This window comes from Dama dama, chromosome 4, assembly GCF_033118175.1.
Source record: "Dama dama isolate Ldn47 chromosome 4, ASM3311817v1, whole genome shotgun sequence".
Taxonomy (NCBI): Eukaryota; Metazoa; Chordata; class Mammalia; order Artiodactyla; family Cervidae; genus Dama; species Dama dama.
In genome coordinates this window covers 11,168,214-11,456,571 of record NC_083684.1, presented here as the reverse complement: position 1 = coordinate 11,456,571, position 288,358 = coordinate 11,168,214, and the positions used below count along the sequence as shown (strand labels likewise).

Sequence of the window (288,358 nt, the reverse complement as noted above, 5' to 3'; positions counted from 1 at the left end):
GTGTGTTCTGGTTGTGGGCATTACCATATGCATCTTAGAACCAGCTTGTCAATTTCTATGTGTCTTTTTGCTTCTGCCAAGAAGCCAACTTGGATTTTGACCCTGATTGCACTGATTCTCTAGATCCCTCTGGGGATTCGGGGTAAGGGGAACTCAGTCTATGTCAGACTCCAAGCTAGGAACTCTACTGGCATTATTTCATTGCATTCTCCAAGAGCCCTATGATTTAGTGATTATCATGTGCATTTTACAGATGAGGATAGTGAGGCTTTTAGAGTGTCAGAAGTCAGGTTTCTCAAGAAATAAATTCAGAAATGAGATTTTCATGCTGCAGTTTTGTTGGGGGCAGGTGAGGGGGATGTCTCCAGGACCAGCACCAAGAGGGGAGAGGAAGAAGTTGAAATTGAATGCAGTTACAACAGAGGCTTCAACTGACCCTGTGCAAAGAGCTAAAGTTGGGATATCCCTTCAGCAAGGCCCAGAATTGAGGCAAGGGGCCAGGTCTTTGTCTCTCATCATTATGAGCTGCCCCAGGACATGGTGTAAACCTGAGTGAAGCAGCTCCCTTTAGTGGAGGGCAGTTGCTCAGAAGGGCTTCATCTGTGAGCAGCTGGGAGCCAACACTCCCAGCAGCTGGGGTGCATGCCTGCATCCCAGAAGGGAGTCTGGGTGCACCGCCACATCTACTGGAAGGCTGTTCTCTCTAATCCTAGGCCATGAAGATAGTGCTGAAGGGTAACATTGGAAGTCCACCAACCTCACTCCAGACTGTGAACTGGAGTGGAGACTTTATTCCCACATATGTTAATTTACTCATATCATTTGCTTCCATAATCAGTCCAGTTAACATATAGTTTGGACCTAAGAATATAAGTAGATCTTATAAGAAGAAATTTAACTCAAAAATTACAATAGTAATGGAAATTGTCTTTAACATCATGCTAAAAGACCGCACATGTTAAAAGTGAGTGTTCACTGTTAAAAAAGAATCTCTAGGACTGATTTTGGTTGCTTATTCTGGCTAAATCTACACCTTGGGAAAAAAATTCCTGTCATTTTAATCTTCTTCTCATTGTTCTCTGAATACTCAGGAAATTTCTTTTCTCAGAGCCACCTGATATTTGAGTTTTGAGTACTTACCTCTAAAAAGATGAGGGCCCACCCATCTCCAGGTCTCAGAACTCGGTTTGCAGCTGATGGTGATGCTTTTCATCTTCTGAGCATCTCCTATGAGCAACAAACTTGAGCAGTGTCCTTCTGCCTGCACTATCGCATGAAATCACCACACAACTTCAATTGAGTGGGAATATGAATTTCATTTTCTAGATGGCCTCAAATGTTATCTGCATTTTACGGATGAGAAAACCAAGTCAGCTTGTGGGTTGCTTCCTCCCTGTCAAAAAGGTGGCTTGATAATTAGCTTTGCCATTACAAGGCAAGGTGAGAAGACAGTCATGTCCATCACCTGTCACTGCACCCCTGTGGTCAGCTGGTGTTGGGAGTCGAAAGGGTAAGGCAAGGAGCAGTGGATTTCCCAGACCCCTCCTCCCTCACCTTGGTGCCCAGAAGAAGGCAGAAGCCAGACCGCTGCCCTTTCCTCCCCAGGAAGCAGGTGCTCCTGGAAGACTCAGACCTGGATGAAAAAGGGGCCTAGCTGTTGGGCCAGCAGCTCTCTGTCGTTGAGGTTCACTCCCAGTGGCGGGAGGTGCGCGCTGCGCGGGCGTCCTGAACAATCGGCTTCAGCACCCGGCCCAGGTGGACAGCGACGAGCGCAGCAGCCCGCCCCAGCCTCCCGGCGCCCACCCCTGGTAGGGCCGGTGCGCGCGCCTCCACCGGCGCCAGCAGCGTGCCCAGGCACCTTGGCGCTGTCGGGCCACGCGATCGCCTTGCACATCGCCTTGTGCCTCCTTGCCCAGGCCTGCCGGGGGCTGTGTGCGCGTGTCCAGAGCTGCAGCTGCTCCCCAAAGCAGGGTTCCCTATGCGGCCCCCCTTGTCGCCTCTCTCAGGGCTTCTAGGCACGTCAGGGGGGAGGCAGCCAGAACATGTAAAAACTTCCCCAAGCGGGTGCTGATAACTATACCTCTTCACAGGCTAAGGGCTCTAGTCCCCGTTGAAGTCTGCCTTGCTTCTGGAGATTTTCTAAAACCCTACTTAGTTTTAAAATGCAGTCATCCTGGTTTGTAATTATATGTATTTCTGGTAACTTTTTGTTTAATGCTGGTCTCCACTCCCAGTTTTTAGCGCAGCTTTAATTTGTGTAACTCAAATGAAGATAAAGTGAAAGTGAAAGTTACTCAGTTGCCTTCAACTCTTTGTGACCCCCATGGACTATACAGTCCATGGAATTCTCCAGGGCAGAATACTGGAGTGGGTAGCCTTTCCCTTCTCCAGGGGATCTTCCCAACCCAGGGATTGAACCCAGGTCTTCCACATTGCAGGCAATTCTTTACCAGCTGGGCTGCAAGGGAAGCCAAATGAATATAACAAAAACAATAGTATTACCTGGTACCTGTGAGGCTTCTTCCAAGTACTTCTCTCACCTCCACCATCCCACTGTTTTTATTAACTTAACTGAATAATTAATATATCTGAAATCAACTATTACCAACTGTTAACTGTTTATTTTTAATTCTAACAATTTTACTTTTATTGTTTATTGATAAATTAGCAATGTATTCAGCCAGGTAAAATAATTTGTTCCAGGTCACAGAGCATTCATGCTGGTATTCAAACCCAGGACCAGCTAACTCCAAATTTAGCAGTGTTACAGGGCATGCTGCGTCTTCATTTGCACAATCCTTTCAGAAAGCAGTTTCACACCATGATCCAAAGTGGCTAAAATTATTCCTATCCTTTGATTTAACAATTCCACTTCTGGAAATCTGTCTGTCTTTGCCTTTTGGTTTATTTTTATTTTGTTTTTGGCTGCTCAGCACTGCATGCAGAGATTTTAGCTCCCCAACAAGGATTGAACCCTTGCCCCTGCAGTGGAAAAGTGGAGTCTTAACTACTGGACCACCTGGAAATCTATCTTAACAAGGGAGAAAAGTCTACAGTCAAAAAGAAAAAAAAAAAAATCGCCAAAAAATATTCATTAGAGCACTACAGAAGAAAAAAGAAAAGCAAAATTTCCTTTTATTTTCAGAAAGTTAGAAGTTTAAGTGAAATTCCACTCATAAATGGCACAGTCGTAAAGAATCCACCTACCACTGCAGGAGATGCCAGAGATGTGGGTTTGGTTCCTGGAGGAGGAAATGGCAACCCACTTCAGTCTTCTTGCCTGGAGAATCCCATGGACAGAGGAGGCTGGCGGGCTGCAGTCCATGAGGTCGCTAAGAGTCAAACATGACTTAGCGACTGAGCCTTCGTTCACTCATGTGCTCAATTAATAACACATTGGAATATTATGGAGCCATAGAAAGTACATTATGGAAAAGCTAGGAAAATGGTTATAAGTAAAATAAAGCAGGATATAACATTGCCTAATGATGTAACCTCTACAACCTTGCATGGAAGGTGGTAAAAAGACACTGCTGGATACGTGTGTTCAATAACTGTTAACTGGATAAATGAATGAAAAAGACCAAGATAAAGGATAATTTCTAAATTTTTTCCCCTACTCTTCAGATTTTCTGTTGTGAGATGTTTTGGTTATTTAATGGAACAAAGCTCTTCATTTTTTTAAAGATATGATATCCAGAGTGCTTGCTTGCTCAGCAATTATATTTTCAGATTTCTGTGGATGATCTATCATTTCTGTTGAGAGATGAGTAAGTGAGGACCCAAATGTTTGTTCTTGCCTGAAATCACACAGGTAGTGAGTGTGGAGTCTAGGTCTTCTGACTCCAGGTCCCTTGAACTTAACTGACCTTGACCTAGGCTGGCATTGGGAGACAGGAAATTGAATTCCAGTCCCTGCTCTGTCCACAGCTTGCTGGGTGATTTGGGGTTAGTCACTTCTCTTGGGGTCTCTCTTGGACTTTTGCCCTGAAGATTCATGGATCACTTTCTTTTCCATCCTCTTTCAATGGGCGGGGGAGTATATTACTCCCTCTCGTCACTCCATCTTTCATCTCCTTGTTTAACTTCCTTCCTTTGTCATTTTAATTGTGTCGTTTGTCATGCCATTTTGTCATGTCAGTCCTTTGACATTTCATCATATTTTCTGAAATGATCTTGTTTTTTTCTTTGTTTACTGTTTGTTTGCCTCTCTAGATGTAAGCTCTGCAAAGTCATAACCTAGGCTATCCTGATCGATATGCCAACTCCAGCTAGCTCAAATGCAAAAGGAAAGGGATTGTAGAGGAGCTCAGAGAATTTGCAGAAATAAAAACCAGGGCTTTAAGAATGTTAAACTCAGCATTTTGTGAAAACACACACATGTTTCCTCTCTCTCTCTCCGTCTCTTCCCTTCCTGTTTTCTCTCTCCACCCTGTCATTTCTCATCACTGCTTATCTATGTTTGGCTTCATTCTCACATTGCATCCAACTGGAAAGGAAGAATTCTGTCAGAACCGTAAATTCTCTTTGTTCCTGTTTAATGTTTCTAGCAAAAATAAAATAACAAAAAGTGTTTCATGACTCCCAGTGGCATTGGCAATCACTGGGAAAGATTCTGAATGGGTTTGCCTGGAATATACATGCCTCTCTGAACCAGTAGACATGTCAGCCCTGCTTGTTGAATGTGGGCACATTTTCTCTTACCATTAGTGTATGTTCAATGTGGTGTTTCTTTTTGAGAATCTGTTTAAATCAATGCCCATTTTGTGGGTTTCAGTTTAGGTTAAACTAGATAGTAATAATCTGTAAATTCAGAATTTTCATATGTAATTGGAGCTACTAATATTTTTTCTTAGACTCCAGTGGCAAGTCTTGCTCTCCTCATGTGAGCTAGTGTAGATACCATCACTTACTTCCTTTCTGTCCTTAGGTACTATGTAATATGGTGCTTTATAGTCAGTAGGTGTCCTTTGAATCTCTGACATCGGATTAAATTAATAACTTAAATAGTTAAAATTAGTAGGCTTCTTTATTTGATAGATGTACTTAATTTGGTGAGAATACGAAAGTTCTCTGTAATCAGAGAGCAAGAAAGATTTAATATCTTTATTTTTAGTGTAAGAACTTCTCTGCAACTTAAGCCTTTGAGCCTTGAGATATGGTTTCCTTCAGATCACTAAGTTGAGTCTCAATTACTGTTTCCTTTAACTAATTGATTTTTATTTTGTAGATCATATAATGATATGGCTGGAAGCATCTGTGATGGGTAGAAAAGTTGCTGTCAGTATTGTTCTTCACACAGATTAACTGTAGGTCCTACCCTTGACTTGAGTTAAAGGGGAACAGACCTGCTAGAATCAGCAGAGACTGTCTCTGGGCAAGTAGTTACAGGTTTAGACCCTTGTACTCAGACCGTGGTGTGTGGTCCAGCCCTGTTGGCTTCGACTAGATGCTTTTAGAAGTGAAGAATCTGGGGCCTCAGCCCAGACCTTATCAAGTTGTGATCTGCAATTTGATAAGATTCCCATGTGGAGACTGTGGTTGCCTTGGAAGAGGAAATTGATCAGGGTCAACCAAAAACAATGGCAGGTACAACTTCTTAAAAGTGCTCTTCCTCCGTCTCCACTTTACTTCTTTCTTCTCAAGTAAAACTATCCTTATAGTACATCTAAATCACCAGTTTGATCAAATCTAGTGCATTTCTCCCCCAATTTCTTCAAGTCTGGTTTAAACCAACATAGTTTGAATAACTACAGACGATACCCATATACATTCACATTGATCAGAATTCAGGCTTTATTATTGTTGTGCAGTGTGAAGAACTAAAGCTTAATTCCAAGCATACATAATTAAGCTTATAAAGAAGGATTTTGTTCCCAAAACATATTCAACATTTAAAGGGAAAAAAAGATGTTTATTTGAAGAACAGAATATACCTAGAATTGTTTGCTTCCAAAAAACCCATTTCCCCCAAGCCTTAACTTCATAATTTCGTATTAAGCAATGACATTACATTACACAATCTAAACAATTTAGTGGGAGCAGCACTTGGCAGAATAAAAAAAATAGTTTAGATGTACATGTAACTCAAAAAATATTATTTAAATCCAACTTCCAACTTTCCATCTAAATATAGATTTTTCTCCAGTAGACTTAAATATATGATTGTTAAAATATATATGTGTGTAAAATATGTTTTTTAAAAAAGGAAACAAAGATGTATAATATCCACTGTTGATTTCATAAAAAAGGGTACACTAAAGCAGGGGAAAAAGGAGACTTAAAAAATTTCTCTTTTTCTGTACAGTCTGCTACTCTGTTCTGCCTTAGGTTTTCCTATTCAAGTTGGAAACTGTAATGTAATACTGGGGTGGAAATTGACTAAATATGCTGCCTTAACATTTCCTTTCAGATCTTTACTGGGAACTTAAAAAAAAAAGATGTGTATATCACTGGGGGCCGGGGCAGGAGTGGGGTGGGTTTGAAGAAAACAGAGTTAAACCAGAACCTGTACAAGACTTCTGTGTATCTACGTGACGGAGCAGTTACATGTCCCACCAGGGGATGCTGCAACTCAAAGGGCGACGGGCTAATAAGATGCTATCACGAGGAGGGAGCGGACTGAGCATCAGACGGAAAAGATTTGGGATTATATAGCACCTCATCACTCAAATACATACGAAACCTTTAACAGAAAATCTTCCAGGTAGCCTACAGCTTGCTTTTCTGACTATTGTCTTTTCAATACACACCTGGTCTGTACAAGAAGAGGGACCAGGAATGAGAAAGGTCTAATAGCCCATTTTGCAGAAGCTACTTGAGCAGTGTGTACATGACGGAATGGTTATTTTCCGATCCCCCATTCCCCGTGGAGGGCAAAAATCACAATACAATTTGGTAGCAAACTTGGCTGTCTCGTATTCCTAGGGACATAGCCTCCCCTATGACGATTTTGACTCATTCTTGAGAACCATCAGCCTGTAAACCATGACCGATCCTTCTGGGAAGATGCACCTGAGAAGGGTCTATTGAGGGATGGTGAACTCACATATGTACCTCTTGCTGCTACGACAGGCCTCGTCACTCCACTTGCCCTGAGCTGACTGGGAGAAGAGGGCACAATTTTCCCGCTTGCCACCGTTAGGCTGTGCCTGGTCCCAGTTGAGGAAGGAGATGGCAAGCCCATTGACGTCGACAAACTTGCCTTCTGTGACCATGTCGTTGATGCCCAGCCAAAAGTCATTGACCCCCGGCAGGCTCCTTTTACCATAGTCTCGGAGGGCGTTGATTTCATCAGCGCTTCTGGGGACAACTAGGGTCCCGCCCTTGGAAATGCAGTCTTCATTGGCTTCGTGGAAGTGCTTCAAGCCTTCCGCGGCAAGGTAGCACTTCTTGTGAAATTTTGTGCCTCGGAGACAGACTGTAAAGATGTGAGATTTGACACATTAACATGCTGTGGGAGTATAATAATCTAGAACTGGCCCTGGCCAATAGCAGTAAGTAGTTGTGGAAAGGACGATGCATAGAGATAATGGTGAGTCAGCGTGTAATGAAGACTCTGGTACAGAGTCAGGCACTGAGCCAGGCATTTTACATAAATGAACCCATCTCATAATCACAACTGTCCCATGATGTGGGATTTTTATTACTCATGTCCTTACATATCAGGATAGTGAAGCCTGGGGTTTCCCTGTGGCTCAGTGGTAAAGAATCTGCCGGCCAATGCAGGAGACACGTGTTCAGTTCCTGGGTCCTGAAGATTCCCTGGAGCAGGAAATAGCTACCCACTCCAGTATTCTTGCCTGGAGGATCCCATGGATAGAGGAGCCTGGTGGGCTACAGTCCACGGGGTCACAGAGTCAGACGTGACTGAAGCAACAGAGCACAGAATATAATGAAGCTTAAAAGAGTTGTTAGTATGTAAGAAGGTGACTTACTTGCATGTAAGATCACAGCAGATAACTGAGCCCACAGCAGATAACAATGAGCTAAATATTGTTTATCTTATCCAGGGTATGAGCCAAATATAAAGATAGCTCTAAGGCATAGCATTGGAGAGTCAGGCTTCAGGCTGCAGTGCCTCAGCTTGGTGTCAGTTCTGATATTTACTAGCTGTGTTAGCCTTGGACAAGTTATTTAATTTCCCCATGCCTCCGTTTCCTCATCTGTAAACTGAGAAGAATTATAGCAGCGTCTGTCTCATAAATTACTGAAGGAGTAATGTGTTGATGATGGACATGAGTTTGAGCAAGCTCCGGGAGTTCGTGATGAACAGGGAAGCCTGGCGTGCTGCAGTCCATGGGGTCGCAAAGAGTCAGACACGACTGAGCGACTGAACTGTGTTGATGTTTATAAAGTATTATAGCCCCCAACTATGGCTGAAGGGTTAACCAAGCTCTTTCCCCTTCTGCAAAGGCATTTGACCTTCCTTTAACTTTCTAATTCTGTTCCCCGGGAAACTTGATAAAGAGCCCTGCCGGCAGTGTAACTAGGCAATGTTGATTAGGGTCAGAATGGCTCAAGACTGGTAACATACGGCTGGCCTGGGAGCTATCAATGTGCCGTGCTCAATCGCTCAGGTGGTCTGACTTTTGTGACCCCATGGACTGCAGCCCTCCAGGATCCTCTGCCCATGGGGTTTCCTAGGCATGAAGACTGGAGTGAGTTGCTGTTTCCTTCTGCAGGGAATCTCCCTGACCCAGGGACCGAACCCATGTCTTCCATGTCTCCTGCACAGTAGGTGGGTTCTTTACCACTGAGCCCCCTGGGGAGCCCTGGGGGCCATAAATAGCTGATGGAAAAGCCATAACTTTGGTCTTCCTTGAAGGCGTTAACTATTGTAATTGGGCAGCTCCCTTCTGGGACCCTCGAAGCTCTGCCTTTGGAGTGGCTATAACAGTATTCCTCCCTGAGGATGTGAACCTTGCAAGCCAGGGGTGTTCCTGAGTCTGCCCAGCGTGGCTCTCATTTCCGCATCCTGGGAGCTTCATAGGCTGCTGGGAGATCTGCTCTCTGATAAAGGAACATTCACTGCTGCCCTCTGCTGGCAAGCTGTGGTTCTAACCCGGCTCTTCTCCAGAGCATCTGACCTACTCAGTGTGGCCAGAGCTGAGTCCTGTGACCCTGGGTTTAGTTCCACCTCGGCTGAGCTCTCAGTGGGTTATTTTGTTGTCGTTTAGTTGCTAAGTCCTGTCTGACTCTTGTGACCCCATGGACTGTAGTCTGCCAGGCTTCTCAGTCCATGGGATCTCCCAGGCAAGAATACTGGAGTGGGTTGCCATTTCCTCCTCCAGGGGGTCTTCCTGACCCAGGGATCAAACTCAGGTCTGTTGCATTGGCAGGCAGATTCTTTACCACTGAGTCACCTGGGGACCTCAGCATGTTAGTAAACAGCTAAGGAATGCTGGTTATTGTATCTAGTTAATACTTCCTTCAATTTTCTTCCATTGCCTAATGAAGAAGAATTGTGGGGACTTCCTGGTGGTCCAGTGGTTAAGGCCCTGTGCTCCCAAAGCAGGGGGAAAGAGTTCCATCCTAGGTCAGGAAACTAAGATCAGGCATCTCGCATGTTGCACAGCACAGGAAAAAAAAAAAAATTATGGATGGACTTCTAAAAGGTATTATTGAAATGCCTGGTTTGATTTTTATTCCACTCATTGAGAGGTGAAGGAAGTGGAAAATCAAGCTGATTTCCCAAAACATTCATCCTCCCAGCTTTTTAATCCTTGGTCCTGGACGCATCTCTGACTTGTCAATGTCTCTCTCTCTCTCTCTCTTTTGTTAATGTTACCTAGAACGATATATACTCTCAATGTGGTTTGAGTTGCTGGCTAATCACAATTTCTTTTCCTATCTTGTTGAGATAAGACGAGTCTCACCTGTCTGCAGGGCTTGCATTTCCTTCAGGGCATTGACTTCTCTCCAGAGCTTTTCCACTTGAATCTTCAAGTCTCCATCCTTTTCTGAGGATTTGTTAGAGTGGGGTGGGGTAGGATGAATTAAAAAAATATGATTAAAATAAAGTAAATAAGATAAAGTTTCAGAATACAGAACGTAAGCTGAGGGTGATTTTGATGAAACTGAACCCAGAGTACATGAACAACAGTGAATGAAAGCAAGTTGTTCAGGAAGATTTGTAAGGGTTTGGTGGGGTAATAATACTGGAAGTTTCTTCTGCGAGGTGGGGCACCTGTGTATCTCTCCAGCCCTATCCTGTGTGACTCACTCTCCGTCACTAGACTTCAGACTGGTTGATTTTCCATGCATTCTAGAACAAGCTGCCTCATCTCAGGACCCTTCGAGTGTGTTCTGTCTGCCTGGAACCCTCTTGGCCCAGGTCTTGTCCTTTTTCTTTTTCTTAAGACTGCAGTTTTATTTCATTTTGGCCCCACAGCATGTGGGATCTTAGTTCCCCAACCAAGGATCAAACAAACTCTCACGCTCTGCACTGGAGGCGTGGAGTCTTAACCACTGGACTGCCAGGGACCTCCCTATTCATCTTCTTATCAAGCTTAAACATCTCCTCTTCTGAGAAGACTTGCTGATCACCCTCTCTACATCTCCCTGGCAGGTCTCTTTCCTTGAACCTTTATTTTTCTTCCACACACTTTCTCCAGTCTGTAATCATGTTTCTTTACTTACTTAGTTTTACCTCTCTGGTTGTCCATGGTATTCCTGATGCTACACATGATGCTTGGCACATAATCAATTTCATAATATTTATTGAGTGAATAATGGCACACGATGGCATACAGAATACTTTCATGTTATTTTCACTTACTCTTCAAAGATAGTTAGGCATGGAGGAAAATGAGATTCCCATTGAAGAATGAGAATGAACTCAATAAGCTAAACTGGCAAGTAAGTGGTAGAACTCATACTCAGACTTAAGTGGGTCTCCAAGTCCCCTGTCCTCAATACCCCTACTTAACTGATGCTCCAGGTATAATGGGTCTTAGCAGATTTAAGTGATTTTCATGGAGAAGTATGGAAAGGCAGTGATAACGAGCCCTATAAAAATGCTTCTGTGTTAAGGACTAGCAATTTACTTAGTCTTGGATGTCCCCTGATTAGGCTAATCTTCGTGGCTTTCCTTGGGTATAAGTAAGGAGTAGGAAATTAGTAACTTTGACTAATCAAAAATCCAGACCTGATGGGCAGTGTCTTAGAAACTGACAACTTGTGAGCTCTTCAAAAGCAGGAATTATAATAAATCTTAATACACATTTAAAAATATTAAAGCCACCATACACTGTGTACCAGGAGCTTAATTCTTTCAATGTTACTATGAAATAGACAATATCATTTCAGGAAAAAAGAGAGGCACAGAAAACTGAATTAACCTGTCAAAGATCACCCAGCTAGTAAGGTGCAGAGTTGGGATTCAAATCCTGCTGTCTTCAAATCTGTTCTCTTTCCACGCCTCCCGTCTGCTTCTGGACAGTGATCACCTTTACCTGCTTGGTCCCTAGTACGTAGCCTCAAGCAGCTAAGATGCTTAAAGCTTGATATGGCTGTTCGCAGCTGCCTCTTTGTGGGGATACCACATGGAGAATCTGTGTTCTGTCTTGGGTGTTTTCAGGACAGGCCAGTATCCAAGCATGGCTGATTCATTTTCCCCTTAAACATGTGCTTTGCCAGTCAGGTGTTTCCACATTCGGGTTAGGAAATGCCTTCTGGGGTATCCAGGCATGGACAACCATTCTCAAGGCATCCAGTAGCTCAGCTGAGAAGCACAATAACTCAAGGGTTTCCTCAATGGGACCATTCAATCCAGAATAAATATAGGGGTACATTCAGTATGCAAAGCCAGTGGCTGTTGGGGGCCAGACTTGCAAAGACTGCTAAGTTTTCTTCCAGGTTACAAGTTGTGAGCCAGACAAATGTCACCGCAGTTCCTCTCAGCTTCCTGCTCCACACTATTTAAGTAAATGGCCTCCACAGGGGAGTTGTAAACATTGTAATTAACATGAAGACACATGAATTAATATTAGGCTCCTGGGAGACCATTATGGAAATCGTTATCCAGGTGGCTTGAAGTCTGCTTCTGCCCTTTGTGAGAAATGTGGTTGTGTCTTGTCAAAATGAATACAGGGAACAACTATTTCACTAAATAGAGATTATATTTAATTCATTGCTACAACATAACTTGCATTGTTCAACCTAATTTGTTGAGGCCTGTGAAGTGAATAGCAGGAGAAACTTGTTTTTGGAGCTAAATCACTCAATTACCATTTTGAGTTTTTTGGTTTTGTGTTTTAAAGGCTCCCTTTCATTTTATTATTGTTGTTCTCCAAAAATAGGTACAGGATAAGAATGCAAAAATAATTGCTGGAAGAAATGACCAGTAAATACACGAAAAAATATCTCAACCTCGTTAATAAGCAAAGAGATGCAAATTAAAAGTCTTTTTGGGGTTTGTTAAGCCAGCACAGCTTAAACTGGTGATGGGTCAGGTTGTCAAGGTGTTTGTTGGTGTTAGTCGCCCAGTTGCGTTTGACTCTGAGACTCCTTGGAGTGTAGCCCACCAGTGTCCTCTGTCCTTGGGATTTTCCATGCAGGAATACTGGAATGAGTTGCCATTTCCTTCTCCAGGGGGTCTTTCTGACCCGGGGATTAAACCTGGGTCTCCTGCACTGCAGGCAGATTCTTTAACTTTTGAGCCACAAGAGAAACTCAGTGGGTGCTCTCGTATACTGAAGTTGAGAACACGAGTTCATGCTACCGTTTTGAAAGACAGGTAGTGTAATTAACTTACAATTTTACTTCTAGAGAAGTATCATCATGATATTCTAGCATGGGGATCAGTATCTGTGTACAAAGCAATTCACTGAGGCACTGGATCAAAAAGAGATAGATATGATGAACATGAAAGTTCACCAGGAAAGAACAGATTAAATAAGCCATAACCTATTCTCACATGGAATGTTACGCAGCTTTTAAAAGGGCTGAGGAATGCCTTATGTGTGAGGTTATCCAAGAGTTAACAGATAAAATCAATTAGTCTGCCAAGTACTTTAGATAGCCAACACTTATTTTGTTAAAAGTAGGGCTTCCCGGGTAGCAGAGTAGTAAAGAATCCACCTGCCAAGTGGGAGACTCGGGTTTGTTTCCTGGGTTGAGAAGATCCCCTGGAAAAGGAAATGGCAACTCACTCCAATATTCTTGCTTGGAAAATCCCATGGACAGAGGAGGCTGGTGGGGCTACAGTCCATGGGGTCGCAAAGAGTCAGACACAACTTAAAAACTAAACAACAACAAATCAATTTTTAATTGGGCATCAAAGAAAACTCTGGGAATATTATCTCTTAGCAGTTAATCATGGTTAATTCTATGGAAAGAATTGAGAGAGAAAAAAAATGACTTTTGCTTTTGATTTCATAAGATTTGGTATTATTTTCAGGCAGTTAAAATGTATGGGGGAAAAGAACTGTTTAAGAGGTTTAGGGTAATGGCTTCGCGTATTATAGAATCTACTTTCTTGGATCTCACAGCAAAAAAGGAGCAAAACTGCTTTGGAAGGATGATATCTAGGATTGGACCCAGTCGGTTAAAAAGCAAACAAAAGCATGTGTGTACGCTTGTGTGTGTGTGCCTTGGAGGATAGAATATAATGCCCTGAACTGCAGTTATTTCAGGAACACACACACACATTCACATATTCATACCCCTCCCCACATCCCTGCTGGGTGGTCACCAGCTGACCACTCCTTCTTCATGGTAAAGAGATGCTGGCTACAAAACATGCCGCATCACCCAGAAGAAATGCCACATCTTTCCCCTTCCTTCCCCTGTCCTCATCTTCCACCAGATACTTCATCGCTCATGAGAAATGTTTTAATTTCTCTTTAAAGGAGGGAACAGAGAAGTGTAGTATTTCATTAAGAAAAAAAATTCCATTTAAGAGGGACGGGTTGGGGTGGGCCATTGGAGGGGAGTTCAGAAGGGAGGGGACATATGTATACCTGGCTGATTCATGGTGATGTATGGCAGAGGCCAGCACAGTGTTATAAAGCAATTATCAAAAAAAGAAAAAAAAAAAAACCTTACATCAGACCTAAAGTAGGGCACTTCATAATCTTAAAAACATGACCCAACAAGAGAAGCTCCCTTTTCACCAGCCAGCTATTCGTGTTGTGTTAAATCAAGACTTTAACTTTGTTGATATTATTGTTTGTGTTTTGTTACTAATGAAGTGAAATTGATGAGGAAATAGTGTCAATATTTATCTTGAAATATCCTATATGAGAGTAACTCAGGATGAGATACACATCATACCACGCCTTTCTTGATGATTTAGTTTTGATTTAGTTTCAGTGTGTTGCATGTACATTGCCATTATCTCTGTCCCTTGCAATTCAGGGCTTCCCTGGTGGCTCAGTGGTAAAGAATCTGCCTGCAAAGCCAGAGACCCTGGTTCAACCCCTGAGACAGGAAGATCTCCTGGAGAAGGGAATGGCAAGCCACTCTAGTATTCTTGCCTGGAGAATTCCAAGGACAGAGGAACCTGGTGGGCTACAGTCTATGGGGTCATAAAGAGCTGGACACAACTGAGTGACTGACACTTTCACTTTTTCAACCCAATGCAAGCCACTGCAAATTGGGATTGCTTGGAGATTGTTTTGCATTAACATGTCTTCAAATGTTATATGATTTGTGTGTTGAAATATTTTTAAGTGAAAGACTTAAAACTTCTCTATGACATGAAAAAGCTTAAGCATATAATACAGACTGTCCCTGTATTCCCAGGGATATGAAAATATATCTATTGATGAAACAGAAGTCACATTACCGGTAGCTCTGTCCTCTACTACACATTGAATAAGATTCTAGTTATCTTGCAGATAAATTTGAACAGCTGTACAATATCTATGAGTGAAACAGTATACTCTATTAATTGATTTGTTCTACTCGATTCGGGTTTCCAAATAGCAGGTGCTGTATCCAGTTTGTCACACTCTAATGACATCCTCTGGCCCAAGCTCACCTGATAAAGGGCATACAGTACAGAAAGTCTTTTTGCAAAAGCCTTTCTTGTCCTACAAAACCCAAATCCTATCATATGACTCCTTTAAACGTCAAACAGCCCCAGAGAACTAAGAGGTCACTCGGTCCCCTGAAAATGCCACATCCACATGAAGCCATGGTACTGCCACCAGAAATGGTCTCCTGGGGGAGTCTGGAAATGAACATGGTCCAACTCCTCCCCACTCTGAGCAAGCCTAGAGTTCTGCGGACAGAGGCACCCTGTTACCTTTCACTCGGCGTTTGCTGTGCTTCCTGGCTTTGAACTTGGACGCGTGGCAGCTGGTCTGGTCCAGGAGCAAGGTGATAACCAGGATGTAAATTACAAGTCCATTCTTTGCCATGGCTCTGGGGCGAGTCTGACAGCCACCGTGCCAGCGCCTCCGGAGTACCAAGGGCCGAGCAGACTTCACAGCCACATCTTGCCCTGAGATGCCTGGGGCCAGCTTTATAAAAGCGCGCTGTGCAGCTTGGCTGGGATCCTGCTGACGGAATGTTTGAGTGCCTCTGCTGGCTGCAGCATAAGGAAGCCCCTGTTCTCACGTCTCATTGAGGCATTAAAAAAAAAATTTCCTGTGAAGAAAAATTTTCCTACTTGACTTGCCTTTTCAGAGCACATCAGAGTTTATGAAGGGACTGAAAAGTCTTATCTTTCTTTCTTTTTTTTCCTTTTTTTTTTTTTTCAATCTGAAGTCCAGAAAGCATGGGGTCTCTGTGAAGACTCTGATATTTAAGTCTCTGGTTTGGAGCTCTGAGGTTCACTTAATATTCTGAGAAGTGCATTCAATGACATACGCACATCTAGCAAAGTTACTGTGTGGGAGTATGTGCACGTTCTGCCAGAGCACCGCCTGTGTGTCTACACACACTTATGTGTCTACACGGCTCATGTGGAGCTTGGGAAGGGTTTAGTCACACGGAGTAATGGAGATGGTCAAAGGGCCACAAAATTAGGATTTTGTGGGTTTAGCAAGAGTTAAATTCTTGGGGAAACACACCTTAGAAAGAAAAGAAAGACTGAATTTTTTCCATAAAAATTAATGTAAAATATCAACCATTACCATCTCGCAGGTCTCTACCAACTAACACTTTATTCCTGTGAAATTATCTCAAACACTTAAAAAACACTTTCAAAGGAAATACAGAAATAACAGAGAAATAGAGTGAAAGACTTGCTGTAATTATTCTTACCTGGACAATAAATGGGCTTTAGGAAAAGTACTGAGACCCAGGGACTTACCAGGTGGTTAAGAATCCGCCTGCCAAGCAGTAGACTTGGATGCAATCCCTGGGTTGGGAAGATCCTCTGGAGGAGGAAATGGCAACCCACTCCAGTATTCTTGCCAGGGAGATCCCATGGACGGAGGAGCCTGGTGGGCTACAATCCATGAGGTTGCAGAGTCAGACGTGACTTAGTGACTAAACAACAGTAGCAACAGCTACTGTAGACTCTTAGGACAAAATAAGGACCTTCCAGAAGTGTGACCAAGTTAGACCCTGGGGAAAGACCTCCGTCCTGACTAAGTGACGACACTATCTGGATGACCAGGTGCAGATGGAGGGCAGGGTTTGTAGATTTTGGAAGGTCCCAAGGATCAAATTCATTGTATCTTTTTTTTTTTTCTTTTGGAGACAATAAAGGAAGAATCAAGGGGTGATTAATTTCTTGTGAATCTTAGTGAGAAAAACCAGTGTAATTCATCTTCATTTCCCTCCTGCTGAAGCCACCTTGTAGACTGCCTACAATACTGACGTCCAAGTAAGACCAGTGACGTAGTAAAGTCTAACATAATATAATGCATGAAATAAAATGTGTGAGTTTAAAAATAAAGATTTTACTTATAATGTAAACTTGTACTGATGTGGGCAGTCTATATATAGGCCACTGAGAGCATCTTGGAAACAAACGAGCTGGGTTCATATTTTACTCTCAACTGTTTAGCAGCTGTGTGATCTTAGGCAAGTTACTGAACCTCACTGAATCTTTTCTCATCTTAATAATGGGTTAGTTAGGGATGCTAACTTTCAGGGTTGTTGGAAAGAGTCAACAAAGTTATGACAATAAGCATTCAGTGTGATGTCCAGTGCTTAATAATAATAGTGATGATGATAATAGTAATAATACCTATAATTTCCTTAACATAATTTATAATAGTACAGTAATGCCAGATGTTTTTAGTCTTCACAGCAAGCGTCTGGTATAAACATTCTCTGCATTTTACGGATGACTGGAACTGAGCCTCAGAAAATTGAAGTGGATTTGTTCAGTGTCACTCAGGTCCCAAGAGTGGGAGTTGAATTTAAAATCTATTTCTGATTGACCCAGAAGATATTTCTTTTGATCTGGGGAACATGTGTTTTGATTTGAAAAGGGAAAAAGGATCGATGTTTTACAACTATCTTGTGATTGATCCAAAAGCTTTCTGCCAGCTTCTCAAATCCTTTACTCTGAGAAGAGACTTCACGTTACAGAACAGTGGTGGATAGCTAATGATTCCTCTTAGGTCTTTGGTCTGTCCTGTGCTAAAGCTAGGCTTATAAGAACACGTATCTTTAAAAAGAAAAAATCCATGTTGTTTTAAGCTGTTTTCCCTTTTCAGGAAAGCCTCTGACACCTTCCCGATTTGTTTTTTGTTAGCCAGATCTGAAAGCCCATGCTTGCTTCTAAAATTAGCAAACTATTTTTAGAGTAGTTTTTTTTTTTGTCATAAATAAATCCAGGTTTATTGTTTATCATCCATCTTGTATTTTAATTGAAGCATAGTTAATTTACAATTCTGTGTTAGTTTCAAGTGGTTCGGTTATACATGTTAGTTAGGGTTAGTCACTCAGTCGTGTCTGACTCTTTGTGACCCCATGGATTGTAGCCCACCAGGCTCCTCTTGTCATGGAATTCTCCAGGCAAGGATACTGGAGTGGGTTGCCATTCCCTTCTCCAGGGTATCTTCCCAACCCAGGGATCGAACCCAGGTCTCTAGCATTGCAAGCACATTCTTTACCATCTGAGTCCCAAGAGAAGCCCTCAGTAAACATACATATATTCTTTTTCAGATTCTTTTCCATTATAGGTTATTACAAGGTTTTGAGTATAGTTTCCTGTGCTATACAGTAGTAATAGTAGTTATCTATTTTCTACAGAGTAGTATGTGTATGTTAATCCCAAAGTCCTAATTTATCTCCTTTTCCCTTTGATAACTGTAAGTTTGTTTTCTATGTCTGTGAGTCTCTTTCTGTTTTATAAATAAGTTCATTGATATCTGGAGCACTTTTAGATTTACAGAAAAATTGAGCAGAGACTATTGAGAATTCCCATAGATCTCCTCTTCCCACCCTGCCCCACAGCCCCAGTTTCTCTTATTATTACCACCTTGCATGTGTGTGTGGTATGGTTCCTCTGTCCATGGGAGTCTCCAGGCAAGAATACTGGAGTGGGTTGCCATGCCCTCCTCTAGGGGATCTTCCCAAACCAGGGATCGAACCCATGTCTCATTATATCTCTCACTTTGGCAGACAGGTTCTTTACCACTAGCGCCAACTGGGAAGCTCATGTTATTAACTGAAGTCTGTAGTTTATATTAGGATTCACTTTTTCTCTTGGCGAGTTCAGCAGGTTTGGGCAAATAAATGCAGCCACCATTACAGTAGCGTGGAGGATAGTTTCATGAAAGCACACAATTGTTGTTCTAATTAAATATTTGAGTATTCACCTCTTCCTCACTGCTATTGCCTGAGACGGCTTAGGACTCCCTCCTGTCTGCCCTGATCTCCTGCACCCACTCCTGAGATGGCCGTGTTCCTTCTCCAGGCTTCAGGCTCTGTCTGGGGCTCTCCACTCTTACCTCTCCACCTGGAACTCCTCCTTCAGCCTCACAGCTCTGCTGCGCATGCAATGCTTCCAGCTGGATCTCCAAAGACAGCTTAAACTCATGATGCTTTAAATGCAGTTCTGCATTCTTTTCCTATTCATGTCCCATGGTTTTTTAAATTTACTTTCATTTATTTGTTTTTCTGTGTGTTTTTCTGCAAACCTCAAGGCTTGCAGGATCTTAGTTCACAGATCAGGGATTGAACCCAGGCCACCACTATAAAACTGCTGAGTCTTCTTAACCCCTGGACCACCAGGGGATTCCCCCGTGAATTTTAAAAGGTCCCATTCTTCCTGAGCCCCCCGTATCAGAGTTAATGTTCCATCATGCGCCAGTTCCAAAACCTGGGTGTCGTCTTGGAGCAACTGGCACTCACTGTTGCCCTCCACACCCCTCTCCACAACCTGGTCAACAGCACATGCTGCTGTGGCTCCTGCCTCCACATGCCTTTGTCTCTCCTGCCGTCATCCCGCCCCAAGTCACTAAGAGCTCCACCCTAGCCCGTCTCATCCCTGAGATGAGGCTGGGCTCCCGCCCAACCCACAGGAACTAGCCACAGGTCACTGATATGATCTTCACTCTCCTACTGAAAACCCTCCACATTTTTCCATGGAAGCTTAGACTTCTCGCCGTAGTTTCCAAGGCCCTCTTACCTGGCAAGAACTTACCTGGTTCTTCCTGCTGACTTTCTCCAGTCATCGAGACCTTTTTTCAGCCTTGACTTATTTTCAATTCCTCCATCCACCCCACCATTCCTTTCCACATATATTTTTTCCTGTCACCCTGTCCCATCCTAGGGCTTCCCAGGTGGCTCAGTGGGTAAAGAACCCACCTGCCAAGGCAGAGATGGGGCTTCAGTCCCAGGGTTGGGAAGACCCCCTGGAGAAGGGCATGGCCACCCATGCCAGTCTTCTGGCCTGGAGATTCCCAGGGACAGATGAGCCTGTCCATGCCAGAGGCGGGCTACAGTCCATGGGGTTGCAGAGTCGGGCATGAATGAAGCAGCTGAGCATGCACGTGCACATGCATGCCATCCCTTCCCAAACTTGGCATGTGCCCAGATCAGGAACATTTAGTGTATGGCTTCCTGTTTCCAGGTCTGAACTCCCAGACACGTCTTCTCTAACTGCACAGTCTAGGAAGGTCCTGCCCTGTTTTCTCCACCAAAGGACTCTGCTTCCTTTATAGCCCTTATCACAATTTGGAACTTATTGCTAAATATTTTTACTTCATGGATCTCCTGCAGGATGTCAGGCTCACCAGCTAGTCTGTAAACTCCCAGAGGGCTGGGGCTGGGTCGAACTGACTCAACTTTGCACGTGGTGTAGTATTTGCTCAATAAACATTTACTCATGTTTGGCAGGACAGTTTTGCTTTGCTTCCCTGCCTTCCCGCCTCTCCTCTGAGGCTCCCATAGCAAGGCACTTGACCCAGGAAACAGCATTTCAACTCATGGAAGAGCAAAGAGCCCGAGGCTCTTATTTGGAGGAATAACACCTGGAGTCATGCTAAGAAACCACCCGTCTCAGCACTGGGGACATTGCAGGTGCTTGGCCTTGAGACCAGACAGGGATGGGAACTTTCCTTTCCTCCTGGAGAGACGCCCGGTCCAGGGGAAAACAGTGGAAACTCAACGTCTGCACGATCGGCTAGAAGAGGTGGAGGGTGGGGGTAGGGGGAGAGTCGGATCTAAGGATATTCTCAAGGTAAGGATTTGTGTCCCTGTCCCCAGTGTGATTCACATGAGACATGGCCCACCCCTTGAGGTGGACCCCCACCCCTCAAGACTGCCAAAGGAAAAGCAGGAAGAGAAATGACAGTGATCTGGAAAGAAGCCTGTTATGAGCCACACACACATCAAAGTAACGAGGCGGGCGGGGCGGACGGGGGTGGATCTGGCCCTCCCCAACCTGGCCCTTGGGAAAGACAGGACTCGCTGGGTTTTCTTGGAGGCTGAACAATTGCTCTTTTGTGGAGCAGCATGTTGTCATCAGCTTGTCCCCTGGGCTACACCTGGGCCTCTGAAAGGGCTATTTAAGAAAAAGCCGACATTTATAGCCAGGGAATAGGAGCTATAAAAATATTGCCTTTAGTCCCAAAGTGTTTGGTGAGGATTTTAAAACTGTCACCAGGGCTTTATTTTCTTTATTAAGTTGCTGTTTACAACAGGTCCCCTGGTTACCCAGTGTCACTGGTGTGTTGCTATTTTAAAGTCGCTTCAGGCTGTTTTTCCGAGGATCATATTCTAGCAAATGTCCATCTGGCCCTGTTGCTGTTTGCTGTTCATCCTCAGGGTGGAACACACGCGAGGGCTGCATTCAGAACCTGGGGCAACACTCGGGGGCAGTGATGGAATGAACATGGGAATAGCAGGAGCAAAGCTGGGCTGTGTGGGGGTGCTGGTGATGGTGGGTGTGCAAGCTGCCCTCTTCCTATGCAGGGCTCCTGTCTGTGGCTGGGGCCCGTGGCCCTGGACTCTGAAGAGGAGGCTGGGGACAGCTCTGGAGACAGTAAAGGCTCCAGCGTTGGACAGAGAGAAAGAGCAAGGCCACTGACAGTTTTGGGGTTAAAACTTCAGATCTGGGACTTCCCTGGGGGTCCAGCAGATAAGACTCTGTGCATCTGCTGCAAGGGCGCAAGTTCGATTCCTGTTCGGGGAACCAAGATCCCACAGGCTGCATGGCATGACCAAAAAAAAAAAAAAAAAAATTTCATAAAAGTTGTTAGTTATATGACAATGGTCAGACTTTGTCAACTCTCTGAACCTTGGTTTCTTCATCTGTCTTGTGGAATGGTTGAGAAAACCAGAGCATGTGTATAAAACATCCAAGCCACAACTTGTCACAACAGGTGATGGATGAAAGCGCTTCCCTCACTCATGTCATATAGATGCTTGAGGCACCAGCCCTGTCCCAACCCCAGCCCTACATACAGATTTGGTCCCATTTGTTCTTGCACAGAACATACTTCTATCTAAGGACTTCTACACACTTTATGCTTATCTTGTGTTTGTCTCCCCCACGTGTGTTATCTCGGACAAGGACCCTGTCCTGTTCCCTTCTGGTTTCCTAGACCTGCGCCGTCTGATGTAAGTGTTCAGTGGCCACTTGCACCTAGTAGCTGCCAGGTTGGATAGCACAATTTTGGAGCCTCAAAACTGGCTGATGCTTCGTGGACACTTACAAACGTGCATTGCATGAAATGATCCAACCAAGAGGGTTTGGAGTAAAGAGATGAGTGATTTATATTCCTTCAATCCTATCTAATCCCTGGGTCAGGAAGGTCCCCCGGAGAAGGCAGTGACTACCCACTCCAGTATTCTTGCCTTGAGAATCCCATGTACAGAGGAGCCTGGCAGCCCATGGGGTTGCAACAGAGTCAGGCACAACTGAGCATGCAACACACAATCTTATCTGAACTATTGTGATAAGATTTTTTTTTTACCTAAATACAGTAAGGAAGGGCCTTTTCAGGTGGGGCTAGTGGTAAAGAACCTGCCCATCATTGCAGGAGACATATGAGATGAAGGTTCAATCCCTGGGTTGGGAAGATCCCCTGGAGGAGAGCATGGCAACCCACTCCAGTATTCTTGCCTGGAGAATCCCATGGACAGAGGAACCTGGCGGGCTACAGTCCACGGGGTCACAAAAAGTCGGATATGACCGAAGCGACTTAGCACACTTGCATGCACGCAGTAAGGAAGGCATTGTTATCCTTGTCTTGTAGAAGATGAGACCTAGTCTTAGTGAAACGGTTTTTCTTAGCACCCTTGGTTTCTAAGCGTCCGTCAAACGGGGCTCTCCCGCTCAGGAATCAGCAGCGGGTGAGGCCCACCTGGCGGTGAAGGGGGACTTCGGGCTTCACGGGCTTACCTAGGAGATCAGTGTGAAAATTTCTGGTAAAGTTGGGGTAATGGAATCTCAAGTTTAGGAGACACTTGTAGTCATATATTTGAACTTGAGGCATGAGTCCCTGTCCAATCTACTTTGAATGCTTCTCATGACGGAGGACTCACTACCCAGCAGGGCAGCTGGTTCTTCCGCTAGAAAGTCCTGCCGTTCCTTCCTCCATGCCTTCTCCCATCTGTTGTGGCCAGCTTTCTTTCTTGGATGCCTGCCCCAGTTTAGTTCATGAAGGCCCCTGAGGTTGCTCTATCTCTCCTGCCCATTTGCCACTATTCCACCATTGCCCCAAGCTCCCGGGATTCTCCCTGATGTTGGTTGGATGGCCCCTCCCGAGGCCGAGTCCCTCTGCTCCGCCCCGGGCCTGTGGGAGTCACTCCTCTGGGCCAGTGTGTGGTGTGTGATCTCATTTCCAACCAGCTCCCTCCCCTCTTGCAGGACTGAGTGTTCTGGCTCTATCCACCCTGCCTCCGTGTGGAGCCTCTCAGATGGTGGCTGAGGCCACCGCATCCTTGGCCCCAGACAGACACCTCACTGTGTCCTTGCTTCCCACGCCGGCGTGCAGTCGTGGAAAGTGTGCAGACGATCTCACCCCAACCTGGGGGTGAATTGTGGTGGCTCGCTCATTTGCTCGCTTTGTGATTTGGGCCAGCTCATTAACCTCTCTGATCCACACGCTCCTGTAATTTGGGGACCATAATGACTATATGCCAACATGATTGGAAAGATTAAAAAGATGCCCTAGAAGCAATCAACAGAGTGGCTGATACAGAAGAGAGATTTCATATGCGGGCTTGCTGTTAATAAATTATTCGTTATTATTACACTGTCCCAGCTTTTAACGACTTCACCCTGAAGTCACCCACCCTGCCCCCCGCCCTGGCTACCCCCGCCGCCGTCCCATCCTCCAAGTACTCACTGTAGCAAACAGAGCACTTTTCATGGAAGCAAACATTGGTTTGTCAGTCTGTTTTTCTTAGGTGTACCGATGGTCCAGATTTATTGTGAGCTGTGCCTGGCCCTGCTGCCAGGGCAGTTTGAGAACACAAATAAGTCAGTCTTCCCCTCCCGCCCGCTGAGGACAAGGCGGGTCCACAGCGGGCAGAGCCTTCACAGCTCCTCTCTGTGGGTCTCCCAGGGTGGGCTCCATGGAGATCGTGCTCAGCCTTGGGGGCGGGCAACAGTGAGGCCCTTATCCTCCCTCGGAGTTCAGGGGCTTGTGACTCCGCCTGTGCTCCAAGCAAGATGACAGCAGGTTGCAGGGTGACCCTCTGAGAAGGCCCGCCTTTCTGGAAAATTAGCTCAGTTCCCAACTTTAAATCCATGACATCTTACTGGCGGAAACTTAGTGACCGAAGTCCAGTCACCTCGTGTACCCGTTCCGTGGGCTTGAGTAAACAGTCAAGCTGTTCCTGTTGGTTGAGATGACATAAAAAGGATGGCGTTTGAGGTCACTTTTCCAGCACATGCTGCCTGACACTGAAACCCTCAGTGGGTAACCAGAGGAAACTAGGTCCATGGGATCTGATTCTCAGAAAGAATAGGAAAAGGAAAAAAAGCTGGGTGGATTATAGGGGCAAGGCGTTACTTATACTTCTTTTGACTCTGAGTGATTGTGAGGAAGAGAAGAGGCAGATGGTGAAGACATGAAAGTCAGTCGTGTCCGACTCTTTGCAACCCCACGGTCTATACAGTCCAGGGAATTCGCCAGGCCAGAATACTGGAGTGGGTAGCCTATCCCTTCTCCAGGAGATCTTCTCGACCCAGGGATGGAACCGGGGTCTCCTGCTTTGCAGGCGGATTCTTTACCAGCTGAGCCACCAGGGAAACAGATGGAGGGGGAGAAAACCAGTTTGATGTTGGACGAGTCAGTCTTAAGGTTTTCATGGGACACTCAGCTGCGTCTGTCTCATTGATGACTGGAAATGATAGTTGGACACTTGAATGAGGTAGAAAAAGAGAGCTCCTTGAGCACATCAATCATTTGTTAACAGAGAATCAAAGACATGTTAATAGTGAGAAATTGATGACGGAGATGAAGCCAGGATACTCAGATGGTGAAAAGAGTAGAATCAGAGACAAGTCAATTGGGTCCCAGATGTTGACGGGGTAAGAAGAGACAGGAAAGGGCTTCAGGGGCCAGAAAAGCCAGAGAAAACCTGCATTTCCTCTGCTGAGTCAACAGACCGCGTTTTAAAAGTCTCAGATGACGTTTCCTAGGGAAGAGAGAGAAAGAACTGGCAAAAAGGTCAGAGAAGCAAAATAGAAAAAAGACTAAAATAAACACTGGTCTTGGGAGTAAGAAAATGACTTGAAGCAATTTCTGTAATGCATTAGACATGGAAGCCAGACTGCAGCTAAGTAGAGATTAAAAAGTTAATTTTTTAAATAGACTTTTTATGAAAGAGGAGTTTTAGGTCCACAGCAAAATTGACTGAGAGGTACAGAGATTTTTCCGTACACCCTGCATAGGTCTCCACTTGTGTGCTGGGTTAGATGGGGAGGATGTGTTGGTGTGCAAGAGGACAGGGGGATCTGGCCCTCCATCCGCAGGCTCCCACCCGGGCCGGGCTTCTCCCTCATCCCCTATGCCACCCAGATCCAGCCCCACAGTGCTGCACAGACCTCACTCCTGGTGCAGGAATGTGCTGGCCACAGGGCCACACGCATCCATGCCAGCAGGCTGCTGACCGGGGGCGGCCCCACCGCAAGCTCTGTGCTGGGAGGGGCTGTGAAGGCCACAGACTCTGGAACCAAACGGCCTTGGTTTGAGTCCCAGCTTTGACTTTTCACTGTGTGTCGTTGCTGCAAGAGAAGGCGGAACAGCAGCACCTGCCTCTTAGGTAGGGATTAAATTCGTCACAGCACAGAAAATACTTAGAACAGTGCCTGCCCGGTGGCAAGTGCTAACAGTGCTCATTAAGTAGGTGGGGATGTTGAGTGATTCTAACCCTGGGCTGAAGTTTTTGTCTCAGAGTGAGGCTGATTGTCCATTTACTGAGTTTTCTCAGACCCTCGGCAGGAACCTGGCCTCCAGATTCTCCCCTAATATTATAGGGGCAGGAGGACGCTGGCTGATAGCTCAGAGAAACCCTGAGAAGCCTCGTGTGCGTCTGCAACAACCCAATGACCCAAGTTATTACACACTGTTTTAATGGATACATTAAAATGCAAAGGTAGGAAGTCGGGAAACACCTGGAGTAACAGGCAAATTTGGCCTTGGAGTATGGAATGAAGCAGGGCAAAAGCTATATAGAGTTTTCCAAGAGACCACACTGGTCATAACAAACACCCTCTTCCAACAACACAAGAGAAGACTATCACCAGATGGCCAACAATAAAGTCAAATTGATTATATTCTTTGCAGCTAAAGATGGAGAAGCTCTATGCAGTCAGCAAAAACAAGACTGGGTGTTGACTCTGATCATGACTGATCATGAACTCCTCATTGCCAAATTCAGACTTAAATTGGGGAAAGTAGGGAAAACCACTAGACCATTCAGGTATGGCCTAAATCAAATCCCTTATGATTATACAGTGTAAGTCGCAAATACATTTAAGGGACAATATCTGATAGACGGAGTGCCTGATGAACTGTGGACGGAGGTTTGTGACATTGTACAGGAGACAGGGATCAAGACCATCCCCAAGAAAAAGAAATGCAAAAAGCAAAATGGCTGCCTGAGGAGGCCTTACAAACAGCTGTGAAGAGAAGAGAAGAGAAAAGCAAAGGAGAAGAGAAAAGATATACCCATTTGAATGCAGAGTTCTAAAGAATAGCAGGGAGAGATAAGAAAGCCTTCCTCAGTGATCAGTGCAAAGAAATAGAGGAAAACAATAGAATGGGAAAGACTAGAGATCTCTCCAAGAAAATCAGAGATACCAAGGGAACATTTCATGCAAAGATGGGCTCAATAGAGGACAGAAACAGTATGGACCTAACAGAAGCAGAAGATATTAAGAAGAGGTGGCAAGAATACACAGAAGAACTGTACAAAAAAGATCTTCATGACCCAGATAATCATGATGGTGTGATCACTCAGAGCCAAACATCCTGGAATTCAAAGACAAGTGGGCCTTAGAAAGCATCACTACAAACAAAGCTAGTGGAGGTGATGGAATTCCAGTTGAGCTATTTCAAATCCTTTAAGATGATGCTGTGAAAGTGCTGCACTCAATATGCCAGCAAATTTGGAAAACTAAGCAGTGGCCACAGGACTGGAAAAGGTCAGTTTTCATTCCAGTCCCTAAGAAAGGCAATCCCAAAGAATGCTCAAACTACCGCACAATTGCACTCATCTCACACACTAGTAAAGTAATGCTCAAAATTCTCCAAGCCAGGCTTCAGCAATACATGAATCGTGAACTTCCAGATGTTCAAGCTGGTTTTAGAAAAAGCAGAGGAACCAGATATCAAATTGCCAACATCTGTTGGGTCATCAAAAAAGCGAGAGTTCCAGGAAAACATCTATTTCTGCTTTATTGACTATGCGAAAGCCTTTGATTCTGTGGATCACAATAAACTGTGGAAAATTCTGAAAGAGATGGGAATACCAGACCACCTGACCTGCCTCTTGAGAAATCTGTATGCAGGTCAGGAAGCAACAGTTAGAACTGGACATGGAACAACAGACTGGTTCCAAATAGGAAAAGGAGTATGTCAAGGCTGTATATTGTCACCCTGCTTATTTAACTTATATGCAGAGTACATCATGAGAAACACTGGGCTGGATGAAACACAAGCTGAAATCAAGATTGCAGGGAGAAATATCAATAACCTCAGATATGCAGATGACACCACCCACCCTTATGGCAGAAAGTGAAGAAGAACTAAAAAGCCTCTTGATGAAAGTGAAGAGGAGAGTGAAAAAGTTGGCTTAAAGCTCAACATTCAGAAAACTAAGCATCCGGTCCCATCACTTCATGGCAAATAGATAGGGAAACAGCGGCTGACTTTATTATTTTGGTCTCCAAAATGACTGCAGATGGTGACTGCAGCCATGAAATTAAAAGATGCTTACTCCTTGGCAGGAAAGTTATGACCAACCTAGACAGCATATTAAAAAGCAGAGATATTAGTTTGCCAACAAAGGTCCGTCTAATCAAGGCTGTGGTTTTTCCAGTAGTCATGTTTGGATGTGAGAGTTGGACTATAAAGAAAGCGGAGCATTTAAGAATTGATGCTTTTGAACTGTGGTATTGGAGAAGACTGTTGCCTTTGGACTGCAAGGAGTTCCAACCAGTCCATCCTAAAGGAGATCGGTCCTGGGTGTGCATTGCAAGGAGTGATGTTGAAGCTGAAACTCCAATTCTTGGGCCACCTGATATGAAGAGCTGACTCATTTGAAAAGACCCTGATGCTGGGAAAGATTGAGGGCAGGAGGAGAAGGGGATGACACAGTATGAGATGGTTGGATGGCATCACCGACTCAGAAGACATGAGTTTGAGTAAACTCTGGGAGTTGGTGATGGACAGGGAAGCCTGGCATGCTGCGGTTCATGTGGTCGCAAAGAGTCAGACACGACTGAGCGACTGAACTGAACTGAGTATTTCATGTGCCCTACTTTAGTGAAACTTCTTCACTTGTTTTAATTTCTAGTTTTTCCTTTATTGTAAATAATGATGAGATGAAATCTTTGTGTGTTAACCTTTTTTTTTGTATATCCAGTCCTTGTCTTAGGACGCACAGTTCTGTCCCTGATTTACTGAAAGGCAGTAGAGTCTGCTGCTTAGCAGCAGTCTAGAGCCTGACTGCCTGGGCTGACAGCTGGGCTCCGCCACCAGCTCTCCGGTCATGGGCCGTCTTCTGAGCTGTCCCACGTCTTTGTCTCCCCATCTTTAAAAAGGACGATGTGTGTTAGTCACTCAATCGTGTCTGACTCGTCGCAACCCCATGAAATGTAGCCCGCCAGGCTCCTCTGTCCATGGGATTCTCCAGGCAAGAATACTGGAGCGGATTGCCATTCCCTTCTCCAGAGGATCTTTCCAACCCAGGAATCGAATCCTGGTCTCCTGCATCTCAGGCAGATTCTTTACCATTTGAGCTAAAAAGGACAATAGTAGTACTTAAAATGCAAGTTTATTGTGGAGCTTAAGTTAGTACTTTTAAAGCACTTACTTAGAACGATATTTAGCAATACTGCTGGACTAAAGGGATTGAATACTCTAAGATTCTTAATACGTATCGCTGATTATGTCCATGGGAAAGAGGAGTGGGTCTTAACTTTTCTCCTTCCCAGGAGGCGGGGACAGTGATTGGATCGGGTCAGCTTCAGGACGGATCAGGCCGTGTGGCTCAGCCTCAGGGTTGTTAGCTCCTGGAAGGGTCCCACATAGAAATGGCTAGCTCTTTCTGTTTGCCTCTTCCTATGAGCATTCCCTCTCATGGTCCTAAAGCCCTGAGGTGTGGATCTAGACAAACGGAGAGACAGAGGCTCTTAATTTTGGGATAGCTTTCTGTGTTCCGGCTCAGGACACTGGGGGGTGCTCTGTAGTAGAGTCGGAGCCTCCGGCTCTGTTCTAACCATTCACCACTGTCCCTCGTACATGGGGGAGGAGGGCTGGGTGGGTCGAGGCAGGATTCAGGTATTTGTACGCTCTCTGACCATAATATCATCTAATAGTGCCCCAGTGCCATCATCCTTAGCTCTATTTTAACAGGGTGTGTCCATTTTCCCACTAGGAAAAAATCTGTAAGAAGTGGATTTCAATTTTATATCTTTTCTTAGTGGTGCAGAGAGGTCCTTCAAGTTAGGGAGCAAGATGGCTGGGCGTAATGGGGAGTGGTGCTGGCATCCAGAAAATACTGATCTTATTCTCAGAGTCAAAGATTTGGGGCTTTAGAATATGAACCAGCTTTTCTTTCCTTTCAGGAAACCACTTGCACATCCATTCTGAAAGCCTGGTAAACATGAAGGAGTCAGTGTTTTATGAGTGTCTAGTGTTCATCTTGGGACATCCAATTTGCATTGGATGCCGTTCCTTGCTGAAGGGTTCCTTCCAGTGGAAACCAGACAGGAAATGTTCCCAGAGCCTGGCTGCTTGGGTGTGGAGACAGCAAGTCCAGGGTACAGTCTGATGTTTTTGAAAGACCCACATTCACCACGCCTGCTTCCTTCTGTAATTTGTTTCTGCCCAAAGTGACCAGGCCATCCTCCAAAATATATAACAGATAGCTGGAATTGTTGTTGAAAAACCCAGTACTTACCTTGAGTATCCCTTATTGGAAATAAAGGATAAACAGTCTCTGGCTTGCATCTATTGACAGTAGTTTAGAAGGAATAAACAAAACAATTTTTTCTAATGCCCCAAATTGAAAGGGGAATACTCAAAGGGGAATTAGTCTACTGGACTTTTAAGCCATCCTTAAAATTCTGCTGTAAAAGAATATTGATCAACATGGAAAATTCCTGTAGTATATTTCTAAAAGGGAAAAGGCAGTTATAAAACAGAACTTACAGGCACTGTAATTTGGGTGGTTTGTTATTTGACAACACGTGTGTGTCTTGTTAGAGTGCACATCTGGTTCGTACTCAAAGATGCAGGTTTTGGAGCAAGTGATTCCACAAAGTTCATTCTCATGCCTCCTCAGTCTCTCTTGTTTCTTTCTTTCTTTCTTATTTTTTGCTATTTCTGATCAATAGAAACCACTGTAAGAAGATTGTTTTTCAGTTTTCCACTGACTTTTATTTGTAAATCTGTCCCAGGGATGTTCAGTTGACTTGTTGGGCATAACCGCTTAATGAACCAAGACGTTGGATATTTAGCAAGTGGAGTGTTCTGCTATGAATGGTAAATCCCACGACAGGGGAATTGTGCTTCTCCTTTCTTTTATTTAACTGACAGGGCTTGATTAAATATTAATTGATTCTCCTGGAAACAGGGCCAGAGTTTAGTGCTATAATTGAGGCTCATCTTCATAACTTAGGATTCATGCTCCTTACTGCTTCGTCCGGAATGATAATGCCATTTCCCCCAAGGCTTGTTGGGTCAGGGAGGATAGATAGAGCAGGGGGAGGAGGGAGATGACATGTGTCACACCTGGTTTGCTGGACCACTGATTGGTTTTGGCTGGAGTATGGTGCTGGTCTGCATACCGCTTTCAGACTTGTCCGTTTGTTAAGCTTCAGTTGAATCCTACTGGGAGGGGTTCTAGGTACAAGAGGAAACTCACAGACAAAACCTCTGCCCACGTAGAACTTAAATTCCAATATTTCCTGATGCCAGCTATTTTGAGAATTATTATGTGTTTTCTCAATTAATGCTCACAATTACTAAATAAAATTTTTAAATACACTAGTTAGCAGCTGGCTATATAGGCTCAGTCCTCTAATCTTGGCCTCCTGCATCCTCTTGTCCAAACAGCGGTCCAGGGGCAGCCTAATATAGCAGAAAGCAATGGGATTTGGAATCAGTCAGAACCTGGATTGGGGGTCCTGCCTTATCACTGATGAGCTATGTGACCCTGGAGGATTAACCTGTTGAGTCCAGTTCCCTTGTCTGCAAGATGGAGATTATGCTTGCACCGTGTTATGTGATGATCAAAGGCAATAATGGATTTGAAGGGAGTTTAAAGTACCACATAAACAATGATCATCATCACACAGAAAATTGGATAATAGCCTAGTGATCTAAAAATGTTTTCAACTTGGTGTGTGTACATAAGAAATAAATATCTGTGGAGCTTAAAAAAATATATTCACAATGAGGGAGCCCATCCTAGGCTCTTAGAATCTGAAACTCCAGCATTGAGCCCCTCCCTGGACAGGTGAGGGCTTCCCTAGTGGCCCAGACGGCAAAGTCTCCACCTGTAATACGGGAGACCTGGGCTCCAGCCCTGGGTTGGGAAGATCCCTTGAAGAAGGGAATGGCTACCCACTCCAGTTGCTGGCCTGGAGAATTTCATGGACAGAGGAGTCTGGCAGGCAACAGTCCCAGGGGTCACAAAGAGATGGACACGACTGAGTGACTTTGACTTTCACTGGACAGGTGTAGTGTCAGAAGGCCCCATAGATGTTTCTGATGAATATATACCCTGTATCGTGTGGAGTAAGGAATGTTTGAGATGAGCTATAAGAGGAGTTGCCATGGGCTCTTGTGTAAGTCACTCCCCTGCTCCTGGGGGCTCAGTTTCACCACTGGGAATGACCTAAGAAAAGGATTGCTAGGGTTCCTTCCAGCTCTACAAGACAGAGCCCAGCAAGGCCCTGGAATCACCGTAGGAGCCTGACGTCGATGCTGGAACTGTGGATCAGAGCCAGGTGGAGGCCGAGATAGAGTGTTCACATGTCTCTGGTGGACCACTGGGTGGCAGGAGCAGGAAGGGCAAGCCCAAGCCCAGTGTGGCTGCTCTGGGAAGGGGAGGACAGGAGGGGGGCTGGGGCGGGGCTCGGGGGCTGCCTGGAAGGCTTCCTTGGCTAGCTTTGAATGTCCTTCCAGGCTAAAGCTTGTTATGGGGTAGTGGGTGGGGAGAAGTGGAGGGGGCCTCTTTCACAAAAGGCCTTGCACTTAGACTTTTCACCTTATCTTCAAATGCACGTATTTCCACTGTCATAGAAATTCATAGAGAGGATTGGGGAAAAAAATCATAAAACTACAGATCTGGAGACTCTTGAGAGTCCCTTGGACAGCAAGGAGATCAAACCAGTCAATCCTAAAGGAAATCAACCCTGAATATTCATTAGAAGGACTGATGCTGAAGCTGAAACTCCCATACTCTGGCCACCTGATACAAAGACCTGACTCATTGGAAAAGACCCGGGTGCTGGAAAAAATTAATGGCAGGAGGAGAAGGGTATGACAGAGGATGAGACAGTTGGATGGCACCATCAACTCAATGGACATGGCATGAGTTTGAGCAAACCCTGGGAGATGGTGAAGGACAGGGAAGCCCGGTGTGCTGCAGTCCATGGGGTTGCAAAGAGTCAGACACAACCTAGTGACTGAACAACAGCTACAACAGATCTATGTATTTTTGTAAATGTAGCCTTTCTTGCAGTCTTTAAATGCATGGCTAGTCTCAAAAACAGCAGTGGCAAGCTTTCCTTTCTCTCTTGCTACACTCTCCCCAAACCACCGCACTTGAGAGGTCCCGCGCCCCTGACCTGCAGAGCCAGAGCCCGCTTCCATTGCAGGAGGAGCACTGTTTGGTAACACTAAATTTCAGCCCCTTCAGGGTACTTGGGCCATCTTGGGGAGCCATTTGAAGGCTTCTGTCTCCATCTTGGGTCTGCAGGTGCTAGGAAGGGGCTTTCGGGCTGGCTGACAGATGGTCTCTCTTTCCATCTGAGTGTTTTGGTGTGGGGGAAACAAAACTTCTGTTGATGAGTCACTGCTGAAGCCTGCCGTAGGCAGCATTTAAGTAGGAACAGCTGGCTGTAGAAAATATTGTCACCACCCAGAAGTGAGATCTGGTTCAAAACTGTTGTCAACAAAGTGGATTTCTTACAGGCGAAACCAGTGTGTTCAGTTACGTGCACTGGTCCATCTTCTCAGTCAAGCGCTTGCAGGAAAGTCAGATTGCCCCAGCCTCCCGCCTCCAAGGCCTCCAGCTGACAGGCAGATCAAAGCTTCTACAAACTTTTGTTTTCAGACTGCAGGCTTCCCTTAAGTTTGGTATGCATAGCACTGGCGCGCATACATTAAAGAATGTCGGATGACACAGTGAGACGACCATTCCCTTTGCCAGCTCCCTTTCAGTCTTGATGATGGTGTCCAGAAGACAGTCTAAATTTCATGTCAGTCTGGCTTATAATTCTTCTAAGACTTGCTAATCTCTTTTTTATTAACCAGGCACTGGCCTCAAGTTCAGAGACTTAAATGGACTATAGTTTCTCTCTTTCTTTCTTTTTTTTTTTTTTTTTTGACCACAAGGCATGTGGAATCTTAGTCCTTGACAAGGGATCAAACCTGTGTCCCCTGCAGTGGAAGCACAGAGTCTTCAACACTGAAGTGCCAGGGAAGTGTCATATGGACAATAGTTTTTAACCAGACTCTACTAGTATATATTATTATATTAATCTTGTATTATTCTTTAGGTCAATTTTTATTTTGATATAATTTCCAACTTAGAGAAAAGTTGCAAAAATAGTGTAAGGAACTCCTTTCTACCTATGACCCAGTTTCCCGTACTGGTTACATTTTGCCCCACTGGCTTTGTCATTTTCTTTTTCTCAGGATGTTGTTTTGGAATTTTAGAGACATCATTCCCTTTTACACCTAAGTCTTTAAGTGTGTGTTTCCTAAGAGCCAAGACACTCTCAGACATAGACATTGTTTGCAGTGTTATTGTCTAACCTGCAGTTCACAGTTGATCTCTTCCACGTTCCCGGTAGCGTCCCTTCAGGCTCTCCACTGGCCCCCAGTCCAGAGTCCAGCACAGGGTCACCCACCATCCTTAGCTGCTCTCTTTGTCATCTCCTTAGTCTCTCAGTTTGTAATAGCTCTTCAGCCTGCCTTTGACTCTCTGGACCGTTACCGAAGAATGCAGGACGCTTGTTTCTTTTCTTAGAACATGCTTCCGTTTGGGATTGTCTGCTGTCCCCTCCTGAGTAAGTTCAGTCTGCACGTTTTGGCGGGGATATCACAGAGGTGACCCTGTATCCTTCTCAGCACATCCTGTTAGGCAGCGTCTGTTGCCAGTCGATCCCTTCGGGTGAGAACACCTTTGATCACTTGGTTAGGGTTATCGCCTGCCAGGTTTCTCAACTACAAGCTTATCACTTTTTCCCTCATTTGGGGGGAAGATATTTTGAGACTAGGTAAATAAACTGTTTCTCATCAAATTTTCACCAAGTAGCTAAATTTCTAACTCTATCATTTCTTTTGCATTCATTTGTTGGCGTTTTATTGCAGTCAGCACATTGTTTACTGATGGACTTACAAAATTTTATTCATGGCTTAAATTGAATTACTGTCATTATTTATTTTGAGGTTCAAATTTCTTGATGTTTGGGCAGTGGGAGTTTGTAATCTGGCTTCATGTATTAATGTTTATGATTGCTCTCTCTTTTCTATTCTTGGCAAGCAGTATTGATTCTCCATTTAGGCTACTAAGGGAATTTTCAAGTCCACATTTTAAATCATCAAAAGGTTGTTATGTAAATAGCTGAAATTTGGGAGATACTGCTCTCGTATTAGGAGGTATGTTGGCTCTGTTTTTAAAATTTTTGTACTTTAAATATTTGATCATCGCATCCCAATTAAGAGCTTGGACCAATTCCCAAGTGCCTATATTTGGACACTCTGTCCCTTATTGTTTATCCCCAAGTTTATCTTACCATTTACCTTTTACAGAGGGGGCAACAGAGGCCTAGAGATGATCACCTGTTCGAGGTCATGCAACTGTAAGAGTCAGGATTCCAACTCAGGGCGTCTGTCTTCAGAGTCCCCGCCTTTGGCCATCAAGATACAAGTAGGGTGGAGTAAATCCTTGACAGGCAAAGCCTAGAATGTGCCTTTACTTTCACTCCGTGGAGACTGTCTTATCCCCAGGACAGACGCCCCCTTTCTCAGCTCTGAGCCGTGCAGTCCCCAGCACGCCTCCCTCTGGGCCGCTGGCCTTTCCTGGTCGGTGGTGTCCCCCTCTCACTCTGCGAGCTCTTTGCCTGGCCATGGCCGGGCTGTATTTATCTCTGAATCCTTCAGAACACATAGAACAGGGCCATGCACTTAGGCAAAGCTTAGTAAATATTTGTAGAATTTAATTGAGTCACCTTAGTAATTTTTACCTTAGCAGAGTTAGTTTGATAGATAGATAGACAGTGATAGAGACCCTGAGTGAGAATGGGCATTCTGATGTACTCCTTTAAAAAAATTTTTTTTTATTGTGGTAAAAGTCACATAAAACATACTATTTTAACCATATTTAATTGTACAGTTCAGTGGTACTAAGTGCATTCACGTGCATGTGTGTGCATGCTAAGTCTCTTTAGTTGTGTCTGAGTCTTTGTGACCCCATGGACTGTAGCCTGTCAGGCTCCTCTGTCCGTGGGATTCTCTAGGCAAGATTGCTAGAGGAGGTTGCCATGCCCTCCTCCAGGGGATCTTCCCGACCCAGGGGTGAAACCTGGGTCTCTTATATTTCCTGGTGGTGCTAGTGGTAAAGAGCGTTCACACTGTTGTACAAACCTAGTTAATAATTAAAAACTCAGTGTCGATTAGATGGTGCACTGGCTTCCTGCCTTGCTAGCTGACTAATCTGAAAGAACCATTGGAATTTTCTGACTTCTACCCCCAAAACAATAGACAAACCAGTTCTTAACATCTGTAGTCAACCTGAGCCTGAGCCTTGGCTCAGAAAATAGTGTTTGTGCTTGTTTTTGTGAAGGATGAAGAGATCAGCTTGACTGCCATTGTGGGATGGTCTTTCCCCTGCTTCACAACACAGCCCTTTAACTCACTGGGGTAGCTGGGCGCCATCCTGCCGACTGTGGATAGAATGCCCCAGAGTCAGGAAGACAGCACTAATCCCTTCTTACTCCCTGGGCAGGCTTTTGAAAAGCTAAGGAGGGTTGGCCCCCAAAGTCTCTCTAATTGTCACTTGCTGTGCTTTGGAATAATTGTCTCCAACTTGTTAAGTGGTACTGTGCATTTTCAATGACTTGAGCATTAGAGAGAGCTTAGCTTGACTTCTGGCCCAAATTCTGGAAACTCAGTTACTATGTGTAGTTTGGGGCACTTTATTTAACTTCTCTGGCTTCATATATGTGTGCATGTGTGTATTTATTTATTTTGTGGTGCCATGCAGCTCATTGGATCTTAGTTCTCTGATGAGGGATTGAATCTCAGCCCTTGGCAGTGACAGTGCCTATTCCTAATCACTGGACCACCAGGGAATTTCCTGGCTTCATTTTCTCGTCAGTAAGGTGGGGATAGTGTCACTTACTTAGGGTTGTTATGAGTATTTGGCCAAGTTAATATATGCAAAATGCTATTTTTATTTGGGTTTCTCCAAAGTAGCCCTTTGCTCCAAAGAATAGCAAGAAGAGATAAGAAAGCCTTCCTAAGTAAACAATGCAAAGAAATAGAGGAAAACAATAGAATGGGAAAGACTAGAAATCTTGTCAAGAAAATTAGAGATACCAAGGGAACATTTCATGCAAAGATGGACTCAGTAAAGGACAGAAATGGTATGGACCTAACAGAAGCTGCAGATATTAAGAAGATATGGCAAGAATACACAGAAGAATTATACAAAAAAGATCTTAATGACTCAGATAACCACGATGGTTACCTAGATGATCACTCACCTAGAGCCAGATATCCTGGAGTGTGAAGTCAAATGGGCTTTAGGAAGCATCACTACAAACAAAGCTAGTGGAGGTGATGGAATTCCAGTTGAGCTATTTCAAATCCTAAAAGATGATGTTATGAAAGTGCTACACTCAATATGCCCACACATGAAAAACTCAGCAGTGGCCACGGACTGGAAAAGATCAGTTTTCATTCCAATCCCAAAGCAGGGCAATGCCAAAGAATATTCAGACTACTACACAATTGCACTCATTGCATGTTGCTAGCAAGTAATGCTCAAAATTCTCCAAGTCAGGCTTCAACAATACATGAACCAAGAACTTCCAGATGTTCAAGCTGGATTTAGAAAAGGCAGAGGAACCAGAGATCAAATTGCCAACATCCGTTGAATCATAGGAAAAGCAAGAGAGTTCCATAAAAATGTCTACTTTTGCTTCGTTGACTATGCTAAAGCCTTTGGCTAGTGGATCACAACAAACTGTGGAAAAATCTTAAAGAGATGGGAATGCCAGACTGCCTTACTTGCCTCCTGAGAAATCTGTATGTAGGTCAAGAAACAATAGTTAGAACCCTACATGGAACACCGAGCTGGCTCCAAATTGGGAAAGAAGTACTTCAAGGTTGTATATTGTCACCCTGCTTATTTAACGTATATGCAGAGTACTTCATGCAAAATGCCAGACTGGATGAAGTACAAGCTGGAATCAAGATTTCAGGGAGAAATATCAATAACCTCAGATATACAGATGACATCACCTGTATAACCTGTATATACAGATGTATATACAGATGACATCACCTTTGCAGAAAGCGAAGAACAACTAAAGAGCCTCTTGATGAAAGTGAAAGAGGAAAGTGAAAAAGTTGGCTTAAAACTCAACATTCAAAAAATGAAGATCATGGCATCTGGTCCCATCACTTCATGGTAAATAAATAGGGAAACAGTGGTAACAGTGACAGACTTTATTTTCTTGGACTCCAAAATCACTGCAGATGGCAATTGCAGTCATGAAATTAAAAGACACTTGCTTCTTGGAAGAAAAGCTATGACAAACCTAGACAGCATATTAAAAAGCAGAGATATTGCTTTGCTGACAAAGGTCCTGTGTATCATCAAAGCTGTGGTTTTTCCAGTAGTCATATATGGATCTGAGAGTTGGACCATAAAGAAGGCTGAACGCCAAATTAATGCTTTCAAGCTGTGGTGTTGGAGAAGACTCTTGAGAGTTCCTTGGACCACAAGGAGATCCAACCAGTCAATCCTAAAGGAAATCAGTCCTGAATATTCATTAGAAGGACTGATGCTGAAGCTGAAGTTCCAATACTTTGGCCACCTGATGCGAAGAACTGATTCATTAGAAAAGACCCTGTGCTGGGAAAGACTGAAGGCGGGAGGAGAAGGGGACAACAGAGGATGAGATGGTTGGATGGCATCACCAACTCAGTGGACACGGGTTAGAGCAAGCTCTGGGAGATGGTGAAGGACAGGGAAGCCTGGCATGCTGCCATTCATGGGGTCCCAGAGAGTTGGACACGACTGAGTGAACAACAAAAGTAGCCCCCCAGGTGAGGACGCGGGTGCAGTTTATTTGGTCCTGGCCTCTCAAGAGGCAGGAGTGGGGGGTGTAGGGAGAGGAGATAAGGAAGGAAGGAAATCCAGTTCACTTGCTAATGAGTAAGTCACAGTTGTGAGCAACTTGGGGTTGACCCCCACGAGGGGACCTTTCAGACACTGTGTGGAACATGGAAAGGGAATCTGAGCACTTACCTACTGGCTGCCATTCTGCCTGGCCGAGGCTGCCCCTGGGGGTGTGACTCGTCTGCCCCCAGTGCCCACTACAGTAATTCTGGGTTACCTTGGCACACTTGTGCCCTGTGGCACTGGAGTGGAAAGAAAGCATAAAGAAGAAAGACCAAGGCAGGTGCTTGAGTGATCCGCTTGCTAGGAACTGTCCACAGGCATAGTTGGACTCTTGTGTCAGGTGAGCCAAGACAGTACAGGGGGGAGGTGTCAGTGGTGGGTCCCACAGGGGCTTAAAACAGAGTCCAGAAAATAAAACTAGTAAAACACCAACACAAACAAACAAAGAAACCAGTGTCTGGTATACAATAAGTGTTCAATAGACAAGCTACAGTAGACCCAGTTTTGACTGCCCAGCCTCCTATCCCATGAGGATCTAACTCTCTGTGACTTGAGGTGGTTCTGGTAGGACTGTCAATCGGGTTGTTTGCACATACCATGACCAGATACAGGGGTGGTCCCATGACCCAGACTGAGCAATCAGAATAGCCATCCCTCTGCTTTAATGATTGGTTGATGGATGGGCATGTAACCCAAGCTGGCTAACCAGAACCTTCCTCAGAGTACTTTGGTTCACACCAGAGCTAATGGAGAGGAAGTTGTCCTTCGGAGGGGGTGGTGAGGGGAGTGTGGAGGAGAAAGTGCAGGGGAGGAAGGACCACCTCCCCAGGAGACTGTTAGTTTGGAACTGCTAGTCCCCATCTTCCCTAGGTTCTGGGAAGAAACCTTTCTATTACCTGGAGTCCTGGACTCTAGACAGAACAGTACTCTGTGACTGAGTGAACATGAGCAAGCTACCTCTCTGGAATTTAATGTCCTTGATCTGTAAGCAGGAATGATATCTACTTTTTAAGGTAATGTTTTGATTCAGTGAGAGCATGTGTAAAATGCCTGGCAAAGAGCAAATCCTCAGTAAATGTTTGTTTCACTTGCATGCTTTGCCTTGATTTGATTTCGCTCTATGAAAATCTCCAAACTCTAAGGTGGGATAGTTTTTCGAAGATGATCCCAAGCTTTATGCCCATTTGTATGGCCATTTGTGCCCAAGCTTTATGAACATTTGTAAGTATGCCACCTGGGTCATTGTCCTATGTTGGTTTTGACTCCCAGCTCCAGTAGTGATTTACATTTGGGGGGGCACCTCTGGACAAGTGGCCCCCCCTCTTAAGGAAAAGCTTACATCACCAGCCCCTCTTTGTTTCACTTCTGAAAGGAAGAGGTGTTTTTCCCTGCCCATGTTCATGCCAGTTTAGTGCTGCTGAAATTCATGACCAAATGTGTTATGGATGGACTCTGCAGGGGACTTGCCAAAGAATAGTGATTCTGATATGACCCCTGCAATCTGATCTGCCTCCCAAAGCTAGAAGACCCTCTGTGCGTGGATGCTCAGTTGTGTCCGACTCTTTGTGATCCCATGAACTGTAGCCCGCTAGGCTCCTCTGTCCATGGAATTCTCCAGGCAAGAATACTGAAGTGGGTTGCCATTCTCTCTGGGGATCTTCCCGACCCAGGGATTGAACCTGTGTCCCTTGCATCTCCTGCATTGGCAGGTGGATTGCTTACCACTTGAACCTCCTGGGCCATATACATAATGGTGTTCATCCGGGGGAGATTTCTCATGATCTCCTCTTACTTGAGAACATTCTCTATTAATCCCTGGGTTAATCTCTTTGCTTTTAGTACAAAATCCAGAACCTTTGAAAGGATATTAATGTATTTCTATAATTCAGCCATATTAATCATTTGTCTCTTCTCCTGATATGTGCAGTAGCTAAATGGACCATTCCATGAACTTGGCCTGAACTTTCCCACTGATGTGCCTAAAGATAGTTCCTTCTCCTGGAGCACTCTCTTCCCCTGTTCCTGATGAACATGGTTCATCAAATATAGCACTGTTGACTGCTCAGCCCACACCAGCTCTCTGTACCAAGGCAGGCTCTACAAATAGATTGCTGTTTGCACTAGAGAGAAAACTTATTTGTTGTTACATCATTCAACTGTAAACTCCTGAAGGGCTGGAAGAGACTATGTACTTCTTATTTTTCCTGCTAAAACACTAAAAATACTGTGCTGAGAACATGTTAGGTATTTAACTAGTGTTTGTTGGATGAATGAAAAAAAAACCTTGTTTTGAAAGCATCTGCCATCTGATTTCCAGATTGGAACGTGTGGGTCAATGGTTTCAATCTGGTTATACAAATGCTTTACATTTCATCTTCATAACAATTCTATGACATAGACCATATGATCATCTTCATTTCAGTAGGGGAGAGCTCAAATGCCAAGCATTTTACCCAAGTTTGATTCTTGATTTGCAGGATTCCAAGGCGTATGCGCTCGGTCGCTGCACATGTGGGAGCATATGCGTGTGGTGTGTTTGGGTTTCACTTGCTGCTATCTGAGTCACTCCCTTGTTTGGGTGTTTGGGAGCCAATTTGAATAACTCAGAGGACAAATTTCCCGGCATATTTGATTGGCTCATAATAAGAGCTTTGCTCATTCTGCTTAAGACAGAGAGGATAAAACATTTATGCCTTAGAGAATTCAAGCTGCTATAGCAAAATATCATAGACTGGGTAGCCTCTAACAACAAAACTGTATTTTTCAGGGTGCCAGCATGGTCAAGTTTTTGAGAGAGAGTACTCTTCTGGGTTGAGGACTGCCAGTAAATGAGGGAGCAGGGGGAACCAGTTTTCTCATGACTGTTTTATCTATCTGTGTTAGGTTTCAGTCGTGTCTGTTTCTTTGCAACCCCATGGACTGAGGCCTGCCAGGCTCCTCTGTCCATGGAATTCTCCAGGAAAGAATGCTGGAGTGAGTAGCTATTCCCTTCTCCAGGGGGTCTTCCCAACCCAGGGATTGAATCCTTCTCTCTTGCATTGCAGGCAGATTCTCTACTGTCTGAGCCACCAGACAGAAAGCCCCTCATGACCCTTATAAGGGCACTAATCCCATTCATGAGGTCCACCCTCAAGACCTCACCTAATCCTGATTACCTCCCCAAAGCCCACCTCCTAATACTATCACATGGGGAAAGGGAAGGATTTCAAACTGTGAATTTTGGAGGTTCACACTGAGTCTATAACAACTTCTTTCTTTTCCCACAAGCAAACTGGGAAGTGAAATAGTGAGATCTATGTATTATCTGTTGTTTAAGAAAAGGAAGCTACTGAGTATTTCCTAATCACCCCATTTTCCCAGCCTTTGTCATGCTCACTAGGTACACTTACTCCTTGGAAGGAAAGTTGTGACCAACCTAGACAGCATATTAAAAAGCAGAGAGATTACTTTGCCAACAAAGGTCCGTCTAGTCAAGGATATGGTTTTTCCAGTAGTCATGTATGGATGTGAGAGTTGGACTATAAAGAAAGCTGAGCACCAAAGAGTTGATGCTTTTGAACTGTGGTGTTGGAGAAGACTCTTGAGAGTCCCTTGGACTGCAAGGAGATCCAACCAGTCCATCCTAAAGGAGATCAGTCCTGGGTGTTCATTGGAAGGACTGAGGCTGAAGCTGAAGCTCCAATACTCTGGCCACCTGAGGTGAAGAACTGACTCATTTGAAAAGACCCTGATGCTGGGGAAGATTGAAGATGGGAGAAGAAGGGGATGACAAAGGATGAGATGGTTGAATGGCATCACCGATTCAACGGACATGGGTTTGCGTGGACTCCAGGTGTTGGTGATGGACAGGGGGCCCTGACGTGTTGCAGTCCATGGGGTCGCAAAGAATCAGACATGATTGAGCGACTGAACTGAACTGACCTAAAGGTACCAAGCTCTATGCCATGTGCTTTTATACTCATGAACAACACTAAGTCAGCTTAAAAGACTGCACTCAGGACTTCCCTGGTGGTCCAGTGGTTAAGACTTTACACTGTCAATGCAGAGGGCGTGGGTCTGATCCCAGATCAAGGAACTAAGATCTCATGCTCCCTGGTACTGTCAAAAAAAAGAGAGAGAGAGACTAGAGACTGCACTCAGCCATCACCTCCATGTACACTTTCCTCAACATCATCTTCCATCAGAGTCGGGCCCTCTACTTTGCACCACCCTCTGCCCCCTAACATTGCCTCTTTGAATCTAAGTTACATATCTTGGTGTAACATTTCTTTTTTTAAAACATTGCATTTTTTTTTTTTTTTTAATTATCTACTTGGTTGCACTGGGTCTTAGTTGTGGCACGTGGGATCTTCAGTTGCCACCTGTGGGATCTGGTTCCCTGACCAAGGGCTGAATGCAGGTCCTCTGCGTTGGGAGGATGGGGTCTTAGGCACCCAGCCACCAGGGAAATCCCTTGGTGTCCATTTCTGCCCTTCCTCTAGACCTGTTGCCCGAGAGGGAAGAGCATCAGGGAATCAGCACACTTGTTAGGAGTTGCTCTCATCCAGTAATACTTGGAAGTTAATGGAGAAATACATCCCCCTCCCCAGGTGAGTTAGCCGTGGGTCTCCTCCAGTAGTCACTTGCTCGCAGACGCGCCCGAAGTGGCGTCTCCTCTTCCAGTCTTATATCCCCTCTTCCCCCATCTGTGCTTCTCAGGGTCACCTCCCAGTTCTGCTGACTTTCAAATCCTTGTTTCAGTGTCTGATTCTGGAGGACCCAAACCAAGGCAAAGAGATCAAGGGACTTGCTGTCTACCTCTGGTTCACCTTTAGGCTTATCTCCTATCCCTCCTCCCACTGAACCCCACATTTACTCTTTGTAATCACCTTCCACACCCCCAGACTTTCATGTTACCCCACTGCACACCCTTGTTCCCTCCCAGGAAATCCAGGGTTATTCATTTGGCATTCAGAGACCTCTGTGACCTGTTTGGACTTTGCCTCATGCCTTTCTCCAGCCCCACTCCAGCCCCACACGGGAGCGTGTATTTCAGCTGCAGTGTTGTTCCCCATCCTGCCAAAATGCCCTTCAGTGATCCCACATCCTTGCTTTTACACAGATGTTTTCCTCTGTCCCAAATGGCATGTGAGAGTTTTGCCTCCATTTCTGGTCTACCTTCATCCACGTGGCTGAAAGAGTTTTGTTTCCAGCTACAGGCCCTGCTCCCCACTCTCAGATTTGCAGGTGAAGACACAGGTTCTAGTTTAAGTTCCAGTTTTTTTTGCTGAACTGTGCTTCCATGTGACAGCACCCCAACACTGGCTCCGTGAAGTCATGAGCCTTACACGGAGTACAGGAGCGTTCAAGGAGAGCAGAATGAGAAAGTCCTCTGCACGCTGATCTTGTAAGAACTCCATGCACAGTGTGACTAAGCTTTCTGCCTTGTTAACTCAGGTTTACGTATGTGGCATTTTACTAACATGCAACTTAGGTCTAATATTTTGGGCTTCCTACTGAAAAGGAAGGAAGAAGCCTCCCTAATCATGAACTCCTCCTTCACAAAACCTTTTTCCTTGGAGATTCACTTCTGTGCATCTCTTTGACAACCTTGAGGATATTGATTTGATCATGAAAATGAAAATGGTTGAGATGTGTGAGATTTAAAATAGCACTTCACTGTATACTTGGATCATAGGCTGGACCAAAAAAAAATGCTTCTTAGTGTGCATATTATTTGTTGCAAAACAAAACAAATTGCCAAATGTATTCTTGAAATCAAAGGAAAGGGAATCCCTCCACAGTTTCTAGTGAGAAGGGATGGTAACTTGAAGTACATTGTATGTTACCCCTTATTTAAGCCAAGAAGCACATGGGGCAGGTAAGGGCATGGATTCTACTGTGGCTTTAAATCCTGGCTCCACCACTTCCGAGCTGTGTAATCTTAGTGCAAAACCTGTCTTCAGTTTTTTCACCTGTAAAATGGGCATAACGATGGACCCCACTTCTTAAGGTTGTTGGGAGGGTAAGAGAGTGTATTTGTATATACGTGTGTGTGTGTGTGTGTGTGTGTGTGTGTGTGTGTATTCAGCTTGAGGGAAGCTAAATGCCTTTTTTCAAAGCTTGTGCTCAGTCACTCAGTCGCTCAGTCGTGTCTGACTCTTTGCAACTCTGTGGACTGGATTCTCCAGGAAAGAATACTGGAATGGGTTGCCATTCCCTTCTCCAGAGGATCTTTCCAACCCAGGGGTCGAACCCCAGTCTTCTGCATTGCAGGCAGATTCTTTACCATCTGAGCCACCAGGGAAGCCCCTTTAAAGGCTTGTCTCACCTCAACTCCTATTTTTTCTATGTAGCCTTTAGTTCCCTCATCGGAGGATTCTTCCCGGATGTGTTTTTTTTTATGTTTTCTTTCTTAGCCACCTGTACCTTGTGTTTTAATGGCGGGACTGTTTTTGCAACAACTGTGTATGTAGAATAACTGATGCCAGGCAAGGTTATGCTATGCTGAATACTTTTATTTATATTTTTTAATGTAAACATAATTTGCTTTGTAGGCACAATATAACAAAAGCTCTAAAGCCACAAATACATTAGACAATGTTTCAGTTCCCTCCAATCAATCTTAAATTATGGAGAAGCCTTCACAGTTCCTTTAAGGCAACCTGAGACATTCTGTACACTTCCTCCAGGAAAATAATCATGTGACAGCAAAGATGCTTCAAACAAGAGTGTTAAACGGTGAATTTTGGTACTTTAATTTTCCCCCGGGTCTTCACGGCATTAGTTGATCTTATTGGTCAAACACTAGTTTTCTCTTCTCATTCTGTATTTCAAGGAGACAAAAGGGTTTTCTGTAACTCATCAGCACAATTTGTGATTAAAGTTGAAAAAACAGACTTGGGGAAGAAGGTCTTCTCATGCTAATCCATTGGACATAACGAAGGGCATTTGGCTTCTGAATGGAGAGTTCTGTCTCCCCAGCCAGCGGAGAGACCTGAGATGCTCACGGGTCTGTCCTCCCCCAGCCCGAGAAAATGCCATTTCTGTCTAGCTCACCAGGAATGTCACTTGGGTAGCAGCTCTTCTTAAGACCTCATGGAACACTTGGCTGTGGGAGAAATGTGACCAGTAGCACAGCATTTAGCAAAAGTGTTGGGAGAGGGGGGAATACAACCTCTATGTTATCTTTCTAAAGTGGCCAAGACCTGGAATACTGACGTGTCCTGGGGTAGGAAGAGAAGTTGATGTTGGTGTCTTCTTTTGAGATACACGGATCCCTTTGCTCATCAGATGGCATCACCCTTTCTCATCTTCATAGCTTACGTGTACATACAATGAGGAGACACTTCTTTCAGATAAATATTTGGCATAAATAAGTCATCACCACAAGTTTAAGATGGGAAAAAAGCACATGTTCAGGGAGGTGGCATTTGTTACAAACGGACTTAGGGAATAAAACAGGCAATTGCTGCGATGCGTTCATTGCCATCACTTGGGGGAAGAGTGGGTTCTACCCTAAGGCTCAGTGGTGGAGAGATCGGGCAATGCGGGAGCCCTCTGGTGTCTTGCAGAAGGCAAGAGAGTCAGGGTGCTAACCGTGTGGGCTCCTGTGTCTCCAGCTTGGCTTGCTAGTGATGGCCAACAGGACTGGGAGAAGGTGATGAGGAACCCTCCCCCACCCATCTCCATGGATTCACTGAATCTCTTTCTCTTCCTCCAGAGGAATTGATCGCCTCAAGCCATGTCAAGTGGGGTGGGGCTAGGGGTGGGCTCCTTAGGAATTTGGGAGCTGGAAAGTTCATCAAGGGTGTGTGATCAAGTAGTTTGGTCCCTGATTTCTGAAAAGCAGGATCTTGCAAAGAGTCTGCACCATGATTTTATATTTCAGAGGAGAGGAACACACATTTGGTATCAGATAATAAACATCAGCCTTTTGTATAACTAGAGTTTGTTACATGTAGAAACATGCTTTGGCAAGAAAAAAGATACTCATTGATTTTTTTTCCCCTCAAATAGGGTCCACAAAGGAGGTCTTCCTTGGGGGAGGAGGGGAATCTACGGTAAAGGTGGTTATTCAGTACCTGGAAATGAAAATAGCAAGAAGGGTAATGCCATGGCAAGTGTACAAACAGAGGCAGGTCTCAGGAATGACTCTGAAATAGCCCTACACCTGGTGCCTTTTCTTAAAATGAAATCTATAGAGCAGGGAGAGGATTTTGCTCTCGTGATGTGGTTTCAGAGGAGGAATCCCTGTGGCTGGTCCTTACACTTTTGCTGTTGACCCATCTTCTGTCCTGAAAAATGCACATCTCTCCCCCTGTGTTTGTGGTTAAGAACTGGTGAAGGGATTGAGCATCAGAGGGTGGCAGGAGGGTCTCTCAACCTTTTGACCATGACATACCTGAATGAAGGTGGAGAGGTTGCCTCTTCAGTGGGAAGAAGGAGAGTATGACTTGGAGAGACCCTACAGTTAATGGGCTCGTGAAAACAGCTCCCGGCCTACCCTCTTTCTGCCGGCCAAACCGGCACGTGCTCCTGGGGAAGCATGGGCAGCAAAAAGGATCACTGGCCCGAAGAAGTCTCGGATCTGGACGGTGCTCTGTGATAACATCTTTCAACCCAAACTCGTCTTTGCCCACGTCTGGCCTCTTAAGCGAGGGACCCGTAGGCTCGTATCGATTTGCAAGGCTGTTCTAGAACTGTCGAGAAGGACCCAAAGATGGATGGTTTTGGAACAGAGAAGAGGGCAGAGTGTAAAATACACATGGGGGAGGGACATAATACCGTGTGTATGAGCTTGGCACTTAATTTCAAAAACAACAGTGATCAACAGCTTTTTTTTTTTTTTAGCTCAGCTGACAGCAGACAAACACAACACGCACTGGACTACAGCATTTGTTCACTGGGGCACAGAAGAGTTTTCTCAGCTGGATCCTCTTCTCCCAGAGCATCCCTCACATCCTCCCGCCTGGGTCGCAGCTACTGGATGAAGGGCATCCTCTCCTTGTTCTCACTGTCTCCCTCGTGGTCCTCTTCCTCTTCGCCTGCCTCGCTGGTCTCTGTGCTGTCGTTGGCCATCTGTAATCCAACAGAGACAGGGATCGGCCCCTGACTCTCAGCACCGCCCCCTCCCTCGTGGTCTAACCTGGAGCTGCACTTTCTCTCTCGGCCAGATGCAGGGCCTTCCCCCTGGAGCTCCTCCCCTCCACCCTCCTGCCTGCACGATGCCTGCTTCTCCTTTAGCACGCAGCCCGCCTCCTCAGGGAAGCCTTCCCAGACCTCTCTAATGGGAACAGTCGCCCTATCGTGAGTGCTCCTCTGTGGCTCAGATGCATGGCTACCGTGTCCCATTTATACACAAGGCCTGTGGACAGATGACACCCTGCCCCGCTGTGGGAACTGCAGGCGACAGGACAGACGACCCAGTCTCCTGCTGCCTTCCATTTTATCTTCTGCACCTAGCACAGTGCCTAACACATAGGAGGGCAATGCATGTTTTAGACCAGCGATCCCACAATGGTGAGAGTTCTTCCTTATTAGTGCATATTACGTGCTCACCACCCTGCCAGGCCCCTTTCTCTCTTCTCAACAGCCATGAAGTAGTGGCCTCAGCAGTAACTATTGCTGCCAGTTGTTTTGGAGCCGTGCAGAGGGAGACTCAAGAGGTGACGTGTAAGCGGGAGGCCGTGGGGCAGCGGAGGTCAGCAGGCTGCAGAGAAGGTCGCCAGCCCGCTCTGGGGCCGGGGGCGCTGTCTGACCCCGCGGGTGTGCGGGCAGCAGCTCCATCTGGGCTCTGACCCCCCACGCGGCGTCAGGTGAGCCCCGCTGCGCTCGCCTGTCCCCATCAGGAGAAGGCCCCGGCAGAGCAGATTCTCCCGCTGCTTGTCGGCCCATCTGCATCCGGAGCCGGCAGCAAGGACAACTTTCTGCCAGCCTGCTGCCCCCACGCCTTGCAGCCCAGACGGTTTTGAGTGGCGGGTGTGCACCCTGCAGTGGGTTCAGTGGGGCAGACTCAGGGCTCTGCCGGTGGCCGTTCCGCCAGGAGAGCGTGACCCTGGGAGCCCCTCGCTGCCCCCCCGCAACCCACATGCTGCGGGGCCGTGACGCGGCCCCACAGGGCCCAGACCTGTGCGGTTTGCTCTCCCTAGAAATACCCTCACCGCTGGCTGCCTCTCCTTCAAGCCTTGTCTCCATTCAGGAGGGACGGGCCCCTCCCACCAAGAGATGCTCCCCGTGCCGCAGGTCTGAGTGGCCCATCTGCCGTCAGCTCAGGTCCCAGGGTGAGAGCCCCGGAGCTCCAGCAACGAGGACAGCGACACCAGCCATGGCAGGGCCCGGGCTTTTACTCGGAAAGGTGGCTCTGCAGCTCCTGCCCTGTTGAGAATCTGCCTGTGGTCAAGCAGGCCTTCCTACCAGCCCCACCGCCCAGCAGGACCTCAGGTGTGATGGACGGGCAGGAAGCCAGGAACAACTCTGGTGCTTGAGAGCAATGAGCGGTGCAGCCGGGCGCTAGGCCCCCTCCTCTGATGGGACTGGAACAGACTTGGTCACGGGTTTAAAAAACAGAACACTGGTGCACAGAAGACTTGCGATTCTGGCCTAACTTGACCCCTTAGCTGCCTCCAAACACTTGCTGGTCCAGTCCTGGGGCTTAGAAGGCATTTTAAAAATTATATCCAGATTGTTATCAGTCACTTACATGTTGTAAAATATCCTCTCACTAAATTGTTCTTCATTGTTTGAAATGGCCATCATACCCAAACCACATTCTGGTTACAAAAGCCAAGGAAACACTTTTTAAAGTGTACACGTTGGACTAAAACATGCCAGGATTGTAGTTCTTCCTCTTTTATCAACCATTGATGCAGCTCCAAAGCTAGACATGCGAGAAAACAAACCAAAAAACTTCCCGAGTATTTTCCTGGCTAAATGGTTCCTAGAACTTAGATTGTATGAGACGAAGTTTTATGCATGTCATTGTAACTGACTTACGAGGGCATATTCAGCTCCAGTTTACAGACAGTGGAGCTGAAGCCAGGGTGAGAACAACTGCCCAGGTCATGCAGGGGTTCAGAGCTGGGCTCGGGATCCATGCAGTCTGCGTGTTGCCCACCACACTGCAGAGCCCCTCAAGGGACCCTTGCAAGAGGGTCTGGGATGTGTGTGTGACACTTTTCATTCCTGAGGGACAGGGTGTATGTGTGGGGGGATCCCTGCATGTAAGGATGTTGTCCTGGTAAGGAAAAACAAAAGCCATGGGGCCAGCAGGAGGCAGCTTGGAGGCAGGTGGCATCACTCTGTTGCGGATCTGCATGTGAGTTTATGAACCTTTACCAGGTATTCCTCCTACTTGGAGCCAAGAGTGAGCTCGGGTAACAGGCATGGGCTGTGGTTTCTGTCCTCTCCTGTCTGCCCTCGGATGGCTCTGGAAATGTTCTCGCTGAAGCCTTTTCCTTTCCTTATTGGCATTCATCCCATCTGTGACTAATCCCTCACTCGATTACCTGGGGTCTCCCCCACCAGCCCCAGCAGAGAGCTGAGAGCAGAAAGCTCTCCTCCACCCCACGTGTGCCTGCCTCTGAAAACCCTCTCCTGCCGCAGCAAACAGATGCCTCTCCTTTGGACTCACCAGTGGAGTCGGGGTCTTTTCTACATCCAAAATTAACTTGCCAATATTCCCTCGGTCGTGGATCCGCTGCATGGCCTCCTTCACCTAGGAGACAGGGAGAGAGAGTGATGGTGAGGTGAGATGTCACCCAGGGGACAGATTCAGTTCAGTAGCTCAGGCGTGTCCGACTCTTTGCGACCCCATGGACTGCAGCACGCCAGGCCTCCCTGTCCTTCACCAACTCCCGGAGCTTGCTCAGACTCATGCCCATTGAGTCGGTGATGCCATCCGGTGAGAAGAGGACCTGGACAAGCCAAACCACTCGCTGTCCACCAGGGGGCGCTGCAGTCAAAGTTTAGCCGCTCAACCCGCGGTGGTACCCAACAGCTTGTGCACTTCAATTCTGGTTGTCACTCACTCTCTGTTCTTATGCAAGCAGCTTTGTTTCCTGGGTCTAGAAAATGAGAGTGATAGCTCCAGAAATGAAAGGAGGAACGTTTCTTAAAAAGAAAAGAACTGGGGGAGGAGAGTCCTGTGGAGTTCAGTGCTGCAGAAAGTGGCAGGGCCCATTAATCAGAGTAACTTTTGACCAATAAATTATAAAATTATTTTTCTAGGGTCATTTGTGCCCAGCTTACTCAAATGTTGCATAACCTGATTCCAGTTTGGCTAAAATGACCATGACCCAGGTTGAACTACATTCAGGAAAAGTTTTTCCCACCCAAGTGGAGGTTTCTCCAGAACTAGCATTTTCCCCAGTGAAGGGTCTTCCCGTTTCTTCTCAAGTGATGGGAGCTTGTCAGACAAGTACATAGACGCCTCCTGGGACCCCTTCAGGCAGGTGTGTGATGGAATGTGATGGAGGCTTCCAGCGTTTCATTGTTGCTGTATGGAAAATGAACACTAGGGGGTGCTGTGGGGCTTAAATAAAAGAAGGAAATGGCAACAGAACGCCAGGGCTTGGCATGGATAAATCCTCCACATCTCTTAGTAAAATCTAAATGGAAACGCAGTATCTCTTGATTTTTTTTTTTAAAGAAACAACAGATCTAGTTAAAATATTTTTCCTGAAGTTTCAGTTTTAAATATTTGTTCATGCATTCATTCAATCCACAAACATTCTCTAGTTGTTGCTTATAGACTACATGGCATGGCATAAAAAAAAAATTTTTTTTTTAAGTGAACTAGGGACTCTGACTTTGAGGAACTCAATCTGGGGTTTATGGAGCAGTGTTTGCTTATAGAAAAACCAAAGCCAGCTTCCCATTTGAATGAAAACTTGACAGAGCCATTAAAAGGTGCATATTCTAATTGCTTTTCTGGGACTTTTGTCCTAAAGAACAATTCAAATTCTGGGGGAAAAATTATCACACAAAAGATACTCAATTGCTTTCAGTGACAAAACACTGGAGCAACTTATATGTCACAGAATAAGGGACAATAATCACAGAATAAGGGAATGGTCAAGTAAATTGAAGTTCTGACATATATCTACCTATTGGAAATGTTTTGTGGCTGTTAAAGTGCTAATTATAAAGACTGTGCAGTAGGATTAAATGCTTTTATAATATTGTTAAATGAGAAAATCGAGGTGCATATCTTTACATCTCCATAAAAGCATGGGCATCCTACAATAACTGGAAAGAAATTTAGATATATGATAAAACATTATGTAGGGGAAATAGGTGCCTTTCAATTCTAACGTCCAAACATTGTTATCTGGTAACCTGTTATCAAACCAGTGTTCATTATAAATTAAATGTATCTTTAAATGCGTTCTTTGGATAAGGTAGCATTGGTTAGAATCAACCTCTTTTATAGACTGATAGCATCATGTGATTGTTGAATTCCCTGCCCCTAATACATAATCCAGGAGGTTTCTCCTATTTCTGTGATGAACATTGCTTTCCAAGTGCTTTCATATTTCAGTGCTAACAACTACTGTTTACTAAGAATCTTTAAATATTGTGGCAGGCAGCTTCTAAAACTGCTCCCAACCCCCTCCTAGGACTCACCTCCGTGTATTCCCCGCCCCCATTAAATGTGAGCTGGACCCAGCAACTTGCTTCTAACAAACTGAATATAGCAAAAGTGATGGGATGTCCCTTCCTGATTAGGTTATAAAAGACTGACTTCTGTCTTGCAGTCTGTCTCTTTCTCTGACTCTTCTTGCCTTCTTGTTCTGATGACACAAATTGCCATGTTGTGGAGAGGTTACCCGCCTCCCTTGGCAAGGAATGGAGGGAGAACTCCAGCCAACAGCCAATGAGAAGCTGATACCCTCCATTCAAAAGCCCCCGAGGCTCTGGATCCTGCTGACAGCCAATGAGAGGGCTTGGAAGCAGATCCTCCCTCAGTCAAGCCTTGAGATGAGACCACAGCGTTTGCTGACACCTTGATTGCAGCCAAAGGACCCAGCTAAGCCCCGCCCAGAGTCCTCACCCACAGGCACCCAGATCATGAAGTTATTTTAAGTCAGTAAGTCTTAGGGATAATTTGTCATGCAGCCACAGATAATTAATACATTGTTACCTTGAATGTATAATTCTTCCCTTGCAAGATACATATTATCCCATTCTACAGATCAATACCTTGGTGCTCAAAGACATAAGCAATTTGTTGATGGTTATTGGCGACAGAATCGAGTTTCTGACTCAGATTTGTCAGACTTCAAAAACCAATGCTTTTCCCTAGTTCTGCCCAGAACTTGCTGCTTCCTTTGATTCTCATATAATGGTTTCCCAGAATTCAGTTGTTTATTACCCAGGCAAGTTATTAAACACCTGGAAACTCCTTGGAGATTAGGAACAGTTTTTAAACTGCTTCTCCAATAAGGCAGAGCCCAGGGAAACGAGAAGCTGTGTTCTTACCAGTTAAAACTGATTGTGGTGCTCGGAAGAGAGCTCCCTGCGGGGCTGGCTCTAATCTGCATATTTTTTGTACATTTCTTTCTGAAATGAACTGATGCCTTGAAGTTCCGTACATGGGGGATGGAGAAAGGATTAGGAATCTGATCCCCAGTCATGCTGTTTGAGTTTACAGTTCTCCTGGGCTGCTCTTGGGGGTGGGAAGAATCTTTTATGACAGCTCTCAGAGGGAAAGAAACTTGATACCGTTTTTTGATCAATTCTTTATGAAGCACAGTGTGAGGCATTTTACACATGTTGCTTCATTTTATCTGCACCTCAAGCCACTTAGGTGACCATAGGCATCAGAGTTTCAACAGAGGAGAAACCTGAAGATGAAAAATCGAAGGGGTCTGTGGCAAGTCATCCATCTGAATGGTATAGGAACCACATGGGAATTGAGAGTGCAGCTTGCCCTTTCTAGGAGTCTGGGAAAACCAGAGCAGATGGGTCTCTGGTGTGTGCACCCCAAAGCTTCCCTCCAACGACATCATCAAAAGGTAAAATCTGCAAAGAGAGATTTCGCTCCCAAGTTGCCAGTTTATGAACTGAAGCACCTGCATGGGTGACCGTGCCCAGAAGATGGAAGTGACAACATTCAGGAAGCTACTGATCTCCCCTGTGGCTGCCAAGGAGGGTTTTCTAAAGCACACCTCTGCTTAGCCCCTCTCCCCGCTGCATGCAGGAGAGGAGTCCGGCAGACGTGGCGTGGCCTGTCACAGCGACCACTCGCTGCACGTGACGCTGAGCACTTGAACCATGGCCGGTTCCGGCTGTGATGTGCTGGGGGTGTGAAATACACAGCACACTTTAGTGATTTAATCATAATGAGAAGGCGGGAAACTCTCTGTTAATGTCAGGAGGTGACCAGTGCATGTTCAGTGCATGGAGCTGGGCACCGAAAGCCGGTGCCCTGGGACAACCCAGAGGAATGGGGCAGGAGGGAGGTGGGGGCTTCAGGATGGGGGACACATGTGTGCCCATGGCTGATTTGTGCCGCTGTATGGCAAAACCACCACAGTATTGTAAAGTAATTATCCTCCAATTAAAATAAATTAATTTAAAAATACTGAAACAGTAACATTTTAAATATCCTGGGTAAAGGAAAACATATGATTTAAATTAATTTCACCTATTTCTACGTTTCTGCCTGTGAAAGTGAAAATGTTAGTTGCTCAGTCATGTCTAACTCTTTGTGATCCTATGGACTGTAGCCCGCCAGGCTCCTCTGTCCATGGGACTCTCCAGGCAAGAACACTGGAGTGGGTTGCTGTGCTTTCTTCCAGGGGATCTTCCTGACCCAGGGATCGAGCCCACATCTCTTATGTCTCCTGTTTTGTTTGGCAGGTGGGTTCTTTACCACTAGCACCACCTAGGAAGCCCCAATTAAGCCCAGTAAGAAGTGTAAAAAGAAGCTGAGATTTATTTTAAAAATATATTTTCTTTAACTAGATTATTATCTATTATTTTATATACCTTATATCTATAATCTTGTTATCTATTATCGGTTTATTATCTGTCTGAAATATTATCATTTCAATGTATGCTCAATCTAATAAAGTTATGAATGAAATGTTTTATATATATATATATATATATATATATATATATGTATACACACACACACACGTATCTGTAGTGCTAAGTGTTTGGAATCCAGGGTGCATTTGACTCTTAGAGCATGTCTCAGTTCAGACCAACTACACTTCAATTGCTTGCGTCTTCTGTTTTGGAGAGTGCAGCCTGGATGGCAGGACAATGGCACCAACCTCAGGGATCCCAGTGCAAAGGAGCGTCTGGCAAATGACAGCTTCCAGAACGAATGAATGAGCGAACAAGGAAGTTGATTTGTGGGGAGAGTAGGACATCACATGCTGAGCCAGCCCAGAGGTTTCTGTCTGGTCCATGCCACGTCCCAGAGCCCCTGGCCCAGGCGGCCTGCTTAGTGGCTGCCGGGGCGGCCCAGTGCAGTCTGCTCATAATCAGGGCATGGTCCCTGTGCCCAATCTGAGACACCCCTGCCAGCTGCGGGAGAGATGGACTGACTGCAGCCAGAATCCCAACTGCGGGGCTGGCCAGAGCTGGTCTCAGCAGCTGGATTTTCCAGGGCTAGGGATCCTGGCTGCAGTCAGCCCATCTCTTCCAGAGCTGCTTTTCCATCCGGACAGCAGGAGGGAATCTGAGTCATGGTACTCAAACACCTCAAGAGGCCAAGATCCTGAGCACTGAGGCCATCTGAGTCTTTTCTGACACTTCTGGTCCCCGGGAGGCTACCTTGATAAACCAGCCCAAGTGGATGGTGGCAGGAGGCAGGGATGATATCCCCACTTCTCAGGCTCTGCTTTGACTAGTAACATCATTCCAGCAAGTTGCTTCACCTCTTTGCTCCCCATCTTCTTGACATGTTAAATGATAACTGTTATTCTATCCACCTGTTCATTCAGTCTGTCACTCATCCAACAGTGCCAAAGCCCCTTTCCAGGAGCTGTGTGAGGAGTAATGGTTGAAACAGACACACTTTCTGTCCAGAAGGAAACACAATTTCACTTACTAAACAGGCTAGTCATCATAAAAAGAGTTTCATGATCTAAATAACGTGCTTCTGATTTGTTTATTTCACCCCAATGGGTGACAGCCCATCAGAATTGACCCTGTACCCCTGGTTTGTATTTCAGCCAAGTCCAGTAGCATTCAAGTCAGTGTTCAAGCATGACCCCTGGGGAAAATGTGATTGGCTCAGACTGTCTTCACAGAGGAACACTAGCTGTGGTCATTCTTATTTCCTCCTGCAACAGATCTAGGAGAAGTGGTTTTCTGGAAGTTGGGGAAAATGATGATGAGCAAACCTATAAGATCCCAGCCTTCATGGTCTTACAGAGACACAGACTTAATCAAAATGACTCAAATAAATGTAGGCTTGCCACTGGGTAATTCTAAGATGGTGTCAAGAGAACATGGATAAGGGAACTGACCTGGTTGGGAAGATCATGGAAAACTCCTCTGAAGAAGTGACAGTCGAGCTGGGTTTTAAAGGATGAGTAGAACATGACTAGGAAAAGAAGGGAGAGAGGACCATTGCAAGAAGAGGGGGCCAAGTATGAAAGCAGAGACTGCAAAGAGGCTAGCGGACAGGAGGACAGAGAACAAAGTGAACACCGGGCAAGACGCTGGGGAAGTTGGCTGGGGATGTTGGCACTATATTCCAGAGTCTGCCAGGGTGCAGTTGTCCAGTGCAGATCACACAAATCTACAGCGTCCAGTCATTTCCAGAGTGGTCAGTTCCTTCACGCTTGAGCAATGAGGGTTAATGATGCTCCATATTTGTTTGGGGTCTCAGTTAATGTTTCACAGTATTTCATTTCCTTTTCAGTGTTGTGAAAGGCACAAATTCATTACAGTACAAATGATACCACTTAATAACCAAAGCATTTGGCTTGCGCTATGAATAGTAATAAGCCTAGCCATCTAAAAGAGGAAAAAAATTAAGATGGATTATTCCATGGATCACTGTGTCTATTAGATGATAAATTAAAAGCTTTGGAAAAGAAGAAATGAGTAATACTCTAATTAAGAAGCACATCTACCCAATTCGTATTTGGAAGATGACTCATATTAATGACATTCATCTTTAGGGGGGAATGAATGATTGCTTAAAATCCAAAGTGGGTGTGGAAAAGTAACACATTCATTGCAGGTAGACTTGAAATCTGGGATTTATGTTCTGTCAAGAAGCTGTGAGAATCTAAAGTGAGTGAGCCCAGAGATTTTGACCTATATGGAAGAGTGACTGAAAAAGTAAAATGCCCAGAATCATGGATTGACCCACTGGGAAGGTGGAGAAAAAATTCAGACACAATTCATGTTTGGATTAGACGCAAATGGATCTGTACAGTGATGCAAGGCATGGGTTAGGATGGGGCATTAAGAGGGTGCTCACTCCCAGGGTCATCTGAGTGGTAGTTTAGCACCCAAGAGTGAGTGCTTCCTTAAATTTTGCACCCTAGTCACCTACCTTGACCCATTCTCATTTTGGCACTGCATGGAAGCCAAATATTGTTAAAAGAAGGAGACAGTATGTTGTCATTTTAAAAGAAGTGTCTGCTTGGCCACAAACTAGTGTGGATGGTCCAAGAAGATTTTTAAGGGGCCATTGGTAGGAGCACTGGCTTAGAAGAGGGACAGGTTATTTGGAGAGTGAGGAAGAGGGAAGACAAAAAAGCACGACAACAGAATCAGATGAAGCAACTGGTCCTTGTCTCCTTGGGAACCTGGATGACATTGACACTGATGATCAAATATGTATTGTGGTCAAGAGGAGTTCAAATGAAGTAAACATTGAGTTAAAAGCCAGAATTGTTCTGCAGAAATCTACAACCCATAATCAAGCCACACTGTATATTCTAGTCCAATTGTGTTTTGAACTAAAGCAAAAAATGAAAAAAAAAAAATCTAGTGAATTGCCTTCAATGTTTGTTTGATTTTCTTTAACAGTGTTCCCCAGTGTCAAATTTGGATGTTGGAGTAGAATTAAACTGGACACTTCAAGGATGCTTATTCCAACATATAAGTGAAGTCTGGGGCAGGGGCAGATTAAAAAAATGCGTGAAATGATTCTTGTTCCCTGCAGAAAAATATCTGCTGTACAATCTGTAAGAGAGATGTTTGAAGTGTGACGGGCACAGAAGAGGAAGCAATTGGGGTTAGGAGAAGGATGAAAATCAGGGGAAAACTCTTGGCAGGAATGAATTTACAGACTGAGACTTGAAGGTCAACTAGGAGTTTGTCACTCAGCCAAGGAGAAGGACATAGAAATATTAAGAGTTTAAGGAAATATTGCTGTACTCCAAGAATGAGTCATTGACAGCCACCAGAACTCTGAGGGCAATGATGGTGATGATGTTTTGAAAATCCTCTTGAATTAAGATTCTCAAGTCTGCTGCAAATGGGTTACATCATTACTTGAGCTCCTGCCACTTCTGAAATCCCACACGACAGTTGCAGAACTTACAGAATATCATGTCAACTGATTCTTGCTTCAAATCCTTTAGCAAAATCCTCCAGCCAGGGAGAGAAATTCTTATTCCTGCTTGGACCTTGCCTCCAGATAATACTAGTTTTATTCATTCCCTGATGGATAATGACACCTGAAGGTTTTCCATTCCATGACACCTGAAGGATTTCCCCTTCAGGGGAACAGTGAAATGTGGAAGTAATGGGAAAGGGTTAGAACTATAAGGAGGCCAAAGAAAAGACACTTCAAAATCTTGAAAGTTCTTCTCTTTCCAAAAGGATGACGGCCAGAGCTGCTGACATTTAGGAAACTACAGTTTAGAAGGCAGAGGTGACCTTTCCTTAGACTTCCAGAGAAAGGGCTTGTTTGCAGGCTGTTTGGGGAGCATTTTTGTACCTAAGGGAACTGAGATAATATTGACTGTGTCATCTAGACATGGGTGTCATTTAGATAAGGGTTAGGATGTCCAGGGTGCAAAATGAGAGGTGGCCAACAGAGGCAGATATGCCTGAGACAACTTGTCTGGGGACTGTAGGATGCTCTAAAGTAAGGAGTAGAAATAAAAGAGTAATTGTGTTTGTATAAGAGGCATTTGCAAGCAAAGTACTCCAGTAGAAAGCTGATCTCCACTACTTTTAAGGGGATCTGTGGATCCTCCACTAAGACAGGAAGGAAAAGAAGGTTTTAGGCTTTGGACTGCAGTAATATAACCTGCCTTCAGGTTACATTAGGAGAAGGTGAGAGTGTCAGGGAAAGAGATGAATCTAAAACTCAGGTAACTGTAAACAACAAGGCAGTGTCGGTGCATGCCCCTGGGGCTGTGGGGGACGATGCGCGCTCTCATCACAGCAGCCGACATGTGCAAATGCTCAGCAGGTGCTTCACCAAGCAAAGCACTCTCTATGTCTGATCTCTGCGAGGTGAGCGGGAGCTTGTCAGGCTGTCGATCAAGGGTGCATACATATACCCTCTCTTTTCTCCTGGAGCTCCTCTGCTTGCAGAGGAGAGCTGAGATCACACTGAGGTTTGGCAAGGTGACGCGGCTTGTCCCAAGTCAAGCTGTGGGATGTGAAGATGTCAGCTTCAAACCGAGCCCTGTGAACCCCCAGGACTTGGTGCACTGTTGCCAGATGTGTGGAGCCAGGGAGGAGGCAGGAGGTGGAGAGGAGGGGCCATGGGTCACTGGGTGCTGCCCCGTGGAACCCCGTAGGATGTGTTATTTCCTCTGCACTTCCATACGCACCCTGTTTCTCCCGGGTTGTAACACCTAATTCCACTCTCTCTTGAAGAGTCTCTCAACCTAGGAGCACTGACTTTTGGAGGCAGAGAATTCTTGGTTGTGGGGGCTGTCCTGGGCATCACAGAGCGATGCCAGTAGCACCCCCAGTGTGACAAACAAAAATGCTCCCAGGCATTTGTCAAATGTCCCCTGGAGGGAAAGAATCAGCTCTAGCTGAGACAGTGTGAGGGCTCAGTCTCCTCTCCACACCTCCCATTCAAGGGCAGACGCCTGCCTCCCCACAGCACACACAGGACGCGTTGGCCAGGGACTTGCTGCCAGAGACTGGTGTCTGCTCCATCCTCAGGACTAGGAAGGGAATGTGGTACACGGCGGGTGCTGTGTGGTCTCTGACCTCAAAATACTCATTGGTTAGGTCAGGTTTTCTTAAAATGTGGACGGAAGACAATGTTTATCAATGGGGTCACCACAAATGAACCTATGTGCAGGGAAGCAAAGGAGAGGCAGACATAGAGAACAGACCTGTGGACAGTGGGGGCAGGAGAGGGAGGGGCAAATTGACAGAGTAGCATGGAAACATACACCTTACCATGTGCAGAAAAGATAACCAGTGGGAATTTGCTGTTACGACACAGGGAGCGCAAACCCCGTGCTCGGTGACAACCTAGAGGGGTGGGATGGAGTGGGAGGCGTGAGGGAGGTTCCAGAGGGAGGAGGGGACATGTGTATACCTATGGCTGATTCATGTTGGTGTATGGCAGAAACCAACGCGATATGGTAAAGCAATTATACTCCAATTAAATAAATTTTTAGAAAAGTGTTGCGTTAGCTTCAGCTTAGACCTGTTTGTTGAGAATGCCGAGGCACGCCATTCTGGGCGATCCTGGGGCTCTGATGTTTTAGACTCTTGACCTAAATGGTGCTTCATGTAACAAATATCCACTGCCCACCACGGTCTGGGCTCTGGGCTTGACTGACTCACAGCAAGAAACAAGAAAGATCAGTCCCTCCCCAGGAGTGGTAAGATCTCTCTGCGAGGGGTGGGGTCTGGTGTACCATGTTTTAATATCTGGATAGGACCTGTTTGGCACTTGGCTTCAATATTACTGCATGTAGGAAAGTAGCAGAGAGTCACAGTTCCAGCCCTTCTCATTCTAGGGCAACTGAGAATGAATTATCTCAGCTTTGATTCTGCACACCTGTGTGGACATCAAACAACCTGCTTTCTGCTCAGTGCATGAAGAAAGTTTCAGGAAAGCTAAAGGCCTGAAATCAAGGTGTCAGAAGGATGGGTTCCTGGCAAAGGCTCCAAGGAAGAAACTTTTTCCAGTTCTCTTCTAGCTTCTGGGGGTTGCTGACAATGCGTGCTGTCCTTGGCTTATAGCTACAGCATTCCGATCTCTGCCTCCGTCATCACGTGCCCTTCTCTTCTGTGTTTCTGTGTCTCTCCTCTTCGTACAAGGACAGCTCGTGTTAGATTAAGGGCTTATCCTAGTCCAGGATGACCTCACCTGAACTCGACCCTCTGCAGCTCAGCTGTGTTGAAACACCTCTGCAGTGAGCCGAGTTCCACACTCACATGCTAAGGTTCAGGGAAGGACATGAAGTGAAGGACATGCCTATCCAAACAGACAGGTAGTAACACCTTTAAGTTTTTCTTTTTAAACTAAACTTTTTTTTTAAATTATAAAATAAAACACATACACAGACAGCCACACATGTATAGTTTGTAAGCACGCAGGTCAAGAAACAGAGCTTTGCTGGATGTCCCCAAAGCCTCTCCGTGTGTTCTGTCACAGCCCTAACTCCCTCCCCTTCTCCAGATATTACCACAGCATCCCAACTTTTAGAGCAATCACTTCCTTGCATGTCTTTTGTTTTTCACCTAACTGTACATCCCCAGGGACCAGCAATTTGTCTTGTGCCATTTGAAAAAACATATACCCTCAGGGCCTTTTATTTTTTTTATTTTTTGGCTATTATTATTATTTTTTAAAATTTTAATTGGAGGCTAATTACTTTACAATATTGTGGTGGGTTTTGCCCATACATTCACATGAATCAGCCATGGGTGCACATGTGTTCCCCATCCTGAATCCCATCCCTCTGGGTCATCCCAGTGCACCAGCCCTGAGCACCCTGCCTCATGCATCAAACCTGGACTGGCGATCTGTTTCACATATGATAATATACATGTTTCAATGCTATTCACTCAAATCATCCCACCCTCGCCTTCTCCCACAGAGTCTAACAGTCTGTTCTTTGCATCTGGGTCTTTTTTGCTGTCTTGCATATAGGGTCATCGTTACCATCTTTCTAAATTCCATCTATATGCGTTAATATACTGTATTGATGTAATGTACTGTATTTCTTTCTGACTTACTTCGCTCTGTATAATAGGCTCCAGTTTCATCCACCTCATTAGAACTGACTCAACTGCATTCTTTTTAATAGCTGAGTAATATTCCATTGTGTATATGTACCACAGCTTGCTTATCCATTCGTCAGCCAATGGATATCTAGGTTGCTTCCGTGCCCTGGCTATTGTAAACAGTGCTGCGATGAACACTGGGGTATATGTGTCTCTTTTCAATTCCGGTTTCCTCAGTGTGTATGCTCAGCAGTGGGATTGCTGGGTCAGATGGCAGTTCTATTTCCAGTTTTTTAAGGAATCTCCACACTGTTCTCCATAGTGGCTGTACTAGTTTGCATTCCCACCAACAGTGGGAATTTTCCCTTTTCTCCACACCCTCTCCAGCATTTATTGCTTATAGACTTTTGGATAGCAGCCATTCTGACCAGCGTGAGATGGTACCTCATTGTGGTTTTGATTTGCACTTCTCTGATAATGAGTGATGTTGAGCATCTTTTCATGTGTTTGTTAGCCATTAGTATATCTTTGGAGAAATGTCTCTTTAGTTGTTTTGCCCATTTTTTGATTGGGTCGCTTATTTTTCTGGGATTGAGCTGCAGGAGCTGCTTGTATATTTTTGAGATTAATCCTTTGTCAGTTGCTTCATTTGCTATTATTTTCTCCCATTCTTAAGGCTCTCTTTTCACCTTGCTTATAGTTTCCTTTATTGTGCAAAAGCTTTTAAGTTTAATTAGGTCCCATTTGTTTATTTTTGCTTTTATTTCCAATATTCTGGGAGGTGGGTCATAGAGGATCTTGCTGTGATTTATGTCGGAGAGTGTTTTGCCTATGTTCTCCTCTAGGAGTTTTATGGCTTCTGGTCTTACATTTAGATCTTTAATCCATTTTGAGTTTATTTTTGTGTATGGTGTTAAAAAGTGTTCTAGTTTCATTCTTTTACAAGTGGTTGACCAGTTTTCCCAGCACCACTTGTTAAAGAGATTGTCTTTTCTCCATTGTATATTCTTGCCTCCTTTGTCAAAGATAAGGTGTCCACAGGTTCGTGGATTTATCTCTGGGCTTTCTATTTTGTTCCATTGATCTATGTTTCTGTCTTTGTGACAGTACTATACTGTCTTGATTTCTGTTGCTATGTAGTGTAGCCTGAAGTCGGGCAGCTTGATTCCTCCAGTTCCATTCTTCTTTCTCATGATTGCTTTGGCTATTCAAGGTTTTTTGTAATTCCATACAAATTGTGAAATTGTTTATTCTAATTCTCTGAAAAATACTGTTGGTACTTGATAGGGATTGCATTGAATCTATAGGTTGCTTTGGGTAGTATACTCATTTTCACTATATTGATTCTTCTGATCCATGAACATGGTATATTTCTCCATCTATTTGTGTCATCTTTGATTTCTTTCATCGTTGTTTTATAGTTTTCTATATATAGGTCTTTTGTTTCTTTAGGTAGATTTATTCTTAAATATTTTATTCTTTTCATTGCAATGGTGAATGGAATTGTTTCCTTAATTTCTCTTTCTGTTTTCTCATTGTTAGTGTACAGGAATGCAAGGGGTTTCTGTGTGTTACTTTTATATCCTGCAGCTTTACTGTATTTATTAATTAGCTCTAGTAATTTTCTGGTGGAGTCTTTAGGGTTTTCTATGTAGAGGATCATGTCATCTGCAAACAGTGAGAGTTTTACTTCTTCTTTTCCAATCTGGATTCCTTTTATTTCTTTTTCTGCTCCGATTGCTGTGGCCAAAACTTCCAAAACTATGTTGAATAGTGGTGGTGAGAGTGAGCACCCTTGTCTTGTTCCTGACTTTAGGGGAAATGCTTTCAATTTTTCACCATTGAGGATAATGTTGGCTGTGGGTTTATCAGATATGGCTTTTATTATGTTGAGGTATGTTCCCTCTATGCCTGCTTTCTAGAGGGTTTTTATCATAAATGGATGTTGAATTTTGTCAAAGGCTTTCTCTGCATCTATTGTTCATGTCCTTTTAAATCTAGAGGCTCTCTATTTCGTTATGGCTGCTATTGTTCCTTGCAAGTCGAGAAGTCTGGCTTGCTCTAGGTGCTTTCCCTCCCACGGTCTGGATTCTGTGATTGCAGACAACTGGCACAGTCCCGCAGGGCTCCCTCTGCTCTGCATTGCCTTCAGGTTGGTAGGAGGTTTGATCAGACTGAGACCGTAGGCGCTGTGTGTCCTCTGGGAGACACACAATGGCTGGTTGGCCCTCTTTTCCTGATGTTCAGTGCCCAGACCTGTTAATTTAGTGGGGGCTGTGAAGTTCTGATTCCAAGACTCTGTGTTCATTTATTACCTGCCTTCATTTTATAAGGAGCCACACCCCTTCATGTATTAGTTGATTGTGAGTGGTGAACAGCTCCTATAGGAATGGGAAGATAAATACTTGATTCTTTCCTTGGGTTTATTGGGAGAAGCAGCCTTTTCAAAGAAGCAAAATTAAGGAACTTGAGTAAAGCTTTATGCGTAAAACATTCACTCACTGAATATTAATAAATTCTTATTTGATATTTAAAAGGAAAAAACTGGAAGCAAAACATGTCTATCAATGTCTATCAGGATGGTTAAGGGAATTACAGGATAACCTTGAAAGGTCACCTCATCCCATTTCTTATTGACATGCTAAGGAGAAAGCGTAATTATATATTCAGTGTGGTCATACCTTCATAGAATACATATTAATATAAAGAATAAATGAGAGCTTATATCAACCCAACTACCCTGGGTATATCTGTAGTAGGATTATGGCTAATTTTTATTTTCTCCATTATACTTTTTCTGTTTTTTATTTTTAATGTTTTTTTCAATTACAATGGAGTTTATGCTGAAATAGTAAGAACACAGATACCGTGTAAAAGCTACAGATCAGGCTGAAGGTAGGTTAGAGATTTGCTGTAACCACCAGAGGAGTGCCAAGAGAGAGGCCACGGCAGGTGAGGAGAAGGGTTCAGAGTAACTCGGGAAGGCTTCGTGGCAGGAGGAAGACCCCGGAAGACACGTACTACTTGGACGAGGGAAGAAAGAATCCCAGAGGCGGCGGCGTGACACGGACTGGGATGCAGGAATGAGGGCAGCGTGAGGCGAGGCCCCGCCCTGCCGGAGCAGCGCCCGGGCCTAGGGACGCCGCGAGCTGCGGATGCGGGGGGCCCCAGGGATGCGGTAGCGGCAGCCCAGAGCCTGGCTGCATTTCTCCTGCACAGGCTGCGCTTGCTGACGCGGGACAAGCTGCCATGGCACTTGCAGGCTTTCCCACGCACTTTTCGTCCATGAAGCAGGTAGCAGAGCAGCAAGCCTCTGAGCACACAGAGTCCCGGGCAGGCCCGCGGAGGGCGTCTCCCAGACCTGCCTCAGCACTTGGGCTTTGAAAGTAAGGCCACGTGTCAGGCTTCCAGTCTGAATCCCCATCTGATATTTCGAGGCGGCATGAAGTTCTCCAAATGGAAAGAATGTGGGAGGATCCTCCCATGTAACTCAAAGCTCCTTCAGCACCAGAGCAGCCACAAGGGGGAGAAGCCCTTCAAGTGTAAGGAGCGTGGCAAAGCTTTCAAGTCCAGCTATGCCTATATCAGCCTTCCCTGGTGGCTCAGATGGTAAAGAACCTGCCTTCAATGCAGGAGACCTGGGTTCAGTCCCCAGGTTAGGAAGATCCCCTGGAGAAGGAAATGGCAACCCACTCCAGTGTTCTTGCTGGGAGAATCTCATGGATGGAGGAGCCTGGTGGGCTATAGTCCATGGAGTCACAAAGAGTTGGACACAACTGAGCGACTTCACTTTCACTTTGACTTTTACGACTGTGTGGTACACAAGAAAAATCCCCAGGGTTTCTCCCGGGTGTAGATGCACAGGTGGACGATAAAAAGTGACCTACACCGGAAACCTTTCCAACACTCCGCATTTATAGACTTTCTTCCCCGCGCTACCACCCCTCCCCCACCCCGTGCTTAGCCCCTGCTGCAGGTAGGTGGCGCTCTGATGGAAGGCCCTACCACACTCCTTACACGCATAGGGCTTCTCCCCCGTGCGGACCCTCTGATGCTGGGCCAGGGTGGTGTTGGAACTCAGACCTTTGCCATGCTCCTTACATTTGTAGGGTCCTACCGCCAGCTCTTCAGTCTTGATGCAGGACTTGCCACCTGCACAGATGCCTCTCAAAACCTCTGCTTCCCAGGGATTGGGGTCCCCTGGAGTGTCCCCTCTCTCCAGCTGGGAGACCAGATCAGGTCTGGGGGAATGGAGACACCAGGGAATCTATATTTGCATAATTCCCCAGCATCACCTCCCTGCACAGGGCCCTCTGTGCAGAGTCCAGACTGGCCCACTTGTTCTGAGTGAAACACACAGCCGTGTCCTCAGAGGTCACTGGCTCCTGAGGCCAAGTGGTTTGGAGCATGGCTGATGTCCATGGCTCTGTGCACTCTTCCCGGTTTGCAAAAGCAGGAACCTTAAAAGCCTCTTCCCCTCTGAGCCCCAAGAAGTGGGTCTCTCAAAGATCATGCAGAACCAAGTGCTGGGGCCCAGAGCCCCCCCAGGCCTCCCATCTCGGTCTGTCTTTTTATCTTTATGTTTTAAACCACTCTATTAAAGTATAATTGTTATGTAAAAAGCTATAATAATTAATGGTTACAACTCAATGAACTTGAGTTCATTGAAATCTGTGAAACCATCACCACCATCATGGCCATAAACATATCCATCACCCCTCAACGTTTTCTCTCACCCTTTTTATCACACTTTTTATTTGGGGGTAAGAACAATTAGGAGATGCCGAGGATGCAGGTTTGATCCCTGAGCCAAGACGATCCCTTGGAGAAGGAAATGGCAACCCCACTCCTGTATTCTTGCCTGGGAAATCCCATGGACAGAGGAGCCTAGTGGACCGCAGTCCATGGGATCGCAAGGAGTTGGACATGACTGGGCAACTGGGCACACAGACATAAGAACAATTAATATAAGCTCTACCCTTGTAGCAGATGTTAAGTACACTATACAGTATTGTTAGCTATGGGAACTACACCACATAGTAGATCTACAAAACTTACTTATCCTGCATAAAACTTTGTTCCCTTTGACCATCATCTCCCCTCCCCCCGCCCCCACCAAACCCCTGGTACACACCCTTCTACTTACTCCCTGCTTCTGTGATTTTGCCAGTTTAGATTCCACATACAAGTGAGATCATATTTTTTTGTGTGTCTTTTTAAAAAGGTTCATGGTGAGTATGTATTCATGGAGAATAAGTTTTAAAAGTGGTGGTGGGTAAAGCACCAACTCCACTTTGATTATCAGGACAGTGAAGGGGGGTTGCAGAGCATGGGGGGAAAGGAAGCTCATGGGGGTCTGGAGCCTTTCACAGAGATGTGTAAGTGGCTTCAAAGTAAAGTGAACCACCAGCTGTACAAGGGAAGCCATATGCTGCCATAATCAGCAGCCTCATGTGTCACATGTCTTTCCCAGGATGTCCATCAATCAGTGCAGTAAAGACAAAGGCTCTCAGAGGAAACTTCATCATCTCACACCTTCTCCCCTCCCTTAGCTGACTCTCTCCAAACCACCAGTATCTAAACTCGACCTTTAGTTGCAGCAAGCACCTCCCTGGAGGCCTTTGCTCTCATCTCCCTGTGAGTTCTCTCCACCTCCGTCACTGTCTAGTTCAAGGCCCCATCACCTCCCTCCGGAGTGATGCTTCCAGCCTCCTATTGGATCTCTGAAGCTCCAGTGTCTCCCGACTCCAATCTGTTCTCCTTCAACTGCCAGAGCTATGATTAGTGGTCGATACATTTGTATGTGTCTTGGGTCTCAAATGCTTGGGACTGGGCTGTAGATTTAGTAAGGATAATGGTAATGATGGTGATTTTAATGGCTAACACCAACCACTTAGCACACAAGCTGGGCAAATGCCAAGCATCACATATTTTTTGCAGAATAGTCCATTTGCTCCTCATTATAACCCTATGATGGATGTGCCATGATTATTCTCATTTTATATACACAGAACAGGAGGATCAGGGAGGTTAATTAATCTGCCCAAGGTCACAGACAGTGTAGGTAGAAGGGGTAGGATTTTCACCTAGACAGTTGATGAAATATTGTTAGATGAAATGACATCATGTCTTGGATTTGCCTTAAAATGCTCCAGAAAAGCTGTGGGGGAGGGGAGGCAGCAAAGGAAACAAACTGGCCTGGTGTTCATCACTGTGGAGGCTGCCTCCGTGGGTGCGTGGCTGGGGTGGGGCGGAGGTGGGTCAGGATTTGCTACTTGTTTGAAATTTCCCAAAAAAATGTTCTAAAACATGAACTTTGAGTTCTGTTGCCCAAACAGCAACTCTACCAACAATCTCGGCACCCAAATGCTCAACTGTGTATGTTGGATGCTGACGTTATGAATGAGGGGTTTGGGCTGGAGAAGGTCGAGGTCTGCGCCCATTTCCCCAGATAGAATAATGTTATTCTTTTCAGCAAATAACCCAGCTTTGTGAGGGTAATACATTCCAGTATTGGGTACTTACCCCGCGCCAGGCAGCACTCAGCAAGATGAACACACACAGGCAGCCCCTTCCCCAGACAACACCCGCCCCCCGCCCCCACCCCACTGGCTGCCAAGGTGGGAACTCCACCTACACACTCCATCCAGGACAGCGTGGGAAGAGCTCCTGAATGAAGAGCCCAGGGGGGGTGGGAAATGATGCCACTTAGAGAAAAATGGCATTTTCCCAGGGCTTGTAAGGGTGGGAGGTGTTTTCCTGGAAGAGAAAATGCATGCAGAGTCCTGAAAGGGGAAGGTGGTGCAGGGACCCGAGAGTCAGTGATGGGGACGCTGTGCCGAGCTGCGTCAGCAGGGCTGGGGGCTCGGACCTGACTGGAGGTGAGTCTTGAGAAGACGGCCCGAGAGGGATGCCCGCAGGCGAGGCAGGGGGCGAGGAGAGAGGGGGAGACCAGCGAGTCCTGGGAGTCAGGGCGGCTGTGAGGTGGAACTGACAAGATCCACGGTGGGATACTGCAATAGGCTGTCCATCCCACTGAACCTGTGCGATCATTTCAGGCTCTTTAAGTCATCTGCTTCCCCAAAGGGAAGAAAGAGCCTCTAAAATGACTTATGCTTGGAAAGGTTCTCCATCAAAGCAGAGAGGAGAGCTGAGGTCATCTGATTTATCTTTGTCCATTTTAATCAGCGTCGGAAACAGATCTCTCTGCTAGGCCTGGAACCTTCCTTCTGTTGGAGTCTGCGTGACCCTAAAGTCGAATTTTTAATTATCTCTGCCGCTTTGCCGAGGCGTGGAGGGGCATCTGGGGCTAACCTGTTCTTTCCTGCATTGTCCTGGCTTGTCTGTCAGCTGAGTTTTTTTCCTCTAAGCACCAAGGAGTATCTATTAGCCTGAGGTTGCGTTGCTATGGCAACGAGACAGAAAACAGGCTCAATACACTGGGGGGAAAAAGTCTACAGATGAGGGAGGTTTTGTCTTCCAGACACTTTCCTTTCCCGCTCAGGGGCCCGCTGTCTCGGCTGACAGGGCCATGCCTTGGGCTGGGGTGACCAGGCTACTCTAAACTCACAGGTGGTCACAGGGACTGAAACCCAGGGGACAGCTTTAGGGCAACAGTCAGACCCTCGGGAGTCATGGGATGAAGAAGGTCCCATCTGGGAAGGTCCCCACAGCTAAGAGTTGGGTAGAGGTTGGGAAGGTGGGTGGTAGTTCACCCACATTTATACAAAACTGAAGTCATATTCACACCAAGCAGCGTAGGCAATGCTTGCAGAGGCTACACAGTCTTTAAAGCACCTTGTAAAGTCTTTAAAATTCTCTGACCTAACTTCCACTTTTGAGAATATATCTTAAAGAAGTAGTCCTACATTTGGAATAACAAGAAGAGAAAAAAAATTTTATAGCCAAAATATTTATTGCAGCTATAACAGTAAAAATAACCTAGATGTCCAGGAGTGGGGAGGGCAGTTGAATAAACCCTGACATAAACATTTGTTGGAATGATAAGTGACCATGAGTTTGAGCAAACTCGGGGAGCTAGTGAAGGACGGGGACGCCTGGCATGCTGCAGTCACGGGGTCAAAAAGAGCCAGACGTGATTTAGCACCTGAACAACAGTGAGGGTTAAAAATGCTGGAAGAGTCTACTAGAGGGGGAAAAAGGCAGTCAGCAAAAGTTTTTACAGTGTGATTATAATTTCTAAAAAATGTCAACCCCCTGAACAAAAGAAAATCAAAACAACCCCCTGAATGCACAAAAGAAAAATGTTGGAAGGAAAAAAAAATAAGGTTATTTTGGATGATGGGAATTAGATGGTTTTGTCAGTGTTTCTTTTCTTGTCTTTGAAGGGGTATATTTTTAAATGTCTCCATTGAGTATGACATTTTTTGTATTGGGAGAAAACAGTTCTCCAATGGTTTTAGTGCTTTTCTTTTTTTAATTTATTTTTTATTGAAGTATAGTTGATTTACCATGTTGTGTTAGTTTCCAGTGTACAACAGTGATTCAGCTATAGATATGGGGGGGGGGGGGAGGAGGTTATTACAGGATGTCAAATAGAGTTCCCTGTGCTATCCTGGGTCCCTCTTGTTTGAATATTTTATATATGACAGCACGCATCTGTTAACTGCAAACTCCTAATTTACCCCCCTTTCCTCTCCCTTCGCAGCCACAAGTCTCCTCTCTATGTCTGTCAGTCTGTTTGTGTTTTACAGAAAAGTTCATTTACGTCATACTTTAGATTCCACAGTTAGGTGATATTATATGGTATTTGCCTTTCTCTTTCTGACTGACTTCATTTACTGTGAAAATCTCTAGGTCCGTCCCTGTAGCAACAAATGGCATCATGTCCTTTTTCATGGCTGAGTAGTAGTCTATTGTATATATGCACCATGTCTTGCTTATCCATTCCTCTGTCAGTGAACACTTGGGTTGTTCCATGACTTGGCCATTGTAAATAGTGCTGCTGTGAACACTGGGGGCATGCATTCCTTCCAATTATGGTTGTGTCTAGATATCTTCCTGGGGGGGGGGGGTGGATTGCTGGAGCTTTATTTTTAGTTTTTTTAGGGAACATCCACACTGTTTTCCACAGCAGCTGTAGCAACTTACATCCCAACCAAAGAGTAGAAGGGCTCCCTTTTCTCCACAGCCTCTCCAGTATTTGTTACTTTTGTAGGATTTTTAGTAATGGCCATTCTGACCGATGTACAGTCATTGCAGTTTGGATTTGCACTTCTCTAATAATTAGTGATGTAGGGCATCTTTTCATGTGCCCATTGGCCATCTGTATGTAGAAGAAAATAGCTTTTCAAAAAGGTTCTACAATCTGGAATTGGTCATGCTTCCAAGTGAAGGAGTCAATAGTCTCACTGAGTACAGACCCAGAAGCCACTTATTACACTATTTTTTAGATGCTTCTGTTGTCAACGCAATCCCAGGCATTGCTGCAAAACCAGATGATACAGCATTTTGGCCCCCGTGGACTTGACAGAGCAGGTCTATCCACTTCCCCATGTTCTGTGATTGAGCACTCGGAACAGACCCTGACTCAGCCCAGATCCCCAGTACGAACCAGGGCAGGCGGGGTCCGTGTAATCAGGCTCGTCGGTTTTCACTGCTTGGCATTCCTCACAGGTTTTAAGGAAATCATCGTGCGGAGGAAGAGAGCTTGGGAGAGGGTTCAGCTCATGAATGCGTGTGTGCAGGTGGGACTGTGAGCAACCTGCCCCATGGAGGGCCCTTCAGCCTGGGTTGCTCTCCCCTCCTGCTGCTCATCAGGGCACCGTCTTGGCACAAGGAAGAGGTAGGCACACGTGCCTCTCAGCCATCCACGGCTGTTTAAAACACTGAAACAGATCTAGAATGATGTGGATGAAAATAGCTACTTCAACTCTGATTATTGCAGGCAATATAATAGTAATAGATAGTCATGATTATAATGGTTATGTCTATTGAGTGCTTATAACGTGCCAGCAGTAACATGCTAACTGGCTTGCAGGCATCATCTCCCTTCATCTCCACATCGACTCTGTACATGGCGGGTCATTATTTCTACTTTACAGAGGACAAAACTGAGAACTCTAGGACTTAATATGCTCAAGGTGAAACAGCTAAAAAAAAAAAAAAGTAGAAGAGCTAGGATATAAAGATGGGAACTAGAGGACTTTAAATCTGTCCCTTCGTGACCGTTTAGTCATTCGGCTTCTAACAAGTCTGGAAATGATGCATCACTGCCATTTTAAAGGATGAGAAAACCGAAGCTAAGAGAGGTTGAATAACTTTCCCAGCATCGCACAGCTAGAAAGAAGCAGAGCTGGGATTCGAACCCAGCTAGTGTCTCTAGAGTCTGCTTCCTTCCCCACTGTGACTGCATGGTGGCCCTGCCACCTAACGTGACAAATAATATCAGGCAAATATTTCATTTCTAACACTTAACATCGGATGTAGTACAGAGCAGATGCTTAAAAAGATTTGTGGAAAGGATGAATAATGGACATGTAGATGTCGAGACACTGAAAGAAGACAAGGTGCTTCTATCCATCTCAAACTATGCAATCAACTGGCAATCACGCATTGAGACACTATTGAAGGAGTGGGTACATCAAAGTGTCCATCCACACCTGTGAGTGCAGAGGTATAAAGAAATATGTCACCCCCTGAGTCATTGGTTTTGCTCTTCCAGAAACTGGGTGCTGCCCCATGGGGTTGCCTTGCTGGGAGGTGTCTCTGAATGTCAGATAGGAAGCAGTCACCAGGTAGGAGAAAGTGAGGTGGGAGATACAGTGGAGAGATGAAGGAAGCCCCCTTGCGATCCCAAGTAGATGGTCCCCAACCCTCCCGAGGGAGCCTGAGATTTATTTCCAATGCCCGGAGGCTGTGTCGGGCTTTCCTTCTCAGGATGGAAGCTGAAGGGATTTCTCTAGGATTACAGTAGAATAAATTCAGCCTCCTGAATGGCCCAGTTCCCTAACTCCTTACAGGGGGGTTTTCAACCTTGACATCAGTGACGTTCCGGGCTGGATGACTCTCTGTTGCATGTGGGGCCGTCCTGTGTATTGCGGGACATTTGGTACCGTTCCTGCCCTCTGCTCACTCGATGCCAGCAGTGTCCTCCCAGGTGTGAAGACCCAGGGTGCCTCCAGACCCTGCCAGTAGTCCCTGGAGGAGGACTCTCTCCCAGGTGGGAACCACTGCCTTGCAAGTAGGCGTTAGAAACTAGAAGCTGGAGGGGAGCCTTTCAGTCATCCTGGGCCCCCCCCTTTAACTTGATCCTTCTAAGCCAGGAGGTCACTAAGTGGAGAAGGGGAGGGAGAGGGCTGTGGATGCAAGGCTTCTCTTCCCCCAAGGAATTATGTCTCCTTCAAAGACTTCAAACTCCCAGATGGCTCAGCGGTAAAGAATCTGCCTGCCAATGTAGGTGACCCAGGAGACAAGAGTTCAGTTCCTGGGTTGGGAAGATCCCCTGGAGAAGGAAATGGCAACCAACTCCAGTATTCTTGCCTGGAGAATCCCATGACAGAGGAGCCTGGCGGCCTGCAGTCCATGGGTTGCAGAGTCGGACACGACTGAAGTGACTAAGGACACACACAGATGTCACAAGTCACCGCTGTCATTGCCACTCTGACCTCCAGAGGGCGCTGATGTCCTTCACTCTCTGCCGCCAGCCTGCCGCTGTTCCGTTCAGTTCCTGGCAGTTCAGCCGCTCAGTCATGTCTGACTCTTTGCTACACCATGGACTGCAGCACTTCAGGCTTCCCTGTCCTCCGCTGTCTTCTGGAGCTCACTCAAACTCATGTCAGTGGAGTCGGTGATGCCATCCAACCACCTCATCGTCTGTCACCCCCTTCTCCTCCTGCCTTTAATCTTTCCCAGCATCAGGGTCTTTTCCAATGAGTCAGTTCTTCTCATCAGGTGGCCGAAGTATTGGAGTTTCAGCTTCAACATTAGTCCTTCCAAAGAATATTCATGGTTGATTTCCTTTAGGATGGACTGGTTGGATCTCCTTGCAGTCCTAGGGACTCTCAAGAGTCTTCTCCAACACCACAGTTCAAAAGCATCAATTCTTCAGCGCTCAGACTTCTTTATGGTTCACCTCTCACATCCATACATGACTACTGGAAAAACCATAGCTTTGACTAGACAGGCCTTCGTCGGCAAAGTAATGTCTCTGCTTTTTAATATGCTGTCTAGGTTGGTCAGTGCTTCCTCAGCGGCTCAGTGATAAATAATCCGCCTGTAATGCAGGAGATGCAGGAGACTCGCATTCGATCCCTGGATCAGGAAGATCCACTGGAGGAGGGCATGGCAACCCATGTAGTACTCTTGCCTGGAGAATCCCAGGGACTGAAGAGCCTGGAGGCCTACAGTCCACGGGGTCACAAAGAGTTGGACATATCTGAAGCGACTGAGCACACGCATGCACACACTAGGTTTGCCATAGCTTTCCTTCCAAGGAGCAAGTGTCTTTTAATTGCATGGCTGCAATCCGAGTGCTGACTGAGACCTGGGTTTAAATCCCAACTCCATCACTTACCAGCTTTACAACCTTGGGCGTGTCCTGTAATCTCTCTGCCCCAAACCTGCTTATCTGCAGAACAGTGATAACTACCAGCAACTATAGCCTTGGGGGCCAGCATGAGCTGGCATGAGAAAGCATCTTGCCTGGAAAGCATCTTTGTGACCCCAGGGACTGTAGCCCACCAGGCTCCTCTGTCCAGGGGATTCTCCAGGCCAGAATACTGGAGTGGGTTACCATGCCCTCCTCCAGGGGATCTTCCCAACCCAGGGATTGAACCCAGGTCTCCCACATTGCAGGGGGATTCTTTACTGTCTGAGCCACCAGGGAAGCCCATCTTGCCTGGTGCCTTCCGTATAATCCCACAGTGACTATAAGCGGTGGCCACAGCCAGTGTGTGCTGGAGCCACTCCTGCTGGGCCAGGGAAGCCGACTGTGCACATTTCTTCCCCAATCTCAGTTCAGTGAAGTCATGTCAGTTGCTTGAAATCAGCCACGGTGGGAATATTTACACCAGAGAAACAGGCAAACAGCGACAAATCAGCGTGTAATAGCAGATACAGCTTGAGCCTCAATCTGTGTGATTTAGAGGAAGGCGGGCAAGCACTCCCACAGACAGAGAATAACTGCTGAGGCACCCAAGCTGCCCCTGGCCCGTTCTGCCCCCCGAGGGCCCAGCAAGCAGACCCCACGAAAGGCTGGGTCTCATCTTCAAGGTGCTCAACAGCCAGTGACTTTTGCTTCATCCAGGTACCTCCTCCTAAGTACAGGGAGCATATTTAATAACACAGTGAAAAGAAAACTCCGTGCTGCTTCCATAAATGGTGTGTGTGGGGGGAGATGGGTATTGTTTGCCATTAAAAGCCAAACAGGTGGCACAGATTCTTTATTGTCTGAGCCACCAGGGAAGCCCTAAAGAGGTGTAAACAAGCTCAAAATAACATGGGAGGTGTTAAGGAAGCCCCCTGCCAGTGCAGGAGACACGAGAGACGCAGGTTCGATCCCTGGGTTGGGAAGAGCCCCTGGAGAAGAAAATGGCCACCCACTCCAGTATTCTTTGCCTGGAGAATCCCATGGACAGAGGAGCCTGCTTGGTGGTCTACAGTCCACAGGGTCACCAAAAACTCAGACACAGCTGAGTGACTGAGTGCACATGCACACACTCCTGAAAGCCAGACACAGTGAGGAAGACAAAAGGAAACATTTTATCACATTCTAGCTGGCCATTGCCTCCCTGAAGAAGAGGGCCGGAGGGCTGTTCTCTCTCGGTTCAAAAAGGAGAGGACACCTGTCTAGAGCTGGGGCAGCACACTGGCTCCCCGCTGACTGTTCTGATGTAATCAGAGGACTGAGAGAGGAAACACAAGGGTCATATTCTTCTCATTACATGACCCAGTGTGACGCTAGTCTGCGTCAAAGCCCTGCTCCACGTCATCACACGTGAAAGGAGAGTTTTCTTGGGGAAACACTGCTAGCTGATGCTAGAAGATTTGAAGACAGAAAAAAAGATCATTTAAAAAGAAGCATCATTGAGCCAAATGCAAAATTCATATTAACTTTAAAGCTAACATCAGTGGCATGTTGAAGCCAGCTTGTACTGGCTCATGGGGCTCAACGGTTAAATTTTCAGGGATTTAGCTAATCAGCTGACAGTGCATCCGTTGCTTGGAATTGGCCAGGGGGGAAGCTTTTACATGATGGAAATTGACAAATGCTACAAATCAGAGCTTCCCACAACCCCAAGATCTAATTATGAAAACATTCACAAAGGTGCTACTAGCTAAGGCTTTCCATGCTATTTGGAACTTGTTTAAATCTCGGTAAGGCTTTCCTGTGGCTCAGACAGTAAAGAATCTGCCTGCAATGCAGAAGACCATCTATGATGCAGGAGACATGGGTTCAACCCCTGGGTTGAGAAAATCCCCTGGAGAAGGGAATGGCAACCCACTTCAGTATTCTTGCCTGGAGAATCCCATGGACAGAGAAGCCTGTCAGGCTACAGTCCATGGGGTCGCAGTCAGACACGACTGAGTGACTAACATGCACATATATGCACATGCACACGCACACACACACACGCACACACCTCTTTAGGCTATAGCCTTAGACAGCCAGGAACGTTCGTTCCTTCTCCTACCTCAGAGAGTTTGCATGGAGCAACTTGAGATACACTGAGTAACAAACATCCTTAAAGTCGGATGAGCTCATTTCCATTATAGCATCTTAAAGAAGAGTGATAGAAACCACTGCTGAGAAATTGCCGTAATTGATTATCGTATATAAAGTACACTGACAATCCTTCTTTCCAACCCACACTCGTTAATGAGCTGTTTTAGTGCTGGTTCTGCTAAATGCTTGGAATTTATAATGCCCTGGAAACTCATCAATTTCTAAGGGTGCAATCAATGAGTGACTATTAGGGAAAAAACACCAACAACAAACACGCAAGATACAAGACAATAAATTGAGTGCAGAAAGCTTTCACCCTTGGCAATCCCTCCTGTCACTACTATACGTTTTACTGCGTATGTTTTGGTTCAGAACCTCAACTCCTTCGGTCTTTACTTGTGTGTATGCGTGTGTGCGTGTGCTCCGTCATGTCTCACTCTTTGCAACCCTGCGGACTGTAGCCTGCCAGGCTCCTCTTACCATGGGATTTCCCACACAAGGATACTGGAGTGGGTTGCCATTTCCTGCTCCAGGGGATCTTCCTGACCTGGGGATCTCTCGAGTCTCTTGAGTCCACATTGGCAGGTGGACTCTTTACCACTGTGCCATCTGGGAAGCCCAGATCTCTATTTACCCACACACCCTGGTCACCTGATGTTAGGGGAGAGGGTTGGGCTCTGGAATGTGACTCTGTCTCCTTTGTAAGTGTTGCCACTGCTGTGATGGTGCATGTGCAGCAACACTGTTGTTATGGATCTCACGGGTGGGGAGTGGGCGTCCTGCTGATTTCTGGTGGAACTGCTCCCAACACCACTGATCTACTCAGCACCATCACGGGGACAGAGCTGGAAGCCCTCAGGAGCCGGCACACACAGGCTTCAGCACACAGCCGCTAAATGCGGCTCTGAGAAATCTCTGGTCCTTCCAACATTTCGGAGACTGGTAGGTGCTCTTTCCTTCAGAGAACTGTAGATGCTGTTGACCTCGGAAATGAACCAGCCAGTTGTTTCACCGGCAAAACGCGTTTATTCGGGAATAGCAGGGAATTGCAATGTGACGGGACAGGCGAGCTACGGTGAAATTTGCAGGCGAGCTGGGAGAGGCAGAGAGAAGGTTGGCTTTTCTCTGGCTTTAGGAGGATACGGGGGAGAGTTTTGAAGGAGACGCTTACTGGAGAGAAGAGTTGGAGGCTGTGGCAGCTTCTCATTGGCTCCAAGTGGTTATTAGAGCATTGCTGCTGGAGGCAGGGAGGGAACATCCTTTGTCTTACAAGCAGGGGATAAAATTCCACAGGTGAGAAATGTCCTTCCTTGTCAAAACAATTTCAATCTTCCTTTTCCCTGCCGGTGAGGCTGGCTGAGTGGCACTCACGTGGAAAAGCCCCCTTCGGGGCTTTCTGACTCCATTTAAAATGAGTTTTCCTTCATTTTCATGAAGGGTAGTTCACCACTTATAAGCTTGGAAAGGTGATGGCAAAGGCCAGCCAGCAATGGACGGGTTATTCCACTGTCCAGGGTTTATTGTTCATTATTTTTCCCTCAACTCACTCACCTCCCACCTCTCCCACATGCAGTAGAAGGTAAGCACTGAAGATTTTTTTGGGGGGGGGTCCATTTTGTTTACATGTAGCCAAAGTGCCTAAAACAGCCTGGCAAATAAGTGGAATTTCAATAAATATCTGTCAAATTAATATCCAGTAGGCAAAGACACAAGACAGAGCTTAGAGCAGGTTCCCAGCTTGCAGTGGGCATTAGGGTCACTGGGGAGCATGATAAAATGGAAGACCCCAGACTTATCTCTAGTCTCTTCTAACTCACTGGGTTGGAGGCGGGGCTCAGGAATTGGCCCAAGGAGTGCACACCCTGGAAAACCCTGCCTGTCCAAGGGAGCAACTGGGGCCATTGCTGATAGGAGAAAGGCTTCTGCCCGTCGTTTAGAGTCACCCTTCCCAGGGGCTGGCTCCCAGCCGGGTGGACCCACCAGTAGGTGCCTGGGCAGAGAGAAAGGAGCCAAGCTGTGTGGTCTCTGGGTGGGTTCAGACCCACTGCAGTGTCGGGGTTTTCCAGCGCGTGGCTCCAGCATCCGGTAGACTTGGTGACGGCACCAGCACCCATCCCAGCTGCCGAGAGCCGTGCTGATGTTTGCAGCTGCACGCTTTCCCAGTCCCTAAGCTTTCAGGGACTTCGCGTCTTCCTTCACGAGACTGGAGTTCCGTCTCACATCTCTGGACACGCTTTCTCGGGTGACTGTCGACTCTATACCACGGGCTTAACAGCCTCTCTGGGATTTTCACCTGGTAGGGGCGTCGGCATGTCTCCACAATTTGTGTGAATCTAGAGACCCAGCTCGCCTGGTCCGAGAGGCTTTCTCCTGGTGTCAGAGCTTGGCTCCTTCCCTGTGCTGCTGGCTTTTACCTGAAGGTGGTGGGGGTGCTGGTGTGATGTGGTAGGAAAAGCTGCTTGCGTGGTGATTTGGGAAGATTCAGGCCCCTCTCACTGGACTTTGTAATCCTGGGCATATCACGATGCCACTCTGAACCTCTGTTTCTTTAGCCTGAACATGGGCAATGTATTGCTTCAGAGCTATAGAGGGAATTTGGCTACAGAAGTACAAGTGTTCTTTAACCTTAAGTGTCAGGATATTATGTAACCAGGAAGATCCAGTTTGGAAGCACCAACTGTACCGTGAGGTCTTTCCCCCATCAGTCTGGGGAGTTTATAAGATAAGTCATGGGTGCTATGATCTCTTTCCAACCTTATCTTGCCTCCCACCTTCTTCCTATCTGCCTCCCCCCTCCACCCCCCAGACCTATGTCACTGACATTTGGAGGAGGAAGTCACAAAGTGTCAATAAGAAGAGAGGGAGGCGGGAGGCTCGGGAGAATGAAATGATTATTCATGAAGTAACTAGTATGCTTTAGACAGTGCAGAGTGCTCTAGATACACCATCACACCACAGGTCTAACAGCCCTGCAAACAGGTATTATCACTTCACTCTGATGGAGAGAAACGCTGAAGCTCAGAGGGAGTGGACGTCTTATCCAGGGTCCCACAGGTAGTTTATGCCAGAGATGGGCTTCAAATTCTGGTCGGCTTAACTTTATGACCAAGGACTGATTTTACTGAGCAATCCTGTCTCTGGCAATAATGGCTGGAGACACAACCCAGAAGTCTAAACCTCTTTCTCATGCTTTCCACATTTTTTTTTTTTAAAAACCTTTTAACTAATTTTGTTGATTTATTTCTTTTGGCTGTGCTGGGCCTTCGTGGCTCCTGCTCGGGCTTTTCTCTCGTTGCGGCGAGTGGGGGCTACTCTCTGGTCATGGCGTGTGGGCTTCTCACTGCAGGGCCTTCTCGAGGGCGCTCGGACTTCAGGGGCTGAGGCTCCCGAGCTGTAGAGTACACGCTCAGTAGCGGTGGCACACGGGTTTAGTTGCTCTGGGGCATGTGGGATCCTCCCAGACCAGGCATCGAACCCATGTCTTCTGCATTGGAGGGGGCACTCTTTACCACCGAGCCACCAGGGAAGCCCTTTTCTTCTTTAAAAGTTATTTTATTCACTGATTTTAATTTAATCTTATTTATTAATTTTTAAATTGAAGCGTAGTTGGTTTACAATGCTGAATTAGTTTCAGGTGGTCAGCACAGTGGTGCATACACACACACACATATGGTGTGTTTCAGATTCTCTTCCCTTACAGGTTATTATTGAGTATAGTTGAGTATAGTTCTCCTGTGCTACACAGTAGGTCCTTGCTGTTTATTTTACATACTGTAGAATGTATATGTTAATCTCAAATTTCTAATTTACCCCTCCCCCAGCCCTCTTTGGTAACCATAAGTGTGTTTCCTATGTCTGTGGGTCTATTTCTGTTTTGTAAATAAGATCATTTGTATTACTTCCCACTTCCCTTTCTGATCTTCATTCTCCCCCACCCCTTCTCATTCGCTCTCTCTCTCTGTCTCTGAGATTTGGGGTAAGGTGAAGGTTTTCTCTTAAACATTACTGAATGGTCAGCGAGGAAGGACAGGGGACAAGGTTTCTTCTGATTGGCAAGTGTTAAAAAATTCTTGATGCCCTGAAGAGGTGGCTTTCCCCTGGTTCCCCAAAGAGTTGTAATTCTGTAGAATATCACTTCTGTTACCTGTACTGCCAATTTATTTCATTATCTGTAATAAGCAGTAATGACATTTCTTAATTGCATTCCATAAAAATCTCAATTATCACTTTAGAATTACATCAGATTAGATGAAGCGACATCTCCCACAACCGGAAAGAAATTTCACTCTTCAAATGAAACTTTGATTATTTTTTTCAGAGATGCCCTATCCTCTGGAATCAGTTGGCTGGTTTTAATTCAAAGGAAGAGCCAAGTGAAATAAACTACTTTGGTGAGGCAAAAGTAAGAGAGAAAACAAAAATTGCCTGAAGAAATGTTCTTCGGGACCATATGGAAACAGAGCATCTTGATGCATTTTTCTCTCACTCAGAAATAAGGACTAGATCAGAGTCCCTTTTGCTGGTAGTGTGAGAGGCAGGTCCATTAAGCTTCCATGAAATTGTTCCCCAACCTGTGTTTCTCCACGAGACCTGGCCCTGCTTCCTTATACTTCCATCGCCTTATGCAGGACTTGCCATAATTGGCACCTCCTGCTTGACTTCGAAGCTCTAAGAAGCACCCAACTGCGTACTTTTCATCTTACAGTTGAACCATAAACCACCCTGTCTCTCTTTGTCCTCTCTGCTGTCATTCCTAGTTTTTCATGGTGGCTATTGTTCAGTGTTTTCAAAAGACTGTTCCACATACCATCTTAGTTCCTCTTGCTGCTGTAACCAATTACCACAAACTTAGTGGCCGAAATCAATACAGACTTATTATCTTACGGTTCTGGAGATTGGAAGTCCATGATGGCTTTCACTGGGGTAAAATTACGGTGTCCCAAGGGCAGTGTTCCTTCTGGATGATCTAGGAGATCTGTTTCTTTGGATTCCACCTGCATCCCTTGGCTTGTGGCCCCTTCCTCTGTCTTCAAAGCCAGCAGCATCTTCAAACCTCTCTGACCCTCATGCTCCATCTTCCAAGTACCCTTGTGATTACAACAGATCACCCTGGACAATCCAGGAAAATCTCCCCATCTCAAGATTTATACCTGAGTCACCTCTGTAAAGTCTCTCTTGTCACATAACATACTCACAAGTTCCAGGGGTTAGGATGTGGACATATTTGGGGGTCATTATTCTACCTACAGGGCTTCCTCGGTGGCTCAGTGGTAAAGACTCCGCCTGCAATTTGGGAGACACGGAAGATGTGGGTTCGGTCCCTGAGCTACAGTTTCCCCACTAAAAGAGGAACTGAGATACACTGCAGGTTTGTTATAAGTTCAGATGAGACAGAGTCATGAAACCACAGGGTGATACCTGAAGTAAGCTATCAAGTGAATTTCCATTTCTTCTTCTGCCCACTGAAATTAGCAAGAATTTAGGGGCCTGAGGTAGAGACACTTGTGCTACCCACATCTGGTTTCCCTCTCCTTCCAGGACACCCAGGAAAATCTACATTTCCAGGCTCCTTGCAGTGAGGGGGGCCACATGACCAGGTTTAGCCAATGAGATTTGCTTAGGAGGAATGCCCAAGTCCTTGGAATCTCACTGCCTCATCAACCACGTGGAGACTTAGCATGCGCCCGTCCTAACATTCCTTCTCCTGTGCGCCAGCTCAGCATCCCTGGTTAAGAAAGGCCCCCTTTGTCTTTCCCTTTTGGATTTCTGTGAATTCATGGAGGCAAACAAGAATGCGGGTTTGTGGGCAGAGCAAAGAGGGAGCCTGGGGGTTCACAAGCCGTGAGCCGTGACATCTCAGCCATTGCTTCACTGGTAGGAGGCTACGTCCTTCTCCCTGACGCTCCCTGTTCTACCGTGGGCCCCAAATGATGAAGCACCGTCGTGTTCTTCCCCTCGAGTCGGAATCATTGCATTGCTAGGATCTGGCAGGCTGGTGGCAGAGACAGAGCTATCTGTTTGTAAAGAAATTAGTTTTCCAAGCTGTGTTCCAGGGAACACATGTGCCTTAGGAAATTGCATTAAGTGAGCTACAAAGAAAAAGGATTCCACAGTCAAATAAGGACAGTGCAGTACATTCTCTGATCAAGGAGTCCTGTGGGAAAGAAATCTGTTGAACTTTGTTTCACCTAGTGTTTCTTAAACTTTGTTTCAAACTCACAGAATACATTCCCTGATTTCTCCTCCCCACCTTGCAATAAAAGAATAAGAATCCCCAAATTGCCTTGCACTAAATGTCCAGGTATGGATGAATAATGAGAACCCAAGGCAAAATAATATATTGGTAACTCCATTAGTGGTGAAATGGGCAGCCTAAAAACATCACAGTCATGATACATTCCGCACCTCCCCCCACCACATTCAATCAGAAATTTTCTTATCAAAAATAGCAAGTTAAAATCAACATAGCTGCTTAAGTGTAGAAGTTGGGTTTTCTCCCTATATTTTAAATTTAAACATATGACTACTAAGCCTGCCAGGTGCCTGCATTCACATAGCTATGTGATTTCCATGCCCCTCAGGGCTTTATAAGGTGTAACTTCATAGCTAGACTTTGCAATTTCCAACTAGGATTCCACTATACAAACAGTAGAATGTATAGTTTTTTTGCATGTATAATCTTTATCCCTCTGTGAAGTCACTTTCTAAAAAGTATAGTTAAAACTGTGATTTTGCACAAAATTTATGGCATTGCATAGCAGTTCAGTTGCTCAGACGTGTCTGACTCTTTGCAACCCCATGGACACCAGACCAGGCCTCCCTGTCCATCACCAACTCCCAGAGCTTGCTCAAACTCATGTCCATCAAGTCGGTGATGCCATCCAACCATCTCATCCTCTATCGTCCCCTTCTCCTTCCTTCAATCTTTTCCAGCATCAGGGTCTTTTCCAATGAGTCGGTTCTTCCCAATCAGGTGGCCAAAGGTACTGGAACTTTAGCTTCATTATCAGTCCTTCCAAAGAATATTCAGGACTGATTTCCTTTAGGATTGACTGGTTGGAGTCCCTTGCAGTCCAAGGGACTCTCAAGAGTCTTCTCCAACACCACAGTTCAAAAGCATCCATTCTTTGGCACTCAGCTTTCTTAATGGTCCAACTCTCACATCCATGCATGACTACTGGAAAAACCATAGCTTTGACTTTGAAGTCTCCAGCAGAGGCATGGGTCGGCTGTGGCCTGTTGCAGGGTTGGGGTAGTGAGTGCAGCAGTGCATGCCTGGGACCTTTTGGAGGAGGTCACCATGACCTTCATCACCTCCACCATAGTTTGGTTTCAGCTCAAACAACAGGGAGGGAACACAGCCCCGCCCATCAACAGAAAATTGGATTAAAGATTTACTGAGCATGCCCCGCCCATCAGAACAAGACCCAGTTTCCCATTCAGTCAGACTCTCCCATCAGGAAGCTTCCCTAAGCCTCTTATCCTTCTCCATCAGAGGGTGGGCAGACTGAAAACCACAATCACAGAAAACTAATCAAACTGATCACATGGACCACAGCCTTGTCTAACTCAATGAAACCACAAGCCATGCTGGGTAGGGCCACCCAAGACAGATGGGTCATGGTGGAGAGTTCTGACAAAACATGGTCCACTGGAGAAGGGAATGGCAAACTCCTTCAGTATTCTTGCCTTGAGAACCCCATGAACAGAATAAAAATGGCATTGCATAGGTCTCATATAACTAACTGGTGAATTTTGCACAACAGCGAATATAGTATTTGACCCCAGAACCCTTTTCTTTCCCTCTGCTGAGTTACTGCTTAACATTTCCCAGGCCGTCCTCTTCCATGGAACACATGTCAGAAAATCTGATGTAAAAGTTAACTCTATGTAAACTATTGTCAATTGTTTCACAGACAGAAAATGTGTAATTTTGGCAGAATTACTTCCTCTCTCTGGGCCTCAGTTAGCTTCTCTATAAAAAAGGTAGCTGTTGAAATAGTGAAAGCCCAGAATCTTCCAGCATCCTGTTGTCAGTGTTCAAGAGCATCATTTTGTATGCAGCTAAGCTGCTGAATGGAGGCTTCCCTGGTGGCTCAGTGGTAAAGAACCCGCCGGCCAATGCAGGAGACGTGGGTCCGATCCCTGGGTCGAGAAGATCCCCTGGAGAAGGACATGGCAACCCACTCCCGTATTCTTGCCTGGGAACTTCCATGGACAGAGGAGCCTGGTGGGTCGAGTCCATGGGGTCGCAGAGAGTTGGACACAGCTTAGTGGCTGGACAGCAGCTGGACATGACTGATCAAGGTGTCCTCCCTGTGACCCCCCAACCCCACATCTGTCTCACGGCCATGGCAGAGAGGCAGTCAGAGGACAAGATCGGACTCAGGTCCCGTGGCCCTCCTCACTGTGATGAGAGACGGCCCAGTGGACGGGGCAAGAGGAGGTGGCCCCTGTGCAGGGACGCGCCGACCCCAACATCCCTAAGAACACCAGTAGTGGTATTAGTGGGGGATACCTAGTGGCTGCCACTGAACAGGAAACAGAAGGAGTACAGGCTCGGGGTCAAATTGGCTGGTTTATCCCAAGAATGATGGGTATGGGCATGGGGGTGGCTGAGTGATTCACCCCAGGAAGTATGAGGAATACGGGCTGGGGGTGCTGGTGATCTATGCCAAGCACGATCAGAAATCGGGCTTGTGGGTGGAGGTGTCAGGGGCTCCTGCCAAGAAGGATAAGGGGTGTGGGCAGGAGGAGGGGCTGGGTTGGTGGTTCATTCCGGAAAGGGTATAAGAGCATGGGCTCTGGATGTGGGTTGGAGGCTCTTTTGGAAATACGGGGCTTTCTTCTGGAAGGACATGCAGGAAGCAGAGTGCCTTGTGCTGGGTGGGACAGTGGCTCAGAGGGCAGCTTTTGGATTCATTCTGCTGGCTTCAAGTCCCAGTCCTATCACTTACCAGCTGAGTCTTCTCAGATAACCTGCATAACCTCTAAGTATTTCCTCAACTGCACCGTGGCAGTAATTACAGCCCTCTACCCTACGTCATCTTATGAGGACGAAAGCACTTGGGAGGGATGAGGGTGGCCTTGGCGTCATTCCGTTAGGGGTCTCCATCCCACCAAACAGTTCCCTTCTGAGCCTCTATCTGCCACCCTCCCCGCTCTGCAGGCATCAGTGGTTTGAGATAATGTGGACTGCTTGGGAAAATGGGGCTCTTTTCTTCCATTTGAAATTTATATTTTAAATGTTCTCTGGAACACATCCACAATCTGCTAGAGCTGAGAATTGCTGCCAAGGCTTTATTTATGAAGTATTAAACACCAAAAGAAATTCAGCATGCCTTGAAACTCCTTAGGGAATAATACAAATAGATGGCCTTAAAAACACATGCATGGTGCAATCGTATAACTCCAGTTTCTATCAAAGCAGAAAAAAATGTTGCTGATCCTTCCCTCACTAATGACCCCCATCTGGAAGAGAGCACCCCACTGCTGAGGTGGCCCTGAGTCTAGCAAAAGATTATTGACGGAGAGGGAGGAGGATTTCTGGAAACGGAAGGATGTCATATTCCATCCATCCAGAGAAGTCAGAGCTCAAATAAGGAGCAGAGTATGTCAGTACCATGCAGCTTAAAAATAACAAGGGTATCCTGATACAAGAACTGTTGTAGAACGTTGCAGACACTCATTTAAAAAGATAAACAAACTTACATTTCTGACTGCACTATTAATCAACTCTTCTTAATCAAGATAAGATGTTTTGTGCAACTGGTTTTATAACTGATTTTGGTGAATAATATCAAACAAGTCATTCAAGGGGCACTTGCTTTCACACCTTACTTCCTTGACCATAACTGTGTTTTTTTTCCCACATGTCACCGTGATGGAGAGAGTGAGGGACAGATGATTTAAGGGGAAAAGGTTGGATGTAAAACCCAAGATTTTCCAGGTTTCCGAGATGTCAGCGAGGGAACATTTGTACATGACTTTTGTCTCACACAAAATGTGGTGTTATAGAAAGGCTGAACACTTGATGGATGAGCTTCTAGAAACTAAGGGACAACCTCCCTCCATCCCTGAGTCCTGCCCCATCCATGTTGGAATAATTGTTGTTGTTCGGTCACAAAATTGTGTCTGACTCTTTGTGACCCCATGGACTGTAGCACGCCAGCCTCTTCTGTCCTTCACTATCTCCCAGAGTTTGCTCAAATTCATGTCCATTGAGTTAGTGATGCCATCCAACCATCTCATCCTCTGTCACCCCCTTCTCCTTTTGCCCTCAATCTTTCCCAGCATTAGGGTCTTTTCCAATGAGTTCAAATAACAGTAAGAGAGAAATACTAGCAGTAGCAATAGTGGAATGACTGAACAATGAATGAGTTTTCATAAGTGCTCCGCACTGTGCTAGGTGATTATATAGCTTTTCTCATTGAAAATTATCTGATGCTCATTTGTCAGAAAGGAGGCTGGTGATCAGAGAAATGATGATTTCCCTGGCATCTCAAAGGTAACAAATGGTCCAGAGTCAGGTCTCACAGTCCTCAAGCTTTCACAGAGGGAGGCCAACTCTGGGGTCTTTGATTGGGCTCAACATTAAAATGGCTTTGCCAATAAGTCCTGCTGTGACAATGTTCCGCTTGAGCCAAACAGACACCAAAGATATGAAATTTTGCTCTATTATTCTGACGATGCAAAGAGGAGGCATCTCATTGTAAAGGGAAGGATTGAACTGGAGGTCAAAGGACTTGATTTTCATGAACAAAGAGAATCAGAACCAGGGGTCAGAAATGCTAAGAATTTGAAAAGAATTTTGAAAACTTGATGGCTATGGCAATTTTATTTTCTAAACTGCAGATCAGGACAGCTGACCTGATGCGAATAAGTGGGTGATCAGAGGGAGACGGCACAGATTTGTGGCTAAGAGTGCAGCCTCTGGAGATGCACTCACTGGTTTTGATCCTGGTTCTACCTCTTACTAGCTGTTCGACCTTCATCATATGACTGAAACTTTCTGGGCCTCAGTTTCTCTATCTGTAAAACAGGCACAATAGCAAAACTCTTATATGCAAAGCCCACTGAACCATGTGATGGGTACTATGTTCTGCTCTCAATAAATAAATAAGACATTCCTGACTGAGCAGACAGGGCTTCCCTGCTGGCTCAGCGGTAAAGAACCCACCAGCCAATGCAGGAGACTCGAGTTCAATCCCTGAGTTGGGAAGACCCCCTGGAGAAGGAAATGGCAGCCCACCCCAGTATTCTTGCCTGGGAACTTCCATGAACAGAGGAGCCTGGCAGCCTACAGTCTGTGGAGTTGCAAAAGACTCAGACACGACTTAGTAACCGAACACTCGTGAACTAGGCAGACAGCTGAAATATGTAAATGTGTAGAGGACTTTAAAACTCCAGAGGAAGTGGTTGGCTGATCTCTAACTTTAGGGGCAGCCAGGTTGGCGTGACCTACGGAGACAAAGTCCCTTTCCAGGTTACACGGAGAGGGAGAGGTACCCTGCAGAAGAGACTTCAGGAAGAAGGAGACAGGGTCGAGTCTCTGGGCCGAAAGCAAAGGCTCAGTCAGACCTGTAGGTTGGGAAATTGCTTAGTCAGAAAAGCCACTGGGCGTGGGAGGAAGAGGGGCTGGGGAGGGCTGTGGAGCCAACTTTATTTCTATTCTGAGATACATAAGAAAAAATCTGGCCGCATTTCCATGCGCTTAATCAACCACTGCATCTCTGAGTGTTCTATTTTTTTTCCCATTATTTTTTAATGATGAATCATTGGCAGGAAAGGATCAAATGAACACATACCATTGATCATCAAAGGACCAAATAAAGCATCTAGTCAATTTCATGGTCAAGGACTTTCAAAGCAAGAGGTGGGGGAGGGAATTAACGAAAGATGATGCTTCCGGCGTCTTATGTTGTTTTAAAGATTTCTCAAAGGGCACCCGTCTTGTGATCTAGCAATGACTCCCTAAGTCCACGATCTATTTTATTCTTTCTATTTCCTTTACTCTCCCCTCTAGACTTTACATCATTTGCAATGCTGGGGAAAAAGCAAAATTGATTTCAGGAAGGGAAACTGTGAAAAATGGTATGGGTTAGTCTCATCTCCTGCTGAGTTCATTTTATTAAACGAAGCAGAAAAAACACCGGAGCCTGGGAAGCTGAAATGGTCCCTTTTTCTTAGATTAGTTCTGGGCAGAGACGAGCAGCCTTTACTGAATGAAGAATTCTGCATCTATGGACCCCTTTCATCCCCTCAACAAACCTTTACCTTAAGGGGGTCTGAGCCTGATTTTCTAAAGAGTTTAAGCAACTTGGTCGAGTTCAAATAATAACTATTTGGTTAAGCTGAGATCAGACTCACATCAACATAAGCGACAGAGAGTGCTGTAACCAGGGCTAGAACCAGGATGAGGTGAGATGTAAGGAGGCTCTCAGAGGCTCGAGGCTGTACCTGAACCCAAGAGAAAGGAAGCGTCTCGGTGCTTTACCGCGCCAACCCAGCCCGTCCATCCACCCTGCTCACCCATCCACCCAGCTGTCAGCATTGATTGATGGCGGGGGGCAGGGGAGGGCACATGAGCCTCCTGTGAGCTGGACGCTGCTGGGAGCTTTATGCATACAAAGGACCGCCTGTCCTCTTAGACGCCTTACCTGCAGTGTACACATGCTTGTGAAAAAGTGCAAATGTTAGGCGCTCAGTTGTATCTGACTCTGTGCGACCCCGTGGACTGTAGCCCACCAGGCTCCTCTGTCCATGGGATTCTTCAGGCAAGAATCCTGGAGTGGGTAGCCGTTCCCTTCTCCAGGGGATCCTCCTGAACCAGGGGTTGAACCCGGGCCTCCTGCATCGCAGGCGGATTCTTTACCGTCTGAGCCACCTGGGAAGCATGCTTAGGTACGATTGTATGCACCATAATGCCTCTTCCAGCAAGAGTGCTGTATATTTGCAAAGAAATCCTTTAATTAAAAGAAACAGATCAGAGAATGCGCTGGCCTTCTCCTTGGTCCAGAGCTTAGGTATTTGCTAAGACCAAGTCTAAAGGGAGAAAAAGAAATTACTCTGTCAGCCAGAGGGAAAGGAATGGATAGTCTGGGAGGCAGGTTGAGAGGAAATAGAAAGAAGAGGGATTGGGTGGCAGCTCAAAGACTGGGGCTTCTTGCCCCTTGATGTGACCCCTACCTCCATCGTCAAATGCTCCCGAATTGCCAGCTAGTTTACCAAGGTTCAGAATGTGTGTGTGTGTGTGTGTGTGTGTGTGTGCGCGCGTGCGTGCAGTGGGGGCGGGGTAGCAGGTGCATTACAGGACTCAGTGAAGGTGCTGCATTGGTGCCTGTGTAATCCCAGGTGAAACAGAGACCCTGACCATAGACACAGGGAAGACCACCAGATCCTAAGCCCCAGGAAATAGCAAATATGGAAGGAAGAGTTTCAGGCTGAGTCAATGTGGCTCTTTAAGGGGAAGTGGGGGTGCTCGACAGACATCTGAATTATGTAGAAATGGAGACAGTGAGGTTCAAAGAGGCTGAGGCAAGTGCTCAATACCCCAGAGCCAGTCGGAGGTGGGCTGCAGCCTCTGGTGGGTCTGTTTCACAGCTGCAGATACGGGCATCATCACCCATGCTGGGCAAAGGGGAAGGGGGGCCAGGCCCAAACCCGGAGGGGACAGCAGGGCTGGCGGTGAGGGGCCAGCCTGCCACACAAGCCCAGCACAGGCCAGCGTGTACCTGGGAAGCTCACAGCAGCTGCCCTGGACAGCTTTCTCCACGGTCACTTTTTTTTTTTCCAGTGAAGACCGTATGATTTCAGAAGCTGCACCCCCAACTTGGGTAGAATCTTTGGGCCAAAAGGAGGCCTTGGTAGGCTTCCTGGCCCATCTGCTTTGTTTTACATGTCAAGAAATCGAGGCCCAGAGGAGGAAGCCCCGGGTCCAGGTGGGAGGCTGGCTTCTGAAAAATGTTCTACAGAACAGAGCAGAAAAAGCCCGGCAAGTGAGGAAGCCTGCTTAACCTGATAAAATTAACCCCCCAGGGACAGGGATTTGAAGACCTGATTCCGGGCCCCTGCGGTCACTCCCTTGGGTGGGTGCTCTTGGCTGCCCTGCGGGTCCCCGACTGCCACTCCTACTGCTGCCTGAGAACCGCCCCCAGCTGCCCCCTGGCCATGGAGCTGCTGTCTGGAAGCTGAAGACCTGGGGGTCTTCAAGCCCCGCTGTGGCGGAAGGCATGGTGGGCTCGAGCTTGGGGAACTTTCCAAAGCCCACCTCTGTGGCAGGACAGTGCTGCCTTTGAGAGGCCACCAGGGCTGGTGGCGGGGTTCTCAAGATGGAGCCCTCGTAGAGGCTGCCCAAGATTCTGAATTGAATAGATCTGGGCTGGGCCCCCCGAATCTGCATTACAAAGCTCCCAGAAATTCCCCCTGGGTGGTTCCCAGACCATACTTGGGCTGGGAGCCGCATGGCTGCGTGGCGGTGGGGAAGGGGCTTGCTCCCCTCTGTGCTCAGTGCGGCTGATACTGCACCTTCCTCCCCTTTTTCTGCCTCTCCTCCTCCCCTCCCCTCCTCTTCCTGTTCCTCTCCTTCTCCTCCTCCACCTTTATGATCCAACAGGAAGTCCAAAATTCATTAACAGAATTTCTACTACAAAAAGTAAAATAGAAGGCTGCTGACTGCGCTTAAGCTTCCTCTCTCATCACATGGGAAGTGTTTCAGAAGTCGAGTGAGACTTAAGGAAAAGGGCCCAATAGGGCCTGGCACACAGTAGGGAGGCACTTGGAAACACATAGACCCTTCTCCCTCTTGGCCCCTAATTGAGAGCTGAATCCTTTCCTGCTTCTCCCACGTATGACCCTTCCCTGCCAGCAAAGGCCACGTCACTGCTCTTTCCATGGCGTCCCAGCCATGATGAGCCGCCAGCAGCCGCCCGTCTTTTCATCCTAAGGAATGAATTGCCTCTCCTTCTGAGGCCGAAGCGGAAGAACATTCACTTGCAGCCATCAGTAGGCAGTGCGTTTCTAACAAAGGTCCAGGCTCTCTTTGTTCAGTTGAAATCTGTCTTAGCTCGGCTGCCTTGAAGGAACTGGCCTTGGTAATTATTGTAATTCTGTGACTCTGAATAGCTCAGCTTGAAGATGATGCCTTTTAATTCCCAGACATTTTAAGAGCCACACATGTTTCTTACACACACAGAGTTATTCTTTTTAGCAAATGCAATGTTTCACACGCTTGAATTTTCCAGGTAGTCACGACTTGTCTCAATAGATGCTAATCTGAAAAAAGTTCCTCTAAAGTGTCCACAGTTCCCTAATTGTTATTTATTTCATTAGGATTTGGGGGGCACTGAGGAAAATGCATATGCTCAAAGTGATCACATTAGGACAAAGGAGCGGTATTAATAGAAAGATAAAATTAAGTCAGGGGTGGGATGAGCAGGTAAAACACATAGAGCCAGCCCTGTGAGGTTTACAGGGCCGCCCGCGTCCAGTTCTCACCGCCACTGTGAGAGGCAGACCCAGCTCATCACCGGACGCGTGGTCCCCCGATGACTGGGCCAGCCAGCCTTTTAGGAGAAACACGGTTCCGTCTCCCGCTGGATGGTTTTCTCCCGCGTGTCCTCATAACTGGGAATCTCTAGAATGGACAAGTCCTTGAAATTCCGATACACAACGGAATTTCTTCTTGTTGCAATACCTCTGGCTACAGGACAGGGAAAATGTCAGCACAGCTGAGTACAAGCAGTTCCACGAGGACTTGGAGCAATAGGGTTTTGATTTATAACCGTGTTCTTGGGCTCTGACGTGCTCGCCAGAAGACCGTAGAAAGACGCTCACCACTTGCTTCCCTCCCAAGTCCCATGACACACGTTATCACCTCTAAGAAGGAGCCTTTTTTCCTTCTAAGATAAGTTTTGGTCTCAGAATCCTTCCTAGCAGATTTTCAGGTAGCTACTAGCAACCTACTGACATTGGTATATGAGGTAAAATTTATGTTTAAATTTTGTGTTAACTTCTGATGGATTCACTCTCTGTGTGTGTGTATACACATTATATATATGTATATTCATATATACACATATTATATATGTATAATACATAAACAGGCTTTCCAGGTGGCTCAGTGGGAAAGAATCTGCCTACCAAGCAGGAGATTCAAGTTTGATCCCTGGGCTGGGAAGATTCCCTGAAGAAGGAAATGACAGCCCGCTCCAGCATTCTTGCCTGGAAAATCCCATGAAAAGAGGAACCTGGTTGGCTGTAGTCCATGGGGTTGCAAAAGAGTTGAACACAACTTAGTGACGAAAGAACGGCAATACATACGCAGACATATTATATGTACACACATATAGTTAAGACACTCAGTCTTCTGAGAATCGAATTTGGATCCATTTGGACACAGCACTCAGTCTTCTGAGAAGATACAACACAAGGTCATCATTATGATGGTCAGGTCATGTCTTCAATTCTAATCAGTTAGTGGAGATTTTTCGAGCACTAATTAGGTGCATGGAATGAGTGTCAGTCACTCAGTCATGTCCGACTCTTTGCGACCCCATGGACTGCAGCCCGCCAGGCTCCTCTAGCCATGGGATTCTTCAGGCAAGAATACTGGCGCAAGTAGCCATTCCCTTCTCCAGGGGATCTTCCTGACCCAGGGATCAAACCCAGGTCTCCTGCACTGGAGGCAGATTCTTTACCACTGAGCCGCCAGGGCAGCCCTGTGGAGTTACTCTGCGCTTACTGTGTTTGGGGGCAGCTGTGTTTGGGGGCGGGCTTTGGGCAGCTTCTGGGAGGTCTAGTCTGCTCTTCCCTCCCCCGTTGCCGGGCTACCGGCTATCACTCTGGACCTGCCTCCATCCGTTTCTCTACCTTTTGAAACTTCGGATACCATAGCAGACCAAGATGTGCAGCAGTTAGAAGTGCGTGAAAAGGACACGTCCCCCGGAGCTGAGCTAGGTCCTCCCTGACGAGGCAGATGCTTTCGGCCCCTCTCTGTGGTCCCAGCAGCAGTCACCCTGCCATCCCATCTGGACTTCTGGCTTCGTTATTCAGACAGAGTTTGCCTTTTAGATAAATGACATATATTCAGCCTGTCTTAATAGTTCCAGGTATTTCTTCTTTCTGAACTCCTGCCCTGCACACCCAAGAGCCAAGGAGATTGAGCTAGTAAGGGGTATCTTATAATGCTCCTCCCTTTCCCTGTCCCAGTGCTCTTTCCTCTTTCCCGCATAGAGATTCACTTTAGCTCCTGCTACCTAAGAACCATCACTTGAAGAAATGGGATCTCGGAGGGCAGCTCAGACCCCCAAGAACCCTCACATAGCCCCACATCCTGTTCCCAAACCCCAGCCCTGCAAAGCAGGGAAGGGGGGTGTTCTGGGGGCCACATATTTGCATCTGAGATTCATTTTAAACCCTTTGCCTGGCAACACTGTTGCTGTTCCCATCCCAGCTCCAGACTCATTTCTGTTCATTAGAATGTTTTGTTTCCACTTATCAGCCCAGCATCCTTTCCAATCAAAACAGCATTCTGGTCCGGGTCCAACACCCATCCCCGAGGGACCTCGTCAGGTTTACCAATCTGGAAGCACAAGCAGCTTTGTGTTTCTCTCTGGGTGCCCAGGTTGTCGGCAAAGCATCTGGACACACACAGGCACGCACACACATGCTTTTCTAGAAGCTCTGAGAGGACTCTTCATTGGTGGCTGATTGGTTTCAATGCTCCTTCCCTTCCCCATTGGCACAGCCTCTACTATGAAAGAAGATACAGATGCCTGAGCATCGCTTATGTAGCCAAGTCTCTCAAATAAACAAGAAGCTAGAGAGAGAGAGAGAGAGAGATAAACACATGTATTCCAAACATTTACTCGAACCCTGTCCTGGCCAAATATTCTGTTATGCATTCTGAACCCAGAGATGATTAAAGGAAGGTTCCCCCTCCAAGAAGCTCAAAATTGAAGGTGAAGTAGGAACTATGTCGACTGTGGTAAGAAGTAAGACAAAGTAAATCAGGGGTCCTGGGAACATGGTGGAAGGACGGTTGACTCTTGTTGGGGAGTAAACAAGGAAGGCTCCCTGGAGGAGGTGATGTTTGGTTTGAGTCTGAAAGAATTCCTGGTAGAACAAGATTTTCTTCCTCTCCTTGTTCCCTTCCTCCCTACCCCTCCTCATCCATGGTGTTTATGTGTGTGTGTGTGTGTGTGTGTGTGGTGGGGGGGGGGGGGGCTAGCCTCTGGGTAAGAGACTAGCAAGAAACAGGCACCTTAGTAGAACAGTAACATACTGCAGTTGTATTCTATGGCAGGCATCTGCGTCAGTAAGAGGAAATGTGGGTGCCGTTTTGTAGTGCACACAGGGCAACATGCCTCTCTAACCAGAGATGAAGACTGGAGTGATACGCAGCTGTGCTACTCCAGGGTGGAGTCAGGGCCCTGCAGGGTGTCAGGGGAGGAGAAGGACCCAGGAGACAGTGGGGTGGACAGAAGACGAGGAGCCCCTGGGGCTCATACCTACTAGACCATCTCAGTTCAGTCGCTCAGTCGTGTCCGACTCTTTGCGACCCCACGGACTGCAGCACACCAGGCCTCCCTGTCCATCACCAGCTCCCAGGGCTTACTCAAACTCATGTCCATTGAGTCAGTGATACCATCCAACCATCTCATCCTCTGTCGTCCCCTCCTCCTCCCGCCTTCAATCTTTCCCAGCATCAGGGTCTTTTCCAATGAGTCAGTTCTTCGCAACAGGTGGCCAAAGTGTTGGAGCTTCAACTACAACATCAGTCCTTCCAATGAATATTCAGGACTGATTTCCCTTAGGATAGACTGGTTGGATCTCCTTGCAGTCCAAGGGACTCTCAAGAGTCTTCTCCAACACCACAGTTCAAAAGCATCAATTCTTCAGCACTCAGCCTTCCTTATGGTCTGACTCTCACATCCATACATGACCACTGGAAAAACCACAGCTTTGACTAGACCATTTACGGACTGGAAACTCAGGGTGCCTTGTTTGCTGTCCTGTGGGAGGCACGCTCATGGTCAGCTTGTGGGGGTGGGGAGGGTAGCAGTGCAGATACACTTCCTTCCCCTTTTAAGCCTGTATTTTCAGGGATGGAGCTGGATGTTGAGGGATTATTGGAAGAGGAGGCTTCCCATGCTCCCCACAGCTCTGGTTGCCCAAGTGCACCATGGGTAGCACCTAGACTCCCAGCATGCACCTGGCCCTGACGTTCTCAGGTTGGCCAGGGGAGACTGGGGGTCCAGGAACAGAGGCGGCGAGAGACACAGCCAGTGAAAGCATCCAACTAAGGGGAAATGACGGGGGATGACGGCAGTGGCTGTGGGAGTGAAGAGAAAGTACTGGACTCAAGGGAAACATGGAGGGGAGAAGGGACCAAATGGTGTCTGCATAGCTGTGTGCGGCGGTAGAGGCATTTCTTCCGCGGCCGCTTGTGTGGACGGTAGTGCCATTAAGTGGGATACAATGGGAAAAACATTTCCCAGCTCCTTGGACCCACTGTATCACCTTTTCCTGATCTCTGAGATGACACAGAATAAACAGCTTGCTGGGCCAGCTGCTGTGGGGTCAGTGAGAGAACCTTCCAGCTTCTTCAGCCAATTAGCGAAGTCCTCAATGCTTCCACCTTGCATTCCCATAACTTCCCTGTTCACATGCTTACTGGGCCATGAAAGTCTTCAGAGTGTATCTTTGGATAGAAAAGATTTGGGCTTCTGTCTCTGCCCTTTATTTTCCTGCCTTGTTGGGGGACAAAGTAATGATCATTTCCTAGGATGATGGCAGGGGGCTGCCTAGGTTCTAGAGAGTCAAATCGGTTGATTTCTCCTTTCCCAAGGCTCCCTCAAGTATGAAGATAGGGAGACTGGAAATTCAGAGTCCTTGCAACCCACGAGTCTCCCACTGAAAGGCAGAGCAAATCAGATGCCTTCCTCATCACTCCTTAGTGTATTTCTATAATAATAATGTCTCATGTGTGCTCAGTCGTGTCCGACTCTGTGTGACTCCATGGACTGTAGCCCACCAGGCTCCTCTGTCCATGGGATTTCCCAGGCAAGAGTACTGGAGTAGGTTGCTGTTTCCTCTTCCAGGGGATCTTCCCGACCCAGGGATCAAACCCTCATCCCTTTCGTCTCCAACACTGTCAGTCAGATTCTTAACCGTTGTGCCACCTGGGAAGCCCATTCCCAGAAATTCACTGGAACCAAAAGGCAAGGCAACAGAGTAGAAAGACCTCTAGATTAGACAGAAAGGACCTGAATCCCCCTGCACGCCATCTCAGCCTTTTAGAGCCTCAGTGCTCTCCTATCCAGCCTGGTAAACTGCCTATTAATAGAAACTACAAACAAAACATAAAGAAAATGTGGTTAAGACTCTGAGCTGCACTGAAAAGTGCCTTCTTCTTCAATACAATAATTTGAAGTTGAACAGGGGGGTCTTTGGGACTGCTTTGGGATGAATTTCATTATCTCTGTTAAATCTGGAGTGGGATCCAGCCAAGTCCCTTTAGCAATTTTTATTACCCAGTATTAAAGGTGATACGGTTAAAGGAAGTACTTTAATAAAAGGTAATATCACTGAAATTATAAAGTACAGATATGTCTTTCCCCTGTAATAGCTGTATCTTAGCACTCAAGGTAGATCACCCCTCCCTTTTTCATCTTATTCAATTCTCCTCCCCTTCTCATTCTACCTCCCATTTTAATACTTACTAGCAGATGAGCCTAGATTTCCTCTAACCTCCTCCTTTATTTTCCTCTCATCCTTTTTCCAAATTGGCCCTCAATTAATGAACTGAGTCTTCCAAGATGACTCTGAGAATCAGGTTATTTTTCAGAGGCTCCGTTAGGCCAAGGAGTCGAACCACTCCTGAGTATCTCTTATCTAAATCCTTCAACTGCTGGTGGATGAATAATAAACTGTGATTCACTGGAGTAATACACAGAGTTTTTTTTTTTTTTTTTTTTTAATCAAAGCAGCATCTGTGAGAGCCACTGCTCGCCTGGCTATAACAGTGAGAGTGACTAATGTCACCAGAGTGCCATCACCATGAATCAGAGGTCACTCTGCACAGGATGCCCACGACAAACTGGAGGAAAGGCTGGGGTCAGTTTGAACATATGCCTGCCTTAAAAAAAAAAAGAACAAAACTCAGTATGTCCTAAGAAAGATCCTCATAGGCGTAGGTTTAAAAAAAGGAAAACCTCTGCTATAGAGTCTTTTGCAAACCTCATTCTTTCTTCTTTGAAATTTTGACAAGTGGTAACAGTATCAAAATGCTAGTTTACAAAACTCCCTCACATGTATTCTTTTCACTTGTTTAAATCACCTTATTTATGGACATTTGGGACCCAAACAACAAAAATATTATTTAGAGGGAACTCTTGCAGTATTTTTTAAATCATTTTTAAAAATTTAATTGGAGGATAATTGCTTTACAGTGTTGTGTTGGTTTCTGCCATACAACAGCATGAATCAGCCATTAAGTCGTGAGTGCTAAGTCGCTTCAGTTGTGTCCAACTCTTTTCGAGTCTATGGAGTGTAGCCCGCCAGGCTCCTCTGTCCATGGGATTCTCCAGGCAAGAACACTGGAGTGGGTTGCCATGCCCTCCTCCAGGGGATCTTCCAGACCCAGGGATTGAACCCGCATCCGTTATGTCTCCTGCATTGACAGGCAAGTTCTTTACCACTAGTGCAGCCTGGGAAGCCTCCTATATTTACATACATATGCTTACTAGAAACATTACTGACATAAAAAATGTATAATCCCCAATTTTCAGTTCAGTTCAGTTGCTCAGTCGTGTCCGACTCTTTGCGACCCCATGAATCGCAGCACGCCAGGCCTCCCTGTCCATCACCAACTCCCGGAGTTTACTCAAACTCATGCCCATCGAGTTGGTGATGCCATCCAGCCATCTCATCCTCTGTCATCCCCTTCTCCTCCTGCCCCCAATCCCTCCCAGCATCAGGGTCTTTTCCAATGAGTCAACTCTTTGCATGAGAAAAATATGTAATATACTCTTTATGAAATCTATGTAATGAATTGAACCCCATAGAATGCTCTCATTGATTTTTGCCCACCCATGGTGGCCCATCTGTAGCCAACCTGTGGCCACAATTCAATCAGGATTTGACAAATTGATTTTTTGCCCTACCCTAATCCAATCACTCGCTACCCAATAGATTTGTTGTTGCTGATCCTGACATGTGATTGATCTCTGATCTGCTGCTGGACTATTTCTTACCCTCCTGTAAATTTGTACTCACTCCCCTGTAACCTCTTTCCTATTCAGCACTAGACATGACACATTTAAAAAGTTTAACCTGCACTATTCACATTTTCTCTATTCCTTTCCCAAGTTTGGACAGTCGACAAAATGATCAACGAAGAATCAAGCCCTGATTTCTGTGCTGTAAATGATCCCAACCAGGCTATTTTACAAGCTTCCCCAGTGACGTCACTGCAGGCAATGAGGAAGCAGTGGGCACAGCAGGTCACCATGCAGTACTTTCCCCGTGGAGATGAAACAAACCTAAGGAGGCCCGAGAGCATACACGGTCAAAGGCAGTAAAGTAATTAAGAAGTGATGAGTTTTAAGTATTTGTGACCTTTGTCTGCAACAGAATTTTTTATTGTAAGTTTATATACTTCAGTATTTCGTATAACAGTTGTGTTGATTGACCGGCTCACCAATTTCCTGAACGTCTGACAATAGGCTCTTGTGAGCAGGTAGGAGCCAGCCCTGGCGCACCACAGCATTGGTGTTGTAATTCTGAGTGCTGAGCATTGTCTGGGCAGCAGTCAGAGTTCTCAGTGCTTGCTGCGTGAGTGGCTTTTTAGCTCTCAAAAGGGTGGATGACCAAAGAGCTTGAGAAAATAAGGCCGCCATCAGACATTTTCTCACTGAACTGCTCCAGGCACCAAGCCAGAGGTGGGGAGGGGGTGGCCCCTGGGCTGATAGTGGAGAGAAGAGTCAAGTCATGGAAGCTGCCCGTCGCCTCTTGGTTCCTTGCTTATTGTATATAACCAAGGATCTTGGCTGATTAGCAGTTGGATTCCCCTGTTTTCTCCTCAACAGAGACATGGGCCAACCAGAGCTATTGTGTGTCTGAGACTGAGGTTATGTTTCTCACGGTCAGTTAACAAACTGGCATTCTGGTTTGGACACTGGTCTTACTGGGTGGTGCAGGCTGAGTTAGACGCTGGCTGGCCATTGCAAACTAGCTCGGGGGTCCTGTCCTGTTGGATGATAGTAAATGTGCACATATAACTGTTACCAGCAAGGCTTCAGAATCACACTGCTTGAGTTCAGATGCTAGGGGCTAGCCATGTGCCCCCAGGAAAGTTATTCAATTTCTCTAAGACCCTGCCTCACCGTCTATAACATGGGGCAGTCACTGTACCTTATAATCTTGTAAAGATTCAATGTGAAATTGCACATTAAAGCTCTTTGCACAGTGCCGTGCAGATAGTATGAGCTCAAATGATGTAAAATGATGATGATAACAGTACTATAGTAGTATCCTAACAATTTTGGAAAATGGTAGTTCAACTATTAATGAGGTTTCTTTAATACAGGACTCCAAAAAGTCTTTAAGATCTAAGAATGCCTACTGTCATACTGAGAAGCGATATTGCATGCTTGTTTCCAAAACCACTAATGTTGGCATTTCTGAAACACTCCCTGAGATGCCCGTTTTTAACGTTTGTTCAAATTTCCCTTCAGGAGAAAAGAGGGGCTGCTGTTCCCCAGCTTTTCATTTTCCCCTCCCTCAAGGCAGAATTCTTATCGGTACCTACACTCCAGAAGAAGGGAGTCAAGCAGAGTTATAGGGACCCTCATATTTCCTATTGAAAGGATTCACATGTCTGCAAAGAGTACTCCAACCCAGACTGAACCCCAACCCAGACCCAACCCAGACTGAATTTTACCTTGTTGGTTCTCTCTTAAGACTGCCCGCTCTAGCAGTTGGGTTTGTTGACATAGTTTTGACATGCCTTCCATTTGTTTTCTTCCGGAAGCCTGAGATGTTCCTGCAGGACTGCACTCAGGACGAAGGAGGGGAGGGTGAGCTGGGGGCAGGGCTGATGGGCAGAAGTAGCATGCAGGCATGGGAAGAGTCAGAATCCTGTGGTTGGGTTCACACCCACCTCCTACACCACGCAGATGGGTAGTCTTACACCAGAGGCTGACTCTTTCTAAGCCTTCATCTCCTGAACTGCCACAGCTTGACTGGTTATGAGTGGAATGCACAAGAAAATACAGGTAGAGTGCTCAACACTTAGTAGCTCAGAAGTCTTACAAGTCTTACTGCAGAGAAGTGGGGAAAAAGAAGGGCAGAAGGGGATGTCCCTGGTGGTCTAGTGGTTAAGAATTCACCTGCCAAAGCAGGGGTCACGGGTTCAATCCCTGGTCAGGGAAGATTCTACATGCCGCAGGACGACGAAGCCCATGCTCCCACAACTACTGAACTCGCATGCCTTAGAGCCTGTGCTCTGCAATGAAGAGTAGCCCCCACTTGCCGCAACTAGAAAAGCCGGTGTGTACTAACCAAGACCCAGTGCAGCCAAAAATAAATAAATAAATACTTTTTAAAAAGAAGTGCAGAAGGAGGCAAGGATCGGAGGAAACAGGCAACTTCATAAAGAACTGTCATCACCTAATTTTAAAAAAAGCTTCTCTAAAAAGAAGTGATTCATCTTATCTTTCATATCTTACTGTGTGGCCTTGGGCAAGTTACTTCCCTCCTCTGTGTCTCATTTTCTATCCAGTTGAATATTGATAAATAATAGCATCTACTTCCTGTGGTTACTGGTAGGATGAAATGAGGTACGGAGCATACGAAGGGGGTAGGATGGTGTCGAGTTTGTAGCAAATGCTCAAAGTGTGTTCCTACCAGCATCATCACTATTATCATTATCAGCATCTGTTGCCCGGCTCCTCTTGTTTGCCCTTTCTTCTCCCTCAGCTCTACTTTTCTTTTCATCGGTTAAGCCATTAACAGAGCATCACTGTCAGAAGATGAACACCCATCCTCCTGCAGGTTCCGCAAGTGTTCTTGACTTTTTCCAAGCTCTGACAGCTCCTGTTATCTGGGCTTTCACCTGGTGATTAATCACAGAGAGCCTTCTGATGGCTCCTCTGTTGCTGTCTGAGCTGTCATCCCAGTCTTTCACTGAAACTCTATGCTTTTATTACCATTCTGTCTACACAAGCACTAAGCAATGATTCCAGGCCCTCACTCTAATTATCGATGGTGAGAAACAGCTTTCTACAGACCTAAACTGCCCAGCTCAGGGGCAAAGAGCATGTACTCTCCTGAGCACTCTTCCTCAAGGGAGAAGAGAGGAGAGGAGAGGAACAGACAGGTTCCAAATCAGGAAAGGAGTACGTCAAGGCTGTATATCATCACCCTGCCTATATGCACCCTGCTTATATGCAGAATACATCATGCGAAATGCCAGGCTGAATGAAGCACAAGCTGGAATCAAGACTGCCAGGAGAAATATCAATAATCTCAGATATGCAGATGACACCACCCTTATGGCAGAAAGTGAAGAAGAACTAACGAGCCTCTTAATGAAAGTGAAAAAGGAGAGTGAAAAAGTTGAGTTAAAATTCACCATTCAGAAAACTAAGATCATGGCATCTGCTTCCATCACTTCATGGCAAGTAGAGGGAAAACAATGGAAACAGTGACAGACTTCATTTTCTTGGGCTCCAAAATCACTGCAGATGGTGACTTGCAGCCATGAAATTAAAAGATGCTTGCTCCTTGAAAGAAAAGTTATGACCAACCTAGACAGCATATTAAAAAGCAAAGACATTACTTTGCCAGCAAAGGTCCGTCTAGTTAAGGCTATGGTTTTTCCAGTGGTCATGTATGGATGTGAGAGTTGGACCATAAAGAAAGCTGAGCACTGAAGACTTGATGCTTTTGAACTGTGGTGTTGGAGAAGACTCTCGAGAGTCCCTTGGACTGCAAGGAGATCAACCAGTCCATCCTAAAGGAAATCAGTCCTAAGTATTCATTGGGAGGACTGATGCTGAAGCTGAAACTCCAATACTTTGGCCACCTGATGTGAAGAACTGACTCATTGGAAAAGACCCTGATGCTGGGAAAGATTGAAGGCGGGAGGAGAGAGGGCGACAGAGGATGAGATGGTTGGATGGCATCACCGACTCGGTGGACATGGGTTTGAGTAAACTCCGGGAGTTGGTGATGGACAGGGAGGCCTGGTGTGCTGCAGTCCATGGTGCCGCAAAGAGTGGGACATGACTGAGTGACTGAACTGAACTGAGCAAAGATTAAGGAAGTTTCAGGTCCTGTGCCAGTAAATCCAATGCCAGGAACATCGACCTAACACCATGTCCGCCCCTGCCTTTAGGAAGCGTAGGGTTTGGTGGGGAAACCAGACAATAAGAAGACAATGTATCTCAGCGCTGGGAGCACATGGTGTGTACAGGAGCTGGAGGTGGGAGTCTGAGTAAGGAGAGCTTAACCGAGGCCTGAAGAAGAAGGCAGAAATGGACCTGAGGCCTGCACTGCTAAGGGAGGGAGCTTCTGCCTGGATATTGATTTTTAAAATATTTATTTGATTTCCAATATTTGTTTGTTTCAGATGTACAGCACAGTGACTCAGTTACACCAGATATACATATGAAGTACACATGAAGTGAAAGTCACTCAGTCTTGTCCGACTGTTTGTGACCCAGTGGACTATACAGTCCATGGAATTCTCCGGGCCAGAATCCTGGAGGGGGTAGTTGGTCCCTTCTTCAGGGGATCTTCCCAACCCAGGAACTGAACTTTGGTCCCCCACATTGCAGGCAGATTCTTTACCAGCTCAGCTGGGTTGGGAAGATCCCTCGGAGAAGGGAACAACTACCCACTCCAGTGTTCTGGCCTGGAGAATTCCATGGACAGAGAGAACCTGGTGGGCTACAGTCCATAGGGTCAGAAAGAGTCAGACACAACTGAAGTGACTTAGCACCCACATATATATATTGTCAGACTTCCCTGGTAGTTCAGCAGTAAAGAACCTGCCTGCCAGTGCAGAAGATGCAAGAGACGCAGTTTCCATCCCTGGGTCGGGAAGATCCCCTGAAAAAGGAAATGGCAGCCCGCTCCAGTATTCTTGCTTGGGAAATCCTGTGGGCAGAGGAGCATGGCAGGCTACAGTCCACAGGGTCGCAATGGAGTCAGGCATGGCTTAATAACTGAACAACAACAATACCTATCTTCTTTTACAAATTCTTTTCCCTTGGAGGGTATGACAAGATATTGAGTATACTTCCCTGTGCTATCCAGTAGGTCCTTGTTGGCTGAATGTTAATTTTTTATACAGTCTCCTAGTAAACATTCCGGAATGTTCTGAGATGGTTTTCCCAGGTGCACTGCACGAGGTGGGCAAGCCGGCACAGAGCCAGGGTTTCTCCACACAGGAGACCAGCAGAAGTGAGCTCTCTGCCTGACAGTGCCTGAGGGACCCCACCCTCCAAGCGCTACTCTATCACTGGCCAACCCGGGGGCCTTGGTACCAGGAGACGTGCCTCGGGGGAGTCAGCTCTGGCAGCTGATGGCGTGCATCTCTCCCAAACTGTGCACTCATGATGGTAACTCCATCCTGGTCCTGATGGAGAGCATTTGCAACACGGAAATTGGCAAATTCTCCCCATCAAGGAGTTCTTTTCCAAGGCGAGCTGTTAAACAGATTCCAGTGCCCCACTGTGATCACCTTGCAATCAAGTGCTGCCTTTTGCAAGACCTACTGCTTTCCAGGTCTCCAGATCTTATTCTGCTAAAGAAACTTTCCATCCGTTGGATTGGACCCGTCTTGCACAGCACTTGAAATCTTCTGGGTCCCCCTATTCTCCAGCTACTGCTGCTGGGACCCGCACCATGCAGTGTTGACCAGCTTCACGCGGGTGCAGCTGACAGTGCTCTGGCCCCTGCCTGCACCTGGCCTTCACCTGCAGTGTACCCGACGTGTGAGCAGGGGACCCCGTCCTCATACCCGCACAGTCCTGGGGGCCTGTGGGGCCCCCTGGACTGATGGCGGGTGACAGTCAGTGAACACCCTGTGGCTTCCCAGGGAGACGGTTCTGTGATGCATTTCGTAGGTCTCCCCAAGAACTGGGCCTTCTTCCTGCATCTTCTCATGCCATCTACCCATCGCAGCCAGTCTGACTAAGGCAGGTAAGGAGATGAAGGCTCGGAGAGTCAGGGGCTTGTTTAAGATCACCATTCTTGGTGGTGGAGGAGGTGGGGTTTGAACCCACTTCCCGGGGACAGTGTCTCTCCACGCCTGCACATTGCCTCTGCCTGTCAAGTCAGTCTTGCCAGTTGAGCCTCCCTTTCTTCCTCTTGAGAGTGGCTTCTAGGGGAACACCCTAGGCTCTAGGAATTATACTCTTGGAAACCACTATAGCAATAGCTGCCTCTGATAAGTCTTTCCTTCATGTCCTGAATGCTCTCCACTGCTTTCACTTTTCCTCCCTGCGATCGCTTCTCACATAAATTCTTGCACCCAAGCCTGTACCCCAGGCTCTGCATTGAAGGGATCTCAGCCTAAGACATCGCCTGAGTCTGTTGATGCCTGTCCGTCACTCACAGGACTCTCCCGTGTGACAGCAGTCATAAGCAGGAAGTGGCCTGGTGATGGAGAACCAGGTCAAGGTGACTGACCTCCTCTTTGAAGGAAGTCTTGCCTGCTTCCCCCCAAGACCTGGTCACGCTTTGTTCCCATGGGAACCACACTGCACTGGAATGGAGCGATGTATACATCAGACCTCTCCCTGGAGACTCTGGAAGATGAAACATTTTCCATTATTGTCTTCATTTACAACATCCCCTAGCACAGAGTAGGTATCAGTAAATGTTTGGGGGGCTTCCCTGGTCATCCAGTGGCTAAAAGTCTGTGCTCTCAATGCAGGGGGCTTGGGTTCAGTCCCCCGTTGGGGAACTAGATCCCACATGCTGCAATGGAGAGTTTGGATGACCCAGCAGAAGATCCTGCATGCTGCAGTGAAGGAGGAAGACCTCGTAGGCTACAGCTAAGACCTTGCTCTGCCAAATAAATGTTTAAAAATACATCAATAAACTTTTGGAAGAATGAATGCAGAGAGCATTCCTCTCCCCACCCCGCCCCCTGCAAAAAAAAAAAAAAAGTTTGAAGTTGAGCACAAGTAAGAAAAGTCATTCATTTGACACTCATTGTTGATAGAAGGTGGGGAAGAGCGTTCCTGATGTGAACCAAGGCCATCCAAACACCACAGAGCGATGGTGAGCAGAAACTCAAACTACAGGCAAGGAAAGGTACAAAATTAAGCCTCTAGCAAACAAGAAAATATTCAGCCAGCACCTCCTAGAGCCAATAAAACGCTTGGAATGTCAGCACAAGAAGCAGTCATCAACTAGTTTTTGTAAGTATTTTTTTTTTAAATGTGTGGCTGCCTTGGGTCTTCACTGCTGTTCGGGTTCCTCTTAGTTGCCGGGAGAGGCGGCTACTCTCTCGCTGTGGTGCATGCGCTTCTCATTGCAGTGGCTTCTCTTGTGGTTCTGGGCTCCGGGCTCCGGGCTCCGGCTCGGTAGCTGTGGCCCAGGGACATAGTTTCTCTATGGCAGGTGGGATCTTCCCGGACCAGGGACTGAGCCTGCGCCTCCTTCACTGGCAGGAGGATTCTTTACCGCTGAGCACCCGGGGAGACCTATAACCACTTTTTTAGAGGCATCTTTCTCAACACTGCAGGTGTGTGATAAGTTTATAAACACTTAGGGGGAAGTACAAACATAGGTGATGAAAGTTATAGTGAGCGAGTCCTATTTGCAGCGCTTTGAGGATGATCCCATCACACCACAAACCTAAATTGCAGCTAATGATATAAACAGAGAATAATGATGTGGGGAAGCCTGCCAGCCTAGGAACGAGAAGAAAGAAAGTCAACTGGTGGGCAAATAATAAGGCAGTGGAGGACACTGGAAAATGGCAGCCACATGGAAGCCAGGGAAACAACTTAAAAATGGATCCAAACGGGAAAACCATCCCAGCAGGGGCAGCAGAGGCTACTCCATACTTGCTCTTAGCAGCATCCTCCAAGGAGGAGCTGAAGAAATCGCCTCAACACATTTTTAAACACAAAAAATAAACATCTTGACCAAAAAAAAAAAAAAAAAAAAAAACACAAGGACAGTGTAATTTCAAGGTATCTCCTTTTAGCTCATACTTCTTCTGTCTTGATTCACCTTAGGTTTTTTGTTTTTTTTTTCTTTAAAGACAATGAAGATCTACCAACATATTGAATGCCCCTTTCTTTAAAAAAAAAAAAAAAATTGGAAAATTATTTCAAGATTGAGAGCACCAAAATCTTCAGCTGTCTAACAAGTTGCCAACAAGAGGTGGATAAATAAAGCCTGCAACCCTGATGGGGAGGGTGTGGTTTATAAAGGGTCTCACCACCATGAGGCCACTCAAGCAGAGTTGAATTCCTGCCGTTTGCCACCAATGTTCCTCATGAATGTTCCCATCAGTGAGCTTGCAACGCAATATTGTAATTGTCTGTTTACATGTCTGCCACCGGCTGGCGTTTGCTCCTCGAGGACACCTTGCTTTTCTGTCTCTTCAGGGCCTAACTCTGGGCTTTGGTAAACAGTAAGTGCTCAGTAAATGCAAGCTGGCTTGAAAAACTATCATGTGCAACTATACGGAAATTGGAAAAAACAAACAAACACCTTAAACGAAGAACAAGTCAAGGACGGAATCCAAAGGCACCTAAACAGCACTGGAGGCACACTTCTTTACCCCATTTTTATATTAGAAAGAAAAGAAGGATTAAACTAAATCTCTTTAGGTAATTCAGGGAGTATTATAAACTGAATGCTTGTGTCCCTGCAAAATTCCTATGTGGATGCCCTAACCCTTCAATGGCCCAAAGCAAAGACCTCCTCCATTTCGTTGTGGTTTCACGTCCCTCCTTAGACAAGCATCGTAACATCCTCCTAACGTGCTCACACAGGCTCAGGAGGGAATCTGGACCACTTACAACTGTCAGGGTGGAGGGGAAGAAGGTGTATAGAATGAAACCGAGAATGGCGTACATTAGGACAAGAGCAGCAGTTTCGTTTGGTGTTGTTTAGTTGCTCAGTCGTGCCCAACTCTTTTGTGACCCCACGGACTGTAGTCTGCCAGGCTCTTCTGTCCATGGGATTTCCCAGGTAAGAAAACTGGAGTGGTTTGCAATTTCCTTCTCCAGGGGATCTTCCCAACCCAGAGATCAAACCTGCATCTCCTGCATTGGCAGGTGGATTCTTTACCGCTGGGCCACCAGGCAAGCCTTAGGGTAGCACAATTATGGGTGATCTTTTTTCTTTTTCTTCTGTTTCCTAAATGGGTGTTGCAGTCATATGATATTTATATCATTTAATCTTTTAATTGCAAGAAAAAATTATGCTAGGGAAATAGGCAAAACACACATAATCACAGCACACACACAAATACACAAACACACACCTTACACACAAAGACACATATATTCACAAACACACAAACATATACATACAAATGCACACACAAAGACACACACACACACACACACACACACACATATAAACAAACACATACTCATGAACACACAAAGACACATGAACTCCAAAGTAAGAAACCTTGCTTGGGTTCCTGGTTCTGCTACTTTGTACCATTTATCTTCCTCAGTCCCTCTTTATAAAAATCTGTATTATGGGCACAACTCCTGACCTGCCTATCTCTGTGGGATAACTGTGGGGCTCAGTGCCCACAAGGCAAGTACAATGCTGTGTAGGTAGAAGGGGTATGGTGGGTGCAACCTCTGTGTATCGTCATCTTTACTTCCCACCACACCCTTGGACACAGTGACTGACCTGGATGGTAAAGAGGGTCATTTGGAACATGTCCACTTGCCAAGAATAAAAGTGAAATCAGCCCAAATAGCTCGTAATTCACAGCCACTGGGGCAGGGCAGAGAGGGAGCTGGTGAGACCCAAGTACTGGCCTGGGAGTCACGGGAATTTGTGCCGTCACTCAAGTCTCACGTCTCAGAGGAGGGTCAGCACCCCTCACCTGAGTCTTCTCACCTGAGACGTGGGCAGAGCAACACCCACCCCAGAAGGCCGAGGTGAGCATCACGTGCCTGAGGCCGGTTCACCACGGCCTCATCCTCAGCCAAGAGCTGTTTGACAACGCGTGTGAGTGTGCCAGGGGGTGGTGTAAGTGACACATGCTTGGGAGGAGACAGGGACAGGAAGAAATGAACGGAAAGTTACATGAAGCACCCACCCCGAGGCATCTACATAGCACATGGTTTACTGCCGCCACGTGGCTTCCCCAGACTTTAACCCTGGCAGGAAGGGTAAGGGTCATCAGCCCCATTTTACAGAAGAAGAAACCAAGGCTCATGGTTCAGAGTCAACTGTCTGCACTCTCATAAGTTCAGGATGGATGCACAAGGGCTTTGAAAACCAGTCTCACCCCTGACTCAGGAAGCATCCAATTGGGGAGTCGGGGCTACAGGACGTAGGGCTGGGATAGTCACCCCCTTCCAGGAGGGGCTGAGATCAGGCGAAGGACAGAGCCAGCCTAAGAGTGGAGGTTCAGCTCCAGGGCTTCTCTGCTGTGTGACCTCATCTGGGCCACGTAGCCCTCTCTCCGAGCCTCGGTCTCCCCATCTGTGAGATGGGCGACATAATGTCTCCTTCTAGGACAGTCGGGAGTCTAGGCGAGTGACGTGCTCCGTGTCGACAGCCACCTTCAGCCACCGCTCCTACCGTCCCTTGTCCAGGACTCGCAGCTGCGCATTTAGTTTATTACATGGCCAACCAGAGCACGGCGCTCTCCTGGCAGAGCCTCCCCCAACAAGCTGACAGCTTAGAAACCCGAGACGGGATGGGCGGAGGCTCCGAGGATCCCAACAGCAGCATGTGTTTCCTGTCCGTGCTGCTCTGAGCGGCTGTTCCACGAAGCAGCTCCCATGGGAATGAAGGGGAAGCCTAAGGCCAGGGCCCCGGTTAGCCTGTCTGCATCACGCAGTGGCAAATGGAGGTGGGAATCAGCCCGGGGATTCACCTCCTGAGGGACAGAAAGGTGGGACCCCCAGCATCCCACCCCTAGGATATGGTGACAGAGGCTGACTTTTACTCAGGGCTGGGCACTGCTCCCCTGCGTCGCCCCGACAATGACCCCACAGAGGAGGCCCTGCTATTACCCCATCTCACAGATGGAGAAAGCGAGGCCTCAGGAAGTGAAATACCTTTCTCACAAACTCACAGTTACCACTGGAGGACCTGAATGATTCAGGAACCTGTCCTTTTAAGCCTAATGTGAAATTTTGTGTCTTCAGCCCTTCATAGTTCACAAAATATTTTTCCGTTTGATCTTACCTGACTCGCCATTTGTTATGGATTGAACTGTGTCCCCTCCTCTCCCAGCCCCTGCAAATTCGCATGTGTGCTAAGTTGCTTCGGTCGTGTCTGACTCTTGGCAACCCCGCGGACTTGTAGCCCACCAGGATCCTCTGTCCATGGGGCTTTCCAGGCAACAACCCTGGAGTGAAGACCTCCTCCAGGGGATCTTCCTGGCCCAGGGATCGAACCCGCATCTCTTACAATTACATCTCCTGCAATTAGCAGGTGGGTTCTTTACCACTGACGCCACCTGGGAAGCCCTCAACGTCCTAACTCCCCAGGACCTCAGGATGTGACCTTGTTTGGAAACAGGGTCTCTGAAGACGAAATTAGTAGGGTTCACCCTGGAGCAGGGTGGGCCTCCATCCTATACGACCAATGTCCTTCGAAGAAGGGGAAATGTGGACACACACACACACACAAAGAGAACACCATGTGGAAAGGGAGGCGGAGAGGAAGGCTGCTTCTACAAGCCAAGAAATACCAAAGATGGCCAGCAAACCACCAGACATGGGGTGAGAGGCCTGGGACAGTCTCCCCAACAACCCTCAGATGAAATTAATTCTGTTGACACGTGGACTTCCGACTTTTGGCCCCCAGACCCGGGAGATAGTAAATGTCTGTTGTTGTTCAGTTTGGGATACTTTGTTATGCCAGCTCTAGGAAACAAATGTATAACTCTTCTGAGAAATAGGGTCAGTTGTTCCTATTTTATTTTATTAAAAATTTTTTTTAATTAAAAATGTTTTTTTGGCTGTACCTCGCAGCATGAAGGATCTTAGTTCCTTGGCCAGGGATCAAGCCTGTGCTCCATGCAGTGAAAGCAGGGCATCTTAACCACTGGATCACCAGGGAAGCCCACAGTTGCTCCTATTTTTAGGTGAGGAAAAGGAGACTCAGAGAAAAGAAGCGTTACAGGCCAAACAGCCAAGAAGTGAGAGGGTCAGGAAACCCAATGTGTTTGTTTCCTGTCCGAAAGCTTATGCCATCTGATTGGTGCTGCTCTCACATATTATAATATGAAATTAAAAGGCGCTTGCTCCTTGGAAGAAAAGCTATGACCAACCTAGACAAACCTCGTATCAAAAAGCAGAGACATTGTCAGCAAAGGTCTGTATAGTCAACGCTATGGTTTTTCCAGTAGTCATGTATGGATGTGAGAGTTGGACTATAAAGAAAGCTGAACACGGAAGAATTGATGCTTTTGAACTGTTGTGTTGGAGGAGACTCTTGAGAGTCCCTTGGACTGCACGGAGATCCAACCAATCAATCCTAAAGGAAATCAGTCCTGAATATTCTTTGGAAGGACTGATGCTGAAGCTGAAGCTCCAATACTTTGGGTACCTGATGCAAAGAACTGACTCATAAGAAAAGACACTGATGCTGGGAAAGATTGAAGGCAGGAGGAGAAGGGGGCAACAGAGGATGAGATGGTTGGATGGCATCACTGACTCAATGGACATGAGTTTGAGCAAGCTCTTGGAGATGGTGAAGGACAAGGAGGCCTGGTGTGCTACAGTCCATGGGATCGCAGAGTAGGACATGACTGAGTGGCTGAACAACACATTGGCAGACTGCTTTACAGTTTGCAAGGTTTCAACATACATCCATCGATGGCACAAGAACCACAAAATCCTTTGCAATTACAGGGAACGTGGTAGCAGCCCCATTTCCAGTGAAGGAAAAGGGTGCTTAGGAAGGAGGATGGATTTCAGAAGGTGAAATTGAAATCAACATCCACAGTGTGTTCAGCTGCTGCGGTGTGACCTTTATTCCTGCATTCCCTGATTTAAATGTCTGTTCTCCTGCTCACATGATCCTGGTCTGAAGAACAGTTATTTATCCCTCTTATTCTGGTCTAGCGAATAGGCCAGAATCTGTGATGAACACATCAGCACAGGTACCTCGAAAAATATTTGAAAACAGTCCTTTCAGAAAATATTTGAAAAGTCCTTTGATGCCACCTTGCAAGTAAGACATGTACCCTGATTCCCCCACCTCCTAGGCAGGCAAGCAGAAGCAAACAGCCATGTTCCTGTCCAGTCTCTGGAAGCAGCAGAATCTCGTCCGGGTCTTGGAAGAACACAGCAAAGAGCAGCCTACACTGACTCCATCCCCGGCTCATGAGGAAATCCATTTCTGTGACTCAAGTTTTCAGCTAGACAGCAGGCGTGAAGGCGAGAGCAATCATTTCTTTCACAACAGACGTGTTTTCGGAGCTGAGCTCCCAGACCTCTTAACAGGAGCACCGGACTGCAAATAAACCTAATCCTGCAACACACCGGGGACCCTGGCAGAGATGAATTTGTGTGGCTGGGCCAACCTGCCCTGAGACCCCAGGCACCTTCTGCACAGAGCATCCTTGCTTGGTACCTTGTCTGAGAGTCCCTGACTGCAAAGACCATGACCCCATGGGGAACGCACTTGCGACGGTGCTATACTAACAGCCTGCCAACTCTTGCTCCCCATCCAGCTTTGGGTGCAGTGCCTTTTAATTCCTCCAAACTGACGGAAGGTACCATTATCTTCACAGGTGACTGTCCGTGAGCGTGTCAGTGAGGGCGGCTAACCCCTGGGACCTGAAAGCAGGGATTCCTACATGGGGGTTGCGGTCAGGGCAAGGTTAGAGGATGTTGGGGGTGTTTTTGCAGAGGAGTGAACACTGCCCCTGAGTCTTGACAGGTGAGCAGGAATTTTGCAGAAGGACAAAGACGAGGAGAGGGCATGGCCGGTGGAGACAAGAGGATGGATAAAGCAAGGAGGCAGCAGAGACTCGGGTCTCTGAAGAAGCACCATGGTGCGGGAGGCTGGAGTGATGGTGCTGGGCGGTTGGTGGGGATTTCTCCCTGCCCCGCCTCCTCCCGAGGCCGGCCTTCCTGGCCTCCCCATCTCTGCGTTCCGCCGGATGCACGCTTTTCAAGGCTTGGATGCTCCCACCTCCGTCTCGCTCTAGCTCCCAGGCCCTTCTCCGGGCCAAGGTGCACACCTGGTCACGCTCCCATTCAGCTACCCTCTAGGGCTCATCTCCCTCTCGTGTAATTATCTGACTGCTCCTCGAGTGTGGACCCAGCCCCTCTCAGCTCTCAGAGCCCCGCCCCTGTTAAGTATCTGTTGAACGGATGGCGTGCTGATTTCCAATTGTTGCTATGGCGCATCACCGCAAACTCACAGCTTAACACAACACAAATGTACTCTTCTACGGCTCTGCAGGTCAGAAGCTTGAAATTGGCTGAATGCATAGAAACCAAGGTGTCCACAGGACTGGTCTCTTCTGGAGGTCTGGGCTTCTCTGTCCTTGCCGGTTTCTAGAGACCACCTGCCCTCCCTGGCTTGTGTCCCCTCATCACATGGCCTCACCCCGCTCTGCTTCCTTACTCACGTCTCCTCCGACTCCCCTGACTCCCTCGTGAGGACTCTTTGGGATGGGATCAGTCTCTCCCAAATAGTCCAGGGAAGTCTCCTCATTGCAAAATCCTTAATTTCATCACATGAGCAGGGTCCCTTTGCTACATAAGGGCGCATACTCAAAGACCTCGGGGATTAGGATGTGGACATCTTGAAGGGGCTGTTATTCATCTTGCCACGGATGAGGATGCTAACTCAGGGGGCTTGATCTGCTGGACAACTAGAGTGGGGTGAGAGCGGGTGCATGGCAGTGTTGGGGGCATGATGGTGCTGACACGTTTGAGGTGCAGAAAACCTGTGAGGTAGGACTTCCCTGGTGGCTCAGACGGTAAAGTGTCTACCTACAATGCGGGAGACCCGGGTTCAAGCCCTGTGTTGGGAAGATCTCCTGGAGAAGGAAATGGCAGCCCACTCCAGTACTCTTGCCTGGAAAATCCCATGGATGGAGGTAGGCTCCTCCATCCATGGAGTCGCAAGTAGTCAGACATGACTGAGCGACTTCACTTTCACTTTGAAACCTGTGAATAGGGCATGCTGGGAGAATGTGTGTGGAAATTGGAAAGTTGTGTGTGGGGGACTGATTATGTTAAACTGAACAGTCTAGGGTTTCACTTGAAAGACAGGGGAACATGCTGCAAAAAAAAAAAAGTAAGGGACATAAAGCAAACATAATGGTTACTTCTGTGGCCTTGATTTCCTCACCTGAAAACTGGGAGGATGGGCTAGGCTGAATGTCTGGTTCCATCAGGCCATGCAGCTAGGATATCAGTCAGGATGGAGGCCAGGGATCTGACTCCCCAGACTGTACCTCTTTCCCTTCCCTCTTGTCCTCTTATCCCACCCTTAAATAGCCCTGCTCTCTCTCCCTCCTTCTGTGTGTGTCTGTACTGAGACACACTTTAAACACCACACGATTCACTCAGAGGGTGCAGAGCAATGGTTTTTAGTGTCTTCACAGGGCTGTACAACCGTCATTAACTTTAGAACATGTTTATCTCTCTAAACAGAAATGCCCCCGAGCCCGTGGCAACCCATGACCTACATTCTCAGCAGCCCTTCCGTGGGTCCGGCTCCTCTTGGCCATCTGCCAGTCTTTGTTCTGCTCGGTGCCAAATGGGAGGCTTACGCTGGCTGTCAGCCTGTCCTACCCATGCATTCACTTCCTGACCCTCTGCCTTCAGACTTCTGCCCACATCATTCTATTGAAAAGCTTTCCGAAAGGTCAACAGTGACCCCCGGGCCAGATTCAAAGGCTTCTCCTCGGTCCCTCCTGACTGGTCAGCAGTCCGGACACTAAGGACCTGCTGATGGTCATGGTGGTCCCTTTTACCAGCCCCCACGCCCTCCCCTGCCTGGGACACCTCATCTTTTATAGGCAGTGTGAAGGGTGGGGATGGGGTTCTGGCCTTACCCTCTTCCTTCTTCAGTTTAGGCTAATGCCTGTGATCTGAATGCCAGCTTCACCACACCCCAGCCGTGTGAGCCTGGGCAGCTCACTTCATCTAAGCCCCCTTCCCTAATTATTGGTGTCTCAGGACGAGTAACAGTACCTACCCCTTGGGGTTGTCGTGAGGATTAAATGGGTTAATTCATGGAAAGTGTTTGCTTGGAGAACTCCTGGGGACATTTGTCGTTGTGTAGTCGCTCAGTTGCGTCTGACTCTTTGTGACCGACCCCCTGGACTGTAGCCCGCCGGGCTCCTGACTGTCCATGGGATTTCCAGGCCACTGGGCCCGTACAAACATGCTATGCGAAGTGTTTGCTAATATTATTTTGCTCCTTCTTTTATTCAATGAGTTTATTCATAGCCATTTTCTTATTCAATAACTTCTGTGCATTGGACTTCCCTGGGGTTCAAATTTCCATTAAAGTCAATTGTAAGCAAGGACTTTGGGCATGGGTAACTCCCCCCAAAGCCTCACTTTTGCAACCTATAAGATGAGGATCATAGTAGCTGGGTCTTAGGCTTGTTGCGTGCACAGTCTCTTGCTTAGTTTTGCAACCCCATGGACTGTAGCCCACCAGGCTCCTCTGTCGCAGGGTTTTCCCGGCAAGAATACTGGAGTGAGTTGCCATTTCCTTCTCCAGGGGATCTTCCCTATCCAGGGATCCAGGGACATGTCTTCTGCATTGGTAGGTGGATTCTTTACCACTTTGCCACCTGGGAAGCCTTAGGGTTTTTGGAGAATTTAAATAAGTTAATCCATGCAAAACCCCATGGAGTATACAGTCCATGGAATTCTCCAGGCCAGAATACTGGCATTAGCCTATCCCTTCTCCAGGGAATCTTCCCAACCCAGGGATTGAACCCAAGTCTCCCACATTGCAGGCAGATTCTTTACCAGCTGAGCCACCAGGGAAGCCCCAGAACAATGCCTGGAATGTAGTAAATCCTCTAGAAATGTCAGTAGTAGTGGTAGTTGCAATTATCCAGGCTTCATCTCTCACGTTCAGGTGCATTTGACTTGCCCATGGACATCACTTGCTGTTCTAGCATCACTTTAAACCAAACCCACATCTGAGCTCATTAGTTTTTCCACAGCAGCTTCCATCACTGCTAACTCAAGTCACACTGCTAGCAAGCTCAGTCCTGGTTTCCCAGACTGACTGATCATTGGTCATCTTGCATCTCCTTTGTCCTTTATATTGGATTTCCATCCTTCCCAACGACTCAGATTCGCTCATTCTCTCCCATTCCACAGCTTCCACTTTTGTCTGGGGCTTGTCTACCCAGGTGTAAATATTTGCAATGACCTCCTGTCTGCCCCCAGTCCATCCTCCAAACCAGTGTGTACATGACATTACATACATATATTAACTGCTTCAAGATGATGCTTCTAAGTACTCTCCCTGCACCCCACTGTGCCTCTGAAGGGGCTCCTAAATCTTTTTATTTATTTGTTTTTGGCTGTGCGCAGTCTTTGTCACTGCACACGGGCTTTCTCAAGTTGTGGTGAGCGGGGGCTGCTCTGTAGTGGTGCAAGGGCTTCTTGTTGTGGTGGCTTCTCTTGTTGCAGAGCACAGGCTCTAGGGCACTCGGGCATCAGTAGTTTCGGCACACGGACTCAGCTGCCTTACACATGTGGGACTTCTAAGACCAGGGGTCAAACCCACGTCCCTTGCATTGACAGGCGGATCCTTAACTACTGGACAACTAGGAAAGTCCCAAGAGCTTGTAAATCTTTAAAAGAGGTCTCTACCAGCCAACTGCCATCTGCCATAATTAAGTGGGACTTTCTGTGGTTTCTTCTTCAGTCTTTGCCTCTTGGTTTTGGCTTGGGTATCTGTTTCAGATAATTGGCTTCATCTTTTCTCACCTTCCCAGTCTGGCATTGGAGCTGAAGTCTGGGACTTCTTTAAAAGTGACAACCACACCCTCATCCATCCTTGTCTCTTGAGCCATTCCACCCTCCCTATTACTGGTTCAACAGTAATCTCCCTTTTATCATGTCAACCTCTTGCTCTGTATCAGGTAAGGGTCCCTAATCAAACTCAGCATCACATTATTTGTCCTTCATTTATTCTTTTAGGCAGACCTCTATCTTTGTAGGTTTCATTATGTCACAGAATGAAAGACACATGTATAATTAAGCCACAGTTAATAACATGAAGGGGAAAATGCAGGGGACCCATAATGAGAGATTGGCGCACTTAAATCAAATAAATGACTGCATTTGGGCAGTGAACTTCACTAAAGCCAAGGCAAAGAGAGATATACAAGGAAGGGCATAATTAACTTAATTTACTAAGGGTAATCATACCAGATTGCTGGGGAAACAAATTCCTTTCCTACCTTCAAACAGGAGGATGACATCATCTCATAGACCAGCTCCAGGAGAATTTCTGCAGTGATGGGAATGTCCTTCCATCTCTGCATGGTCCAATATGGTAGCCACTAGCCACATGCAATTACTGACCACTTGAAATGTGGCCAAAGAACTGAATTTTTCATTTGACTTAATTAAATTAAATTTGGATAGCTACCTGTGGCTAATGGTACCATAATTAGAGTGTAATCACAGACTTATATGCAAATAATGTTATAAAATATCTTTAATGGAATATTATAAAATTGTCAAGACCTTCCTGCATCCTGAATCTGTTTGCTAGGGCTGCCATAACAAAATATTGCAGACTTGGAGATGGTATTAAATAACAGAAATGTATTTTCTCAAATCCTCGAGGCTGGAAGTCCAATATCAAGGTATCGGTGGGGTTGGGTTCATTCTGGGCCTCTTCCCTGGGCTTGCAGATGGCTGTCTTTTCATGAGACCATGTCCTCACTTAGTCTTTATGCAAACATTCCCAATATCTCTCTTCAGCCTAATCTCTCTTCTTATAAGGATACCAGTCAGATGGATTCATTTTAATTATCTCTTTAAAGGCCTGTCTCTAAATACAGTCATATTCTGTGGTACTGGGGTTTGGGGCTTTAACATGTGAATTTCAGGGAGTACACAGTTCAGCTCATAACAGTTTCCTCTGTGTGCTATTAAACAGCAGACAGGGAAAGGCATTGTGATCAGAAGCCATAGCTATATACTCCAGGCGTGTATCTTTCTAGTGCCATACTTGGGGCCAAGATGTGCTTCCAGGAATTGAGAGATGAAATGATGTCATAATCCTTAGGCCACAGTCTCTAAATAACAGTCTTCTCACCCAGAATGTCAACTCATTCTCCTTTAAAGTGAAGTCTCTCAGTTGTGTCTGACTCTTTGCGACCCCCTGGACTGTAGCCTACCAGGCTTCTCCATCCATGGGATTTTCTAGGCAAGAATATTGGAGTAGGTTGCCGTTTCTTTCTCCAGGAGATCTTCCCGACCCAGGGATTGAACCTGGATCTCCCGCATTGCAGGCAGACGCTTTACTGTCTGAGCCTGGCAGCAAAGGCAAGGCAAGTTTAAACCCAAGATTTGAACCCCACTGAGTGGATCAGCCTTATTTCCTCTCCTCCTTTGTTCCTGTTCCTCTGATTTGTTCAGACTTCTCTACCCCAGGTGCCCCATACTCACTCCCACTTCTCTGATTTTGTTCACACTGTCCCTCCTGCTGGCAATACCTTGTTTTTGTTAACCCCAACATCATCCTAAGAATCTATATTCTGCTAATCTCAGCCAAGACCTAACTCATCCTCAGAACCATCTCTGAACATTCATTCTTCCTTAACACTATTCTCTTCTGTTTTCAAATCCAGTCACACTTGAAACTGACATCCCAAAATTGAAAATGCAGTTCTTCTGTTTCATAGGTCTTAGGGATTGTCTCAGGAACGAAATCATAAAGGTAAGGGTCAGGGAACAAGTGACCTATCCCTTCTGTAGATGTGACATCTTAATATAGTGGGAGCACACAGTAGGTGCCCAATAATGTCTCTGCTGCTTGATTGACAGATGTATTTTGTTCTCCCTTTCCCACCTCTGAACTATTTTTCCAATTTTATGTACAGCTGCACATTTAGTATCTGGAGCCAAACCTGAGGCTGCAGCATATCACCCAAGCTATGTACAACATTTACAATAAAGTTGAAGATAGATGGCTAAAAAGGAACCCTAATCATCTCTGATATTATTAAATCCTCGAGTTTGAGTTCTCAGAGAGCCCAAGAAAATTTTCTTTTAATCTCTATGGGCTTTCTGTTCCATAGATGAAGTTATAGAGCTGGCCTGAGAAGTAATTTTGTGAACTCATTTACCAGAGGGGATGGGGGAGACTCACTGTAGTCATCCTTCAGAGGTTTGCAAGTAATAAGCATGCTCTGTTCTCTTCAAGCCCAGAAGAGCTGTGTGGGCTTGATAAATAGCCAAGCTTGGCCCGAGTGCAGCTTCTAAAATGCTGTCTGTAAATACTGCTGAAGAGAACCATCAAAAAGTTGGTGGGTGTCGCTGATGAGTGACTGTGGGTGCTTTTGTTAGCAAACAGGGCAGCAGCTGTCTCTCTCCACTCCGTGAATGACTAGCCTGCTACAGGGACTATAATTCCTTTGTTTTCCCGGTGACTGTCTTAACCAATATGACGTCTTTGATTTTTTTTAATCAAATCAAATTAATTAGTTATTTTTGGCTATGCTGGTTCTTCACTGTTGCACGGGTTTTCTCTAACTGTGGTACTCAGGCTTCTCATTGCAGTGGCTTCTCTTGTTGTGGAGCACGGATTCTAGGGCACATGGGCTTCAGTAGTTGCAGCTCCTGGACTCTGGAGCACAGGCTCAACAATTGTGGTGCAAGGGCTTATTTGCTCCGAGGCATATGGGATCTTCAAGCAGGGTTTGAACCTGAATCTCCTGCACTGACAGGTGAATTCTTTACCACTGAGCCACCGGGGAAGCCTCAATACACCTTTTTATGTAAGTGGTGGTTCTCAGCTAGGGAAGGTTTTGCCTTCTCCCCATCCCTCCTGGGGAACATTTGACAATGGCTGGAAACAGTTTTTATTGTCATAGTTGGCCCTGGGGGCGGGGTACTGTTGGTTTAATGGGAGCAAAACCACCCCCAAAGGGGTGAAAATTGGTTCTTGGAGGATTTTTTTTTAAAGTCTTACACTTTTAATATGTGTAAAGTACAAATTACATACAGGACATAGATAGACGATAGGTGGGTAGGTAGGTAGGTGGTATATCTGTGGGACTGAAGTTTCACAGAGGAGGTTAATTAAGAAAAAGTATTTTAACAAAACTCCATATGGGACAATAATTTTAAACAGTTGAAAAGACTACTTTGTAGAAACTTATCCCCCTCCACTTACTTGCCAACATATATCCTAATTAATTCCTTCCAGAACTTACTGCAGTTGGAGAATACCCTACTTACTTTTGTTCACTTGAGTTTTTGTTTTTTTTGGGGGGGGGGTAATTTTTAAAATTATGACAGTGTGATAACACATTTACAGGAGACTTGGAAAATATGGAGTAAGGTTACATATAGTTCCATTATATATTACAATTATTTTTTAAGTAGATAAATTAATATTTTTAGTTGGAGTTTTGATATCAAACTCTCAAAAATTAATAGAATGAATATATAGAAAAGTAGAAGGATATAGCAGACCTGAAAAGCACTATGAACCAATTCAACATAATTCAGATTTATATAATTTTCACACAGCAGGAGGACAACATATTCTATTCAAGTTCCCATAGACTATAAACTAGGAGACACTGGAACATATCCAGGAACATAAAACAAGGTGCAAACATTTCATGTCTAAAGATGTCTGTCCCTTGAGTTTTTCTGCCCCACCCCTCTGAACGTGAGCTTGACCCTGAGAGACCTTGGCCATCTGCTTGCCACTGTGACCCCCAGCAATGCATAGCGTTGGGCATGCAGTTGTTATTCAGCTCACATTTGGTGATTCAAGTGCACTGTAACCAAGGAATGATTTCCAACACCAGACCAAGGACCCACTGGATCAACCAGACCCCTCTTCAACTTTAAGCCTCACTTCAGTGCTACCAGATTTGTTGGATCCCTTTTGGAAATTAAGTTGAAGTCCCCTTCTTTGCTCCACGGTCAAGTTACTTTCTTATACCTGGTCTCAACTAGCCCAAGTTTACTCTTCTCCCTGACCTCTGAGACCAGTCATTCTACAGTCTAGCCCTTTTCTCTTCCAATGAGAGACCACAGTGAATACCATACAGATGTCTGACCCATTAAATTAAAACATTTTCAAGAAAAATATAACCATAGGCTAACCATCTTGGAAATTACACAGCAGAGGAAATGTATGATTATCTGATTTGACTTAGCAATCAATGGAATTACAGTGAACATGGGCAGAAGAAAAAAGACTGGAAGGAAGTAATCCAAAATATTAACAGTGTTACCCATCTCTGGAATGTGGATTTTCAGTTTATTTTTTCCTATGTTTTTGGCTAATTTAGGAGTTTCTTATAATAAGCACGCATTTCTTTTACCATAGAGAAGGGGTTTTGGTGGCTGGGTTTTTAAAGCACCATTTATGATATTGCCATGTCAAGGAGGCATATATAGGCTTGATCCATGGATCTAGGACTGATCCTATTTGATTACATGGTGACTCCCACAAAAATATTTTGGGTGGGAGGGATTTCTGTGCTCAGGAAAGCCATTGGATTTTGGCCAACCTAGTTCATTAGGCAAACAGCACCAAGTTTCATGCCAGGATGACGGCTACTATTTGTCCCAAGAATATTTTATATTTGTTAGATTTTTCATAAGTGTCCATGATTCCCCAAAATACAAGACATTCCTTCATGCTAAATGCAAAAACCGACCAACCAAACAAAAGAACACAAGCCCACATCTTTTACAGTATTTTCCAAGGGCTTCTTGGCTGCCTGAAGTCAAGCTTATGACATCCGGACCAAGGAAGATTTCTTAATGAAATGTCTCTTGAAACCTAGACCACATTTCTTCATTTCTTCCTCACGGGTAGCTTCCATGACTGACTTCCCAAATATCCAAAACCACTCCTGTCCTGAAAAATTTTCTAGGTACTCCTTCCTCCTAGCCCATCTCCCCTGAACCATCGCAGCCGGTTCACACTTCAGTATTTGAGGAGTTCTTATTTTGTGTGATCAAGGAGTGCTTTCAAATACTAGAACTTTGGCAGATCAGTTAATAAAAAGACTCAAACACTAGATCAGGCAATTCATGAATAATTACAGTGCCCAGGGTGAAGCTAACAATGTCTGGAAGGGGATCCAAGCACCCAGGCTTGGCACACAAATTGTTTCAGCTCTGAGTCATTGTCTGCTCTGACCTTGGTCTCATATACCCGCAAGTGAGGATGTAATTAATGCTGCAGCAATGTACACGCTCTCTTGTAGTTAAGGCGAATCATACATACCCGTCAAAATTTGGTGACCTACTGGGAAGGGTTCATGGCATTCATGGCACAAGAGGCATATTGACAAACGTGGTTTAAGAACCACTATGAAACTTAAAGTGTATCTTATATTCATAGCACTCCATACTCTAGGACAATGACTTTTAGGATCCTCTTTTAAAACAAACAAACCTGGGGGGTAAGAATCCCTTAAGAAAAGATTAGATCTGGCTACCCAAATCTGCCAGAATTAAAAGGAAGAGACTACCTGCTGGGGGAAACATCATCCTTACCTCCTCCAGGGCCCATAGAGAGTCCACCACGGGCTTGATCTTCTTCTGGTTGTAGAGTGCGATGAGCTTGTCCACCACTCCCCGAATGAGGCCAGCACGGCCCTGTTTGAAGAGCAGGTTTAGAAGGGAAAACCCAGCAATGACTTTGTTCTCTTCGTATAGCTTGATGGGGTTCACCTTCTCGACTTGCCACCACTGGAAAGAGAGCAGGTGTGGGTGACAAGGAGTCAGTGCTGGGCAGGCTGGGGGGATTCCAGCTGGCCGGGAGGTACCTCTGGTTGGTGTATTTTTGTAAGTGCCTCCTAGACTGGGCGCTGCCATGAATGCACAGTGATGCTTCTAAGATGCCCAGGATCTAGGTTGCGGGGAGCCCTTTACGAAGACAGCCCCTAGGCCACATGTGACCAGAATGCTGAGTCACACAGTTGGAATCGTGATCTGGAGCTGGATCCCGCCTGACAACCTGCTCCCATCACTCTCCAGGCTTCATTTTCCTCAGTGACGGACCGTGGCAGGATACTGCCTCTGAGGTTTCTTGGGAGAATTCAGCCTAAAGCACTTGGCTTAGTGGATGCTGGTGGTGCTGGTGATGGGCTGGTGAAGGGAGCAGGGGGCAGAGAAGTCCAAGCGAGATGGGGGTGGGGTGGGGTGCCCGTGGAAGCAGCTTTCCTTGCGGGGGACGGCAGCAGGGCTGGGGAGGTGGGTCGGAAAACACAAGATAAAGAAGAGAAGAGAAGCGTAACAGAGGAAGAAGGAACAGCATGACGGAGTGATGAGGCCAGAGGGTTGGGACTAAATTGGCGGCTCTCAGCTAGGGGCAGTTTTACCCTCCCCCTCCCAAAGGGCGTTTGGTAAATGTTTGGGGATGTTTTTTTGTTGTGATAATTCAAGGCAGGGAATGAACTGGCATCTACTGGGTAGAAGCCAGTGTGTGTGTGCTCACTCGGGTCCAACTCTTTACTGCCCCTTTGACTATAGCCTGCCAGCCTCCTCTGTCCGTGAAATTTCCTAGGCAAGAATGCTGGAGTGGGTTCCTGGAGTATTTCCTACTCCAGGGATCTTCCCAACCCAGGGGTAAAACCCATCTCTTGCATCTCCTCATTGGCAGGTGGACTCTTTACCACTGCACCACCTGGGAATTGGGAAAAAGCCAGGGATGTTGCTAAATATCCTGTAATACACAGGGCAGGCCCTTGAGACAAAATCATCCACCCCCAAATGTCACTAGCACTAAGGTCCTAAGTGGGGAACCCACACCTGACAAGTATGGCTGCCTTATTTCCTGTCTCTCCTCTTCCACTTTAGGCATGAAAAATAAGTGAAAGTGAAAGTTGCTCAGTCATGTCCCACTCTTTGCAATCCCATGGACTATACAGTCCATGGAATTCTCCAGGCCAGAATACTGGAGTGGGTAGCCTTTCCCTTCTCCAGGGGATCTTCCCAACCCAGGGTTTGAACCCAGGTCTCCTGCATTGCAGGTGGATTCTTTACCAGCTGAGCTATCAGGGAAGCCATAAGTAAGAAAAAATAAGTAGATAACCCATTAACAAAACACAGAAATGGTTATCCAACTGCTTTGTTCTGACTTAATTATGTCCCCTTTGGTGCTGGTTAGACTCTAGAAATTTGAAGTGCCAGTTTCCGGAGGACTCTAAGAGATTAAAATGGTTACTAGTTTAATACAGAAGGCAAAGTGCCATGTGATGGACACTTAGGAACATTTATAATTTAACGTTTATGTTATGGTTTGTTTCCTTTACATCCTGCCTCCTTCCAGGATTGAGGAAGCTCAAAAAAGTAAAATACCTTGGCTTTTCTTAAAAAGTGGGGACATGAGATGGTTGGAAAATAAGTCTAAGAAAGACAGGTTGTCAACAGGGATAAGGTTCACGCACAACATTTTCACCAAAATACAGTCCCCAGGGGCCCAGGGCCGGCTCTAGAAGAGACATGTATTTGGCCTGGCTGCTTGCCACAGAAGCGGAGGTGGAGAAATGATTAATAACTTGATTCATGGTGTATGCACACTGCTTCCAGCAGTGTTTGTGAAATGAAAGCTCACTGAGTCTGTAATCGCTGCCCAGTCGTGGTTGAGTTCCAGAGTCCAATGCCTGGTTTTGAATCCCAGTTCTGTCACTTACTAGGTGTGCAACTGTAAGCACATTGCTTAACCTGTCTGTATGCAGTTTCCCTACCACACTTCGCAGGGTCGTCATGGGGAATAAGTGTGTTAACACATACAAATGACTTAGCCCAGCATCTGTAGTATGTGGTCTATAAATATGAAATCTTTTTATCATCAGAAGCTGGAGAGATATCTTGGATTGAGTGAATAAGAGTTTTGGATCTGGAGTCAGACTGCTCTTGAAATGTTGACTTCAATTGTTATTCTCATTACCCTTATGATTTAAAAACAAGTGCCATGTGAACACAAACTCTGTAAGAATTTTAAGTGGGAACATCATTAGGATAGCTGCGTGAGAAATTCCTGTATGGTTCCAACTATGCCTTCGATTTCTAAGCTTTTCTCCAATGTACAGAAGAAAATGCCTTTCTAGAACCTTCCATAGCAAAGCCATCAGTCCACTCCCTCAGCATGCCCTACCTTCAATTTGCTTCTAACCGACCAACTAATATTGAACCCGGCCTCTGAAAGGGAATGGACTTTGTTCATGACCTCCAACTATAAAGCCTTCTGGTAATCAGAAGCCTTGTTCTGGGCAGGAGAATCTTACCCTCCATCCTGGCTGTTTTTACAAGCGCCTTCATTGAACCTGGGCACACTGCAATTATTTCATTAGCACTGTGTGTTGTGATTGTGCATGTAGGGGAGAAAGGGAAAACACTTCTTACAATTGTATGTAATTTGGGAGCAATTTGGTTCCCCACAGCAGGCCATCAGCATCACATTAATTACAGCCACAGCAATGAAACAGCTGCCAGGGACACAAAGCCTGTCTTCAGGGGACATGATCCAGACAGCATCCTTCATTAGGCTCCATTCTTGCTCCCCTGTTTATCCTGTAGCTGCATAATCCTTGACCTGAACTTTGAAGTTCAAACGCAAGCAGAGGCCCTTTCATTCCATTCTCAGGGCAGGGAGTATTGATCATTCCAGAATCAGGGGGTGTTTGGGGATAAAGCCTTTGGCAATCAGAGTTGGCACTTTGAGGGCATCTGGATACCTCCACAGTGTCACGCTGAGAGTAAATTCTAAACCCCTTGCCCCGGCTTTGTCTGACCACTCTATTCATAATGCCTCCACCCCATCCTGCTCTTCTCTGTTGCAACACCCTATCATCCCTTTCAGAGATGTTCTGAAAAGCATCTTATTAATATGTGTTATTTATTTCAGCTTGTCTCCCTCCCTCCCAAGGACATCAAATGCACCAGCCTCATTCACTGTGGTACCCGGTGCTTGGCACAGCGCCACAAACAGTAGGCGCTCAGAAGATGCTCACAGAGCGAGTGAGTCCTAGCACCTCACTGGCTGCTGGGGAGGGTAGAGGAGAGAGGACGAAGGCAAGCTCTGATGAGACGCAGCGACCCCTTGTTGTGGGTGTGGGGGTAAATATGCAGGTTCGAGTCCAGATTAGTTTAATTCTAGCAACTGTAGCTCTAGGTGGGAATGCAGACCTGAGTAGGTTCGTGATGCAGTGAATGTACCAGGAACGCAGCTTCTCAACTGCAGACACAGTTACCACTGTATTCAGGATATGAGCATCTAAGTTAGTGGTTCACACACTTGCCCCTATCAAAAAAATTGCCCCAGGAACTTGTGAAAATTTGAGGTCCCATTGTGTCTCCAAGCCAGTAGAATTAGGATAAGGAGAAATGTCAGGCAGCCCTGGAGACCCGGTTAGAAAGTAGCCAAACTGAAAGACTGGTCTCTCCATGGACCAAACAGAATTCACTAATGCTAGGTTTATTTTTGACCAATGATTAAGAACATCAACAATCTCTGTTGAAACCAAAATAAAGCTTTCTGGAGTTTCTCTGACTCTCTCACCTCTCTGCTTCATTTGAACAAAAGCGCCCCAAGTCACAGTCCTGACCATATGTAATGAGCAGGGTGGCAACACAGGCTGTCTTGCAAATGAATGATGCAGATGAAAGACAAGATTTAGCCTATCAGGTCCATGTCCTTAGAAGAGCTTACAGCATGCCAGGCAGCACCCCACCCTCGTACATTAGACGTGCATGGATACTTACTGATTTTGCGAAGCTGAAGAAGCTCTTGGTCTCTCCAGTCACCATGTTGGATGAACCTGCAAAAGGAAGACTCCCAAGTCAAGCTCATGAAAATCAATCTCTTGGTTCACATGGAAGAATGGCAGTTGTTTGGCCCTGAACTGTTAAGAGCTTGAAAAGAAATTTAATTCAGCCTTGGAAAAATGAGGGAAATGGAGGGGGTGGGTGGTGTCAAGTTGACAATTTTAACTAAGTATCACTGGATCAAAGAGGAAGTAACATTTCTCAAGGTGACCATTTTCATCACTTGGGAAAATTGGTCCTGTGGCAAAATGTGATTTAAGCCAACATTCTAATAAAGTGATGGGCTGCCAAAATGTCTTGCTGGTTCCATTCTTGGAGACTGAGAAATGAACTCATTTGTGAGCTTCCTTTATGGTTTTAATTTGATTCCTTGGTGAGTGAGAGGCTTGGGGAGATGACATTGACTGGGCATTTAAGTGGTGGGGAGAGGCGGGGCTGGGCTAGAATTTAAATGGATGGAAATACAGGGTACAGAGCAACAGACGAGGGTGAAAACAGGCTCAGAAACCAAGGAAATGGTGTGAGTCATATGTTAGCTCCAAAGAGGTCTGGGCAGAAAGGAGAAAACCATTTGAGACCAAAGGTGTAGGTAACCAAGCTTTGCTAGTGAACTAGTGATATTCAGAGGGAAGACAGGGAGCTGAGTTAGGGAAGATTCCCTAAGATGCTCGTGCAGAAAGAAAAGACCCCTTTCTGGGTTCTGGGTTGGGTGAAGTGTGAGAGATACTATACAATATTGGTGCCTTTTCAACAACTTCTCTGCTTTGCCCCCACAGGGACTAAGATCTTCTCAGAGAATCGTTAAATGAAAAAACAATGTCTATCTTAAACTCACTTTTTTGGCATTGGTGAACTTGCTTCTCCTTTCATGGCATGGCTTTTATGAAATACAAACATCACAGCACTAGGCTTTCATTATTTAGTAGTCAAGTAATTGCTATAATGAATTAGATACTTGTGATATGATCAAGTTATATTATACCAGAATCACATCGTGAAAGTAAGGCAAAAAAACAGAACTAGTACATGAGCAACGATGGATAAAGTGTTCATCTGCATTTGACTCACATGTCAGTCATAGCCAATATCCATATGTTGTACATTGACATTCATAGCTTCTCTTATCAATAGTAATAATTTTTTTTAATAGTACTAATTTTTAAATTATACATCCGCCCCCAAAAACTTTCAACTATTAATACATGGCCACTACGGATAATGCCAGAATACTCCAGCAATGAAAGCTTCTTCCTTCTGTTTCTGTCACAATGATCTGATGATGACAAGATGATGCATGACCACTCATACCTTTCATGTATCTCTTTTATAAACTTTTCAGCTAATAGTACAGAACTGAGTATTTTTTCCCTGAGTTATACAGAGGTAAGGCTCAATTTTCTACTCTATTGCCATGGAACAGAGTGCCAAAAATCTCACACACTGGAGAAGCCCAAGATCATATGGCTTTGGAATGTGACATCTGGCTTCAGATGTGCTTTTTTCTTTACGGAGACTAGTGTTTAAATTGCTTTCTATGCCTGTAACAAAGAGGAGAAGAAGGGGAAGGAGGAGGAGGTGGTGTTGGAGGAGGAAGACAAGGAGGCAAGGAAGAAGAAGAGGGAGGAAAGAGAAAGAGGAGGCTCCGGGGTCTCACTCTGCTGGAGGAAACCTCTCCGAGATGTCCTTCATAAATCCCCCAGACCCAAGAGCATGTAAGTGAATGTACAGGCAGGCATGGACTCCGTCCCTTCAGAGCTTCTGTCTTGATTGGGACATATAGGAGTAGTTTAGAGGAAGGAAATTCTGTACTTTGCAATTTCACCTTCAATAATGAAGATCTCCCCATTTATCCCCAGCACCCCCACCACTGCCTGCATCCTATCCACTCCTCTCCATCTGCCTGTGGGTCCTTTATTGCCTCCTTTTTGGAACTTCCTTTGAAGCTATTAGTGTTTCCCTCCTGTGCCACCTACTGTGACTGGGTTTCGTCTCATCACTGCCTTGGCTTGGCCTTGCTTTATTTCTTCTAGATTGAGACATGCTCATAGGATAATAGTGCAGTAGGCACTTTTATAATCGAAAACAATGAACAGCGATAGCAATACATGAAAAAATTGAGACCACCCCCATCTTATCCTGCCAACATATCAGTACATCTCATCTTTCAGAGCCTTTGTAAGCACACATGCAGTGCTCCCTGCCCCCCGCTTCTGTTGAGCACTCACCATATAAAATGTAGGTCCCCAGTGGTTTGAGAAGGCTGAGGCCTTTCCCGGTGTTGTCCCCACAGAGGCAATCCAAAACAATGTCCACTCCTTCAGCAGAGATTCTAAATGGTGAGACGACAAAGTAAAATACTGTAACCTGTCAGGGAACAAACTGTCAAGCCCTCTCCCCTCCCATGTCATACTGTTGACTCAGGAACACAGAAAGTTCTGAGAGCATCAAAACATACAGAAGAAGCCTGGGAGGCAGAGGTATCCTCCTGAGTCTGTCTCAAAGAATTTCACAAAGCTGGAGGATGCTAAGAACCCAGCTGGTGGTGCCAGCATGGAATGTCACAGTCTGTCTAGCCACCTCACTCAATGTCTCTGAGCCTCAGCTTTCTTCTTTGGAAAGTGGACCTAGCATGTCTTTTTGTGCTAGGAATGAAGTGAGATGACACATGTGATGCTTGGCCCATTGCTAACCACAAAACAGTCACTTTGTAAGTCAATCAACAACTCATATTTGTGGAGCTTGGGTCGTGTGACCGACTCTGTCCAAGGTGCTGAAGACAGAGTGCTACAACCAAGCAAACTCTCTGTCTTCATGTGGCTTCCAGTCTAGCAGGGTTTGGCTTTTTCCTTCTCCACCTCCCTCCTCAGTGAATCTATAAAGGCACACTAATGTAACTTGCAAACTTCTGTTTGTCCAATCTCCAGGTTTATCGTATAAATATACTCTCAGAGAAAGAGGGTTAAATAGAGGGGATCTTCCTACAGTAATGGAGGCTTCCAGCAAAGAGGAGATCCACATACGTCCTCTATTAGTAAGATTCCTTCATCCATTTATGTATTTAACACTTAGTAATTCACTTACTCATGCACTTAATAAACATGTACGGGACTTCCTGGGTTAAAAGAGATTATGCAGGAGGGGCTGTAGGACTGGAACTCTCTGGGGATGTGTAGGGAAAATATTCCTGCCCACAGTGTTACCCGTTGTGGCTGGACCCTGCTCTGGTCAGACAAGAAAGGCATTTCCTCAGATTTGTCACTTTGCAGGGGTTATCTTGTCTTAGCACATCACTCAGTTTTTCTACCCCCACTCCCATCCCTCAGTGAAGTTCAGGCACTAGCTAATGTCACCAGCTGTGTCCACAGTGTCACCAGCTAGGAAATTACACATGCACCTACTGGGTTCAGACGAGAAGTTGATGTTCTCATGCCCCCAAGAGCTGAGTCTTAACAAGAGTGTGCCCTTTAAAAGTCCTTGGGTCTTATCCAAAACCCAGCCCATTACAGAGGCTCTTCCAAAGTGATCAGCTTTGTTTTCCACCCAATAGAGGGCTTATCTCATAGGTGTGTCTATTCAAGTTCCATCTGTAAATTAGCTGAGCATTGAACAATTGATGCTTTTGAACTGTGGTGTTGGAGAAGACTCCTGAGAGTCCCTTGGACTGCAAGGAGATCCAACCAGTCCATCCTAAAGGAAATCAGTCCTGAATATTCATTGGGAGGACTGATGTTGAAGCTGAAACTCCAATACTTTGGCCACCTGATGCGAAGAGCTGACTCATTTGAAAAGACCCCGATGTTGGGAAAGATTGAGGGCAGGAGAAGAGGATGACAGAGGATAAGACAGTTGGATGGCATCACTGACTCGATGAACATGAGTTTGAGTAAACTCTGGGAGTTGGTGATGGACAGGGAGGCCTGGTGTGCTGCAGTCCATGGGGTCACAGATAGTCAGTCACGACTAAGTGACTGAACTGAACTGAGAGAATTAGGCCAGTGGATCTCAAACCTGAGTGGGCCCAAGGATTTGCATTTCTAAGAAGTTCCCAGCTGCTGCTGCCACTGCTGCTGATTTCAGTTGCACACTGTGAAAGCCCCTGGTTTAAGGTCAAGGCAGCAGTGTTTAATTAGTAATTAATTTGCTCATTGAATATTGAGCACTGGTACTGCCCTAGGCAGAGGGGATGTCATGGTGAACCCAAACAGATTTGATTTCTCCCCCTTTTTTTGGAGCGTACTTTAGGTAGATATGAATCAATCATTATACAAATAAAAATTAAATTGAAATCAAATGGGGTCCAGTGCCACAAAGGTGTCATGAGACCGTTTACACTGAGGGTCTGCCCGATCAGGGCTGCCAGAGAACACATCCCTGGGGAAGTGATGAGTGGCAGGTGGAGGAGATATGTGGGTGAAGAGAGGTGGTAACAGGGTCCCAGGCAGAGGGGACAGCATGTAGACAGGGTGCTCAGGGCTGGTGCACTGTGATGACCCTGAGGGATGGAATGGGGAGGGAGGTGGGAGGGTGTTCAGGATGGGATGACACATGTACACCCATGGCTGATTCATATCAGTTCAGTCACTCAGTCGTGTCAGACTCTTTGTGACCCCATGAATCGCAGCACGCCAGGCCTCCCTGTCCATCACCAACTCCCAGAGTTTACTCAAACTCATGCCCATCGAGTCGGTGATGCCATCCAGCCATCTCATCCTGTCGTCCCCTTCTCCTCCTGCCCTCAATCCCTCCCAGCATCAGGGTCTTTTCCAATGAGTCAACTCTTTGCATGATGTGGCCAAAGTACTGGAGTTTCAGCTTCAACATCTGTCCTTCCAATGAACACCCAGGACTGATCTCCCCTAGGATGGACTGGTTGATCCAGTCCAAGGGACTCTCAAGAGTCTTCTCCAACACCACAGTTCAAAAGCATCAATTCTTTGGTGCTCAGCTTTCTTCACAGTCCAACTCTCACATCCATACCTGACCACTGGAAAAACCATAGCCTTGACTAGATAGACCTTTGTCGGCAAAGTAATGTCTCTGCTTTTTAATATGCTATCTAGATTGGTCATGACTTTCTGTCCAAGGAGTAAGCGTCTTTTAATTTCATGGCTGCAATCACCATCTGTAGTGATTTTGCAGCCCAAAAAAATAAAGTCTGACACTGTTTCCACTGTTTCCCCTGATTCATATCAATGTATGGCAAAAACCACTATAATATTATAAAGTAATTAGCTTCCAATTAAAATAAATAAATTCATTTTTAAAATCTTTTTAAAAAATTAACTCTCCATAATGATCAAAATTGATTGCTTCACGTGAAAAAAAATGCTCAATGTTGCTAATTATTAGAGAAATGCAAATCAAAACTACAATGAGGTATCACCTCACAGCAGTCAGAATGGTCATCATCAAAATGTCTACAAACAATAAACTCCAGAGAGGGTGTGGAGAAAAGGGAGCCCTCCTACACTTTTGGTGGCAATGTAAATTGGTGCAGCCACTGTGGAAAAACAATATGGAGGTTTCTTAAAAAACTAAAAATAGAACTACCATATGATCCAGCAATCCCACTCCTGAGCATGTACCTGGCAAAAACACAATTCAAAAAGATACGTGCATCCCAATGTTCACTGCAGGACTATTTACAACAGCCAAGATATGGAAGCAAAATCTAAATGTCCACTGACAGGAATGGACAAAGAGGATGCCCTATACACAAACAGGCACACAATGCAATATTGCTCAGCCATGAAAAAGCATGCAATGATGCCATCTGCAGCAAAGTGGATGGGCCTAGAGATTATCATGCCAACTGAGGTAAGTCAGAAAGAGAAAGACAAACACCATATGATGTCACTTATATGTGGAATTTAAAAAAAATGGTACAAATGAATTTATTCACAAAACAGAAACAGACTCACAGACTTATAAAACAGACTGTGGCTATCAAAGGGGGAAAGGCTGGAGGAGGAATAATGGAGGAGATTGGGATTAAAAAAAAATAACAAATTGTAGTAAGGGCATTTCATTTCACCAAACTTTCATTTCCATCTACGTATTTTTAAAATATGAAGGTGTGTAAGTTTACATAAACATGCAGAAGTATATGTGCATGAAACAAGTGTGTATGTAAATAAGTCCTGAGTCTGAACCACCATAAGATGAATTTTTTCATGGTGTGCAGTAATAGAAAAAAGGGGGTCACAAACTTTCCTTGGTAAATGTTCTTTTCTTCTGGTTTGCACACTAATTGAAATAAAGCTATTTAGAATGTTAGAAAATAAAAAAAAGGGAGGGAGCCTGCTGCAGGCTGGAGAGGCGGCGGGAGGCGGCGCACAGATGCTGCTGAGGCCGGCTGAGCCCGCCCTGCTGGGGAGCTGCACATCTTCCTTTCTCACGTCCGAGGTCAGTTCTGCTCCCTCCCGTGGAAGTGAGAGCCTGCCCTGCATCTCCTAGCCAGCCCTCCTGGACCAAGTCCTCCCCGTGAACTTCACTTCCCGAGGCCCTTCCCTCAGCCGGCAGGATGCCGTCCAGGGGCAGGAGTGGCCTCCCCAACACGAGGCTGTTGACACCTTCTGGGGCATCCCCGCTGGCCCTGCCTGTCCTCTGCTCCCCACTTCCTGTCCGGGGCTCCTCACACCCACGTTCTGCTCATGGGCCCACAACCTCCCCTCTGCCCATCCCAGTTCCTTGCACTGGCTGCCTGGCCTCGGCCTGTGGCTCTAGCCTCTGGTCTGTGGGTCTGCAGAAATGCAGGGCATGCCCACAGAAACACGTGGCCACATGCTCTGCCCACTTCCCCATCCTCACCTCTGACTCACCACCCTAGACACCCTGACTTTCTAGCTATTCCTAAAGCCCCACATTCAAGGGCACCTACTGTGTGCCAGGCACAGCACAAGTCTCATCTCACGAGGCCTCGTGCCAATCCAGAGACTCAGGGCCATTTGATGGATGAGGAAGCAGGCTCAGTGGAGTCAGCTGACTGTGTGGGGAATCGGACGCCAAGTGAGAGTCCCAGAGATGGAGTAGTTTTATAGGGTGGATTGTGGCCAAGCTGGGGGTGACTATAACTGCCACTTACAGTTCCCAGTGGAGGCTGAGCAGAGAGTCAGGCAAGACAGGGTTTGCCCGTGCACAGAGCTCGAAATAAGCCACAAATTTGCTGCACGTTGCTGACATCACATCCTTTTGAAGGTCAGTGGTGCAGTGGGGCTGAAGGGAAGGAAGGAGATGGATTCTGAGGATGAGAAGCTGGGTAGAGGCTGGTGCCATTCCTGGGGGTCCTGAGGGTGAGAACACTCCACTGACTCAGTTTGGTTGTAGAAGTCAAACCTGCGAGCAGACATTGCTCCTTTCAGGGCCGGCAATGTTCTTTCAGGTGAGAGTTGCAAAATGGAAAAGCGCTCCATCCCCTGTTTAGGTATTAGAAGCCCAGTCAGTGAATCAGACTGAACTGAACACTGGGTCTAGTTAAAATGCTCAGGCCCTGCAAGTAGGGACTTCCCTGGTAGCTCAAATGGTAAAGAATCTGCCTGCAATGCAGGAGACCTGGGTTCGACTCCTGGGTCAGGAAGATCCCCTGGAGAAGGAAATGGCAACCCACTCCAGCATTCTTGCCTGGAGAATGCCATGGACAGAGGAGCCTGGCAGCCTGCAGTCCATGGGGTCACAAAGCGTCGCATATTACTGAACAACAAACACTTTCACTGCCTTTCCACAAGGAGGCTTGGGTCAGGTCCTCCCTTGCTCATCCTTCCATTGACAAGCACCTTAGCAGCATCTTTTAATGGAACAATCATGACTCTCACAAGCAGAGCTATGCAGCCCGTCAGAGGCACAGAGACCATCCTCATTTCTGAGCCGCCCCCAAGGCCCCAGTTTCTTGAGTGTCCACCTTGCCTGCATAATCACATAAACACAGAGGGGGCAGAGAGTTAAAGGCAGCGGTTCCTACTCTGCTTTCTCCTGCTGTCATAAATCTCTGCAGACTTAAGAAGCAAACAGAAATAGCCCCAGCTCAGAGATCCTCTGCCAAATTCAGCAGCAAGATATTTGGGGATTGTTGACCCGAGATTTTCCTGTCTGTCTGTCCTTGGTCCCCAACCCCTGGCTCCTTTCCAGAAAGTGATGCCTCTTTGCTTCTCGCCCACTTGGACCAGTGGGGAATTTCTCCTGAGTGGTGGCCTTTGCCATTGGGTCATTACTGGGCAAGCGGCCCTTCGACTTTGTCAATCAAGAGATCAATTCCCCTTTATCATCGTAACTTCCGTTTCCAGTTGGGCCCTTGGCTCTCCTGCACGTCTTCTCGTTCAGAATCCCCTCGTCTCTGAGAACTCACTCCTGCCACGGCTTTAACCACTACCGCTGAACTCGTGACAGAGGGATGAGGCGATTTCAGCGAGCCCAGCACACAGTAGGCTGCTTAGTAAAAGTTCACTACCGACACCTCCCACTGGCACTTAGCAAAACCGCCTCTAGGAAGGAACCCTTTCTCTATTGTTTTCTCTCTGCTCTCTCCTGCTGGCTAGGCCGTTTGTTAATTTCCACTTGGCCTCAGCTTCTTTATTTGTAGGATGTGGAATTTCCATCTTGCTGGATACACACCAAATGGTCTCACTAAGATGCTCTAAAGAGTGAGAGGCCAGATGCACACCTGGCGTGGGATTCACTCCCCGCCCCTCTCTATGGACTAAAATACTTCCCAGTCTTCGAGCTCCCACGTGGGGGGTGGGGGGGCCATCCACCTTGGTGCTCCCTCTGGTCTTTTCTCTCCTCTTTATTTTTAAAGCCCTTACAGTCAGACGCACACAATTCAAAGCTTCGAACTCATCCACTTTGTTTCCTCTCCTGAAACAAAGAGCATACTCATCTCTCTCCTCCTGAAAAGAGAAGGGGGGGGTGACATAAAGGCTATGTCTGTATTATAAATATTTTTCCCCCATTCTCTTTAAAATGTCTGGTTCTAGGCTGCAGACATGTTCAAAAGAAGCAGACTGACTGGTTGATAAAAGAATTTCCGTCCCAAGAAATTTTATGCTATTATTTTTCCTAGTTGATTACACACAGCATTGTGTAACAGATAATATCCATGGATCAGAAAAGAAGGAAAAGTCACTCTGCATTCCACTCCTGTTGCATCTTAGTGGGTGGATCTTTTTCCCTTTCATTTTATGTCCTCACACGCCAAGGATTTATACAAAGCTGTGATCACAGTGTAGCTGGAATTTGGCATACTGCTTTTTTCACTCAATATGCTACTACGGATATTTTTTTCATTTTCTGACAGAGTCTTCATAACTAGTATTTTTTTTTTAGGGGCTGCATAATACTCAAGTGTGTGGGTGTAGTGTAATCTACCGAGCCATTTCCCTTCTGTTGCTGATGGGGGCTGGTTCTGGATTTTCGCAATTACAGACGATGCTGTAATTCACCCTGTTGGTCCATCCTGGGCGCCTACAGTGAGGCAGAAGCAGCGCTTGGCTCTGCAAACAGGCAACATGGACCTGTGGCTTTTATCTTCTTTTGGATTATTTCCTGAGGGTAGGATTCATGGGACAGAGAGTATAAATATACCTGTGACTTCTCAAGTCATTTTTAGGCTAATCCTAGGACCTCTACTTAAAAACTCAAGGAAGTGTTGGAGGTCATGTTTGCAGGATGGTGGTCGGAGGAGATGACCCTCAGATGCTGTTATCTTCTGCTTTTCTGACATCAGCAGAAATCGTCGATTCCGGGCTAACGGAGCAGGTCAAGTGCAGTGAGGGGATGAGGGGATGGTGCAGCTCCTGGGGTGTGGGGACCACAGAGGCTCCCTGGTGTGGACTGGAACCTCTTCAGAAGAGCTGCCATCCCCTGCTTCTCTCCTACCACCTCCCAAATCCTCTGACCACGTCCTCCAGCCTCACTGGTCTCCTTACAGATTCTGGAACTGACCAAGTCTCTCCCGACCCTGGGCCTTAGCACACGCCATTCCCCTGGGTCAGAAACGCTCTTCCTTTGGCCTAATTCTCATCCCTCAGTTCTCAGTCGGAATCTCACCCTTTGATGGATGACACGTCTGATTTCCCCATGTGCCTGTGCTGATTTCACTAGCACCTTGCATTTCTCCACCAGAGTGCACACCAAAGTGCAAAGCAATGAACCTTTCAGTATCTTCTGTCCTGTCTTCCCCACTGAGACTCTCCGCTCCGTGAAGACAGTGATTCTCACGGTGGTTTCTGCTGGACCTGCTGTCCTAGCAGAGTACCCGGCCCACCACAGATACTTGGTACTGACTAAGCTGGTCAGGGCAGGAACAGAGGAGAGGATGCTTGCAAAAATATCGCTTCAGAGGATGAAAGGAAAGAGGACGGGGGGATCAGGTCACAGCTTGAAAGATGCAAGTTAAAGAAAGGAAGGAGCTCCCCTGGCGGCTACTTAGTAAACAACCTGCCTGCTAAAGCAGGAGACCCGGGTTCAACTCCTGCTCCGGGAAGATCCTAGATGCCACGGAGCAACTAAGCCCATGCCCACAGCCACTGTGCCTGAGTGCTGCAACTTCTGAAGCCTGTGCTCCACAACAACAGAAGCCACCACGAGACGCCCGAGCACCACAACCAGAGAGGGTCACTCCCACTCGCTGCAGCTAGAGAAAGCCTGTGAGCAGCAGCACCGAAGGCCCAGTGAGCCAAAAGAATAAACAGCCACCTGAGGTGTATAAAAGCAGGCAAAAGTATATTCTGAAAGTCTTTCAGACTACTATACATAAAATAGATAAGCAACAAGCATTTACTGTATAGCACAGGGAATTCTATTCAATATCCTGTAAAACTATACTGGAAAATATAATCATCTATACTTAAATTTTTTACAAAATGCCTGCGATCTCTGGACATCTGAGAAATGGATGGTGAAGTTCTAATATCTAGCTTTAAAGCTCTCTTTTCACACCTCATGGGAAATACTGGGGCAACATTAAATAGCATGTAGATCTCCCCATTCAAAATCTAAAATCAAATGGGAGAATTCAGACCATCAGAAGGCTTTCCTTTCCAAGAAACTTCCCAAGTTTCACCTAATCTGCTCCAAATCTATCACTTCAAGCAACCAGATCTCCCGTCTTGCAGCCCTTCAATTTTTCATCTTAATCAGGGATGTGGAGAAAATGGTTTCTTTGTTATGATGCTAGCTGGACAACCTAATCCTGTGTAGCTTACAGTTTTGTGCTGGAGACTGAAAATACATAAACAGTGGCTCTGGGATGTGGCTGAATCCTCCCAGGGGCTGTGGGTGGAGCAGAGCCTGGGAATCAGCCTTGAATGCTGAGAATCAGCAGGGCGGAGACCCACAGATTATCTGCAAGTGTGGCGGCAGCTGGGTGTGCCATCTGATTCCCTGTGGTGGTGTGCACATGGCCGTGATCAATGGCTTCAGGATCACAGGTGGAATACGGATCCGATTATAAACCAAAGTCTCCCCGTGGAGACCGCAACAGCCAGCAGACTGACACCTCTGCCTTCAGGCTCCCGTCTCCCATTCATTCTCCCTGCAGCACCAGTGACTGTTCCAAACCTGTGTCCCATTTGTCCCCACCGTGGTCCTTTGGTGGCTCTCAGTCACACCCAGGTTGGAGTCCACGTTCCCTGGGGCTGTTATGTGAATGAGTGAGAAACAAACTTCTCCGTGTTATGGGAGTGTTGCAGCAGCTCTCACAGTTCAGCTTGGTGAGTTACGTAACTTCTCAGTTCCTTGGGTTTATCCTCTCCAAAATGGGGATAATAATAAGGCTGTTGAGAGGATTAGATGAGCGAATTCCATGTGAAATAGCCCAGAGCTAGTAACATGCATGTTCATCATTATGGCATTATGACACTGAGAAAGAGTGTGTGCATGCTCAGCTGTCTGACTCTGCGACCCCACGGGCTGTAGCCCGCCAGGCTCCTCTGTCCATGGGATTTCCCAGGCAAGAACACTGGAGTAGGTTGCTGCTTCCTTCTCCGGAGGATCTTCCCAACCTAGGGATCAGCCGGAGTCTCCTGCGTTGGCAGGCAGGTTCTTTACCACTGAGCTGATGACTGTTATTAGCCCTTCTCTAAATGATGCTCCTGTTCTTTAAGAAGGGGCTTCTCTGATAGCTCAGTTAGTAAAGAATCCACCAGCAATGCAGGAGACCCCGGTCTGATTCCTGGGTCGGGAAGATCCCGTGGAGGAGGGATAGGCTACCCACTCCAGTATTCTTGGGCTTCCCTGGGGGCTCAGCTGGTAAAGAATCCGCCTGCAGTGTGGGAGACCTGGGCCCATGGGGTCGCAAAGAGTCAGACACGACTGAGAGAAATTCTTTAAGAGAGAAGTGCAGGGACCATCCCGGTGCCTTTAGAACAAGCATCTTACCGCTTCACGTCCTGCACATAGTCTGCGTTTCTGTCCAAGAGGTGGGTCACGGAGTCCTTGATGGCTTCATGCTTGAAAGTAGAAGCCGTTCCAAAGACAGTCACGCTGGGGACAGTGGAGCACAGCTGAGCCACAGCTTGGCCCTAGAAGTGAAATATCACAGACAAGTCACACAGGAGAGCCACCACCCGACAGCTAGTCTTGCTGGGCGAAAAGCAGGATTTCTCAGCCTTGGTGCTATTGACCTTTTTCTGGCTGGATTGGTCTTCATTGCAGAGGGCTGAACTGTGCATTGTGAGATGTTTAGCAGGGTCCCTGGCCTTCACCTACTCGGTACCAGCAGCAAGCCCCCAGCTGTGACACCCAAAAATATTTCCAGTCAACATCGCTCACTACTAGAGAGATGCAAATCAAAACTACAGTGAGATACCACCTCACAGGTCAAAACAGCCATCATAAAAAAATGCACAAATAATAAATTCTGGAGAGGGTGTGGAGAAAAGGGAACCCTCTTGCACTGTTGGTGGGAATGTAAATTGAAACAGCCACTATGGAGATTCCTTAAAAAAAAACTAGGAATAAAACTACCATAGGACCCAGCAAGTCCTACTACTGGGCATATACCCTGAGGAAACCAAACTGAAAAAGACACAGATAGCCCACTGTTCATTGCAGCACTATTTACAATAGCTAGGACATGGAAGCATCCTAGATGTCTATCAACAGATGAATGGGTAAAGAAGCTGTGGTGCATATACACAATGAGACAGTACTTAGCCATAAGAAGGAACACATTTGAGTCAGTTCCAATGAGGCGGATGAACCTAGAGCCTATTACACAAAGTGAAGTAAGTCAGAAAGCGAAAAACAAGTATCATATATTAGCGCACATATACGGAATCTAGAAAGAGGTACTGATGAACCTCTGTGCGGGGCAGCAGTGGAGATGCAGACAGAGAGAGCAGACTTATGGACACAGGGGTAGGGAGGAAGGAGAAGGTGGGACAACTGGAAACACGTACACTACCGTATGAAAAATAGATAGCCCACGGGAATCTGCCGATGACTCCGGGAGCTCAAACTGGGGCTCTGTAACAACCTAGAAGGTTGGGATGGGCTGGGAGGTGGGGCGGAGGTTCAGAGGGAGGGGACATGTGTATATCTATGGCTGATTCATGTTGGTGTATGGCAGAAACCAATACTGTGGAGCAATTACCTTGCAGTTAAAGAATAAATGAATTAAAAAAAATATCTCCAGACATTTCAAAGTGTTCCCTGGGAAACACAATCTCCCCTGGTTGAGAATCACTGGTATAGAGGAAGGAGAGCCAGCAAAACCCTGGTACCAAGACAGAACAATGATCATTTAACCATCTGGACTTCAGGTTCTCCATCTATAAGTCAGCACTAATATTACCTACACCCCAGGGATCTTGGAGGATGTCCTAGTTTGGATTCCCCAGAAGCAGATCCTGAGGCAAGGGTTTTGAGAGCAAGTCCTTTATCTGGAATAGGATCACAGGAAATGCCAGGGTATTAAGACAGAAATAGAAGGCAGTCAATAAACAAATCAACCCTGAATATTCATTGGAAGGACTGTTGCTGAAGCTCTAATACTTTGGCCACTTGATGCACAGAGTTGACTCACTGGAAAAGACCCTGATGCTGGGAAACCTTGAGGGAAGGAGGAGAAGGGGGCGACAGAGGATGAGATGGTTGGATGGCATCACAGACTCAATGGACAGGACTTTGAGCGAACTCCGGGAGATGGTGAAGTTCAGGGGAGCCTGGTGTGCTGCAGTCCATGGGGTCACAAAGAGTCCGACATGACTTAGTGACTGAACAACAAACAACAACAGCCTTTGTCTGGAACAGGACTGCAGGAAACACCAGGATATCAAGACAGAAATAGGAGGCAGTCAATAAAGGGTGTGTTTATCAAGTCAACATCCACCATGGTAACTGGAACAGGGTCCCTCTAAGGAACTCCATGAGCAAATGTAGATTGCACCTGGGATTATCCGAACCAAGCGGTGAGGAAGCTGGAGTATCTGTCCACCAAATTTCCATCTGATGTGGGTTCAGGGTTGCTTCTGCAGCAGTAACCCTTAGGCATGTCTGGCTTGCCCTTAGAGACCAAACGTGCTTCCACAGCCAGTTAGGAGCCCTGAGTGAGCAAACTGCAGCACGCTGAGTGCAGAGAAGGTATGATGTGCCTAACAGCATCTGCTCTGGGGGTGTGAAATGAGGTGACGTGTAACACAGGTCGGCACCTGGCACAAAACATGGTACTCAGTCAGTGTGAACCATCCATGCCCCATAGTGGCTTATTACACCCAGAGCTGAGCTGTCCAAGCATATGAAGAAAAAGCCAGTAAGTGAGGTTTAAATATCAAATGGTTCAAGAGAAATCACGAAAGTAGTTAGGAATGGGTAATCTTCTCATGTCCTTTTTCAGTATGGTCAGAAGTTTGAGTCAGTGGGCAAAATACTACAATCGCATGCATTCACAAACCTTCCAGTAAAACCCAATTTGCTAATTAATTTGCATCCTAAAACCAAATGCTATCTTTTTCCAGTGTTCCATCAACCATCTTCATGAGGCAGAAATTATTAAGGAGGGAAATTATTCCACCAAAGGCATCTGTGATATGAATTACCGCCTCTCACTTTATTTACATTTTCATGTTGCTGGACTCAATAAGGCTGGCAGGTCAGTTTGTGGAAACACAATTCTTCCCAACATTTGCAATGAAAGGCAACATTGAGAGCATCAGAAAATGTCAGATTTATAAGCTCATCCAGTTACCCCCTCCTCCTCATTGTTTTATAGAGCAGGGACAGGGGACTCTGAAAGGTTAGGGTGACCCAGTTCTTCTGAGGCAGACCTGAGATGCAAAGCAAGGTCTCTTGACTCCCAGCTACTGCCATTTTCTATTATGCCATGCTGTCTACTTATTTTGACATTTCGAGCTAAGTGGACTTTTAAGTTGCCGTCTAAAATAGACACATTACTGACATGCCCGACTGGAGGTCAACATTTTAGACCATGGCCATGAACCTGAGACTCTAGACGGGCTGTTCTTCTCTGCTCTAAGAATAGCTTTGGTATTTTGGTTAATTTCTTTTTAAAAAAAATTTATTTATTTATTTTTGGCTGCGTTGGGTCTTTGTTGCTGCATTTGGGCTTTCTCTAGCTGTGGCTAGCAGGGGCTACTCTCCAGCTGCAGTGTGAGGACTTCTCACTGAGGCGGCCTCCCTGGGTGCAGAGCCTGGGCCCAGGCATGCAGGATTCGGCAGTCACACCTGTGGGCTCAGCAGTTTGGGCACGTGGGCTCCAGAGGGCGGGCTCAGCGGCTGTGGCACATGGGCTCAGTAGCCCCGAGACCGCTTGGTTTCCCCTTAGCTGCCCCAACCAGGGGCCGAACCCGTGTCCCCTGCACTGGCAGGCAGGTTCTTAATTACTCAACTACCAAGGAGTTGGCTCATTTCTGTATCTCCTCATTTTAGAGAACAAAAAAGGGGTTATCCTTCCTCTGCGTGCGTCCTGAGCTGCTTCAGTCGCGTCCGACTCTGTGTGACCCTGTGGGCTGTGTAGCCCACCAGAGTGTAAATGTCAGCAACCAATGTGACGATACTTGAAAATTCAACGGGTACTGTTGGTACTTCTCGGGTGGGAGCTTAGAGCTGGTGCTCATAGCTGTGTAGTCCCTATCCTGCCTTCCGTCCTTAAATAAGTGAGCGAAAATCACTCAGTCATATCCGACTCTTTGCGACCCCATGGACTATAGCCCGCCAGGCTCCTCTCCAGGCCAGAATACTGGAGTGGGTAGCCATGCCTTTCTCCAGGGGATCTTCCCAACCCAGGGATGGAACCCAGGTCTCCCGCACTGCAGGCGGATTCTTTACCATCTGAGGCACCAGGGAAGCCCTTAAGCAAATCTGACATTTATCCACTCCACTCCTTTGCAGATTCTACTATATGCTACCTCGTCACACTGTGTAATAGATGCTGGAGCGGCAGATTCCTGATACACCTTAATCTCTCTAGCCCAACCGAGGCCCACAGTTGTGTATTGAACTACATCTTACCAGCCGTCTTCACGTGGCTCTCCAGAAACCACACATCAGACTCAAGCGATCCAAAACATAACTCATGGCTCTCTCCAAATGAGTTACTCCTTGTATGAGCTTGCAAGGGCTGCCGTCACGAAATGCCACAGACTGGGCGGCTTAACCAACAGGACTTTGCTGTTTCATGGTTCTGAGGCTGGAGGTCTGAACTCAGAGTGTCAGCTCCTTCCAATGACCGTGAGGGAGGGCGCAGACCCAGGCCTCCCTCCTGGCTTGCAGATGGCAGTCTTCTCCCTGGGTCTCCTCACGCTGGTCTTCTTTCCTGTGCCCGTCTGTGCCCACAGACCCCCCTTCTTGTAAGGACAGCAGTCTTGTGGGTTTAAGGCTTACCCTTATGACCTCGTTGTAACTCGATGACCTCTGTGAAGATCCTGCCTCCAAACAAGGGCACATTTTGAGGTGCTGGGCTTTAGGATTTTAATTTATGAACTGGACGAGTGCAGGGGGACATGATCCAACCCCAAACACTCCTCCCACTGCATTTCCTGCCTCAGTGGATGGAGCTGCACCATTCACTCATTGCTAAAGACAGGAAGCGTGGAGTCGTGCTGAACCCCTCTCCCAGTTGGCACAGATGTTGCTTCTGCTCACCATCCCTTGTGACCGCCACCTCCTCCCCTGGACTATGACAACACCCCTCTCACCAGCCCAGCTGTTTCCACGTGGACTTCACAGTGTGATGGGTGATTTTCCTCAAACACACCACTGAACATTTCCTCATGGGCTGCAAGGCTGCCCAACGCCTGTCCCGCCTTCCGGATGAAATGCACACCGTTTACTTGACTGCACAAGGCCAGCCCCCCGGGATCTGACCCAGTCACCTCACTAAGAGACAGCCGCCGCCTTGCCAATATCCACTCCCTAGCTACACACACTTGAGCCATCACTGACAGTGGCCCTGACCCTCATCCCTAGGTGTTCTCAGAACAAGCTCCTTCTTTTACTGAGGAAGGAGCTGAGGTTCCCGGAGGTCAGGGGCCCGGGCCGAGGCCACCAGGGTGTGATGTGGCAAAGCTTGATGTGCTGTGTTCACCGGCTGAGCGACCCTGAGTAACCGTCCACTCCTCTGCATTTTATAGCATATACATCACATGGCATACTATATAAATTCTAAGATTACTGTAGGGCATAATGCATCCACAGGCTTAGCACAGGGAACACTCAATAAGCATTTGCACTCATTACCACTAGACTCCTATTGCCATTTTTCTCCATATTATTATGGTTATACGGGCAGTGGGAGCAGACCCATGATCTACTCTGCAGCCCCACATGCTGTTTGCAACAGTGCCGGTTTCCCCAAATGCTTCCCCTCTCCTGTCACGACCTGGCTGTCCACTCCCTTCTGCAGCTCACAGTACTCGCTCTGAGGCCGCCCGTCTCCCCAGCATCCCAGGCAGAACCTCTGCCCTCTTCCAGGGCCGCCGCTGAACGTCCTCCAGGACAGCAGCCGCCACTTTCTGTGGCTGCTCGCTGACCCATCCATGCGCCTCAAGGGGTCCGAGATGGTGCCTCGTGGGCTCCCCACCCCAGTGCCCAGGCAGAGCCTGGCATGGAGCAGGTGTTTGGTAAAATGTGTTGAATCGATGCACGAGAAATAACAGGGGTTTGACGTAATGGGGAAGCCCCTTGTCACTTTGCAGATTTCTTTGTTCTTTAGCTTTGCAGAGCGGGAATAAAGCAGAGATTTAACCCTCAGCGTAACTAGTCTCTGGCCCAAGCAGAAAGTTACCATTTCCATTTTAAAGAGAAAGATACATGTGGTAATAAAATGAAGTGACAGAAGTAACTGGGTTACCTACATATTTATATTATTATGTAATATATGTGAGCATTATATATAATATATAATACGTAAATATATTATATAATACAATTACAGTCAGCCCTCATGGATACTGATTCTGCATCTGTGGAGGCAACAATCGGTGATTTGAAAATATTCTGGAAAAATAAATTCCAGAAGGTTCCAGAAAATAAAACTTGAATTCACCTCTGGCAACTCTTTACATAGAATTTATCTTGTATTAGGGCTTATAAGTAATCTTGAGATGATTTAAAGTACATGGAGGATGTGCATAGGTTATATGCAAACACTATCGCATTTTATATAAAAGACTTGAGCACCCTTGGATTTTGATTTCTGTTGGGGGAGGGGTGTGGCCCTGTAGATAGCAAGGGACAACTGTGTATATATAATTATATATACAATCTAAAACTAGTGTTATATGTATATATGTATAGGCTTCCCAGATGGTGCTAGTGGTAAAGAACCTGCCTGATAATGCAGGAGACAGGAGAGATGTGAGTTTGATCCCTGGGTTGGGAAGAGCCCCTGGAGGAGGGCGTGGCAACCCATGCCCAATATTCTTGCCTGCAGCATCCCCCGGACAGAGGAGCCTTGTGGGCTACAGTCCCTGGGGTTGCAAAGAATCAGACACAACGGAGCACACACGCATGTATATAATATAAATGCACATACAGTTAGCACAATATACGAGTAGCACATGTAGTATTATGATGTCTGTTATTGTATAAATGGTGATGGGTAGTAAACACAAGCTCAGCACACCTCTATCTGCAGCACTCCCACCCCCTCTTTTAGCTCTTAATTAATTCACTCAGGCAATGAGAGGCCCTGCAAGATCCTCAGTGATTGTCTAAAATAAATAATGCTCAGCATTCTGTATTTAAGCGGAAAAGTGCTCTCCCTCACATTTATAGAAAATCTGTACCCTCCCTTCTCCAACTCCCAAGGTGAATGCAAGATCAGCATCTAATTTATCCTCGGTTTCTCCCACGTGCCTAGCAAACAGCATGGACTCAATAAACATTTGCGGAAGACGGAGTGAATTTTCAATAAAAAGGATTTTGCAATTTACCTGCAGACCCAGAACATAAAATGAACAAGACAATCCAGTCTCCCAGCAACAGCAGTAAATGGAGATTTGCATGTACTTGTTTCTAATTGATTCCCCTTCCCTCTGTAGGATGTAAGAGCTCGCAAGCCTCTGCCTCCCTTCCCTGCAGCTGACCGTGCAGTGGTCACAGCGGCCGTGGTTCCTGCCTCAGACCTTGTGCCAGGTACTGGGCTGAAGAGCTTCCTTAAATCCTTACATCACGTGTGGGACACTCTGTTTCTCTCTTATACCTGAAAACGGGGATTCAGAGAGGAAAAGGAACCCGTCCAGGGTTATGGCGCATGTGCGTGGTAAGGCTGGGGTCAGACTCAGCTGTCCCCGACTCCTTGGCCGCTCTGCTGTTAATCTTTTTGTCCATCCTGCTAAGCACTCAGAGAAGGAAATGGCAACCCACCCCAGTACTCTTGCCTAGAGAATTCCGTGGACAGAGGAGCCTGGTGGGCTGCTGCCTGTGGGGTCGCAGAGAGTCAAGACATGACTGAAGCAGCTTAGCAGCAGCTAAACACTCAAGTTGCTGACATGGAAATCTTAGAGGAAGCCATGGGTCCTTGACATCAGTCTGGCAGGCTTCACTGATCCACTCTGGATAGCTCTGTCTCAGGTTAAGATAGGTGAACGGATTTCAACCAGCTCGGTCCTAATCCCAGGGCTGTTGAGGTCTCCTCAAGCAGAGCACAGACAGTGGGAAATCCAAGGCCAATAATTATGAGGGAGTTGTTTGGGGAGGGGGGGGGGGCGGTCCTGAAGTTCAACTCTTATCAACAGATGGGCAGTTCAAAGCAAGATCTTATTCCAGAAAATCTGGGCACAGGAGATGAACAATTTGAGGAGCAGGTGGTTGTTTTAGTTGCTAAGCTGTGTCCCACTCTTTGCAACCCGACGGACTGTAGCTCTCAGGGCTCCCCTGTCCATGGGATTCTCCAGGCGAGAATACTGGAGTGGGCTGACATTTCCTTCTCCAGGGGATCTTTCCATGGTTCAAACCTCCATCTCCTGCTTGGCAGGCGGGTTCTTTACCACCGTGCCACCTGGGAAGGTCAGAGGAGCAGGTACATCTGTATAAAAGGCTTCGTACCTGCCTGAGACATATTCAGTATATTAAATGACAATTTCTAACACAGCTTCTGGAATCATGACTGAGCCTGGTTGAAATTCTGGTTACCCACTCCACTGGAGTTTAGAATAGATGCTCTCCCTTATATGTGGAATCTAAAAAGACATGAAACAAATGAACTTATTTACAAAACAGAAGCAGATTCACAGACTTAGAGAGGGACTTATGGTTGCTGGGGAGGAGGGGGAATGAGGGAAGAGATAGTTAGGGAGTTTGGGATGGACATGTACCTGCTGCTATATTTAAACTGGATAACCACAAGGACCTACTGTATACCACAGGGGACTCTGCTCAATGTTATGTGGCAGCCTGGATGGGAGGGGGGTTGGGGGAGAATGGAAACACGGCTGAGTCCCTATGCTGTCCACCTGAAACTATCACAGCACTGTTAACTGGTCACGCTCCAGTACAAAGCTAAAAGTTTAATTTAAAAAAATCTAAAAAAAATAACAGACTGTTGGACTCAGTAGGGGAAGGAGAGGGTGGGATGACTTGAGAGAAAAGCATTGAAACATATGCATTACTGTATGTGAAATAGATAGCCAGTGAGAAAGCTGGTGCTCTATGACAACTGAGAAGGCTGGGATGAGGAGGGAGGTGGTGGGCATTCAAGAGGGAGGGACCTATGTATACCTAGGGCCGATTCATGTTGATATATGGCAAAAAGCATGACACTATTGTAAAGAATTATCCTCTAATTAAACAAAAAAAGAAAAAATCTTTGATTATGGAATAGGCGCTCCTGTCAGGGCACTGAGATTCAGGATGCGGCATCAGATTCTCAAGGAAGTAGGAGACAATGGAAAGATGGCTTCAAAGGGCCTCTCTGACACAGAGGTTCTCTACCTCCTCATCATATACCACAACTCTAGCTTTGGACAGACTGAGCATGTGGAAAAATGCCAAGTCTTTCCTAAGCACCACACCCTCTCACCACAGGACCTTTGCACATACAGGTTCCACTGCCTGTAGCCGTCTCTCCTGTCTTTTCTCTTGGCTGATTCCCAGTCATCCCTTGAACCTCAGCCTGTCACTTCTTTGTCACTCATTCCATCACTAGAGGGCTATTTCATGACTGCCTGTAGTATGTTAGACCCTAACCCTAACCCTATGGGAGTTCCCAGAAAGATAAAGGTGAACGAGTTATAAAGGTTCCTATCACTTTGGAGCTTGCATTCCTCTAGAGGCAACAGATATTAATAAAATAAAGATACTATTAAAAGTACAGTCATACACTTAAACCAATGGAGTGAGAATGCCAATTCCAACCACTGAACCTGGGATAAGACCACGTTGGCACACTGCACTCTTCAAATGTGTGGGAAACAAGGGACACACACTTAACTGCACGTGGACATACGAAGGGAAAGACTAGACAAGCTGGGAACTTGAACTTGATCCCCGTGGTCTCTCCAGTGCCATGATTTCTAGGTCACACGGACTGGTTCTTAGCTGGTCTATAAAAAATCTGTTTGAAAAGCCTCCCAAAGAGAATGAGACTTTACACAGTATCCTACATCTAGTGAAAAATGGAATTTTCTACTGCTAACTTGACATTTCCGAGATCACTTATAAAAGAGAATTAGGGTTCTCTCTTCCACAAGTTGTTTTCACTTTTTTAAACTGCTCCCGGAAACCACCAATCATTCTTGTGGTCAAAGAATGGAAAAGAACAAGCTTGGCGGGTATATAGAGGAGACGCCTGGAGGAAACAGTGAGGGTGGATTGTTCTGTTCCCAAGAACCGTCAGTTTACTTTTTCATCTTCATCAAGGCAAAAAGGCACTTGGACCAGGAGAGATAAATGAATGTTATCACAAAATCTAGTACATTGGAGACCTGAGCCCTCCTTATGCTTTTCATATGACAATACTGACTCCCACACTGGGATTCAGACACAGGTTTAGAAACTCTTCTTTCTCCCCAGATCAGTGCTGTCATCTGCCTGCTCAACAATTCACTTGATTCAACTGTTGTAAGAAGAGCAAATTCACATCCCGCCGCGTGGGCTGATCCATGTGACCCGCCATCAAAGGCAGCAAAGAACATTCTATGTTTTCAGAATCAGCTCCTCTTTATCTTGTTCGTTGCTGCAGAACTCTTGAACTACACATGACACTCCCTGTAACATATATGTGCTGAGCATCTCAACAGCAAGAAGTTCCAGGGCACAATGGCTGAGGGAGAAGAGAGAGAAGGAGGAAAAAAGTGAAGATCAGTGGAGACAGGCACTTTTCAATTGCTCAAGGTCTCATGGTACTGGAGAGACAGTAGAGGATGAGCCGGTTGGATGGCATCACCGACTTGATGGACATGAGTTTGATCCTGCTCTGGGAGTTGGTGATGGACAGGGAGGCCTGGCGTGCTGTAGTCCGTTGGGTTGCAAAGAGTCGGACACGACTGAGCGACTGAACTGAACTGAAGGTCTAAATATAGATTTTTTAGTTTATGTATTGTTTTTATTTTTTTCTTGTTGTTGGGTCGCTAAAGTCATCTCTGACTCTTTGTGACCCCATGGACTGTAGCCCACCAGGCTCCTCTGTCCATGAGATTCTCCAGGCAAGAGTACTGGAGTGGGTTGCCATTTCCTCCTCCATGGATTTTTTTTTAAATCCAAAAAAGCAGTAGACACATTTCTCTGGGAAGACCTGGTGGATGATACCTTTGATTGATGATTGATTTTATCTATTATACAGCTCAGAACCTCACCTCACAGCTTCTCCTTGTGAGGTGCTAGTGGCGCATCACTTCATCTGGAGACTTAGAAATGCAGGTTCTCAGGCCCACCCCCAGACCTGCAGAATCAGAATCCCAAGGGGGTGGAGCCTGGCACTCAGAGGTTTAACAAGCCTCCCAGGAGATCCTGATGCTACTCATCCTTCACGGCACCATTCCACTTGGCTAAGGCCCCCAGGATGCTCTGAGTACCTTAATAGCGCATTTTTATTTCAAGCCAGGGTGGTGCCTAGTTATTTGTCTGTATTTTGTGAGTTCCAGAGGGCAATTCTAATGTGCAGAGTCTGCTGAGATCCAGTGCACTATAAAGTTTCCTTCTTCTAATTTCGTCATTTACAGCCTTGACTATGCACCTCCTGATGGCTCAGGGTGTAGAGAATCCACCTGCAAAGCAGGAGACACAGGAGACGCAGGTTCGATTCCTGGGGCGGGAAGATCCCCCAGAGGAGGAAATAAATGGCAACCCACTCCAGTATCCTTGCCTGGAGAATCCCGTTGACAGAGGAGCCTTGTGGGCTACGGTCCATGAGATCGCAAAGAGTCAGACACGACTGATGACCGAGCACAGCCCAGCCTTGACTACAATCCACTTCCTCCTTTCCGAGTCGAGGTTGACATCAAAGCCTGTGGGTTTAGCGTGTGAGATCCTGTAAGTGAGGATATGACTGACAGTCTTCTGTGAGTCAGAGACGCAGGAAGAGAAAACAGTCGCCCCTCCATCAGCAGGGTCTGAAGCTCTGGAGGCCCGGAGACGCTCAGCCTCCCTGCTCCTGCGGCCTCCGTGAGCCGGAGCACCCGGTAAACAGCCCCGGCCACCCACAGCTCTGCCCATCCATGACGGCAAGGTGAATATTTACACTTTTCCTCTGCTCAGGCTGCACTGAGCTCACGGCACAGGCTCTCAGGTGAGAAGCAGCGGGGCAAAGTGGGGAAGAGTCTAGATTTATTTATCCAGTGTCCTCTGCTCAGAGCTTCCTATGTACCAGGCAGGGTTCTCTGCGCTCCGCAAACACCAGCTCATCCCATCCACATCTCGTCCTCCACGAGGAGGGTACCACTTCATCCTCATTTTCCAGAAGAAAGAACTGAGGCGCAGAGAAGGGATGTAACCACCCAAAGGCATACAGCAACAACAGATACCAGATCTGAACCCTTGTCACCTGGCTCCAGCGTCCACAGTCTTAGCCACTGCCCTGTGCTGCAGGACAGTAGTGGGCCTGGGGGCTATGAGGAGAGAAGAAAGGGGAAGCATCTCTCACTGGCCGGGTGCTCTTTGCCAAGCACTGTACCAGGACCTTCCACACACATCTCATTTGACCCTCCCAGCAAAATACTCCCAACATGAAGACAGACTCCGAAGGATCAAGGTTATCCTGCTAGTCATTGGAAACCGAGGCTCAGAGAGGCTAATTCTAATGGCAGGAAGTGATGAGATCTAAATTCAAGCCTCATTGTCACTAAGCCCAAGTTCTTTGTTCTGATATCAAGACAACTGCATAGAAACGAGATCCATCCATGGTTGCAGAGCAAGCTAGGGCTCTCGGGCCCCAGACTCACTTCTGTCCTGGAGCTCCTGTGTAAGTTGGTTGACCCCTAGATTCTTCTTCTCTAATTCAGGGATGATAACATTTACTCAATGAGGTCAACTGTGGGTCAAAGGAGGCAACATGTGTGATGTGATTCACCACAGAAGCCTCAGAGCAGGTGGTCAATAATCAGGCTTCCAAAGTCGCCTCTTCCAGGAAGCCATCCCAGAGATCCCTAGTGGAGTTAATATCTCCTCATTGCTCAGTTGTGTCCACTCTTTGTGACCCCATGGATTGCAGCACGCCAGGCTTCCCTGTCCTTCACTATCTCCTGGAGTTTGCTCAAATTCATGCCCACTGAGTCAGTGATGCCATCTGTCACCCCCTTCTCTTTCTGCCTTCAATCTTTCCCAGCATCAGGGTCTTTTCCAATGAGTCAGCTCTTCCCATCAGGTGGCCAGAGTACTGGAGCTTCAGCTTCAGCATCAGTCCTTCCAATGAATATTCAGGGTTGATTTCCTTTAGGATGGACTGGTTTATTTCCTTGCTGTACAAGGGGCTCACAAGAGTCTTCTCCAACACCACAGTTTGAAAGCATCAAACATCTCTTGCTTTACCCTAAAACTCATACACATCAGTCTTCAACCATCTTCCACTCTGTGCTATGATTCTCCTTCCCTCCTCCTCCCTCTTCTTCCTGTCTCTTTCTTTTGAAAAATTCTTTCTCTTGTGTCTCCCACTAGCCCATCAGCTCCTTTAGGGGAGGACCATGTCTTATTTACCTTTATCCACAGCAGTGAGTTGCATTGCCCAGGTCTCAGTAGCTGCATGTTGAATGGGTAAAGTAGCCGAAGAGACGGAAGTTTGGTGGCAAAGAACAAGGTGGTCAAAGAGGACCCACAATGTCAGAGGGCGACTGAGGGCTGGGACTGCACATGTGTGCCCTTTCTAGACTAGGAGGCTTGGAAGGATGGTCCTAGCTGCTGCCCAGTAGGCTTCCTTGCTTTCTCCCTTGCTCGGATGCTCATCTGCCCCACATGCCTTGGGCGGTTCTGACTTTACATCAATGATGGGAAACAGGCTGGAAAGGTATGTGCTCACTCTATGGATGGGCTGTGTGACTGTGGAAAGATATTTCATTTCTTGGTGCCTCCATGGTCTCATCTATAAAACAGAGAAAGGGCTATCGACTCCAAATTGGTCTGAGGTTCACACACAGACAGATGAGTACTCAGGCCAGTGCCGGGCAGAGGGCAGCAGCCCAGTACGTGTTTAGTGCCCTTGTGCAATCCTTATGTGCATGCCCTGTTATCTTGCCTCCAGTTAAGCCCCAGGTGCTCTGGGACTGCAAGGCAGCGAGCTGAGTTGGAAGGGTTCAATTTCGGGCCACCACTCCCCACTCCTCCACCTCCAAACAGGCACAGCTGCGAGCCTTGGCAACCGAAGTGTGGGCATCTGTATTGTAAATGTTTAAAGTTTTCTGTGTATCATGTGATGTTTTGACATGTTCAGAACCTCACTGGCTGCAGAGAGGCAGGCCCCTCCTGGGCGCTCCAATTCAGTAACAAAGGGCTCCCCTGGGGGCCGAGGGCGGTCTTTGATATGCAAACTAACCAACCCAGAGACCCTCTCTTCCTTAGTGTGTGTAGCTGGTTCATACACCCCAGGCAACGCTCTTCTGCCTTATCTATCCGTCAGCCAGACAGGAGGCCTGTAATTGTTGTTGTTCAGTAGCTAGGTTGTGTCCCACTATTTGCAACCCCATGGACTGCCGCACGCCAGGCTTCCCTGTTGTTCACTATCTCCCGAAGTTTCCTCACACTCATGTCCACTGAGTTGATGATGCCATCCAACCATCTCATCCTCTGTTGCCCCCTTCTCCTGCCCTCAATCTTTCCCAGCATCAGGGTCTTTTCCATTGAGTCCACTCTGCATCAGGTGGCCAAAGTACTGGGAGTTTCAGCTTCAGCATCAGTCCTTCCAAAGAATACTCAGGGTTGATTAGTGACCAGCCCTATAGCCCAATTCCTGCCAAAATGATTCAAAATAGCCAGTCCTTGACTGTCCACCCAGCCCAGCCTGGCCTTTCCCACAGAAACCCCAGTAAAATCACAGCCAGTATCTGCCCCGCTCCCTCCTTCTGCCTCCTGAGCACCCTGGTGTCTTTCCTTTTCCTTGTGCACATGCTATGCTCCTGTCTCTAGGACCAGAGAGTATAATGACCTTCGTCTTCCTGAGCCTTCCTCTGTCTCCGCCTGCGGTTGCATCAGACTGACCATCTCATAAAAGAATACAAAACAGCATCCTTCACTGTTGCCCCATGGGTTGAGTGTTTTTGTGCAGTGTATAGCCTGCCCAGCTGCACATGGTAACTCTGCTAACCAGCCCTCCTGGCGATCCGTATCTTTCACTGGGACTATTTTCCCATAGATACCCGGGTACCCAAAGGACAATCCAGAGCCCACAGTGCCTGAGAACTGGACTCTGGGAACCACGTGGCTGGAATCCTGGCCAGGGAGCCAGTCCAGGCTGCCAGATGGCAAAGTCCCCTTCACAGGTCTCTAAATCGTGGTGGGTCAGAGTCACTTCCAGGCTGGCTGCCTTCCACACGGTGCATCTGGATACATTTCCTGGATGATTACTGTTGCACAGTGGGATGCCGGATTCACGGTTCTCAGCCAAATTATAGTTTGTACTCACATTTCGGAGCTGTGGTTTTGATAAATGTGTCTATTTCAACCCAAAACTTGTTAGGTAGGGTGAGCATATAATGCATCATCCAAAATGGGATACTCTTGGAGAGCAGGGGATGAGTGGGATGCTGTTACTAACTTTGCTCACTCAACAGGCAGAAAGTGGAAGTGCCCTAGGTAAACGGGGTGGCCACACCTATTCCTGGGCTTCCCTAGTGGCTCAGATGGTAAACCATCTGCCTGCAATGCAGGAGACCTGGGTTCTATCCCCGAGATCCCATTCTAGTATTCTTGCGTGGAAAACGCCATGGACAGAGGAGCCTTCTGGGCTACAGTCCATGGGGTCACAAGAGTTGGACACGACTTAGTGACTAAAACACACACACACACACACACCCCTATTGTTGTGTGAGTGCCCTAATATCATGTCAAGGACCGGAAGGAACAGGGTGGCTGGAGCGAAGGGCAAAGATGTAGGCATTCGTTAAGACTTGGACTTTGACCCTTGATCGACCACTTACCACCCGGGGGCTATGGCCCAATGATTCTCAACTGACAGCTTGATCTCTCGAGTTGGGATGATAATACCTACCTCTATGTGCTAAATAGGGATTCCCAGGTGGTACTAGTGGTAAAGAACCCACGTGCCAATGCAGGAGATGCCGCAGACAAGGGTTTGATCCCTGGGTGGGGAAGATCCCCTGGAAGAGAGCCTGGCAACCCACTCTAGTATTCTTGCCTGGAGAATCCCATGGACAGAGCAGCCTGGAGGGCTACAGTCCATGGGGTCAAAAAAGAAGGACACAACTGAAGCGATTTAGCACACACGCATGTGCTAAATAGACATACAGACAGAAGCGCTGCCCGAGTTCAAACACAAGGTGGGGGCTTAGGCAGTAAAAGCTCACTTCCCGGCCCAGCGACTACACTGTCTGCCATAACCCCGGGGGGTTTGTGAAGCCAACGCGTGACGGTGCCAGGGAGGCAGGAAGGGCCCCTGCCCGGGATGACGGTGTCCACAGCTCAGTGCTCTGGCTCTGTGCCTTTTTCTGAGCATCCCCGTTTGTTGAAGGCACCTCATTAGTCAGGCCTCTGGGCAGGACCAAGAGCCGGACCTTGGTTTCTGCTCCTGTCAGATCTGAGGACAAGTTCACAGCAAAGCCCCCACCCCAGGCATGAAATACTCAGACCCTCAAACCCCTGCTCCCCCCGCCAGCTCTCCTGGATCAGACGTCTGGGCTCTTTCTGTGACTGCCAATCCCTGGACTGAGATTCCGAACCCGGTGTGGGGTGTAGAGCCCGTGACCACTGGAAGGTGGCATCGGACGCTTCCGGGCAAGAGTGTTTCAGGGTCAGTCCCACAGGAAAGAGAAGCGCCGTCTCCAGAGAGGAACTCCCCTGGGGGTTTAGCCCTGTCCCGTCTACCTTTGCTCCCTCTCCATCCCCTCATGACCTGTTCTCTTTAAAGAGCAACTCACTTCCCAAAGCTTCATCCTGCTGTTTCATACAAACAAAAGACTTTCAAAGTTCACTGACTTTGTTTGTAAATGCAATAAATGTACGGTTATTTAACTCTTAATATTGTTTATCAATCGATCTCCTTTGGGTAAACATTAACACCACCAGTCCTACATCATGTCTTGAATCACCTCTTTATCTGGGGCCCCTGGCACAGCAATAGGCATGTAGAAGGAATTCATAAAACGTGGGAATGAATGAATGAATGAATGAATGAAAATCTCTTTGCATTTTTTCCTTCTCTGACACATCTTGAGATCAAATTGCCAACATCCATTGGATCATCAAAAAAGCAAGAGAGTTCCAGAAAAACATCTACTTCTGCTTTACTGACTATGCCAAAGCCTTTGACTGTGTGGATTGCAACAAACTATGGAAAATTCTTAGAGAGATGGCCACCAGACCACCTGACCGCCTCCTGAGAAATCTGTAAGCAGGTCAAGAAGCAATAGTTAGAACTGGACATGGAACAACAGACTGGTTCCAAATCAGGAAAGGACTATGTCAAGGCTATATATTGTCACCCTGCTTATTTAACTTACATGCATAGTACATTATGTGAAATGCCAGGCTGGATGAAGCACAAGCTGGAATCAAGATTGCCAGGAGAAATATCAGTAACCTCAGATATGCAGATGACACTACCCTTATGGCAGAAAGGGAAGAGGAACTAAAGGGCCTCTTGATGAAGGTGAAAGAGGAGAGTGAAAAAGTTGGCTTTAAACTTAATATTCAGAAAACTAAGATCATGGCATCCAGTCCCATCACTTCATGGCAAATAGATGGGGAAACAATGGAAGCAGTGATAGACTTTATTTTTTTGGGCTCCAAAATCACTGCAGATGGTGACTGCAGCCATGGAATTAAAAGATGTTTACTCCTTGGAAGAAAAGCTATGAGCAACCTAGACAGCATATTAAAAAACAGAGAGACATTACTTTGCCAACAAAGGTCCACCTAAGTCAAAGCTATGGTTTTTCCAGTGGTCATGTATGGATGTGAGAGTTGGACTATAAAGAAAACTGAGTGCCAAAGAATTGATGCTTTTGAACTGTGGTGTTGGAGGAGACCCTTGAGAGCCCCTTGGACTGCAAAGAGATTCAACCAGTCCATCCTAAAGCAAATCAGTCCTGAATATTTATTGGAAGGACTGATGCTGAAGCTGAAACTCTAATACTTTGGCCACCTGATGTGAAGAATTGACTCTTTAGAAAAGACCCTGATGCTGGGAAAGATTGAAGACAAGAGGAGAAGGGTATGACAGAGAATGAGATGGTTGGATAGCATCACTGACTCAATGGACATGGGTTTGAGTAAACTCTGGGAGTTGGTGATGGACAGGGAGGCCTGGCCTGCTGCGGTTCATGGGGTCGCAAAGAGTTGGACACGACTGAGTGACTCAACTGCACTGAACTGACACATCCTAGTAAGGGAATACCTTGTTTCTTTCTTGGTATCCTTTTCACTGTCCCATAAATTTTGCTTGTTTACTTATTGCTCTATTCAGTGGAAATGCATGTGCTGTGGACATAAATCAATGTTATGCATAGAAATCAAGCTGGTTTGTACACATTTCCTTTGTGCCACATGCCACGTTGGGCTCTAGGAATCCTTAGTGGGAGGTTCTGACCTTTGGGGTACGCCTGACCACACTCACCAGCCATCTGGAAATGGACAAGTCCTCATGCATGCACAGTAACAGTGCCCTCCTTAAGGTGGGTGTGAGGAGAGGAGCCTGTGACCCCACGGAGGGCTGGGCATCCTGCCTGGCACCAGGCAATACGACAGTTAAGGATTTCAGCACCTGTTTCTCCAGCACTATCTCCGACCAGGCAGAGCTGCGGCACTCAGGGGCTGCGGGTTCACCTGTGAGCAGCCTGGGGGACCGAGGGGGCAGGGGACAGCTGGGTTTTTGTCTCCTCCCTCTTCCCCGACACCTGCTGCTTTCGGCCACTAAGCATTTATAGGCTGCAGCCAATGAAAGCGCTGACAAAGGTACACAGCCCTCACGGGTCCAGAGTTTCCTAAGTGCTTCTTCATTCTCTGAAAGCTCCGGGTAAGACTGAGGCTGTTATTTCCCCAAGCACAGCACAAACTGATCATATTAGTAAATTCTCCTGGGAGATGAGAGAATGCAATGGCACATTTGGCAGGATCTATGCTGATCTCTACTAAGCTCTTTAAAAAAAATAGTATTTGAAAGCACATGTTTGTGTTCCTCATAAAAAATGAAATTGGGAAAATACAGAAAACAATAAAAATGTCAACCATCATGCCAGATGTCAGAGATAAATATGCTACATGATTTGACTCTTTTTGTTCTAGTAGTCGTCCGACACGTACAGATTAATATCTGGTTGTCTACAGCATTGAAATCACACTGAATATACCACTGTGTACCCTGATTATTTTTTTCTAAGCTTATATCATGAGCACATTCGTGGGTCATGAAACATTCTTTAACATCAGTATGTTGACTGGTTGGGGAATATTCTATTGTGTGATATACTATAATTCCTTATAACCCTTCCATATCTTAGAGGAAATTATAATGCCATATTTCAGTGAATATCTTGGAATGTACATCTTTGAGGGTAAGTTTCAGATGGCACAGTCTATATCTGTTTTATCTGCCACTGCATACTTTGTGTTCATCCCAAAGTTGGATAGACTGTAGATAGTCAATGTTTGAATACAGATTTGCCACTCATTTGACTAACTCCTTGAGTATTTCTTTATTAGACATTGCCAGTAGATAGGGTTCCATCCTATAGTTTATATGGCAACCCACCCAGTATAAATTATAAATTATGAGGTCCATCAGCTTAGTATAGTTCTAAAGAGGAGATGTGGGAGGCAAGGCAGGGATTCCAAACTCTGGGGTCCACAGACTGATACAGCAGAGCGAGTGGACGGACTGATAAACGAGCCCAAGCTGGCAGCCGTCTCTGCTTTGAAGATACATTTAGGGACTGGGAAATCCAACATGGTTCCTGACTTAACAGCTGACAAGCTAGCTTAAGTCATGAAACAGCAGCACGTGTGGTTCACATTTTGACAACATAGTCATTTGTTAATTCCACATACTTAATAAATGTATCCTTCTCTGTGCAATTAGGAATCTCATTATCATTGCACAGATGCTGTCTGCCTGGAACAGGTGAAGTTAATGAATTTAATTAGATCAAACAATTAAAAATGGCCAAGCACCCACTCACTCCAACTGGACCCTACACTACATGCTAGAAGCAGAGGGATGCCTCAGACTCACTGTGAACCTCACGATCTGGACAAGAAGACTGCAGAACAATTGCAGTACCTGATACAGAAGGTAGGTGATGGGTAGATGGATGGATAAATGGATAGATGAGGTCTGGTGAAGGCATTATCCATAATACAGTTGTGAAACAATCTTTAGCATCATTATTTTGAATGGCTGGGAATATTCAAACTGTTGAGGCTGTAGAAATGGAAAAGCAGGGAAGGCTTCCATGGGGAAGTGATTTTTAAATGATGAAGAGGAATCTGTCAGAGAAATAAGGGGAGCTGGCAAAGGCTGTTGGGAGTGAAAACGCATGGTTGCAAGGGGAAGATGGACAGATGAGCATGGCTAGGAGATGAACAAGTTGGTGGCAGATGATGGTGAGAGGTGCTTGAATTCATCTTTGGCTGATCATGACTTGTTCAAAGGTTTTGGGTTTCCCCCTAAGGACACCCTAGAATGAAGATAATGTGTGTGCACGTGCTTTATTTGGCAATTGATCCCAGGAAGTAAGATGAAGGAGTATGGCAGTGCGGCAGGAGAGAGAGGAAAACCTATAAACCTATAAAACGGCTTACCCCAGTGACTAGCTGGAGTGCATTTCTACTGGGGATCTTCTAAACCTTGTAGGACACAGTTGGTAATTGTCCCAGTTCAGGTGTTTATTTGCCAACTGCCATCATGCACTTGAGGACACTCCTGGGGGCGTTAACTCCTGGACACTTACACCTTGCATCAAGCCAGGGCCGAGTTGCAAACCAGAAAACGACCTCAGGCAGAGAACTGCAGGAATCTGAAGGCATGAGCTGGGGCTATGCACTGACCTCAGGGGGTTGGCTGGGCAACTGGGGCATCTATGACAAAGCCTAGTGTGTAACAAGCTAGATCTGGGAAAGACAATGCTCTGATTCAGTTCAGTTCAGTTCACTCGCTCAGTCGTATCCGACTCTTTGTGATCCCATGGACTACAGCACACCAGGCCTCCCTGTCCATCACAAACTCCCGGAGCTTACTCAAACTCATGTCCATTCAGTCAGTGATGCCATCCAACCATCCCATACTCTGTCGTCCCCTTCTCCTCCTGCCTTCAATCTTTCCCAGCATCAGGGTCTTTTCCAATGAGTCAGTTCTTCTCATCAGGTGGCCAAAGTACTGGTTTCAGCTTCAGCATCAGTCCTTCCAATGAATATTTAGGACTGATTTCCTTGAGGATGGACTGGTTTATCTTCTTGCAGTCCAAGGGACTCTCAAGAGTCTTCTCCAACACCACAGTTCAAAAGCGTCAATTCTTTGGTACTCAGCTTTCTTTATAGTCCAACTCTCACATCCATACATGACCACTGGAAAAACCATAGCCTTGACCAGATGGACCTTTGTTGGCAAAGTAATGTCTCTGCTTTTTAATATGCTGTCTAGGTTGGTCATAGCTTTTCTTCCAAGGAGCAAACGTCTTTTAATTTCATGGCTGCAGTCACCATCTGCAGTGATTTTGGAGCTCAACAAAATAAAGTCTGTCACTGTTTCCATTGTTTCCCCATCTATTTGCCATGAAGTGATGGGACCGGATGCCATGATCTTAGTTTTCTGAATGTTGAGTTTTAAGCCAACTTTTTCACTCTCCTCTTTCACTTTCATCAAGAGGCTCTTTAGTTCTTCCTCCCTTTCTGCCATAAGGGTGGTGTCATCTGCATATCTGAGTTTACTGATATTTCTCCCAACAATCATGATTAGACAAGAATAATCTTCTTCCAGTGACTTAATACTATCAGTAATTCCTGCCTCGGGTGTCCACGGTTTCCTAAAGCCTGCAATGGACTTCTTTCTTGCTTTTCATGTAATTGCAACCTGTCTCTGCTTAAATATCACTCACTCCGTGAGGTCGTCTTTGATGATTCAATCTGCAGCGCAGCTTCCTCCCTGATTATTTTATAACAGCATCTTGATCCTTTCCAGGTGTATATCATGTGATATACATGCATGTACGCATATATGCATATGCATGTTTGTGTATATATAAAGTGTGTCCACATGTGCATATATTTGTTTGATCTTTGGCTGTGTGCCCATCTCCCTTATTTGCCATTGCATTCTAGACACCTAACATGTTGCCTGGCACATAGTAAGTGATCAGTGAATGTCTGCTGGATAAAGGAGTAGGGTCAGCAACCTGCCTCCTGTACCTTCTGGCAGAGGACGTCTTCTCCACTGTCCTGGGGCTGGGGAATGGGGAAGAGCCCTGAGCAGTGGAGGGTTGTTGGGGGGATGGAGGGGAGGTCCTGGTCTCGGCACTGCACGGAGTCACTTTAGGGGATGGGCTCTAGAGAACAGGGCTCCTTTCAGTGGCATCTCTTGGGGCTTAAAATATTTGCCCTCCTTAATGCATTCCTGCCTGGATGCATCCCTTAATCACCTCAAATCCAGGATTTCAGCCTCACTGGTGTAATTAGCTTCTTGGAAGGTTTAGGAGTTTTTGTGTGAGCGCTTGGGGGCCCCTGGGAAGGAAGGATTGCCAGATCAAATCTGAATTTTGCTAAATCTGGCAACCCTACTAGGATTGACCTTCAGCTGGGGCCCCGGAGAGTCGGGGGGAAAGTGCCCGCCCCTCCAAGCTGGCTTGGTGCGCACTACCACCCCCTTCCCACTACCCCGCCCTACAGACTTCAGTCCTGCCCCCCACTGCCCACCTGGCTTCTCAGAGGCCAATGTGACCCCAAACACCGTCAAAAAGACAGCTTGTGGCAAGGTCCCCTCACTGTGCCAGAAATAGGCAGGTAGGCAGAAATCCTGAGCAGATGGGTAGACCTTACCTGCTGTCTCCTTCCTCATTTTCGGATCTGCCTTAGAGGTTTAAAACACAGGCTTTGAGAAAGACCCCTCTGAGTGTGAATCCTGTTTCCGTCTTTGCCAACCACGTGGCTTTGGCTAAGGAACTTCACTTCCACAAGCCACAGTATCCTGAACCTCAAAATGGGTTGATGATAACGGTAAATACCATGTAGGGTGGTTGTCAGGCAGCACACCTAAAATAATGAGTGCAAGGTACTTGGCAGCATGTGTTTTAAAAAATTAAGCAACACATACATTCCTGTGCTTAAATTTATATATGAAAATGAAGTTGCTCAGTTGTGTCTGACTCTTTGCTTGCCTGGCTCCTCTGTCCATGGGATTTTCCAGGCAAGAATACCAGAGTGGGCTGCCATTATAATTCACAAAATTTGAAAATTTGAAATTTTATAATTAAATTTAAAAACTGCTACTAGGTATTACCTTGGATCTCATTTATCCATCAGTTTGTCTATTCAAAGAGTTATGGATAAAACTCAAATAGTGGTGCTAAGAGTACGGAGTCGGGGAGGGTCTTGCGAAGTCCACAGGACAGGCAGTTCAGGGCCCCTGTGATGGAGACTTGTCTTCCTTCCTCACTCATCACTGCCCACCCACCACGTGCAGCTACATGCTTCCCCTGACCCTCTGTGCCATGTTTTCTGGCAGCGTGGAAAACTCACCTTTGTCTGAAAGAATTCTGCTGACATAGCATCCCTCCCGCATAGAGAATTAGCCCTTCTTTCTCCCAAGTGCTTCTGTTAGTGCAGACTCCACATTCTAGTTCATTATGCAGTTGCTTGTCCTCACGAGGCAGGAACTGCCTTATGCATCTTTGTCCTCACGAGGCAGGAACTGCCGTATGCATCTTTGTCTCTGTAGGGGCCTCTCCCGGACCAAGCACAGACCGGGCACCTGTCTATATTGCTCTATTTCAATGGACCCTCAGGTTTATTCAGCCCCAGGAAAGAGTTCTCGTTCCTTAGAAAAGTGTGACTAGCCTGATTTTGAAAGCTTTTGATAGCATCCCCTGATGGACAGTCTTGGGTATCACTTTTTATAGCTGTTGTTTTTTGGTTGCTAAGTTGTGTCCCACTCTTAGCAACCACATAGACTGCAGCACGCCAGGCTCCTCTGTCCTCCACTGTCTCCTGGAGCTTGTTCAACTTCATGTCCATTGAGCAGTGATGCCATCCAACCATGTCATTCTCTGTCGTCCCCTTCTCCTCCTGCCCTCAATCTTTCCCAGCATCAGGGTCTTTTCCAATGAGTCGGCTCTTCACAGCAGGTGGCCAAAGTATTGCAGCTTCAGCTTCAGCATCAGTCCTTCCAATGGATATTCAGGGTTGATTTCCTTTGGGGTGGACTGGTTGGATCTCCTTGCTGTCCCAGGGACTCTCAAGGTACCACGGCTGCTTTCCACAAAAGCCAAGCCCAGACCTGACCTTGCATTAGCTGGACTCTTATTTTGATACCACATCCCAACCCCAGGCTGAGCCCAGCACCTTCACCTCCCAAGGAAGAAGCCTCCAGGCTCCTCCCATCACCAAGGTCCCCTGCCTCTGTCTTCTTGTCAGAACAATGAAGCCCTGGCTCAAAAAGCCTGGGTGTTCAGGAGACAGGCTGACAGCCCAATGGAGCTTTCTGTCAGCTGGTTGACATGCCTGGCATCCCCATACCCCTGACTCAGCCTGACCATGGCTCGGCACTTATAACAGAGAACAGGGGGTCATTAGGTGACCCCCCCACTGCCCCCAAGACCACCACTGTTGGTGGGGGTGATGGTTCGTGGTCAGCAAGGAGGGGATAAAAGGGCCACTACCAACTGATGTCAGAGCTACAGTGAGCAATTAGAGATGCTTGGGAAACATGTCATGGTCATGCAAGAGGGCTTTGAGTTGATGGTTAACTTTTAAAAAATTATTTTTAATTGAAGGATAATTGCTTTACAGTATTGTGTTGGTTTCTGCCATACATCAATGTGAACCCATGTAGCTCACTCCCGGTTTGAAAGTGAAGTTATCGTAACCCCGATTTAGCCTGAGAATAACAAGGCAGGAAAAAAAAAGTGCAAGAACAAGCATGCTTATGTAATTTGAATATCTGTCTCCTTAAATCCATGCTGGACGGTCTAACATCATTTCCAATAGTACAATTAAAAATAGCTAAGTGGGCGTCATGTGCTGTGTTGACTACTTGCATAAATACTGAATGAGTTTTCTCATTTTACAAATGGGAAAAAAATGAGATTGGTAAAAATTAGGAGATGATACATGATCAGCAAGTAGCAGGGCTGGGGTTTGAACCCACGTCCGGACGCCAAGGCCAGAGCCCTAACCTCATGAGTAGACATATTCCTTCCTTAGTGGCTGAGTATTTGGTCAGAACCTCTATTTGGTCTGCACCTCTTCTGTCAGCTCATAAAAATGAAAGCCTGCTCCAGGCAGAGGAACAGGACAGGAACGCCAGACAGATTTTATGGATACAAAGTAAGCAATGAAACCACGGAGGATAAAAGCCTCCTTAGCGTCCAAATATTCCTTATGGGCTATTTTTCTTGTCATTTTACACTAAAGTGTTTCCTGATGCTCTCAAACCACAAACTTCCTCCTCTATCAAGATGTCAGTCCTTCCACCAGGCAGGCATGCAGTCCAACAAGGGGGGCATGAGAAAAGCTCAAAAATGGAAGAGTTCACAGCTTTGAGATTTTGAAAATAACCGTTCATTCCAGTGTGACACAGATGGGTACCATTTCATGAGGACTTCTCTCCTCCCCACACACCAAGGTGGGTCTACATCTGCTTTTATGAGCAAACATGGAAAAGTTACAGGATAATTATGCCATTACGTCTTCTCTCTGACGTAGGGCATGGCTTGGATAGAATCACAGTTGCTATTTACCGTGCTCTCACTTGGCACTGGCATTGTATGAAGGATTTCATCCTCTCCTTAACTGCATAACAATCTCAGGAGGGTTGTGCTATGATGTGAATTTTACACACGGGAAAATTGAGACTTTGATTAAGCACCTTGGTTAAGACCATCCAGTAAATTGCTGAAGTTGGGATGCAAATACAGGTTGGTTGAGTCTAAACCTCTGTGCCCCAGTGAACCTAAACTAGTGTACACTAATACAGAAGACTGAAATGAATACTAATTCACTCTTTAATGCATGCCATTTCATGTGCATTACACACTACAATGCATGACCACCCAAATGACAGGGATACCTAATTCCTAGTGAATTCTTCTGCGTGCCAGGCTCTATGAGAAGCCCCCTGTATCACCGCTTCTCAAACCTGACCTTGCACTGGAGTCCCTGGTGGGCTTCTTAAAACCAGGTTGCTGGCTTCCACCCCAGAGTCTCAGACTCCGTTGTTCGTCTGGGATAAGACCCAAGGATTTGCCTTTCTAACAACTTCCAGGTGATGCCGATGGTCCAGAACCATGCTGTGGAAAACCACAGCTCTATATGAACTTACTCACTGACTACTCACATCTCCACTTTCATCCTCATTGTGAAGATGAAGAAACCAAGATCCTGGGGGTTAAGTAGCTTGCCCAAATAAAGAGAAATACACCTTTAACCTGAGCTTCTCTTCTTTAAGCCGAGCCCAGAATAGCTTTATTTCTCTCTTCTTGATACTGAAAGCAAACCCTACACCATAAGAGATGAAAGCCCAGGGCCCAGTTTACCCAGCTCAGGGCCATATTGCGAAGTTATTCTGATGTTTTGTCTGCTGTATATCCTGGGTTTAGTAATATCAAGTGGAGCCCAAATGGCTTAGGAGAAAGAAAGTATGCACCAGCTCCGTTCTCTACACACTTATTCAACCCATAAGCACTTCTGAGCTTCTTCTGGGCACTCAGCAGCGTTCTAGACAACAGGAAGGACTCTCAGAAAGGAGAGAAGATAAGCTTCTAGAACTAAGCATAGGGTGGGGAAGCAAGGTCTAAAGGACAATCATCACTGAGAATTCAATCAAGGAACCAGGCAGGCAAGCAGGGGTATGATGATATGATGGTAATAACTCATAATGGTCATCACAATAACTGTCAAGAGCCAGGTTCTCTGAAAAAGGACTCTGAGTGGAGACCTGCATGCAGAGTGCTTAATGGGAAGTGCTCTTGGGAACAGCATCTGCAAAGGAGTGAGGGAAGCAGAACTGGGCAGAGAGAGAAGTTGAGCTGTGGCACACCTGCAAAAGATGATCATGCCAGTCCCATAACTTTCAAAGATGGGTGAGTCCTTCAGAGTTGTCTCCATGGATGCACGGTGGCCGGGTTTCTGTAGCCCTGCGTCCAACAGTGACTAGACAGGGGCTGCCCCAGCAAGGGGCAGAAACCTTGAGCGAGGCAGCTCCTGCCCCCTGACAGCTATTACTGGGGAGGGGATTCAGGCATGAGTCACTAGTAGCCAAAGCTTCTGGCAGCTCGGGGAAATGCAAACCTCAGTTCTGAAGGGTGTTCTAGACGGCACAGCACAGCATCCCCTACAGTTTCATTAGGTAACGTTTGAGTACTTACTAGGTTTGGGCACTGTTTACATGTTTTACATATATTGACTTATTCAAGCCTCCCAGTACTATGAGATAAGTATAATAACTCTATTATACACAAGGAAACTAACAAACAGCTAAGTGGTAAGTCATAGAAATCAGGACTCAAACCCAGGAAGTCTGTTCCAAAGACTGAACGTTTTAACAACTGTTAACTGTTTCTCTGACTCTTACGAATTTAAAGAAGGGAATCACAGTGTGGGTGGATGAATAGGGAGGCGAGTTGGTGCTGGTGAGGAGAGTGATGGGTAAGGAAGTTTTCATCTAGGAGGTAAAGACTGGCCACATCACAAGAGAGTATGGCATCACCAATGAAGGTGGACAGGGCCTTAGAAACCATTGAGTCTAGCTCAGTTTACAGGAGAAACATCTGGTCTACCTTATTTTATAGAAGCGGCATTGCAATTACCTCATTTTACAGGAAAACCTAAGGCACAAGATGGGAAAAGGCTTACCGAGGGCTATACTGTGATGCTGTCAGACCAAAGGATAGAGTCCTGGATGCCTGAATGCCTGAATCTCTGGCATTCAGGCATTCAGAGCTCTAATTGCTCTAAACAGAAGCTGAAGGACACTCTGGCCATCCCTCAATCACCCAGCTTCCACCCTGACCCACTCAAATCTATTCACCCTTCAGCAATAAAGAATCTTATAGAACTGTCAATCACGAGTTAAATCTCTGCTCAAAACCCTCCCATGACCCCACATGGCTTTTAGGATAAGGATAAAATGGTCATCATGCTGCCGCGAGGTCATGCACCTGCCAATCATTCACTGTCCCTTCTTTCTCTCTTCTGCTCCTCTCTGGCCACACTCTGGTCAGTTTCCGGAACATACGCAGATTCCACCTTGTTGATCATTCTTGTAACCGCCGAACCTCCTCCCTTCACTCTTCACGCCTCCCCAGCTCCTCGTCATCCTTAAATAGCAGTCCTAAGTTTGGTTCCTAAGTACAGTCATCTCTGGTCCCCTAGACCAGCTGCTTAGACCTCGTATCCTATAGTCATAGCACCATTTACTTCCCGCTTGGTTCCTATCACCACCCACCGATGACTGATGTGTCCCTGGTAAAGATGTATTATATGCATGAGGCCGCAGGCTTCAGGGTGGAGGCATCGGGCTTATGTTGCTCACCCTGTAACACCCAGAGACTGACACAGTTACCTATCCTCAGGGCTTGTACTAGATAGATGAAGAAAGAGAGAGGGAGGGAGGAAAAGAGAAAGAGAGAAGGGAGGAAAGATGGAAGGCAGGACAGAAAGAAGGGAGAAAGGAAGGGGAGAGAGAAAAAGACAAAGGAAAGAAGAAAAAAGGAAGGAACGAGAAAAAGATAAAAGCGAGGAGGGAAGGCGAGAAAGAAATGGAGAGGGAAGGAGACCGAAAGATACAGAAAAAGAAAAAAGCAAGAGATAGAGATGCAGAGAAAGGCAGATGCAGATAGAAACAGAGCCAGGCAAAGAGGAGAGAGACGGGGGCTGGCGCGGGGAGGGAAGGGAATTATGAGCAAGTGTGGGGGGTGGGCGGGAAGACCGGGGGGCGGGGTGCGAGAAGGACTCGGGCTTGTGTGAGCAAAGGTGAGGCTGAGAGTTCAGCTCTCTCTCCAGTCATACAGTTGAAGAGCCCAAGTGCGGTTTGAACAGGGGCTGCGTGGGGGATTCTCTGGAGTTTCTCATGGAGCAAGCCGCAGGATGGACACCATCAGAGGGACCAGTGGCCAGCCGGGGATGGGTAGAGGATGGGGACCACGGCTGACAGCCTGGTGGGCACCCATGAGAACAGGCAAGGCTGCTTCGTGCTGCACATCTCACACTCTCCCAGCTGAACAGTTTTGTTTTTTTTTTCATCTTAATATGGGCAATAATATTCTGAAAAGCAAGTGTGGCCTTTCAAGTGTGTTGCTGGGGAAGTGGATGGGTCCCTGGGGTTATATAAACTCAGCAAGACTAGTCTGTGTGTTTGGAGTTCTCGGCGCGTGTCCAAGGATTAGAACTACGGAGGTACATTTTTCTTCAAGTCTAATTATGTCTTATGTGTTTGAGGAAAGTGATGCTTGAAAAGGGGCTTGTGTGACAGCCCGGCTAACTGATGAGATCATTGTGCAGACACCTGTCAGGGAGGATGAACAAAGGATGCTGAGATCGGCTTTACCTGCCCCTCGCTCCATGTTCCAACAGCCAGTGGCCCGCTGACTGTCCAATTTGTTGCTCTCTTGCTTCTGCCCCACAGGGGCACTGAGTAGTATTTTCTAACCAGAGAGTGATAATAATACCACGAGGATAATAGTAATAATAGCAGCTGACACTTGACTTTCCTGTATGCCAGCTAGCTTGCAAAGCCCACTACATAATCCTCTTTTAAAATGCTGTACAAAAACTGAGATTGATATTACACCCATTTTTACAGATGAAGAAATAAGATCCAAGGAAGTTAAAGCACTTATTCAAGGTCTCTCACCTGGAAAACAGAGAAGCTAGGATGAAAACCAGCTCAGACTTTGGAATCTGAGCACTTGAAGTTCTGTACTGTCTCTATAACTAATGTAAATGCTGCCTTTTCTCTCTTCATTCCTTCTGCCCCTTTCTTCCTTCATTCCATCTACAAATACTCATCAAGTAACCCCAGTGTATTGGGCACTGGGCTCTGTGCTCAGGATATAGTGTTGAGGAGTTCACACCATCCCTGCCTTCAGGGACACGGCAGCCTAGAGCTTATTTCCAGCTGGGAAATTAACATGAAGAGAAGCTCCAGCACTAAATCTGCCTTCCTCTTGAAAGGCTGGTTGTATCAACAGAAGATGGCCCCCTCCTCCTCCTGAAGATAGCTCAACTATCCTGAGTAACCCCAGACTGTCCTCAGCTCCTAGGGGTGGAAGCCCACCAAGAAAACCCATAGAGAGGAATCCATTCCACTTCATTGTAAGCAGAAGCAGCGTTTCTCTGCACGTGGCCTCCCAGTACTTAAAAAACATGAGCTCTGTATTCAAAGAGACCCAAGTACACATGCAAGCCCATCCTCTCTATGGCTGCTGCCGCTGTTGCTGCTAAGTCGCTTCAGTCATGTCCGATTCTGTGCGACCCCATGGATGGCAGCCCACCAGGCTCCTCCGTCCATGGGATTCTCCAGGCAAGAACACTAGAGTGGGTTGCCATTGCCTTCTCCAATGCATGAAAGTGAAAAGTGAAAGTGAAGCTGCTCAGTCGTGTCCAACTCCTAGCGACCCCATGGACTGCAGCCCACCAGGCTTCTCCGTCCATGGGATTCTCCAGGCAAGACTACTGGAGTAGGGTGCCATTGCCTTCTCCTCTCTATGGCTGGGTGACCTGAAAGAGGTAACTCAACCTCTCTGTGTCTCAATTTCCTCTGTTATAATGGGGATGAAATACTATCTACCTCACAGCCACTGCATGGAAATTACTGAACTCTATTTCAGCTCTTATTCCCTTGTGATCTGATATATGCATTCAACGAATATTGAATGAACGAAGCCTCTGTCTCAGAGGCCAAATTTAACCTTTATAATGTTTATAATAAAGATAGTTTCTTTGGATCACTCATGACTTACCGTAAAGGAGTTAAAAGCAACTAAAAATAAAGATCAAGTGAGGCTTATCCAGACATAGACCTAGCTTGGAAGAAATGTTTTTAGATACATTTTTCTTAATCTAAGGTATATTGCTGACTTGTGAAGAGTCAGGCAGTGGCAGCCAGCAGCAGAGGTTTCCAGAAGCAGGGAGGTGGGGCCTGGTGCCACAACACATCTCTGCAGCATCTTTGACATTTAGGAGAGTGAGGGCCTGTTTCTTGGGGTCAGCGGTTACAGAATGAGGGTCTTACGCATCCCAGGGGGTCCCCAGGCCACAGCCCTTCCTGCTGATGGCTGAGATACAGTAGTTAATCCTTGTCTCTTCTATTATTCATGGATATGACATGGATATTCAAGGATATGACAGAGGCACTTTATCCTCTTAAAATTCTCAGAGATTCCATTTCCAAGTGTTGCAGGCCCCTGGGGCCTCGGAGGTCTTGCTATGGTGTAGACCCTCTTATCCAGGGCACAGGGTAGGGGGCAGACAGAAGGCAGGGGCAGTGCAGACAGTTCTGAGGCCGCCTCTGTGGGACAATCTCAAGAGCGATGGATGGGGGAGTTCCTGGCCCCGGAATTTCTAGTTCAGATTTGATCCTTCCATCTAATGAATGGTTGTGGGCTTGGAAACAACTCTGAAACTCTGGATCTGGGAAATTCCAATAGCTCATTTTTACTGGGTGTTTATCATGTGCAAGTATACTGCTTCAAGTTCACAGGTACCGCCTGAGGCTGGCCATAATGTCACCCCACTTCACAAATGAGAAAGTCAACTCTCCGAAGGGTTGGAAGATGGAGCTGGGACTAAGCCCAGGGAGTCCGGCTCAGAACTCATGGTCTGAAGTCTTCACTACTAGGTACTCTCCCTCGCGGATGGTTGTTACAAGGGCTACGTGAATTCTGTTTACAATGATCCAGTACACAGCTGGTGTGGGACACAACCTGGTGTCTTCGTCTTCTTCTGGCTCTTGAGATCTCACGCATGCGCCCTCTAGTTGGGGTGCTGAAGAGTACAGACAGCATAGCTGGACCGTGGCTGATGGAGGGGGATATGGGTGAAACAGCCACAGGGCCTTGAAGAGGGGGCCTCATTCAACTAATAATGCACACCAGATGCAGAGAGGAAACTCGGAACAATATCACAATGTGGGATGGCATGAGCTAGACCGCCAAACATGGCTTATGAGACTGAAATTTACAAGATCCCTAGGAATGATTTTTTTTTTTCCCCTGAGATTAAATCAAGGATGGGACTCTTGTTAGCTCAGCAAATAACTTTTCTAGGACATAAAAAATGGCTTGCAACAGACTTTTGGTTCACAAGTTTTTACTGCATTTATGATGTAGCAGTGACAAATCAGTGGTAAAGAACACACCTGCAGATGCAGGAGATACGGGTTTGATCCCTGGGTTAGGAAGATCCCCTGGAGAAGGAGATGGCAACCCACTCCAGTATTCTTGCCTGGGAAATCCCATGGAGGGAAGAACCTGGTAGGCTATAGTCCACGGGGTCACAAAGAGTCGGACATGACTGAGCGACTAACAAAGATTTGGTTGGGGCTTCCCCGGTGGCACTAGTGGTAAAGAATCCAACACAGGAGATGCAAGAGACAGTGGCTCAGTCCCTGAGTCAGGAAGATCCCCTGGGGTAGGAAGTGGGCAACCCACTCCAGTATTCTTGTCTGAATTCCATGGACAGAGGAGCCTGGCGGGCTGGAGTCCATTGGGGTGCCAAGAGTTGGACAAGGCTGAGTGACTGAGCACTCACAGAGATTTGGTTAGGGGCGTTACCTTCTCAGACCATCTGACTCTGCTACTGTCAGAGGAAATCAACAGCATCTTCAGAGGTGTGACTGAGCAGCGGAGGCTCAGGCAATTTCGATGAGGAAGTGACTGGCTCTGGATTTAATTATTTCCCTATACGATATTAAAGTTGCCTTCCAAATCACGTTTAGGTTGGCATTTCTCACTTCCTGTCTGCAAATTCTGCTTCACAGCCTCTGATAAAGTCAGACAGAAGTAGTCTTGGTACCACGAGGACTGCACACTTTATATGAACTCAGTTTAGGAAACTTTTTCCTAATTAGGTTGAACCTGCTTTGTCATCTGATCATCATCAAATTAGGAACCATATACCCAAGCCACAGCCTTTTTGGTTCTTAGAAATGTCTATAGCTGGCACTAAAGTAGAAGATGAACAAATACGTGTTGAATAAATGAATAAATGAATGAATGAATGATTGAGTTGTTGAGTGGAAAGAGAAGCATGTTTGAATCAGTCAGAGGATGGTGTGAATCCTAGTTTTGCAACTTATTACTGGCTTTTCACTGTGAAAAGGGAAGCAACCCAGAGAAAGAGGCTCTATGAATTCATTTCCTATTGTTGCTACAAAAAATTACCATCAAGTTCCGTTGCTAAAAACAAATAAAACCAATTTATTCTGCCAGAGTTTTAGCTTGTAAGAGGATCTATAACAATGCAGTCTGTATTACATTATATACAGAGGTGTTAGATTGCAGTTCTGGAGATCAGAAATGCAAAATGGGTTGCCCGAGGCTAAAATCAAGGTTTCAGCAGGGTTGTGTTTCTTCTGGAAGCTCCAGGGGAGTCCCTTTCTCTGTCTCTTTCAGCATCGAGGGGCTGCCCACATCCCTTGGCTTATGGTCTTTCCCTCCATCCTTGAGGCCAGCAGTGTAACATCTCTGAATCTCCTTCTGACTCTTTTTATCAGACCCACCTGGATAATCCAGAAGGGTCTCTCCATCTCGGGGTCCTTTCCTTAATCCCATCTGCACAATCCCTTTTGCTGTATAAGGGATTATGACGTGGATGTCTGGGGTGGGGTGGGGGGAGTCAGGGATGGAGAGAGAATCACCCTGCCTATCACAGCTCTGCTGTGCGCGAAGCCACTTCAGTCACGTCCGACTCTTTGCGACCCTATGGACCATAGCCCACCAGGCTCCTCTGTCCATGAGATTCTCCAGGCAAGAACACTGGAGTGAGTTGTCATGCCCTCCTCCAGGGCATCTTCCCAACCTATGGATCGAACCTGTGTCTCTTGTCTGCTGGATGGGCAGGCAGGTTCTTTATCACTGGTGCCACCTGGGAGGCTCCCATGCCACATACCACCCATCAAATCTTGATTGGGAAAAATGCTATTTAGAGACCCATGCACCTGAGAGCTGGGCAACCCAACCCCACCCTTCAAGTGTCCACGGGTTTAGCCAGACCACATCCTTTTGGCCCCATGCTATTCACTTTCACTAAACTTTGCTTTACTTTAGTGCTATTAGACTATGTAACAAGCACATTGTAAGAAACAGCATCACAGAAGAAGTTGCATTTATTGTAACTGTTTTGTGAGTGGATGTACATTACATGTCAGCATACATTTCTTATGAGAAATGACAGATAATTATCCCTGGTCTTAAAATCCAGCACTGGGATTTCCCTGGTGGCTCGGTGGTTAAGACTCTGGGCTTTCACTGCAGGGGTAGGGGTTTGATACCTGGTGGAGGAACTGAGATCCCACAACCTGCATGGCCTGGCCAAAAACAAAGTGACTAACAAACAACACCCCAGTACTGGCTATGGTTTCCCTAGTGATTGGTTTATTTCCATCAAATGAACACTAGTGCACATGGCTGATCATTTTTCTCCCTTTGCACAACCCACTATTAGGAAGCCAAGAACCTCAACAAAACTACAAGACATCAAAGCCTGCATTATATGCACCATTAGTTACCCACCTCATTGTCCCTTTTCCCCAGTTCCTTCCTGTTTCACATTTTTATTTCTTCTCGGTCTTTATTAAACATTTCTTGCATCTTCTCTATCTTTGTCTCCAGGCTATTTATCTGTAACTCCATTTTCTTTTCAAGATTTTGGATCATTTTTATTATCATAATTCTAAATTCTTTTTCAGGTAGATTCCCTATCTCCTCCTCTTTTGTTTGACTTGGTGGGCATTTTTCATGTTCCTTTACCTGTTGGGTATTTCTCTGCCTTTTCATCTTGTTTAGATTGCTGTGGCTGGAGTGGGCTTTCTGTATTCTGGAGGTCTGTGGTTCCTTTTTATTATGGAGGTTTCACCCAGTGGGTGGGGTTAGACGATTGGCTTGTCAAGGTTTCCTGGTTAGAGAAGCTTGCGTCGGTGTTCTGGTGCGTGAAACTGGATTTCTTCTCTCTGGAGTGCAATGGAGTGCCCAGTAATGAGTTTTGAGATGGGTCTATGTGTTAGGTGTGACTATGGGCAGCCTGTAAGTTGACGCTCAGGGCTATGTTCCTGTGTTGCTGGAGAATCTGCGTGGTGTGTCTTGCTCTGAAACTTACTGGCTCTTGGGTGGTGGTTGGTTTCAGTGTAGGTATGGAGGCTTTTGGATGGTCTCTTATTACTTAATGTTCCATGTAGTCAGGAGTCTTCTGGTGTTCTCAGGTTTTGGGCTTTAGTCTCCTGCCTCTGGATTTCAGTTTTATTCTTCCAGTAGTCTCAAGACTTCTCCAACTATACAGCACTGATAATAAAACTTCTAGGTTAATGGTGAAAAGATTCTCCACTGTGAGGGACACCCAGAGAGGTTCACTGAGTTACATGAAAAAGAGGAGAGGGAGGAGGGAGATAGAGATGAGCAGGAGGAGAAAAAGCGGGACTCAAGAGGAGAGAGACAGATCTATGCAGTTGTCTGTTCCCAGAGTGTTCTCCGTAGCCCAGACACCCACAAAGATTCACAGAATTGGATTGGGAAGAGAAGGGGAAAGGAGGAAACAGAGGTGTTCTGAGGTAGAAAACGGAGAGTCAAAAGTGGGAGAGAGTAATCAACACACTCCTGAGTAAAAATGGGAACTGAATATTGGATTCTTAAATGCCAAAGTTTATATCACATACTGAAAAACAAAGATTAAAAATCTAGAGTAGAGGTTAGACTCTTAAAAATACAATATTAAAAACAAAAACAAAAACACAAAAAATTTTAGAAATATATATGAAGTTTGGTTTAAAAATAGGGCTTCTCTCTCTTTTTTTTGCAAGGTTATAGTGAAATGAAAATGAAAATTAAGGAGTAGTAAAGGAGTAATAGAGGACTTTAAAAGAAAATAATAGAAAAAGAAAAAAAAAACAAAAAAAATTTTTTTCCTAATTAAGAAAATCATAAAAATATATGAAAATGAAAGTTAAGGAGTAATGGGAGAGTAATAGGGAATTTTAAAAGAAAATAAGAGAGAAAAAATAAAAAAGAAAAGAAAAGGGAAAAAAAGGTAAAAATATATCTAGGAATTTCTCTGGAGCTGTTGCGGTCAGTGTGGGTTTGGTTCAGTTTCAGATAGCTCCTCGTTTACACTTCTCGATATCTACAGGCCCCTTCCAGTGTAGTCGGTGTTACCTACAGGGATTTTAATCTGTTGCACTGGTCCCTTCGGAAGTGGTTTCCTTTGTTTATTTGGCTTCTATTTGCTGGTCTCTTCAGTGCCTAATTTCCGCCCTGACACAGGCGGGCCGAGGTGGTCTCTTGTTCAGGTCGCAAGTTCCATCGCGCTGCGGGGAGCAGGGGCGCTGTTTTCCCCGGCTACGTTGCTCAGGCTCCCGGCTGCTCTATATGGAGCGGGCCCTGCGTTGCGTGCGGTTCCAGTTTTCAGGCACTCCACAAAAGCGCGGACTCGGCTGCGCCTGCGTTTTGTGCCTTCCGCGCCCTAGCGGCTCAGGCAGCCAGGAGCTTGACGGGCACCCTCTCCCCTCCGCGGCCCCAGCCTCAGTTTCCGCCCGCGCAGGTCGGGTGCATGCACCCTGTGTCTAGCCGCGACCCTCCCGGCGGATGTCGACCATCCAGAATCCCAGGAAGTCTTTGGTTAGAAACTGGAGGCCTGTTTGCAGTGCGGTAGGGGATGCCGTCTCTGGGGCCGAGCCTGCCCCTTTCCCCTTCCCCCTGCCTCCTGCCTCTGACGGGGCTGGGCCGGTCCGCAGCCGGCTAGCTCCTCTGGACTTGCTCAGACCCTTTGTTCTGCGAACGGCCGGCAGTGTGTTCGGGCCGGTTAATTTTCTCTCTCTCTTTTGCTGTCCCACAGTTTAAGTTGGTGTCTCACAAAAGCTCCCTCCAATTGCCCTCAGGACACTCAGGCCTGGTCATTACCCTAAGCAATGCCACCCATTCCTCTCCATTCTGCCCCCACTTACTGGTAGCGGATGCGGGCATCTGGGGTACTTTTCTGCTGGGAGTTGCTTTTAGGCACGTAATCTGTGGGTTTTATTTATTTTTCCTCCCAGTTAGGTTGCCCTCCGAGATTCGAAAGCTTCCCCCAGACCCACCAGCGCGAGGGTTTCCTGGTGTTTGGAAACTTTCTCTATTAAGACTCCCTTCCCGGGACGGGTCTCCGTCCCTAGCTCTTTTGTCTCTCTTTTTATCTTTTATCTTTTGTCCTACCTCCTTTCGAAGACAGTGGGCTGCTTTTCTGGGCGCCTGATGTCCTGTCCTTTAGTTTAGTTCAGAGTTTAGTCCTTCAGTGTCTGTGAGCCCAGAATAAGGCATGGTAAGAACTTTTGTTATTTCCCAAGACAGTTTTTTCTCTTTTGTGAGACGCAGGTCCCTGATACATTTCTCTTGGTTCCAAGAAGAACAAACTCAAATGAAAAACAAAAAATCAAAACATAAAACCAAACAACGTCAATGCCAATATTTCAACCCAGACTCTCAACAGAACTGAATCCAGCTCACTGTAAAGCCTGGCACTGAGGCTGATAAAAGGAAAACAGGTCTCTCACACTTTACATGCTGAGCACATCCAGCTCATAGATGCCAGCATTCTAAATGGCTCGCTTGCTGTTAATAGATTCACTGGCACTGAAATCCATTTCTTTTCCGGGGGATATTTAACTTTTATTGTATCTTTACTCATGGTCAAAAGACATCGGCAAATTTGCTAAAGTGATCGAAGATACTCTTCTTAAAGGCATTCCTGAAGTTTTGCCTTCATGTCTTTGTATGTGAGCTTGTCTTCTTGGAAAGGAAAACCAGAAATGAGCTTTATAGGATATAAGGTTTTAGTAGTTGTAGAAAGCCAAGGTTAAAAAAAAAAAAAAAAAAAAAAAACAACCTTAGTAGAACCACCAATGAAAAAACCTTTAAGATACATGCAACCTAAGAGTTCATCTCTGAGTGCATGAAACGACAGAATCCTCAACACCAAGAACCTGTCACATCCTACTGGATAGTGTATCCAGACCTTCTCTTTTTAATCTCTATCCCCATAGAGCCCAAGATGTAGCATGTATTCAATGCACAGTCGCTGAATTAATGAGTAACATCTCTCACTCTCTGTCCATGGAATTTCCCAGTCAAGGCCTGACTTAGTGACTGACCACAAGTACCTCTCATTCTGAAAGGTTAGAGTTCTCCTCCAACCCCAAGACACCCAGGGGAACACAGTGCTTGCCGTGGGGCAGGCGGGCATTACCTGTGATGTGACTGGTACTGAGATCCATCCAAACCATGAAAGAAATCTCTGCCATTCCTTAGCTCCAGGGCAGCAATTTTAATTTCCTTTATTTCTTCCCTTGTCAAAACACACCTTACAGATGACATTCCTACAAGCAACCACTCTCATGGGTAGACTTAGGTTAAAGTGTCATTCCCACTGTGCTAGTACAATCTCCGTCTACCTCTCTGCCACTCAAGAAAATATATCAGAACACAAATGAACGAGGATGCCATTACTCTGGGAAGTATCATGAATTCGTGGCGACTTATTGAAAAGAGTAAATCATCCACCATTTTGGTGTTTCAGATAATATTAGTTGTACATGACCTATGGAGGATCTCACAGTGATGGACGTGAAAGTTCACCGGGATGCCAAGAATGAGAGAGTGCTTCTTTACAGAATCCACCACTGAGACACACCATCTAGGATCTTCCCAAACCATCTCTGAGGCTCACGTTAACCCCAACACACTGGTCTGTATGAACTCTGCCATGCACGTGAGATTCAGGAGAACCACAGTGATCATCTCTACGAATGGGCACAGCTCACATGGAAACATCCGCAAATGCATGCCACTCCACTCTCTGCACCCTGACCCCGGGGAGGAGGACGCACAGAAGCCCACTCACCACGCCGCCGCCAGCCGAGTGTATGAGCACAGACATCCCTTCTCGGAGGTTGGCGACTTCGAAGAGCATCATGTAGGCGGTGACGAAGTTCATGGGGAAGGCAGCGGCCTCAGAGAAGCTCATGTCCTCGGGGATCTTATAGACAAATTCCACAGGTGTGCACACCACCTCTGCCCAGGCATTGTAATTGACAAATGCCATGACACGGTCCCCAATCTGGCAAGAGGGAAGCACGGGGTTAGTGGAGGTTTCTTGGTCTTTTTTTGAGAGATTTCTCAAATACACTTAACTATCTAGCAAAAACTATAGAGTCCTTCCCAGGGGAAAAAAAAAAAAAAAGAAACCTTAAACCCTCAAATATGCACACCTTCACCTCACCTGCCTTCTGAGGCATTTGTGGATGCTCTGGAACCAATCTCTGCAAGCTTCCCAGAGGCCATGGAAGCCAGGGTCTCTATCCCTCTTCCAGAGCATAAATATATGATGTGCACCACATCGCACGCCTTGGAATGTTAGTGTCAGAAGCTCACATTACCGATCCGACCTCTCATCTAATCTCTCTGTTTCGGGACGTGGAGGGTCAAGGGGGCAGGACTGGGAGTCGGTCTGCTCTCTTTGGCTCTCTCCCACCCCATACTGATTCCCTGCCAGGCTAGTTCATGCAGGATTTGCATCAAAGGTTAGCACCAGACTACCGATGGCATTAGATGTGAAACGTGATGCGTCAGAAAAGTCACCTAAATGTGATTGCAGGGAATTGAATAAAAGCAACCAGGCTCAGAGAGAAATGGGAGAATGCCAGCGGGTGTGAGGAGTGACAACCAGCCTTTATTGCACCCGTGTTATTCGGCAGACGTTATCCTAAAGCTGCCACGTGTTCCACCTCCTGATTAGAAGAGGCAGAGCTGAATACTGCCATCTTTTTTAAAATCAGTGGTTTACATAGCCAGATACCAGGCAGAAAAGAAAAGAGTGGTCTTCCTTTTAAAGTGGTTATAATCATGTGCTAAGTTTTTTTTTCCCCCCGTAGCATATCATTATTCAAGGGAAATACAAAGTAAATCATCATGAACAGCTTAGAGCTGCCAAGTACTAGTTCAAAGGAACCATTCTGCTACCTGATGTTAGGCTTATACTATGACTCTTCAATGCAATATTCAAATTGTTATAGTCATAGTGATTGCTCAGTAAACTAATGGCTTTCATATATCTGTGTTTTAGTTTACTCTTTTTTTAGTAACTGATTCTACTGTTTTCTTCTAGTTTAGCCTTTCTCTTTTACTTCTGTTCAACAAACAACAAAAGCCTCCCGTGAGACTGGTTTTTTTATAGTTCCATATTACAGATGAATGATGAGAGGTTTTTGCAGACACTTAAACTGAAGCAAAACAAAGGTCACATCACTGATCTGACCCAAGAGTCATGCAGTCAGAGAGTAGCTGAACCTGGATGTGAACATAGCTAGGCTGACTCCAGATACAAATAGCTAATTCATTACACCTATGTGCTACAAAGAAGACACAGACTTATATAAGGGTGTGCAACAGGGGAAACCTATCAAGTCTGGGAATATTAGTCTAAGGTCTTTAAGTTTCAGTTTCCTTGGCTCTTACATGAGTTTAATATTAGGAACGGGTCCTTATGAGATTAAATAACACAATAGGCAAGCAACCTGTGTGGCATGGTGCATGTAAACTGAGGAAAGAACAATCAATGCTAACTCTTAAAAAGACTGGTTCCTGATCTCCCATGGAACTCACAGTTTAACGATCAAAAGCTAAATATCGACCCACTGAGTTTCATGAAGCAGAGGAAGAGCTGTCTAACGAGGAAACTGATGGATAGGAGAGGCTGTCCCATGGGCAGTGAGCGCCAATCCTTGGAAGCATTGAGAATCAAATGATGATGTCAGGAACATCATGGCCGATGCGAGGGCTTGGACCAGAGGATCGCTCAGGTCTAATATTGGCATCCTCCTTTTACAGAGTCATGCAAACCTAAAGCTCTGTCATAACACCACAGCGTAGCTGATGACCTGCAGTGTGAACAGAGTGTGGGAAAAGAGTATCTCAACCGCCTTGACAGTGATGGTCGTACCAGCCCAGCAGGGTTGTCTGCTCCAGGCCTCTCATTTCATTATCAAGATGGCAAAAAGGGGGTCAGCCATCAGATAAACCCTAATCTCAGAGTCCAGAGGTGGTAAACTTTTTAAAAAAATATCCAATTCACCTCATTATTTGCTTCTGTTAGGGAAAAGAAATTAGTCCTTGGCAACGAAGCCCAAACGATTCCTTTTCTGCAGTGCTCCCAGCAATAATTTTTCAAGGCTTCCTTGTAATCGATCAAGCCAAGAGAGCTAGCTGTTCTGTGTGTTGCTGTGTGGAATTCTATCTCCAACATGATTGAAAATCTTAAGTCAGACTTATAGAGGGCATATTAGTATTGGTTTTTCTCCCCAATCATGCCCTGACTGGAAACCTGTAGGTGGCTTCTTTTGTTTGTGCAGCTGAAAGTACTGGAGGAGGGGTGGAGGAGATGATGGATCAATCTGACAATAAGCAAGCCAGGGCTAACTAGCAAAAGCAAGATCAAACATAAGGGAAAATATATATAATCAAGCACAGTGATTCCTCCCTATAAACCAAGGTCAACCCATCCCTAAAATGATGGGTTGTTTATCCAGTGCTCAGGATTGATAGAGCAAATGGTATGATCTTTTCCTTTGGGATAATGTGGAGGAATGGAGAACAGATTGTATTTTTATACACAGCATTTTCAGGGAGAAACGGTGCTGCCTCTGGTTATATTGCCTACCTGGGGACAGAAAATGTAAAGTCATAGAGAAGAAAAGAAAAAGCACATTTACTTCTCTCTGAACGTTTTTCTGCCGTGTTATCTGGAAACCACTGACAAAAAGACAGATGAGCTGGTTGAGGTGTCCAGACATGCATCATAATGAATTTGGAGCATATTGATATTTTCAAAGTATATTGAAGCTCTGACGTACTGAGACCAACCAGCAGGCTCAAAATTGATTCCAAGGGGATTTTGGCATTGCCTTTTACAGGATTTTTCTTCCTGTATTAACCATCCAATGCAGCATTTGCAGGTGGGGAGGAGGGGTAAAGATTGTAGGACTGTAGGAAGAGTCAAAATTCTCTAGTGGTTTGAATTCAGGTTCACCTTCTACCTGCTCTCATTCTGACCTCATGGAAAATTACCAAACCCTTTTGAACTTCATGTCTAAGGGGATAAGAATCTTCACCTTGCAGGGCTGTGATGGGACTGAAAAACAGTAACTTGCCCATGTTTCCGGTTATGGTGGATCCTCAAGTGTGAGGTCTCTTCGTCTCTCCATGGGGAAGCATTAAAGTTGAGTGAGAGCTCTTATGCCTGATTTCCAATGGTTTTACTTGCTCTCAACTATCACAGTTTTGTGTAGTTGATTTGCCCATAGGTTTTTAGTTTTTATAGACCAGATCCTATCTGATTTGCATGGTAATGGTAAAAAGGATCTTTTCAGTGATTAAAAATTTTGTTATTGGGAGTTATGTACACATATAAAAAACAGAATTATATAATAACCCTTTGTAGACTTGTCTTATTCCCCAAGCCACCAACCCATAGCCAATTCTATCTCATTGTCAGTGCTCGCTTCGGCAGCACATATACTATCTCATTGTCAGACACCTCTACCCTTTGTCTTTTAAATTTTTCATCCAAAAATGCCCTTTCTCAATGTCTGAAATAATAACTTATAAGTGATCACTTAAATGCATTGGTTAAATAGATACTTAAAGGCACCAAATTATAAAACACAGAGGCTATTTCTCACCAACCTTTGCATTTTGTAATTAACTTCTGAGCCTGATGTGATGGTGAAATGGGAGCCACGGGTAGAGAGAGGAGGGGCATACGCTTGGTTAATCCACGGCCAAATCCATAATTGCATTCATTTTAATCTTTTTAAAAAAATATTTTTCTTTTTAAAAATCTTTTTAATAACTATAAAGTGAATAAAGAGGATGCTAAAGTTTCCCCTGGCCACTTCACCAGACTGTTGCCAGGAGCTGTAACAAGATGGTCCCTGAGAAAGGCATGAGACATTCGGAAAGTCCTATCACTTACAAACATGTGTGAAATAGATAGCTGATGGGCAGTTGCTGATAGCACAGGGGGCTCCAGGCCACTCTGTGAAAACCTAGAGGGGTGGGGCGGGCTGGGGCGGGGGGAAGTTAAAGAGCGAGGGGACTTATGTATACCTATAACTGATTCACTCGTTGTATGGCAGAAACCAACACACAACTATAAGGCAATTATCCTTCAACTGAAATAAATTTTAAAAAGCAAATAACAAGAAGACACGTTATACATGATTTCAAATGCATTTTGCATAATATTTTGTTTAATCTTGTATTATTTCAATAGATTCCAGATAAATATCACCCTTTCAGTCAGAAGTCAAGACATTACCTCAAATCCTTTAACGCTGTCCCCCAGGGCTTCAACAATCCCAGAACACTCAAATCCTGGCACCAGGGGGGTCTTGGGAGGGTTGTCGATGTTCCCCTGGCGCACCATCAAGTCAATGAAGTTTAAACCACTGTAAACAGCAAACGCGAAAAGAGAGAAATTCACAATGAGATGGAAAGAAAGCACTGGTTTGACTCTTCTTTCCTTGCCCTCCCCTCCCTCCCCTTCCTCCCCTAGTTCCTCTCTTCTTTCTTTTTTAACTTTCTGGCAAAGTGTGTCTAATGTTAATGTTACTTAGCTAGATGTCACCCAAAAAGCAAAACAACCATCACTCTAGACATCTTATGCTTTCTCAGCCCTTCAAATGGCATCTGCAGCATTCACACTCTAATTCAAGAGAGAGCCTCATTGTCCCCACTCATAGCCTCCTTACTCTTACTCTAAAAATGTATTGACCAGCCTGGTCATTAGCCATTCTAGCATTTAATTCAGGGTAAAAAAATACTAGGAAGAGTTTATAAGGAGAAACATAGAAAGCAGCCAGACATAATGGCCACCCACCAATCTATGAAAAAGAAAGAGAAAAAAAGATCTAACTTAAAAGGTCTCAAAAAGACTGTCACAAGTAGCTCAGCTGGTAGACAATCCACCCGCATTGCAGGAGACCCTGGTTCCATTCCTGGCTCGGGAAGATCCCCTGGAGAAGGGAATGGCAACCCACTCCAGTATTTTGGACTGAAGAATTCCAGGGTCGCAAAGAGTCAGACATGATTGAGTAACTTTCACTTTCAACCATCTCACAGACTTACACCAGCACCATGCCATAAAGGCTAGCCGTAATGGTGGCTGAGCCATCAAGAGACCATGCTGGGTGCACCTCAGGATGGTGACTCGAAAGAGAGAGGTCAAAGGGACAGGCCAGTGGGTGTGGGAAGACTGGAAGGTTTGTTTCAAAAACCTGAGTTGTCTCTGGCTGAGAGAAGCCGTTTGGTATTTTCTACAGACATATTACTTTTGAAATAAGAAAGTTATCATTAAACCATGTCAAAGTGCCTTGGAAAACCACATACTTGATTCTAATGATGCTACCAGTGTTCCAAACTATTGGTTTTGTTTTGTTTTTTAAGAGCTACAATTGAAAATTGCATTTAACACCCATGAAGGAATGAAGTGAGCAAGTATGTATGTGAAATTCGTGAACGTGTATTTTTTTCACACCACATGTGGCTCTAACATACTTCCTGTTTTCACAAGCTGCCATCTAAGGAAGACATGGGTTGGAGAAACCAAACTCCTCGGTCTGGCCCAAGGCCTATTAGCCTCTGACCACAGCTTCTTTCCCAAGCAGAAGACTTGAACTCTCTCTTAAACGCAGCTTGTCCGTTTCCTCCTGGGTCTCTTTGGAGCCAAGGACACGTGGACGTCTACCTACCACCTCTGCTCTCTGCTTGACAGTCTCTCCATAAGCAATGGATAAGGGCAAGGAGGGTGACTTCCTTGAAAGGTAGATTTTAGAGTCACCCCTTTCTCAAGATTTTTCTAGCCACAAATGAGGCAAGATTCCCATATTCCCCCCACTGAAGTATCTCTGACGTGTGCCCTTTGTGAAGACAGCTGCATGCCTCACACGTCTTGGCTCCCAGAATACCTAGCATCCCTCATACCCACAGCAACATAGTAGGTACTCAAGCAACATACACTGAATGAAGGAATATTCATGAATATTCAAAAACATGTGCTGCCAGCTTGAGTACTAACTCCTCTTAGGAAACAGCCAAGGGATGCTCAGAGTCATGGACAGCTTTCTGAAATATGTGTGCAGACTTCCAAAGATCCTGTTTTGGTGTTTAATAGTTCTTAGGGCCACTTATTAACCAAAATGTTCTCCAATAATGTGACTCAATAAAGTCTCAATTCCACGACTTCTCCCTGGGGAACCTTGGGTCAGTTCCTCAACCTCTCTAAGCCTCAGTTTCCTCATCTGTGAAATGGGGGTTATGAGAGCACCCATATCACAGGGCTGTTGGGAAAACTGATGAGAGTTAAGCATTGTGCCAAATAAAAAGTACGTATTCAATAATAACAATATCTATTAAGAAGGCTGAAGTGTGAGATACATTTTGGGAAGATTCCCATTAAATGAGAGTGAAGGATCGTTTCAGAGCTGAAATGGGAAAACTTGAGCTATCTGTAAGCTTCACTTCTGTGAAATAGCCCATTTTCCGACACAATCAAATAAATAAAGCATCACTGTATAACAATAAAAAAATTTTTCTACATCCCAAATCAAACACTCCATCTCATTTCACACACATTTCAGCTCACTGTGTTATATCCCCCATGTGAAAACTTATGATTTCCCAAGACTCTGGTGGAGAAATGGCAGAAGCGATGACTGGACAGATCTGTAAACGTGCCAGCCCCTTGGATAAGGTTTCAGCCTAGGTGCTTGTTGCACTGCTCCACAGGGCAGCCTTCAATTTCCATCCGGCACAAAGCGGGCGCAGTGACTATAAATGAGGAGCCAGCGACTCGACGCCAGAGAGAAGGGCTAAGACTGACCTCATAGAGCCAGTAGCACCATTTTCTCAGTGAGGCATGCAGTGATCCTGTCAGGACGGAAACAGGAAGGAGGTGTGTCCCACGTGAGGGGGTCAGTGTTGTTTATCTCAACACAGAGAGGAGCTGAAGAGGTGCTTACATCAGACCTGCTGCATGGTGCTTGCCCATACGCCTCCTCCTCATATGGACCTAGCCAGCATTTACTGAGGGCTCCATTTGTGGCGGAAACTGTGATAAACACTTTCCTTCCATTGCTTAAGACTCAATAGCAATGAACTATCATACCCACTTTTCAGAGGAGGAAACGTAGACTCAACAAGTTACTTGTATAAAGTCTCATCTTTGGAAACTGTCAAAGTCAGGATCCAAATCCAAGCCAAGTCCAGACCCCGGGACCTCACAGATGACACCTTATTCCCTCTTTACAGGGACTTCATCCACTGCCCTTGATGAAGGGGGCACACCCAGGGGCCACATTTATAACTTCCTATCTCTTTGCCAGCTGAATGTACCAGTGGTTGGACCCAGTTCTGGAGGAGTGGCCACTCCTAGTTTAAGCAGGAGCCCATTCAGCATAAAGTAAACGAGCTGGTCCAAGAACTGGATCTCAAAAACTATGAATTGGGAAACATGCATCAAGAGAACAACTTGGTACCAGAGAGGATGTCAAAAAACAGAACTGAGCTGGGTCGCAGAGCCAACCCAACAGCTTCCACCAGGGTTAGCTATACACACCTCACTGCGGAGTTATCAAGGATGGAAGAGACCCCTCTCTACCATCTGTGGTACCACCTAGCCCCATGTGCCTCCTCCCATCAGATATCTAAGGGGTCCTCGGATACTTCACATGTGTGTTTATAACAGAGCTTGCCATTGGGTTACGTGTGTGGTTTCTGCCTCATGAACCCAAAATACAAATGAAAACAAATACCATAATCAATATCCATAAATCACCCACTGGACAACCATTAATGACCTCATTTATATTTTTTTTCAAGCAAAACCAGTAACATTGTTTAGAGATAATAAGTTCCTTGCCGAAGATCACATAGACAGTGAATGGTGAAGGCAGGGACTTAAACTTGGGTCTGTCAAACACGTTTTTCTTCCCACCCCCTCTGGAAAAAAACACAGGGGCATATCAAGCCATACATCGTCATTATAATAGTTTCCAATTTTCTCTAAGATTTTATTTTCAGCTGGAAATTCTGAGGGGGTGGCCATGACTATGCCTGGTGATTCAGGCCCACACCAGGGGTAACTGACAGGTGTCTTTCTTGCTGACTTTTTATGTGGCTCTCTTAAACATCTGAGAGCGCTGCAAAAAGAAATACTGCTGCTAGGTGCTTGATGCAAAAATGCAATCCTGTGTTTCTCCAAGACTGATATAGTTATAAACGTAAGGCTTCTTCTCCCTCCCACACTAAATTATTAGTCAAATAAGAGGCTTAAAGTGTTATGACTGAGATTTACAGGGTTTCAGGCATACAGCAAAGTGATTCAGCTTTTTATATATGTATATATACATATATATCATGTATATAGATATACACTTTTTCAGATTCTTTTTCATTATAGATTATTAAAATATATTAAACATAGCTCCTTCGCTATAGTAGGTCCTTTTTTAAATCTATTTTATAGACAGTAGTGTATATCGGCTAATCCTCAATTCCTGAATTTATCCCTCCACCCCCCCTCCCCTTTGATAACCATATGTTCGTTTTCTTTCTGAGTCTATTTTTGTTTTTTAAATAAGCTCAACTGTATCATTTTTTAGATTCCACAGATAAATGATATTGTATGATACTTGTCTTTCTCTGTCTTGCTTACGTCACTTAGTATGATAATCTGTGATTTCATCCATGTTGTTGCAAGCGGCATCATTTCATTCTTTTTTATGGCTGGGTGATCTTCCATCATACGCATGTATGTATCAGGCGTGTGTGGGTGCTCAGTCGCTTCAGTCCTGTCTGACTCTTTGTGACCCCATGGACTGTAGCTGGCCAGGCTCCTCTGTCCATGGGATTCTCCAGGCAAGTATACTGGAGTGAGTTGCCATGTCCTCCTCTGGGGGATCTTTCTGACCCAGGGATCGAACCCATGACTCTTAAGTCTCCTGCACTGGCAGGCGGGTTCTTTACCACTAGCACCACCCGGGAAGCCCATGTATGTACCACATCTTCTTTATCCACTCATCTGTTGATGGACATTTAGGTCGTTCCCATGTCTTGACTATTGAAAACAGCACTGCAGTGAACATAGGAGTGCATATCTTCTCAAGTTATAGTTCTATGCCCAGGAGTGGCATTGCAGGGTCAAATGGCAACTCCATTTTTAGATTTTTAAGGAACCCCCCTAATGTTCTCCACAGTGGCTGTACCAGCTTACATCCCCACCAACAATATAGGCGGCTCCCTTTTCTGTATGACCCTCTCCAGCGTTGATTATTTGCAGGCTTTTCAGTGATGCCATTCTGGTACTTCATTGTGGGATTGAGTTACATTTCGTTACTAACTAGCAACATTAGGCATCTTTTCATGTGCCTGTTGCTCATTTGTATGTCTTCTCTGGAGAAATGTCTGCTTAGGTCGTCTGCCCACTTTTTGATTGGATTACTTGGTTTTTTGATATTGGATTGTATGAGCTGTTTGTATAATTTGGAAATCTGTCACTTGTCAGTCGCATCATTTGCAAATATTTTTTCCAAGCCTGTAGGTTGTCTTTTCACTTTGTTTATGGTTTCCTTTGCCGGGCAAAAAAGCTTCTGAGTTATTTCTTAAAGGACACCAGTAAGTGGATGACTGAAAAATCAACCCAGCTATAGTTTATTCATTTTCCAGTTTGAGAGAAAATTGGCTCAAAGAGGGATTTAGCAAAGAAGAGCAAGTAGATGTGGAGAAAGTCCCCTTTTACTTTCCAGGTGAGGGTAAGGTGAAGGCTGCTCATGGGAAAGGGTTTTGGATCTCCTGCCATCTTGTTCTTCCCAGAGGTCATCAGTGTCCTGGGCGCTGACCGCAGGAACCCGAACACACAGATCACTAGACAAAGGACAGTGTGATGAAAATCTTGAAAATCTTCCAGAATCCTACTTCTCTAATAATGCAGCTCAATGGAGCCCAACCATATATTTTGATCTTGCACTCAGTAGGAATCCCTAATCTTGCCCCATCTTTGGTTCAATTGAGAGACACACGGCCACAGAAACCACCTTCAGAAACCCCCCGTTTTACTTTCTGAGGGATACTGTTGAACATGTCATTTGTTACAATATACATTCTCTTCTTTATGAAGACTGGGAATTTTCCCTCAAATTTCAACACAGAGGTTTAGTTTACCTGGGTCTCACAGGCCCAGTACAGTGTAGAAACTGATCATATTTCTTTCTTTGCATTTGATACCAGGAAGCTCTGGGCCAAATTTGTAGCACTCCTCCCTGAAAACAGCAGAGCTTTCTGGAATTCATTCTCTATGTCATTCTGACACTCACCATCACCTTAACTTTCTGAATGCTTTGGGGCTTCCATTTTAAAAAATCTTAGGCTCTATTATCTTGGATCTCAAACTTGATTGTGCACCAGAATTCTGAGGAGTTCTTATTAAAACACAGATGGCTGGGTCCCACTCCTGCACCGTTGACTAAGCTGGTCTGGGGGAGGGTCAAGAACCTGCATTTCTAACAAGCTTCCAGCTGCTGCTGCTCTGGGAAGCACATTTAGAGAACTGCTGTTGTATCATTTCTTTTAAAGCTATATCAAGTTGTCTTTGGGATGAGACAAGGTAAAAATTAATAGATGATGATTAAGTAGATAAGAAAATGAAAAGCTCTCTCATAGTCCTCTAAGGCAGCTGAATTTTTTGACCCTAGTCCAAAGAATTATATTACTTTTGTTAAATGTGGTCTTATTAGATTATGTTCATCATTCTGATTTGTCTGGCTCTTTCCTGGATCCTAATTCTTTCATCCAAAAAATTGGCTCTTCCTTTTGGACATGCAGCCTCTGAGGATGCAGTTATCAAGCCATTGACTTTTCTGTCCAAATTGCTGATAAAAATTTTGGATTGGCTGTCACATTCCTGGTTACTGAGGGTATTTGTGAAGATCACAAAGAGATGTCATGGAGGAAATTCAAGATATAGAACCAGCTGACATGTTTTAAGTTTATTCAATTCATGAACTCTATGATTCTCTGAAAAATCTCCAAGATACTGGCTTGGCCAATAAGTTCCTTCAGGTTTTTCCAGAGCGAACTTCTTGGCCAACCCAATACTTTGAATTCATGTTTAACAAGATCTGTGTAAGACAGTCTCACTCTTTGTGAGACTCCCCCCACAGCAGGAGTTGCTGACCATGTGGGCATAGTCTGAGTGAGTGTCAGGTACAGTAATTTTCTGGACGCATGTCATCACCATCATAGCTCCCCCCTCACACACACTAGATATATATATATATATCTCCACCCCCCACTGGCCCACAAATCCCCAAATGTGCACACTCTGGTCCTAGCTCTGAGACTCTGTTTTACCCAGGCACACATTCTCATGTGTGATCAGCACTGAGAAAAATTGCTCTAAGTAGCCTTAAATCAGCTATTCCCACAAAGCAGACTTTTCAAGAAGAGATAGGCCCTTTCTGTGATGGGTTCTCATGTAGGGCTTTGTGATGGTTGGAGGAGCCCTCAAGAAACTAGTAGATCTCTAGAAACCCCCATTCTAATTCCTCAGATGATAGGGATGGGGAGAAAAGGAATTATTTGAGGCTAAGTCATTGTAATAGATAACATTTATGGGGTGCATACTATGTATCAGGCGTGGTGTTAAATGTCTGTAAGTGTGATACTTAATTTTTACAGCAACCATAACAAGGCTAAGAGATACACATTACCCACATTTTACAGAGAACAACACGGAGGCACATCAAGGTTTATAAAGCCAAGAGGTGAAGGCAAGTGATGTCTCCAGAGGCTACTGCCCTTTGCTTTCCTTTTGAGAGACCACCACTCAATTTTTCCAGTTACAGAGAGGGGACTTCTCAACTCACATGTCACACTGAGCACTTACTGTATCCTGAGCGGAGACTTAGTACTAGATGTCTGCAGTTCACAGGGGGCCCAGTTTCTCATGGGGAAACAGAATCGTGAAAGCTGATTACAACACAGTGGGATGAGTGGTTCGACAGAAGTATAGCCAGAGAGCTCACCTGGCCATCAGGAGACAGACTCACAGACAAGATAACCATGGAGTTAAAACAAGGACCCTCAACAAGGGTTTCTCAAAGAACTCTTAGCTTTGGTGACACCCTTTGTGAAAGTGATGGCTTCCCTGATAGCTCAGTGGGTAAAGAATCCGCCTGCAATGCAGGAGACCCCGCTTTGATTCCTGGGTCGGGAAGATCCCTGGTCTGTATAGAGTCAGACATGGGATCACAAAGAGTCAGACACGACTGAGCAACTTCCACAAGAAAGTGAAAGTGAAAGTCACTTAGTCGTGTCCGACTCTTTGTGACTCCAGGCCAATACTGGAGGGGGTAGCCTTTCCATCCTCCAGGGGATCTTCCCAACCCAGGGATCAAACCCAGGTCTCTCGCACTGCTGGTGGATTCTTCAGCATCTGAGCCACCAGGGAAGCTCTATAGTCAAAGCTAAACTTAAACCCTTAGCTATTGCTTTCTGACTTCTCCATGAGGGGGTTGCTTCATCTCCCTGAACCTTAGTTTTCTCATCTCAGAAACGCGCTAGGAACAGCCTCGCGCTGTCGGGGTTGGCGTGGATCGCAGGTGACAGGACACTGTCCTCACACAGGGATGCCTCACACACCGTAAGTGCTCGGGAAGTGTGAGCGGCTGTCGTTGTCAGCAGCACCACAAGCACCATCACCATCATCACCACACAGAGAAGCCGTCATGGGTCAGGCTCCCTGGGAAGCAGACTCTGAGACTCAGCTCTGCATGCAGGAGGGTTGATAGGAGGTACCCCAGAGAACAACACCTCCCCGGGGGTGAGGGAAGCTGGGCTGAGTGGATGGACAGGTTGAAAGTGAACACGGACGTGGTAGTAAAAAAGGACACAATTGATCCGTGGAGAGTTCTAGAGCTAGGATGGGACCTCAAATCATGATGAATCCAGGCAAGGGGACTGGACCCTTTCACCTCGTGTCAACTGCTCATTGGATGAGAGCCGTCCCTCGGAGGAGCTCTGATCTCAGGCGACAGTACTTCCTTCTGCTGAGGGCAACTCCTCAGCAGGGACGTAGCTACAGCCCGCAGCAGCCAGCACTCGCTATAGCTGGGGGAAGGAGCTCTTCAGTCCTAAAAGGGGGCCCTGGGTGGTGTACCCCAGCATCCACCATAAGAGGGGTCTTCCTTTGCAGGGTTTTATCCCCCTGCTGGCCCAGAGCAGCGGTGATGGTGCTCACTGATGGTGAGAATTTACAGAGGTGTCCTCTGCATGGTGGTTTCTGAGAAGGAAAATTATAGGGTCCTTATCGTCATAAGGACCAATGCTGGGAAGGAAGGAGAGGATGATATCTTTAAACTGGGATCTAAAGGATGAGAGGGAAAGAGGCAAGAGAAAGCGGGGACTTGAAGAGATCAAAGCGTCAAGGACACGACAAACTAAGAAAAAAAGAGAAGGGGAAAGGCAGACAAACTATCAAAACACATGCAACAGTTGATCTTAAATGTTCTCGCCACAGAAAAGAAACGGTGACTTCCACAGAAAAGAAACGGTGACTTCCTGAGGGCATGGAGGCGGCTAATGGGACAGTGGTAATCATTTTGCAGTTTACAACTGTATCAAATTAACTTCAAACTTACACAATGTTATACATCAGTCCTATCTCACTGATGCTGGGGGAAAGAAAAAAAGAGTCTTTTACAGGGTTTGAGAGATAATTTTCAGCTATGAAAAATATACATGCAGGGTTAGTAAACGGCTTGGAGAAATCCATGAAAAATAGTAGCTCGGGGCTTTCTCTGTGTCTGTGGGAAGGTGGGGATCACAGGATACTGGTGGAGACCCAGGCACCAGAGGGAACACGGCCAGACGGCATGCGGGGAGTCTGGAATTCCCTCTGCTTGGTGAACATCACTGCCCAGCAGCCATCGCAGCCTGGCCCGGAGGCTCCCAACGTTCAGCTTTGCGCTGAGCTACCGCAGCCTGGAAGCTGTGCCCTTCCTTTTTTTTTTTTCACATTTTAAATATTTATTTACTTGGTGGTTACCTCAAACTGCGTTGCCCTTCATTCAGCTCTCTGGCTGCTGCGATGTTCATCAAAGCACTGAATTCCAAACCCAAGGGGGAGGGGCCAAAGAAACACAGGTTTGAGTCATTCCCTCATTTTCTCAGAATGAAGATTTGGTTTTGTTTCTTAATCACAGCTGATAGCTTAAAAACATCTAGGACCATAATCACTGATCTCAGAAAATCTTGCTCCCAATTCTTCTTCTTCTTTTTTTCCTCCTATATTTTGGCTTTGTTTAAGCAAAATGGCTGTCTGAGGAGGCCTTACAAATAGCTGTGAAAAGAAGAGAAGCGAAAAGCAAAGGAGAAAAGGAAAGATATACCCATTTGAATGCAGAGTTCCAAAGAATAGCCAGGAGAGATAAGAAAGCCTTCCTCAGTGATCAGTGCAAAGAAATAGAGGAAAATAGAATGGGAAAGACTTGAGAGCCTTTCAAGAAAATTAGAGATACCAAGGGAACATTTCATGCAAAGATGGGCTCAATAAAGGACAGAAATGGTATGGACCTAACAGAAGCAGAAGATATTAAGAAGAGGTGACAAGAATACAGAAGAACTGTACAAAAAAGATCTTCACGACCCAGATAATCACGATGGTGTGATCACTCACCTAGAGCCAGACATCCTGGAGTATGGCGTCAAATGGGCCTTAGGAAGCATCACTACAAACAAAGCTAGTGGAGGTGATGGAATTTCAGTTGACCTATTTCAAATCCTGAAAGATGATGCTGTGAAAGTGCTGCACTCAATATGTCAGCAAACTTGGGAAACTCAGCAGTGACCACAGGGCTGGAAAAGGTCAGTTTTCATTCCAATCCCTAAGAAAGGCAATGCCAAAGAATGCTCAAACTACTGCACAATTGCACTCATCTCACACGCTAGTAAAGTAATGCTGAAAATTCTCCAAGCCAGGCTTCAGCAATACATGAACCATGAACTTACAGATGTTCAAGCTGGTTTTAGAAAAGGCAGAGGAACCAGAGATCAAATTGCCAAGATCTGCTGGATCATCAAAAAAGCAAGAGAGTTCCAGAAAAACATCTATTTCTGCTTTATTGACTATGCCAAAGCCTTTGACTGTGTGGATCACAATAAACTGTGGAAAATTCTGAAGGAGATGGGAATACCAGACCACCTTACCTGCCTCTTGAGAAACCTGTGTGCAGGTCAGGAAGCAACAGTTAGAACTGGACATGGAACAACAGACTGGTTCCAAACAGGAAAAGGAGTACGTCAAGGCTGTATATTGTCACCCTGCTCATTTAACTTATATGAAGAGTACATCATGAGAAACACTGGGCTGGAAGAAGCACAAGCTGGGATCAAGATCGCCAGGAGAAATATCAATAACCTCAGACATGCAAATGACACCACCTTTATGGCGGAAAGTGAAGAACTAAAGAGCCTCTTGATGAAAGTGACAGAGAAGAGTGAAAAAGTTGGCTTAAAGCTCAACATTCAGAAAACTAAGATCATGGCATCTGGTCCCATCACTTCATGGCAAATAGATGGAGAAACAGTGGAAACAGTGGCTGACTTTATTTTTTTGGCTTCAAAATCACTGCAGGTGGTGACTGCAGCCATGAAATTAAAAGACGTTTACTCCTTGGAAGGAAAGTTATGACTAACCTAGACAGCATATTAAAAAGCAGAGACATTACTTTGCCAACAAAGGTTCATCTAGTCAAGGCTATGGTTTTTCCAGTAGTCATGTATGGATGTGAGAGTTAGATTATAAAGAAAGCTGAGCACCAAAGAATTGATGCTTTTGAACTGTGGTGTTGGAGAAGACTCTTGAGAGTCCCTTGGACTGCAAGGAGATCCCACCAGTCCATCCTAAGGGAGATCAGTCCTGGGTGTTCATTGGAAGGACTGATGCTGAAGATGAAACTCCAGTACTTTGACCACCTGATTTGAAGAGCTCACTCATTTGAAAAGACCCTGATGCTGGGAAAGATTGAGGGCAGGAAGAGAAGGGGACAACAGAGGATGAGATGGTTGGATGGCATCACTGACCCATGGACATGGGTTTGGGTGGACTCTGGGAGTTGGTGATGGCCAGGGAGGCCTGGCGTGCTGCGGTTCATGGGACCGCAAAGAGTCAGACATGACTGAGTGACTGAACTGAACTGAAGCACCCATTTTGTGATCTCAAGACTATGAAAACAGATTGATACAAATCTGCTATGGAAGGAAAAAGACTCTTGTCTAAAGCAAGGAGAACTTTTATGCACATCTCAAATGGCACCTTTTACTGGAGAACAGACAGAATTGTCCTGGGTGGACCTCAGCAGAGAAAAACCAACTGACCTCCATCTGAAGTTGGAAAGAGTGTGTTAGGACAGATGCAGAGAACAATCTAGTGGTTATCAGTGGGGAGAGAAATGGGGAAGGGCAAGAAAGGGGTAGAGAATAAAGAGGTAAAAACTACCATGTATGAAATAAATGGGCTTCCCAGGTGGTGCTACTGGTAAAGAATCCATCTTCCAATGCAGCAGACAAAGAAGACATGAGTTCGATTCCTGGGTTAGGAAGGTTCCCTGGAGGAGGGCATGGCAACCCACTCCAATATTCTTGCCTGGAGAATCCCTATGGACAGAGGAGCCTGTCAGGCTATGCTTCATAGGGTCACAGATAGTTGGAAATGACTAAAGTAACTTAGCACACACAGCACATAAAATAAATGGGCTATAAGTACATACTCTACAGCACATGGAATACGGCCAATAGTTTACAGTAGGTATAAATGGAGTATACTTTTAAAAACTGTGAGTCACTATGCTATATACCTGAAACGTACATAATATTTACATCAACTATACCTAAATAAAAAAGGAATGCAAAAATAAAAAATTCTAGAAAAGAGGGAGTAACCTCCAAACAAATAGTTTTGCTTCTGCTAAGATCTTCACCAGTGAGCCTGCAGACTACTCTTCAAATCCGTCAACCAAGAATAAACAACTAAAACGTGACATTCAAGTTGACTAAATAATTTAAGGTGATATGTAAGCAAAAGAGACAGAAGGGAAATTTTCAATTAAAAAAACTTTCAAAAAAAATATTCAATCCCACCATATTTTCTAAACAGACTGTCATCTTTGATACTAAAACATGGCACGGGATAGTGTTAAGAGTCCAAATTCTAAAATGAACTCCTTGGTTTAAAAATCTGACTCCTCTACTTAAAAACAACAATGCAACAAAATGCACAGAACCCGAAAACTTCAGTTACGACTCCACCATTTGCCTTCTGTCTGCAGAGGAAATAAAATATGAAGAAGAATGTTTTTAAGTGTGTTATGGATGCTCAGGCTACCTTCTTCCCACCCCTGGCCATGGCTCCTGACAGCGGTCTCCTCCATGTCTGGCTGCCTGTATTCCTGCCTACCTTTTTGTTTAACCATTATTTTTAGATGTGAGACCTGAAGTTCTTGGACACATTGATGTGTTTTGCAATCGACCACTTATTAAGCCAACGGTGCTGTTTTTGCTCAGCCCAGATGCCTGAATCTATAACACAGAGACTGATGGTATGGGTGACGCAGCTTGAGCTATAGTTGTACGGGTCTGTTGTTCCTCAGAGATAGGAAATATGTTCCCATCATAGGTCCACATTAGTATTCGAAACACCTGTCGGTTTAATATTTCAAACACAGAACAAAATGGCCAAGGAGATACACTGAGAATCTAAATGTCAACAGCCATTCTCAGCAGAAACAGAAGAGCATGGCATGAATGTGTCCAGGAAAAATTCTCCCTGATGCCAAGACGGACGCCTCAATTTCTGGACCTGGAGGACCTTATTTACCCTCAGCCTGTCCTGGGAACACAGCAGGTGTTTATTCCCAAGGAGATTCCCAGAAAGGTTAGCATTTCTGCGGTCCAGGTTAGATGCTGATGGAGTCACTGACTTCAAACAAGTGCCTGGCAGTGACTGGCTGTGCAGAGCATTCAAACGAATTTAATTTAAATTCAACAGACCTTTCACGATTTGGGGCTTGGCTCTGGACTAATGTGACAACAGTGACATTGACACCTCTGCTTCCCGAGAGTTCGGAGAGCAACAAAATAAATGAGTTCACAGTATGACAGTTCCCCAGCAGGCCGTGGGACACGGGTCACAGCGAGCACAGGGCGGGCAGTTACACCTCACCACGCAGCGGTCCTGAAGGTCCTACAGCTAAGCGCCACTCAAGCGTGGCTGCGCCCTCTGCTCCCATTCTCCCGAGCTCTCCAGCGTCATCCCGCCTCCCCATGGAAGGGAGACGGTATCACCGGATAGTGCAAAGTGCTTCCTGCCTGACCTCTCACTGGAACCCCAGGGGGGAGGAGGACTCCCCCAGAGAAACACTCCATTTTTGCCACAACGTGACGGTTATCTCCTGTCATTGCTGCTGATAAAAGCTTTGCTCCATAAAACAGTTATGTCAGTAGGAAAACAAACAGGTTGAAGACTAGAACAACCCAGTGCAATGGGACAATGTACAATGGCAAAAGTATTCTGTGTGTGTTCTGTTCAGTAGGGCAGCCACTGGCCATGTGTGATTACTGAATGCTTGAAATGTGGATAATGTGAGTGAGGAACTGGATTTTTAATTTTCCTTAATCAGTATTTAAATTTAATTAACCTTTATTAGAGACGTGCAAATCAAAACGACCGTGAGGTACCACCTCACACCTGTCGGAGTGGCCACTGTTAAAAGGTAAGAAGCTCTGGAGAGGGTGTTGAGAAAGGGAACCTCTTACGCTGTTGCTGGGAATGGAAACTGGTGCAGCCACCATGGAAAACAGTCTGGCAGGGCCTTCAAAATCTAAAAATAGAACTACCATATGATCCAGCAGTCCTACTCCTGGGCATAGAAATGGAAAAGATGAAAACTCTAACTTAAGAAGATGCATGTACCATAGTGTTCACTGCAATTCACAACAGCAAAGCCATGGAAGCAATGGAAATGTCCACCAGCAGAAGAATGGACAAAGCGGATACATACATATAGTGGAATATCACTCAGCCATAAAAAAGAATGAAATAATGGCATGTGCAGCAACACCATGGGCTTAGAGATTATCATACCAAGTGAAGTAAGTCAGACAGAGAAAGACCAATACCATATGAGATCACTTATATGTGGACTTTAAAATACGACACAAATAAACTCATGAACAGAAGTGGCCTCACAGACACAGAAAAGAAACTTGTGGGTCGCCGAGGAGAGAGGGGGTGAGGGAGGGACAGGTCAGGAGCTTGGAATTAGCAGATACAAACTACTGTTTACGAAATAGATAAGTGACAAGAGCCTACTCTAGAGCAAAGGAGTATCATTCAGTTTCCTGTACTAAACCGAAACGGAAGGACTTCTCTGGTAGTTCAGTAGCTAAGAATCCGCCTGCCAATGCAGGGATGGTGGGTTCAATCCCTGGCCCGGGAAGATTCCATGTGCTCCAGGCAACTAAGCCTGTGTGCCGCAACTCCTGAGCCTGTGCCCTGGAGCCAGCGGGCTGCAGCTACTGATCCCACGTGTGACTACTGAAGCCCATGCGCCTAGAGCCCGCACTCCACAGCCAGAGAGGCCTCTGCAGTGAGGGGCCCGGGCTCCACAGCCAGGGAGGAGCCCCCCCTCGCTGCAACTAGAGAAAGTCTGCACGTAGCTACGAAGACCCAGTGCAGCCAAAAATAAAATAAAATCTAAAACCATAATGGAAAAAATAGGAAAAAGAACATAGATATATATGCAAAACTGAATTGTTGTGCTGTATATCAGAAACTAATAACATGGTAAATCAACTGAACTTCAGTAAAAAACTTAATTAGCTTAAGAAGGAGACAGTAGCAACATCACTACCCTGCTGTCTTCCTGGTGGACTATGCACAATTCGAAGGGGGAGTCTCCCTTAAAATCCATCTTTTGATGTTCACTGCTTAGCCCAGGGCACATTCTAGCCTTGCCAACAAGGATTTCTCCCCTGAAGGTGTTAAGTAGGAAAATACCGAGGCGTGATTCAAGCTCTTCCCTTCCTCCTGCTAAAGGGAGTTACTGGTTGGCAGCCTTGTCAGTAGTCAGGGGAAAACTGAGAAGATCAAAGACCTGCTTGATTGATGTGCTTTGGGAAGAGCAAATATTTATCCTGGAAGATAAAAGAAGAGATGTGAAAGGTGAGCAAAGATAGATGCAAAAGACAAGAGAGAATGAGGGCAGGGTTTGAGAGTCTGGGAGAGTTTAAAGAGCACGGGGAGAGACTTTGGAGGGAGAGGAGGCATTGGGGGGATGTCTAAATGAGAAGAGAAATTTTCGAGATGTTTCCTCTGCAGCACAAATAGTTCCAGCTTTGGCATTTTCTAAAGGACTCAATAGAATTTGACAGTGCTTCTCAATTATATTGAAAAATTGGGTTTCTATTCAAGAGTGAATCATCCCAGCTAAATCTGGGCTACAAAAGGGAAAACAGAATGGGAACAGAAATGAAAAATGTTAAAAGAGCAAAAGGAAGAGTGTCCTGTAAGCACCATAGGCTGAGGGCAGAGACGGTGACTCCAAGCCAGTGAGAGGGTGCAAATTTGCCTCTGCTATTTATTTCCTAGGAAGGAGCAGTCCCAGGGCATGGACCATCTCCTGTGTGATCAGAGAGAACAGTTCTCCAGGATCTGAAAGCGGATAAACCTTAACAGAATGTTTTGGGAAATGGGGCACGATTTTAGCTATATTACACATCCCGGGTTCTGGCTGCAGAAACACTGAGTCACAGCTTATTACAAGGTCCCCAGTCGGAACAATTTTAGTCAGTTTAGCTGGAGGATAAAGAGAATCCAATTACGAAATCATTGAGGCCAGTCATAGGAACGGTGGATTTAATAGCTCCCCATTAGCTGATTGAACTAGGGATAGCATAGATAAATGAAAAGCAATTCTTTCTGATCTTAGGGATTTTTTTTTAAAGTCTGTTACTTGATGGATAGTCTGCTTTAAGAAGGAGATGTGTCTGCATTGGCAGGACGGGGAGAGGGCTTTGCAGTTTGCAAGCTTCATCTGAGTTTACTGTAGAATTTAGACTGTTTGAGCCGGTGGGGTTGCCCCACTATGTGTCTATTTGTATGAAGAGCAGATAAGCCTGGGAAAGAAGAGAAACACTCCTGCTAAGGGAAATGCGAGTTGGAGAACAGGAGCCTAGATGAAGAAGCCTATGGTAATGCAAGCAGAAAGCTTGACTCTGAATGTGGGCTTTGGTACCACTCAGATTACTTTTCAACTTCAAGGGCTCGTGATGAGTGGGTATAAAGTGAGTGAAGAAAACCCTGGCTCAAATCCCAGCTCTTTGTCTTAAGAGTTTCATCATCTTTAGCAAGTTCTTTATTTCTCTGATCCTTTCCCTTCATCAGAAAATGATTGGTATCATGCTAAGTACACGCGTGCATGCTAAATCACTTCAGTTGTGTCAGACTCTTTGTGACCCCATGGACTGCAGCCCACCAGGCTCCTGCATCCATGGGATTCTCCAAGCAAGAATACTGGGGTGGGTTGCCATGCCCTCCTCCAGGGGACCTTCCTGACCCAGGGATTGAACCGGCATCTCTTGCGTCTCCTGCATTGGCAGACAGGTTCTTTACCACTAGCACCACCTGGGAAATTTCTATAAAACCCTTAACATGGTGCTGTGAGAAATCACTCAGTAAAGGTCATTGTGATAATAAAGATGATAGATAATTAATGACAAGAGTGTCGTTATTATTAGCTCCAAACAGCAGAAACATTGATAAGGAAGGTGGCACATGCTGCTTTAGAACCTGCTGTAGAAAGGGGGCTGCATTCTTAGCAGAAGGCCAGGCTCCACCCGGGATGGAGAAGAAAGGGGGAAACACACTGGGTGGCTTCAGTGTACGGGAGGAGCAGAACAGAGTAACAGGAGATGGTTTCAATCAACGGGGAGCCAGAACTATGTTCTGAGAGCCCAGGCCACAGCAACTAAGATACCCTGGCACTATATGCGAGGCACGGAAGATGGGGGTCCTGATACCTACTAAGGAAGGTCAGAACAGAGTCAAGGACATACCACTTGTTCTAAAAGGTTATTTTCCCCCAAATAGTTTGAAATATTTATTCATTTATTTTCCAGTGGTACTGAGCTGTATTTGACAGACTGTATTAATTTAAGGTGTACAGCATAATGATTTGATGTGTGCATATCTTACACAAGGACTGTCACAACACTCTTTACTTCAGTGAAACGTTTGACCAGCCAGGCTGGTGGAGCCTCGGGTCCCCAGGCGTGCAAGCATCGCGGGAACACTGGAGCAAGTGCTCTTGGAGTCACTGGCGCCAGAGGCAGCACCCTGGGCTCTCTCCAAGAGCCCCGGCCCACAGCCCCCAGTGGGGCCAGATGACGGTGAGGAGGAAACCACAGAACATCTTGAGAAGTTAGAGACCCACATCTCCCGGCCTCGGTAGAGCAGTTATTAGAGGGTTCAGGAAGCAATCTTCTGGTTGCAAGAGAACAAACTGTGTCAAGGAGAAGTAAAACTCCCCGAAAACGTAGCTCCTTTGGTATTCTTTCAAATCCCTATTCAAAGACCTGCACACTGGAGGGAGATAGACTCAGAGAAAGCTAAGATGACAGAGGGGAGTGCGAAGGAAGATGGGCTTGGATGGGCCTCTGTTTGTATTAGGAAAGTCACACTTACAAGTGACACGGCCACTGCTGCCGAAAGGTATCCCCAACACTGGGTAATATATTCGGTCACTCCCCCAGACACGGATTGCACGCCTACTGTTACAGAAGCACCGGGCATGTGTTCATCAGTTACAGGAGAAGAGAGAGCGCTTCTGGAAAGTCCAAGATGACCAGAGATTCAAAAGATGATGGGCCTCAAAGTTGAAAACATTATATATGTTATTTAATATGATTCAATGACTTGGTGCTGAGGGACGTCAAGTCCCAAGAAACAGCATGAAGCTGCCCTCCCCAGTGCCCCCTGTGATTCTCCACTTTTTCTGGACAAAGAAGCATCTCCCATCAGCCATGATGGTTACCCTTTGGATCAGTCCAGTGTGTTTCTTACCTACCTGAATCATCTGATAACTGCCCTCCCTTCCATTTAGAGTATCTACCCCACATTCACCACACACACACACACACACACACACACACTTCATGAGTTCCTGGCCGGGCTGTCGATCACAGTGCTCCCTTCTTTTAGGTCAGAACAGGAGGGCGTGAGACACCAATGTGGCCAATCATTATGCCTTACCCCTTCAGGCCAGACAGACAGAGAGACCCAAGGGCTGATATGTGATTTATGAAGGGCCAATTAGATCCCTTCCCTGATGTATGAAAACTGGGAGAAGAAAGTTCCCTTTGCATCGGGGCTTGCTAAACTCTCAGGAGGCAGCTGGGGTGAAAGGCCTCCGTCTCTCCAGATCTCAGGAAGGCAGCTGACCGCAGTGACCCATGAGGAGGGAGAAGACAAGAGAGGGAAGGGGAGTGCCTAGGAGTCCAGGGACTGGTCCACCAAGGTGGTCGGCATGGCTGAAAGGAAGGACAGAGAGGTCGCAGCAGAAGCGACTGGCCTTCCTTCTGAAGGTCCCTGAGCTTGGCCCAGCCCCTGGAGCGCAGTAGGAGCACTGTACATTTTGGTTCCACTCACACCCTCGTTCCCTTGGGAATGCATCCGGATGCTCGTGTTTATGTCATGCCATGGTGGCACAGCCTGTCCAGGCGACTAGGTTTCTTTTAATCTGACGGCATTTAGTCTCAGTTGTGCTGGGATCTCCTAGTTATGGCACGTGGATCTCAAGTTACTTTGCAGTCTAGTTCCCTGACCAGGGATCAAACCCAGGCCACCTGCATTGGAAGCTCAGAGGCTTGGCCACCTGGACCTCCAGGGAAGTCTCCCAGCTACTTTTGATTTTAGGGTCTTATACCCTTTAGGGGAGACACATGGAATCTGAATAGGGACTCCATTCAGAAAACTTTATGGCTTAAGGAGGGACTTTCTAATGTCCTACTTTTTTTTTCATCTCCTTCCCATCATTAATATAGATTAAACATATACTATACAACAAGGACTTCATTCATTCAACGGATATGAAATGTGCCAACACCATTGCTAAATACTTTAGACACGATCTAAAATTACCCCATAAGGTCTATAATTATACCCATATTACAGCTTAGCAAACTGAGGTTTCAAAAGAGGAAGTCCTTTTCCCAAGGTGATAAACGTTGCTAAAAAATGATCCAATTCAGCACTTGACCACATCTGTTTCACTTCAAACATTAACCCTTTTATAACCCCAAAGCATCCTGCCTCCCATTCAATTTGGATGTTTAGTCAGTGCCAGCCCCCAAAATGAATCATTATCAGTCTTTTCACAGAAGAGAATTATCCTACAATGGGCTCTGGAGGAGGGGAGAAGTCAGGATTAAGAGGACCAGTGCTTTAATTTGCAGAGGGGGTTCTGTTCGGGAAAGCAGTGGCTCGCATGTTCCTGCCCCCGGGACAGTGCTGGGGAAGGGGCTAAGGCTGAGGGGTCAAGGAGCTGGAGAACAGAATTCCCCCCACAGGCTCTCATCTAGAAAAATATCACGTTCAAAGATGAAACAGCTCCTTTCACTGGAGCGTCTATTTTGTCTCTTGGGCCTTCAAACATTAAACATTAAATTTACTCATTTTAATACCGTGGCTGCAACTGATGTTCTGTGTGAGATCACATACAGAGGAATCAAACTAATTTGAGATTACATGCCTGCTGCCCTTTCCTAAGAAGAGCCTCTTCTTGTTTCTAATTAAACTTTGTCTTCTATGACAAATGCCAAGATGCCAAGAAAGACCTGTATGAAGAATAAGTAGTGGCAGGAACTTGGGGTCACCAGGGTGTTCTTCCCCATGCCTGGGTGAGTTTTGTTGTTGGCATGAATGTCAGTGATCTGCCCAAAGGTCATGGGATTTTGGTTCTGCTGGATGGGTGCAAACCAGACCAGGTTGGGCCGTTTTGCACACCCAGCTATCAGAGAAATCTGTGCAGTCACCCACGGATGGGTGTGCACAGAGTTGGTGTCAGGGTAGCATACATTCATCCTCGTCCATTCCCAACCCTGGGCATAAGAGTCAAAAGCCAGCACCCTACTCCAGCTGTGCATGTTGTTGGATGGGAGATGATCAGGACAGGGCACTGGAGGTGGGGGGTCAAGTCCAGTGACAGAGGAAGGAAAGTGAGCACCCACTCATTGTGTGCAAGAAGCAGTGAGGCTGGTCAGAGACTCTCTGCCAGTCTTCATGGTAATACCAAAGGGAGGGTGTCATTCTTACCAAGGGGGGCTATCTGCTCACCGTCAGCCTCAGTGAGGCAGGATTAGAGTCTGAACTCAGAGGTGTTGTAGGTCCTTCCTCTTCCCATTTCATCTGGGTCCCTCTTTCCTTACCTAGAAAGTAAGGATGACAGCCTCATGGGTGTGGGTCAGGTGGGAAATGACAAGGATAGTAGGCTTTGTTGCTGCGAAGACGCCTCCAGTGGAGGGAAGGGTGAGCCTGAGTGTCCGTCCTCACTCCCGTTGCCCGCCGTGAGACCCCTGCCTTTGGCTTCTGTCTAATGAAGCTCAGGCTGCTGTTTACAGGAACCTGCTCTATGTCAGACGTCCGATAAGATGGTCTGCGTCTCTTCTTTCTATGGAGTAGAAGAAACTCCAATCCTGGGCTTCCTTTCTTCCTCAAAGTGCTGGGGAGACAGGAAGTCCATTCCGTTATCGGACCAGAGCAGACACTGTCACCATCACCAGCCCTCCCCGGGGAGGACACAGTTAATGGAAAAATGCAAACTCAGAGGGACAACAGAGACCCTTGAAGCAGCACCTCCACTTTCTCATTCCCAAACGGGGCTCAGTGTGACTCTGGAGAGTCATCTTTCCCATCAAATCCTGATGACCCCGTCCAACACAGAGCACTGTGTTCCAATCTCTGTGCCAAGTGGCTTCCAGCTCGGGTACTGGGACCCTCCAAACAATTTCTCAGTTTTATAAACATCTGTGTCGCTTAACCTCATACACTCCATTTATTTATTTCAATAAATACAGAGAAGAGCATTGTTGTTGTTCAGTCGCTCAGTCGTGTCCGACTCTTTATGACCCCATTGACTACAGCATGCCAGGATCCCCTGTCCTCCACTATCTCCCAGAGCTTGCTTAAACTCATTCCATCCAGTGGGTGATGCCATCCAACCATCTCATCCTCTGTTGTCCACCACTCCCCGCCCCCCCCGCCCCCCCCCGCCACCAGCCTCCTTCTCCTGCCTTCAATCTTTCCCAGCATCAGGCTCTTTTGCAATGAGTTGGCTCTTTGCAACTTAACCTCATACACTCCACTTATTGATTCAAATAGACACAGGGAAGAGCACATTGGCCATATTTCCCTGGATTGACCTTTCATGCTGTGTTGTTTGGCATATCTTGCACTCAAGTTGCTGGTGTAGCCATAGCCCAGTGGAGATGAGGCAGAGGAAGGAACTTAAGTGTCTTGAGTGGTGATCATGTTTAATCAGCGTGGGTATTCTGGGTCAACCATATCAATGTGATTCTAAGTGGATCCCAAAAGCATTCCAGACCCCAAAAATGGTGAGGAAGTGGATGTGGCTCAGAACCACGATGGCTGCTTTGGGAGGCAAGATGACAGCATGCAACTTAAAATAAATATATCTATTTACTTTCAATTATCTTTGGCCCGCTGGGTCTCTGTGGTGCGTGCGGGCTTTCTCTCGCCGTGGCTCTGGGCTCTTCATTGCAGTGGCTTCTGTTGTTGCAGAGCACAGGCTCTAGAATACGGCTCACTAGTTGGGGTGCATGGGCTTAGTTGCTCCGCCGCATGTAGGATCTTCCCGAACCAGAGATTGCACTGGTGTTCCCTGCATTGCAACATGCATTCTCAACCACTGGACCACCAAGGAAGCCCCATCATGCAGTTTTGAGTTTGATCAGCTATGCTTCAAGTCAGTCCAGTGCATCCACGGTTCTCTCTCTGTATTTCCAATTCCAGTCTTTGTGCCTGTCTGCCTCTTTGTGTCTCTTGGTTGTTAATTGCCTCTGTCCATTCTCTCTCTCTGCTCTGTGCGTTTGTCACTGTGTCCCTCAGATCATAGAGTCCAGAACAGGAAGATTTGGATTTTTATGCCGCTTGTCCACCTAAAAATTCGCAATCTTAACATATCTCTGAATGCCAGTTCCCCCATCTTTAAAATGGAGAGTGTAACACTGATGTTGAGTGGCCATTAGGATAAAATGAAGCAAAGTATACAGCGGGCAGCTCAGTGGCTGCCTCATCACCAGCACCTGACCCTCACGATGTATCAGGATCCCACCAATCTCTTGGCTTTCCTCTAGCGTGGCCCACCCTCAGCCCATTTTCAGATCAGCCAATGGAGCCATGACTGGCTGCAACTATTTTTCATCCAGTTGGTCTCATTCCAGCAGTATCACGTGGCCTCTTGCTGTAAATCAGTCTGGGAAAATAAATGTCCCCAGCCCATTAGTGCCTTTCCACCACAGCCAATCTGGGCCGCAAAACAGACAGACTTGTTAATGGCCACTTAAGTAGGTTCCTGCAGCCCAGTCTGGGGACCCTCAGCTTCAAATCCTCCCAGCTCCTGTCCAAGAGAAGCACCACTGTGGCAAGACCCCCGGCAGCAAAGGCATAGACAGGACCCTGAGCAATTGCCGGGGACTGGGGGAGGGGAGACCACAAGCCCTGGTTTGCCCAGAACAGTCCCAATTTGTCCCTGCTGTCCCAGAGTAGTTATTAGCAGAGTCCCTTTCATTCTCCTAAGGGTGCTGGTATGACAACCTATAAGGGGAACCTGTGGAAATCAAGAATAACAGTTTGAACAATACCATCTAGCATTTGATGACCTCTTGCTCTGTGTCAGGCATCACCACAAAGGTCCTGATGCAGCGTGTCGCATTGAAACCCCCTTACAACACTCTACAGTTGTTGTTCAGTTGTTAAGTTGCATCTGACTCTTCAAAACCCCGTGGACTACAGCACGCCAGGCTCCCTTGTCCTTCATCAACTCCTGGAGTTTGCTCAAATTCATGTTCATCAAGTCAGTGATGCCATCGAACCACTTCATCCTTTGCCACCCTCCTCTCCTTTTGCCTTCAGTCTTTCCCAGCATCAGGGTTTTTGCCAACAAGTCGGCTCTTCGCATCAGGTAGTCAATGTATTGGAGCTTCAGTACCAGTCCTTCCAGTGAATATTCAGGGTTGATCTCCTCGAGGATTGACGGGCTTGGCTCTGAAGGGCAGTGCTATTATTAATTCCATTCTATAGACCGGGAAGCCCACGTTTAGTGCGGTAAGCGACGGGGTCAAGGTCAGCCAGTGTAGAGGGCACTGTTGGCGTCTCACCCAGACCTCTGTCACCGGCAGCACACCCGTCCCCCAGTGGCTGGGACAGCTGGCTGTCGGAGCTCAGAGCAGCCCTGATCCCCCTTCCATGAGTTACAGAGTCTCCACACCCCCACTCAGGAAGCAGCCCAGAGCCCATAACCCACCAATGACAGGGTGGGGGGCCCAGAAGGCTCCCCACACTGCTACAAGGTCAGATTGACTCTGGTACAACTCATGCTCTAGAACTCCTGGAGGGATCCAGTTGGGACCCAACCTTCCCCTGCCCTATCTTACTCCTGGGCTGCCCTTTTCCTGAAAGGATCCCCCCTCCCATCAACCTTTTCAAACAGCATTCCTGTCTCAGGTTGTGCCTCCAGGGCACCAGTCCTAGGATAGCTGGTTAGCAGGGGGCTGAGCTAGGCTCACGTCTAGGGAGGTCTCACTCTTCATCACTAAGCAGATGTGATGTAACATTTCCTGTGTTATTACATACATGATTAAAATGATGGCCTCCAAGTCATCAAGTTGCCATTAAATATGTTGTACAGGCATCAATGTGACAACAATCACAACAACTACTGTTTGTTGTTGTTATTATTCAGTTGCTGAGTCGTGTCTCTTTGCAACCCCATGGACTACAGCAACGCCAGGCTTCCCTGTCCTTCACTATGTCCCAGAGTTTGCTCAAACTCATGTCCATTGAGTCAGTGATGCCATCCAACCATCTCATCCTCTGTCGCAGCCTCCTTTCTCCCCTTGCCCTCAATACTTCCCAGCATCAGGATCTTTACCCATGAGTTGGCTCATCGCATCAAGTGGCCAAAGGATTGGAGCTTCACCTTTAGTATCAGTCCTTCCAATGAATATTCAGCGTTGATTTCCTTTAGGATTGACTGGTTTGATCTCCTCAGTGTCAAGGGACTCTCAAGAGTCTTCTCCAGCACCACAGTTCTTGGTGCTAACCTTGAGCCCATCTCTTTCTTAAAAGATGAACACTATAATGTTCATCTTATTATCTCCATTTTGCAGTCAAGGCAAGAAAAGCTTAGAGAAGTTAAGAAAGATGTTCACCAAGGTTACACAGATCTATCTTTCTCCAAAGGCCACATGCTTTTTCCACTTGACCAGTTAAATCGCTTGCTGTGTAAATTGTTCACTGAATGGCTGACGAAATGGGTTCCCTATCAAATATGATGTTGTGGTAACAATTCAAATGGAAGACTGGGCTACCCTTCCCACCCCATACAGCCCACAGTGGTTCTTTCTGAGCCGTGTTTAGCCATCAAGCCTCTACTTTAGGGAGAGTGCCAGCTTACTCTGGGGACAGCCAGAAAAATGTTTCCTTAAGCCAGACACAAACAGATGAAAAGAGCTTCCCAGGTGGCACATAAAGAACCCGCCCGCCAATGCAGGAGACACAAGAGATTCAGGCTCCATCCCTGGGTCAGGGAGGTCCCCTGGAGGACGGTGTGGCAACCCACTCCAGTATTCTTGCCTGGAGAATCCCATGGACAGAGAAGCCTGGCGAGCTACAGTCCATGGGGTTGCAAAGAGTCAGACACAACTGAAGTGACCGAGCACCCAGATCAAAGCCACATTCACTGAAGAAAGGGAAGAAAACAAGGTTATGTGTCAAAGGTCCGGAGGAGTAAACTACATCTCTCCTGGCTTTGCAAAAGAGGGAGACAAAATAAGAGGAAAAGAACAGAGCTTTAAGGAGAAATAAACTAGGATTCAAATCCTAGCTTCATTACCTGTGTGGTGTTTTTAGCAAATTACTCAACATCTCCAAGCCTCAGTTTGCTTTACCATAATACCTACGGTGTTAGACCAGATATGAGAGGAGGGGAAATGAGATAAAATATGTATCTCCCCCTGCCTTCTCTCTTCCATTTCCACAAAATTTATACGGTAATCAACTCGGACCCTCATTCCAGGTCTGAATGATACTAGTTCAGATGGACTATGCTTTACTTTCCAGCAAAAAGCATATCCTATTTGATAATAAAAGGCTTCCATTAAAAATAGAGAACCGAGAGAGAACGGGTAAGAGGGGAACCTTCATCCAAGAGGCCATCAGCTGATTCATAAAACTACAGAATGAGTCATCCTGGCTCCCAAGGCTAATCTTACAATCAATGGGCCTCTCTGCCCAGCCAATCCTAGCCCAGTGGAGAAAGAAGGGCCCAGCAGGCAATCCTCACAAACCTATTCCAATCCCTCCCTGCAAAACCGATTAACTCTGCTTCCAGCTTGGGTGAAATGAAAATCAACCTGGGCCCTTTGCAGTGCTGTTTCCCCTCCCCCATCCAGCATCATCTCCCACCCCTCATGGCTTGTTGGCTTTCTAAACAACTGGGGCGGGGGGATCTGTGATGATTCTATTCAATGTGTGTGTGTGTGTGTCTGTGTGTCTGTGTGTCTGTGTGTGTGCAGCTCCAACGAAAAACAGGCTTCTGTGTCTGGCTTTGAAAATCAATCTCCCAGCCTTCATCCTGACATTTATTATCTCCAAACCCTTCAGGTCCTCTTGGCATTTATGCAGTAAGCAAAAGGCTGGAGAACCCAGGTCTATTTGACCTGCAGATGATGATCTTTTAAGAAAAAAGTAGCTTCAACATTTTTAGTCTCTATATATACACTCTGACAAAGAGTCCTAGAACCCAGTCCTCAATTTGAATGGAGGGTCATAAATCATACACACACACACACACCCCCACACACACGTAATATTTTTGATTGGTGGTTGAGGAAGGAAAGTGAATCAATACATGGTTTTAATTTTACTAGGTAGACATACTTCCACCAGCAAGTGAAGAAAAAGAATGACTCAACAATCTCCCTCCAGGCACCTTTCCCCCATCCTTCCATCCAGCAATAACTGAGTCATTCAGCAATAGCATATTCAAGATACACTGGGTGCCAAGCTCTGGGCTGGACATTGGGAATTTATCAGTGAGCACATATCAGAGGCACGCTCTGCCTTCTGGATCAGCCAGCTTGGTTCAGCAAGAGTTAACAAGATAGAACTGTATAGGATCCCCCAGTTGGCCAAAGCCACCTCTGCCACCTGAATTCCCCTGGGAGAGGCCCCTGTGTTCAGAGTTAAACGCACCTAGCCCCGTATGTGAGAAGTGAGCCGGAGACCAGTGCCTGCCTCTCTCCAGCCACCTTCCAGTCTGAAGAATGAAACCCACACCTGCTTTCAAAGTGGCGAAGCGGAGGGGAAGCCCCTCTGCACTCTTCTTGCCTCTAGACTGTTCCCAGATGCTGATTTTGGGGGTCTAAGCGGTGAGCTGGCTGCTGCTTTTAGGGAGCTGGGTCTGTTGGGGGCTTTAAAGAACGGTGATAGGAAGGGAAGGGCCCATCTCAGGGTGCTAACAGAGAGTTCCCCGGAAAAGCTTTCCACGCTGCAGCACACAACTCACAGCGCTGGTCCAGTGAGCCCTCGGGGGTGAGTCCTTTCCCTGGAACTCCAGGGAAATGACCATACAGTGATAGACAGCACAAGTGATGTTTATACACTCCAGGAGGAATCCCAGCCTGGTGAGGGTCTGACATTCCCCGGGGAGGGGTGGGGACAAGAAAGGGACTCAGGAGATGGAAGCAGGAGTTAGAAGATTCAGCTGTTTTGTTCGCCTGTGTTTTTTCTCTTCAGAGAAACACAGAAGGCGCTGGTGGGCAAGAGGGGGATGAAGTAGCAGCCTTGGCCTCACCTCTCGGGGGACTTAAATGCTGGGTCCCTAAAATGCGTCCCAGTTCCTCTCCCAGTTATGAGACCACAAGGAGGGAGTGTACAGCGGTGAGCAAGAGGGACACATTTCCCCAACCCTGCTCTCTGACCCCAGCCCCAAAGGGACAACTGCCTAGAGGTCGAAAAAGATGCCATATCAAATCCTGGCCATGCCGCTTAGCGGCAGCCGGCTGATCTTGGGCAAACCACTCTCTGAGGCCCGGTTGCCGCACCTGTGATAAGGGGACAAGGATGATGCCTAACTCTCTGGGTCCCAGGAACTATTAAATAAGATCGCACAAGTAAAACTCTTTAAGAACCGACGGCAGGCACGCAGTGAGTCGACGGTTATGATTTTCTAACCATGTTACCACCAAACCTTCCTCTCCTGGCCCCTGAGCTGTCCTACTCCACGGAGAGCTCCCGTGGCGCGATCTTCCAGACCCTGAGCGCTGGGCGCCACCGGTCACTCTTCCCCTCGCCGGAGCTCACCGTCTCCTCGGTCAACCCCAGATCCGGCTTGGGGAGAGCGAGGGCTTGCCTGCCAGCCTCCTCCCCAGCATCGGCGGGCCATGGGGCGGCGGGGGAGGCTCGGAGAGCCGGTGAGGGCGCGCGGGGGGCCGCCCGGGGAGGCTCTTCCCCTCGGGTAGCGTGCCCGCCGAGGCTCTGCCAGCCGCTCCCCCGGAGCTCTGAGAGCGCGCAAAGAGAGAGAGAGAGAAAGAAAGCGAGAAAGGCGCGGATACTGGACCAGGCTTTGACGCGGATCTTGAGCTCGCCGTCCTGCGGCTCGGGCATGGCCTTCCTGGTGACCCGCAGCTTGTTGAGCCCCCCGAAGCCGGCCAGCACCACGGCGCGCATCTCCTGGGCGTCCCCGAGGCGGTGAGAGCCACCGCCGCCGCCGCCCTCGGCCGGCTCCTTGCCTGCCTCCTTTTCGATCATCTGCTCCGTCTCCTCCGCCTTCTCCACGCCTTCCTTGGCCATGGCGCGCGGGGGCGCGGGGCGCACGGGCTGCGGCGGCTGCGGCGCTGGGGTGTTCGGGGACCCTCGCTCGCGGGTTCCTCCTGTTGAATGCGGGATGCTCGGCGGCGCAATGGCTGCAGCCTCTGCGAGCCGCGCCGCGGTCCACGGCCTCCACCGTAATCCTCCCAAGAGCCGCGCGCCCCGCCTCGCTGCCCTCCTCTGTCCTGCCCGAGCAAAGCCTCAGCTCCCGCTTCTCAGCCAGTTTCACACCAAGTTCTTGATCATAAAACCCAGAGCCCAGATCTGAAAAAAAAACAAAAACAAAAACAACAACAACAAAAAAACTCGTGAATAAAACACATAGAGAAGAGGCCTTGCCCTCCGCCGTGGACGCAATATTTCATTATATACGGCGCGGGCTGGGCGCCTTGAAATGGACAGAGATGAATGTCTGGGCCTGGAGGACGCCTCCCCGCCCCAAGGTGGCCTCCTCTCCCACCGACGTGTGGGGGCCGGGGCACTGACGGGAAACGCGGCTGTTTCCCAAACCACCGGTCCGGGTTAGAAGGACCGAGAGGTACGGGAAACTGGAAACTGGAAGTCCCTCTGGCTGCCCTGAGGAGTCCAGATCCAGGTCTTTGCACTTGGGACCTCCAGAGATGCCGGTTACCCAGGATCGCGAGGAGCATTTCATGATGGCTAACTCTCACCACCCGACCCGTTTGGGGCCGTGGAAGAGGCTCCAAAATAGAGTTCAGTACCAGAAAGGGGTTCGGTTCTTGATCTGACTTAACAGAAGATCAGATCACTGCGTGCGCGCGCGTGTGCACACACACACACACACACACCTGCAACGTGTGTAGACACACACAAACACGCAGGGCAATACCTGGCTTCTTGTCTTCTGTTAGCGAGCCCTTTTGAAAAGAGCTCATAGAAGCACTTAGTTTTTTTTTTTTTAAAGGAACAAAGATGGGGTATTCCCTTGCAGCAGTTTAAAGAAAGATGCAGTTGAGGAGTGATAGGTGTATATTCTAGTTATGAGCCAAAAAACCTAGGTCTTTGAAGAAGACCTCAGGGAGCAGGGGCCTTGAGCCAGACCTTGAAGGTGAACCAGCTTCTTCAGATAGGTGATCTCAAGCACCTTCAAACACATAGCAAGGTGGCAGGTGAAAGGGCTATTGGAGAGACACTGATTTGTTCTGTGTGAGCTGATCATTGGCTGTGTTTGACAGTTGCTGGAGACTAGTCTTGAAAGGTTGGTTGGAACCAGCTTTTGAGGATTTTTACCTATTGTGTTATCAAAGTTAAGACATAATCATGGAGGCAGGGGCCCCACTGGAGGCTTAAAAAAAGGGGGGGGGGTAGCATCACCAGATTTCGTTTCAGGATAACAGGTTTGGAGGTAAAGTGGTGACGGTTTGGACGATAGAGTTACTGGAAGCATGGAGACCCATTAGAGACGAGAGTGCAGACAAAAATCAATCAATCGACAAATCAGTCAGTATATAAGAGCCTCAGCTGAGGCAATGGCTATAGGGTGGAAGAGAGAGATTAGAAGGAGGCTGAATAGACAAGACTTGGCTAGTGAATTGAACATTTGATTGTAAACCAAATTGCCCAAATCATTAAGTCTGTTGACAGTGTGCAGTATAATGCTTAGGCTGGATTCTATCCTGAAATGAGAATTGGAGTGCCCGTGCTTTATTTGGGAGGTGTTCCCAGGAAGCCCCCCATCAGGAAGTCAGAAAGTGAGCAGGAAGCAACTGAAGCCAACGCAAGGAGTGTGACCACAGGGACGCGTGGGGCCCAAGCCCAGAGACAGTGTGGGACAAGCTCAGCACTGTCTCGTCCAAGCTGGAAGGACACGGATGCTTTAAACTAAGCTTTCTGCTGATCCGCCGAGGGCTGTCCTGGAAGTGTTAACTCCCTGGTGCTTTCAGCCTGCCCCTCGTACCTGTGCTGAGATGTTCCAGGCAGGATGCTCTCCATAGGAAGCTGTTATCTTAGACAGGGAATGGTGAGTTCAAAGGGGCTATGGGACTGGCATTGATAACGTCTTCAAGGTGCAGTCTTGATTTGCGGGTATCTACTCTTCAAGACCCTTTATGTATCTTTTGTAATTTGATTCACAAAATAAACCTTATTAGGTAAGCATCATTATTCCCACTTTACAGAAGAGAAAAGGTCTTAGCATGGTGATTTATCCTGCTCAAAGGAACACAGTAACTGTGGTGGGATACATAACCAGCTCCAAATGGATGCTCTTAGCTTCTCACCATGCATGCTCATTTGGATGGACCAAATGAGTTCTTCCCCTGATGGATAACACTCTATGGCATTTTACGTTCTCTGCCCCTTTGTTGGCCTCCTAATGTTTCTGTCCCATTAGGACCCCTTGCCTTGATTCTGAGGGCTTTCCTTTAAGAACAGAAAGTTAATCTACTTTGCACTCAGCACACAGCATGTTTAAGAGAAGTATTTGCCTTATAATATGTTAAAAGGAATATAATTACTCCCTCCAAGGGAATCTTCTAGCTGTTTATAAACACCAGATTATAATTGGCTTGCAGCTGATTGTCACAGCAACTAAGAGGAAACACACTGCAGTTGGAGGAATACCTTCTTCTGAGTCCTGTGCTTAACCTGGATGGTTAAGTATTCTCAAATCTTCTCCTCTCTTGTGGAACGTGGCAAAAGCCATGCGGAAAGGCATCTGTCCAAATAAACGCAATAAACCTGTGTTCAATTTATAAAACTGATGCCTTGGGCATTGGCTTTAGAACTTCAGCTGCGAAATACCTTACTGTGTAGCGCAATGTCACCACAGCGGCCACTGCTGGTGAAATGCAGTATTACAACTCAGCTCTACTAACTTGTATACGAGGTAGGAACAGATGTGTGTACCATGGGAGGGGTGTAGGGGGTGGGGTCTAAATAGGAACCCCTCACAATATAAGCCATCCTAGGGGAGTGCCACACAAAAGAAGTGAGATCTTTGGGCAATAATATACGGGAAACAATCTTAGTACGAGTTCCGAATGGTTTTTAAATAACTTGAAAAGGTTCAGTAACTTTCCAGAGAGACAGTTTACCTGGGGGTGAATAGTCCACGTCTACAACTATATCCTCTTAATAAGATTTCTTCTATTGTATTTTCCTCAACGCAATTAGAGTCGTTTATTATAATACATTGTTTAATCTAAAAAAATAACCCCGTGCCGTAGGTACAGTGTGTATACATGAGTGTGCTCAGTCGCTCAGTCATATCTGACACTTTAAGGCCCCAGAGGCTGTAGCCTGCCAGACTCCTCCGTCCATGGAATTTTCCAGGCAAGAATACTGGAGTGGGTTCCAGTATTCCCTACTTCAGGGGATCTTCCCAGCCCACAGACATAGGTACTATTATCCTCATTTTACCCAGGAAAAGACTAAATAGAAACAGCATAGCTTTCCTAAGGTCACCTACTTAATCTGGCAGAGCTGGGATTTGAAGTGGGAGGCATTTGACTTTAAAGTGTGGATGCTTAACCACCATGCATAATAGTTATGGTTTTATAAGCTGTTAATGGGTTTCAAAAACACCATAGAATAGATTGAGGAAGAAGACAAATTTAGAAGGTCAGCAATGAAGAACAGCTAATGGTTGATGGCCATTGGAAGATCTTAGTAATATCCAAGAGCTCATATTAAAGGATGTATGCTATAACTTCTTATAGTTTGTATTGATGTAATTTAAAAGTCAACGAAGCATGATTGCCACAAGGACAGCATTATCTTCAGAGAAGTACTGAATAAGTGTGCAGCCCATCCTGAAGGAGGTAGGATAAACTTCCTATTTATATCTCATAGAACTAGTCACAGAGGGTTAACTCTAGACATGTCAGAGGGAAAAAGTGAGCTGATATTCTTCATCACTTTTTGAGTGCTGACCTTGTACTATTACTAAGTAGTGGAGATAGGATGGGGAATGAGACAAACATATTCTCAGTACTGGGATTCCCAGGTGGCTCCAGTGGTAAAGAACGCGCCTGCAATGCAGGCAGCTCAGGAGAGCTGGGTCTGAGCCTGGGTTGAGAAGATCCCCCGGAGGAGGAAATGGCAACCCACTCCAGTATTCTTGCCTGGAGAATTCTATGGACAGAGAAGCCTGGCAGGCTACAGTCCATATGGTCGTAAAGAGTCAGACACAACTGAAGCTACTTAGCATGCATGCATTGTCAGCAGCAATGGGACTAATAGAGGAGAAATATATTGGTTTAGGTTGAGCTCCCCAGAAGCAAACCTTTTATAATTCAAATATTTGAGTGTAAATAGCTTATTTGAGTGATGATTCTGGGGAGTAGGTGTCTGTGGAGTTGATAAAGGGAATGGAAAGAAGTCAGTAAATGGTACATCATCTAGCAGGTTACCTCTGTCATTGACTCAGGTTAAATCGTGCTGGAGAACTGTACATGACACTATAGAACACATCTCAAAGGTATCACAGTCGAGAGGTAAGGTAAATGGACTCACCTCCTGTCAGTCCTTGGCCAAGGGCTGTGTCTCCGGGGTGCTAACCACCTATCCTTTCCTGGTCTGCCCTGCACATGGACTGTTTTGGAACAGGCAGCTAACCAAGCTATTCTGAAAGAGTTGCAGGTGTTTCAGTTTAAACCCACTGGGTCACTGTGCATGGTAGTGGGGAGTTCTCAGAGGGTGTTTGTGGAACAAAGCAATCTCTCCTGTTGATATGCCTCCCCTAAAAAAATCAGACAGATAATCAACCGTTTACTAGTATAAGCACTGTAAAGAATAAATAGAATGTTCTCTCTGGAAGATTAGGGAAGGCTGTACTATGAAAGTGATGATAAAATATATTCAGCTATGAATGACAAAAGCCTCAAAATAAAAAGTGGCTTAAAGAAGACAGAATACACGTAAGGATGGTATGGAGTCTCCCCGAAGTCATCAAGGATCAATGTTCCCTCCAGTTCTGTACTTCACCTAGCTGAGGGATTGACCCTCATTCTCATGATTCAAAATACACCCCTCACATCCATGTTCCAGGTAGCCGGAGCAAGACTTGTGGGAGGAGGGAGAAAGATCCACATGCTTCTTTTTAAAGAAATGAGGAGTCAGCTGAAATACATCTGAAAGTAAAAGTCGCTCAGTTGTGTCCAGCTCTTTGCGACCCCATGGACTGTTGCCCGCCAGGCTCCTCTGTCCATGCAATTCTCCAGGCCAGAAAACTGAAGTGGGTAGCCATTCCCTCTCCAAGGGGTCTTCTCAACCCAGGAATCGAGCCCAGGTCTCCCACATTGCAGGCAGTTTCTTTACCGTCTGAGCCACCAAGGAAGCCCAGGGATACTGGAGTGGGTAGCCTAGCCCTTCTCCAGGGGATTTTCCCGACCCAGGAATCAAATCAGAGTCTCTTGCATTGCAGGCAGATTCTTTACCAGCTGAGCTACTAGGGAAGGCTTACCTCTTATTAACTAGAGCCTAGTCACATGGCCATGTCCTGCTGCAAAGGAAACCAGGAAATGCAGGCTTTTTTCTTAAGTGACAACACTGGAGATAGAAGTCAAAGTTCTATTATTGATAGGGAAGAGGAGAGATTCTATTGGGAGGTATAGCTGGTGTATATAGAGATGCCACTGAAAGGCCTTCAAGAAATGAATGATAAGGAGAATACAGGTTAATTCTCATAACTTCTGAAAAGGCAACATTATCCAAGGATCTCAATTCTGTGACTCAGTCTTGCCCTCCCAACAACTCCATTTAGAGAGGTTTTCACCCTCTTGGATGTTTCTCTTCAAAGGAACTTGTCTGTAATTTTATAATGAAAGTTAATAGAACACTCAATTCTCTTCCCATAACCAAAAGATGCTGCTCCTGAGAGCATTTTATCTCTTTGTGAGCCCAGTCACGTATGAATACAATTAGAAGTGTTTCACCTGCTCTTACTCATTTATCCATAAGTTGCTGCTATCCACGGAGACATGATCTTATCAGTTGTTTAGTAATATCTGGTAAACACAATCAGCTAAGTGAGGAGAACAATACACCGCACGGGACTGAGTATACTACCATCATGAGTAAGGAATCTCAATCAAGTAGCTTGTGTTTCTGAAGCCTTGTTCACCCTAAAACATTTATTTCTTTTACCCCTCCCCCTGAATTTTATCGAGGGCTTTCCCCCTAGTGTGAGACTTTATGATTTCTTGTATGTATCATCACCAAAATGATGCTGTCTGCTTCTTTCAAGTGCTGCAGAGAGCTGTGTTTTCCCCGAAGTACTTTGCTATAGATCATTGTGAATAATGGTAATGGGATGGGGATGTAAAATTTAGGTTCAGAAGTAAACAACGCATTTACTCCTCAGATGGAGTCCAAGAGAAACGCAGAAGAGGGAGTATTCCCTCCCCTGCTCCAATCTCACCATTTCTCTGCTTACAAGCTGAAAGCATTATACTACAAATCAGCTATGAAGTCACCCTCCAGCCAACCCAATCTCTATTTCCCTAATGTCTCTGGTTTGGGCTAAAAGCTGATTTTCCTGAGAGTTTGTTTCCATTGTTGTTGGATTGGCCCATATCCGGCTGGTTGGAGCTTTCTCAGAGCAATGACTGTGTGAAACTACAGGATCTCCAGGTAAACTGAAAATACGCAATGTGAGAAGGGCACATTTTGCCTTTTCTCTTCTGAGATTAGAAGGATCAGACCCCAGGAAATAGGGAAAGCTCTCTAGGAGCAAGCATCCTACCCTGTTCCTTTTAGTATGCCTCTCCACAGAATTTAGTAGGGTGCCTTACACAAAGTAAGTGGGCAAGAAATCATATTCATTCATCATCCATCCAGCCTTACATCAACCATCCATCATTCATATATACATCCATCCGTCTATCCATCAATTATCCATCACCCATCAATCACCCACCCGTTTATCCATCCATCCGCCCATCATCTCTCCAGCTCCTATATTCTCATTATACAATAAGCAAAGTGGAAGGACCACATCCCTTGTTTCCAGAACTTGTTGACATTCCAGTTTTCCATTCACTAACTGTTTGGCTTCTAGGCTCCAACAGGCTGAGAGAATTGCCCAAATTGGATGAGAGTCAGAAGACCTAATTTTCAGGCATGATGTGAAGAACCACATGACATTCTATGTCAAATTCTCCCAAGCATTATTTTAAGCACTTGATGACTGGATAGTAATTTCCTCTCTGCTTCCTGGGTGAGGCCTGGTACATATCTTGAGAGGGAAGCAGACACACAAACAACATGGTACAATGTCCTGGGGAGGCAGGACAGTGTAGCTACAGAATAAGTGCTTGGGCTGTATCCCAGTCCTGGCTGGAACTCTTCCCAGCTGGGTAACCATGGGCTAACTCCTTTTCCGTTGCTTTATTGTCTATTCTGTAAGGGATGGATATTAATCACACCTATTTTACATTTTTGTAGGGGAATTTTTAAAGAAGTAATCCAAATAAATGTCTGTGCTTAGAAAAATTACTCTTTATAGGTTAGCGCTTTGTAGCTGCCTCTGTCATGTGTTGCTGTTATTCTCTCACTAAGTCGTGTTCGGCTCTTTGAGATCCCATGGACTGGGCTCGTCTGCCTTTGTTGTAGCACTTAATATTTCAATGACTGTTTAATTCAAAGAGTATAAAGTTCCAACACGGGCTTTGTCAAAGTATATTCTATAGAACAGTAGTTTCTTGGGTTACTGGTTGGTGCCAGGGTAAAAGAGAGTTCTGAGACCAAATCGTCTTGAGTCACTCTAGGTCAAGTGTAGTTCAGCAGCTTTCTTCAATGCAGGGGCTTTTAGATTCTCTTTAAATGGAGATACAGAATGCAGCTTCACCCCAAATTTCTTGACTTCCAGCCTTTTTACCTTGAAGACTCGCATTCTGCCAGATGTCTTTTGGGAAAAGATGCTCTAGACAAATCAACGGATAACTATTTTTAGTGTCTGCTCAGGGATAGCAGAAAATAGCAGGATCTGCCCTCAATGAGCTGAGCCGTATTTGAGGGAAAAGACTTAAAACACCCAACTGGGGTCCAGAAAGGCTATGAAACCAATACAGCGGGTCTGGTGGGGGAAACAGTAGGGAGCGGTGGGGACTGTGGCAAAGAGGGATACAGGTGGTCATCCTAAAGGCCATCAGCTCAACTTCAGTCTCGTACTGCCATGTGAGGGGGTGTGCTCCATGTTGGCAGATCTTCTAAATGTTCAAAAGAAGCCAGAAGTCTGGGTTTTTATAAATTGCCCCAGTTTTTAAAATCCTGACAAATATTACATAGGATGAACAAAGTATACCTGTGAACCATATTTAGCCCATGCAGCACCAATTTGCAATTTTTTGCTCTAAGCTCTGAGTTCTTAGCCTGGGGTGATTTTGGCCCCCTTGGGAACAACTTGACAATATCTAGAGACATTGGTGGTTGTCACAGGCGGTGCTACAGACATCTAAGGGGCAGAGGGTAGGTATGCTGCTAAACATCCTACAAGGCACAGAACTGCCCCCAAAATAAAGAATTATTCAGCCCCACGGGTCAATCATGCAAAAGTTGACAAAGCTTGCTCTGAATCATGAATCCTTAGACCCTGCGAGCGAGGCAGCCCATGGTTTTGACTTGCTGCCTGTGTGACTTTGGAAATGTCCTTGTTCCTGTTGGTAAAAGAAGATACTTAGACTAACTGATGCTCAAGGGACTTTCCAGCTCAGGGGCCGAGGTTGCATCAGTCATCAGTGTTGGCAGTGGCCTGGCACACGGGCTCTCTCTGCAGAGACGACATTGATCAGAAATGATAGCTCCCAAAATGGCACATACTGGCGGACTGTTCCCAGGCTGGGATACTGTTTGTCCTTTTGATGAGTTCAGAAGCCTGTTTCCTGCAGGTCTCACCCCAGACACTTGAGTAAATTGGAAGCTGATTTTAGAAGGCTGCTAAATCATCCTGGGCAATTTTGTTGTAGAGACCGCTCATATTTTATTGAAGGAAAAAAAAAAATCAAAGGACACACTTTAATTTAATATACCACTGCCTTTCCAAATAAAGATAGTCCAGTGGATATTGATTGGGGGTTTTGGCGTCGCGTGAGCCTGCTTATCTAGTTGGTTATCAAGAGCAAAGTTTTTTGGTTCTTTGTTTTTATCTTGAGGGTTTAATTCAATCAAGCCCACAGTGGAATTGAGGCAGGCTGCAAGATGAGGTTCTGGGCGCGGGGGTAGGATGCTTTGACCAGGATAAGCAGTGACGGGTGGGGGATGGGACAGAGTCAATGAAGGTAATGAAGGCTGGAGTCTCCAACAATACACTCAGCACATTAATGCTAATGTCCGCTCTGACCCCATGTCAGACTCTGAGTCAGCCACTGCGCAGGCTGCCTGGTGTGACGTCATCCCTCCTTCCCACAAGGCACTTCGGGGTTTCTCAAAGATAAATTGCTAGGGAGAAAGGGCTTTCTGCGTCCCTGGAGAGGTAGAGGCTGGGATACAGTTTAGGACCTCCTGGACCCTGACCCTGTTTCCCATTATCCTGAGAGAGGAAGCTGTGACCTTTGATGCTGCTGAACTTTAGAAACCAGGGGAGCCAAGTGTTTGCAACATTTTCTTTAACAACAATGCATGGAGATTGTTAGAGTAGGTTCTTCCGGAAGGATGATACGAGCTTGAGGATACAAGAGCAGTGGCAAAGCCAACCCCACCCCTGCCCCCAGCCCCTTGCTGTACGGATGGTGTCATCTGCAGCCCTGTTCCTGTTAGGGGTTCTGGGGGACAGGAACTGCACCAAACATGCTCCCTCTGCCCCTTCTCTGGGTATCAATCACTCTTCCAATAACTGCCTGTCTCCTTAGCCTATTTCCTATAGGAAATCAATCTAATTGTATGGCAGGCATAAGAGTGAATGCGCAGAACCCTGGCCCGTCCCTAACACACTTGACGTGCAGGTCAAGGTACAATGCTGACTGCTGTTCAGGTGTGTTGGTTATGCCTTCCCCAACACAGACTCTTGACACTAGGATTTGATCCAAGCAGTTTATTTGGGGGAAGAACCCAGGAAACACTTATAATGGAGTTGGGAGGGCTAGGGATTGAGAACAAATAGGAAAATGGGTGCATTTTCAATCAAGTGATACCTGGGACTCATCCCCAAGGGGGAATTACAGAAAACAGTGTAGAACATGCTTTTGAGTTGTTCTAAATGGTCATTGAGGGAGCTGGGGCATCTATCCACCAAGAATTTGTTGCGAGCCACTTTCAGAAGCGTTGACTTTTCAGAACGGCTGGCCTGCCCTGCTTTCAGACAAGGCAGGCTCCGAAAGCAAAAGCCCTCGGGCAGAGAGTAGCAGGTGTTCACTGCTAGCAGCTTTAGGAGTGCAGAGCTAAGTGTTGAGGGCAGAGGGTGGGCAGGGCTGGCAGCTGCTGTAGCATATTGATTTAAATTATTATTATCATTCTACTACTTATATGAATGCAAGCCAACTGTAATATCCTTATGCCTACAGCTCTTATAAACAACTCCATAAAAGCCAAATATGCTTACATATTATATCTTTAAGCAGTAAAAAGCAATATAAATCAAAATGATGACAGTAACTCCATGTGATGGGTGGTGGTGTTTGGTCAACTAAAGTCAAGCTTTGCAATACAAATGTGATCCCGACTTCCAAAGCAGCAGGTTGTTTTGAATTCAGAATTCCAGTTCAGTACAGTTCAGTTGCTCAGTCATATCTGACTCTTTGCAACCCCATGAACTACAGCACACCAGGTTTCCCTGTCCATCACCAACTCCCAGAGCTTGCTCAGACTCATGTCCATCAAGTTGGTGATGCCATCCAACCATCTCATCCTCTGTCATCCCCTTCTCCTCCTGCCTTCAATCTTTCCCAGCATCAGGGTCTTTTCCAATAAGTCAGTTTTTCACATCAGGTGGCCAAAGTATTGGAGCTTCAGCTTCAGCATCAGTCTTTCCAGTGAATATTCAGGACTGATTTCCTTTAGGATTGACTGGTTTGATCTCCTTGCAGTCCAAAGGACTCTAAACTCCAGTTACATCTTGCAATAACTGGAGTTTCCCTCCAACTTTTCTAAATTCTAGTTGCTACAAAGTCAGCCCTGCAGCGATGAGGTCATCTGGCCTCCATAGGACATGAGTGTATTATTTTATGTTGTCTTTTTATCATTGAAGTATAAAACTGAAACTGATTTAACAGAGAAAGGAAAGGAATTATTTGGAGGGTGTTGGGAAGCTCACGGGGTCCCTGGGGAAGCTGTAGAACCATGCAGGATGGTAGGCAGCCAGGACTCTAGCTGACAACAGGCCACAGACTCTGTCTGGTGAGGGCACTGCTCTAGCCATTTCTGATAAATGTGGGACCCCTTTGCTTGTGCCAACATTACCACCAACAGATGTTGGGTACCACTGACACTCCATCATGCTGTTCCCACTGAAATCTTGACCTTGCTGCCACTGCTCCAGCCAGCCATCATCTGAATCAAACCTCCACTACCTTGCTTCAAAGCCCAGGTTGGGTGTGAGTCTGGTTGCTGGAGCTTGGACCATGAGTGTGCACCCTCACTGGGAAGGCATCCGGCAAAGCAAACATCTTGTGTCATCAGGTTCTAGAGTGGGACTCAAGGTTTGCCTACCCCCAGATTCAAGGTGGGGGTATGCCCCAGACATAGGAAGAAAGTTCAGATGCTACAGAGCCAAAAAAGCATGACTAGCGTCCACCTGGACTTCCCAGGTGGCTCAGTGGTAAAGAATCTGCCTGCCAATGCAGGAGACACAGGAGATGCCATTTCGATCCCTAGGTCGGGAAGATCTCCTGGAATAGGAAATAGCAACCCACTCTAGTATTCTTGCTGGGAAAATGCCAGGGACAGAGGAGCCTGGCGGGCTGCAGTCCATGGGATTGCATGGAGTCGGACATGACTGAGCCCCTGAGCAGTGTCCACTACAGTTTTTTCTTTTCCTAATTTTCTAATTTGTTGTTCAGTCACCCAGTCATGTCCAACTCTTTGTGACCCTGTGGACTGCAGCACACCAGGCCTCAGTGTCCATCACCATCTCCCAAAATCTGCCCAAGTTCATGTTCATTGCATCGGTGATGCCATCCAACCATCTCATCCTCTGATGCCCTCTTCTTCTGCCCTCCACCTTTCCCAGCATCAGGGGCTTTTCCAATGAGTCGTCTGTTTGCATCAGATAACCAAAATACTGGAGTTTCAGCTTCAGCATCAGTCCTTCCAACAAGAATTCAGGGTCAATTTCTCTTAAGATTGACTGACTTGACAGCAAGGAGATCAAACCTGTCAGTCTTAAAATTAGCATGTCACAATTAGAGAGGCTGAAGAAAAGCTTGGTGACCTGGTCACAGTCCACTGAAAATATTCCATAAGATTATCAAAGTGGTCAAACTTTTAAAAGACTGTTTTAATGTTCCCAAAATAGAGAAATGCAAAGTGCTCAGTACATAACGGCAATGTAGTCTCAACTCTGCACCTGTTACTATAGATCATCCTAGAAGGAAAGGGTCATGTCTTATTCTTTTCTCTGTGGCTAAGGATAGACATTGGCTATATTCATTCAAACCTTAGATATAGTTTCATGTATTTTGGTATCTACTATTACTGCTAAAAGTTTAGGAAGTTTATTATCTTAGTGATTAAAAAGTGTTTTTTGAATTAGGTGTGAAACTTCTCATCCAATTCTGAGAATATAAAGAAATACTCTGTTGTTAAAAAAAAAAAAAAAACCAGGAAATTGACATGTGATACAGCATTACTAACTAAATTACATATTTTGTTTAAATTTCACAAAATGTTATGCTAGTGTCCATTATTTGTCTTCATACCTTACTCAAGACTCCGCATTGTATTTAATTGGGTTCAGTAGCTTCAAATTCTGGTATGCAACAAATTTGCTGCATGCAACAATTTCTGGTAAATTCTCTTTTCATTTTTATTCTATTACAAATATTTTCTAATTTTCCTTGTTATGCCTCCTTAGATACACTCATCATTTAAAAGTGGACATTCAATTTCCAAATACATGGGATTTTTTAAAAGTATCTTTGATATTAATTTCTCATTTAAATGCTTTCTTCTCTGCAATCACACTAACACACACACACAGAAGAATAGGCATTGACTAAAAGAGGGAAAGGGGTGGCAAGGGAAAGGGTAAGGAAACAGCTTGCATTAGGTTTTAAGCTCTTAAACATGAGTAGATTGGGGCATTGAGTTAGTAGGCGCCATTTGGCTCTTTCTGTTTTGAGAAGTGCAGTTTCTAGGACAAAACAGAAGAGAATCACACTTGATGTGGGAAAAGGGACTAAGAAAAGGTATTTTGAAGCTCAGCTATGGTTTGAAGAAAGATCCACGAGTGTAAAACCAAAGGACTTATAAGAATACCAAATATTCTAGAGAAAAACGTGATGAAGGGAACACTCAAGGGTAACTTGGCTTTCCACAGTCTTTGCCCTGGAAATGAAACTCAAAGGAAATCTCCTCATCAAGACCGCTTGAGAAGAAGCTTTGGATGAGTTCAGTTAACACCTTAGAGGTTCTGCAGGGTAGCGGGGATAAAGTTTTGTTATTTTTGATAAAACATCCTAGGGTCCCAGGTAAATTTACTTCACCAACTTTCTCTAATTATGTAAAAATAAAATTATTCCCATGGCAAGAGTACTGGAAACAGATGGGCTGCATAATCTATCCAAGATTTTTCCATCTGTGTTTTTAGGCATCTGGGCATTCACTTGGGATTTCACGGAAAGGCATATGCTCAGAAATGAAAGTCATTTTCAGATAAACACAGCTCACATGAGAAGACCATTCCTACTCATGGAAAAGGCCCAAGACAGACAATCTGGACAGGGCAGTGATTTATTTAAGATTATTCTAATTGGTAAGCCAGAAGCATTTAATTTTAAATACAAATCTACATGCTGACATCCTTTCTTTGGCCAGTAAACTTGAAGAGTGTGCTTGTGTGTGTGTGTGTCTTTGAATGTTACACAAGCCAGTGTGCCTTGGGAATAAGAGGACCCTCTGGATGTGACAAGGACCATGACTAACCCACACGCCAAGTGCAGACACAACCGGCAGGCCCTGGGTTAGGGTGGGGCAAGCGAGGCTGGGCTTTGCAAAGGGGGGTATGGGTCTGGTCTTTACCAAGATATCGACATTCCAGTTATTGTGGACTTTTGTGTTCATTATGATGTCTAGAGATGATGCATTAGAATATTCTTTCCCTTGATTACTTTGTCATCGCCTGAAATTTCGTATCTGAGGTGGGTGCCTCCCTCACTAGACCCTAGTGGTGGTGTTCCTACAGCAAGTTTTCCCGAGGTTTATATAGGTCACACACAATGTCATTTTAGGTGGTCCATTGCCATGACATTAAATAATACTAGCTAGCCTTTCATGAGAAAAGGATTTTTTTTTCTTTTCTCATTTTTCCCCAAACCTTTTGACCAAGTTAAGTAAAAGGTCAGGTGCCAGCAAATATTTGATACTTTTCTAACATTTGCTAATCTTTTAACAGTAAGCGATTAGACTCTGGGCTCAAATAACTGGAGGTGTGCTAGTATCTGCTATTTGCCCTGCGTGTCCACTCTGCTTTTCTTTCTACCAAAGCTCTGTGCCCCGGGAGGCTGATCTTCATGGAAACCATTGGAAGACATAACAGGCTCACTTGATTGTTAGTTTCTAATAATGGGAAATGCCAGCGGGTGATGGGAAGCCTGGAGGAGGAGAGGCATCCCAGATCCTTGCTCCCCAGCCCCTCCACTGCCCCGTCTGTCGCTCAGAAGCCACAGCTCTCTCCAGGCAGCCTTCCTTCTGCAGACTGCACTCCCCCTGTGTGTTTCGGCAACCGCTTCTCCTCTCCCTCCTAACGGGAGGGCTGCCAGAAAAATACAGGCTGTCCAGGTAATTTGAATTTCAGAGAGCAACAAACAGTTTCAGTGCAAGTAGATAGCAAATATTGCCTTAGGTGGAGTTATATTAAAAAATATTTGCTGTTTTCTGGAAATTGCTGTTGTTCGGTTGCTAAGTTGTGTCAACTCTTTGCGACCCCATGGACTGCAACATGCCAGGCTTCCTTGTCCTTCACTATCTTCCAGAATTTGCTCAAATTCATGTCCATTGAGTCAACGATGCCGTCCAACCATCTCATCCTCTGTCATCCCTTTCTCCTTCTGCCCTCAGTCTTTCCCAACATCAGGATCTTTTCCAATGAGTCGGCTCTTCACATTAGGTGGCCAAAGTATTGGAGTTTCAGCTTCAGTAGTAGTCCTTCTGATGAGTAGTCAAAGTTGATTTCCTTTAGGATGGACTGGTTGGATCTCCTTGCCGTCCAAGGGACTCACAAGAGTCTCCTCCAGCACCATAGTTCAAAAGCATCAATTCTTTGGCGCTCAGCCTTCTTTATGGTCCACCTTTCACATCCATATGTGACTACTGGAAAAACTATAGCTTTGACCATACGGACCTTTGTCATCAAATTATTTGTTGTTTTAACTGGACATTCTATATTTTTATTGGCTAAATACACTAAACCTACCCTAGACAGTCCTTGCTCTCAACTCTTGCAGCCCTTGTTCGTTTCCCATAACCCTGCGCACATCTTCATTAGTCGTTTCTCCAGTGAACTCTCCTCAGTATCCCCATCTGAGGGTGTCCCCTCTTTTCTGATGCGCCCTGGACTCAGCCTAGGAAACACTGCTCTGGCTGGAATTTTATACCACTGTTTTGTCTCTCGCTTTGACTTTACCTTCTCTTGGCGGCCAGTGATACTGGTATTCCTTTCTTGGCAATGAAATATATTTTCCCTTTAAGATGAGTGTATTTCAGTTTGCAAATGGGACACAGCAAGGACAAAACCACACAGAGCTGGTACACAAGCGGGCTGGCTTTAGAGAAAACACTCAGGGCTGAAAAGCCTGGCGTCTGGACTCAGACCACTCTAGTTGGAATTCCAGCAACCCGAGGGTGTTGAGAAGATGAGATGAGACCAGGAATGCAAAGGACCAGGCTGGGTGTGGGGGCCCCTGTTCACAGCAGTGCCGTATTTACATACAAGGAAGGTGCACACCGTCATCCTCCCAGAGACGTCAAGCGACTCAGCCACGGGCACAGAGCAAGTGGGGGGACGTCTGAGAGCAGAGGGCAGGCACCTGGCCCCCTGCCCAGTGTTTTTCCACGGGACCAGGGGCCCGGCTGTGCTGTGTGCGGAGGAAACGCCGCGTCAGCTCTGACCCTGCTCATCACTCTGCAGTCTGTCTGGCGAGAGCAGTCTGACTTCATGACTCTGGGCTTTTGGACGGCTGGAGTGAAGGCCTTTAAGTCTGGCCAAGCTGCTATTTCAGAGGGAGATGTTGAAGACCCAATTTTTCCCCCTTGGGTTTAAAGAAGGCATGACCTCATTCACTAGTGAATGAATGAATGGTGGGTGGATGGATGGATGGATGAATTCAGAGAAATGAGAGGGCAGCTTCAACCTGCCAAACTGTTTGCAGCGCCCTGTGCTCCCATCTCCTGAACATTCCCCAACCAGCTTTAGTTGAAACTCTGTGGCATCTTCTCCCCTCTTGGAACCTACCTTAGGAGGCTAGACCTGGCCTGGTCTTGGTTTGCCTGGGCTTCTCTCGTGCCTCAGTTGGTAAGGAATCTGCCTGCAATGTGAGAGACCTGGGTTTGATCCCTGGGTTGGGGAGATCCCCTGGAGGAGGACGTGGCAACCCACTCCAGTGTCCTTGCCTGGAGAATCCCATGGACAGAGGAGCCCGGCGGGCTACAGCCGTGGTGTCGCAAAGAGTCAGACGTGACTGAGCGACTGAGCGCAGCACAGAGCGAATACCAGCCAGGCGCCTACTGGGCGCAAAGAGCATCGGAAAGCAGAGAGAGACTGAGCCCCCAAGAATGGACAGGAAATAATGAGGGCTTCCCTTCTCCCCAGGCCTGGACAGGGAGAGCAGCTATAAGCCACTCCTCGTATCTGGCAGCGCTAGGGACTCCCACACCTCCTCTCCTTCCACCCTCACCGTCTTCAGAGCCCAGAGATGCTGGAAAAGCCTCAGATGGCGTGAGCGTCATCACGCGTGTACTGTGAAAGCCTCCACCTGCACCGTTGGCAGGGGCTAGTGTTGCCTTCACATCCAGCTGTGGAGGCTGAGACTTAGTTGGTGCCTTGCTCACATGTGCCACATGCAATGCACTAGGACTTGCTCCAATCAGGATTAAAACCCCGACCCCAGGTTGTGTCCCATCAGAGCCATGTGGAATGGTGGTAAAGGGATTTATTTGCTCATAGAGCTGGAAAGCAGCAGAGTGAGATTTGAATCCACATTTTGCTTCTTACACAACTGTGTTTCTTAAGGAATGTAGGGTGTTAAAATCTGGGCACCTATGTTTCTGTTGCACTGAGTTAAAGTACCTGAAAAGTGTTATGCGAGCAGAAGAAAGAAAGGGGGAGAATGAGAGAGAAAGGAGAGAATGACAGAAAGATCACCAGAGGGAAGGAAGCCTTGAGGCCGGCCAGGAGCAGGGCAGGGCGGTTGCTTGGAGCCGACATCGCGGGGGAAGGACATTTTAGGGGACAAGGCTGGCGGCCAGCGGACAGTGCGGGACATGGTCGTGTCTGGCGCGTCCTCTGCACGCCACTCTCACCCGGCCCTGCTGGCAGACTTTCTGGTGTGTGTCCATCTGGGGCACAAGAATCTTCAGGATTCTGCAGAGATCTCCCTTCTGCTACTGGACTGTGATATTCCTCAAGTCACAGCCACCTGCCACATGTGTCTTCTGCCCCTCTGTCCTCCACTTTGCAAGGCACAGAGCTGACTGGGTGAGCTGAGAACGGGTAGATGTCACATGAACAGAGGGACAAACAGCTCCAGGCCAGGAAACACTTAGTATCTAATATTCTTTCAATCTTTCCTGATGAGCGGTGATGGGAATAGAGGTCCAGGGCCCAGTGTGGACATCCCCTGTGGCCCTGGAAGGACAAGCCCCTCCTTGCAGGGCATGGGTCAGCCAGGTGACCAGACAGCTCTATTTCCTTTATTGGAAAGAAACAAGATTTTTTTTTTTTTTTTTTCCAAAATCTGTTGTATCAGACCACCTTTTTTGAAGCTAGGAACATCCTGACTTTCCTATTTGCCTTCTTTGATGAAAGGACAAAGCTAAAAGCTTTGCATTTTTCCATCTTCTTTGCAGCATGGGCCTTTCAAAAATGGGAAATAAGAAGTAATATTTGCACAGTTTACAAAGGGACTTAGCACTTTTGATCCTTCATGTAACTAATCGGAGGGACAGATGTTCACTAGCGTCAAGCGAGTCACTGAGCCTCAGGTACAGCTGAGTGATCTGAGGCTGGAGTTGGTTAGAAGGAGTCGGGGATGAGGGTTGAGCAAATGCAGAACTTCCTGTGTTTGAGTCAGCACATGTCCCATTATATCCTGTTGTCTTTGGTGCTATTTCTCCCTCACTTAAATTGTTGTTCAGTCACTAAATCATGTCTGACTCTTTGCTCTTCACAGTCTCCCGGAGCTTGCTCAGACTCATGCCCATTGAGTCGGTGATGCCATCCAACCACCTCATCCTCTGTCACCCCCTTCTCCTCTTGCCCTCAATCTTTCCCAGCATCAGGGGCTTTTCCAGTGAGTTGACTTTTCACATCAGGTGGCCGAAGTATTAAATTAGAAAGGCAATGGTGACCATGTCATTGGGGCTTAAAGGGTGTTGGCTAGTGATGCTGGCTAGCTACTTCCCTGGTGGTCCAGTGGTTAAGACTTTGCCTTCCCGTGCAGGGGGTGTGGGTTTGATCCTGGTTGGGGAGCTTGAGGCCCAAAACCCAAAACATAAAACAGAAGCAACATTATAACAAATTCAATTAAGGCTTAAAAAGTGATCCACATCAAAAAGATCTTCAAAAAAACAAAAACCATGTTGGCTATATAATTTCTTAATTGCTGCCATTGTCATCATCACTTCTCTACTGCACTTGGGCATCCGTCCCAATGGCAGAGGCTCTGTGACTTGGGATGCGGGACGACATAATGGAAGGACGTGGGGTTTGCAGCTGACTGGGGTTCATGTTGCCTTTGGTGTATTGCTTAAGTCACTTCACTCTTGATCGTTTTGCTAGAATGATGGGACAACCAGACTCTCCATTTAGTCTTAAACTGCAGATTGCTAAATCAATCTAGAGCATGATGACCAACATTTTAAAAATGAAATAAAGTAGAACAGAACGGAACAGAAAACACTTTGGCGCTCTACACTCAGTGTGTGCTGTGACAGGACAGCCCCCCGCATATATGCATACCCCGCACTGCAACATAAAATGAATTTCTTACTGTGGGTGAAACTCAGAAGTCTCAGAAACACTGTTGTAAGGATTAGATATAGTTAAGATAAAGCAAGCACTACTGATGTAGTAAGTGGTCAAATGATCATTGTGACCAGCTGCCTCTTCATACCCTCCATGTCCAGGGAAGCCAGAAAAATCCATGGGCTGTCCGTCTACATTGACCCAACAGTCCACTGATCTCAGAGTACTAGAGGACAGCTCAAATGGTTGAGGCCGTGCTCCTTAATGCTGCTGACTGTCAGAACTGCCTGGAGATGCCCATTTGAAAGGCAAATGACTAAGATCTGCATGAACCTTCTGAATCTGAGATGCACCAGGCTTGTCTTGAAGGAGTCAAGCCTTCCAGGCATGCTGTGCCCAGAGCTCTCTTTGCCATTCACACCTGGTGTCCCCTCCCTGGTTAAAAAGGATTGAAACAGCAGCTGGTGTGTTGATGATCACTCAACAGCTGTGCCCCAGCTCAGACCAGAGTGGCATCTGATTGGAATAAAACACCTTGGTTTCTGGGTCCCTTTTTCTCCAGCAGCTCAAGCGTGAAGCTGCACGAGGGGGATGATGAGTGGAAATATACTGAAACACCTGCAATGAACTGAGAAGTTAATTTAATTGTGCTGAGCTTTTGTGAAATAGCCTCAGCAACTGTTGCCAGAATGGCATTTCTTCAATGATGCTCTGATCTTCTCAGTCCCGATTTTTAACCCTTTAACAATTGCCTGCACCCTACAGGATGGACACCCATTTTCTTGGTGAGACACTCAAAACCCTTCCTGATGCGATCCTCATCAACTGTCTTTCCTTCAACTTCTGATCACCTGGTTTCAGACTTAGACTCTAGTTCTCCTAACACTGACAGCTCCTTGAATAGGTTTTGTCGTTTTATGTCCCCAAGCCTGTTCAGATGCTGTTCCCTCTGCTTAGAAAGTCTCTCCCTGTCTCAATCACCCACTGAATTTGAGTTTCTATTCAGTTTTCTTACTGTGGACTCATTTACCTCTTTTGTGAAAATTTCAAGGTTAATTACCTGTTCCACTGAAAACATGTGAACCTGAGGGATATATCTGTAAATACTCAGTTATAATAAATTATAGTCTGTTTCTTTGCCCCCATCTAATGGGGGCATCTACTAATTATGTTATTCACTAAAGGAATAAAAATGTTAACCAAATTTTTTTATTAAAGACCTATTAAGTGCCAAATTAGAGACTCAGGTATAGTAGCCTGCATTCTGGGCCTCCCAAATATCCACACCCTAACCCCTGCAACCTGCGAATATCACCTTATATGGCAAAAGGAACTTTGCATACATGAGTACGTGACAGGTCTTCAGATTATAATCCAGAGAATCCTGAACTGTCTGACTGGGTCTCAAATGTAAACAAAGGCCCTTACAAAGAGGCAGCGGAGAGAGAGACACGAGGCCTCATGAAGCTGAAGCAAGGTGCTGCTGCTAGTCCTGGAGAGGGAGGAGGACGCCACAGGCCGAGGAATGCAGCTCTAGAAGCTGGGAAAGGCGACAGAACAGTCTCCCTTGTTGGCCTTGGCCCTGCCAGCACCCTGGTTTCTGCCCTGGAGAAACTACTTCCCGACTTCTCGCTTACAGAAGCTCTAGAGAATAAATCGGTGTGCTTTAAGCCACTGAATTTGTGATAACTTGTTCCAGCAGCAATAAAAGTCTCATCCATCATCTACCCTGTTTTATGGGGCAGAAATTACAGATGGTAATTACAGGGGAAGAGTAAAACAGTGCTGCTCAAACTTTAGTCTGTACGAGAATCACTGGGAATGGCTATAATGCAGACTCTCATTCACTGAGTCTGGGCATGGGTCTGAAATTCCACATTTCTCACAAGCTCCAGAGTGAGGAGCATGGTGCTTATCCAGGGACCACATTTTGAGTAACAGTGGACTAGAGAGCAGTGGGGTGAACACAAACCAGACCGATCAGAATGAAGAGTCTTAGATAGCCAGCTGTGGGCACAGAGTTCTGGAGATAGGAATCTGCTGGGCACGAGTCTGTGCTAAGATGGCCCCAAATGGGTATGAGATCTACCATTATCACTGAGAGCCCTCTTGGTGGAAAGTCTGGAGACAGCTCCCTTTCAGTGCCTCTCTTACTTCCAACCACCTTGCAGAACAGACACGGTAATGCTCCTCTAACAAATGAGTGCCTGGAGGATTATAGGATTAAGGACTTTGGCCACACCCACCGGGGATGAGAGGTGATGCTCCAGAAGTCTCTAACTCCCAAATGAGTAGGGTTTGTGGATAATATACAGATGCAATGGAGAGCCTCAAACCCCCCAAGGAAATATTCTCATGTTACAGGGATTGATATTGGATTTGCCAGGATCCAGGTTGAGATGGAACCAGAGCTTCTGCCAGGGCAGCCTCTTAGGTAAGGAGGCCATCCAAGTGCTGAGTGGGCAGAGTCCTGCACAAGGCCTGGGGTAAGGGGTGAGAAAATAGAAGGTATGCTCCTCCATGTGGTAGGCAGAGGAGAAACTGCAGGGCTGGGTCTGAAGGGTGGTCCCCAGGGGTCAGATCAGAGAAGCCAAGGGCATTCAGCAAACTCAAGAAATGGGAACAGGGCTGAAACGTGAAGAGAAATTGCAGATCCAGAGCCAGAATGGAACAGAAATGGCATCAGGAGCCAAGCTGGAGTCACAGAGGGAACTGTGTCCTTCACCCCTCATCAGGCCTGTGGCTGGCTTGGGTGGGTGTCCTAACCTGTACACAGGAAAACAGTTATACCAATGCTGTAGGTGTGGTGATATTCAGAACTAACTTACACGAAGCTCCATCATTCTCAAGCCATCACGAAAATGACTGATTCCTTCAAACAGTCAAGATGTCTGTGGCTGGTCTTGATGTGCTGTTTTTATAGTCCCAGATGGAGGTCTCTTTAACTCATATGTTAAACCTAACATATGAGTTTCCCACGAGTTCTGGATAGCCAAGTCCTGTATTAGCAAGCTTTTCTTGCCATTGTTTCTGTATTTTGTGCTACGGCACAAAACATATGGAAGTTCTTGAATTTTTCCCAAATTACTCAAGATCATCAGAGGCTCAGAGTAGAAAGGAGAGAGTACATCAGAACAAAGAAGTTTTAATTTTGCAGTGACACCGTTTACTCCTGGCTGGTATTTATGTAATGCACTACACAAAAAGGCCTTCCTAGTTCCCCTGCACCCACCTCCTTAGTCTACTGTCTAGGCCATGTGTCTTAATCCCAAAGACTACTTTTTCTTGCCTGGGCAGCAGATTTCATAGATTCTAGGAGGCACTAGTGGAGGATAATTGTATTGTTGGCATTAGGGAGACAGTATTGTGGATGGCAACCCATACCAGTATTTCTTGCCTGGAGAAGCCCATGGGCAGAGTAGCTGGTGGGCTACAGCCCATAGGGTTGCAAAGAGTCAGACATGACTGAAGCAACTTGGCACACACGCATGCACATTGTGGATTTCTAAAAAAAATATGTTCTACAAATAGCAGTGGATCGAGCTCCAGCTTTACTTGAAGAACTGGTTGATCTTCTCTGGGTTTGTTGTAAATCTGTAAAGTGGGGCTGGAAATAGCATCAATCTACCCCCTAGTCTTTCTGAGGGTTTTATAGGAAAATGCTAGAAGAGCATTTAGATCAGGTTCAGTAGCTTTTTTCTATAGAGGGTCAGAGAGTAAATATTTGGGGGCTTTGTAGATCATAGGTGTCTGTGCCAATACTCAGCTCTATCAATGTAGAGTCAAAGTGGCCACAGGCAGTATGTAAATAAATGGGCATGGCTGGTGTTCTAATAAAACTTTATTGACAAAAATAGGCCTTGGGCCATAGTTTGTAATTCTCTGCTTCAGAACAATACCAGTAAGCCTTCCAAAGTGGTAATAGCAATTAGGATTCTTTGCTATCACTGTTAGGAGCATCATTATATGGATCTAATCCTTACTCTTTCAGCTACCAGTTCTCCAAAATTGGGGCTGGACTCATTCATTTTTATCCTCTTTGGAGTAGTTGTTTTAATAGAAGTGCTAGGAGGGAGAGGGGTCATTCTTTCCTTTGGGCTTTAAATCTGACAACAGAACCCTATAATCCAACTGTTTTGTGTATTGTATGTATGTTAGTCTCTTAGTCATGTCTGACTCTTTGCAAATCCATGGACTGTAGCCAGCCAGGCTCCGCTGTCCGTGGAATTCTCCAGGCAAGAATACTGGAGTGGGTTGCCATTTCCTTCTCCAGGGGTCTTCCTGACCCAGGGATCAAACTCAGGTCTCCTGCATTGCAGGCAGTAGCTTTACTGTCTGAGCTACTAGCAAAGCTGGTTTTGTGTATTGCTTTTTAAAAATATGTTGGCCCCTTAATGATTTCATTTTTAGTGATTACATCTTAGAGAAACTGAGAATAAATTGAGAAATAAATAACAGACAGCATAGTTCATTTCTCATAATAGCACAGCCAAGAATCAATGGAGAGCTGGAGAAGGGAAACTTTATACAGAACAATTTACTGCAAAGTGTGAGCAGATCAAGATAATCTAATTGTTTACTTTTGATTGTCCCTGAGGGCCGAGTACTTACAGCCAAGAGAATTTATCTGATGAGTTTAGTCCTAGAAACACAACTTTTTTTGGCCTACTAGCAGAGCACATTAATTTTGGGCCTACTAGCAGAGTAGCATTAATTTCACAGTGTCGCATGCCCTCTGAACATCAATGGCCTTATGTTCCAAAGAAAAAAAGTTCATCAGGGTGCTTATCTGCTGATATGTTATTAGCTGGAAGTCAAAATTAATGAATTTTGTCAGATTGCCTTGAGTAGAGATAGGAAAGGATAGAATTTTTTGGCAGTCAATTTCCACTCTGTCATCTGCTTAGCATTTTTTTCTTAATGTTACTCCTAGGGATCTTCTGAACTTAACACTGCCTGGAATTCTCAGGGCACACAATTGAACAGTATTGTATTTCCCCCTACTTCCATAATATCCTTTAAAATTTCTGAAAATTTGCTGCCCAAACAAGAAAAACAATACTGGGATCTGTGACAGGAACCTCAAAAGAAGTAATTGGGGCAAGGCAAAGACATTGGTCATTAATGCATTTGATGTTAGTGTTCCTTTGGTTATAAGACATGGGACCCCAATTCAGACTAGCTTAAGCAAAAATAATTATATGGACAGATGTAATTGGGACACTCAGTAATGGCTGATGGCCAGGGGTGATAGGAACTCATGCTGGGCAGATCACAAGTCCAGCTACTGCAGAGCCTGGCCATGATAAACACAATTTCTCTCCCCTTTGTCTTTCATGAGAAATTTGATGGAGAACAGGGAATCACTTCTGCCATGGAGATCCTCATTTAAATTGCCATGGGTTCTTAGAAAAGCATTAAACATCACCAAATATCCTGACTCCTGTGGTACAACGTGGATAAATGGCCCAGTGTTGCATACAGGATTATTGTTATTGTGTGTTCAGTTGCTAACTTGTGTCCAACTCCTTGCAACCCCATGGACTGCAACACACCAGGCTTCCCTGTCTTTCACTATGTCCCAGAGTTTGCTCAAACTCATGTCCATTGAGTTGGTGATGCCATCCAACCATCTCATCCTCTGTTGCCCTTTTCTCCTTCTGCCTTCAGTCTTTCCCAGCATCAGGGTCTTTTCCAATGAGTCAGTTCTTGGCATCTGGTGGCCAAAGTATTGCAGCTTTGACTTCGGCATCAGTCCTTCCAATGAATATTCAGGGTTGATTTCCTTCAGGATTGACTAGTTTGATCTCCTTGCTTCCCAAGGGACTCTCAAGAGTCTTCTCCAGCACCACAATTCGAAAACATCAGTTCTTTGGCACTCAGCCTTCTTTATGGTCCAACTCTCACATCCATACATGACTACTGGAAAAACCATAGCTTTGACTATACAGACCTTTGTCAACAAAGTGATGTCTCTGCTTTTTAATATGCTGTCTAGGTTTGTCATAGCTTTCTTTCCAAGGAGCAAGTATCTTTTAATTTCACGGCTGTAGTCACTGTCTCTAGTGATTTTGGAGCCCAAGAAAATAAAATCTGTCATTGCTTCCACTTTTTCCCCATCTATTTGCCATAAAGTGATGGGACTGGATACCATGATCTTAGTTTTTTCATTGTTGAGTTTCAAATCAGCTTGAAACTATACAGGATTGTAAGGGCAACTAAACAAGAAGCAACGTGAAAGCAGCGTGAAAGCACTGTAAAGACACGCAGGACTCATGTGCTGTTTGCGTCCTCTCAGACCCTCCTTCCAGGAGGAGTGCATGGACGAGAAGGCCACGGGGAAACAGCTGCCTGACCCCTGTGGGCAGAGGATTGAAGGTTTTCAAAATCTATGATCCCATGAAAGGACTTGCTCTTAGTTTTAAATTAAGAATGTGTAGAATGAGAAGCAAGTGTCTTCTGCACGTGAAGGCACAGACTTTTTTAGTTACTATGCATATATTTTTTTCTCAAATAATTACACACATCTGGCCCTAATTTAAATCCAGATCTTCAGTTCAGGAAGCTCGTGATTGTCACGTGACCTTGAAATTTTGCATGATTACAAACTTTATTTCCCTAATCTTGGTGGACAAGTTTAGGGTTATGTTTTTTTAAATTGGAGTGTGATTACAATGTTGTGTTAGTTTCTGTTGTACAATGAAGTGACTCAACTATATGTATACATATATTCCCCCCCACTCTGGGACCTCCCTTCCCTTCCCCACCCCCCCATCTAGGTCATCACAGGGCACCAAGCTGAGCTGCCTGTGCTTTATAGCAGGTTCCTACTCAGTTCAGTTCAGTTCAGTCGCTCAGTCGTGTCTGACTCGTTGCGACCCCATGGACTGTAGCACACCAGGCCTCCCTGTCCATCACCAACTCCCAGAGTTTACTCAAACTTTTCCTGTCCATTGAGTCAGTGATGCCATCCAACCGTCTCATCCTCTGGTTCCTACTAGCTACCTAAATACAATGGAATATTACTCAGCCATAAAGAGGAACAGAATTGGGTCACTTGTAGAGATGTGGATGAGCCTAGAGACTGTTGTACAGGGTGAAGAAAGTTAGAAAGAGCTAAACAAATATTGTATAATAGTGCCTGTATGTGGAATCTAGAAAAAAGGTACAGATGAGCCTATTTCCAGGGCAGGAGTAGGGATGAAGATGTAGAGAACAGGTAAAGGGAATGGTTTTGTAACAGGGATACAGCAACATCGTTTAAGACAAGTAAGTGGCAAGAACCTCAGAGCCCTTCTATGGAGGCATGCTCACAGGCACTACTGAAGTGGCAGAAGGATTAGAAGACATCACCGTTCATTTTACTTGATGGTTTCCCTTTTCAAAAATTCCAAAGAAACCTCTGGTTCTTTGTCCAAGCTCAGTCTGTTGTTCTAGACTCTTTCTCTCACAGGTTGATTTTCTCCTAGGGGCCCTGAGGTTCTCCTGGCAACTTGATCTATTCCATCAAGCTCCGACATGCGTGTGCATAGCTGTATCCCATTGCTGGCACATTTCAATGTGCTTTCCCAGGACAGGGTTCAGACCCCTTGTGAATCAGTAGATGAGAACAGATGCCCAAGAGAGGGAGCAGTCACAGCTCCACATACAGAAAAGCTTCTTCAACTTCTCCGAGTGTTTTGTCACTGTTTAGTTGGTAAGTCATGTCTGACACTTCTGTGACCCCCATGGACGGCAGCCTGCCAGGCTCCTTTGTCCGTGAGATTTTCTAGGCAAGAATTCTGGAGTGGGTTGCATTCCCTTCTCCAGGTGATCTCCCTGACCCAGGGGTTGAACCCATGTTTCCTGATTGACAGGCAGATTCTTTACCTCTGAGCTACCAGGGAAGCCTCTTCGTGTTTTATACATGACCAATATGTAATGCAGGTACATAATTATAGCACACTACTGGGAAGCAGACAGATGGTGTTGTAGGATGTGTGAGGGATTGAGTAGGAGAGAGAACAAAAGGGAAGTGGTCTCAGAGCCATCACCATTCTGTTGTGGTATTGCCCGTTCAGCTAAGCCAATGCCTGCAAAGATGTACCAGGGATTACTGTTACCTGAGCACCCCAGCTGAATTCACCAGCAGAAAATCCTGGTTTCAGAATTTGAATTTTTACTTCTTTTTTTTTTCCACTTAGGGATTGGTACTTTTTTAATTAAAAAGCTCTCTCCCCCAACAAAAACATTCTAAGTCCATATATTTTACAGCCTTTCAAAGTTTTTCTGTTAAAGGATAGTCATAATCCCAACCACCCTTTCTGAGAAGACCATTTTTAAGCACTTGGATGAATATCCTCCCAAACAGAGAGGTATGGGTAAAATTATTTGACAAAAATGGAGTCATATATTTTTCTGTAATTTATCATAGTTTATTTAAACAGTTCACAAGTTGTGTGTCTAGATTGCCCTCATTTTTTCCCCCTAATACAAATGTAGAGCTGGGCTACTTAGCTACAGTAAAGTAGATATTTTTTAAAAAGAAAAAACCATTAGCAATTTTAAAAGATAATTAAGGGCACATAAATGATTACAAAATTGTCCTACAATGAAGCAAATTATCAGTATTGAATAGTACCAAAAATAAAAACTAAAGTGCTTCGGCAAATTTTTTACCTAATCACTGATCTGATTTCATTATTGTGCTGACCTACTTCTTTGTGGCAACATGACTTGACCATTAGTTTTCAACAAAATTAATTTGCTCATCTATGCAAGATACATTTATTGAGTTCCTGGCAGGAAGTAAAATATAATAAAAAAGGTCCCCACACTGTCAGAGTTTATGCTCTGAAGAGAAGGAGAGAGGGGGGAAAACAAATAAATAAGTAAATATACAAAAATATCAGACACAGAAATGGTGTGCAGAAAGTTAAAACACGAGTCTGTCACAGGGAGGGGTTCAGGGTAAGACTCTCCAGGAAAGAAAGAGTATACTGAGAATGGATGATAAACTTGTGCCAATCATGCAGAGAGCCTGGGAAGACCACTCCAGGGACAAGGACCGCTGATGCAAAAACCCTGTAGTGGGAGCAAGCTTGCTGTTTCAGGAAGACAAGGAAGGTCAGATATATTTTAGTTCACCAAGAAAGTTGGAGAGGTGGACCAGGATGAGAAGTGTCAGAGGTAGGGAGGGTCCAGGTTGTGCCAGTTTTGTTAACCAGGAACGAAGTTTGCAATTTATTGTAGGCAACGTTGGAAGGTACTAGAAGGTCTTAAGCCAAGAAGTAACAAAGATGTTATTCATGTTTTCAGATGATCACTCTAGATGCTGCATGAAGGATGGAGTGCAGGGGGCAAAAACAGACTAATTAGGAGACTGTTGTAGGTCCAGGTGGGAGGTCATGATGGCTGGACCACCTGCCACGGAGGAGGTGGCAGAACTGGATGAACCTGGAATGTGAATTGAACACAGAATGAACAAGACTTGGTGATGGAATGCAAATGAGGGATATAGGGGATAAAAAGAGCCAATGAAACTATGGAGAATATTTACTGTGTCTGCTAAGCATTTTCCGTATAACCAAAGCTATGGTTTTTCCAGTAGTCTTGCATGGAAGTGAGTGCTGAACCATAAAGAAGGCTGAGCGATGAAGAATTGATGCTTTTGAACTGTGGTGCTGGAGAAGACTCTCAAGAGTCCCTTGGATAGCAAGGAGATCAAACCAGTGAATCCTAAAGGAAATCAACCTTGAATACTCATTGGAAGGACTGATGCTAAAGCTGAGGCTCCAATACTTTGGCTACCTGATGTGAAGAACTGACTCATTGGAAAAGACCCTGATGCTGGGAAAGATTGAGGGAAGGAGGTGAAGGGGGTGACAGAGAAGGAGATGGCTGGATGGCATCACTGACTCATTCGACATGAGTTTGAGCAAACCCCAGGAGATGGTGAAGGACAAAGGAACCAGGTGTGCTGCAGGATATGGGGTCACAGAGTAGGACACGACTTAGTGACTGAACAACAACAACAAACATTTTCCTGAAAAATAGCATGTTTGGACATTTATTATAATATAATGCACAGGATGATTTTTTTTTCCTCATAATAAAGAATGCATCCCTTTTGTTAAGTACCTACCATGTGCTGGCCACTCTTCTTTACTGTGTGTGTAGAGGGAATGCAAAGATAGCCATTGAATTAAATTCTCTTCCTTTCACCTCACTTAATAAATTACAAAATAACCCCTATTTTCCATATGGCCTCTGCCCCTCTGAGGATTGCATTGCCAAGGAAACAGATTGCTAAGCAGAGGCACTGTAGCTAAATCCTATTAAACATGCAATAATTCAAACTAAATGCATAAAGCCAACAAGCACTTGGGTTTGGAATATTGGCTTCCAAATGTGCCCCTCCTAACGCTTGACTATATACGTAATAAGGTGCAATGTTTAGATGCCTAATTCTACCCAGAGCTCTAGACTTGTACATTCCTGCCCCAAATCCCTACTCTGAATGTCAGAATTTTTTAATTAATCTCCCCAAATGGTATTTTCACATAATGAACTCTCTGCATGCTGCTAACTTCAAACAGTAGACAAAAAGCGATTCTTTTCTTTTCCTCAGTCACAAATTTTTCCTTTGTAAAACATTCAGCAAAACTGCTTAATTACCTGTATGGCTTCAAATAGAGTTGGAGAGAGTCCAGAGTTCAAGATTTCAGAAGTAGACATTGTTTAGAGACCAACTAGTGCAAATATGCTTTACACATAAGAAAACTGAGGCTCGGAAAGATTGATTTATGTGTCCAAGGTCACACAGAATATGAATGGGCAGTGACAGGGCCAGTGCCCACTTCCCCTGGCTGGTGACCCAGTGGGATCTCTGTTTCAAGGCTGTTCTCATCATCTCTCTCCTAAAAGTCATCCTGACTACTCCTTTAATATAAATTCCTCATGTCCAACTCTCACCTACAGCCTTTGCAACCCAACGTTGCTCACCCATCTTTATTTTCCTTCCTACCTTCCCTCTGTCCAAGCCTCAAATGCAGCTTCTTACTCCAAGTCCTTCTGATCTTATCATTCACTCCCATCACCATTTCTCAGGCTCATCTATCTCCTTACACAATCAATGCATTTACACATCAAATGGGTTTTACACGAATGGATTTTTAAAATCCACAGTGCCCGTGAACCTTGGCTATAAAGGCTGTCCTCACTTCACTCTGTCACTTCATTAAAAAAAGAAAGAAAGATCCAGTACAGTGAGAAAAAGGTGTTACTGGAGTTAACGTACCATGTATAGATAAATTCTTTATTTGGGAAAATTCACTGCTCGGCCTATTGAATATACAAGATGAGTCCCAGTGGGCAGGAGATACAAGGAATCAAATAGGTAGATTCAGCCTTCCTGCAAAAGAAATAAGTATCTTGCTGGTGGTGTGAGCAAATAGAGAAGACCAAGGCTAGGGCAAAAGTATTGAGAAATACAACATCAACCTGGAACCTAGTTTGACATAAATGGACAGGACATTTTAAGAACAAGAAAACATAATATTCAAATATAAGTTCCTCAATTTACATTTACCTGGCTGATACCCCTATATCTCCAACTAAAGTCACTCAGAGATTTATGTAAAAGGCAACACTGGGGAAAACAAGGTGTGGTCGTCGTCCTGGATTTGGGTTGACACTACAGTAAAGGAGACGTTGAAGAACTGCAAGGCACAGGATGCAGAAATAAGGTTCACAGAAGCTGGAAACTGAACCAGAGATGATCGGAGAATGCGAGCCTGTAAGGGTTTGAACAAGTCACAGGAGACCACTGAGCTTTGCACTTGAATTACCATGGGGACTCCAGTCAAATTTACCTGGATCTGAAGGAGATGAGCCCCACATACATCCAAGCATTGGGAACAGAAGGAAGAAGAGGATCAAATTCTTATCTTCTGGTAGCTCTTAGGAGGGTACATCACGACAGCTAGGTGTGGAAATGGCTACAAGGCAAAAACTGGTTAAAGATGGGAGCTATTCTCTCCTGTTGACTCTTGGTAGGGCACTTAATATACTTCATCCAGTAAACAGGAGATGACTCGCAATGATATTAGGCCACCTTACATTAACTTTTACCAGGTTGACTGTTGGGGAGAGACTGATTTGTTTTTTGGCCTACTGAACTGGCTATTTGATTAGAAATAGCTGCCTTTATATTTTTTCAGTTTTATTCTTTCATTGAATACGTATCTATGGAGAATCTCTTTTTTTTGCCAAGAATTGCAGGAAGAGTTTGGAGTACAATGATGGACCACAGTTGAGGCATGATCTGTCTTTATCGAGCTCAGAGTCTAGAAGAGGAGAGAAGCATCAATCATAGGATCAGACAAAGGGGTATAATATTGTGACTGTGATAGGACTTGGAGGAGAGGTATATGGTACCAAGAGAACACAGAACCAGTGGAAGGGGACAGAGAGGAGCTTCCCTAAGAAGCTGAGATCTGAACAACCGGTAGGAGTTAACAATAGGCAAAGGTAAATGGGAAATCATTCCAGATTGAAGGGTCAGCATATGCAAGAGTCCTGTGGTGTCCATGAGCTGAAGCAAGGCCAGTGTGGTAGGAGCAGGTGAGTAGGCAGGTGCCACGTGAAACAAGAACAGCTGGAGAGGCAGGCAGGGACCAGAACACAGGGCTCACAAGCTCCACTCCTCTTTCTCATAAAAACAATGAAAAACCATCAGGATGTCTCAAGGAAAATATGATCATATTTAGAGGCTGAATAAACAATGGGCTATAGAGGAAAATGGTAATTACCACATGGATATTTTCCACAAGTCTGTAAGCTACTGTCAGTAGAGATAGGAAGAACCAGATTCTACAAATATTCTGAAGGTAAATTCAATAGAGTTCAGCAGAAGTTTGAATATAGGAGGATCTTAGTTTGGGTTTACTTAGAAATAAACTCTGAGACAAAGACTCAACTTAATGGAATATACAAGGCACACTGGTGTGGGGGTGGGGAAGAGAGGCAAGGGAAGGAAGGCAACCACTAAAAGGGGAGGTATTAAGCCAGTTACTGTGGGCTTCCCTCATGGCTCAGCAGGTGAAGACTGCCTGCAGTGCAGAAGATGCAGGAGATGGGGGTGCGATCCCTGGGTCGGGAAGATACCTTGGAGGAGGGCATGGCAACCCATTCCGGGATTCTTACCTAGAAAATCTCACAGACAGAAGAGCCTGGCGGGCTGCAGTCCATGGGGTCACAAGAGTCAGACACGACTTAGCAACTGAGCACACACGCAAGCCAGTTATTGTGGTCAGTGACTGCAGTAGAGCTTGGCTCATTCTGAGATCCAGGGAAGAAGCATGCTTCAGAATCATCCGGCTCAAGAGGTGAAGAAACTGGGCTTTTTTATTTTTAAATAGCTCTTCTAGGGCTTTAAAAAAATATGTATTTATTTATTAGCTGCTCGGAGTCTTCCTTGCTGCAGGTGGCCTTTTCTCTAGTTGTGCCGAGCTGGGCCTACTCTCTAGTTGCTGTGTGAGGGCTTCTCATTGCAGTGGCTTTTATTGTTGCAGAGCAGACTCTACAGCCGTAGAGCTGTAATTTAGGCTTTGTTGTCCCGTGGCACGTGGGATCTTTGCAGACCAGAGATCGAACCTGTGTCCCCTGCGTTGGCAGGCAAACTCTTAACCACGGGACCACCAGACAAGTCCAAAGCTGGGCTATTGATACACCAAATTCTACTGGTCATTGGTTGAAGGCTGGTATGAGGGCCCTTATTTTCTGGCACTTCCTGGCCACCTGCTGTGGGTTTAGAAAAAACCTTCAGGAACAGAGATGTAAGAACTGGCTGTTAGGAGTGGTCTGCTGCTCACGACAATGGTAGGACCCAAGGGATATATGGGTGGGACCCAGACTGTGTCTGTTGGAGCGGGTAAGGGTGAGTCAAAGGCAACTTAGGGGACTTCACTGGTGGTCCAGTGGCTGGGACTCTGCGCTCACAATGCAAGGGGCCCAGGCTCAATCCCTGGTCAGGGAGCTAGAACCCACATGCTGCAACTAAGACTCTGAACAGCCAAAAAAAAAAGGCAACTTAGATTTCTGGGTTGAGCTGCTGAGATACGAAACATTGGGAAATGTTGCATGCCAGGCACTGCCAGGCCCCAGGAAGGCCAACAAGCTGCAGCCCCTGCCTTCACGGCGTCTCCAGTCTAGCAACTGAGCTAGTTCATGAGAACACGAAAGGGTGCTCTCCAGGGAGCAGGCAAACAGACTCTGCCTGCCTGGTCCTAATCTCAAGGGACTTACCGAGGGGATAAATCTGATTAACTGAGTTTGGGCTGGGTGCCAATCCAGAGCAGTCAGCAGGGGACTGTTTCCACCTTACTCCTGAGATGGAGTGGAGAGCTAGCCCTAAACTAGGAGGTGGTTATAGAAGCTGCAGGTTTTAGCTTTCTAGGGCTGGTATAATGAATGACCGTGAACTTGGTGGCTTTAAACAACAGAAATACCTTCTGCCACAGTTCTGGAGGCCAGAAGTTCAAAATCAAGGTACAGTCAGGGCCATGCTTCCCCTGAAGGCTCTAGGAAAGGAGACCCTTTCTGGTCTCTCCAACTTCTCCTGGCTGCCGATGTTCCTTGGCATGTGGTAGCATCACTCCATCTCTGGCTCCATCTTCAACCTCCCTATCCTTTCATTTATAAGGATACGAGTCATTGGACTTAAAGTCCATCCTAAGTTCAGGATGGTCTCCTTTCAAGATCCTTAACTTAATTACATCTGCCAAGACTCTATTTCCAGTTAAAGTCACCTTCCCAGGTACCAGTGGGTAGGACTTGGATGTCTTCTTGGGTCTTCCCAAGTGGCTCTGGTAAAAGAACATGCCTGACAATGCAGGAGATGTGGGTTTGATCCCTGGGTCATAAAGATCCCCTGGAGTAGCAAATAGCAACACATTCCAGTATTCTTGCCTGGAAAACTCCATGGACAGAGGAGCCTGGTGGGTTACAGTCCATGGGACCACAAAGAATCGGATAAGACTTAGCAACTGAGCCTGCATGCATTCCATTCAGTACAGGGGGCTAAAATCAGTTTACGTTCACAATAGGTTAGGGGTTCTAGCAAATCTTCAGTTTATCACCTGGTCTGATGTTAAGCCATATGGATTTATAGTCAGAAAAAAAAAACAGGTGATTTCTCATAATGCTTTTATGAGCCCCATGGGATGTAGCAGATTTAGAAGAAAAACCCAGGCTGGTGGAAGGAGATGAAATGAACCCAGAGCAGAATCTGTTCACAAACGAAAAAAGAAATGCAAATGAATTAGGAAGGTAGAACAAAACAACCAGAAGAGAAACTTCAAGTTTCCTGTGGAAAATAAGTCAAAAAGAGAAAAAATGGAAACAGGGGTACCACTGACAATCATGATGAAATAATGGATAAAAGTTCAAAGATATAAAATGAAAAATGAGAAAAGCTACAGTCAAGGAAATATCAAACCAAGGCTACATCTATACAATGAAAATTTATGGACTTTAGTATGAGACCTTTAAAAGGCTATTTAAGTTGCTTCAGGAAATATTTCTTCTTCTAGTTATTCCTAGTGGAGTTTCTGACATGAAAACTACTGCCTACATCAAAGACATGTCCACCAAGTACTGGCCATCTCTAATAAACACATGAAATGTCATTCATTATCAGAGAAATGCAAATCAAAACCTCAGTGAGGTACCATCTCACGCTGGTCAGAATGGCTGCTATCAAAAAGTCTACAAACAATAAATGCTGGAGAGGGTGTGGAGAAAAGGGAACCCTCTTACACTGTTGGTGGGAATGCAAACTAGTACAGCCGCTATGGAGAACAATGTGGAGATTCCTTAAAAAACTGGAAATAGAACTGCCATATGACCCAGCAATCCCACTTCTGGGCATACACACCGAGGAAACCAGATCTGAAAGAGACACGTGTACCCCAACGTTCATCGCAGCACTGTTTATAATAGCCAGGACATGGAAGCAACCTAGATGCCCATCAGCAGATGAATGGATAAGGAAGCTGCGGTACATATACACCATGGAATATTACTCAGCCATTAAAAAGAATTCATTTGAATCAGTTCTAATGAGGTGGATGAAACTGGAGCCTGTTATACAGAGTGAAGTAAGCCAGAAAGTTAAAGACCAATACAGTATACTAACGCATATATATGGAATTTAGAAAGATGGTAACAATAACCCTATATGCAAGACAGAAAAAGAGACACAGATGTATAGAACAGACTTTTGGACTCTGTGGGAGAAAGCGAGGGTGGGATGATTTGAGAGAAGAGCATCAAAACATGTATATTGTCATATGTGACATAGATGACCAGTTCAAGTTCAATGCATGAAATGGTGCTCAAAGCTGGTGCACTGGGATGACCCTGAGGGATGGGATGGGGAGGGAGGTGGGAGGGGGGTTCAGGGTGGGGAACACATGTGCACCCATGGCTGACTCATGTCAATGTTATGGTAAAAATCACCACAATATTGTAATTAGCCTCCAATTAAAATAGATTAATTAATTTAAAAAAATTCAGAAACTACTAAAAAAAAATACTGGCCATCTAACCTTTAAACTCTAACTTCTTGGGCTTACTCCTCAGCATGCACATGGGCCAAAATAGTTCCTGAACATTTATCATCTGTCATGGTTCAAATTCTTTGGAAAATGTAATGTACTTAGTTTAGCTATTTAAGTTGTTGTTGTTCAGTCGCTAAGTCCTGTCCAACTCTTTGTGACCCCATGAACTGCAGCACACCAGGCTCCTCTGTCCTCCACTATCTCCTGGAGTTTGCTCAAACTCATGTCCATTGAGTTGGTGGTGCCATCCAACCATCTCACCCACTGATTTCCCCTTCTCCTCCTGCCCTCAATCTTTCCCAGCATCAGGGTCTTTTCCAATTGGTCGGCTCTTTGCATCAGTTGGCCAGAGTATTGGAGCTTCAGCTTCAGCATCAGTCCTTCCAATAAATATTCAGGGTTGATTTCCTTCAGGATTGACTGGTTTGATCTCCTTGCTATCCAAGGGACTCTCAAGAGTTTTCTCCAGTACCACAATTTAAAAGCATCCATTCTTTGGTGCTCAGCATTCTTTTTGTCCAACTCTTACATCTTTACATGACTTTGTTGGCAAAGTGATGTCTCTGCTTTTTAATCCCTGTCTAGATCAGCTGTTTAAATAAACCACATAAGTCACAGATTTCACGCATTCTCAGTCGTAGCCAATTCTTTGCAATCCCATGAACTGTAGTCCACCAGGCTCCTCTGTCCATGGGATTTCCCAGGCAAGAATACTGCAGTGAGTTGCCATTTTCTTCTACAAAGTCATGGATTCTTGGCTGTCAAATTAGAGGCTATCCATGGGTTGACCATGGATCCCTGGTCCATTCACCAGAGGCCAGGGGAAGTCAGACTGAGGGGTCTCATGGCCTATGGACCTGTTATATATATGTGTGCTCAGTCGCTCAGTCATGTCCAACTCTTTATGGAAGACTGTAGCCCTCCAGGCTCCTGTGTGCATGGAATTTTCCAGGCAATAATACTAGAGTGGTTGCCATTTCCTTCTCCAGAGGATCCTCCTGATGTAGGGATAGAATCCATGTCTCTTGTGTCTCCTGTATTGGCAGACAATTCTTTACCACTGTGTCACCCAGGAAGCCTATATATATATATATAGGCCTGGCCTATATATACAGAGAGAAGCCTGTATGTATGTATGTATGTGTGTGTGTGTGTGTGTGTGTGTGTGTGTGTATACATAGAGAGAGAGAGAGACAGAGAGAGAGAGAGGTATGCAAGGGGTGTGATGAAGCAGTGTCCGTGCTATGAAATAGGCCTGGTTGGAGGAGTGGGCATAGAGGACTTGACTCTTAAGTCTGAGGGGTGTGCAACCATGGAACGGCAGGCAGAGCTGTGCAAGTGGTGATGAGGGGCAATCAAGATTTCTGAATGGAGGACTTCCATGGCAGTCCAGCGGTTAAGACTCCTCACTTCCACTGCAGGGGGCATGGGTTCGACCCCAGGTCCCCTGGTTGGGGAAGTTCCACATGCTGCATGGTGCACCAAAAAAGAAAAAAAAAAAAGATTGTAAAAAAAAAAAAAAAAGACTGTATATATGAAGTCTATATACAGACCCTAGGAGGGACCCTAGGGGCTGATCACTCCAGCAATTTTATCAAAACTCTGTGCTAGTCTCAGATAAGAAACTGGCTGGAAACAAGAAAAAGACTTGAATTATGTTTAATCATCTTGTCTGAAGGGTGGAGGAATGTTGTGCCATCTCAGTTCTTTACCCAGAAAGCTGGCACCGTGAAAGGAGTTGTCATACGAGCAAGGACGCCAGCACTCTCATTTATTAATTGGTATGTTCCACTTTAATTAAAATCATCATAGCTAATCACTCATTTCAATGTGTGCTGCAGCAGCTGAATAAACTGGAGGACATGACAAAGGGGAAAATAAACTCTGCTCTCTCCCAATGTTTTCAGCTTTGCTTTCCCTTTCCCATGTAGTGATTCAAGGGAAAGGTTAACTTAAAACTTTCTATTCTTGCCTTTGTCCCTAGGAAGTGAGCCTTATGTTAAGTAAGTGAGTATAGCAGAATATGAGCTGTGAAATCCATACATGTGTATTGGGATGTTGGCTCTGTGACCATGGGCAAATATTTAATTTCTCTGATTCTCAAATTTTCATCTCTAAAAATGGGAATAGTAGTAATACTCACTGCAGAGATTTGGAGGGTTAAATGAAACAATCAAAGTGAAGGGCCAGGTTTATAAGTGTTGAATGTTCAGTCACTTGGTGGTACCTGACTCTTTGCGACCCCATGGACTGCAGCACGCCAGGCTTCCCTGTCTTTCACTATCTCCCAGTATTTGCTCAAACTCAAGGTTTATAACAGGTGCTCAGTAAATAATAGTCCCCATCATCACCACCATCATCTCACTCAGCTGGGTAGCATCTCCTCATCCGTCAGCTCAGCCCAGCCACCACCTCCTCTGGGATGGCTTCTCTGAGCCCCTCCTCCCTCCGGTGTCCATCCCCATCACCTGACTGTATTTGAGTCTGCCGTTGACTTGGGTGCCCAACTGGTGTACACAGTTAAGCAACTGTTTTTTAGGACTGAAATGAAAAGAGTATTTTTCTAGTATCTAGTATATTTTCAAATGGCTACCAAGTTAGGAGGACATAGACAATTGTTAAATCGTTCACATACAGTAACATAACAAACCAAATTATTAGGTGTTTTCCTTTGGCCTAGATATACTGTGAAAAAAAATGACTGAGATGCCAAGGATACTCACTGTGAACCAAAACAATTCACAAACTTCTGGTGTAGGAAAAATGATGATATTCAGAACTAGAGAAATAGCAATGCTTATTATTATTGTTATAACATCCTAGTTATAATAATACCATAATTACCAGCTAACAGTAACACTGTCACTATTTTCTAGGTATTATTCTAAGCATTTGGGTGTGCTTTAAGCAAGAGGGTCACATATACTAACTCCTTTAATTCCATCAACAGCCCTAAAGTAAAAAGTTTCTCTTTCCCACATTAGAGAGAAGGAAACTAAGGCCTGTAAAGGATGAGTAACTTGCTAAAGGTCACTGAATGGATGGATGCCTTAGCTGGGATTCAAATCTAGGCATCCTGACTCCCCACTCAGACTTAACCTCCTGCTTACCAAGGTCACAGGGATGCAAAGAAGAAGACAAGAGTTGAGATGCCTGGATGGCAGAATGCACAGGCTTTAGGAACTGGAGACAGTAAGTGTTTGGGGATGTCCATGCAGCCCACTGTCTTCGGGAATGCTCCCACCCAGAGCCACCTGACTCAGGGGACTTTGGGAGACACGTGCAACTGTGATCCCAACTCTGAGCCTTGCCCTTGAACATGTCCACAGGTTTCTGGAAACCTGCCAGGTGACCCGAATGAGGCCAAGTGGAGTCTCCTCTGAAGAATTAGGGGCTGAAGCACCGAGTTTCTGTTGCTTTTCTCTGTCTGTATCATCAATAAATTCAAGAAGATGGTTATCATCATAAGAATGACAGGACGCAAAAGTCAAGATTCACCTCTTGTTTTTGAGGTAGGGGTTTGTCCCCCTGACGATTTTCTAAGTGGGGGATGTTTGCTTTACAATGTTGTGTTATTTCTGCCGTACACGAAGTGAATCAGCTCTGTGGACATATATATCCCATCCCCGTTGCACTTTCCCCAACCACTACCCCACCGCACCCCCTAGGTCATCACAGAGCACCAACCCGAACTCCCTAGGCTGTCCAGCGGTTCCTGCTAGCTGTCTGTTTTACACACCAGCTCAGCTCTGTTCAGTCTCTCAGCCGTGTCCGACTCTGCAACCCCATGGACTGTAGCACGCCAGGCCTCCCTGTCCATCACCAACTCCCAGGGCTTACTCAAACTCATGTCCATCGAGTCGGTGATGCCATCCAACCATCTCATCCTCTGTTGTCTCCTTCTCCTCCTGCCTTCAATCTTTCCCAGCATCAGGGTCCTTTCCAATGAGTCAGTTTTTCGCATCAGGTGGCCCAAGTATTGGAGCTTCGGGTTTACACATGGTAGTGTATATATATGAATCCTCCCCCTCCCACCCTCCCAATTCATCCCACCCTCCCCATCCACCACCTATGTCTGTTCTCTATGTCTGTGTCTCTAATCCTGGCCTGGAAATAGATTCATCTGTACCATTTTTCTAGATTCTACATATATGCATTAATATACGGTATTTGTTTTTCTGACATGCTTCACTCTGTATGACAGACTCTAGGTTCATCCACATTGCTCCTTGAGGTTGATTTGTTCAGTGGTTCTGCAGAGTTTGTGAAATCAGTACTCTGCTGATAGTTTAATTTGAATCAAACTTCCTAAATGTCTGGCTGTTGTAACAGGATATTTAACTAGAACCCTGAACATAAATGTCATGAAATAGACCACTAAAAAGGAGGTGGGCAAAACCTCCATCACTATGGTGTTGGTGGTAGTTTAGTCACTCAGTCATGTCCAGCTCTTTTTGACCCCGTGGACTGTAGCCTGCCAGGCTCCTCTGTCCGTGGGATTATCCCAGCAGGAATACTGGAGTGGGTTGCCATTTCCTCCTCCAGGGGATCTTCTTGACCGAGGGATTGAACCCGTGCATCTCCTGTCTTGAAGGCAGATTCTTTACCGACTGAGCCAGTTGGGTGGCCATAGATGTCGCTCAGAATGAGGACATAGGTTGGGTCATCTCCTCTTAGAAACTAGGCAGGTCTGTGGTATTTGCATAAACAAACAGTTTGGAAAGTTCTGCACTACCAGAGGTCAACCATTTACCCAGCAATTATGCTGCTGTCAGATTGTAAATACACATTTGCAAATTTCTCTCTAATTGTTCAGAAACCATGTAGGCCTGTTCCTGCAGGGCTGGTTACAGAATGTTGACGGGTTAACTCACCCAACCTCTGCTTTTGAGACTGGAGCCAGATTTGCACCATTTCAACATTTATGGGCATAAAGCTGCAGATTGAATGTTTTCCTCCGCCAGCTCTCAGAAAATCAGAATTCAGCAGCAATGGACAGTGGCATGGCTGACGAAATGGATTCAGCGTTTGGGCACCATATTTTCAGCTACAACACAGGACCCCCTCTTGTCCCTGATCTGGTCTAGGATGGCTAATACCATAATTAAGGAAAGAAATCTCTGCTAACTCTAAAGTTTGACATATGATGATGCCCCTGTAAGAAGTAGATTTCAAGGCATGTGATTCAGAATATATCTTTTTGACTTCCAATTTGAGTGTTGTGCTTGAAATGAGTGTTTTTCTGCTATCAAATTAAGGCAGATAATCTGCCCTGATTGTTGGCCTCTCATATTCTTTCAGTTATTTTGGATCATGACTGTCAAACCCCGCCAACACCCAAAGTCATCTTGTGCATGTCCCAGGACCCGTATGTTAAATGTCAGATCATCTTGAATTCTAATTACTGGCAACACCTCAAGTTTGGGTGAATATCCATCCAACCATTTTCAAGTGTTATGGTGTATTATTCAGGCTGTAGCTCTGCTGTAACAAAGTGACCCCAATTACAGTGACAGAAATGACAGTTTTTTCTTTTTCTCCCATGTAACAGTCCCAAGGGAATAGCCCAGGATGGCGGGTTGCTCTGCTCCACAGTCTTTCAGAGATCTAAGCTCTTACATCTTTTAGCTCTGACTTTCCTGCAGGAATTGTCTTCATCTGTAAAGTCAAGGCTGGGTTGCAGATAAATCATGGAAAAGGCAATCAAGGGAGTTTGGTTTGTCTCTTAAATTGAAATTGGAGATGACCAGCAAGAGCGATTTCACATCCCATCGGCCTAAATTCAATTTCAGAGCTACATTTAACTGCACTGGAACTTAGTCAATGCTGGTTCTGCCTGGGGAGCTATGGACTCAGCTTCAACTCTGTAGCCAAGGAGGAGGAGGGTGTGTTCTGATGGCTAGTCAGGAGTTTCTGTCACATGTAACAACAGAGAGAGAGGCTACCTCTTACAAATAAGATCAATGCCACATGGTCATACATTCACCAAATATTTTTAAAATGTTGATTTTATTTATTTGGTTGTGCTGGGTCTTAGTTGTAGCATACAGGATCTAGTTCTTTGCTCAGGGATTGAACTTGGGCCCTCTGCTTGGGGAGCTCAGAGTCTTAGCCACTGGACCACTTTTATTATACATGTAAGAAAAGTACTGTTACACATATTTGGGGTGAAACTATGCAATAGTATAAACACATTTTTCTACTTTTGAAAGACTTGCTTTTTCAGACAGTAGAGGGCAACTGGGAAAAAGGCAAGGTTTTTAACTTTCAAGTTGCAGTAAAAATATTCGCACCTGTCAAATTCCAACAGTTGGTGGAATCCTTGTTCCGTGGCTAAGCCCACACGAACACTGCTCAGAGTCATTTGGGTGTTGGTCTCATAAATCATAACTTGCTCACAGCATGTTTCTGAGGCTTCAGGAAGGACTCTTCAGAGGGTGGTATCAAATCGCTGAGATTAAAGTCAACCTCAAAGGAGGGTTTTCTCCCCAAAATCACTAAGGCGGTAAACAGGGCACAACGTGCAGTCAGTCCCCGGATGTGGTACGTTGCGCCGTCCTCAGGGTCCGTGTACTCAAAGCAGTGAACAATCACGTGACGACCGCAGCGTGTCACGTGACTCTGGTGGTAAACACGGGGACGCAGGAAGTACTCCAGAGGCACCAGGAACACGTTCTTAACTTCATCCGGGTTAGGTCTGGCCTCAAAGTTGGGGTCTATAAATCCTACAACCGGCGTTATCCACATATCCTTCTGAAAGCAGAACACGGAAGACACAAACGGAGATGTGAGAGATACTGTTTCAAAACAACAACAAAGTATGTCTAAATGCACGCTACTTCTGCATAAACTAAGCTCACAGGCCAAAGCAGTCCGTTACGTAAAACTTCCTCTATAAGTAAACTTTATGTCCCTTAAATGGAGGTCTGGGCTTCCCTGGCTCAGTGGTAAAGAGTCCGCCTGCCAATGCAGATTGGAGACAGGAGACGTGGGTTCGATCCCTGGGTCGAGAAGGTCCCCTGGAGAAGGAAATGGCAACCTACTCCAGTATTCCTGCCTGGAGAATCTCATGGACAGAGGAGGCTAGGAGGCTGGTTGGCGGGGAGATTTCTATTTATAATCACCACCGTTCTGAAATGAATGCAGGGTGTTGTTACGTTAAAGATTCTACCTGGAGTCTTGCGGGGGAGGCCTGGAGTTTAGTGTAGGAGCTGATGAGGGCGGCATGACCTTGAATGAGAAAGTGAGACGGACTGGGGAATTGCTGACATAAAGTGAGTGGGGACATCTAGGGAGACAGCGTGGGGCTGGCTCCTACAGGAGGACCAGCAGGCCTGTGGGAGGTCTTGAGGGAGGGCAGCTAAACCGTGGTGAAGAGCAGTGATGACTCAGCCTGTTAACCGAATTAGCGACCAAGTCAACATCACGACCAGGAGCGGAGGAGGGGAGCAGGGCTCCAGATGTCCGTAAGGTTTCGAGAGCGGCCCCGACGCCCAGATCCAGCAGCAGTCCTCACTGTGCTCGGCCCCCTGAAGGCTCAGCCTCTTCTGTCACAAGGTCCCCCCAGGGCAGCCACTGAGATGAAGGCTCAGATGCCACGGATTTCTTAAGGAAGAGCTCGGGGACAAAGGGGTGAGGGCAGGAGCAGGGAAGACAGACAGGTCGGGGGGAAAGCCAGGCAGGGATGCTGCGGGGAGCTCTGGGGTATAAGGTACCTCGGGCTGTCCCAGGAGATGATGAGGGGGCTGGGCTTTCATGACTGGCCAGGAATAAATCAAGACAGTGCTGACTCAACGGGGGGGTGCGGGGGGGGCGGCTTCAGGAGCCTGAGGGCATGAGTACTGGGAGAGAACTGCAAAGTGTGAGTGTGTGTGTGTGTGTGTGTGTGTGTGTGTGTGCATGTGCGCGCGCGCGTGAGAATCACAGCCTAAGAGGACTGTTACCGCATATATACAGAATCCCAGGAGCCTGAGGGCATGAGTACTGGGAGAGAACTGCAGAGTGTGAGAGTGTGTGTGTATGTGTGTGTGAAATACAGCCTAAGAGGACTGTTACCGCATATGTACAGAATCTGGAAAAATGGCACTGATGAACCTCTGTGCAGGAAGGGGATGGAGACGCAGACACAGAGAACAGACTTGTGGACACAGCGGGGCCAGGAGAGGGTGGGACGACTGCAGAAAGCAGCATCGCCGTATGTACACTCCCGTGTGTCAGACAGACAGCTGGCGAGGAGCTGCTGTGTAACACACGGAGGCCAGCCTGGCGCTCTGCGGGGCCCTAGAGGGGTGGCACGGGGGAAGGGAGGGAGGCTCTAGAGGGAGGTGATATATGTACAATTACGGCTGATTTGCGTTGTTGTATGGCAGAAACCCACACAACACTGTAACGCAAATTTCCTCCAATTAAGAAATAAATTTTTTTAAAAAAGAAAGCATCTGGACAGAGCCTGCAGTGTCGCTCAGCGTGCATCCGTGGCTGCTCTCTCCATTCAAAGCCCATGTGGGCCCCTCGTCTAGAATCCATCCGCCTCCCCCAGGTTCTTCATAACAACCTGCTTCTGAAGAAGCTTTACCAATAGAAACTGGATCAGAAAAAAACTTGCCCATGGCCACACCCAGCTCCCACTTGGCAGAAGCCAGGATTCTACCCCAGGCTTGCTGCCCACACGCTGGAGTCCTGCGCTGAAGTTCTATCAAAATGCTGGTCACCGAATCTCCGAGCTAACACACCAGCAAGTGGCTCAGAGACCACGGGGCGGCGTCCCCAGCTGCGGCTCAGACCCTCCGGAGGTCTCAGGGCCACGCCTGTTAGGCAGGTGCCTGGGCAGGAACTTTGCACGGCCAGTGCCAGCCCTTGAACTGGCATGTCAGAGTCTAAGGAAATTAGTGGGGGAAACAAAAAGAATCAAAGCCTCAAAGGGAGATCATGGTTTAAGACTGAATGTTCTAGATGGGGAGTCAGGTATACGCAACAGGGTTCAAGCTTAGCAAAGTAAGAGAGACTGTGGAAACTTGTGGATGAAACAGCAACTCTGCACATCCCATGTCTAAAATCACAGGTGTCTGAACTGGCAGGAAAAAAAGATGGTATGTGGCAGACATCCTGCTGCTACTGCTAAGTCACTTCAGTCGTGTCCGACTCTGTGCGGCCCCATCCCTGGGATTCTCCAGGCTAGAACACTGGAGTGGGTTGCCATTTCCTTCTCCAATGTATAAAAGTGAAAAGTGAAAGTGAAGTCGCTCAGTCGTGTCTGACTCTTCAGGACCCCATGGACTGCAGCCTACCAGGCTCCTCCGTCCATGGGATTTTCCAGGCAAGAGTACTGGAGTGGGGTGCCATTGCCTTCTCCGGCAGACATCCTAGGGCCCATAAAAGGCTGTATTTTGCCCATTTGCTGAGTTGAAATCCCACAGAGACTGGCTTCTGCTCTGGACATAGGATGAGCCAGGCTTTAGGGCTCCTGGAAGAAGCTTCAGACTATTAGGAAGAGCCTCGGAAGTCAGGACACACCACTGAAATGTTATAGGACTCGGGCCTTTGCCAAGTGAAGAAAAGGATGGAGATGCAGCTACAGGCCATGCGCAGAGAAAAAGGAGAACTGTCCCTCGGGGCCTCTGCAGAGAGAAGCTCACACGTGTGTGATACAGTGACACGTATGAAGGTTGGCTGGGGGCTGGAAGGCCTGGGAGGGTTAACACTGGGCGTGGGGAAAAGCCAGTGACACCCCAAAACATCTCCAGGCATTGCCCTGTGTTCCCCGATAGAGAAAATTACCCCCAGTCAAGAATTAGAATTCTGACTCAATTAGATTAGGCTTCTAGGCATTAAACAAATGGCATTTTGGAACCATATTTAAAAGATTTGCAAACTCCAAAAAACAAAACGACCCACACTGGCACTTCTAAATACAGTACATCCTTCTTGAAAGCCTTTGTTCATTCTAATTTCTCGGTGGTATGACTGGCATTATATCAGGAGCAGGTCATTTGAACACATAAACACCTCTAAGGACTGTTGTATGCGATCTCCTTACAGGTGAACTCAGTAGCTCTGGGAACCTTGGAAATGGACTTACTCTCATTTTGGGAACTTATAACCATTATGTGTTTTGTCAAGAGAGTCCTAAAATAAATCTCTAAGATGTCCCGGGAGATTTGCAGCTATCCCCTGGAAAGGGCTCCCGTTAAAAAACACAGAAGAGGAAGTAACTGACACATGTCTTGTCCTAATCCCATGTTACTCTTCTCTCTGTCTCATTTCTTTCTCACTGAGGGCACATTTATGGAATGGCCTTTACCTTCTTCCAAGCTAAATCTCCTGGGAGTGGTGACCTCTCTATTCTTAAAATGGACTCAATTAAGACATATGTCAGCATCATTGATCTTCACAAAGGGCAATCTGGCTTTCTAATTTTTAGGCATCAGTGGAATTCTTCCTTTGACATAAAAATTCACATGAAAGCACAATACTATTTTTAAAAAAATTATAGCTATTCAGATAGGTGATGAGTGAAATTCACCTCTGGGGTATTATTCTTCCCCCAAGCCCATAACCTTAGCTTAACCAGGAGAATAATACCAGATAAACCCCAATTGAGGAGCATGCAAGAACACACCTGACCTGTGCACCTCACAAGTGTTAAGGCCAGGAGAACAAGGGCAGTCTAAGAGACTGGCACAGATCAGAGAGTGAGCAGACGCGGCACCACGCTCAACACGGCGGCCTGCATGAGATCCCGGACAGAAGGGAGGACGTCAGCAGAAAAACTAGTAAAAGACAACTAAAGCGTGGGGTTCAGTGATGGTAAAGTACTGACGCTCATTTCTTAGTTGTCACCAACGTACCACAGTGATGTCCGACGTCAGTAACAGGGGGAGCTGAGCATGGCTACATGAGAACTCTCTGTGAAATCAGTAACCGTTCTAAAATTACAAGTATATATGAAAAATTTTATACCAGTAAAATAATTGTTATGCAACTTTAAATTTACCTTATTTACTCCTTCTGCCCTCCTCCAGGGGATCTTCCCGATGTGGGTTCGACCCCCGGGTTGGGAAGATCCCCTGGAGGAGGGCATGGCAACCCACTCCAGTATTCTTGCCTGGAGAATCCCACAGACAGAGGAGCCTGGCGGGGTCCTCCAAGTCCACGGGGTCACCAAGAATCGGACACGACTGAAGTGCCTTAGCACGGCACGCCACTCCTTCTACAGTCAGTTAGTATGACAGTGACAGTGTTGCGATCAGGTCATATGAAATAAGGTCCAGTTCTATCAGTCCCAGGACCCCTTTTGTTGTTATGTTTGTTTGTATATACTATCAAATCCCGCTTCAAACAGAAACGCAGTTACAAATACCGACGTTTCTAAACAGCTTCCCTAGATCTCAGGATATTGCTCAATTTACGTGACATGGAGAAGCCTGGTTCCATGGTATGTGCAAAAATGAGTACCTTCAGTGGCCTCCAAGGGGCTAAAATCTGGTATGTGGCATGCTCAAGTCTGTGTTATTTTTTTTAAGAGACTTCTCAAAAATAAACCCATCTGGAGAAAAATGAATGTGAACTGAATGTCAGTGAAAGAACACTGAGGCATCGACAGGGTTCCACAGCATCCAGTCTGAAAACCGCTGATGGTGTTCAGCCCTTTTATTTCTGGATGGGAAAGGAGGGGCCCAGACAGGAAGTGGGGCTTGCCCAAGGCCTCTTTTAGCCCAGCAGGGGCAAAGTCCGCACGTGAGCCAGTCTCTTGACTCTGTACCGCATGCTTGAGAGGACCGTGTTTAGCCAAACGTGGGATCCTTCACATTTATACCAAACGTGAAGAGAGCGTATCTACTGCGAGCTCACGCAAGTCTAAGCAAGCCAGTTCCCTCCGAGCCTTACATCAAACGGCAGTGGCATCAGGCAGCAGACCACCTCCACTTGACCAGGATGTAGCCCTACTTCCTCCTGGGCTTCCCGGAGAGCCGTGGCCACGTCGTCTGCGTCCGTAGGTTCACACTTACCTCCAGGAAAGCAGACCTCTCCGGGTGACCTTCTCAGCTGGATATGGAAGGAACAGAGCCACCATGTGGGATTCCAAGTTTGGTACCACTCACCCATTCAACAAGTATGTGCTGAATTTCTGTCTTGTGCCAGAGACCATTCCCATACTTGTGGCAACAAGTAGGGAATAAGACCAAAAAGAAAAGTTTTTCTTTTTTTTAACTTGAGTCCTTTAAAAAAATTGAACTAGGAGAACTACCCTCACTTCTGATTTTTCTCACCTTGCCCTCCAAAGATACCATACACACACACACACACACACACACACACACACAGATTTACACTGAAGGAGAAAAAAGGCAGAACAAAAGGATAATGAAAAGGGCAGTGTTTTGAATGGCTAACCTTTATCGAGTGCTTACCATGGTCTGGGCACAATGCTTCAGATGAATTTCTTGTCAATGAGTCTCAACAGTTCTATAAGCAACTATTTTTTAAAACTGAGATGAAATGTTATTCCTTAAAAAACTTAAAAAGTATGTATTTTTAAATCGAAGTGTAGTTGATTTACAATGTTGTGTTAGTTTCTGGTACACAGCAAAGTGATTCAGATACACACATACATACACTATACCTGGGGTGGGATTAATCCAAAACAGTGGCTCTTGGTGGGGGCAGTCTTACCCCCGCCTCCCTGCCAAGAGAGTAGGCGATATCTGGAGACACATGTGGTTGTCACAAAGTGCGTGTGTTGTCTGTGTATGTGTTACTGGCTTCTAGTGGATGTTGTTAAACATCCCATAATGCGCGGGGTAACTCCCACAACAAAGAATTATCCAGCCCGAATGGCAACGGCTGGATAAGAAACCCTGGCATAAAAGTATTTTAAATTACTTGCTAGCTCAATTGCTTATTTTACTTTCCAAAACTTCTCTGTAAAAAGCCACATGATTCTGTGGCTTCACGTACCCCTTGAACATCACAACTCTGAAAGTCCAATTGAGATTTTGGAACCCCAAATTGTGTGCCAGTGACCACATTTCATGGGGTTTTCAAACATCCTCCTGAGACCTTAAGGTCAGGAACCTTTTCGTCACTTACCTTCTCTGACCGGAGGGTGAATAACAGGTAAAGTTTCCCATCTTTAGGCAACAATGGTAGAAGGATCGAACATCTGTTAGATGAACAGTGAGAATATTCGGTCCCAAAGTCATGCTTTTTTAGGCGGGCCTTAGCGTCATCTATCAAACTGTTTCTAAAATGGAAACAAACCACAGTTTAGTAACAAGAGTTATGATAAAAAGCTCCTAAACTGGATGATGTTTCTGCTTTGATATATGTCCTGGTATTTAGCATTTCTAGTCTCAGTGTACTTTTTAATAATATGACAGCAATAATAATATCCAAATCATGTGACTTTTGGTAAGATAAAATGAGGCAAAAATTACTAAGAACCCAGTTTAGTACCCGAGTTCACTTTAAAATCTACATTAATTTTGAATGATGGTAAAATATTCTTTCAATGGTGCAATAGTTCAGTGTTTAAACCCACAGTAATATTCAGGAAGGCAGATTTGCAGAGCAAGTTCATTGTTTCAGAGGTTACACCATCGTAAGGTTAAAGGCTTCCTCTTAACCTGGCCCTTATGTCACATTATCAAACCCTTGTCTTCAAATACCTTGTAACAGTGGTTCCCAAGCTTATGCAGCAACAGAATCACCCAGAGGGCATGTTACAACATAGACTGCTGGATCCACCTGTGACTTACTAAAATGCAAGAATTTAGACTTTAACCACACATTGTTCTCTGAATCCATAACTGTGGGTTAAGGCAGTTTTGCGTAAGAGGCAAAAGCAGGTGTTTAAGTGAGCCAGACTGGTTTCAAAGTGTTAGGACTGACTTCTCTAAGCCCCCCTTTCCTGATGTGTGACATGTTGAGGATGTTTGTAAGGATTAAATGATACAGTTCTGTGGCTGCCATTTAAATGTCTCAGTCCTTAGATGCATAATTGCTTGCCAGATGTCTGCTATTTCTTGCCTCTTTCTAGGAGGTAGGATGCTCAATAATGTAACTAGGAAACTGCTGTGGGTGTTGAAAATGCCCAAATGGCCTGAAAAGGGTCACAGGAATGCTGGCACTGGAGGGGACTCCAGAGAACATCCTAGTGCACATAGGCCAGTGTTCAGAAAAGTAAACTGGAATTTCCGACCAGGAATGAGAGGGACTGCTTAAAAGTGTGGCTTCCAGAACTAACCAGAGGGACCAGCAGAAGCAACAGTCTGCAAAACCGTCCACATAAGGAGCTGGTGCTTGGAGTAATAGCCAGGTAAACACCGACATTAGCAGTCACACCCATTCTGAGCATGGGCTCATCTAACCTTCTTTCCATGCTTTTCTCATTAAGGTGAAAACACGATCACGTTCCAGGCTCAGAGAGTTTGCGTAACTGAGGCTGGAAGTAGCCCGGGGACCTTGAACCGGGCGCTGCCCGGTGCGCGCTCGCTATCCGACGGCTGAGGCTCGGCGAGCGAAAGAGGGAAGCCCTCGGGGGCTTGCACGCCCCCAGGTGTGCAAACCTGGCTCTGTCTTTGGAGGGGGAAGGCACGAAGGCCCTGGAGATCTTGCGAGCTGCCAAATGAGGGGAGCGTCGGGAGCGTGGGCCTCCGGAAGGCGGGCAGGCGGGACTCGCAACAAGTAGCCAGAAGGCCCCGGCCACCCATGGCCCGCAACCTGTCCGGCCGCGCAGTGATCAAGGCCGCGTCAGGCCCGGCTCGGGGTGCCAGGTGTCGGGGAGGCCTTACCCGACTGGTTCCTGGGGAGGGCCGAGTCGCGACATCGTCCCGGGGAAAGTTTGCTTCCTGACAGCAACGCCTTCCAGCGAACTCTGCCGGACGAGCCTGCGCAAAGCAGCTCCGGGCCTGGGGCGGGGAGAGAGGCGGGGCCCAGAGCTGGGGGCGGGGCCTGGCTTAGGACGCAGGCGGGACCGAGAGCCGCAGGCTGAAGATAGGGGCGGGGCGGGGCTAGTGGGGCGGGGCGAGGTGTGGGGCGGGGCTAGTGGGGCTTAAGGCCCCGCCTTCCTGGTCGCGCAGAGCTTCTTCCTGCTTTCCCTCAAAGGCAAGAGCTAAAGGAAGAATTCTGAAATTGACAATTGTTGAAAAAGGGGAAAGGGGGAGAATGCAGTGCTGGCGACTTGAGAGAATTCTAACATTTCGTACTCACCGTTGCTAGGATAGGTCAAGTTGGCTCAATTTTTTGAACAGCAGTCCACACATGTTTACCCAGCACCTACTTTCTGCTGGATGCAGCCCCCGGTGGTGAGTGAACAGGCGACACGGGGCTTACAGTCAAATAGGAGAGAGGGAGACAGAACTCAGACCATTACCTAGATGAAACCCCTAGTCCCTGGGAAGCATGTGAGGGAGAAGCAAATCAGAGGAGGCTTCCCAGACAGACAGGTATCCGAGCTGACCTGGAAAGCTGCTGTTCCTGAAGTGTGGTCCTGGGAGAAGCCGCAACCGTCCACATCAGCAGCATCTGTGTGCTGTTAAAAACAGGTAGACTCTTGGGTCCCATCCAGGAGATGCTGGATCAGAAACGGGGGGTAAAGCACAGTGAGCTGTATTGTAAGGAAGTTCTGTTGCTCTGAGAGGGAGAAGGGCAGGGGGAGAGTTTCAGGAAAAAGGACGAATTTGTGCAAAGATCCCAGAAGTAACTGAAGAAGACCAGTGAGAGGGAATCTGGTTTGAGCTGACATTCAAGAGGTTACTTCAGAGACTGAAGGCTAAGGCTGACTTCTCCATCCTGCACGGGAGGTGCAATGCCCAGGGCCCCTCGTAATTTCATGATTCCGTGAAAAATGTTTTAATTTTCATTTCTTTCTTTTCTTTTTTTGCCACCTTGAATGGCCTATGCAGTGAAAGCACCAAGTCCTAACTACTGGATTGCCAGGGAATTCCTCAACTTTAATTTCTTTCAAAAGAAGAAAATGAATATAATAAGAAGCAGTGCATAATAATGAATTCTGCTTGGGTTATATTCATCTTTAACCAATGCAGCCCTAAAATAATATTCATTTTATTATTTAATGGAGAAAGGTCCATAAAACCAAAATTACCCAGGGCCCATGAAAATTACAATGTGGCCCTGGGTCGTGGGAGAGTTTGGCAACAGTTTCCAAGACCTCCAAGACCACTGAGCTCACCTGTTCACTTTGCCAGTTTGCCAAGGCTGGGAAAGCCCAAACCAAAAGCTTGATGGTATCCTAAGAATAGTGATGATAGTTGTTCTCTTAAATGTTATTGTACTTAGTCCTCTGAGCAACCCCATGAAGTAAGGTTATTTCCATAGAGGTATTGCCATCCTCACTCTCCAGGTCAGGAAATTTAAAAGTGTCTTGCTTTGGGAACTTCCCTAGTGGTCCAGTGGTTAAGACTGGATGCTTCCCATGCAGGGGGCATGGGTTCCATTCCTGGTCAGGGAACTAAACCCATATGCTGTGGGCATGCAAAAACAGAAACAATATGTTGCTTAAGTTCACACAGCTAGGGTTTAAGGTTAGATCATTCTGACCTCTGAGTTCATTTATTTTGATGCAACTTCTCGCAAGCAACTGGCCTATGAATTATGTGGATCTGATTGGCAGTGAGACAGAGATGAATCGACATATGCATTGCAGAGATACTTTGTGCCAGGCACGTCTAATGGGCAGCTCTTTGAACCCCCAAGGCCTTGAAGTCTGCTGGGGACGATAATGAATGCACAGTGTGCTCTAGCTCTGTGTAAAAAGAGAGTGAAAATGGAGTTGGGGGCTGGAGATTAATGTTGGAGCATTCTATTTTCTCTCCTTTCGCCCGTCCTTTGGTTGAATCCTCCTTTTGAAGATGAACAAACCGAGGCTCAGAGTGGGTCAGTGCCTTGCCCACAGTCACACAGCAGGGAGCTGGCACTTGAGGGGGTTTTGAGGGCCAGGTGGGATTTCAGGAGGCCAAAGTGGGGGCAGTGGCATTCCGCACAGCTGGAACAGCAGAAACCAAAGCTTGAGTGAAGAGTTTCAGAGAGTCAAGGAGTGCAGCGTGGCTGGAACAAAAAGGGCATCTTGCAGAGTGGAGCCCTGTGAACAGAGGGTAAGGCTTTAGAAAGCACAGCGAGATGGGGGTTGAACTTCTTTCTGAAGGAAAAGGAATGAACAGGTCTGGGTTTTCAGGAAGATCTCTGTGGACTCAGGGTGGGAGATGGATTAGAAGTGAGAAATTGGGGGGCAGCTGGAGGTGGGAACTCTTCTAAAACTCCGTACTGAAAGAACCAGAAAAAAAAAAAATGCTTTAAACCTTCTGAAAAATACCTGTCCATTCTCTGACATCAGAATGGACGGGGTCTGGATTGTCTTCATGTAAAAAGCAGCATCCTGAGATGCTTTGCTGTGTACCAAGGCTAAATGCAGGGCACCTGCTTTCAATCAGAAATACTGCTGGAAAAACACTTAGCTTTTATGGCTTTTGTAATGCTGGAAGCCATAGCACAGGGAGCATCACAAGGTAAAAATGCATCACTCTCTCTCTCTCTCTCTCTCTCTCTCTCTCTCTCTATATATATATATATACACATATCTGCAAAACAATACAGGATTCAAGGTTAATGGGCAGTGTCTTCTAGGGAAAATAACTTGTCTCTGTAGCTTTTGCACACAGATTTGTTGGTAATGACATAAATTCTGGAAAATGTGTTGAAGAAAAACAAAGCTATAAAAAGGTTCAGGCCAGCCTGCAAAGCCAACACCTCCATGTACATTTCAGTCAAAGAGGCACATCCCAAGGGCCAGGGTGGACCTTATCTGCAGTCAACCCACCTGGAAACTTAATTTGAGCAGCACCATAAGGCCAGGTCTGGGTGGTGCAGAGATCAAGAAAATACCAACCAGCTTTTGGAGCAAAGGATGTCTGGGGAAAAAGACCTACAACAAACAATTAGCTTTAATGCCAGAAAAGTGCTCTAATCCAGGAGGGTGGGGGCAGAGTACTCTGGAGAGTGAGGAGCGGTGGGGAAGGGATTAATTCTGCCTGGGAGCAGGCAGTGGGCTCCAGGTAGAATGTGGAGGGAAGGTAAGATAATAGGAAACACTAAGTACTTAGCGTTGTTTTCCTAGGAAATAAAGCTCAAGTGTAGTGGGAATTCTTAATAACGTACTTTCACGGCCTTGAGAAATTTCACAGAAATAGCACCTGGAAAAACAGCATCATATATTAAGAAACTGTGTTCTTCTTAAGAATAATCTCCTTGTTACAAACCTCAAGGCCAGACCCAGAAGGGAGTATGACTGGGATCATGAAAGTGTGGACCTTGGAACACCGGGTCCGTGTCAGGCATGAACATTGCCTATGCACTTGCTAACTGTTCCTGAGACTAGCCCAGAAGGGACCGGTCTGGGGTAAAAGCAAGATCTGGACTATGTCGGTGTAGTGTCCTGAGAAAGATAAGATCAAAGAAAGTCTTGCAGTCTGCAATTAGGAATAAAAGCTGGACTCTGAGTGGACGCTGCGCCTCAGTCCAGTAGAGGCTGCAGGTCTTCTGACCCACTGCACCAGATTTCGTGTTCTGTCTTCATTCTCGTTGCTCACTCCCAGACCAATAGGGCAACACTCAAGAAATGTGTTTCCTCTGCTCCTTCCTCAGTTTGAAGAGGGTCTCTAAACTCCTGCTGGGAAGTGTCAGAGGGGGGCTTTTGGGTTCGTTCTCACGTATCTGTCAGGGGATGATGGTTACAACTGCTGGGCTGGGCCCTGCAGACCCGTCTCCATTACCTCCCTCCACCTCCCACCCCTCTCCCCAGCAAATCAGAGAGGGTTAAGGAGGTACAGACTTCCCCTTTCTAACAGAGGAAGATGTATTTATTTATTTTTGGCTGCACCAGGTCTTCGTTGCTGAGTATGGGCTTTCTCTAGTTGGGATTCGAGGTCTTCTTATTGTGCTGGCTTCTCTTGTTGTGGAACATGGGCTCTAGACACGTGGGCTTCAGCAGTTGCAGCCTGTGGGCTTGGTTGCCCTGCAGCATGTGAAATCTTCCCAGACCAGGGATCGAATACATGTCCACTGCTTTGGCAGGCAGATTCTTAACCACTGGACCACCAGGGAAGTCCTAGTGGAGGAAGTGGACAGCATTCTTTGAAGATTAGGGTGAAACAGAAATTCCTTTTTGAATGGGTCAGGGGTCTTCAGTCTCAAAAATTACCCGGGGGCAAGGATGCTGCATGGACATCTAAGTGCCCTGAATCCCACCCCACAGGTACTTATCTCAAGGTGGAAATTCATCTAGGAACATGCATTTCTGAGCAAGCTTCTAGGTGATTCTGATATAGCAGTGAAGGCACTAGTTTAAGTGCTCCCAAGGGAGATGACATGTTTGATGCTGAAAGGATTAAAGTCACCACCTTCTAACTCTCGGTGATGTAGCAGCCCTAGATGGAAGGCAGATGGGGGCCACCCAGTGCCAGGAGCCATCATTCCTGGTAGCAATGGGACAATTTTCCTTTAAGGGCTTTGGAGCTGGCAACTCAGGCAGGTCGATCTCAGCAGAGACTCCAAGGCAGTTGAGCGGATTGTTCTATACAAAGTTGGCTGGGGTGGACAGATCCCTACTTGATGTGGTTCTTGCATTTTGGTAAAAGATCCATTTAAAAAAAATGGTAAGACTCTTTGTGACCCTATGGACTTTTGCCCACCAGGCTCCTTTGTCCATGGAATCCTTCAGGCAAGAATACTGGAGTGGGCAGCCATTTCCTTTTCCAGGGGATCTTCCCGACCCAAGTATTGAACCTGGGTCTCCTGCATTGCAGGCAGATTCTTTGCCATCTGAGCCACCAAGGAAGCCCCATTAAAGGGAAAGAGTTTGTGAATTTGGTTCAGCACGTTTTCAAGGTTGACTGCCCATTCTTGGGCTCGGCATCAAGTAGGATGTTGGAGATACAGGGACACCTGACAGTTGGTCCTCATTGTTGAGGATTCTGATGTCAAATGTGGCAGCAAGTAATTTTGGTCTGCACAGAAATCTTCTGGGGGTAATTGAACATGTGGATTCTTGGGCTACTGCCTCATTTGCAAGGCAAATACATCTGCATTTGTGACCAGACCCTTGGGTGATTCTGATACAAGCCTAAACTTTGAAAGGGGGAGAAATGGAACTTGAATATGGAAAAAATAAAAGAGTAAAAATCAGTCAGGCCCAGGAAGTCTGGATAGACACTGGAGCCAAGAACTCAGTGACCTGAGACAGTCCTTGATTTTTCTGGCAGCAGGTGTGGACTGGGAACAAAAGATTAGATAGGGATTATTGGAAAAAATTCTTCTAGAACAGCCTCAGTCTACAAAAGTGTAAATCACTGGGAATTTATTTCCCAGTACTGCTAATGTGATTTTTCAAAGTAATTCATGATGCTTTTTCATTCATGTTTAATTTTCATTGTGTAATAACAATAAAACAGATATATGCTTGCATATTAAGATGCCTTAAATCTCTGAGTTTCTTTGATCCAGGCCTGCCGAAAACACAATAACTGATGAGCGCCCATCTTTCACAGATTTTTCTACTCTTGTTGAGTCTTATTTCTGTGCACCTTTAGAAATGAGATAAAGATTAGTTATATTTGATTCCTTAACTGTCATGTAATCTTTGTGTAACGGAACAATCAAGTAGGTTTAATTGCCAGTAACAACTGTGCTGGGAAATTTGTAATCTAAATGGAGGCTCAGCCTAGGACGCACAGAATGGCATGACTGCGCAACACGATGAGCAGCAGTCTGGTCTCTATTAGCTTGTGAATTAGTTAGCAAATTGGCTTAAGGTTTTCCAGTGCATGTGGGAAGCTCAGCCTCAGTGGAAGAAACAGATTCTACTCTCCAGGGAATTCTGCAGAACTCCTCTGTGTCTGCACCTTGGCCTTGAGTCTGCCCACCAGGAACTCAGCATTCAACCCTGATTGAACCCCTTTGCTTGTACAGGTTGGTGAGAGGAGATGGAAACTTACATCCCTCCTCAGTCCAGACTCCACCACTTATCTAGCATGGGACCTCCTCCAACCCAGTCTTTCTGCCTCTGCAGAAAGCATGCTATCTGTGCTCTGCTCTCGGGGACTACACTCTGGCCTGCAGCCTCTCTTGGTGTATCTGGGATAATGAACACTGCCAGGTGGACAAACTCTTTAAGAAGGATGCCATCCGTCTGCTGCTAGCTTCTGGTTCTATGTTGATCCTTTGGCCAGGTTGTCTTTTTTTAAAGAAGTAGTTCTAAAAATTAGTTAATAGTATATTTTTTGCTGGGTCGGGTTGCTGCTGCCCTGGCTCCTTCTCCAATTGTGGGGCTACTCTCTGGTTGTAGTGTGCGGGGTTTTCAGTGCAGGGGCCTCTCCTGCTGCAAAGCATGGGCTCTACCATAGGAGGGCTTCAGCAGCCGAAGCACTTGGGCTCAGCAGTTGCAGCGTCCAGGCTCCAGAGCACAGGCTCAGCAGTTGTGGTGCACAGGCTGAGTTGCTCTGTGGCCAGTGGGGTCCTCCAGGATCAGGGATCGAACTGTGTCTCCTGCATTGACAAGAGGACTCTGCACCACTGAGCTACGAAGGAAGCCCCAGGCTCTCTCAAAAAGACCACACAATAGTCTTGTCAGGGCTGGAGGGCACTGGCCATGGTTTAAGGTCCTCAGGGGAAGCCAGAAAAGAACATGGGCTGTCATGGGGTAATTTCAAGGGTCTGATGGTGGAGGATTCTACCTGTAGCAGCCACTGTCCAGCAGGACGTCCTACAATGATGGAAGTGCTCTCTGTTGGTATTTTCTAACGCAGTGATGGCTAACCAGATGGGGGTATTGAACACTTGAAATGTGACTAATGTGACAGAACTAAATTTTAAATTTTTGTTTTTTAAATATTCATTTATTTGGTTGTGCTGGGTCTTAGTTGTGGCATGAAGGATCTCCTATCTTCCTTGTGGTATGCACGACCTTTAGTAGTGGCATGTGGAATCTATTTCCCTGATCCAGGATCAAACCCAGGCGCCCTGCTTGGGAGCATGGAGTCTTAGCCACTGGACTACCAGGGAAGCCCCTACAGTTTATTTACTTTTAGATAATTTAAAGGGTCATATGTGGCTTGTGGCTACCATATTAGTACAGTCAAAGGGTTGTAATTTCTAAATTTCCTTCTGTCTTGCCGTCTTCTTAGACACATCAGCTCATGTCCTCTACACAGGGTACCATATCTTCCTGGTTAAAAACTTGCTTTGAGAAAAATTCCTAGATGTTTTTTGTTTGTTTGTTTGTTTTGTTTTTGCCCCTTAGGGTATTTTGGGGAGATGGAGCTGAATGCCAGCATCATTATTTCTTTTCTTTTACAAAGAATGTAAGCTCACATTCCCCTCCATGGGCACCCATTCCTGTCCCACCACCTATCGCATTAGTGAGGGCATCCAAACCGGCTTTTAGTTTTACAGGAGACAATAAGCTGTTAGCAACAAAGTGACTATTTATACTTACTCCATGGCATGAGTTGTGTTGATTTATATGTTGTAAACGACAAATAGATATACCACTCATTAAAGAATTAATATTGTGGATGGGGAAATAAAGTATTTCCCAAAGTATGTTCCAAGCAACCTCAGACGGATGATGTGCGCTCTACGAAGGCACTGCGGACACATTCATTTTGGGAAGTCTGTGTTGAGTCCTCCTCTTGCAGGTATGCAATCTATTTTAATATGTCTCAACTTTAATTGCGTAACAGCCAGTTTTTTTAAGCGACAAAAGCAAGTTTACTTGGGAACAGCCAGAGGAATTGCCGTTTCGGCTATGCAAAAATGGCGGACTGTAGGCAAATCCAGAAAACAAACAAGGAGAATTTGCTTTTATAGGGAAATAGGGTGGGGGTACATTGGGAAAGGCCTGTAAAAACCACAGAGTCCATTGGAGGAGATTGGGAGCCCAGTGTATGGAGGTTTCTCATTGGAGAAGATTGGGAGCCCAGTGTATGAAGGTTTCTCATTGGAGAAGATTGGGAGCCCAATGTATGAAGGTTTCTCATTGGTGGGGTTGCCCCAGTCTCTGATTGGCTGGGCTGTGAGGCCAAGAGACGTCTTCCTCTTCCTGCTGGACCGCAGAACAGGCGACAGCTCCCCGTGGGAGACGCAGGTACTGTTTCGTCCTGCGTGGAGTCATTGGCTATGCATGGCAGGGACATGGGACCTCCACCTTCGGGCCTGTCTTGACTCCAGTTTTACCGGAAGTTTCATTAATTCCACACGCAGTGAAGTTTTCAAAATATTCAGCTGTAGAGAAATCTACTTCACTTTGTTCAGCCCAACTTTTCTGTGATGTTCTTGGCCATAGACTTCTTTTTGCCCCCGTGATACCCACTAACGTTCATTTGAACTGGTGTCCTGTGTTTTGTTGGTGAATATAGCACCTTGAATGGTGCTACATTAGAGTGATGGGTAAGGATATAGGGGAAGGATGAATATTGCCCCTGAGGATAAAGGCCAACTTCACGGAGAAGCCTGCAGCTGCTCCCATTCTTTTAACCTACTTTGTTTTTCTTCAAGGCATTCATCACTGGATGATATAATTCATATTTAGTTTTCCTTAATTCTCTGGTCCCCCTCCCCCCACGATATCTAAGCTCCAGGAGAGAGGGAACAGTGTATTAATATCTTTTCTTCACTGCTGTGGCTGCAGCACCTAGATCATCAATGCATGACTTTTGACTGAATTTGGAAAAGGAAGAAAACATTTCAACTAGGCTTTAAAGGTGAGGAAGGATTTTGAGGGGCTAGATGTTCATTCTGGAAGGAAGGAGAAGCACAGAAGAATAAAAGCACTTGACGAGTTGTCAAGAAGCTGTCTTTGTTTGAAGGCAGAGTGCCATCTCCCAGGGGCAGGAGATAACACTGCAAGGATTCACTGAGGCCAGTGTGCAAATTGAGAGAGGGGTGGTGGTGGTGGTGGTGGTGGTGGTGGCTGGCTCGCTTTATAGGAGAATTTTCTAAGAGGGGCAAGATATTGGAGGTACCTCACTATCTCCAGAGAGTGCTAGATTCTTTGCTGGGCAAGAGGCACTGTGGAGGGAGTGAGCCACTCTATTTTCTGGCATTCTGGCCAGTTTACTTGCCTACAAATAAACCCATTGATATATGTGTGTGGTGATATGCATACATGATATATACCTGGTATTTGCTTTTATACATTTTTATAAAATTATGCATTTAAAGTGAACTTGCGCCAGTGTGTCTACATGGAAGCCAAATTCATAGCCTGAAACATGCAAGACCAGCGGCTCTCAAAGGTTGCCATCATTATAAACTCATCTCGGATGTTGAGGAGATGAGTCATCCTTCTGGGAAAAGGGCATCAGCTGTCAGCCTGTGTTTCCTCTTTGCTTTCTCATTTAGAATACAGATGTGCTTTAGAGACAGGGACAAAAAGCAGAATACGTTTCTTTTCATGTTGTTTGTCTTTTTTCATAATTAAGAGCAATGGTTTGTTCCTCAAATAGATGCTGGGCCGCTAACTAGGCTAATTTATACAGCCTCATGGGAAATGAGATTTTCATGGTTTTGACAATGTGAGTCTTCTGACCTTGTGTAGGGATTAAAATGTACATCCCGTTCACTTTAGGTAAGAACATACTCCCCACAGCATCTTCCTCAACCTTGACAGCCTGGGCTAGTTTTCCCTCCCTGACCCTCAGCCAAAGTCACCTGAGTTTTATGCTCCTTACGTGCCCCGCCACCTTCCCCCCCCCCCCAACCTCTCCCTACCCCCCACCTCTCCCTACCCCCCCCACCCCCGCCGCCAACTGAAGGATGAGGTCAGTAGCAACACCTGGGTATCAACAGCAATCACTTAACGTTTGAAGACCTGTGTGTGAGGCATTGTAGGAAAGTGCATTCATGGCTTTACATGGATGGGCTTGATTAATTCTGTAACCACCTTCTGATGGAGAGATGCTTTTCTTTTTCTTTTCTTTTTTTTTGTACTGAGGCAGAGAGCAGATAAGCAACTGAGCATCTCAGAGCAGGTAGAGATGGGCTAGGATTTGAATATAAACCATTTCATTCTGAGGTCCATATCCACTCTATGGCATTTTGCTCCTTATTGAACATAGTTTTTAGACTTTTTAGGTCTATTTTTGTGTCCATTTGATTGCTACTTAATACATACATATGCTTGGTCATTCAGTCATGTCCAACTCTTTTGCAGCCCCGTGCACTATAGTCCACCAGGCTCCTCTGTCCATGGGATTCTCCAGGCAAGAATACTGTAGTGGGTTGCCATGCCCTCCTCCGTAACATATACATACATGTGCATGTATATGAGTGTATACATTCCCTTAGATGTCCTTTGTTGGTGATGTATACTCTGCCTATTAAAAAGTGGTCTAAGATGATTTGCTTGATGTTAAAACTAAGGACAGTTGGAGAACAGGAATCTTACAAATGGGATGGGGAGGAGATTGTACCGGAAGTCGAGGGCAAGGTGGCAAGATGTTCATGCCATGCAGGATCCTATTTCCACGAGCAGGGATCCAACCCAGGCCCCTTGTGTTGGGACCATGGCGTCTTAATCACTGGACCACCAGGCAAGTCCTGTAGCGTGACTGCTTAGCTGAGGGCTGAACTGATGAATCAGTGTCTCATTCACTTCTGTATCTTGCTATCCTTTGGCTCGAGGCCTTTTAGACTTTTAACTGCTCAGTAAGTGCGGCCTGGACGAATGAACTTGCAGGTGTCTGTGTGTGGTCTGTGGTGCTCATGCTACACTTCCGTCGAAGGATGGATGTATGCACACGGGTCCTGGGGTGGAAGGAGCTCAGAGCATTGGAGGACCCAAAGGAAGACCAGGGTGCTGCAGGAATGCAGGGGGATGGGCAGAGAGTTGATACGCTCAGAGAGATGAGCCGGACCAGCTCTTCCAGGGCTTTTCCTACCCCATTAAGGAATTGGGAATTCAAGCCTCCATTTCAAATGAAGCATTCTGAGTGCGCTAACAGTCCTCTGAAGGTTCTCTCCTGAAACTGCCTCTGAGCTGCCGTAATTTTGAAAACTGTGTTTATGTGGCAGCTGCTGCCATGAGCTTTGTGCTTTGTGATTACGCGTCTCACCAGCAGCTGTCGGTTCCTTCTGAACTCTGTTTACCTAATTCGGTTAGGCTGGTATGCAGACGGATGGGCTTTGATATGATAAATGGTCCATGAAAGCGAGAGGAGAAGGCATACACCACTCATTTCCATTCTATCCAAGAATGAAGAAAAAGGTTACCAGCTGTGAAAAACCACCAAATTAGAAGCAGATTTCTGATTGTCAGCCTGCTGGGAGATAATCTTGTCAGCACGACCTGCAGAAGTGGTAATAATTTGCAATTATGTACCAGTCATTCTCTTAGGACACACAAACACATTCTAAATATTTCCCTAAACTCAACGAGGCAGAGATGCTGGGATATTATCATTTTGCAATTAAAAAGTCATCTTAAAAAGAAGCACTTTAATAATCTTTCTCAGGCCGCGCATTTGGAAAACTTCTCAAAGTGGCGGTTTGGGTGGGGAGATGAATAGTGATCTTGTTCCCTGGACACCTAAAAGTTTGGTGCTTGCCTGTGTGCTTCTGTGCTGGTCTGTCTGTTAAATTCTGGAGCAGTGCCTTTTTAGTGCTGAATTATGAGGGGGACTGGATGGAGCAAAAGCACTATAACCCACGCATCCTTCAGGACCAGCCATGCTTTACCGAGTCCTAAAGATCGAGAGAAATCTTGGTGGCCAGCTCCTTGTTAATAACATTCCAAGAATTTTCCACAACCTTACTCAGGTGCTGCTGAGCAAAATGTTTCCTTTTTCCTTGTTGTTCTTTCAAAATCCCTTCTAGAATAGAGACTGTGAGGTTTTCCAGTTACTAATGACAGCCAGACCTCTGTGCCAGGGATTATGGCAAGGGCTTCTGCTAGGAGCCCCCAGAAATGTAGATTCTAATCTTGGTTTTGAAAACCACTCACAGTGCATGCCTTTAGGACAATCACTTAACTCCCTGAATTTTTTTTTTCTTTATCTAAAATATGTGTCTTCTAACAGTGTTGAGAATACCAAACAACGTAACATAAGTAAAAGCAGTTTGAAAATCACAAAGGGATACACATTTCCGGGGAAGGACTTTTTCCATGTTATTTGGGACACAAGTGTAAATTCAGGCATTCTGACCTATTTTCTATGCTAACTCAGAAATAAGCGCTGCCCCGCTATCTGTGTCTATTCCCCCTCAAACTGTAGGGCCATATCCATGGTCTACATACTCCCTTTCCCTTCCGTCATGATTGCTGTTGATGGTCATCTCAGAATTTGTGCAAAGCTGAGTCTGTCTTGGTACAACACTCTTGACAGCCAATTATGGTTACACCAGTTCCATTACAGTGATCATCTGAAAGGAAATGAAACCTTCCAAGGACCTCTAGTACTTCTGGGTAGCTCTTCCAGTGCCCCCTGAAACTTACAAAGGGGGAGACTAGAATGACTATGTAGTTACCACCCAGCAAAACATTGTTTTGCTGAAATTTAGTGTCTGGGGAGGGTCCCCGGTGGAAGGCGTGGGAGAGTGTTTACCCACCATTGTGTCTGTCTCAGCCCTGCAGGCAGGACCTGTAGGACTAGTGCTGACCAGCAGCCTTGGGACAGAAGTGACCTGGGCCAAAGCACATATGGTCTTCCTGGTAGCTCTTCCCTGGGTCTTACTGCTGGCAAGGCATGAGTCCCACAGGGCATCGCTCCCAAACGGTAGTCTTCAGTGTCTCTGCATGCTGGCGGACAGTTTGCTTGGGTTGCAGACTTTGTAAACGAGGATGACAAACCGAGCGGCTTAAATAACAGAATCAGGTGGACAAAAAGCTAGATGTACAAGATCGAGGTGTTCCCAGAGCTGGTTCCTTCCAAGGGCTGTAAAGAAGAACCTGACCCATGCCTAGTGGTTGGCTGGCCGTCTTTGGCATTCCTTGGCGTGTAGAAGCATCACCCCATCTCTGCCTTCATCTTCATGTGGTCCTCTCCCTATGCCATCTCTGCTGCCAAACTTTCCCTTTTAATAAGGACACCAGTCATATTGGGTTAAAGGCCCACCCTACTCTAGGCAAGTTCATCTTAACCACCTGCATGATGACCTTACCAGATAAGGTCATATTCTGAGGTTGGGACATTGACACGGACATTAGGGAGAACACAATGAAACCTGAGATACTGTTGATCCACACTGATGCATTATATGAGTTAAACATACCCTTTTGTTTTAAGCAGCTGAGATTTGAAGATTGTTGTATGAGCATTGTCTCACTTGTCCTACTTAATGACAGAATTTTAAATTGTATGCACACAGTAAGGAATCAACTTGCCCGTGAGGGTGGAGGTGGGGCGTGAAATTTACAGCAGCATCTCTGAGAGATGAGTGCTTTGTGGGCTGGTGCCTGACTGGCTACCTAAACTAGGTCATGCCTCAGACCATGCCTTTAGACCGCGCCAACCTGGGCCATCATGCCTCGCTTTTAACTTTCTGAGATGCATCATAAAACAAAGTTAGGAAGAAAAGAAAAATACTCTTTTCTTGGGACCAAAGGGCAGATAATTCATTTATTAGCACTATGGAGCCATAGAAGTGTCTCCAGAGATCTTCCAGTTTGGATGACTCAGCTACAGATGAGGAAGTTGACATCTTAACAGGTGAAGGGGCCACTTGTCCAAGGCTGCAGGGTTAATATGAGGCAGAGCTGGAGAAGGGGTCTTTCAGCAAGTGAATGAACAAATATGTTTTTAGGCTTTGAGCACTGCTGTGGTTAAATGCTTAGATACCTCCAAAGTTCACATGTTGAAATGTTACCGAATGTGTTGGTATCAGGAGGTATCGAAGTATGCTAAGCTATATACAGTTGTATGTCCTGCTTTTTTTAAAAAATCACTGAACTTTATATAGCATGAACTTTTTCAAGATCTTTTTTTCAAAAATACAATTTTAATAGTTGAATAAAACTTGCATTTTGATGGATTGAAATTTGAGTAGGTTCTTGTTTCATCAGTGAAGGCTGAGAATATGATGTCATTCAAGTTATTCTTTCTCAAAGGATGCTGATGTTGGGGATGACACTGATGCTGATTATAACCTGTATAAAAGTGCCTTTTCATCTCTTTCTTACAAGGAGTAGGATTCTTTTTCTTCCATTCAAAAGGGTGAATAGCTGCTGACTTTTCCTGTATTTAATATGGAGTATGAGGTGCAGTTTACACTCTCAAATATTTTCCTTTTGAATCAAGTGCCCCCTTATTGCATGATCAGTGGGAGCAGCATAAAGCAGGATTTTTGAGCGTGGAATACAGGGGTTTGAACCCCAGCTCCATTCTTTGTACGCTGTGTGACTTGGGGCTACTTTCTTACCCTCTCTGATCCTTACTTTCCTCATCTGTAAAATGTGAATAATCCAGTGATATTCCCATAGGGTTGTTGTGTGGATTAAATGTAACAATAGACATAAAATTTTAGTGAGATCTAAACAAATAGTAAGACTTTAATCAGTGATGGACATTCTTCTCCTCCTTCTTATCATCGTCTCCACAATTTATTTTGATATTTTCTCTCCGGAGCATGAAAAGCTCTCAAAAAACAAAAGCTCTCCTATGACATAGATCTTGTTTAATCTTCACTGGGCATTGTGTCCCATACTTAGGTGCAGTTGCTTAATACATGTTTATTGATTATTTCATAAGTTTTTTTTGCCATCTCTATAAATAGATGGTAAATATTTTTACTCTGAAGGCTATGTCCCAGGCTTTGCTACAAGAAGCAGAGTCATTCTTTAACCGGTAGTGGTACAATCACACTCGATTATTTTACTAATTTCTTTCTCAAACATAGCAACTAATGTACATTCTCACATTATCATGTGCACCCATCCATCTGAACTGAATGCTATCAAATTGCCCCCCCACCCCAACGCAATCAGGAAGCCCAAAGTCTGACATCTCTTTTGTTCTACTGTGTGCTCAGCATTTGGCTAACTCTTCTATTTTTAGCACAGAGCAATTTCAGAATACTTTACCTGCCTGACTGCTTTTGCTGATGCTGATGGTGAACCTCCAGTTGGAGCAGCAGGGTTTTTCTGGTCTTTGCAATTTCAGTAATATCCGAGTGAGAAGGACATTTAATTTTATAGGGAGCTCTGTACTGAAACATGCATATATACAAGTCATCCATTTCAGGTATATCTGGTAAAGTAAGTCTGTTAGCCTGAGAGGACTTTCTTGTCAATTCTTCCTTCCTCTTGTTGAAATCAAGGAAAATGGGTGCTCATGCATCTCTAAGAAAACATGCAGCCATCCAGCTGTCAGTGAGGAGACTAGCAAAGTCTGGTGCTGAGGCCTGGCCACGCCCTTGTTGCTGAACCCAAGTTCTTGTCCCCGCGGGACAAAAGTTAGTTAAGTGTTAGTCACTCAGTCGTGTCTGACTGTTTGAGACCTCATGAATTGTAGCCCAACAGACTCCTCTGTCCATGGGATTTTCCAGGCCAGAATGCTGGAATGAGTAACCATTCCCTTCTCCAGGGGGTCTTCCCGACCCAGGGATCGAACCCGGACATCCTGCATTGCAGGCAGATTCTTTACCATCTGAGCCACCAGGGAAGCCCCAATGGACAGTGAGGCCACACGAAATGTTGAATTCTGGAGCAGAGAAAGGTTTATTTATTTCAGGGCCATGCAAGTAGAACAGGGTGGCACCTGCTCAAAAGACCAGATGTGTTCCAGGGACGAAGCTTTTATAGAAGCGACATTTGGGGAGAGGGCTGCAGGTGTGTGACCCTCCTCTGATTGGTTGGCGGTAAGATAACAGGATGGCCTTCTAGGAATCTCCACCATCAGCCTCTGGTTCCAACCAGGGCTTGTGCTCATCCTCTCCCTGGGTGGGGGTCTTGGTTCCTACAGAAGAACTCAGAGATCTGTAACAGACTTTTGAGCACAGCCCTCCCCCCACCAAAAGGACCAGGCCCCACAGTGTCACTCTTTTTTCTTTCTGTATTCCCTCACTCCCCTCGTTAGTAGCTGTTTGGGTCTGCCCTTTGGAATTCAAGGAAGGTCTAGGAGGCTGAAGCAAGCAATGAGGCACTCAGGTCTTCATTCTTGGGTGGACTCTTCATTGTCGTCCTCGGTTTCACCCGTCCCATTTCTTAGCCTTCTCCTCATGTCCACCTTTTTATTTGTTCGCTACTTTCTATTTCTTTCCTTCTGTCAAAAATAGAGGCATTCTCCATGGTCCAATTCAAGATTCACAGTTTTTGACAGAGAAAAGAGATAGCTGCCTCAGGGCTCATGACAACTCCTGATTGCAGTTATTACTAATTATCTTAACCATGAAATTAACATCTCTATTTCCTAATTAGGCTAAATAATGAAGTTGTGATTTCCAAGATTTAGTCAGGATTTCCATTCTGTCTGAAGTAGTAATCCCCTGCTTTTTTTTTTTTCATAAGCCTATACCAGTCTGAAATTTTGTTACAGATTTTTGCATTTATTTGTTTGTTGTCTATCTAACCCACTAGAGTATCAACACTATGGGAGAAGGGCTTATGTTGAGTTTACTGCTGTATCTCTGACATCTGAATAGCACGTGGTATGTAGTTGGTACTCAATAAACCCTTGTTGAATGAATGAATGAATGTATTGGGTTGGTCAAAAAGTTCATTTGTATTTTCCAGTAAGATGTTATGGAAAACCCAAATGAACTTTTTGGTCAACCCAATATTTGCTAGAATTGACTAGTGTACAGTAGGGGATGACAGAGGATGAGATGGTTGGATGACATCACCGACTCAATGGACATGAGTTTGAGTGAGCTCCGGGAGTTGGTGATGGACAGGGAAGCCTGGTGTGCTGCAGTCCATGAGGTCGCAAAGAGTCGGACACGACTGAGCGACTTACACTTTAAATATTTGCAACAACTGACTAGTGTACAAGATAAAAAAGGCACTCAGCCCCTTGTGTCTCTCTTGCTTAAGAAAACTGTGGCAGTGGCAACAAAAGCAAACCCAGAGGTGCTATACCTTCCTCATCCTGTACTTCTCACAGGTAGGCCATCGGCAAGTCAAGTCCTGTGTTCACAATACAACTTGTCCCTGACCATCTCCATCTCCAGGGCTGCTGCCCAGATCTGATCCACTGTCATTTCCCCACATGGGGGAATGGCCTAGTGTCTCTGCATTCTTCCATTTCAACCTGTTCCTCTGTGTAGCAGCAAAAGGGGTCTTCTTAAATTTGAATTGCATCTTGGCAGTCTACTTAAAATCCTGCAAACCCAGAACTCTGAGCAGATAATCCAAACTGGTATCAAGCACTTCGAGGCCCAGCATGACTGGCCCTTCCTTTGTTGGCCACTCTCACCTCATGCCTCTCTCTCCAAAGCCATCAACACTGCATCGCTATGTGCCTTTCTTTTTCAGTCATATATTCTTCTGACACTCTTCTGCTGCCCTCTTCCACCTTTGAGAACCCTGAGATTATACACTGGGCATGCTTGTATAGTCCAGGATAATCTCACTATTTTATTTTTTTGAGCTAATTACTTTTTTTAAGGAAAATTATAGTTGATTTACAATGCAGTGTTAATTTCAGACATACAGCAAAGTGATTCAGTAATACACATACACACACACACATATATATTTCTGTTCTTTTTAATATTCTTTTCCCTTACAGGTCATTACAATTCATTAAATATAGTTCCCTCTGCTATACAGTAGGTTCTTGTTGCTTTTCTATTTTATGTATAGTAATAAGTGTATGTTGATTCCAATAATCTCACTATTTTAAAGTCAGCAGATTAGTACTTTTAATTCCATCTGTCACCTTAATTCCCCTTGCCAAGTAATTTAACATATTCATAGGTTCTGGGGATTAGGAGATGAATGGCTTGCGGGACTGTTATTCTGCCTTGGATAAATAAATGGCCAACTGGCTTAGAAATTCTTTGTGGGTAAAAGGCTGCATTTAAATTCCTCTTGTTGCTTTGTATGCCTGCCCAAGCCAGGCTAACATTCGGGCTCAGTAATCACTGTGATGGGGACTTTCTGACTCCCAGAGAAATGCAGCAGGTTCAGACAGTCCTTTTAATTATCAGCCTTAGAAGAGGACCCGGAGACCGTCCAGGTACTAGGTAAAGAGTTTTCTTAAGATCTAATTAAATATCTAATATTCTTTGGAAGGTATGAGATTTATAGTTGGTGCCCCTGGAGCTGGCACGGCCTCTCGCAGAGTGACAAATGTGGGCATTATAAACGTCTGTACCTAAGGTGATTCCAGCCGAGGTGATTAATTTCTGGGAGATTAATACAGGGAAGCCGAAGGCCATGTTTTGCAATCAAGTAGACTTCTCTTGCCTCGGCCTGTATTGAATTCCAGCCTTGGAGTAGAAAAAAAATTATGGAGTTAGATATTTCACGAGTCCCATATACACAGTGGCACCCTCACCTTGGAGGTGAAGGAGTGAAATGAAGTGGTATGGTTTTTGGGAAAAGCTGCTGACGCCCAGCCTCCCATAACGTCACATGCTTTTCTCAAGGACAGCACAGCAAAGACGTTCTGTGGTGGGATGGATTTTTCTTGGAGGAGACCTGGAGATGAGCTGTCATAGCTCAGGCTATTTTTAGTGGTGATGCTTTAAAACTCAAGGAGCCCGTCTCCCCTCGCCAGGCTCCGGCACAGGGTTGCTATGCAACAGGCCCACCGTCCTGGTGGCCCTCCCACTCTTTTCTGCCAGATATTCAATGACTGGACCTTGGCAGAAACCGAACAAGAGGGTGGGGCCTGAAAGGAAGAGCAGCAGCTTTGGGCTCTCTCAGACCAGAGTCCTGGCTTCACCTGCTCCCAGTTGTGTGGCGTTGGGCAGATATCTGTATCTCCCTGGGCCTCAGCCTCACCATGTGTAAAATGCGGATTCTGTTATTATCTAACTCAAAAGATTATTGCAAGGATCAAATGTGATTCTAGATGTGAAGCACTTAAAACAGGATGGTTCTATTACGGAGTCCAGGCTCATACTGATCACCATGCGACAGGCCAATAAAAAATAGAAAGATGAGATGTTAGGGCAAGGGATAGCAACTTTATTCAGAAAGCTAGCAGACCGAGAAGATGGTAGACTAGCGTCCCAAAGAACCATCGTCTCCCCCTTAGGATTCAGGCTGCTTTTATTCTAAAAGGGGAGGGGATGTGGCTAGTTGCTGTCAACTTCTTAGAGCCAGAATCATTTGTTCTGGGCTGTTCATGTGGTCAACTCACGTTTCTGTAAACCCCCAACAAGACAAATGTCATTCTTTTGTTTTGCAACTTTTTATCTCTGTATGAATGAAAAGTGTGATACCTTTAAAGGTCAAGCCTGGCAGTCAGAGCCTTGAGAATGGGCTGTCATACATATTGCAGGTTTGTTCTTCTGTGTTACAGTTTCACAGAATAGCAGTCTAAGTTGCACAAAATGAGTTGATAAAATCATGTGGGTAAAATCGAGGAAATCCTATTGATTAAAATGTTAGTCGTTAGTGCCCCTTCTGCCTCTTCTGTTTATTAGAATCTATCACAAGATGGTTTTCTACAAAACCAAAAATAAAACAACAGTCAACATCAGTGAGCTTATGATGAGTACAAGTGTTCATAATTAGAGACACTGTTTCATTGATTTTTACAAAGAACCCTATGACTTCATGGCTTTTGCTGCCTGGGCATCATAAAGAAGCCTGAGTCATTCTGAAAGTAAGGTCCTGCTGCCTCTCTATGTGGGCTTCCCTGATAGCTCAAGTAGTAAGAATCCACCTGCAATGCAGGAGACACAGGAGATGTGTGTCCTGTAGGAGGAAATAGCAACCCAATCCAATATTCTTGCCTGGAAAGTCCCATAGACAGAGGAGCCTGGCAGGCTGAGGTCCATGGGGTCTCAAAGAGTTGGACATAACTGATCATGAACACCGCCACCCCCACTCCACACACACACACACACACACACACACACACACACACACACACACACACACACGTCTCTATGTGTGTTTTAGGGCCACTGGGACAGAGATCTGGGAAATTCTTGAGTGAGCTATGGACCACTAAATTCTCATTAAGGCTCTCAGCTCTTTAACTCTCATCCAGAGAAAGAGAGAGAAGGCGCCTTGCATGTCTGTGTGTAGCTGCTCAGTTCTGTCCAGCTCTTTGCGACCCCATGGACTGTAGCCCACCAAGCTCCTCTCATGGATTCTCCAGGCAAGCATAATGGAGTGGATTGCCATGCATGTCTGCCCACCGACAGAAATAAGCTCCTTCATCTGTAAAGCTCTTCACAGTTTGGAGGGTACTTTCATGCAGATGATAACACCGATTCCTTGCTATGTGCCTACAGAGTCCTGTTTGCTTTTTAAGTGTTGTAATAGTTAAATAACACTAACCATGTGTGTGTATGAGGGGGCAGGGAAGAGGAACTGTTCTCGAATAAATGCATGGGGTTGGGGTTATGGAAATGCCACTGCAAAAGATGATAAAAGATCCCAGTGCTAGTACTGATTTTGCCAAGAACACTGTGGTCTTCGGGGCAACTGCTTGTTCTACCTGGTTTGGCCTGACCCCTGGTAAACCACATTTCCCCAGACCCCATCCCATCCTGAGGACCCTATTTTTAAAGTGACCTTATGCCCTGAGTTTTCTGGAGCAATCCTCATTTCAGTATCCTATCTTGATTTCCAGCTATGTAGCCAAATCTGCACCCCAACTTTTGGTTTTGAAAATATGGTCCTTGTAATTCTGCCCCAGCAAGAAGACATAAATGGTTGGTTTGCTTAATTGATAGCCCGTGTGTCTCAGTGAGAGACACACACTGATACCTGTGTGTCTCAGTGGGGCTTCCCCAGTGACCCAGCTGGTAAAGAACCCGCCTGCAATGCAGGAGACCCCGGGGCGATTCCTGGGTCAGGAAGACCCGCTGGAGAAGGACAGGCTACCCACTCCAGTATTCTTGGGCTTCCCTGGTGGCTCAGCTGGTGAAGAATCCACCCGCAATGTGGGAGACCTGGGTTTGATCCCTGGGTTGGGAAGATCCCCTGGAGAAGGGAATGGCAACCCACTCCAGTATTCTGGCCTGGAGAATTCCATGGATTGTATAGTCCACGGGATCACAAAGAGTTGGACACAGCTCTGAGCTTATTTCTGAGTGACTTTCACTGTGTCTCAGTGGTTCTTAAGTTTTGGGAGTGGGGCATCATGGAACTTGGGGAATTTGGTGAAAGCTATGGATCATCATCTTAGAAAAAATGCACGAGGGCATAGATGAGGAAAAATTTGCATTTGTCTTTAGAACATTTCAGACACCCTCTCAAGCCCATTCCAGTGCAGGACCTAATTGGGTTCATGGACTCCAGAGTAAGAATTCTTGCTGTAGATGGGGGATGCTGATATACAGCTAGAGAGATGAACCATCTTTCTATCTACAACTTATCAGTATGCCACCCACCACCCTAGCCATTTTATTTCTGCCCCAGCTGCAGAGCATATGTGATTTTTCACCTGTGGAGGCAGAGTATAGATGGATGGGCTTGTATGTGTTGTGAACATAAGCAGTGTTTCATTGTGTCTAGTCATACTTTCCATTTAATATGGTCAGATCCTCTTCTCCATGGACATCAATTTGCTTGTATGTGAGTTACTCTTAAATAGAGAGAGAGAGAGAGAAAGATGAATAAATGGCTTTTCTAGCAGCAGAACACATGTTTTCAAGTTTCTAAAACTAGGAAGAGACCTTGAGATCTTTTCATCTGAGAGGTGAAAACTCTGTCTACATTATTCAATGAGTGAAATGAGCCTGTTGCATCATTTCAGTAAGCTCACACACGCGGTTTGCATACGACACACTTAGAAATAGCCTTGAGTTTGCAGAACATGTTCTTTTTGCCACTTTTATTGAATCAAGTGGTTTTCATAGTCTACCTGCCCTTGTACATATTTTTTTCCTATTACTAGTTAGAAAGCGAAATGGTTCTCCACTATAAGAGAACAACGGAGTCATGTGAGTATAAATAAGAAATAACTTCTACCTAAATCTCAAGGACCAATATGGGGAGTGTGGCGATGGTGACAAATGGGATTGCTGGGACCCCAGATAAACTGGGCAGAAGCTGCAGAGCCGTAACAGCCGTGTCCACGAGGAACACAGGTGTATGTGACTGAACCTCCTGATAGAAGAAGCTGGAAACCGGGAATTTGCTTGGAGATCTGTTGACTTTAAAATTTCTTGACTATGTTGTTTTCTGCATTTGTTTGCTTTTCTTTATTTTATACTGTGCAACCCAAAGAAAACACATCTGCGAACCAAATCCTGCCAGTTCACTGCTAGTTTGTGATTTTTAATCTGGTCCAGTACCTCATTTCACAGGTCACAGTGCTGAGGAGAAAATGACATCTGTGTTTACTCAATGAATGGAAATGTTAAGAGATTGAAACCAGGTCTCCTGACTTTCCACTTATTTCAATTCCTCTTCCATCGTGCTGTTCTGTGAATTTCATTCTCTCTAGCCACTTGTTGACTTTGTCGAGGGTGTGAAAAAAATGTTGCCTGTTGTGTCAGTAAACAAGGGATGTTGCAGCCATCCACCAATCGCATCACAGCCGCCCTGACAGTGAGCCCTGGGGGGACTCAAGATGGAAACAGGATGCCCGCAGAGGCCCGCCATCAGGGCATCGGCCACTGCAGCCACCCTGACAGTGAGCCCTGAGGACACCGAGGAGGGGAAAACACAGGGTGCTGGTCCCCGACAGGTGCGCTGAAGTCTGCGAGGCCAGACTTTTGCATCTTCCCAAACACAGAGGAGCACGAAATTCATTAACTTGAGATATCTGACTTTCTGTAATTAACGGTAATCTTTTGAATTCTGACTAGCAGGCTTCTGTTCCAAAACCTCCTCTATAGCCTGGCATCCCCCCTTACCTTTTTACAGCAGTCCCTCAGAGGCGTCTGAGAGGCTGTGTCTAGGGCTCAAGTCCTTAGTTTTGTCTCCCAAATAAAACACAGTTCTCAACTTTTAGGTTGTGCTATATTTTTTTTTCTTTCAGTTGACAAAGGCAAAGAGCATCCATAAATTTAAGCTATATGAGTGGAACTCTGAATCCTGAAGACATTTTTCAACCTAGGGCCAAAGGTTCGAGGGTCTCTTAGGTGATATTCAAGTACACAGCAAGCACATTATTTCTGGCAACAAGAACAGGCACTAAGAATCCTTCACACAACTTTCTTCTGTGCTCTACCACAGCATGCTCTCCCTGCAGATAATTTGCCTTAAAACATACTGTATTTGGAGACTCATTAAGCCATAAATCAATTACTCTCTAGAGCACCCGATATTGAATTTATTCAAATCAAATCGTTTTGGTGGTCTGAAACCAGAGGCCCTTGCAAGGCTGCAGGATTGTATTATAGCAGAAAACTTATAAAATAGCTCTTTAGCCTGATAAAAATCATTGAAAATGGGTCAGGGTTTGTCAGTATTTCGATTTAGGGCTTTAATGTGGTCTGGGGAATCGATAGAGCATGACCTTCTTTGATAACATTTGGAGCAACCGTGCATTGATTTTTCATATCCTGCGTGATGACTGGCTAGACATTCAGTCCTGGAGGGAATAAACAAAAAAGATAAAAATTATAAATAATATTCGTTTCAAATGTCAGAATGGGCAAGAATTCATGCAAGAATTAAGGTAAAGGGAAAAAGGCCGTGAGCCACTGTTTTCGGGAGATAGTTATGGCAGGGCTACAGAAACAAGTGGAACAGTCTTCTCTGTTGAAGCAGTTTAATTGTGAAGATGTCTGGTTCATGATCAGAGAAAGCCTTGATTGTAAAACCTCTGGGCCCATGCCAGTCTTTTCCACCTGTGTCATCCAGTCGTTCAACATAGGACCTGATGCTTGGTAAGTGCTCGATATGTATTCAAAGTCTTTTATTATTAATTTGTTAAGTGCTTGCTGTGTTTCTTTGCGGGGAGGACGGGGTTCTTCCAACTGCCAGAAAAAAATTAGAGTTGAAAGTACCTCAAGTACCACTCATGCAGGCAAGTACTGATCAAAGACCTAATATACTCTTAAAAGTGTGAAGATCAAGAAAAAATACACATGCATTTATCCCTGTGGATCCTAGGCTTTTTGCTCTGCTGTTCCGCTGAAGCTTCTTTGGTGGACTGCTTAGCTTTCCCGGAGCTATTTTCATTCATAAACAGCAGTCTAACTGTGCCTTGTGGGGAGGTGGGGGCTGGGGTCTCCTACTCCCCCATCTGGGTCCGAACCAGCCTGGGTTGAATGTGCCATCTGTTTTCTGTTAAGACACGAACAGATAAAGCGTGATCACTCGAGGAAATCTGCTCAGAGAAGGATGCTGTTAGAACTGGGGGAAATGTCTATGTAATAACCTTAAAACTTAAAAAAAAAAAAAAAGAACTCAGGATAGCAGTTTTAAAGAGATGTCTCTGCAGACTCATCATGGATGGTGCGGAGTGGGGATTCAGAACTCCAGGGATGGCTGCAGTCGCCCAAGTTAGACATCACTGGAGGGACACTGGGGCAGGAGGGTGGTGTCGAGAGAGATGGAGAGACGTGTGTGGGCTCAGAGATACTCAGCAGGCAGAATCTACAGTGTGTGTGTTGGAGAGAACTGGGGAGAGAGAAGAAGAAATTGCCAATGGGGTTTCCTGGGTTTCTGGGTTGTCCATTTGATTGGACAGTGTTACCCTTTACTGAGATGACCGTGGAGGAGGGTATATGGAGGGGCAAGGGCCATATGTTCAAGTTTGGATACACTTGAGTTTTTAGTATCTGACAAACCTAGATAGCACATTAAAAAGCAGACATTACTTTACTGACAAAGGTCTGTATAGTCAAAAACTATGGTTTTTCCAGTAGTCAAGTATGGATGTGAGAGTTGGAACATAAAGAAAGCTGGGCGCTGAAAAATTGATGCTTTTGAACTGTGGTGTTGGACAAGACTCTTGAGAGTCCCTTGGGCTGCAAGGAGATCAAACTAGTCCATCCTAAAGGAAATCAGTCCTGAATACTCGTTGGAAGGACTGATGCTGAAGCTGAAACTCCAATACTTTGGCCACATGATGCGAAGAGCTGATTCATTGGAAAAGACCCTGACACTTCAAAAGATTGAAGGCAGGAGGAGAAGGGGATGACAGGGGATGAGATGGTTGGATGGCATCACTGACTCAATGGACATGAGTCTGAACAAGCTCCGGGAATTGGTGATTGACAGGGAAGACTGGTGTGCTGCAGTCCATGGGGTCACAAAGGGTCGAACACAACTGAGCGACTGAACTGAACTGAACTGGATGGGGATGTCAAGTGGTATATCTCAGTGCAAGAAAGTTATAAAAGTCAAAGAAGAGCTCAGGGCTAAGAATATCAATCCTGGTATATTGAGTCTGCAGATTGAACCCACACCTGTGTGCATGGGTCAGTTCTCCTACCAGAAGTTTACAAAGTGATACAAGGTGTAAGTGGCTCAGTCCTGTCTGGCTCTTTGCCACCCCATGGACTGGTAGCACGCCAGGCCCCTCTGTCCATGGGATTTTCCAGGCAGGAATACTGGAGTGGGTTGCCATTCCCTTCTCCAGGGGATCTTCCCAACCCAGGGACTGAACCCAGGTCTCCTGCACTGCAGGCGGATTCTTCACCACTGAGCCACCAGTGGAGCCACGATGTAAGAGCCGAGTTCCTTGTTCTCAGAACCCCTTGCATCCTGCGCTGGGTGATTCTGTGCCGTGCGGCTGGCCTGTGCGCTCTGGGGTGTTTAGGAGCATCCCTGACTTCTTGGCTTCTACGCACCACGTGCCCGTGGCACACTCTCTGCCCGCTGTGACCGCCAGTATGTCTCCAGCTGTCCTCACCTGTTCCCTGGGTGGGGGCAAAATTGCCCCCGGTTGAGAGCCCCAGGTGTGGGCTCATGGTGGTGAGCTGAGGCTGTGGCGCCTGA

The 288,358-nt window shown here is 46.0% G+C and overlaps 3 protein-coding genes across 4 annotated transcripts; all 3 read right to left on the bottom strand.

Moving 5' to 3' along the window:
- Positions 1-5,813: 5,813 nt before the first annotated feature.
- CLEC3A (C-type lectin domain family 3 member A) lies at positions 5,814-24,079 on the bottom strand. Its single transcript, XM_061134051.1, has 4 exons — positions 23,712-24,079; positions 15,254-15,597; positions 9,879-9,962; positions 5,814-7,420 (listed from the first exon to the last, which is right to left on the bottom strand). The coding sequence occupies exons 2-4, from the start codon at positions 15,366-15,368 to the stop codon at positions 7,026-7,028; spliced, it is 594 nt and encodes a 197-aa protein (XP_060990034.1). The 5' UTR covers positions 15,369-15,597; positions 23,712-24,079; the 3' UTR covers positions 5,814-7,025.
- A 21,142-nt stretch (positions 24,080-45,221) lies between these two features.
- Positions 45,222-211,499, bottom strand: VAT1L (vesicle amine transport 1 like). The gene is made up of 9 exons (XM_061138075.1): positions 211,181-211,499; positions 182,530-182,659; positions 178,057-178,272; positions 139,087-139,229; positions 128,940-129,043; positions 126,652-126,707; positions 122,440-122,634; positions 50,300-50,383; positions 45,222-47,748 (listed from the first exon to the last, which is right to left on the bottom strand). Exons 1-9 carry the CDS (start codon positions 211,411-211,413, stop codon positions 47,650-47,652), a joined length of 1,260 nt encoding a protein of 419 aa, XP_060994058.1. The 5' UTR covers positions 211,414-211,499; the 3' UTR covers positions 45,222-47,649.
- A 41,804-nt stretch (positions 211,500-253,303) lies between these two features.
- Positions 253,304-262,240, bottom strand: NUDT7 (nudix hydrolase 7). 2 transcript variants are annotated; one of them, XM_061138073.1, is made up of 4 exons: positions 262,119-262,240; positions 260,416-260,569; positions 259,213-259,371; positions 253,304-254,079 (listed from the first exon to the last, which is right to left on the bottom strand). In XM_061138073.1, exons 1-4 carry the CDS (start codon positions 262,151-262,153, stop codon positions 253,711-253,713), a joined length of 717 nt encoding a protein of 238 aa, XP_060994056.1. In that variant the 5' UTR covers positions 262,154-262,240; the 3' UTR covers positions 253,304-253,710. The 2 variants fall into 2 exon arrangements, with proteins under 2 accessions (XP_060994056.1, XP_060994057.1); XM_061138074.1 differs by lacking the exon at positions 259,213-259,371.
- Positions 262,241-288,358: the final 26,118 nt, after the last annotated feature.

What these genes read in the sequence shown, in the direction of transcription:
- NUDT7 (XM_061138073.1), bottom strand. Translation starts at nt 262,153, where the DNA reads ATGTCGCGACTCGGCCCTCCCCAGGAACCAGTCGG. An exon ending in CCTCCCCAGGAACCAGTCGG is followed by an intron (nt 260,570 to 262,118) that starts GTAAGGCCTCCC and finishes TTTCCATTTTAG; the next exon opens with AAACAGTTTGATAGATGACG. An exon ending in TGATGCCACTGCCGTTTGAT is followed by an intron (nt 254,080 to 259,212) that starts GTAAGGCTCGGA and finishes TTCTGCTTTCAG; the next exon opens with AAGGATATGTGGATAACGCC.
- CLEC3A (XM_061134051.1), bottom strand. Translation starts at nt 15,368, where the DNA reads ATGGCAAAGAATGGACTTGTAATTTACATCCTGGTTATCACCTTGCTC. An exon ending in CAGCAAACGCCGAGTGAAAG is followed by an intron (nt 9,963 to 15,253) that starts GTAACAGGGTGC and finishes ACAAATCCTCAG; the next exon opens with AAAAGGATGGAGACTTGAAG. An exon ending in AATGCAAGCCCTGCAGACAG is followed by an intron (nt 7,421 to 9,878) that starts GTGAGACTCGTC and finishes ACATCTTTACAG; the next exon opens with TCTGTCTCCGAGGCACAAAA.
- VAT1L (XM_061138075.1), bottom strand. Translation starts at nt 211,413, where the DNA reads ATGGCCAAGGAAGGCGTGGAGAAGGCGGAGGAGACGGAGCAGATGATC. An exon ending in ACTCGGCTGGCGGCGGCGTG is followed by an intron (nt 139,230 to 178,056) that starts GTGAGTGGGCTT and finishes TTTCACTTCTAG; the next exon opens with GGCCAAGCTGTGGCTCAGCT. An exon ending in CTCTATGGGCCCTGGAGGAG is followed by an intron (nt 50,384 to 122,439) that starts GTAAGGATGATG and finishes CCTGTCTCCTAG; the next exon opens with GTGAAGGAGGCCATGCAGCG.